The 288,358-nt window shown below is 40.3% G+C and overlaps 1 protein-coding gene across 2 annotated transcripts; it reads right to left on the reverse strand.

Annotated features, from left to right (window-relative positions):
* Positions 1–2,435: 2,435 nt before the first annotated feature.
* On the reverse strand, positions 2,436–180,200 carry F13A1 (coagulation factor XIII A chain). 2 transcript variants are annotated; one of them, XM_066376972.1, is made up of 15 exons: positions 180,047–180,200; positions 177,753–177,900; positions 157,930–158,118; positions 115,380–115,631; positions 85,951–86,069; positions 81,157–81,264; positions 57,811–57,985; positions 54,591–54,729; positions 44,640–44,743; positions 43,158–43,246; positions 37,072–37,225; positions 28,777–29,064; positions 22,719–22,879; positions 9,567–9,703; positions 2,436–4,282 (listed from the first exon to the last, which is right to left on the reverse strand). In XM_066376972.1, the coding sequence occupies exons 2-15, from the start codon at positions 177,880–177,882 to the stop codon at positions 4,129–4,131; spliced, it is 2,199 nt and encodes a 732-aa protein (XP_066233069.1). In that variant the 5' UTR covers positions 177,883–177,900; positions 180,047–180,200; the 3' UTR covers positions 2,436–4,128. The 2 variants fall into 2 exon arrangements, with proteins under 2 accessions (XP_066233069.1, XP_066233070.1); XM_066376973.1 differs by lacking the exon at positions 157,930–158,118.
* Between the last annotated feature and the right edge of the window lie 108,158 nt (positions 180,201–288,358).

The raw sequence follows: 288,358 nt of genomic DNA on the forward strand, positions 1-288,358 counted from the left end.
CTAGAAGAAGTTGGATTGATTTTTTTGGGTACTGAATTGGAAATCTTTGCCTTTAAGACAGAGTGAGCATGGCCCTAGGAACAAGGTCCTGGGTCTTTTGTATTCCCTGCCCATGGTGATTACATAGCTGCCCAAATTTTAGCCTCAGAGAACCTGAGTGCCACTGACAGTCTCTGAAATGGTATCAGTCTTTGAAATGGGCAGCTCCCCTCAACATGCTACTTTTTTCACTTCATCTCCATCTCATTTTCCATTTTTGAACCCAAATGTAGCTACACCCCAATCTTATACTTTCCTGACTGACCTGAGTTAAGCATTCTAGTTCATATGCTCTTGGCTTTGACCACAGGTAGTTTTTAGTTCTTACTGTCAGCCTCTATTAGCTTCCCTCCACAACATGGCCCAGAAGGAACAAATTCTCATTCCTGGAAGTACTCTAGCTCTGACCTGTACTTGCATTTCTGTGGCTAAAAACCTTTGTAGATACTTTCTCATGAATCACTACGGTGACTATGGAAAGTCCTTCTTTTTCTTGCTGGTTATTCATGCCAAGCTAATTGCAGTTCTTTAAAAGAACCATGCTCTTTCTTCCTTCTAGGCTGTTACGTGAGCTCTTCTCTGTCAAATCATCTCCATCTTACCTCCTATTCTTTTTTTTTAAGTAAGAAGAGGGGAGATAGAGAGACAGACTCTCACATGTGTCCCAACTGGGATCCACCCAGCAACCCCTATCTGGGCCTACACTCAAACCAATGGAGCCACTGGCTATGAGAGGGGAAGAGGGAGAGAAGGAAGAGAGGGAGTGGAAGAGAAGCAGAGGGTCACTTTTCATGTGTGCCTTAACCGGGGATCGAACCTGGGATATCTGCATGCCGGGCCGATGCTCTATCCACTGAGCAAACCAGCCAGGGCCCTCTTATTCTTTTTTTTCCCCAAGAGTTTGTTTAAATCTATTCCCATTATTCTTGCAGATTTTCATGCATCTTTTTCTGTTTATTTTTCATGGTACACTGGACATACTTGTATTGACATATCTATTCCTTCGTACTTTATGTATCTGCCTCCTTCTCCAACTTGTGAACTCTTTCTGGGTAGGACTATGAACTTTACATCTTTGAATCCCCAAGCTCTAGTATGATGCATAATATTCAATAAATGTTTTCTAAATTCATGTTTGCATGCATTTATTAATAAATAGTTGGGTGGTTAGATGGATGGTTGGAAGGCTGGTTGGCTGGCTGAATCATGGGAGGGTGGCTGAATGGTAGGAAAGGTGAATGAATGGGTGGTTGGGTTGGTTGACTACTAATTAGCTTTGAAAAAATATTGGATAAATGTTCATAAGTGATTTTACACTTAGAATTCTCTGACTTTTAATTGCCAATGAGCCTAGCACAAACTCCATCTCCCCATATTCCTATTATAAATTTGAGCATATTTTTGTTTGTTATACTGCAACTCTTCAAAGAGTCTTGAAGTTGGTTTGAAATCAGCATTCTTAAATCTGGGGAGATAAGAGGTTCAAAGAATGTACAGAAAACCAGAGATTGATTTTATTGCCTATTCCCTCTTCAGCCAAACTTTCCATGATACACGGCTTCTTAGGCCTTAAGTTCTTCATCAACAGTTTGGAAATAATTATATTTATTCCTTTTATGGGTTGGTGAAGTAAAATTACCTGAAAAAGAACCCCCACATATATATTCTATCTATCTGTTTGTATATCTACCTATCTACCTATAGATTTGCATGTTAGCTTGATATATCACCCCAGAAGAACCTTGTGGAAATGTATTATTACCACCTTTTAGTCACTGAAGCTATAAACACAAATAAGAATTTATTCAGAAGCACAGAGGATTAGCATGGGCAGATACTAGAACCCTGCTGCTATCTCAGGTACATTGCTTACCATTGCTAAAATACAATTTGTAGAGCTACAGTATTATTACACAATGCAGAATCTCAGCTATCAAAAGAGCTGGGCTGGCTCTAAGAAAATAGGTATAGTTTTGCGTGCCAACCCCAAATTTGTTGATAATAGCTTTCTGAAGTACTGTGTTGAGAAGGACTTTGAGGCTGCAATTGTTTAGTGATGTCTGTCATGACTGTAGGCTCTCCTGTACATATTTGTCATATGTATTTCATCTCTGTTTAAAGACCACAAAAGGTGGTCATTATGATAGGTATTTATGTGGGTGTGTCCACTGATTCACTCTAATGATTCATGAAACCATTCATGAGAAATTTTCTACAGATATTTTGCAATTTCTAGAAGGTGGTTTATGAACTAAATATGTAAACACACTCCTGTGAATGTGGTTAAAATGGAGAGAGAGAGCAGTGAGGAAAGCTAACTGTGATATCAATACCTATTAGTTATCTTTTTGAAAGAACAAATGCTTGAAAATTCAAAGTATTCACTTCTGTGCAGATGCAAATATAGTGAGATTAACTTTACTTTAAGCTTTTATTACATAATTAGTAAGAATATACTATATTAAGCCAGTTATTCAGTCTAGTCAAATGCATTTAATTCTAAAATTAGGTATTGGAAGGCTTGGCAAAAGCTGAAAGATTACTTAACAGAATTAGTGTGGTATTCCTTTAGGGGACCAGCTATCTTCATGGATTCCTTGTGCTGAAGACTCAGGAGCAGTCAGTCTCAAAGGCTTAGGATTGCGGTTTTGTAGACCAGAGAATTCCATTCTGGCTTCTCTCTCAGGTTTCTTTCCACTTTTTTTGTTGGTTAGGAATTACAATCTCTATTGATCTAACTCACAACCTAGGCGGTGTCAGCGGGTAATTTTGACCATAAATCAGCCATGCTAATAAATACCAGGCCATTCTGACTGTTGGAACCTTGGAGCACAATACAAATAATGTCAGCATTCACTGTCACAGGGTCTGCAGTTCTACTAGCTATCTGCAAGGTGGAGTTTGTATTATCTCTTCACACCTGAGTGATGAGCCGAGATCTCAACGTGGATGATGTGGAGGACAAGAAAAAATTACTGGCTGTCCATGCTTCCACATGTTTGGTCACTAAATCTGGCAGCTCCTCCAAATTGTTGGGCTTCATTCTTTCTCTAAAAATGTACCTGGGACTGCATCACTATGCAAAGATGATCTCAGAGAGACAGGTGAAGTATAATCAGCAATCAAAGAGACTAATTCCTCATTTCTTCTGTCCCAACCCAGTCTCATTTCTTTCTAGTACAGGCATACATGCATTTTTTTTTACAAATTGAAGGCAAGATCCTTTATCAGCAAAAGATTACAACTTGCTTTATTGGGATATTTGTTGTGGTGGTCTGGAACTGAACCCACAATGCCTCTGAAGTATGCCTGTCCTGCAGCCCAGAAAGAGTTAAAGTACGGGCTATTGGTCCCTGCTGATCAGGCCATGGTATGACACCTCCTATAAAATGCACCATAAAACTACATTATTTAATAGATCTGAGTATTGCACCTGCTTTCTTAGGTGATTAAATTTCTCACAAATGTAATTTGTTAATATGGGGCTGCATCTTCTCACAAGGTAAAACTGTGAAATTTGGCAGGCAGTTGCTTTGCTGCAGGTGCAAGATAAAAGACCTTTCCCTGGCTTTGCCAAGAAGACAAATGATGCTGTACTCAATCCACGGGAAAGTATTCTGACATGGGGCAGAACCTGCTTCTAAGAAAGGGGAGCAAAATTCTAGGGCTTCCATTTGGGGGAATCTGTTCCCCTTAAAAGACAGAGTGGGGCACCAGAAGGCTAGTTTCACATGAGGCCAGGTATTAACAAATCCATTTGCTAAGGGAAATCTTCTGATATTTGGAGCTGCAGCCATTTGTGATGATAAATGATGACTTTTACTCTGATGTGCTATGAGAGCTTAATTAAAGCTAATTCTCAGAATCCTTTGGAAGGTGGCATGATTAAAAACAAACTTCTACTCTGAATAGCCTGGGTTTGGGAAAGTGTGGCTCTGAAACACACGGTGTCCCACTCTGGCACCCTACTTGGTCCTGTCTGGGACTCCACACCTGTTAGAGCAAGAGCTGACTACTTTTGCATTAGAATTTCTTTAGCCAAGACTATGAGAGGCCAAGTGCCTGGCTCCATCCTAGCCTCCTGTGCATTCACACAGAAGGTCGCCTTTGAATCTGCAAATCCAGCTCGCCATACACATGCCTCAGGGAGTCGCTGGTCAGGCTAGCTATCAGTTTCCGATGGCCGGGGACCCATGGCCGACTTACTTCTTCCCATTGCACAGTGGTGTTGGGCTGGATTTCACTGAAAGGATGAAGAGAAAAAAAAGGTTTTACTTCTTGGAAAGGCAGATCCAGTTTCCCACCTTGGTCAGGAAGCAGGGAGAACCTTGCTCTCTTTTCTCAGTTGACAGTGGCTAGAGGACTGCTGGTTACAACCCAATGAGGCCATTAATGAGGATCTGCCAGACCTGCCAGACACAGTCCTCTGGGTTATGATTTTTTCTCTTGGGTGGATCGGCTTTTCTCAGTATATGTGGTTCATGCAGTGTGTGGTGGGGCTGGGCTGAGCCCCATCAGCCACAAGGTAACTGAACTCTAACTTGTTCCCAAGCCTCCACAGTGGCTTCGTCGGTGTGGCTGCTGCACCTTAGCTCATGTTTTGGCACTCGAGACCCACCTGGGACACAACTTCTATTTGAATCCCCCAGATACCATTGCTGAGGTACTGACACTCTGCTTAGTTCTTACCAGACCCCTTGGGATGGACCTTTTCCCAGACCCAAGATTGTAACCCTGTCTGCTGTCAGCTGACTCTGAGTATCTGCATGCTCTGTAATTCATAAACCTGCTTCAACCACCAAACTGGGCCTTCTGCCCATGTACCTTTCTGCTACTTATTGTTGCCCTGAACTAGTGCTTTTCTGGGAGAGAAACAGGGAAATGAATGGAGACCCTATGTGGGTCTTGAAAAGAGGGAAAAGGGATCTGATTATTTTCAATGGAGTATTGAGGCACAGCAGGAGAGAACTGGAAAGCACTTAGAAATCATTTAGTTCAATGGTCTCATTTTACAAATGATAAAACTGAGAACCAAAGGGGCATATGGAAGCTTCCATGGTCACAGAGCCTGATGGTCCAGACGATGGAAAAAGAAATACACACTAGGTGGGTGGGGGCATAATGAGAGTGCTTGTGTTCAGAAATAAGAAACATGTGTAGAGGAATTCTGTGGCTAGAGCCATAGCTAGATGGGTCAGGGGCTGCAGAAGGGCACTTTGTTAGTACCATGGAGGGACCTGGGAGACCAAAGGATCTGGGGGTACCACTTGCTACAGACTGACGATGGTTGGAGGGATTGCAAGGAAGGAGGACCATGAAGGAAAGTCTGGAGTGGTTCAGGGGCCTCAGCTATGTGAGTTCCCATATGTTCTTGGGGCTGGAGCCATGCTGGGTCACTTCAGACAGAGTCAAGGTGAAGGGAGAAAGACGGGGCCATGGACTTGTGCTTGACCCAGTCTATGTGGGGACAGAACCCAGAGATCTCCTCAAATGTCACTAAAACGATATGTATTTCAGCTGGCTGTGGGTGTATCCTCTTGGTATGAAAGGGTAAAAGTCTCAAATCCTAGAAATTCATAGACAGAAATAAGAAATCCTTTCTGTCTTGTAAGTAGCCAGTGGGTTGAGAAAGGCCTCTGTGACCTGAGGAGTCTCTCTCTCTGGGGCTGCTCCAGGCACTGACTTTGACATCGATAGTCTAAATGTCTCAATTAATTTAGTATTTGCTAATGGTTTACCTAATTGTTGTTCTTAATAAATGTGACAACATAAATTATTTAAATCAGTTATATAAAAGTCAAGCTATGTGACAAGTACACCTACATATAACCTATTTATAGGTTTTGCAAACTCAGTAAATTGATTTTATGATTAAGGGTTTAAAAATCACTGACCTTACCATGGGTTTCCTCACCTATAAGATGTGGGCACTGTGAAATATCGACTAGCGGGTGAAGAGTTTTTGAACAGTGCTTAGAACTATGGCAAGGCATAGCAAATTACAAGTGTCAGGTATGTGGTGATATTTTCATTATCACCATCGCTTTTGTGCTTGCTGTTTTCCCTGCCTGGACCCTCTGCAAAATAATTTAGGACAGTAAGTTCCTTCTGCCTGTATGTAGGAAAACAGTTCTTCATCCTTAATTTACAGTGATGAATTCAACAACAGTATAGGTTCTGAGATATTTATTTCTCAATAACTGTGTTATTTTTACCCTGATCCATTCATTTTCCCTTCCCTGGTTTCCCCCAAGTGGTCAATCAGAAACATTCCAATATATCGCAGTAACTAGTAACAGTATCTTAAAGAAGAGTATGGATGGGCTATTTGCCTAGTGTGCATGAATGGACTGATCTCTTCCATTCTTTATCAATGCCTAAGGGTCTGGCCTGGAGCCATGTAATGTGGCTAACTACTTCAAACAGAAACTATAATTTCTGAGACTTAAATAATGATCTGTACTTACTCCTAACTCACCCACATGATTGTCACACCTGTATTTCATATGTGTCTACATGTACACTCATGCATATCTAAATATGCAGTTACCTACAGAGATGTAGATACAGAAAGAGAACAACAAATCCTTTACACATCTTGGTACATGGAGTAATACTAGAATAATCTTATTTGCCTGGGGACAGGTTTGGTGATGAATGGTTCTCAGTAATGTGCTGAGCCATCAGGATACGCTGGCCATTTATCATCTTGAACACACGCAGGCAAATGTGATTATTATTACAATAAACAGCAAATTTTTATGGTTGTCCTCTGTGCGTCCAGCTCTCAACTTCTGTCCTACTTGAAAAACTCAACATTTAAACCAGAATCACAAAGTCAGGGAACTTTTGAAATAACTCCTTGAACTTGATCATTTTTTTAAAGAGAAAAATGAATATGGAATATGAATTATTTGATGTCCTGGGAGTATCCAAGTGCAGAAACTTGAAAGCTGAGAGTCTGTAGGAGGAGGTGGGGGAAGAGCAGGAAGGGAATCCTCAGAGTGGAGTTGGCTTGGACCCTGATCAAGGAATGAGACATGGCGCCCACTGCCTTCCATGTTCCTAGTTCAATTCCCTGCTCACTAGCTCCCACCTTCTAGGCCTACTGCTCTTAGCAGGAGATCCCCTGCCTTCCAGGATGCCTGCAGGGATGTGAGTGGACAGGCAGGGTGGTGACTCTCTTGACTATTCGAGAGATAGGAACAGACTTGTGAAAGATTCTGGTTCTACAGAATTGACCTTTTAAGAGTCCAAGTTATTACACAGACCTGCCACTCTTAGGTCAGGTCTTGCAGCAGGGGACACATTGGAGTGTTTCTAACTATCTGGCAATATGGATGTGAGCAGTGGCTGGCTTAGGTTTTGGTTGTGAAAATGTGTGCTAGAGTCAGGAAGAAACGGATTAAGTAGTGCTCCTGCCAAAGTCCCAAGCCCAACTAAGGTAATAAATATTTCAAAATTTTTGAGTCTCTGAGAAATAAATCTTCCCTAGCTTTGGAGAGACTTACCTCTGGATTTGAATTCCCATAAGAGACAAAGACCCTGGCATTCTGTGTGCTACCTATTTGCTGTAGACCAATATATCGCAGTAACTAGTAACAGTATCTTAAAGAAGAGTATGGATGGGCTATTTGCCTAGTGTGCATGAATGGACTGATCTCTTCCATTCTCTCACTGATTCACTCCACTTTGCCTGCCCTACTGTCAGATATTAACAATAAACAATGCACCTGGACCCTCAATCTACTTTGAGCCTTATACCACCCAAATAGTGGCTCATTGTACTGTGTGAGTATTGACCTGTCTTCTGACACATATATTATTTCTTATCATGCATTGATTTTCAATCAAAGTGGGATTCTTGGCATAGCCAAGGTGTAAGGGTGGCAGGAGGTTCTGGTGCCCTCAAATGAGCTTGTGGGCTTACCATTTGTAAAGAAAAAATAGGATACAGCAGGGGACTGCTTTGAAGAGAAACATGTTTTAAAACTAGGAACCTGATTCAAGTGGGAAAGTGTGAGTCCTGATGAGTGAGACTAACATTTCTGATGAAAGCAGGATTTCTGCTGACCTCTCACTCTAGCTGGGGTTGATTTCTAATTTAATTATTTTCTTCTGAAACTTTTCTATTAGCACAGAAAGGTTGTTATGTTTTATACTTGCATTTTTTTAAAGCACTAAAATTATTTTCTCTGATGTTCATTGCATTCACCAGCATCAGGCATCTCTTAAACTATGGGATGCGAAGCTGTGAGAACTGTAATTTGAAAGAAGTGCAGAGGGCTCTTCATGGGCAAATTGGTTTTTAGAGATGTCCCAGCAGGGGTGAAGGAGGCCTTGCAGTTATCCCACAGATAACTTCTACAGCAGGCTTGCTTCTACAAAGGACATTGGAGAAATTCCTGATATACCTGGTCATCAGGCAGTTTCTAAAGCCCTCCACCTCCCTATCTATACCTTAGAAGGTCACCCCACAGGAAATTTGCTAGATTGATTGATGCTGACAGGGACTTATTTATAGTAGAAATGAAGGTAATAAATCTTAAAGATTGGGATCCATTCTGGGTGTCAAAATCTAAGAGAACACTGACAAATTGGAGCATGTGGAAGAGGGAGGGAGCTAAAACCATGTTAGAGGTGAGAGAAATGAAGTCCAGGTGGGTAGAGAGAAGAGTCAAGGAAGATGTGACAGTTGTTTGTAAACATTTGCAAGCCATCAGATGGGAGAGAGATAGGCCTTATTCTATGTATAGGTTCAGATGACAGAATTAGAATTTTTGGTAGGATCGAAAGACATGATTGTGTTCTAACAGTTGGAGCTACCTGAGCACAGAATGTCTGTTTGGTTGGGTGACAGCCTTTGTCAGTAGAAGTCACCAAAGCTGAGAACAGTATGGCACAATCTGATGGTGCTGGATGTGAATGAAGCAGAGTGTCATTTATGTTGTTACAGAGCCTAGGGTAGTTACTGGTTCCCTGAACTAAGTCTGGGACTCTTCAGGCTCACCTTTATTCTACTGAAAGCACTAGAGAGTGCTTGGGTTGCAAAATTTGAGAGGTTGAGTTGGAAAGAAAGGATTCAAGAAAAGGAACACCTAATAGCATAATATTTGACATATAGCAGGCATTCAGTAAAAATTAGTAGAATTGATACATAAGAAAGTAATATGGCAGAATGCTTGAAACTTGGTTTTTGGAATCAGCCACTCTGAGCTTAATCTTGGTATTACTCTTATAAACGGTGGTGTTTGGAAAACCAGTTGACTTCTCTGAGCCTCAAATTTCTCTTCTACCAAAAGGAGATAATAACAGTACCAATCTCATTTGGGTAGTTTTAAGGATTAAATAAGGGAAGTGCCAATCAAACCAACTCTATTTTTACTCCATTTCCCACAGAAATGCCAATAAAGAAGTAGCAGCTTTTTAGACATTTTCATTGGCAATTAGCTGTAAGTTTGTAAGAGACACAGAGAGATAAAACTCCCTATAGCCCCACCTCACCTTCCCACAACCCCAGCACATACCGGAACACCTTCCTCCGTGGTTTGATCACCCCAGGACCATCCAGACGCATCCAAACATTTTGCAGAGTTTCTTTTAAAGGATTGGTGAACTCAACGGTCACAACCATGTCAGAACCAACCATCTTAGCACCACGTACCTAAGACACAAATTGGGGGTGGGGAATTTAGTTCCTTAGTTGCACATAAGATGGCTTTCTGCCCTCCTGTGTTCTTAACAACCTTCACTTTTGCATGCTTTACAGCATTTTTTTTTCCAATGGAACCAGTGCAATGAGGGTAGCTTATTGCTTTGACTGGGAGATACCTATTGAGGTGAAAAAGATGAAAAATTACTAATTAGAATCACACTCTTTTTTTCATTATAAAAACCACCCTAATTAGAGCTCAGGTTAATAGTTTGGCTACCAGCTGCCCTTTGTCAGCAGAAGGGGGAAATGAATTTGGTGTAACAACAGATTTCTACCGTGATGGCGTGGGCGGCAGGGTGAACTCAGCTTCTGGATAAGGCTCAAGTTACCTGTCAGGACTTGGGGGATTCCTGAGTTCAGGAGGAAAAAGTGCTCCAGGGGGCTTGTGCCTTCTCACTGTTATAAACACTGTAAAGATATATGTCCAAAGAGGGAGTCCTCACCATTGGGCTTGAAGAGGAAGCTGGACACTAAAATAGTCAGAAGAGACTGCATTTGCCTCTACAACATCTGAGTCCAGGAGGGTGTGAGGCTGTTTGTGGGTGAGTTTATCCATAACACATCTTGGAAATATCAGGTATTTGGCAGGAGATGCCAGAGTTCGATGCTGGCTTCGACACTTACTAGCAGCAGGGCCTTGTGACTTCCTCAACATTTCTGAGACTCAGTTGCCTTATCTCTGAAGCTGCCTGACAGTTCTACGGGGTGATCTAAGGATGCTGTTGATAGCAATTATATTTGCGCTGTGTTTGCAGTGTGCCGGCAGTATGCCTCACATTTGGAACTATAATATATATATGTTTTCCCAACACCAACACTCTGTCCTGGGAAATGGCCAGGTGGCCCTAGCATCTGCTTGTTTGCTTGGGAGCCAGTGTGTCCAAAATGGATGGATCGGTAGAAGCACTAAGTAACTTGGGAACAAGACAATACTAAAGCTCTTCCTCATAAGAAAGGGTAGGATGATAACACACATAAAGCAGCTAGCACACTGCATGGCACTTGGCAAAGGCTGAATACATTATAGCTCCTACTTTTTTGAGGTGGCAGTGCTTGGAGTAGTTTGTTTTATTTACCATATATTCCAGCCCACTTTCTACTTTGATATCTAGCCAATGTCCAGTAAAGGTTTGTTAAATTAGGCTGACTGCTTAAAAAGGAAATTTCATGGTTGTTTAATTTTTCTATAGAACAGCTCAGTTATTATTCTATCTTATTTAAGCAGTGTGTGTAATATAGAAACTATCCTATAGATAGCTCATGAAAGGAAAAAGACATTGCCCAGAGGAGAGGAGTATGTAGTCAAGAATAGAGCTTTATGGCTTATTCTTTAAGATATAGTTTGTGACTAAATCTATGTCTATGGGAATTTAAAAATCTGTAAAAAAATAAAAATTGCAGCCAAGTTTGCATGTTCAAATGCCCATCTCCTAGGGTGGGATGGGGGGAGAGTAGGTTCACAGAATCAGGGTAGAACAGAAGGTGATCATGATGATGACTATGGCAGTTGTCACCTACAGAGCATGGATTGTGTGCTGGGGGGTGAGTTTAGCACTCTAGCCAGTGGCCCTCCACCTGGCATGCACAATAGAGTTATTTGGGGAAAATTACAGAAGTGTAGGCCCACCTCTGACAATTACATTGGAATCTCAGATGGTAAAGCCTGTCTACTTTAAGCACCCCTTTTTGTTTCTAAAACCAACTTAGAAAACTGCCACCGCCCAGTTGAAAACCACTGATGCAGACAAAACATTTGGAAGACAGATGTGATTTCTCCCTTTCTTCCCAGATGTCCTGACTCTATCATAGATGTTGGCGGTATAGAAGTGCATTATGAAAATACTTTACATGACACTCCTAGGTTAAATTCTCATGTGTGTTCAAACTATCTTTCCTAAGGTGAAAACAAATTTTCAGGACATTTTTGCATTTAAAAGAATTCAAACTAAATGTAATATTTACAAAAACTGTCTAAATTTGAGAAAGTGAGGCTGCTTCAAAGACACTGCTGATAAAAGTCTTTTCCCTAACTTTATTTTGTGGGGAAATATTTTGGAGCCGTCTGCTTTCTTCTGCATACTTTTACAAGTCTGAGCACAAGCCCTGTAAAAATATCTGATAATAGCTACTGACCCATCCTCCACACAGACATATACGGTGACAAATGTAAGAGGCACACCCAACTCACATGTGGTTTTAGGGGTTTCATTTAGATAGACCCATGTCATCTACCCATGGACCTCTGGAGCTAATGGGCTCCAGGTTGAGAATCATTCCCCTTCTTGTAGGCTTCTTCTATAGGAAGAGCCTGGTGTTGTTAAAAGCCAAGTGCACTTTTCCAGGTCGCTGATGACTGTGATAGGGAAATTATGTATTTGAAAGGTGGCCCCATGTGTTTGGGCCTTCACAGATAGGCTTAGATCTGAATATGCTTAGAAGATTAAGTTCTCTCAGATAATTCCATAGGCCATGCCTAGTCAGTCTGCTTCCAGAGATTACCTCTATAACTAGCTGCTGGCACAGGTGTTAGAAATACTGCCCAGGCTTCCAGGGTGCTGGAGCAGGGTGGAGGCTGTGGAAGGCTGGGAGAGGGCAGAAAAGGGCCCTTATAGGTTGTAGAATGTTTCTTTTGCAATTAACAAAGACTCAGTGTCACGCTTCTGACTTTTGTCTCCTGTACTCAAATTTAAACTTTGCCTAACTACTGAGATGTTAATGAGCCTTAAAACTTAAACCAAACCAAATATAATAACCTGTCCAACATTTAACATCATGGTTTTCTACTTAAGAGTTTAAGTAGAGATATTTCTTCCCATTCTTTTGAGGAAAATGGAGTGTACACATAATATTTTCATTCTGTGTGTTGACTTAAGTGATGCACCTGCTACGATACCTGTGAAATGTTGCGAATGATGGTTACTGTGGGTGAAAATGTCTGTTCAAATCCATTTTTTTAGGGAATCTGCACTGCTTTTCTCCAATGCCATATAATTCCATAGCAACATAATTATATTTCTTCCTTTTTTTTTTGCTTTTATTAAATCTTAACTACAAGGAGCTTTTAGCAATCCAGACATGGTTAGATCAAGAAGACACTTAGATATATTCACCTTGGAGAAGAGCAGCTATTACTCAAACCAGAGGAAAGGATAAAGCATGTATCATACTCAGTATCATTAAATTCTTTTCCACATGTTTGATGGCCCCAAGTCTTTAAAATTTCTATGTAAAATACCTCTGTTTTAAAAAATTGACAAAAAAATGCTTTTCCAAGTTAAACATCATTTACCAAAATTAACATGCTGAGTTCTCTCTTATGATATTGCATACTAATGAGCAACAAGTCTGATTCTTTAATAACTAAGACAGTTCTGACACACACACACACATACACATACACAAACTTTTGGGAAGAAATTACTTCTTTGGAAATCATAAGATGTCTTCCATGGAGTATACGCTTTACTACATTAAACATATACATAACTACATTAAACATTGAAACTGAAATGAAAAGAACCATTTGAGAAGGAATGAATTTAGTTGGCAATGTGATTCATGCAAGCTGTGAGCTCACCTCACAGCCCTTCTCTCTCATGCTTTCACTCATGTAGAGTATGTGTTACTGGATGGTCAACTTTTTTCTCCTCCTCAGCCTGTGATGGCTGCTGGTAATAAGCAGTTGCTTGGAAACTATGCTCACCAGTGCTGGTAGCACCCCTATTAGCTAACACACTTAGGTTGGAATTTACTAAACAGTGCTAATGGCTTGAGACAGGTAATGTTCTACATCTGTGCTGTCCAATATGGTAGCCACTGGCCACATGTGGCTACTTAAATTAAAATTAAGTGAATTAAATTAAATTAAATTAAAAATTCAGTTCCCTTGTTACATGGCCTGGCCAAATTTCCAGTGATGAGTAACTACCTGTGGCTAGTGGCTATTTTATTGGATAGCACAGATTTGGAATATTTCCATAATCATAGAAAGGTCTTTTGAACAATGTTGTTGAGTGATTTATGTATTTTAACTCATATAATCCTCACCACTGTATGAGGTAGACACTATGAGTCTTCACTAACAGATGAGGAAACTGGGGCACAGAGAAGGCAAGTCACTTGTTCAAGTTCACACAGACAGTAAGTAGGGGAAGTGAGAGCTAAATGCAGACAGTCTGATGCCAGAGACATTGCTTAACCATACCCCTGGATGGACTCTGATTGGTAATAATAATATTAATGATGACTTATATTTTTTAGCGTTCACTTAGTAATAATGCAGGCATCCTTCTCATTATTTTATTTGCATTATCTTATTTAATCCTCCATGTGGCCCTATGGGCTTTGGAGTGGACATGATCATTACATATCACATAATATTCTACTAATATGAAACTGAAACTTAGAAGATGAACAAAATGCCCATGTTACAGAGCTGGTAAGTAGGTAGAGCCCAGATAGAAATCTAGGTCTTTCTGACTCTTAAGCATTCATCTTTAAACACCACGTACACTGTAATCTCTCTCAGTAGAGAGGCAAAAATAGTAACTTTTTCTTTGCTAGAAATAGCCTCATTATTTTCTGAAATCCACTGAGAAATCATTTGCTGTGTTACCTTATATTGTCACTAAACTAGCATTTGAGCACAATGATTTTAACTTGACCCTGAGCTAAAATTGAAAACATATATACAATCCAAGTCTTTCTCTTTGACTTTATGGGGAGAGAATCTGATTCCTATGACATAGTGTGGCAGATTGCCTTGGGGCTTTGATATATTATATGTCTTGATGATAATAGGATTTTTTATTTAGGGTAAAGATGGAGATCTCATTTTGAAAAATAACTAGTAGCCCACACATAGTGGGATTATATGGCAAAGTAGATGGGACTCATTGTGCTTGATGTTTTACTTTATGTGTGTCTTTTTTTATTTTAAGATTAAAAGGTAGCAAACAGGACATGTGTAAAGAAAATTATGTTTTAGGTACCCCAGTTACCAGAGATTTCTCATTTTCCTTCTCAAGAAAAGGCTGTTTTGTAGCTGTCTGCCCAGAGAGATGGGCTTGTATCCACTCCGGTGGCAGGGATCACTCACTGATGTGCCCACTGTGACCAACAGCTGTGAGTGGGTGGAGAGTCAGCAAGAGGAGCATGGGAAGGCGGAGCTGATGGTGCCCTGCCTGGGACCCCCCTGGGACACATAGGCTTCAACTGCTCAGAGCCCCTCATTATTGCACCTCAGACAGATGTGTGTGCTTTTCTCCAGAGTTGGTATAGGACAGTACCAAGTGACACAACTGCCGTGGCTGAGACACTGACAGTGACCATACTTGGGGCAAGCTGAGGGGAAAGCCTGCTGGACCCAAGGTCTGCAGACCAGGGGCTGCTGTGGTGTGTCCTTGCCCCAAGTGGCTTGAACTCTCTGGGCCCCAGTTTCCTTTGTGGTTGTGGGGAGAATTCAGTGAGAAAGGATCTGGCAGAGCATCTGAAACATACCAGCACTTTAAAGGAAGAAATGTTGCCAAGGTGACCAGGAGAACCTCCTTATCCCAAAGGTCCTCTATGGAGAATGAGGTGGACTCAGTATCTTAGGTATTGGGGAAGAGAACCTCAAAGGAAAGAAACTGGGAGCCTCCACCAACACTTTCTAAAGAGAAGTGGAGAAGTCCAGCTCCCTCTGCCCTGTACTAGCCTCGCACCGAAGGGCCACAAGTATGGGCAGGGTGTAGGTATGTCCTGGTAGAACCAGGGCATGTGGCAGAGTCAGGGAAGACATAGGGAGGTGGGAAGGGAGACAAGCGCTTGGTTGGAGACCTAGGAGGGGAAAACAGTTCAATGATCAGGGGTTCATCAGAACACAGTCACATTTTCACTTTCTGTCTCGGTAGAAAGTTTCAGATATTTAGCTTCTCCTAGAACAACAAAACTGTAGTTAGGTCTCACAGTTTGCCCACTGGCTGTCAAATATTTTGGGGGCACATATTACATGTCAAGTGGTTTCCGCCAAGTTTGACCTTTCTTGTGATAAAGATATGCAAATTGGTGTGTCTGTGCAGTTAGGAGAGGGTGCTCCTTTCTTGGGGTGGGTGCAGCTCTCTGACTGGCTTGGTGAGTGGTAAGTGGTGAGGGGGCTGAATTTGATGCCCTCATAAGAACCCCACCCCAGGCTGGGCACAGTCTGCACAAATAGGTGCTAGCCTGCCATGGAGCCCACTCAGACGCAGGTCCCCTGAAGGGTGAGCAGGGATGTCACCCAGGTGACCTGCATTACCCTCACTGCTGCCAGTTCAGAGTACTGAGGCCGGGCGGTCAAAGCCGGGGTGCAGAGATCCTGCTTGTGGGCATCTGTGAATGACTCACTACATTGGCTCTGTGGACAAGGTCCATGTGAGAGGAGTCCCCCAGACTGTGTGGTGGTGGTGGCCAACCCATGAGCAAACTGCAGCATGCTCCTGGACTGGACTGAGGGTGGGCACTGCTGGATGGAAATCATCAATCTTTCAAAGAAAATGTCTACAAAAATGTTTTTCATTTTTTGAGTTTTTCTCTGATATGTTTTAAAAAGCATTTTCTATAACTTCTCTACAGAGGGACCACCAAATAACTATTTGTTGAGTGAATTAAATGAGTGACAGATTAAAGAAAGATATGAATAAAGGCTAAATTTCTTTTAGATAACAGAACAAATAAAGAAGGGGAAAATGTGTGTTAGAATCTTGTTAACGCCGCTCTAGGCCCAAATCCACCCTTGCGGGGCCTATATCCTCCTAGGGTGGGGAGACAGTGAGGCACGTTAAATCCTGTGTTCAAAAATCATGGCAACAGTCAATTGTTCTTATTTTAACTGTTTAAAAAAATTTTTTTTAAATTTGGGGGCATCTGTGTGTTCATGCTTGTAATTTCTAAAATTATACACATAGGAAGTGGTTATATTTTCTCTTAGCAAAACTGCTCCTAGCTCATGTGGGGAAATGAGTTCTACTTGTGTTTTGTGACATTCTGCAGAGGCTGCAGGATATGTTTCTGATACTACTGCCAAGGTCTGGGCACCTGAGCTGTTTTAGAATAACCAGGAAGAGTTTGTTGCCTGGATACTAAAGGGAGGTCACCTGGGGAACGTGTGAAAACCTCTGTTCTCTCCTCCCAGCCCTACTCCAGGCTCTTCAAGACTGACTTCTCTCTCATGAGGGTCCACAGGGAACAATGCACACACTCAACACCCAGTGGTTAGAGTATTGCCACCCAGTGAATGTTATCTTCACTTAGGTCAGAGGGCCACACGCTGCTCTAAGCAGTTCTCAGGGTGTTTCTGTGGGGTTTCCAGGTATAGATGGGACTAGGCAGGGAGGGAGAAAACATATCCGCAACGACCAGGTCCTGGCATGGGGTAAGCATTCTCACAAACATTACAGATGTCAACCTGTGATTGTAATGAATAATTATCAGTGGGTTAATTGTTTTGCAAAAGGGGCACTGAAGTTCAGAGAGAGAGAGGCTGTGTGTGTTTGCGTGTGTGTGTGTGTGTGTGTGTGTGTTTGTGTGTGTGTGTGTGAGAGAGAGAGAGAGAGAGAGGGAGAGAGAGGGAGAGAGAGAGAAAGAGAGTAGAGGAAGAGAGAGACAGAGAGACAGAGGAAGAAGAAAGAGGAGGAGGAGGAGGAAGAATAAGAAGAAGAAGAAAGAGGAGGAGAAGAAGAAGGAGGAGGAGGAAGAAAAGAAAAAATAAAATGGAGGTTTGGCATGTGTGGTGGAAGCTAATAGACATTGGTCTTCATTGAGACTTACTATGATCAAGGTACCATGCTAAGCTTTTTATGTGAATTATTTCAGTATCCCTCCCAGAAACCCAGTGAAGTTGGCACTATTACTGGACCCATTTCACTTCTGAGGTGGTTGAGTAGCCCAGAGCAGCCCCGGTAGGGTTATGAAGCCATTGGTCTGACTGCAGCCGTCTCTAAGTCACCATGCTATTCTGAGTCTCTAGGGGCTGCAGGTGTCCAGCCTGGTGTTCTGGTTCCAGTTGCCCTGGATGAGGACATAAAAATGTGAAACCTTCACTGCTGACTGACAGCATGAGAAGCTCATTGGAAAGCTGTCACCACGCTACACACCACAGATACCACACAAACCAGCTGTAGCCTGGAGACCAGCAGATTCCCCCCACTGCCTCTATCCTCTTCAAAAAAACAGCTTTTAGTTGAAAATCAAAATTCCGAAGAGTCTTTTTCTGACTTAAAACATCTTAAAACCATCAACACATGAGAAAGCAGAGAAAAATTCTATGTCTGATTTTAATAAAATATACTTTTCTCATGAAAATATTTTGATAGCATGGAAAAAGAGACCTATGCTCATTAAAGTTTAATGACTGTCTCTCCCTGCCATTTCCATATGAGGATCAAACTCTGTGACTCATGCGTGGTGGGTGGCGAGAATAGTTCACTTGTCATCATGGGGAAGAATGCAACCCATGACTGGGTCTGTAAAGAGGTAAGTACATATCCACTGGCCAACTGCTTGGTTGACAAGTGTCTGAATCCCACCTGTGGATTCAGACAGGTGGGCTCAATATTGTTCCAGGTTGGCCTCTATTTGCTCATTAAAAACAGCTGTAAACTTGCTAGCAGGAAACTCCAGTCCCAAAGATGACCTGGGGACTCCCATAATAAGATAATGACTTGAGCAAAGGCTTTGAGGAGAAGAGAAAAAAGAGGTTATGACTCTAGGGAGGGAAGAGTTGACAATAATGTTACATTTATGCTCTAGAATTCTCACTGAAGCCTCTGTTCATAGACTTATTTAGCTCTCATCCAAAACTAACTTCTAGGCTTACCTTATAATGGCTTAAGCTGCCTCTCTAGGTTGGTCACCACTAGACCCCTGCTCCCAGCCTTGTCTCCAACCAGAGAAGGCATCTAGTGGCTCCCCACTCCTGCCATCTACCTTTCTCCATGTCCTTGGTTATGTTTCTCCACAGGATCTGGAGTGGTCCCTCCATTCATCTCTACTGCTTGAAATGCTGTCCACTCTATGAGGATCATCTATTGCTCTACAGCCTTAATTTTGATACCCCACTACAACCAAACTGATGTGATCTCTCTCCCTTGAAAAACACAGATTCTTTGTGAAGGCAGTTACCAACTTCCACTTTCTGTGTAAGTTCCAGTGTGAGAGCAATGTAGCCTAATGGTTATCTTCCAAGAATTTTAAGTCAGAAAGACTTGACCCTTCCCTTACTGGGAATCATCTTCCCCTTATTGGGCATGTGATCACGGGCAAGTTGCTTATGAAGAGTAATAATGTCAATAACAACAACCAATATATACTTGGCATTTACTGTAAATTGGGTATTAGGTATTCATTATACACTTGCTACAACCCTATACATAAGTATTGCCATTATCTGTCTTTTACAGATGAGAAAAGGATGATAAGAGAGATCAAGAGATATGTCCAGGGTCACACAGTTATGCTGAGAAAGCAGGCTTGAACTCAGATAGTTTTGTCCCAAAGCCTGCGTTTTGACCATTAGGCTACAGGGGACTACCCTGTCTGGTCCTCAGTTTTCTCATCTGTAAAATGTGGGTTACAATAATATTTACTTCATAAGATGACACTGAGAATTAAATGATAAAAGAAAAGTATAATAATATAGAGCACAGTAATTCATAGCTGCTGTCATTGTCATCACTGTTTTCTGGTTTCTTCCCTCCTCCTTCCCATGAGCTAAGAATGAAAGGGTCATGTCCTCCTAACCTTTTGGCTTTCATGTTGTCTTCCCTGTGCCTGGCACATTCATTGCAGTGATCTTCAGATGTTCTGTCAACAGTGGGCCCATCTTGGGCTCAAAGAGATTGACAAAGATTTCTAACATTTTCCTAGAATTTGGGGATGTTTCCTAGGCAATTTTGGACCTCTGACCCAGTGTGCTTTTTTTTGTACTTTTACTGCATTTAGTTCCCTCTCCAACTCCTTTTTTATTCAATTTATTTGACTCTTCTCCCTCAGGTCTCCTCAGTGTAATATTATTTTTTTCTCTTCCTTCCTTCCCCCTTTCCCTCTCCTCTCTACTTGCCTCTGCTCTTCCTTTCTCTTTCCTCTCTGACTCGCCCTTCCCTTCTTCTTCCACTCCCTTCCCTTCTCTTTTCTCCACCTCCTCCCTCCTTTTCTCTGTGTCTTCTTTTCCTGCCTCAGTCACTTTCAGGACAAAGACTGCTATCTTGATGCCACGACTCTGTATTTCCTACCTTCAGTAGGCTCAGTAGCCTCCCGAGTCCCCAGTCCATTAGCCAGAGTTTCTGTGATTGGGGCCTCTCACAGCTCAGGGACACCTGTGTGACTTCTAAGGTTTGTAGTGCTTCACCCAGGAACACCTCTTCCCCTGCTCAGATTTCGTTTGTTCTGGAGGTTAACACGGTTAATGGGGTTAGTGGCAAAGGGGCAGTTTATGTGAGGATGCCTCCTGCCTCCCCTCCTGAACAGTATCAGCACTGGACAGAAGCCAGACTGCCATTTCTCTCCTGTGTGAGTCCCAGTCCAATGAGTCTACCTCCAAATAAGCTTCCTCTAGGACAGCATCCCTGACACCTTAATGGAAATAAAAACAAAACACAACTTTTTAAAAATGCACCCTCCCTGCACAGCTCATTCACTTGTCGGTGAAGGTAGTTTGATTCTGCCCCTGGGGAATTAAACTGCTCTTTAAGTAAACCTAGAAGATAACTAAGAAATTAATAATGTCTAAAAGATGAAAGTTATTAGTTTCTTTTATACATCCAGTTTATTATCAGCGGTGCAATTAAATTCTATTTGGGCTGTGGTTTTGAGCACTGCACCACTTGAAAGGGCACTCTCCAGAGCCCTCCACAGGGGCCGGCTGTTGCTTCATAGAGGGGAAGAGCATTATAGGCCTTGCCTCTGGTGGGAGAGCTTCCTAGGTGGAGGCCACACAGGAGCATGGGAAAGGACAGGGATGCCTCCACGTGCCACGGGGAGAGGCCTGCAGGGGACTGCCCCACATCTCCCAGGAAGAGCAGGCCATGAGGGCAGCCCCTGCCTTTGGGGGTGGTGGGCAGGCCTATCCTGATCATGGTACCCAGCACCCTACACTATTGAATTCATATTCTCACAGGATTGAGGGCATCTCTGGAGGAATGCCAATACCACTTCTCCATCTTGTGTTTGTTTGCTATTCTGCCTGCAGATCCTGCACATCCTCATTTATATTTGTCTCTCTCTCTTTTTTTTTTTACAGGGAGAGAGAGAAAGATAGATAGGGACAGACAGACAGGAATGGAGAGAGATGAGAAGCATCAATCATCAGTTTTTTGTTGCGACACCTTAGTTGTTCATTGATTGCTTTCTCATATGTGCCTTGACTGCAGGCCTTCAGCAGACCGAGTAACGCCTTGCTCGAGCCAGTGACCTTGGGTCCAAGCTGGTGAGCTTTGCTCAAACCAGATGAGCCCACGCTCAAGCTGGTGACCTTGGGGTCTCGAACCTGGGTCCTCCGCATCCCAGTCCAAAGCTCTATCCCTGCACCACCTCCTGGTCAGGCTGTATTTGTCTCTTAAGGGCCTTTGTGCAGAGGGCACTCTGATAGATCTGTGGGAGGTGACGAGTGGGGTGAAAGAACCAACTGGAGATGACTTAAGCCTTTTCGGAAATGAAGGACCTGGGGTTCTCGTCCTTGCCCGGCACTGAATGTTTGTGTTTCGATGACTGTTATCCTAGAGTGACTCACTGCATGGTAGCCCTCAAGTGCCATCCACATGGCACTAGACCCAACAAAAGCTGCCATTTGAATGCTATGCAACCATTATTAGTCTTATACTAATCCACAGAAATTTATTTATAAGATACAAGGCATATTTCCCTTACCCTCCCCCAGCTCTAGGGTCATTTACAATATGAGAAATTTTGTAAGACTTTGATTTGTCTATTACTTTAGAGGAATACCCCTTAGAATTTGTGCTTATCACTCTTAATCACTTCAGGAAAAATAAATGTTCTCTAGTGACTTGGGTCACTAGACTTAGCTTATCTAAACCCTGGATAAGGCTGGCAGGAGATGTCATACCCCAAGGACCCTGCTGGAGGCCTGGGCTCCTGCTCACAGGGCAGAAGGGTCTCAGGGAGGCAGCTACAATGCTGCCAGTGCTCCTGGGGTGTGGGAGCAAACAGTCTACCGTAGTCAGCCCTCCTCTGCCAAGTGTTTGAGCCATCTGGGTAGAGATGGTTGTAAATAGGGAGACAACCTCAAAAATTCTAGCCAACTGGGCTCCCAAGCATCCGTGGTGCCAAAAGTTAGAAAAATGGTTACCTTGGTGATGGGGGGGGGGTGGTTAACTGGAAAAGGCATGAGGGAACTTTCTGGGGTTTTGGAAATTCTCTGTATCTTCATGGAGCCAGTGGTTGCAAAGTGTATGCATATGTAGTCATTGTCATCAAGCTGACATTTCAGTTTGTGCACTCCACTGTATACAATTATATCACAGGGAACAACAGCACTGTCCAAAATGCAGGTGGGAGATGGTCCAAGCGGTTTCCATTGCATGCCATGCCTGACCCACTTTATGTTGAAGGCAGGGAAAGTTCTAAGTATATGTATTTATTATACATCTTTATCTTCCTCTATAAGTGTGTTTATATCTACAGGTTATATTTATATCTGCAGCCAGATCTATATATTTAAATCAAGAAGAGAGAAAAGTGTTATATGTGTGTGTCTATATTTAGGGTGGTTTACATCTTTCCAAGAACAGGAAGATCCTAGCTCCATTATTATTATTATTATTATTATTATTATTATTATTATTATTTTTAAATTTGAAGCAAGACATACACACACACATACAAACACACACACACACACACACACACTCACACACGGTAAAACACAGTAAGCCTGAATAACTAACCAACAACCTTGCCATTCTCCCTTGTCTGAGATGCCAAAACTGACCTTGATGATGACCGTGGGGATCGTCAGCATGGTGGACTTCTGCTTGGCCAGAATATCTCCAGTCTCATTGACACGAGCTGTGACAAAGAAGTGCAGGGACGCTTGCTCCAGCAGCTGGCCCATGTACTCGCTGGCTCTGACCAGCACCTCCTCTTTCTTGACTGGCAAAGGGAAACACACATGCCAGGTATCAAGACCTGAGATAAGGTCTGCTTCCCTTTGCCCAGTACCACCAGTGCCCATCTTTTTCGTGTTAGCACAGCACCCATGGGAACAAGCAAAGGTGGGGGGGTAGGTGGAACCAAGAGTCAGTCAGGGATAAGCTTTCTGGCTTCCGGGTAAAGAAAGAACATGGTGGAAATTTAATATTCAGTGAGGTCTTACTAGAGAAAAATGTGTCAAATTCTCCAAATAGTGCTTTTGTGGTTGTAAAATATGATGCCATGTTTAAAATCAAGGAACAAGGCATTTTAACTGAGGCTCCTTTGATGTGGGTAGGGACCTTCCCAAGATGGCAGATGTGGAGCAGTGAAGTTCAAGGATACCATTCCCTGGGCCGATCCCTCGTGCAATAAGAAACATCTCATGCAGGCCATGAGCCACACTGGAGAGAAACTGTCAATGACCTAAACCTGTTTTTCCCTTGCAGTGCTCTACATTTTCTTTCCAGATATTTCTGTACTAATTTGACATGATTTTTCTGTTTAAGAGAAAGAAGCTATAGAAAAATCAGTTTTCAGCATAGGCATTTAACCTCCTCCCATCCCTTCTCCTATATGCCACCTAAAAGACCTCTGTGCCAAAAGCTTGTTTTCGCAAGCCACTAAGGGTAGCTTCTAGGATGACACCTGGAGGACAAGGAGCGGGCCTGGTTCCCTCTGTGCACTGTCAGGCTGAGGACGGGGATTCTATCTTGTAGCTCTAGCTACAGCAGTGAAGTTCAGTTTTGCTGCATCGCCCTCTCTTTCCGTTACTCTCATTTCACACAGCCTAGGATTCTAGAGAGCAAAGGGCAGTCATGCAGCCTGGGCCTGGGCCACAGGGCAGCACCTACTGCTCCCTACCTGGTCAGAGCCACGGTTAGTGTGGCACCAGCAGCCAACAGCCCAGCAGGGAACTGGGTCACTCATCACCACCCTCATGCAATAGAGCACACAGGCTGTCAGCATTCGGAGAATTGAACATCTCCAGCACTGCTTTCCTGCCCAGTGTCTGCCTTTTGCTGAAGATTCCTCCTTCTTGCAAAAGTCATGAAAGGAAATAACTCATGGTCGATAGTTTCAAGTGCAGAGGTTAAATTATTACAGCCCTCCATAACAGGCAGCAGCCCCTGCAACCAGGAAGGGGCACACATGGAGGCAGTGCCAGGGTACAGGGAGCCTCCTGACTGGCTGGCTCACAGGTGAGGGTGCACCAGCACCTCCTACAAAGCTCCTCATGGACGAGCAGGTCCGTGACTGCTTCTAGCTCTGAATGAAGAGTTTTTGATCTTGCCTCCATATTTCAATCACATATTTAAGAATCTGCCCTGGCTGGATCCCACCCCACACCAATGAAATCAGAATCTTAGGGCCTGGGCATTGTTTTAAGTGCCAAAACAGACTATCTAGTGTGCAGTGGGGGCCGAGATGTAGTGCACCAACCACCCACAGAATCAGCCCTGAGCAAGCTGCAGTTCAAGTGGTCTTTCCAACCCAGCACCCTGCTGCTCCAAGTGTGGTCTGCAGACCAGCAGACTGCCATTACCTGGGCATTTGTTAGAGGTGCAGGTTCTCTGACCCCACCCCTCTATTGGACCAGGCAGGGTCTGCCCTCGATTAAAGGCAGAGCTAGGGTGCACTTAGCATAGTTTCAGTTTTAAAACTGAAAGTTCTATACTGCAGAACCCACTCAATTCCTGGAAAACTGGAAAGGGTAGTTTTCCTAGACCAGTGACTGTCAACTGGGGGCAGTTTTCATTCTCCCCTTCGTCCAGGGGATATTTGGCAATGTCTGGAGACATTTTGCTGTTGGAAGTGGGGCTTGCTACTGGCATCTAGTGGATAGAGGGCAAGGATGCTACTCAACATCCTACAATCAATCCACAGGTCCAAGGCTTGGAGTGTCAGTGGTGCCTCTGCTGAGAAACCCTGCCCTAGGCTATGCAGAGTTATTAGAAGGTCTTAGTTCATCCTAGGAAAGCACTTAACACTTGGATTGATTCCTGAGGCTAGCCTTTTGAAACTATGACCTGATCTTGATCTTGGCTCTTAACTTCAGTGTTTTTGCATGACCCAATCATGTTGCTTCTTTTGGGCCTAAGCCTGGACTCTGCTTCTTCCGTGGCTCCTCCAGAAATTAATTATCCAGATAAATAAGACTCGGTCCCTCAGTTAGATACAACTTCAGTTGGCACAGAAGGCCTGCTTTTCAATTCCCCAGATCTGAACAGATGGAGTAGCAAAATGACAGGCTTTCAAGTTTCTTCAAGAACGTGCATTTTGCCTCTAGTAATAATAAAATATGGGCCTCCTCTGGCTATTTCTAGAGGGTTGTGTTTGACCACTGGGTTCCTTTAGGCTGGGGGATATGCCCGACTTCTCTCCATCAATCTCTACAGATGCTTTTGCTACCTTTACAATGTTGACGCTGGGACCCCTTCATCCCTGAAGCAGAGCACTCTGTAAATCATAGCACTAAGGAAACTGGGCTGTGCTTCCAGCCCAAGAGAACAGTGCTCCTGAAATAGTACGTTATATAAGTGCTGTGTTTTGCTATCACATAAGAAATTGTTCTAGATAAGGTTTATTAAACGTGGCAAGAGAAAGAAGAATAGATTTTCATTCTATGAGCAGTGGAGCTGGAACCCTGCCAATATCATTGATGGTGTCTGGGGAAAGCCAAGGGAGACACAGACTGGCGCTGCCTCATCTCTTCCAAAAAGCAAAGAAAACTAAATATAGCCGAGTGGAAATGGTAGCACCTTTGAAGGTACTGGAAGGTTTAAGTTATTCAAGTCTGCCAAGCTGATTCTAGCCCACACAGTTTTTTTAATCATCAGTCTGGAAAGTATGCCTCCCATTCGACTTCGAAAAGTTTCTTTGCAACATAGCATCCTAGGAATGTACTCTGACCTGCTAAATCAAGGTCTAGAGTCATGTGGTTTTTTGGCAATAATGTATGATTTATTTTAGATTGCAATATGCAATTTATTGCATGGAATTAATGCCACCTACCTGTAGGGTAAAGCAAGAAACAGTCTCCAAGTCCCTTCAAGTTATTTAGGACAAGCCTTGGGGTGGGCTGAGTGGGTGGGTCCTGTGTTAATACTGAGTTGGCTTAGGTTGGGTCAGCTGTCACTAGATCAGTGAGATATTACATCATTCTAGTCTGCTAACTCATATAAACTCATTCATTTATTGGATTAGGGGAAGAAGAAGGAGATTGAGAGATGGGGCTCTTGTGAGGTGGGAGAGGATGGCGTTTAGTTCCCTGCTCAGGAAGGGACAGCTCCCTCTAGATAGGAAGGGCATAAGGAAGGAAGCTGGTTCACTTAGGGCTCAAGGTTACACCAAGTTGGCTCACTCTCATTGTCTGAATGGGACCTGGCTTCTGTTATCTGTTTTGACTCTAATTACTGTGTGACCTTGAACACACCAACTAATCTTTTCAGTCTCAGTTTCCCCAAATGTAAACATGCTGGAAGTTAACCTTTACTGAGAGCTTACCACATGAAAAGCATTTCACACATATTTATTTCATTTAGTTTCTTCCACACTCTCCTTCTCTTACACCATACGTCCAATCTGTCAGCCAATCCAGTGGGCTCTAACTTTAAAACATATGACCAATTCTCACTACCCCCCTCACTACCCCACCATTTCTCACTAAACTATTGCAATACATCTTCACTAGTCTCTAAGTTTTAGCCCTACTTCCATAAGAGTCTGTTCTCAACACAGCAGTCAGAGTAATCTGTCAAAACCTAAGTTAGATCATGCCATACTTCTGCTCAGGACCTTCTAATAGCTCTTAAGGTCACTTGGGCTCAGAGCCAAAGTCCTTACTAGGGACCACTACTCTTTTCATGGTCTGCATCTACCACTCTTCCCTTACCACTTTTGCTCCTGACTCTGGTCTCCTTGCTGCTCATTGAACATATCTGACATGCTCTGGCCTCAGGGCCTTTGCACTTACAGTTTCTTCTGTCTGGAAAGTTCACTTCTACCCTCTGTCAGGCTTCTCTTAAATGGTTTTTCCTCATCCACCCCATCCCACCACCACTTCCTATCTCCCTCACTCTGCTTTCTGTTTCCCTATTACAAGCATACCCACACTACATATCCACTTGTATGTTTATTGTCGAGCTCCAGCCCCACCACTGGAGTCTATATGCTTCATGATGGCAGCAGGCACTTCTGTGTTGTTCATTGATACATCTCCAGCACAAAGCAGAACCCGACTTGTAAGCACACAGTAAAGGCCTGAGGATGACTCCATGACCCTGTGATGTAGGTGGTATTGTTTCCTTGTACAGGTGAGGAGAGTGAGCTCAGATTACTCAAGTAGTTTGCCTAGGGACACACAACTTGTAGTGTGGAGTGTGACACACAGTCACGCTTCAAACCCAGATTTATCTAATTTCAAGGCTCAGGCTCTAAAATTCACTGCATCTGCCTGTGCTAAACCATTGTGATGACCGTTCTGCTCCTGAGTCGCTGATACCCCCAAATGCTCTTTTCTACAGGAATTCCCTTTCTAACCCTGAGGGACTTGCAAAGTACTGGACCTTTCAGTTTCCAAAGGATATAGCACAGTGATTGATTTCCTGATTGGTAAAGCCACACTACTGAAGCTATGGAGGCTTGCTTCCTCCAAGTTTGGTTAGGCTTCTTAGAATTAAGATTCTTAGAAATAGTTTCTCATATTTCTGGGAATATCCTTCTGAACTTACTGTGGCTAGGGACAGACACCAAATCCAGAAAGCTTGAGCATTGTGGAGACATAGTTTGGCCCTCTGCTTTGTAAAACTTATTATCTATATACCTTTTATTTTCTTTATTTTTTTTTCCATTGCCACACATTAAGCCAACAAAAATCTGGTGCCCTGAAGGGTTCCAGTCCTTTCCAACCTGCTCTATCTAATGCAATATGCGCTGCAGGGGGTCAGTTTCTTTTGATACTCACTTAGCCAGTTGTGTGACCAACTGCTGTGTTCACTACATACTAGGACCCCAGGAAATGAGGTTGATTGAAATGTAATTCCCAGTGCAAGCTACAGCCTGTTGCTCCCAATCCTGCTTAAAATATTCTGAAGTTTTAGACTGAAGAAGATATTATGGATGGGCATATACACAGGGGAGGTTGAAAAGGATCAAGGATGAGAAACAGTCCCCTGAGAGATGGCAAGAGAGAACAAAGTCCCTCAGAGGGCCCTGGACAGCACATTCTGAGCCTCCCATCTCTTCTCCCAAGGGTAGGCTCTCTCCTGTCATTATATATCAGACAGACCAATTTTCAGACATGGCCTTTATACACAGCTTTTATCTCCTTGCCTTCTAAGCGGTAAAATGACATTCATCATTCCTGCTGGGGCAGTCCCCTGAAGCCTAACTTGGGGAGAGAGAAACCACCAGGGGGCCGACTTCCTGTGATGTGCTCTTCCCAGACTTTCCTGTGCACTCAGTGCTCTTGGGATCTTGTTAAAATATGGATCCTGATTTGACAGGTCTGGGTGGAGCCTGGGAGTCTGCATTTCTAACCAGCTCCCCAGGGACCTTAATGCTTCAGGTCCTCGACCCATACTTTGGGTAGCAAGAAGTTAGATTATATTTCATTTTCATGATTCCCGGGGCTGGCTCTAAGCTTTGAAATTTTCACTATTCACTTCTAGGCATGATACATAAGGTGAAAAGGAGAGGCCTCTCTAAAATGAGTTGGTTCTCTCATATGGTTCACGATCCTGAACTCTGGGGCAGAACTTGAACTTCAACAGAAAATTATCAGGCATATCAGCACTGAGACAGACAGAGAAGCCTATCATGAGCTTGGGAGAGAACAGCCCCCACAGTCAGCTTACAGGCCAGAGGTTCCAGAGTCAGGTCGAACGTCTCCTTCTTGAATTCCTCCTTGGAGACACCGGTGTAGAAGGTGATGTTGCCGGAGAGATAGGCTGAGATGGTGTAAGAGTTGGGGCTGTTGTTCTGGAAGGTGATGGTGAGCTTCAGGTCTTTTCCCAGCACGGCATTTTCTACTTCAAAGTTCATGTCCACATCGAACCTCGGTTTCATGACACCTTCTGTGTTGAGGGGCTTTTTAACCCCATACATCAGGGCAGTTTCGAGGGCCAGTCTCTCTTCCTTTTGACCTAGGGAAGATGCAGGGATAATGACAGGGGGAAAAAGACACAATGCATGTGAGAGAATGGGCAGTACTGAACACACCAAGCTCTGGGCACTGGGTGACGTACCAGTCACATCGCCTCTATGAGCTACACAAGTTCCTCTGAGGCATGTGTCAACATTATTTCTTTGTTATGAATTCTGCTGAATTGAGTCCCAGAGAGTCATGACCTGCCTAAGTTGCTGAGTTAAGTGGCACCCCCAGGGCCTGCCTGAAAGGAGGTGGCTACGGGGCCTTTGCTAACAGTTGTTTCTCCAGTGCTACTATTTCAGGGTTCAGAGGGTACAGCAGGTAATAGCTAACTTGCCTCAAACTGTGGTATCAGTATCAGTTTGCTTCCCTCCACAAATCCTACCCATGTTGCTAGAATTGGAGATCTCTAAGCAAAGGCAATAATCACATCTGGCTGTTCTATATTCTGCACTATGAATTTTTGCCTATTCATAGATCTCCCCAACAAGACCTGTTTTCCTCATCTCTCTTTCCACTTGAGCCGGTTCCATGTTCTCCTGGTAAGCTGGACCTGGGCAGCTCTCATGCTGCCCTGCACTCCTTCCTCTGATGACTCCCTGCAGAGTGCAGTCATCACTATTTCCCAAACTGGACTGCACCACACACTCTCATCTAGCAAACTGGTCACAAGCCTTCTCTGCAAAAGGCTTGAAGGCCAAGCTCCCACATGGGGCACTGGGTTCTCCAGTGCCTCCTGGATGCTCACAACATTCAACAGCCTATGAAAAGTTCTGAGACGGAGCCCTGAAGTGAGGAGACTTGCTTAACAAGATTTCCGCAGCTTATCTGACACTGAACACATTTTTTTTTAGGAAGTCCTATTGGCATGGTGGTGGTATTTGAGACCTGTATGCTGTTTTTAGGAATGTCTTATGTAGGGTTTCCAAAGTGGTGGTAATGGAGATGAAGGCAGGGAGAGGAAGAAAAGGGATGAGCTCTGGAAGAAGGAAAAAAACCTGGCTTTTTTACATATGAGAAAGTGAGAAGTTCAGGTTCAAGTTCGTCCTGAGAGCTTGCTCCTTCTGGCTCCAAGCTGGGCTAACATTTCTTACAGAGCATGGAACAGGGATTGAAGAGATACTAAGAAATAGTCACTATTCTCTTTACCATACCAATACTTTTAGGCATATCTTAGTGCATTGTGGAAAATAGAAAGGCAAATATTTTGGCTTCTAAAAAGTAGTCATGGGAATGACTAGCTAAAAAACCCAAACAAACAAAGCCCACAAACACTTTAAAGTAAAAATGCTGGCTTTTATAATTACATCCATTTTAAGATATCTTGCACTTTACTTGGTTTATAATAAAAAGCAACAGAGATGAAGAGGTCAATTAATTATCATTGATAGATAACTATGTAATGGGTATTGTAGCAAGTACGTATTGTACGTTATTTTATTTAATTCTCAGAACAACTAGACAAGGCAGGCATGGTTATTACTATCAGTTTCCTGGTTTATAAAACAAAGGACCTGACATCATAGGGTTGTTAGATGGATCAGAGTTGGTACATGCAAAAGAATTGGCAGCTGCTAGTACCTTGCAAAGACAGAGTACTTTGCCAGCAAGTGTTGCAAACGATTGAAAATGTGTATTTGTGTATGCATGTGTATTAACAATTTCTCTGATTGTCAAGAGTGCCAGTATGTGCCAGAAACAATTTGTCTAGGATGAGCATTGGCTAGAACACACATTTACAGATCAATGGGGGAGTGGGAGGGGGACAGTAATAAAGGGAAGGAGAGGCGATGACCAGAAAAGTGCAGTGAAATATTTGAGTAGAATGCATCTGGCAAATAGCCCTGTGAATAAGAGAGCACTAATGGCTATCACTCTGGATGGATACCAAGTATATGCAGTTAGGCAAATGTGGGTGGGTGAACACCAGCAGCAGAAGCAGGGTCAGAGGTGCCTACCCCGGATGGTGGTGGGGAAGCCTGAGCTGGCTGGGATGGGGGAAGGGTCAGGGAAGGCTTGTGGAGCTATATGAGACTCTATAGACTAGCTTGTCATAGACAGAGGAACTCCTAGCTTCCTCCTGGGGACCAGCCTGCCCTGTGAGCAGGCAGTGCCCAGCAGAGGCTGGCAGGGGTTGTCACAGGAAGCACAGGCCCCGACAGGTGGCAGGGCAGAGGGGCGGCAGCGTTTCCCGGAGCTGGACAGCATGCCCATCGCTCTGCCGCTTTGTGTTCTGGAAACTTCTAAAGCCAGATTGCGTTTTCTGAGATTCCTCTGTGGCCTCCAGGAGCAAGGTCAAAGACATCTTTCTGTGAACTGAGATGCAAAGAGCATGCCCCTTTGACAAAGCCTCTTGTCATTGTTCGGGTCTTAGCTGAAATGTCACCTTCTCAAAGTGCCCTTCCTTCCATTACTCTGTGGAATGTGTCCCCAAACCCAGTCCTCTCATCTCTCACTAACATACCCCTGGTTTTATCTCCTTTTGCATGTACTTGTCACTACATGATGTTATTTCCTGTTACAATGCAAGCTCCCTGTCCTCAGGACACAGGATCCAGTGTGGCACAGAGGATCTGAAGGATCAACATTGGAGAAACCTTTTGCTCTTCCTCTCCTCTCCTCTCCTCTCCTCTCCTCTCCTCTCCTCTCCTCTCCTCTCCTCTTCTTTTCCCCTTCCTTCCTTCCTTCCTTCCTTCCTTCCTTCCTTCCTTCCTTCCTTCCTTCCTTCCTTCCTTCCTTCTCTCTCTCTCTCTCTCTCTCTCTCTTTCTTTCTTTCTTTCTTTCTTTCTTTCTTTCTTTCTTTCTTTCTTTCTTTCTTTCTTTCTTTCTTTCTTTCTTTCTTTCTTTTTTTCCAGAGACAGAGTCAGAGAGAAGGGCAGATAGGGACAGACAGATGGGAAAGGAGAGAGATGAGAAGCATCAATTCTTTGTTGTGGCATCTTGTTATTCGTTGATTGCTTGTTCATTGATTGCTTTCTCATCTGTGCCTTGATGGGGGGGGGGGTGGACGACGACAGCAGAATGAGTGGCTCTATCCAGAGACCTTGGGCTTTGAGCCAGCAGCCCTTGGGCTCAAGCCAGCGACCATAGGATCATGTCTATGATCCCATGCTCAAGCCAGTGACCCGATGCTCAAGCTGGATGAACCCATGCTCAAGCCAGTGACTTTGGGGTTTCCAACCTGGGTCCTCAGTGTACCAGTCTAACGCTCTATCCACTGCACCACCACCTACCTGGTCAGGCTAGTCCTTTGATTTTATCAGTCACAAACTTTCATCTTTATAACAGATACTAAGTATTCCAGTTTAGGATATTTGATGTTCAATTAAGTTCACCTGTAAACGTGCCACCTGGGTTACCACTCATTTGATCATTTCATACTAGTTGAGTCCCTACAATGTCCAGGTACTGTGCTCAGGTGGGAGAGAGGCACAGCCCTTCCTTTAGGGGTCCAAGGGACCAGTGAAGAGGGGTCACCATAGATGTGTCTATCACAGATGCTGGGGCAGATGTTTCTGTGATGTAGGAAACGTGAAAGAAGCTCAACATCACTGGGGTTTTTCCTCCCCAATGAGAACCAGGGCCTGGAGGCAGGTGGGAGTCTGGTGTGTTGGAGGAACTGTCAGCAGCTCACTGGCTGCGGAGTGTGATGCCTGTGGGCATGGTTAGGAGGGGCAGGGAGGGGCCTAAAAGGCCAATAGCAGAGGCTGGGCAGAGCTCTGACTGCAACGCCCTGGAGATGACCAAAGACAGTGAGGGCTTTCAAGTAGTATGGCACCAGGCTCAGTCATGTCACTTTGGCAGCAATTCAGGGTTCAGAACGATGGAAAGAGGATCAGGAGGAAGGTGGAACCGGAAAGGGAAGCTATAGCAGGTATCCAGGAGAAAAACCATTACAGCCCAAGCTGATAGCAGGAATCATACAATTACTAGCAGCAGTGGAAACTGACTTTTATTGGACTCTTTCTAGGGATCAGGCACTATGCAGACGGCTTTCCATACACGATACCATTCAATTCTCAGAGAGTGGTCATGGAGACACGAGAGGATGAATTTGAGCTGTTTCCAAGGGGACATTTAGAATATCTGCTGCTTGACTGATTCTCCAGGTGCTAAATTTGGGTAGATGATGGTTCTCTTCACTGGGGAAGGGAGTGTAGGAGAAATAGACCTAGGATGCGAGAGAGGGTGGGAGAATTAACATTTGGAAGGTTCAGTTTCAGGTTTTTGTGGGACATTTATGTAAATGTGAGCTGAAAAGTGAAGTCTAAATTGGAGTCAGCAACTTGGGAGTGATCAGTATATATGTGAACATAACACCAACTGCATAGAAAGAACATGAAAGAGGTGAGAATGAAACCCAAGATGGAAGCCTAGAATAAAGCAACATTCAGAAGGCGTAAGGAAAAGGGAGCTTAGTGTGTGGAGGGAGATACAAAAAAGAACTAAGCAGGTTGGGATGGAACCAAGAGACATCTGTGCCATGGAAACAGAGAAAACAGAAAATTTCAAGACCTGCGAGTGAGCAATAGCATCAAAGGGTATAGGAGGGTCAGGCAAGCTGAGGTCTGCAAAACGTTTATCCTACATGTCATCCAGGTGGCTTTGGCAACCTTGAGAAGATAGTCAAGAATATGCTGGTAGCAGAACTCGGGATATGATAGGTGAGGAGTAGAAGGAAAAGGACATGACTGGGGGCCAGATGCAGGCAGCTCTCCCAGGACTCCTGGCTGGGAGGCAAGGGGGAAGAGAGTAAGGGCATGTTGGTGGGTGATACAGTATTGAAAAAGAGTTTTGTAAACTTTTTAAAGACAGGTGGCACTTGAGCCTGCCAAAATTCTGATAGAAAGGAGAGATATAAACACAAGTGACAGAAGGAATCATTGATGGAGCAATGAGGAAATGGAACCCAGACACCATTATAAAGAAGATATATTGCCACAGAAGAAGTTTTTAGGATTCTGGTTTTCAAAGTTTTATAGTATGAAGGTATTAATGTTAAACTTTAGTTAGTTGGCACGAAAATGATCTATCCACAACTGAGTTAATTAAAATAGTAAATTCCTAAATCTGGGAGTAATTTCTTTTTATGTTTTTTACTCATCACCAAATTTTAATGGCCTCGCTCAGAATTTGTGGATAGAGATGTCACATGAGAGATTAAATAAAGAGAATCAGTGTGGCAAACGCACAGCCATGATACTGACAACTGCTTCCCAGATACTGATGGCGGACATAGCAGTCACTCTCTTTCCCGCTGTATTTGACAGCAGTCTCAGCATCCTTCTATAAATAGTATTCCACTCGGTCATTCCCAAAGCTAGAATTTAAAATGTATATGCCACCCATTATTAAGAGGCTAATTATTCATCAGCCTGGGATCAAATTCTAACCCAGGAACAGGATGGGTGCCTCTTACAACTATATATGTGAATTTAGGGGCTCCTCTACTTGGACCAGATCCCCACTGGGTCCAGCTATCGGAGTCTTATCTTCTTGCCAAACTCTGGAGGCTTGGACAGAAAATGCCTTCCACCCTCAGAATTGGCACATTTTATTTGTTTTAAACTATTGTTCACCCCTTGCCAAGCCCCTGACTCCCTATTTTGTAGACTGCCTTTGGGTCCTTCTTTTCTTGACATCTCATCCTGGTTCGCACTTCACTGCCATCTCTGTGGTTGACAGCTAATGGCATTCCGCTGTGTGGGTTAGACAGACAGCGGGTCACTTTGCGACGGCTCCCTGTAGGCTTACCTCTTATTCTCTTGTCTGGTCAGGACTCTTCCACACTATCAGAGTTTATCACAGTCCTTGTCCTGCTGTCTTTTCCTGGAGAACTCCTTCCCTATGCTTCACCTAGCCAGATTCCTCCAGGGTCCTTGAGTCTGGCTTGGGACTCCTTTCTCTGTGACCTAAAGCATCATTCTACCCCTTTTTTCAGGGTACCCATCCTACAACTTGGTGAGGGTTTGCTTTCTGCTGGTCTCTCCAGCTAGATGGAAAGGCAGGGCTATGCATTCCTCCATTTGTACCCAGTGTTGAAATATGGGCATGATTAACAGCAAGCTGTTGAAGGAATGAATGAATGTTGCAGCTAGTTTCTTTTTCCTTTTTATGGAGTTTTCTTTTTTCTTTCCAAACCTTTTGCTTATAACTCTATAAAAGAGGGCATTGCCTGTTTGTTTTATTTTATAATGCTTTTATTTTTTAGCACAAAAACATTTTTGGATTGTTTCTATTGCTATCTCTCCAAATATGTTATTTTCCCCTCTTTTTAGGAAAAAGCCAAAAAGATCTTTTGTATCTACAATGTGCAATGGATAATAACCAATACAAAAGAAGAATGAATCATTTTAGAAATACAGCAAAAATTCAATGTTTCTAATGACAGAAAATTTGAATTTCTAATACTATGCACAAGAATTCTCAGTTCAGCAAATTTGCTCTTTATAGTGCAAATTGCTTTTGTAAATGAGAGCACAGAAACAATCTAAAGCAGTGGTGGTCAACCTGGTCCCTACCGCCCACTAGTGGGTATTCCAGCTTTCATGGTGGGCAGTAGCGGAGCAACCAAAGTATAAATAAAAAGATAGATTTAACTATAGTAAGTTCTTTTATAAAGATTTATTCTGCCAAACTTAGCGAAAATCTGACACAAAGTACTTGGTAAGTAATTATTATTATATGCTTTAACTTGCTGTAGCTCTGCTTTATAAATTTTATAAAGTAAAGTTACTTTCCTACTTTATAAATCACCATTACTGTGGAACCGGTGGGTGGTTAGAAAATTTTACAACTAACAGAGATACAAAAGTGGGTAGTAGGTATAAAAAGGTTGACTACCCCTGGTATAAAGTATTTAAAACAAATTCTGCACTTCTTAGCACTTCCAAAATACTGACAGATATTTAGAAATATGCTAACTACTCATCATTTTTATCTATTCACTAAAATAAATGCCACTTCTAAGAACTGTGGTGGTGAATCATCTATAAAATACACTCCATAACAACCCCCATCAAGAAAACTAGTCCTTCACCTCCTTCCTCTGCTGACCTTGGGCAGCTTTGTTTTCAGCCACTCAACACTCTGAGCTTAATGCTTTTATAATACCTGCAGGACCCTAAGCACGCCAGGTGTTTCACACCTCCATGCTTTGGTCATGTTCCCACTGCAGGGAAACCCTTGGCCAGCCTTCTTTAACTATGGTTTATGATTTCTCTTACCCTGCTTTACTTTTTTCTGATTCTCCTGGTTGAACTGAATATCCCCCTGTTTGTTATCAAAGCCCCCACTACATAATGATCTTATCACTTGGCTAGGAACAGAAATTGATTCCTGCTCACTAAAATGACCCCTAGCACCAAACACAATTCCAGGAATAGAGTAGGCAGTCAGTAGTGATTGAGAGGGAATTGAACTCAACAGCTCCACTGGAAACATTCTACACAAAGAAAGTTCACAAAATCACCTTATCATTATTTCATAATTGAAATGGGTCTTCAACTTAATTGGTCTGAGTTAGTGAGATTGCACTGTTTTATTAATATTCTATGATCTACCTCAAGGGATTTCCATGATAATTCAGTGGAACAATGTATAAAAGAATAGTGTATAAAATACTAATCAGATGTGAATAGTTATTTAAATTCTAGTATTGAACTAAAATTACATTAGTTGTACACTGTTTTCTTATAGAATTATTTAAATTTTTTTGTTCTTTCATATATTCTATGCATTGTTAAAGTAGATATGACTTAAAATCAAATCATTTCTACAAGACATGAGGAGAGGAATTCTGCTCAAAGCAGACATACAAATGAAACCACAATGAAAAATTGTAGGTGTGATGTGTCTTTCACTCATGAGAGTTCATACTTCTGCTCTGACTACCATGTGCTGTAAATGCCAATGCTTTCTCTGGGCCATACCTTATAGTGACCATGGGTAAGTACAAAATGGACTTAGGCAAAGAAATTGTCATTCAGTTATAATAAATTACCTTCTTGGAATTTGTAGGTATCAGTAATATCCTTCATGCCATCTCCTCCAACTTGTTTGGTCACAATTAATTTCCCAACATGGGTGGTATCAACAGCTTCCACCACCTGAGTGCCATCTTTTTTAGCTGTAATGTAAATAAGATCACTGTTGACCTAAAAACAGGAAAAGAGAAAATTAGCCATCATCAAACATCTTTGTTACCAATGTGCAGTCATCTAAAATCCCTTTAGCTGACATGTTTCTTCAACAACATTGAATTCATAGGGCTAAACTCATTTTAAAACTATTCTGAAGGGGAACCTAGTCTAGATTAATTATCAGGTGTTTTAAATTAAGAATTTTTAGGGCTAGAACTATCAGTTGTTTAACATCAATCATCTCTTTCCTCCCTTTTTTCTTGCTGGTAAATTCTACCTCCTAAGAGAGAGCTAGAAGCACCATGTCTATTGCTTACTTTCCCAGACTTCTTTTAAGCTAGCAGAGGCTGTGTGACCCACCAATAGAAAAAAGAGAATGTCTGTTGGGTGGCTTCTGGGAAAGACTTTTCTTTTTTTTTTTTTTATAAAAGGAGAAAAGTACTTGGGAGAGTTTGTCCTTCCCTTCATGTTTTTGTGTGAAGTGCAGTGATGTTTGGAGCTACTTTAGCCATCTTGAGTTAGTGAAGAGCAACATTGCCAACAATAGTGGAGTAGAAAGATGGTAAGCATTTGAGGTCTTCACAATGCTGGCAAATGGCTAAGCCCACCTTGAGACTACCTACTTCAGAACCTCTTGTATGGATTAACGTGCCATTGTCACTTCCGACTAAAGATTTTGGAGATGATGATATATGTAGTATATCTTGTTTGTGGTGATGGGATCACAGATGCATACAATAACTGTGTGCAATTTAAAATGATAAATTATACCCTTAATAAAAACTAAATATAATTAAAGCAAAAAAGAAATAGAAGAAAGGCTATGCTAAGCTGAGGGATGAGTCCTTGCAAATGTTCTGAAGAACGTATTTGGGAGACACACTGGGTTAGCTGTAGGACATTTGGATTCTGATCTCGCATGTGTACTTCCAAAAAGTTACCTTAGCCTCTCTGATCTTCAGTTTCTGCTTCTATAAAAAGAACATAATTATACTTGCTTTGCCAATTTTACCGCAACATTTTAGGACTGAGATAGGCTCTAGGTGAGGATGACTTGTAAATTTCAAAACTAAATAAAAATCTAATGGGGAAACTTGATAATAGATTCCCAACTTTTAAGTTGAAATTAAAGTGGTTTAAGGTCTCTTCTTTCTCACAAAATGTTTTGAATTTACATAAAATCTAATTCTAGTAGGGAAAAAGTAAGTGGCCAACATTTAATAAATACCCACACAGTTTCAGGGATATTTTAAAATTATTTAATTTCAACCTCAGAAGAACTCTGTGAGGTAGGCATTATTGTCTCCATTTTACAGATGAGGCCACCAAGGCTCAGAAGGTCAGCAAAATGTTTGTGAACACAGGCCGACCAGGTTGTGCACAAACCCAGAATGGCTCGGTACCAGTTCCCTGGCTCATCTTGAACTGGCCCACAGAACATTTCTTGACTTTCACAGCCCATGGTGTACCCTGCAGGACTGAGAGTGCTGCCATGCTTGGTGAAATGATCCACACTTGGGCCTCAGATTTCTGAGGGGAGATAAGTGACGACCCTGCCCCTCAGCAGAGTCACTAGGGCTTTGTGACACTAGCTGTATGATGTGAGAGACTGAGGTGGAAAATCAGGAGTCAGGACAGGAGATGACAGACACCTAAAAAATACTTGTCATTTTGAAGGGAAACAAAGACAGTGAAGTAACATTTAAAAGAGTTTACTGAGAATTTTGCCTTTTATTCTGGAGCAAGCCATGCAAGCACAAACAGCTCCCTCCTCCACTTTCAAATTATAGCAACAATAATGATAAATATCCTCTTAATAATAGCTCTTACGACAGTTTACGGTGGTCCAGGAGACAAGAATCTGAATGGCTTGATCCTTGTCTCCCCTTGAGCACAGCTTAGGAAATTTATGTGGGCAAAAATCTCAGCCCAGCCCAACAGCATTGTCTTTGTGAAGAAAGCAGAGAAGAAACGCAAAAGAAATGGCTTTTGCATATGCCTGTTGCGGGTGAGGCAAAGAATAGAATTGAAAGTGTTCTATTCAATCAACATGACACCAGCAAGCTTTCTTTTTAGCTTTGGCCACCAGCATAGTGGTTCTTAATCCAATTTTCACATTAGAGTCACTGGGGGTCTTAAAAAAGCAATAGTGATAAGCCCCCACCCAAGACCAACTGCATATCATAAGTGCAGGGGATGCTGGAAGAAATATTGAACCCAGGCTGTGTAATTTTGGGCTAATTACTGAATGTCTCTGGTTTAATAACACTATCCTTGCAGGACTGGTAGGTAGATCAGTACTACTCATGAAAACCCTAGTTTAAGGCCGATTTCTTTGGAATGGAGTCTTACTGATCACCTAGTCCTACCCTTACATTTGAAGGGACTGCAGTCATGCAGAGCCTGCACATCCCAACACCATATCTGGTGCTATGTTCACCATACCAGACCGCTGCCTCTTGGTCACACACAGGTACTTCCTACACAGCCACTGCTGAGGTGCAGGTCCCCAGGGGCTCAGCAAAGGGGTTCTGGGCTCAGAGGGTAGAGGGTCTTCTCTGAAAGCTTTTGCTTGTGCCTGTGGAATGGAAACATTTGTTCACTGCTGCCAGAAGCTCCACTCTTCACCACTAAAATGGAGACTCTCTTCAGAACCCAGGATAGAGTTTTCTTTGTGCATTTGTTTCCAAGCTGAGATAACTCCAGGGCACATAAGTTGAGTTGCAGAGAAAGTGGTGGTCCTCTGAGAACATGCCAAAGCAGTGGATACCTGTCTGGTCCACAAGCCTTCCTGGCCCGACTGCCGTAGGCCCACTTCATGCTCCTAATTCCTTCAGCTGTAGCTGGCCATGCTGCCAGGCCTTCTGTGTCTCATCTCCTGCTCACGCTTTAGGGTGTCATCTGGCCCCCCTCTCTCTGACATACTGTTCTTAGCAGTGTTCTCAGCATTCATTTCTGTTTACTTGTTTGATTTATTCATTCATCAAGAATTTATTCATGACTACTATGTGCCAGAACTTGCTTTCAGTAGGGAAAAGTGAGGGAGAGAAATAATCCACACTAAGGCAGGGTAGAAGGATAAAAGCAACAGAGCAGACTCTGAAATTTCAAGGGGTGTGTGGGGTGAGTGAAGGCCTCTCTGAGGAGGGGACCTGATGGAGACTGGGATAGGGTGAGGGAACAGAACATACCCCTAACATACAGCGGGGACAAGCTTTCACAGCAAAAGGAACAGTATGTGCAAAGACTCCAAAATGAGAATATGCTTGGATGTTTCCAGAAGAGTAAAGTAAGGTCAGTGCAGCTGGAGGGAAATGAGCAAGTGATGGGGTGAAAGGGAATCCAGGGGCCAGATCACATCAAATTTGGTAACAATTTATGTTCAACTTTATTTTAAGGGTGGTGGGAATGTTAGATGGTTGGATGCAGGGTAGTGACAAGTTTCTATTTACATTTTTAAAAGATAACTCGGGCTAATTTGTGGAGACCAGATAAGATGGGGACATGAATTAGCAGGCAATACCACAGGGCTCAGTGCTGGACAGAGCTCAGAGCGGAATGATGACCATCACAGACACGACTGATGACTGACAGCTTTTGAAGGCATTTCTGGCAAGATGTCCGAAGAAGGTTAAGGAGAGAAGACGAAGATGATTTCCAAGTTTTATGTCATTAGAATGAATGGCTGAAATATATAGTTTAGAATAGAAGAGGCCAAAGAAACAGACTGCATCTAATAAGTGGTGGCAAAATGAACAACTCTAAGTTGAGAATGCAGCCACGCAGTTTGTGCACAGAGACCGGAGGGCCCAGAGCCAGGGAAGGTGTGACTTTCGGAACAGTGAGGTAGAAACTCAGAAGATGACTCCAGACTTTTAGGATCATTTGCTCCCTTCTCCCCTCTTTGGAAGCCCGTGGGCACCATGAGCTGGGGAGAGAAAAGGCAGGCGGCCCTCCAGAATTGAGAACCTCACCCCAGCACTGAGGGCATGAGAAGGGAGGAAGGGAGAGAAGCAAGTTTTAAGCCCTGCAAGGAATCTAGAAATGCTAAAAATTCCAAAATGAAAAAGGACAGGAAAAGGGACAAAGATAAGGTGCCTTCCATGTACAACCCCCTTGTCTAATTTGGGGTTCTGCTGTCACTAAAGAAGACCAACTTCGTGGAAAGAGCAAAAAAGGCAATAAACACGATGCTTGCTCTGGCCAGAGTGAGTAAAGCATGACCAAGAACATCAGCATGCCGGGAGATGAGAAAATGCGAACTCCCACTGCCGGGTCTGGGTGGGTGGTGAGAGGCGGGCTTACACAGCCAGGAGGTGAAAAGGGTAGCAAGGGAGGATTCAGTCTCATCCATGAGCCATAGAGTCACTCCCTGGGGGGTCCAACTTTAGGTACCCTCGAGAAAAAGATTCTTCATCCCCTTCTCAGTAGCTCAAAGAGCTCTTAAAAATGACTCAGCCCTGGAGCTCAGCCTGTGGCAGAGCAACAGACTGTTCACTGTCAGACAGGTCTGCGCGGGTGAGTGAGCAGTTACTGCCCGCAAATCCTGGTGACGTATAGAACACCCCAACAATATTTAATAATAGCAAAAGCATTTGCATTAACAGCTATTAGACAATTTGCTCTTGAAGGGAGTTTCCTTCTTCTCTCCTTTGTAGGAATAAAGTATAATAAGAATATAAAAACAGGCTTTGTGAATTTCAGAGCAGTATCCTATTAAGAGGTTCTCGTAACATCATAGACTATCAGGTGACAGCTGGGAGGTTTGGATAAATCTTAAAATCCCAAAGTGAAATTGAAGGAATAACATTCCAAATACGATATGCCTGTTCTCCCAATGCATCTAGAAACTATAATGAAAGAAATGCTGTTTGTTTTGCGTGGTTCACATTTCTGATTTTGCTGTCTAAATACCTGTGCTTGTTGTACTTCTGAAACATTTTCTAATTCTGCCTCCTCCTTCCCCCTCAGTTGCCATTTGTCCAGTGCTGTCTGGTGTGGTGTAATGTCACAGCCTTCCAGCTAGTCTCCCCACCTCAATGGCGTTCCCATCCAGTCTGTGTTCCACAAAGCTCACGTCTCTCCCTCATGGTGACACTCTCATTTACAGGAGGGAGTATCCTGAGTTCCTTCAGCTGTCATACTTTTGACATCTATGGTGAGCCTGCATAGGTAGCTTTTAATGTCCCACACACACCATTTGGATTCCTACGTCGTCCTCCCTGCCTGAAATTCTTTCCTACTCTGGCTTCTTTCTTGCTGCTTTTGCCTGAGAAACAAGCTCAGGTACTAATCCATGTAGGCAGCATTCCTATGCTCCTTCTCAGAGCTCTGGAAATGCTCGGCTCATCTCACCATGGCTATCACAAAGGGTTTGCCTTCTGTCTGAGCCCGTGTCACCCTCCCATCCTAGATATGGTCTTACAGCCTTTCTGTCCTACTTCAGTTTTTGGGTTCGTATTTCTCAGCTAATGAATCTGTATGTATAAATGAAGATCATTTATCACCTGCACAGCTTATCCAACAGTTAGTGCCATAGCAGCTCTTGTATTATTGTTATTTAACTTTTGGTTCATGTGCATATACTCTACCTCCCATCAAGATTCAAGTTTCTTAAGGACACAGGCCTCTGCATTCCATACAGCACAGTGCCTGGTGCATATTAATAATAGATTTTTACTCATCCTAGTCACAGAGTGTGGTGATTAGTAAAGCTTTTGAGGGGAGAAAAATCTCAGAACATCTAGGAAACAAAGCATTAGCTAAGAACTGCACTTGGAATCGAGAACCTGGAGGCTGTAACGATGTCTACTTAACTTGTAAACACCAAGCATACGTGTAGCACCTGGGAAATTTAGAAGTACCAACTCAGTATCTTGTTCTTTAAGGTGTTAAGAGGTTGGGGGGGCTGCACAATAGGCAGCACTTTCCCTGGCTTGTCACTCACCTCTGCGAAAACAAAGGGCGCGTCAAACTGGAAGCAAACATGACCGTGCTTAATGGCTTGGACAGAGGCGGGGCCACACCGATACATCCCTGCATCACACAGAGGAGAGGAGTGTGAGTTTGTGTCTTCAAGTTCTTCCAGATATGGGGCAGGTCATGACACAGAGGTGGCTCTGTGAGGCAAGTGTTCCTTGTGTCGGTCACTAATGCAGCACAACTGCTTTCCATGCCACAGGAGGCAGGTGACTGGTGTGTGTGGTCAGGATTGTTTTATTGGAAATGTCTCTTCAAAACAAAATATGGAGCCATGAAAACAATTCAGGGCATCACTATTCCTGTATCCTTTCTTCCACCTACAAACACATACTCAATGTGGGACCATGCTGTTTTGACTATTATGGTTGGTGTCTGGAATGCTGGAAATAGTGGTGTGTCCCCAGGGGTAGAGTTGCTGTTTGTTTTGCGTTTTGCAATAAAACCACATGTCAAGTTTAACTGGAGAATTTGGACACTAATCACATACCTTGACCAATGCCTAGTGTGTGCTGAGGAAGTCCTTGGGCCCATGGTCACATTTACAAAGTTTAAAAATTTTAACCAGCTATCTTTAGTTATTAAGAGATATACTGCTATTAATCATCTCTGAAATCTCCTCATGATGTAGGATGGGGGCAAAAGAAGATTTACAGTCATGAGTATGCAAAACACAGAGTTTATTTTACTTATTAATTATTACAACAATTTCCATATGAACAGCTGTAAACCTACTTTTACCCTACCTTACATAATCCTGAACACCACAGAATGTTGAACTTTCTTTCTTAAAACCCACTAAGATTCTCTTATAAATATGTGATGAATGTTTATGTGTGTATATACATATACACACCAATATCTCATATTAATACCTGAGGAAATGAACATAATTTCTTCAGGCCACTGCCTTTTATCATCATGTCAAATATAAATGGAAGCTTATGATGTGATTTTTATAAAAATCTGGGGAAGGTCATAGCTTCCACTCATTGCTTAGCATAGTTTGCAAGTTAGATGACAAATACCCACATACTCCAGTTCTGAAAGAAGTCATACAATAGAAAAAGAAATTGGGTTCTAGGAATACAACAATATTTTGAGTTCTTTATTTTCTCTGCTGCCTGTCTCTTACCACTGTGTGTGTTTTATTGCCTAGTTGAAGTGCTGACACAGCTACTTTTTCTCCTGTCTTCAAAACTGCTTATCAAAGCAGGAGTAGAAGAATTACATGTTAAATTGTATGCTTCCCCCCCTTTAAATTATAAAGTAGAGTAAAGCTAACCACTGAAATGAAATTAAACCTGATTGGCAGGTGGTTAATACTGCACACATGTGTGGGAAGCCCACTTCTGATGTTGGCTCTCCCTGGGTGTGTCTCCCACATGTCATGTCTAATTGTAAGAGAAAATGAAGATTAGCAGTTAAACGTCGAAGGATGCAGGTTTACCGTCACTGTTTTCCTGGGGGGTGCTGTCCACGGCTTGCCAACCTCCAAATCCAACAGGAAGATCGGGCCTCGTCATCCAGGCTTCATTCCAGCAGTGGTAGTTCCTTGCAAAACATCACTCCAGTGAGATTAAACTTCCCATCATATTCAATGCTCCAAATATTAAAAAGTGACCCAACATCTTGAGAATATGCCATCTACTAATTACAGCATTGGAATGGATTAAACTAAGTTGAGGACTCCCAGGGATACCCTGGTGTCTAGACTTGAGTTTGCCAGGCACATCCATTCCCATGAGTATACCTAGATGCACTCACATGGCTGGACCTTGCTCTTCTCCTGAAAACATTGACTTCAAGTCCCCCCAGGGAGAGTATAATCAGTGCATTAAACAGTTTTGATCTTAACCTTTCTCTGCTGCCCAATGGAACAGAACTTAACTACACACTAAAGAGGTAGAAAAGTTAATGGAAAACAAAATAGATGCATCTTTGAATTTCTTTAATATTTATGTATATTAGATTTATAAACTTGAAACAATTAAGCAAAAAAAAAAAAAAAAAAAAACAAACAGCTTGTGTTTATGGGTTTAGACCATTGCCATGAAAACTATAACATTAACTCCTAACTATAATTGTCTATAATTTGTGGAAAATCTCCATTTGTAGTTGAATAAGAAGAAATTATTGTTGGGGCAAGTATCTCTAAGGTGGGCAATGTACAAGCTGAGGGCCATACCAAACTTTTCACAACTTTGCATGTAACCCTGGAGGCAAGAGCATGGAATAAAGTGTCATCATGGTTTGTATTATTATGTCCTTGAAAAGACCTGCCATTATATGACAGTACAGAAACAAATGAGCACATTAACCTGTCCGCACCACAGCAAATATTTATATAGTAATAAGTTTAATGGTGCGCGAGGTAAGTTGAAGCAGCCTTTGTTTATAGCACCGGTGAATTTCAGATCTGTCATCCATCTCTTTCCTAAATGTCTTTCAACGTTAGTAAGTCGTGCTTATTCCCATCTCTCTCTGAGTGCAGCTCAACTTTGACTGGATCATTTCAGAAGTTCTTAATTAACTATGCACCTACTATCTGTCAGGCACCATGCTAGGCAATGGAGATTCAACAAAGACCAGAACACAGGTTTCTCCCATTAAGAGTCTCACGGTCTAGGAGGAACCACAGACATGTAAACCAGTTGTTCAAACATTTCATAAGTTTGCTGTGAGGCTTAAACAAGATAAAAAAGCACTCCCTGGCATGTGTGGTAAGTGCTCAAAAATGATAACTCTCAGATTTTTAAAAATAACTGATGTGATGCATGATACAATGGAAATTCTTCTGGGCTGTGATAGGTCTCAGTGGAAAGCTCTCAGGGCATAAGTGAAGGCTACACAGTAGAAGTGATACTTGAACTGAGTCATGAAGAGTAAGTGGGAGTTTATCAGGTTAACAGAAGAAGCAAGAACAAGCTGTGGAAGCATGAAGTAGCAAACACAGTGTGTCTGAGGCACTGCATGCTGTCGCCACGGCTGGAGGGTAGCTTGTTTTCATATATGTGGGTACGAGAGAAGAAGAGGGATGGCAGGTGAGGGATGGCATGTCACTGTGCCGGACATCATTCTAAAGCTTTTCTGCATATTAACACATCAGATGTTCTTAGCGCCCTATCAGAAGGGCACTGTTATTTATTATCCCCTGTTTACAAGGGAGGAAACTGAAGCATAGAGGGGTTGGTTCTTGCCTAAGGTCACACAGAACTCCAGGGTCTGTGCTCTTAAACACTGAGTAATGCTATAGGTAAGGATGAGGTTGTGAAATTATTTTATCCTGAATTAAATATTATTTGTGCTTTATTCTGGGAAAAGTTAAATTTGTAATTCTGTATTTGTGAAAGGTGTGTGAAGAGGCAATATGGGAAGTTGATTCCAGTTATCTCCCCTACCCTCACCATCAAATACTGCAATAGTTGCAATGGCTGAAAACTGTGTTCACTACAGAGGGGTTATCATGGTGGAGAGGGCGGGTGCCATCGGGAGATTCAACCGCTGGCTTGTGGAGGTATGAGGGAATTCGATGGCTGAGGAAGACTCCCATTTGCAGGGAGAATGATGGCTCCATTCACCAAGACGAAATGAAGGAGGAAGGGAAGAAGGTGTGTGTTGAGGGGGCAGTGTTGGGTGGGTGATAAGTTCATTTTGGACACGATAAGCTTGATTGCTTGTGGCAAATCCAGGAGATAAAAACCAGGAGGCATTTTTATATACACATGTGACACACGGTTTAATGAGGAGAAAGTCCCTGGGGTCTTTTACTGCTGATGGAGGACAGTGGAGGTAAGAGCCAGATAAGGAGATATGCTGTGTGTATTTCTCCCCCAAGAGTGATCTAGACCAGTGTTTTCCAACCGCTGGTCCATGGTCTGGTGCCAGCCAGCCAGAAACTTTGTGCTGGTCTGCAAATGACTTAACCACCTTGATGGTGTATGAAGATTACAGACCCAGTGATCTTAGTCAAGTTCCCTTATGCTCAGGATGACTGCCACTTATCAGCCTGGATCATTGATGAAAGTACTAATGAGGTTGTCTTAGATATCTTTGGAATTTCTAGGCTCATTGAAACAACCTTTTGCACCATGAAGAGCATTTACAAATCATGCACAATAGACAAAAATCCTGCCTGTAGTATTCAATGCATCGAACATGTAGAGTCTGGAAATTAAGCACCAGCTTCTACCGTGTTGCACTATTATGTGTGGGAAAATAAAACTTGATCATTCTGTGTTTCCATTTACAGCTGGCTAGGTCACGGGTCCTCAAGCGTAAAACAGTTGAAAACAATTGATTTAGCCCATGAAGGGAAGAAAGTAGAGCAATGGCTAGAAATGATGCAAAAGCCCAGCCCACTGGGACGCACAGGCAGTGGGTGAGGTGGGAAGCTCAGGACAAAGGCCAAGTCCCAGTGTAAATTGACTATTTTTACATTAGCAGAGGTTGTCATGCTTGTAGAGGAAAAACCAGTCAAGAAGCAGTGCAGATAAAGAGAATAAAGAGAAGTGGAGACAAAAGAGGCTCTAATATCAAGGAAGCAAGAAGTGAAGAGCAGCACCATGGACAGGTGTGGGGAGAGGCCTCGTCTGTGGCGAAGGGAGGGGCAGGTGCAGATCAGGGTCAGGATGTGGAGACCTTGGGGCAGGAACATGAGGTTGGTTCCCACTTCAGAGCCTCGATCTCTGCTCTGAAGCTGGAAGAAAGGTCACTGTATTAAACAATGACAGCTAGCCGCCCTTCAGAATGGTGACATTTGCACCACCAGGTGGAAAGATGTACAAAACACAGCAATGAAACATTTGCAATCCCAAATGGACACAGTCCTGCTTCCTACAATGTGTGGTGTTTACCAACTTTGGCTTTCACCAATATATCATCAACCTAGATTAACTGGCCCCAGAATCGCCTTATTTAAATTTAAATATCATGGGCAAGGTTAAGCTTTGGACAAGTTAAACAAACTGCATTTAATATCTCAGATAAAAACTTTTATTTGAGGATAATATTTTGTTTCAAATGACTAGGAGGTACGAAAAGCTTGCTTTTCCCTCATTATGATATTTAACTAGTTATTTGTGATCTCTTCCACTCTAACCTATGACTAAGGCCTCATCTATATATTTAGAGTGGAAGGGTTTGATAAGAGGGTCAGGAACTTGTAGGCAGTGAAAGAGATGGATACACTAACTATGAGCTACCACCTCGCATCCCAGGGGGCTGCCCACCTCACCTACTGCCTGTGCATCCCAGTGGGCTGGGCTTTCATCAGCATGGAAAGCCAATGGCTATGCTCTCAGAATGGCCATGAGCAGAGGGAGAGGATGCTACATTTGAAGTCATGGAGTTTTTTTTACCTGCCATGCTATTTTCTCTTCAGGAATGACCAGAGAAAATGTATTCAGGGCCATCCATGTCACAAGGGTTTCTTTTTGGCTGGATGTCAAGTATTTCTAGGTATACATACTTGTCTTTAATATTTCAAGTTCCCTATGAAAGAGGCTAATAATTACAGACATTTCTGAATTCTATTTACCTACTCTCTGGGTTAAGAAATCTACTTGCTTCCTGAGAGGTCATTTCTTATTTTATAGCTGTGAGCAGTTTCCCTTTAAAGTTAAAAGAAAAAGTTACAAACTTTCAAAGAGATCCACTTCCCTGTTTCCTCTAAAGTAGCAGTGTCAAAATTAAAACAAAGTCCCCATTTCACTGAGAGTTATTTAATCAAGTTGAAAATAACATTTTGGGGAGTAGATGAGGGATATGACAAGTGAAGAACACATTTTTCCTTATGGTATTTTCTGTGTGCTTCCTGCAATGACAGTTAATGATTTCTGGATTTCCTTTCAAGAATGCTAATAATTCAGCTGTTTCAGTGCAAAGGACCCAGAAAGTCTTCACCAAAGACAGAGCTTCACTAAAAAAACAGCACTATGCACTGCTTGGGGACCCTTGAAACAATGTCACAGCATTGAAACCAAAGTTTATCCTTTGATTCAGCAAACCCTTCTCCTTGAAATCTGCATATAGGAAATAATCCCTCAGATGCAATGGCAAGTGCATAAGGATGTTCATCTTTGTGTTATTTGTAAGAAGGAAAAGTGGGCAAAAGCCCAACTGTTCACTATGTGATTATTTGAAAATAGAATACTATTCAGCTATAAAAATGCAGATCTATATTTATTAAACCGAAAAGATATCTGTGGCATATTAATTCTTAAAATCACACTACAGAACACCATTTACAATGTACATGTCATTGTGCATGTAAATAAGTATGAAAGGCAGAATTTTAAATGGCCCTCACTCTTGTATAATTTTCTCCCCTTGAAATCTTTGAATAAGATGGGCTATATCACTCTTGCAATTATATTACTTTACATGGCAAAGAGGATTTTGCAGATGCAATGAAGATAATTAATCTGTTGACTTTGAGTTAATTAAAGTCTGACCTAATCATGTGAGTCCTTTGAATGTGGGTCTAGAGGTCAAAGACAGACAAGCCAGAGACTCAAAGCAGCAGAGACATTAGACTGCTGGTCTAGAAGAAGATAGCTGCTTATATGAGTTTTAAAGCTGCAAGGAACTCAGTTCTTCCAAGAACCTGAATGAGCCCTGAACATCAGTTGAGCAACAGTCCCACCTAACACTTTGGTTGCCATTATTTGAGACCCTGAGCAAAGGTCCCAGTTAACCTGTGGCCCGAACTTCCGACTCATAAATTTGTATTGTTTTAAGCTGCTGTTTTTGGTAATTTGTTATGCAGCAATAAAAAATGAATACAATATTCAAAGAGATATTTCTTTCCTGTTTTTTTTAACTGAGAAGAGGGGAGATAGAAAGTAAAACTCCTGCATGTGCCCAACCAGGATCCACCTGGCAAACCCTGTAGGGGCAATGCTCTGCCCATCTGCAACTGAGCTATTCTTAGCACCTGAGGCAGAGGCTAAATGGAGCCATCCTCAGCACCTGGGGGCCAACTCGCTCAAACCCATTGAGCCATAGCTGTGAGAGGGAGAAAGAGAGAAAGAGAGAGAGGGAGAGAGAAGGAGAGGGAGGGATGGAGAAGCAGATGGTCGCTTCTCCTGGGTGCCCTGACTCAGAACTGAACCTGGGACATCCACATGCCAGCCAATGTTCTACCACTTAACCAACCAGCCAGGACCCACTTAAAATTTTTTTCAAGCAATTCCATTTATTAAGTTTTTGTTCTATACTCCGCACCCTGTTACATGCTGGCAAAACAAACAAAAATAAGTTAAATCAGACATTGCTCCCTACTCTGGGGGCTGCATTCTGGTGGGGACAAGCCAAGAGATGGCCAGAGTTCTTTCACCCAGAATGATTAAATCTGACATCCTTCCCAGCAAAAGCACTCAGAATAACGCTTTCATTTAAGAGAGAAGCCTTTCATTGAAATACCTTTCATAACCCTAATAAGTGCCACCATCCCTTTCTTTTAAAATTGTTTCCATTTCCATTGTCATTGTAATATAACGAGGCAACTAAACCAACCTTCTCCAAGGTGAGGGCAAACAGAGACTTCATCTCTGCCCATCACAGTGAGCCTGTCCTCCCCCCTCAAGGAGACCTCATATCCATATTCACAGTGAACTGCAGCTGCATCCTGTGCAGGTGTCTTCATCAAAGTGTCCACAGTGATTCAGAGATGCCTTCCCCCAGACTCAGAGGTTCTGCATCAGTCAAAACCCATCAGCATGCTGGGGACAAGGGGCTTAAATTCCTCCTTCCAGGATATGTTACCTTGGGTTGGCCCACTGGGAATCTCATTTGCTACCCTGAGGTCCGATTACTCTGCCCAGCTGTGTCTGTCTGAGGGTCCTCGGCCACTCCCTGTCCTGAAGTGCTAAGAAGTTGACTCCTCCCTCCGTTGGCATCAACTCTGCAAAACTGCTGCCCCTTGTAAGGGGAGACACTCTGAGGGAAACTCCCATGCAGGGACCAGAAAGCAGGCAAATTAGCAGTCAGTCCTCGATGGTCTGTGTTGATACAGAAAGAAGAATGAGAGCATGGAATGCAACCCAGACCTCGCCTCTCCTGGCCAAGGATCGTGTTGGGCATGACACACTCTCACACGCATTCCTGTGCTCTCCTCTGAGCCCGCTGCTGGCTGGGCTCCTCTGTGGGCTTGCTGGGCCCAGCTGAGTCATAGAGAAGAGGACACCTCCTGATAAATGAACTCCCTGCAAAATCTGCACCATCAGAGCCTTGGTGAGGGGATGGTGGATGGTGGAGGCATAAGAGAGAGAAACCAAGAAATCATTCTCATGTTTTCTTTTGGGAAGACTGGGAAGAGGCAGGGCAAGGAGTGCAGGAGCCACCTGCAAACTGAGGGGAAGTTGAGAGGAGTTTGTTTAACTGGAGCCTGTGGAGGGAAGTGAGTCTGGGCGGTTGGGTGAGGCCAGTTGCTCCTGAGACCCCTGCAAGAGAATTCACTAGGCCATAAATCACCAGCCACACTGCCCTGCCCTCTCAGGGGTCAGCTGATGCCCTTCCAGTCCTCCCTGCATTTGCTTCAGCCTCTATTAGGCTTCTGCCCTGCCCAGCACCCTCTCTGCGGCTCTGGTGGTCCCGTTTCTAATCTCATTAGCAGGCACTGACTCAGCACTCCTTCTGGGCATCGTACTTTGCCTGGATTACCTCATTTGTCACAGCTTCTCCATCAGGAAATGGTCCCTATAGAGAATAGCCTCATTCTAGTGACAAGGAAACTGAAGCTCAGAGAGGTAAAACCATTTTCTCAAGGTCACATGAGTGACCCCCCAAGACAGAATTTGATGGGAAGATGTGGCTCAGGTGACCATGTACTGGTTAATGTGTTGGGGACAGTCCCCCACTGGCTCCTCAACCAAGGAAGGGCTCAGAAATACTTTTGTTTTTCTGGAACATCTGTAGCTTCTAGGGTCCACTAGTGGTTTTGCACTGGGGAGACATAAATTTCTGTTTTTGTTTTAAAATGACCCCAAAGGAACAGAAAGAGCAGAGTCACTGGAACACACTGGCCACTCCTCTTCTCCTGACTGCTTCAGTATGCTCAAGTTGATGGCGACATATTACCTCTAAGAGGTTCCAGCTGTGTGACTAATAATGAAGACAATCATAGCAGCTCACATTCATTAGGCACCTGTTATGCTTGGCTCTCTGCTGAGTAAATTAGAAAATTCTATTTCTACTTTTAAGGAGAAAAGAGAGGCACAGAGAGGTTGTGCCTTGCCCAAGGTCACCCAGCTGCTCAGTGGCAGAGTCAGGCCTTGGATGCAGACCTGACTGAGACCATTATCCCCTGTGGTCCACGGTCTGGTGTGCCCTGAGTAGGGTGACCATCAGCCACTCAAAGAGCCAGACGGTTGTCATTACATATTAGAAACCTACTCTGTGTGCACCAAGTGAGGGGAGGGAGGAGGAGGCTAGGGCAGTGGTCTGACCATGGAGCATGAGTGAGGGTACCAGATGGGGGAAGATTGTCCCAGGGCTATTTGGGGAAGGCAAAGAAGGAGCAAAAGGTGACAGGAACAGTGAAATAAATTGGAGCAGAAACCTGAGAGATGAAAGGGTTACCAAGAATGAGATCTATCAGCTTCACAATTTTCTATCAATTTTGTTTATGGCCTCTTGGGGTTATTTGTTGGGGTGCTTTGTGAGGATTTATGATGGGAGGCATTTGAATCAAGGAATAAGGAAGAATAATTTCGAACTGCAGTTGACTACAAAGGCAGTGTGTGTGTGTGTGTGTATGTGTGTATGAGTGTGTAGGAAGAGGCACACAGTACAGAATACTGAATAATTCTCCTTTTGTCATTTTTAGCTGTCACAACAGGCTTTTGAGGTGGCTATTTTGGTCTGTTTTCATCATTTCATATACATGCAGGGCTGCTATCCTGTATTTCGAAGGGCTTAAATGGTGCTTTAGATGGCTGTTCAGCTTACAGAGGTGAGGTTTGGTCTTGCCTGTGCTCTCTAGCTTACCATTGCTCAGCTCATTCTCTGCAAATGAACTGCACTGTTTCTTATTCACAGTAGCACTTTGCTCCTAGTTCAGCGATTTCCTTCTTTCAGCATTCTCAGAAGAGCATTTACGGGTACTGGCAAGTTAATGCCACTCTTACAACTGTGATCCGTCCCTGCGACACAGGGGATATAAGGCACTTCTAACTTTTAATTTCTCTTAAAATGAGCTTCTAACTTCCTACCACCCCCATTTGGATGCTTTTACAACTGATAGTGTCTTAAGCTTTATTGCTTCTGAAGAACCAGTGGAAGAGACACATTTGAGGCTTGGAAATTCCACCTGGTTCAATGCCGGGCCATTTCCTTCCATACGGACCTTTATAAGTGTCCTTTAAATTTGGGCTCTCAGGATTTTGTTTTAGACTGAGCGGATACCACAGGAAAAAGAAGTCTTTTGGGTTCTTTTTCTTTTTTTTTTCTTTTTTTTTCTTTTATTCATTTTTAGAGAGGAGAGGGAGAGACAGAGAGGAGAGACAAAGAGAGAGAAGGGGGGGAGGAGCTGGAAGCATCAACTCCCATATGTGCCTTGACCAGGCAAGCCCAGAGTTTCGAACCGGCGACCTCAGCATTTCCAGGTCGATGCTTTATCCTCTGCGCCACCACAGGTCAGGCCTCTTTTGGGTTCTTAAACTGCCTGTCGCTGGCTTGTGGTTCAGGGTGGTGAACTAGCCATGACTGGTGTTTGGTAACAATTTTAACATTGCCCTTATTGCCCATACCTCAGAATGATTGGTGAGGTCACAAACCAAGGAGAACCACATCTTTACACTCAAAGGTCAATTCTATTTTGCAAAGACAAAAATGGTTGTGGTTAAAGGTCAATTGGGTTTTATTCGCAGTTTACCAGATGTGTGACCTTGAGCAATCACTTTAACCTCTGTGGGCCTCAGTTTTATCACCTGTAAATGGAGATATTAATAAGTGCCCACCAATAAGAATTAGATATGATCATGCACATGCAGAAACTGGTACTAAGTAATGCTTAATAAAAGTCAGCTCTATGGCTCTCACAGTACTGATATTGACAGTGCTTAGCTCGCGCACCCCTGCCATTCACCATAAGTTTCATAAACTAAAGTAAAGAAGAGCTCGTACAGGTTCTAGTTACCAAAACAATGGCCTTTATCAGTGGTTGCTTTCATAATGGGATGACCAGTCATCATTACCTAGGAACCCAAGCTGCCTGTTGATTCACATTTCTCATTCATTAGGTAAAAACAATCTCTGACAATCAGATATTTCTGCCTGTGGTATTGAATAGTCCTTACTATAGAAGAGAAAGAAACAGTAGAACAAGTCTGTCATGTGGTAAATGTGTAAATGTCACTTTAATTTGATATCAGCAAATGCCCTTGTAAATCAAACTCACCACACTGAATCCTTAGTGAGTTTGGAGTTCACATTGCCATCTTCTTCCAGGAAGATATCCATTTGCAAATTGGCATCATTATCATGGGCTGAGAAATAATTGGTAACAACTCTTGCTGGTATTCCAAGGCATCGCAAAACTGCAGGAAAGAAGGACAGACCACAGCTAAACACATCACCAAAGCTTCATAAATACTGTACATAGGGAGCAACCCCTTCTCATAGGGACTTTCTTCTTTAACAGTGTCAGAAGTTTAGCCTGACTAGGCGGTGGTGCAGTGGATAGAGCGTCTGTCTGGGATGCCGAGGAACCAGGTTTGAAACCCTGAGGTTGCAGCTTGAGCTCACCAGCTTGAGTATGAGGTTATTGGCTTGAACAAGGGGTCACTGGCTCAGCTGAAGACTCTCAGGTAAGGCACATATGAGAAAACAATCAATGAACAACTAAGGTGCCACAACTGAGTTGGTGCTTCTCATCTCCCTTCCTTTCTGTCTGTCTGACTGTTTGTATTTCTCTCTCTTGCAAAAAATAAACAAGCAAACAAACAAAAAATGTCAAAAGTTCAGAAATATCAGAAGTAAAACCAATGAATTACCGAAGTAGTAATTAGTGAGAGTTTATTGTGCAGACACCAAAAATGACCGTTGCAAACCAGGAACACTCAAACAAAAACATGGAACGAGGCTCAAGGATACATTGTTATAAAGCAGCTTATACAGTGAGGAAGCAGTGACTGTTTATTCTTCACAGTAATTGGTTGCATTAGAATTTCCTTAAAAGATGGGGAATTTGTGAGTAGTTTCTCTATAATGAACTTAGGAAACAGGTCAAGTTCTGCCTGTGATTTCCGGAGGCATAGCCAGAAATGACCCAGGTCAAGTTAGCCTTGTAAAATAAGCTAGAGTAAGCTTTGTATAACCAAACCTTTTTTTTCTGCTCGGGGAACCTGCAAGGCTGGTCTCTGTTTCTTTTTTATTTTAACACAGACATGAAAAGCCCCATTTGCGCATGTTGTCCTCACATATCCCACCCCCGAGGGGGAGCTATGTATGGTCAGGCATCAGGCCTGCAGAGAGAACCCTGGCTGCCCCATCTTTCAGAAGTGCTGCTGGCCAGACAAAGCCACTGAAATAGAACTTGGGAACAGGGTTCCAGTTGTTTAGTTGCTAATCATACAATATTGTCAGAGTGGTATTATTTCAGTTCAGCTAAAGGGACTATGTTTCTGAGAATAAAAGAAAAAACCAGCTACGAGGATGTTATGAATTTACAAAGCAGGTCCTCAGTGCAGTTTGCTGTCCTGGCTGGAATTTGCTCTGTGACACAGGGTGGAAGGTGACACCAGATTCATTTTAATTGTTAGATAATAAATTACCAGGATGCATCTCTTGCCATACATACCTATTGATTAAACTTAATCCAACTGCCCTCCCTGGCTCCCAGAATGCCACACATCAGGGCTCATTGAAAATAATTCAGCTGACAATTTTAAGATTAATTACTTGGCTTGCCTTTTATTTTCTCAGAATAGTTTAACATTTTTAACCAAAGTCTATCCACCTCCTTCAATAGAACAACCTTGGAAGTCCAAACTGGAGTCTGGTCAGGTGAAGCTGCACACTGGGTATGAGGACCTTCTTCCCTCAAACTTCCTTCCTCAGATTTATTCTCACTGTACTTTCTCACATTGTGTTCTGCCTTTTCCTAGCTTACCATCAAAGCCTGGAGTAGATTATAGGAAAGGCATGCATGGATGGAAGGTGCTCACTATTTTATCTGGTTCTAAGCCTGAAGAACAATGGAACTGTAGACAGCATGAGGAGGCAGGGGGGCCTTTTCTGTTTTCCTGGAATTATTTCATAAGGGTGGCTGCCTCCATTGGGTACCTCTGCACAGTCTTGACTTGCAAACCACAAAGGAGGGGAACCACTATCTGGAAGCTCGATCTTCTCTCTAGAATTTCAGAGACCTGCCTTTCTAGGAGACAGATACTCTGACCTTGATTGCTCTCAGGAAATATACACATACTCTGTTAGTGCTTGGGTATGATTAAATGGCAAAGAAAATAATCTTATTCATTTTGATGACATGGAGGAGCAAAACACACAATACAAAACTCATGATTTCTTTTCACTGGGATCCCTGAGTGATTCTTAGACTGTCACAACTTTGAGCTGAAACTGATAGGCTCCGTAATCATTTATTTAAAAAAAAAAAGCCTCATCCCAGGTGCCAGCCTCCAACCTTTCCTTGATTTTTCTGGAAAAAAAAAAGCCACCCGAGTGAAACATTCCTTAGTAATGAGCAAGCAGAAAGAACAGTCCAATTTGATCTTACTGTTCTCTCCAAGACTGTAGAAATGGCATGTGAATGAAAATCATTACCAATGATGAAGACACACTGAAATAAATTATTTTTTAATAGACTCACTGAGTTAACAATAACATGGGGCTAGAAAGGCAAATGCCATTTCAAAAAACAATGCATGAGGCTGAAAAGAAGAATTCTGCTCCATTTGCTTTTTTCTCCCATGGAATGGATGTTGGGTAGATTAAAAGCCAGAAGGGATACCAGAAGTAAAGATTGTTCATTAAGTTCTAATCTCTAATTGTTCAGGGGCATTGAGACTCACATGCAAAAATGGAGAAGAAACACACACACACACACACACACACACACACACACACACACACACAAACAGAACAGGGATGAGACCACTTGCCACAGTTCTTTTTATAGCTAGGCTAAAAATTAAGATATATTTATAGAACCTTTAAGTGAAAAACAATTAGCAAATAAGCATATTTATAAAGCTTCTCAATAATAAATAAGCAGCACCCATCTTTTCTTACTATTCATTATTTTAAATTGATCTAATGTACCCTTTCTAACATATGGAGGGTTCCTAACAGAAAGTGCCGTATTCTTTCCCCCACGTCTTTATTTGGCGCCGGGGACCTCCATTTCTCTGGATGTGGAATGATGGATTATGTAGAAAATAGTCCATCATTTTTTTCTATAAAGATTCTGCAATCAAAGAGAAACTATGAGCATATTGGGCCCAGAACAATTTAATTATGCATTGACTACATCCCAGAATAGCCGCCCATAAATTCTATAAAGCCAAAAGGGATTGCTAGGTCTCTTTGCCAGGCTATAGATAAAATGTGAACTGATTTTTTTTTTACACTAAAAAAATATTACTCAGTTGGATACTTACATGTGTTAAAGACACCAGCAAAAACCCAGCACTGACCATATCGAACTGGATTCTGAGAACTCTGATATTCCAACAGAATGTCAATGCTTCCAGTCCAGGCTGATGGGGGGACACCATAGGCATAGACATTGTCCCAGGATCCAACAAGAACACCTTCGTCATCTTTGGAATTAACCTAAATGAGACCACAAGTGGAAAGAAGGAAGAAATATCATTTAGAAAAGTTTTCTCCACACTCTGACATTGAGCCAGATAAGGTTTTCAGTGCCCTCCATATGTCCTACATGATGAAAACAGTCCACTACTGTTTAATTCACTGTTATGTTGTCAAAGAAAGTGATGTGATAACTGAGCATGCAAGGGGAAGCCAAATAACTAGACTGCCTCCTAAATAGCATATTATTGTAGTCAGGTGTATTAAATAGCAGATAGGAAGATTTGTAATGTCTTCTCCATATGATTAGGAGAAGATACATGTAGGGTATTTGGTCTGATTGAAACAGTCCTGGAGAATAATGTCATAAAGAGAGGAAAGAGACCTGCACAAGAAGACAGCTCAAGCAGAGATTAAGTAGGGATATTGTCTTGGTGGAAGGAGAATTCAGAAATGACAGACAAATGACAAAGAATGTATAGGTTGAATGAAGGCCTGAATTCTCATGGTCTAAGGAAATTTGACTTAGAACAGGGGTCGGAAACCTATGGCTCACGAGCCAGATGTGGCTCTTTTGATGGCTGCATCTGGCTCGCAGACAAATCTTTAATAAAAAAAATAATAACGTTAAAAATATAAAACATTCTCATGTATTACAATCCATTCATTTCCTACCGCTCATGTTCATGGTTGCAGGTGGCTGGAGCCAATCACAGCTGTCCTCTGGGACAGCACCAAATTTTTATTGGATAATGCATAATGTATATGGGTCATTGTATGGCTCTCACAGAATTACATTTTAAAATATGTGGCGTTCATGGCTCTCTCAACCAAAAAGGTTCCTGACTTAGAATATAGAATGGCAGACTCTAATGAATGGAAAAGGTAGACAGATGCTGACATAGGAACAATTAAAAGTTAATAAATTAGATTCCCGTTGGTACCTTACAGATTTGTTTTTAAAAGTTGCATTAAAGAGCTATTTGTATTATTATTATTTAAGTTTAATGAGGTTTTATAGTTTTGTTAAAAGTTATTTCTGTTTCCATGAAGGACCTGGGGAATATTATAGTTTAAATACGGAGAAGATGTAAGCGAATAACGGTGATCTTGGATATTTGGGAAAACCTTCTTCACTTTCAGACCATAGTCATCTGGTAGCAGCAGACCACAAGCGCAGGAACACAACCTTTTGTATTTAGACAATAAAACAAAGGTTTTTTTTTTTCAGGGAGTGGGGCACTGTTAAATTTTATCTCTCTCGATGTAACTTTTTAAAATCATGTTTAAATATAGTCAGAGGAATAGCTAGGTGGTAGCTGTGGAAGTTTTTTTTTTGAAAAACTGGTGCTACATCAACAATGCTTTTATGTTGACGTGACACTAGTTTAGAGCAGTGCTCCCCAAAGTGTGGTCTGTGGACCAGGAGTAGTGGAATCCCCTGGAAGCTTGTTAGAAATGCAGAATCTCAGGCACCTTCCTGGACCTGCTCAAGCACAGTCTGCGTTTACAGAACCCCCAGGTTAGTTGTGTGCACATTAGTTTGAGAAATATAGGTGTAGACCAGTGGTAGTCAACCTGATCCCTACCGTCCACTAGTGGGCATTCCAACTTTCATGGTGGGCGATAGCAGAGCAACCAAAGTATAAATAAAAAGATAGATTTAACTATAGTAAGTTCTTTTATAAAGATTTATTCTGCCAAACTTAGCAAAAATCCAACATAAAGTACTTGGTAAGTGATTATTATTATATGCTTTAACTTGCTGTAACTCTGCTTTATAAATATTATAAAGTAAAGTTACTTCCCTACTTTATAAATCACCATTACTGTGGAACCAGTGGGCAGTTAGAAAATTTTACAACTAACAGAGATACAAAAGTGGGCAGTGGGTATAAAAAGGTTGACTACCCTTGGTGTAGACTATGCTGAGAAGATATTTGTAAGCAATACAAAACATGCGATTAAAGTAGGTGTGTTTGTATTATGAAAACCATAGAAGATAAATTATGGTGATTTTCATGTATTCCCTACCTTGGCTCAGCATCTGTACTTCCCAGAGCCTTCTCTTACGTTTGTTGAGTTTAGCTTTATAGGAGTCTATCTTTCCCAGTGGGTCATGAGTTAATTGAGAACAGAGATAAAAATTTCTTTCTGAGCTTGACCAGGCAGTGGTGCTGTGGATAGAGCGTCAGACTGGAATGTGGAGGACTCAGGTTCGAGACCCTGAGGTCGCCAGCTTGAGCGCAGGCTCATCTGGTTTGAGCAAAGCTCACCAGCTTGAGCCTAAGGTCACTGACTTGAACAAGGGGTCACTTGCTCTGCTGTAGCCCCCCAGTCAAGGCATGTATGAGAAAGCAACCAATGAACAACTAAAGAGCAACAATGAAAAATTGATGTTTCTCATCTCTCTCCCTTCCTGTCTTCCCTCTCTCTGACTCTCTCTGTCTTTGCCACACAAAAAAATAATTAATTAATTAATTTTAAAAAATCTTCCTTTCTGACGTATAGGCAAAGAGCAGGTGCTCAAGAGTTGTTGAATAATCACTGATATATTCAATAGGCATATAAGCATTATACAATTTGATAAGTATAAGACCTTCTCCCTGGGGAGGGATAGATAAGAAACCAATCAAATTTCAGGGAAAGGTCACTGGTATTAATACAGAAAGATGACAGGTAGAATGGGGGCTGAAAGGAAGGAGTAATCTGTTCTACCAGGCTGGAAGGTTTTGAAGAGCTGGGGACTACCAAAGGCCATTTATATAGTAGAAATAATTTGAATAAATGCTTTGTGTCATGAAATAACATGGCAAGTTCAGGGTCCTGCTATTATCAAGAAAGAAGGCAATATTGGATGAAATAGAAAATACTAGAAGAAAATAATTAAGAGGTACAAGAACCTTCTCCCCTAAATGACAAACCCTCCACTAAAATATAAAATTTATCCTAGCATTGAGTGGCATTTCCCAAAGAGAGTCCTTCTGGGCAGTCGCCATTCAGTTTGATTTAGACATTCTATTTTTCTCCTTTGACTTCAATTAATCAGGTTAAAGTGAAGGTAACTACCCAGTTAATTTGTTTAACATAGAAAAATGATAATTTTTTGGAGATTTCTGAAGGACATTGTTCAACAAATTGCAAACTCATGCCTTTAATGTAAACGTTGGCTTCATTCTGTAACACCAGGAAATGACTGAGGTGCAGCAGGGGTTAGCCAACCATTTTGGCTCTATTCATGATCAATATTTCTCTCTGCAGTTAAGATGATTGTTTAAAATTCTGCATCTATTATAATGAAGCCTGAAGAGTGCCTTGTAGACTGTGATGTGGTTTGGTCTTTGTGGATAGGTAGATTCAGCTTTAACTCATATTACCATTTCCTTATCCTTATCATTGAGAATTAGAATAGGGCATATAAATCTCAGAGATAAAACTTTCTAAATTATGGTTTAATAACTAATTTTCAAATAGATAGCCATCAATTAGGAGATATTTATAGCTTATGGTTGGACCCAATCAGCCAAGGGGAAGAGTAAGGAAAAAAAAGCTATTTCCTCTATAGACCTTTTCATTGTTAATGCTGAGCTGTTCCACTATTGGTAGATAAATCACAGCTCTCATTTATTAGCATTTGGCCAGATTAGCTACTGTTCTCTAATTAGGACATTGATTTCTGGGAGCCCAAATATTGAAACAAATAAGTCTTTAGTTACAAATGTAAAGAGTTAAAGTAATAACTTCCTCCCTAGACAACAAGATAGGTTTGGGTATTAAAGGGCATCATTTTTTTTCTCATGTTACAATGGACTTTTTCTTTTCTTTTTTTTTTTTTCTTTTCATTTTTCCGAAGCTGGGAACGGGGAGGCAGTCAGACAGACTCCCACATGCGCCCGACCGGATCCACCCGGCATGCCCACCAGGGGGCGATGTTCTGCCCCTCTGGGGCGTCGCTCTGTTGCATCCAGAGCCATTCTAGTGCCCGAGGCAGAGGCCACAGAGCCATCCCCAGCGCCCGGGCCATCTTTGCTCCAATGGAGCCTCGGCTGCGGGAGGGAAAGAGAGAGACACAGAGGAAGGAGAGGGGGAGGGGTGGAGAAGCAGATGGGCGCTTCTTCTGTGTGCCCTGGCCGGGAATCGAACCTGGGACTCCTGCACGCCAGGCTGATGCTCTACCACTGAGCCAACCGGCCAGGGCTGGACTTTTTCTTTTTTGACACCCTATCATGGACTCAGAGTTTGACCAGTAACAAAATAAAATGTCTTGGTCTTACATTACTGATGGTCGAGGAGACAATATGAGCCTAAGATTTTGAATGTACAGCATTATTAAACTTCATTAAGGTTTGCACTAAATTGTCATCCCATAATATCCACACCATTGGAAAAATGAAATACCACCCCCCCCCCCCACTCCCAAGTCATTGTCAGCAACTTCAGGTGCATGACATAATTCAATAAACTTCAAAATCTGGTTCCAAGAAAGGATGAGGATGATGGAGTGGAGCAGAAAGACAACATGGTTCAGCTCCTAATCCTAATCATCAGTGCTCCAGCAACCCTCTGTCCACTCAACACAATCCTGAAATTTATCATTTGTATTTCAAACTCTGGAAAGAGACACACTGAATTAAGGTGCAGATCTTCTTGTTATGACCAGAATAGTGGACACAACAGCCATGAAAAAATGGGAGAAAAAAGGTCTGTCTCTCTAAAGAGGTAGAGATTCTAGGACAGTGGGGAAATGATACAAAGCCTGAGAGTTATTCCTCCATGAAAATGAGATATACCTGCAACCAGGTGTAGTGGACTACAACGAGAAATTTAACAGATTTCTCAAAAGAAAGGGCAGATCCTATGTATTCTAACAGAGACTGTCATCTTTCCAGCTAAACTCCCTTCCCTGCTCTAGGCTACCTCACAGTTCTAAAGAGTAGATAGGATAAAACACACTGGCCTCAAACTGATATTCAGAGGAGACATCAAACTAATCTCAGATAGGGAAAAGTCAAGATGTTATCTACTCTGTATTAGAGAAAATAAAACACTTGGAAAGAGTTATGCAAGTGTGAACATGGATAAAAAGAAAAGAAACAGTGAAGAAAGAAGAAAAGGGGTAGGAGAGAGAGAATATTTTAAAACAGTACATACAAGAAAATAAAATTAAGGAACACAAAGAATTTTCTTATAATCCCTAAGGAGACCACAGACCTAAAGGAACAAAACGACCAAATTACACCATCATGGAACTAAAACAGTTACAAACTGTACAAAACAATAGATACCGCTAAATATATAAACAATGACTGATGAAAAGCTAAAGTAAGTAAAAAACATACTAATAAAAAATATTAAGAGTGGAAGTTATTTAGAGAGAAGCTAATAGTTATGGAAGACCATAAGGATAATTAGTATCCTGAAAACAGAGATCCCAACTAATGAAACTGAAGATATATTCATGACATAATATAAAGATATTTAACCAAATTGAAAAAAAATTTAAATTTATACATTGAAAGAGAAATCTGTGCTTCAGGGTAACTTGATAAAGAACGCTCATTGCCTGAGAACTTTAATTAATTAAGCTATTTGAACTTAAGGATAAAAAAATGATATAGACAGAAAATGCAAATTAGCAACAAAGGAGGAAATTAGGCTGCCTTCTGACTTCTCTATAGTAGCTAGAATTCAATGGCAAAACATAGTCAATCAAAACACAGTCAACAGTCCTGAGAGAAAGAAACGTTGATGTAAAAATGTTAAGCAGAGCTAAGATGTTCTGCAAGGATAAAGGCAACCGGCACACATTTGAAATACGGAGGACCTCAGGAAATATAGTCTCCATCAACCAAACTACTTAAAAAGTGATATCAAGATGATTAAGGACTGAATCAAATAAACAACCTAGAAACAGAGACTCTGAGGTAAAAAATCCAGTGTTGAGAAAATCCATACAATTATAAAAATATTTGGGAATTATAGTAGTATTAGAATGAATATGACTTATAAAACTTGATAATGTATATATAAACAGTAATAATCCTAAGAAAAATTAGGCATGAAAGAAGAAAGAAAGAATGGAAGTGCTAATGTTTTAACATGTTGATCTCTCTTAGTTAATTGACACCATCTAAAATTAAAATATAATTAAAATGTAATTATTTTCTTCCCTTAATGTTTTGATAAATTTTTAATAACCCTAGAGGGATCTGTTAAAAAATAATATTTCTGGTAGAAAAGAAACATTTGCTTAAAGTTAATTTCTTTTATGACAATTCAGTTTTCCTCTTCTATGAAAATAAAATTTAATAAAATTAAATAAAAATTAAAATTCAACATAATTTGAATACAATTAAATATAGTATTTTAAATTAAATAGCACACACTGTTTGGCATAAATACAAACAAACCAACCAATAGAACACAATTGAGGACACAGAAATTGACCCCACAAATATAGTTAAACTAATTCTGACAAAGTTGTAAAGGTGATTTCAGGGACAAAGAATAATCTTTTCAACAAATGCTGCTAGAACATTGGATATTCATACACAAACATGAACTTTGATTCATATGTTATACCATTGACACAAATTATCTGAAAATAAACCATAGACCTAAATTTAAAACCTAAAACTATAAAATTTCTAGAAGAAAACAGGAAAATATTTTGTATCCTTTAGTTAATCAAGCATTCCTTAGATATAATACCAAAAGAATGGTATAATGACCCATGAAGAATATATTTATAAATTTAATTTCATCAAATTAAGATCTTTTGCTCTTTGAAAGATACTATTAAGAGAATGAAAAGATAAGTTCAGAGTGGGCATAAATACTTATAAATCACATATATGATAAAGGTCTTATAACCAGAATATTGAAACTCAATAATAAGAAAATGAACAAAATTGAAAAACATGGGCAAAACCTTTGAATAGATACTACATCAAAGAAGATACATGGATGACAAAGAACACAACAAAAGATATTCATCATTATTAGTCAAAAGAAAATGAAAATTAAAACTCCTATGAGATAACACTGTACACTTTTTAGAAAGTCTAAAATTAAAAAGACTGATCATATCAAATGTTGGGGAAGATGTGAACACCTGGAAATCTCATACATCCCTGGTGGGAATGGAAAATGGTACAACCACTTTGGCAGTTCCTTAAAAATTAAGTCTACACTGACCATATGACTTGGCCATCCCAGTCCGAGGTACTTATCTAAGAGAAATAAAAGCTATGTCTATACAAAGATTTGTATACGACCAGTCTTAGCTTTATTTTAAAAACTGGAAACAGCTCGATGTCCAACAACAAGTAAATGGATAAACAAATTGTGGTTTACCTATACAATGTAACACTCCTCATTAATTAGGTGGGGTGAGCTACTGATGCACACGATCACACAGATGGATCCCCGAAGGAGATGAAGGAGCATGAAAGAAGCCAGATGAAAACCAGTATATACTGCATGATTTCATTCATATAAAATTCTAAAATATTAAATCAACATTTAATGACAGAAAGCAGAACATGGCGGACAAAACAAGGAGTCATCGAAGGGAGAAATTACAAAGGAAACTCTGAGCATGCTTATTACTTTCATCTTGGTGATGGTTTCATGAGTGCATCAAAGTAATCAGATGGTACATTTTAATTTGTACATTTTGTTGTATGACAAAAATATCTATATAAAACCATAAAAAGTATGTATAATACTTTAAAGTTAACATTATAGTATAATACCATTTATCATTTAAAATTATATTTATCTATTTAATATAAAATATAAAATCTAGTTGGTATGATGTACATCAAATAAATAATGATTATTTCTCGGTGGTGAAATTTGGGGTGATTTTTTTTAGAGAAGAACATTTTTAACTTGCATTTAAATTTTTTTCTGAAGTGTTCAAATTTATTTTAGAGAGCATTGTTATTATACTAAAAAGATATTATTATTATTTTACCAAAAATAAAAATAATCTTTCATAAATAAAGACTGAAAGCAGATATGCCAAGATACTAATTGTAAACAATTCTTGCAGTGGAAATATATATAATAATTATTTTCTTATTTATACTTTAAAAATGTTTAGAATTTCCCTGAATATTTATCCTAGAGAGAATACTTAACATTTTTTTTGTGTTCCAAGAGAGCAGGCTGTCTCCCTGAAGTCAAGGCTTAGGTCTGTAGGGGTGATTAAACTGCATTTGTTCAAATCTGAGGAGGAACAGAGGCAATGTTCTTCGAGGGCTGACAAGGGAGGCCGACCGTTCAGGAGGTGGACTGTAAGGGACTGCGGGATTATGGGAAACTCAGTTAGAAATGCGGTGCTTTTGGGTGAGAGGTACTTTAAATGGGATAGCTGTGGGAGGACTAGCCTGTCCTTGGTTCTGAAGTGGAGCTGCCTGACCTTAGGGCCTGGCACTGGAATTATACTGAGTAGCCCTCACCCTAAGGTCACAATTAGCCCTGGGTCTCTGTACATTTCAAAGGACAGAGATGGCCATCATGTGTGACCAATACTAGACTTCTTTTCAATTTTGGTCATAAAGGAATTGAGCAGATTTTAACTTGATACTGAAAAAGAAACAGAAAAAAAGAAACGTGACATTTCTTGATTCTCTAATTTCCTATAGCACATACATTTACATTTTGCATAATTACTATTCTTCCTGCTTCTTTTTAAAAGTAAAGGTATTTTTTCTTATCCTATGTGCATATTTTATACGATTAGAATAGAATGACTTCTCTCTGTTATAAATCTGTATTCTGTTAAATTTCACTATTAAGAGTTATGTCTCATAAAGGTTAGAATTTCTGTAACACTTCTAGAATGCAGTTTTATACTTAATCCTGTCTGTAATAGTTTCTCAAAGACTGTTGGATATACATTTTGGATAATATGAATTAGCTTCAAATGTGGAGAATAGACTTTAGAAAGGGGAAGGGTTATTCCTTGAATAAGATTCTGTTCAGGTTTAGTGAACCACAAGCCCCTAATTACAGTCTGGTGGTGATCAACCTTTTTTTTTTTTTAATTGAATTTATTTGGATGACACTAGTGAATGTAATTATACAAGTTTCAGGTGCCCAGTTCTACAACACATCTCTCTACACTGTACTGTGAGTTCACCCCTGCCAAGTCAATCTTAATTGTAGGTGAAAGTTATACAGATGTCAGATTGTGCTCATGACACTCTAGAGTTCTATAAAGAACCTCAGTAGTCACTGTTTTAGGGGTGGGAAAGGAAGGCACCAAGTGGTGGAGATGGTGGGGGTTTCAGGAACCATCTCTCTTCAATAATAATTGAAGGAAAAAGCTCTGCTTTTCTATATTTTTAGGTTCATTTGTTTGTTTAAAAACCTAGTTCTAAAAAGTAAAATTTGAAAACCCATTGGGCTGGAAATTTGGAGATATGTTTCTTATGTTTGTCATTTTTCAAATGGGAATAGGAAGGAGGATAAACTGAAGATGAAGTACTCCTAGACAAGTTATTCCATGGGCTGCCTCACAGCAAGCACAACGAGAAAGAACTAGGGTAGCAAGAATTCTTTTCCTTCTTTTCCTGGATCCTCATCTATGGTATTTTTTGGACTCTTGTAACACACATTAACAAAAAAAAAAAAAAAAAAAGAAAGCCATCTGAAATCTCCTTGGCTTTTTGTAATGGTGTCTTTTCTCTTTTTTCTTTTTGAATTGTATTTTAAGAGTATGTTTGATTTTTAAAGAAATTGCCAAACTGTCTTCCAAAACAGTTGTACCATTTTTATTCTTTCTTTTAAAATTTTGAAATTAAATTTAATGGAGTGACATTGATCAATAAAAATACATAGGTTTCAGGTGAACATTTCTATAGCATTTGAACTGTTGATTGCATTGTGTGCCCATAGGGGTGGTCTTAACAACAAGTTGTTTTCTAACTCAGTGCTATTGGAAGTGTTATTGTTTTCCTGAAAAGCCCTTCCATACTCAAACCCTTCTTTACCTGATGCATCCGTGCTGATTTTTTTTTTTTTTTTTTTTGTATTTTTCTGAAGCTGGAAATGGGGAGAGACAGTCAGACAGACTCCTGCATGAGCCCGACGGGGATCCACCCGGCACGCCCACCAGGGGCGAGGCTCTGCCCCCCGGGGGGGGGGTGCTCTGCCCCTCCAGGGCGTCTGCGGCGACCAGAGCCACTCTAGCGCCTGGGGCAGAGGCCAAGGAGCTATCCCCAGCGCCTGGGCCATCTTGGCTCCAATGGAGCCTTGGCTGCGGGAGGGGAAGAGAGAGACAGAGAGGAAGGAGGGGGGGGGGAAGCAAATGGGCGCTTCTCCTATGTGCCCTGGCTGGGAATCGAACCCCAGTCCCCCGCACACCAGGTCGACGCTCTACCGCTGAGCCAACCGGCCAGGGCCCGTACTGATTTTTGAAAGCTCAGATAGTTTCATTCTGGAAATCTTTACCTATCTCTTAGATCTGGATGTCTTTTCTCTGTGCTCACATTGTATTCTTTGCTTAATAATATCCTCTTGTTTATTATGTTGCTTTCTGTCATTAATCGATCAGTTTTATTCCCATGGCCAGATGCATATTCATAAAAGGAAGGTACCATGCTGTTTGGACTTGTATTCCCAGTACTAGCATAGAGTGGGCAGTAAATAAGTTTCGCTGAATGAATGAATATGGTCTCAGTGGAAGGTGGGTACATACCACCTTTTAATATTTTTTTTACTAGATTAAGACAAATGGGTTAATCAGAATGCCAACAGCCTGACCTGTGGTGGCGCAGTGGATCAAGTGTCGACCTGGAACGTTTAGGTCGCTGGTTCAAAACCCTGGGCTTGCCTGGTTAAGGCACATATGGGAGTTGATGCTTCCTGCTCCTCCTCCCTTCTCTCTCTCTCTCTCTCTCTCTCTCTCTCTCCTCTAAATGAATAAATAAAAATAATTTAAAAAAAGAATGCCAACAGACATTCTGTTGAAACTGACAACTTCTTTCTAAACGTTATGTAGAAATAAATGCAAGAGATCTAAAATAACTAAAACAATATTGAAAAAGAAGAACCAAGTTGATGAATTAAATAATTTGAAGACTTGTTATAACACTATAGTAATTGAGACAATATGGTATAGAAGAATAGATAAACAGAACAACAAAACAGAATAGAGACAGAAATAGATCGATACTTTTATGCTAATTTGATTTTCAACCAAGTCACCAAAGCAATTCAATGGGGAGAAAATGGCAGTCTTTGCAACAAATTAGTGTCCAACAGTTTGCTTTTTTTGAAAAAATGCTGCTAGAACAAATGCATAAACTGGCAGGAAAAATAAAACCTTGACCCCTACCTCATCCCACATGGGATGATAATTCAAGATGGATCACAGACCTAAATGTAAAAGCTCAAATTATAAAGCTTCAAAAAATATGTAAGAGAATATCTTCACGGCCTTGTGGAAATAAGGTATTTCCTAGATAGTATTCTTTAAATTTTTTAAAACTGAATTTCATAAAATTAAAAAACTTGTTCCTTAAAATACAATATTAAAAATATTTGATAGCAAGCCATATTGCAGGAGAAAATATCTTCACTACACATCTGACAAAGGACTTATAGTAAGAATACAGAGAAAGCAAACACAACTCAATAATAAAAAGACAATCCAATAACAAAATGGGAAAAGACTTGAAATTATACCACACCATAAAGAATATGTGATTGGTCAATATATGCATGAAAAGGTGCTCAGTATCATTAGCCAGCAGAGAAATGTAAATTAAAATCCCAATGAGATAACACTGTACACCCATTAGAATGGTTAAACTTAAGAAAGCTGGCCCTGGCCGGTTGGCTCAGCGGTAGAGCGTCGGCCTGGCGTGCAAGGGACCCGGGTTCGATTCCCGGCCAGGGCACATAGGAGAAGCGCCCATTTGCTTCCCCCCCCCCCTTCCTCTCTGTCTCTCTCTTCCCCTCCCGCAGCCAAGGCTCCATTGGAGCCAAGATGGCCCGGGCGCTGGGGATGGCTCCTTGGCCTCTGCCCCAGGCGCTAGAGTGGCTCTGGTCGCGGCAGAGCGACGCCCCAGGAGGGCAGAGCATCGCCCCCTGGTGGGAAGAGCATCGCCCCTGGTGGGCGTGCTGGCTGGATCCCGGTCGGACGCATGTGGGAGTCTGTCTGACTGTCTCTCCCTGTTTCCAGCTTCAAGAAAAAGAAGAAAAAAAAAAAAAAAAAAAAAAAGAAAGCTGAAAACACCAAGAACTGGAAAAACTGGAACTCTCATGATTTTCTGCCAGAAAGGTAAAATGGTCCAATCACTTCAGAACACTGTCAGATTCTTATAAAGATAAACATATGCATACCCTATGATTTAGACACGTTACCTTTAGCTACTTACCTCAGAGATAGTAAAACGTATATACACAAAAAATACTTGTACAATAATGTTTATAGTAGCACCAAACTGAAAATATCTCAAATGTCCATTAGCATATGAACAGACATAATTTGTGATACAGAATACAATAAAACATGTCTTAGCAATAAAAAAAAAACAAATTAGACATGCAACAACTGATTGCATAAAAGAAGCCAGACCCAATAGCACATACTGTATGCATCCAGTTTTTTGAAGTTTAAGACAAGCACATCTAATCTATTGCAAGAAAACAGAACAGTGGTTGCCTCCCAGGATGTGTACTGATTAGGCAGGGAGGACATGGTAATGTTTAAATTTTGCTTGGGTGGTAATTACCCTAACTAAAACTAGCTGAATCTAGCATTTATTATGCATACATTTCACTGTATGTAATTTTACTTCAAAAAAAGCATGAATTGGTCCTAGCCAGTTTGCTCAGTCTGTTAGAGTGTCATTGTAAAGAGCCAAGGTTGCAGGTTGGATCCCTAGTCAGGACACAGATGCGAAGCAGCTAATGAATACACAACTAAATGGAAGAATAAAAAATAAATGCTTCTCTCTCTCTCACTCTCTCTTTCTGTATTCCTTCCTCCCTCTGTCTCTCTAAAATCAATTAAGTCAATCAATACATTTACAAAAAAAACATGAATTAACCCTCACATACATTGTGAAGCATACAATCACTGTTAGCATGTCCTTTGGTGTATACATTGAACAGGAGCTCTGGCAGGGTTGAGTGATTAGATTCATTTTTCATGAAAACCATTACAACTAGCACTTATTAACCTTGTATTCCTCAGTGACTGAGAATTCTTATTTGGCCAAAACAGATTTTACTAATTAACCATCAAGAGAGAAATAACCAAATGCGGATCCAGAGAGAGAGAGCAAGATTTTTTTTTATTTCTATACCACTGTTGCATGGTGTAGGGCTGGTATAAAATAGGTCTCCAAAATTTTTTGTAAGAAAGGAATGGATAGATGGGGGGGGGGGGGGAAAGCAGACTAAGAACAGGAAAGGAAGGTTTTCAGGGAGGAGAAAGGGAAGGGAAGAGGGTGAGAAGGGGACCCAAGGTGCGTAAATCTGTGAGGGCATATCCTGAAAGGCTGTGCTGGCCTTGCTGCATTTCTGTCTGTCTGTCCTGGGGTTGTGTGTGCCCAGGAGATTAGAACAGCCTGACTGCACAGCCTAGGGAGTGCGCAAAGCATCCCTATGTTTCAGAAATAGCCCATGCAATTACAAAATAGATGCAGCATCGAAACCTCATTCCAGGAAGCAATTCAGGGAAAGCAGACGTTTAGATTGACTATGATTATCACATTCGAGGGATGGCTTGTAATAAATGTCTGTTTTTCTCCAAAAATATGGGAGAGCAGGCAAAAAAAAATGTAACCTTAATTATTGAGAAACCAAGCTGTTTACCCACAAATGGAAACTTCATTACATTGCTGGCTTTTACAATAAGAGAGAAAAATGATGTCTGAACAGTTCATTGTTCCCTCCTCCCCTTTCCCCCTCCCTGAAAGAGAAGAATTAAATCAGACAGGGATTGTAAAAAACATTATATTTGTATCAAAGGAGCTCATTTGATATGAAGAAAGGACAAACAGAGGGCGAATCTAGGGAAATATAACACTGAGTATGGAATGGGGGTAGGGGGGAGGAAGGAACATGAGGTCCATTTCCAGTTCTACCAGTGACCTTGTATAAGTCATTTAACTTTCTAAGGCCTCAGCCTTTTTATCTACATTTTGATTATTTATGGAATAAACATAATTTCTAAAAAGTGGCTATGAAAACCATTTCTGTTAGGTAAATTCTATTTTCTCACTGACTCCCAATATATTTGTTAATTGCTACCATATGACCCAGCAATCCCTCTACTGGGTATCTACCCCCCAAACTCAAAAACATTGGTACATAAAGACACATGCACCCCCATGTTTATCACAGCATTATTCACAGTGGCCAAGACATAGAAACAACAAAATGTCCCTTGATAGATGATTGGATAAAGACGGTGTGGTACATATATACAATAGAATACTACTCAACCATAAGAAAAGATAACATAGTGACATTTATGACAACATGGATGGAACTTGAGAACATTATATTGAGTGAAGTAAGTAAATCAGAAAAAGCTAAGAACTGTATGATTTCACACATAGGTAGGATATAAAACTGAGACTTATGGACACAGATAAAAGTGAAGTGGTTACCAGGGGGAGGAGGATGTAGGGAAGGGGGGTGGGAAGAAGGCTGTAAAGAGGAACAAATACTGTAAGGTGACGGAGGTTTGACTTTGAGTGACGGGTATACAACATAATCAATAGTTCAAATGCAATAGAAATGTTTACTTGAAACCTATGTACTTTTTTATTTTTTGACAGAGACAGAGAGAGGGACAGATAAGAACAAGCTGACAGGAAGGGAAAGAGATGAGAAGCATCAATTCTTCATTGTGGCCCCTTAGTTGTTCATTGATTGCTTTCTCATATCTGCCTTGACCAGGGGCTACAGCAGAGCGAGTGACCCCTTGCTCAAGCCAGCAACCTTGAGCTCAAGCCAGAAACCTTTTGGCTCAAGCCAGTGACCATGGGGTCATGTCTATGATCCTTTGCTCAAGCTGGATGAGCCTGTGCTCAAGCTGCGACTTTGGGGTTTCGAACCTGGGTCCTCCATGTCCCAGTCTGATGCTCTATGTACTGCACCACCACCTGGTCATGCAGACAATTATGTACTCTGATTGATCAATGTCACTCTGTTAAATTTAATTTTCTAAATAAATAAATAAGCACCAGAGCCCTCTATCTTTTTCATCTGTCCCAAAGTGACAAATATCCTCCCTGATATTCCTGGGCATGAATCATGGAGAGAGAAAATAACAATTTTAAATAAGAAAACCAATAAGGTTAGGAACCCAGACTCTGGATGGAGACCCAAATTCATCTAGGAGCCTACTTCTGACAAAGGTCACCAGCCTGGAGATTTTAGCTCCTTGGCATTTCCAAAGTTAGGATGCAGGTGTATGAGTTATTGCCCCTCTTCCAAAACACCAACTGGAAGCTGCATCTTTGCCTTCACACAGGTGGCATGGAGTCACATTCAGTGTGCTGCTTTGATTAACTGGTGGTGAGGATTACCATCACCACCACTATTAGAAGTTCTGATTGGAAATCATACAAATCATTGATACAAAAACCAGGAACCAAATTATCATTACATAATCATGCTTTTGTGATGGATTCAATTTTTTCGAAAAATAAGATCTACATGGAAAAATGTACAAAAGCTCCTCAATGGTGAAATGGTTGTGGACAACGGTCACAGAGCCCCTAGGTCTTCACATTCCCCCAAGACTGTTTACTCTAAGGCAGGGGTCCGTTAGCTGTTTATGAACCAAGGAACAGCTAGATAGTACTTTAAAATTTTTAATTTTGTTATTTATTTAAATGGTCAGGGAGCTGTCCTGGGGTTGGTCTGTATGATCAAGAATAGACTTCAAGGCCCTGGCCGGCTGGCTCAGTGGTAGAGCATCAACCTGGCATGTGGAAGTCCCAGGTTCGATTTCCAGCCAGGGCACACAGAAGAAGCGCCCATCTACTTCTCCACCCTTCCTCCTTCTCCTTCCCCTCTGTCTCTCTCTTCCCTTCCCGCAGCCAAGCCTCCACTGGAGCAAACTTGGCCCAGAAGCTGAAGATGCCTCCATTGCCTCCCCCTCAGGTGCTAGAATGGCTCCGGTTGCAAGGGAACAATGCCCCAGATGGGCAAAGCATCACCCCCTAGTGGGCATACCATGTGGATCTTAAGTCTGTCTCTGCCTTCCCATTTCTCACTTCAGAAAACAAACAAACAAACAAATAAAAAACAAACAAACAGAAAAGAATAGACTTCAGGTATTTTTTTCTGACTCTAAAGTTCATTTAGGATAACTGAAGGGCAGAATTTCTAGCCCACTTGAATTTTAAAATGTAATCTGGATAGTCACAGTTGTTTTTTGCGTGAAGGAGTTTGCTGAATGTGAAGCTTCCTATAAGGTTCCACAGTCAAGAGCTGGAAGAAAATAAAGACATGGTTTTGTGGTAAGCCTCTTGTGGAGCTGCTTGGTAAAACATCAAAGAAATGAGGACATTATTGTTTTTCTCATGCATGGGAAGAAAAAGATATTTTTCTGAAGACTGAGATAATAAGAAGGGACATAAAGATGAGATCACAGAAGTTTAGGGGCCAGAAACCCCGAAGCCTCTTCTGTCTCAAAGGTCTACGGTCACTCATCTTGTACTGGGCCCTAGGAAACATCAGAACCTCCCTCCAATTGTGGTCAGTTTGCAGTTCAAGATTTTTTTATAATGCTAAAGAGTACACCGAACATTGATTGGTTAAAAAAATTTCAATCTGGAGTTAGCTTCCAAAAGGTACAGTCAGAACAGGAATTAATGGGGATTAACGATGGCACTGCAGTTCAATATCAGCAAAAGACCAGAGTTAAAAATAAATGTGTACACCTCAAGAGAAGCAGGAAAGTCCAAGCTGGCAACAGTATAAAGACTGGAATTTTAAAGCATGTAACTATGTTGACAGTTTATTCTCCTCTCTTCCCAAAATTTCTCAATAACATCACTTTTTAAAAAATTATTATAATTGAATCAAATAAACCTCTGGAAGAGCAAATTACCCGTGTCTATGTTTTCTTGCAGTGTTGTTGGTGGCTGGCTATTTGGATAAAATTTCCACCATGGAAAACGGGTTTCCATGAACAATAGCATGGTTTATTATAGCTATGGACCCTTGTCAACCATTCTTCTATTCCTTGAGCCAATGTCCTAGCACTTGGTAGCCAGTATAGTTCTGGGAAGACTTTGAGAAAAGCTTGAGAGATTTGTTTTCCTATGTTTATTTCATCAGAGAATGTGCCCATATTGTGCTGAAATTTTCTACTTACCAGTCTAGTCTGTCTTCTCTAGTAAACTCTGAGCTCTGTAAAGGAAGAAACTATGAGTTGTTCTCAACTGTACCCCAGTAGCTAGACTGGCAGATTCTCAATAAATACTTGTGAAATGAGTGAGTGAATATTGAGTGTCTCACTAACACCACCATCACCACCATCACCACCATCACCACCATGACCTTCAATACCACCATCAAACCATATTTGGTACCTAATCTTCTTTAGGAACTCAATCCCCAGGGTCCCGGTGCCTCTGGCTATTAAGAATTCTCCAGTTTACACCTTTCTTCATGTATTCCCCTATTTCAAAATTCACCTGTATCTGGACCCCATTCTCTTGAGTCCTTTTTTCCTAAGAGACAGCTACTTACTGTTTTTTTGCTCCATAAGATGCATTTTTTCCCCAAAAAGTGGAGGAGAAAATGCCCGTGCATCTTATGGAGTGAAAAGTATAGTATCTTATTAAATATTTTAACACACCATTTGCTTCAGAATATTTTTTTTCTTATTTTTCTCCTTAAAACCCTAGGTGTATCTTATAGGCAGATGCATCTTATAGAGCGAAAAATATAGTAATTTGATATAGTAATCCTGCTATTGGTACCAATGCGTTGGTAATGGCCCTCTCAGGTAATATGATCTGAGAGCAAGAACCATATCTAGTTCTAGCTCAGCCACTTATTTTCTGTGTGATCTTGAGTGACATCATTTCCAGGGGCCTTTGTTCTTTACCTGGAAGACCCCTGGGAATGTCTTCTAGATCTCATGTACTGGTTCTCTGTGCATTTCAACATAGATCTAGTCTCAACCCAAAGGGGTGAGCCTGCACTGAGATGAGGTGTTAGTGGTTTCACAGTGAATAAACAAGCAGTATCTGTTTAACAAGCAGATCAGCCTGTAATAGATGGCAGCTGCCATTTGCAGAGAGAGTGCGCCTCCCTGGAGAACTTCTCTGCCTGCTGTTGCTGCCAGATCCAATCAGTCAAAGGATAGAAACAGACATAGACAGGTAACCACCCAGCAGTAATGCCTGGCTGTTGTCACTGTCTTCCATTTCCCCAGGACCATGCTGTCTTTGTCATAACATGCCATATACAGCATAACTGTTTTGATAGTCTGACTGGGGTTCATAGTCCATGTGTGGTTTCCTCACAATAATCCATGGCTGACAGGGAAATGCTTTATGAATGCTCTTTGAATGAAATAAGTTTTCAGATGACACAAAGTAACTTTCTAAAACTTTCCTGGCATATTTTCTGATGATTGTCCTGGTGGGTACTGTCACATCAGATAAGAGCTGGAAAGAAAACAGTAACCAAGCAATGTCATTTAAAGAAAAAAGTATAACTTTGGGTAATTTTCTTCTTTTTTATCATTTCCTCTTTTCTAAAGCAATTCTTTCTTATATCAATCTGAAGTATAGCTTTGGTAGAATGAATCACTAGGTATCAAGAAGAGCCTAATAAAGGGTAGCTTACATGAGGTTATAACATCTCAGGCCTAATCCCCAGCCAATGGAATTACAAAATTTTTAGACTTCCTCTTGGGAGAATCCAATAGCCCAAGGCTGTCCAAATTGTCATAAACTTTTCCAATGTTTATATCAAAGTGAAGTTACTGCAACTTCAAGTAAGAACCAAATAAGATACCAAATTTATTCAATATAAAGGGAGAAAGAGAAGAAAGAAGAGGATAATTTGGAAGAATAGAAGGATATTTTTGCTGCCACGGGGAATAACAAATGTGGTTTGAGTACAGGGACAAAACTTCATTTTAAAGATGCAGTGAGTAGGCCTGACCTGTGGTGGCGCAGTAGATAAAGCGTCAACCTGGAAACGCTGAGATTGCCGGTTCAAAACCCTGGGCTTGCCTGGTCAAGGCACATATGGGAGTTGATGCTTCCTGCTCCTCCCCCCCTTCTCTCTCTCTCTCTCTCTCTCTCTCTCTCTCTCTCTCCCCTTTCTATAATGAATAATTAAAATCTTTAAAAAAAAATAAAGATGCAGTGAGGCCTATAGAGTTTGAGTGATTTACCCTGGATCACATAGAAAGTGGCCCTGTCAGAACCAAGAGGTCTGATCTGACATGGGCCACATCAAGGCTGCTTTTTCTTTCTCTTCAGTGGAGGAAAGAGAACCAACAGGTGATGATGTTGAATGAGATGAAAAGACACATTCCTGTGCAGGCAAGAAGAGAGAGTTACTTCTATCTATGTCCATCATATAGGTGGGGACACTGAGCACAGAAGGGTTTACTGCTGTAGCCCTCACTGGGGGATGTTGCTAAACACATTCTTTTGTGAACAGGACAGCCCCCACAACAAAGAACTATCTAAGGCAGTAGCTGGCAAACTCATTAGTCAACAGAGCCAAATATCAACAGTACAATGATTGAAATTTCTTTTGAGAATCAAAACTATATAGGTAGGTACACTCCTTATAGAGGTAGCACCCACATATGGTATTTTGTGGAAGAGCTGCATTCAAGAGGCAAAAATGCCGCATGTGGCTCATGAGATGCTGTTTGCCAACCAGGGATCTAAGGTCATAGACACTGACCAATAATAATTTTTAACTGGGGACTGTGCACTTAAAATCCAGATTTCTATTATTATTATCATTAGAATTTTGCACAACCTGAGTTACTGTGTTCACTTAGCACCCACCCACTCCCTGCAAACTCCTTGCTAATCTTCAGTGCTGGACCTTTCCCTGATCACTGTATGCTAACTAGTCTTTGGCTTCTGCTCCTGCCTTTTGACCCACTTCACCCTCTTCAGGTGTCAGCCAGGACCAGGCTGCTCATCAATTCCTTCCTGGCAACAACTGATCGCAGGAAATTTCTGCCTTCTGTCCCTTTCATCTCGGCATGAATTGAAGTCAGTGTGTTACCATTCCCAGAACACGTATGTGTCGTGACGTATCACTCTGATCCAGTATTTGTAACTTGTGAAAGGAATCTCCAGCCTAGGTGACCAGGCTGGGGAGATATTTGAGCAGAACTCTCAAAACAATCGGCAACAGCCTTTGTCCTTCCAGTGGTGACTGGACCTTCTCCTGAGAAAACGTACACAGGCCTATCTGCCTTGGTTCTGGTAGACACATGACTTCAGAACATTTTCTTTCTGAGCTCTCAAATACATTTCATATTCTGAAGCAAATCTCTAATTGAGAATTTGAGTTTTTTCTTTTCTTTCCTTCACTCTTTGCTCAACTTTGCTCAACAATTTCATGATAGATTGCCAGGATTTGTTATTTGGAGATGAACTGCCTGAATGGTCAGAAAACAGATAATTTTTTTTGAAAGTGTCACCTTTCCAACTGATATTTTGGAGGATCAATATTTATTTTCTAAAGTCATTATAACTGAATAGATTTTGGAAAAATTCGCAGAGTTCTGGGATTCAGCCGGTTTGCACTGGTTTGGCAGAACTGATACCTAATTTTTTGTTGAGTTGGGCAAACCGGTTTTTAAAATGGCACTTGTAATCAGGGTTCTCTCTAAGGTGGGAGCCTGGGCAGCTGCCCAGTGTGGAAATCCCAAATTTATATTCCTTACTCTTTTTTAACATTTATCTGTGTAATAGTGTATTCTGGTAATAATGTGCATTCCATCCATAGGTGAAAAAGATTTGATGGAACTATGCTTGTAATATTTATTTATTCATTTCATGTTTCTAATGTATCAAATACAATGACTATTAGTCTAATTGGTCTACTCTAAAGAAATGGATTATACTCCTATAGTGAAAAGATGGTTAAGGATAAATCACAACCGATGATGCTTGGATAAAAGTGAAGAAAATTGCAAGTGAGGATGCCAATCAAGAGGCAATATGGAAATATCTTAAATAATAGTGTTATTGTTCTTTGCCAAGTATTATTTAATATTTTTTCATTAAATTTTAAAACTCTTATAATGTAATCTAGTTTTTTGTACCTCTTTTATTGTTCTTATTTAAGTATTAAATGCATGAAATAATAAACTACCTTTTGGTATATTGTTTTTTTATACTTAAAACAGTCATTAGGGCAGAGAATTGGTTGTTTAATTATTTGAATCCCACCACTGATCCCACCAGTTGTAAAAGGATTTTGAAAATTATCAAGGTTGTATTTCGTGCATGGAAAAGATGGTGGTGGTGAAAGTAGAGATCTTGCCTCTAAAATATAAGGCCTCCTCATCCAAAAAACAAAATAAAGCAAACCCATTCCCCCAAAAAAGTCTGTTTAGTTCTAAATCTTGTAATTAGGTTATAGATTTTCAAAATTGGAACTTCATAGGGCTCTTATAATTAGTAAAATTTCAAGAAAATTTGCATTAGGATTATGTGCTTAATTCAAAATGTAATGGCCTCCACTTGGCCAGATGTCATAGAAAGGACTGGGTCAGCCACCATGCGTGGGCTTCCCTCTCACACCGGCTTGGGGTAGACAGTGATTTCTGGAATAGTGACAACACACATAAAGGGCTCAGGCTGAGGAGCATGCCATTCTAGAATTTTCAAGAAGGAATTAATTTATATTTAAACACTGCTCTGCTCGCCCTTGCTTCCTGCTCACTGGAAACTTGTCACGGGGACTCCAAAGGAGAAGATGAAGGGGAGCCTCATTTGGGAAATAGAAAAAGGAGTGATCACCTGCAGGTCTAGTGTATGTTCTTACAAATAGCTTTTATAAGAAAATCCCTAAATTCTTTAAATTCATTGTCTTGCATTACACAACGTAAACTAACAACACAAAACAGAACTGCCCTTAGATGTTAGTTTTTATTTTCTCTTTTTAAATTCCACTATCTCATAAATTCACATGTAGCTTAGCTATTAGTGAAATAAAAACAACCCTTCTTAAGAGCTAACCAGAAATTATATGTCATATCATTCTCCACCAAACATTGATTTATTGAACAATACTGGTTTTATTTAGCTCAAATCAAACTCAGAATTCTTCCAGAAAGAGAATATATTTTAAAAACTTAAGGAAATTGGTAACGTAATTTTTTTTTTCTCAGCCTTTGATGAAATAAAACAGCACTTAGGCTTAATGTATCTTCAGGCATATTCTGCTCAGGAATCTGCTGTAATATGCTTTTTCAGGACAGGCTCTATGTGCTGTGCACATGAGCACAGTCCAGGATTGCACAGGACCTGGGCATTACATATAGTTCACCTCCACACCTGACCTTCCCACCGTGGGAACACCGTTTCCTCTCCCAGGAAGATATTCCATTGCAAGATCTCTGCATTCTCAAAGATGCTCAGTATGAAAGGGAGAAAATGTCTAGATTTGGGGTCAGCAGACCTGGATTTTAGGAGAAGCTTTGTCCCTGACAATCTGTTATCACATTATTTCCTAACGTGTAAAATGACATGAGTGAAACCCACCCTACTTATCTCATGGGATTACTGTGAAGAATCAAAACTTGTTTTGTACACTGTAAAGCCCAATGGGGAGGTAGTATTATAATAGAAGTTAGGATTAGCTAGAGTCATTCATTTCTTTACTCTTACTGTGGGTGTGAAAATGGAGAAAAGCAGTGTCATGTACATTTTGTCATGGTCACTTTTTAGTCCCTAGGCAAGAGCACTTAAGAATAAGTGTTTTATAGTATCATGTCATCTATCACCAATTATCTGAAGTCAAGGAAACCTACAGTACTGAGAGAAGACTGTTTTACAGCACACAACAAGTTCAGGGAATTCCAGGCTAGCACAATAAAAGTTTATGAAGTTTAAGTCACCATTTCAACAGCTCTTAATGAACTGACATCTAAACTGAGCCAAGTGGCATGCCCTTGATTTTAGCAATCAGCAGTTGGTGCTTACCATTGCAGACCCAACACGGCTGACTTTGATGGGATTCCCCCTGCCTGAAAGGTCCATCTGTGCTCTGTCCATCATATACAGGCAAGCGTCCAGGATGCCATCCTCAAACTGTTCGTGAAAAAAAAAAAAAAGAGAGAAACTACTTAATGTCCACTCTGTAGGCAAGATACTCTCTGGAAAAAAAAATGAAACCACAGCCTAATGTTTAGAAATGTGTATTTCCTATAGAGTAATTGCTCATAATCTTTCATACTGAATATTTCATACCAAAGTGGAATGAAGGAGACATTCTCTTTTATTTCTCAGTAAAATAAATAAGAACTTAAAAGGAAGCCAGAAATAGAAACAGAACTGGGGAACTGATGTACTTAAGGATCATGAACTGACTTGAAGTTCTGTAAAAAATTGTACCAGTTAATTTAGAGGATCTCTCCTACCTATTAGCTCTAGTGCCCAAAGCAAAACAATAAATATGTTTAGCAAAGTCCAACCAAAGTTTCAAGACCTCAAAAGTAACACAAGTTCTTGTAAGCCTAGAAAATAAATGGCTCTCAGGTCTACCACAGGAAGGTACAATACTTCAGGCCTGCATACCTTGCACAGGAAATATATGGTCTACCAGAAAGTTCTGTCCGTTTTTGGAATAAAACAAAATACAAATTTTTCTTACCGTCAATAAACTTTATTAAATAATATAATTGCCATTATTATTAACGATTTCTTGCCAGCATGAGGGCAATTTGTATATCCCATTTTTGAAAAATGTTTTATCTTTTGATGTGAAAAATTAAACCAATGCTTGTGTGATATCTTCTTCATTTTTGAATTTTTTGCCCTTTAAAAAATTTTGTAAGGACAAAAACAAGTGATATTCAGAGGGTGCTAAGTCCGGGGAATATGGTGGATAGGACAGACATGCTTCTGTAGCATTTCTTCCTTGTTGAAATTCATAAAAATTACAGAGGCATAAAGGAACTTTATCAGTAGCCATGGGTACACTATTGCTTCACACATAAGACTAAAGTGAATCAACTTTGTTTTAGTTAATTTGCTATGTCAGTATGTATACATTAAGTTATAAAAATAGAGAGGCACACATGCGCCAAATAAACACGTGCTTACGTGTCGAAACTTGTTGTGATAGAAACGGACAGAACTTTCCAGTAGACCTTATAGTGAGAGACCTCGAGTGGTGAATGTCTGTCTGAGGATTTTCCACTTCTGAGACAAGGTACTTTCAAAGAGCAGGCAAGGCAAAGCAGATTATATTATCAAGGAAACAGCCTAGTAGTCAGTTTAATTTCCTTAGAGGCAACATCTAGCCCAGTGGTTCTCAAACTTTTTGAAGTCAAGGCGCATTTAAAATCCTACAAATAATTGTAGGTGCACTATATACAAATTTCTGAGGAATATGTTATAATAATTAAGTCAAATATTAAAAAATATATTTAAAGTCCAAGTGTGCTTTTATGGTAATTAAATGAAATAAATATGACAAAATTAAATTTATTCTGATATTAAAAAAACATTTTTATGTTACATTTTTTGAGTTATGCTTTTTAAAATCCATATAAAAGAGGGGTTAAAAAATAACAAAATGACAAAAAAGTTATCTTTATATATATATATAGATAGATACATTCTTAATAAGATATAGTAAATTTGGCAAGTCTCGGCGCAAATGTGTTAAGTTTTTTCATTCTTGTGTTTATGAGAAACATAAGCTTGATGTGTCCTAGTGATTTCTTCAATGTTGGGCATATATTTGAAAGGCAAACTCTCATTTCCTCGTCAATACATTGAAGAATTCCTCTCTTTTCACTCTTAATTGCGTTGAGTGCAGAAAACCCCCACCATACATATCATCTTAACTTTACACCAAACAAAGGATAGAAGAAACTCATCTCCAGTCTTTCCAGAGAACATGGCAGATAGCGTCAACAATCCAGCACCACAGCTTAACAGCCTTTTGCAACATAATTGGGCAAGTGAGGTGGAGGGTTGGGCAGACTGTCAGCTTATAGCCAATTCCCCACACCTCTGTCCCCCAAAAATCTAAACTCCAAAAACCTTGTTGGTTTTTTGGTCCCCAACAGGCACATATTTCTCCGTAATACCATAGGGGACACCTGGAAATCTTCTAGGGCACACCAGTGTGTCTTGGCACACACTTTGAGAACCACTGGTCTAGCCATTTGCAACACCATCATTTTCTAAAGAAGAAATAAAAACAAAGTAGGAATAAAATGATGAAGTGAGAAGGTTTCATCTGTATCATACCTCACTGTACAGGAGATTTTCCTGAATATAGAAATCTTGCAATTATACACACAAGTACTGTAACAGAAATCACCATTGTAATGGCTAATTACCATGTGATTCTTTTTTTTATTTTTTTTTTATTCATTTTTCTGAAGCTGGAAACAGGGAGAGACAGTCAGACAGACTCCCGCATGCGCCCGACCGGGATCCACCCGGCACGCCCACCAGGGGCGACGCTCTGCCCACCAGGGGGCGATGCTCTGCCCATCCTGGGCGTCGCCATGTTGCGACCAGAGCCACTCTAGCACCTGGGGCAGAGGCCACAGAGCCATCCCCAGCGCCCAGGCCATCTTTTCTCCAATGGAGCCTTGGCTGCGGGAGGGGAAGAGAGAGACAGAGAGGGAAAGCGCGGCGGAGGGGTGGAGAAGCAAATGGGCGCTTCTCCTGTGTGCCCTGGACGGGAATCGAACCGGGGTCCTCCGCACGCTAGGCCGACGCTCTACCGCTGAGCCAACCGGCCAGGGCACCATGTGATTCTTTATTAAACCCAGTGAGAACACCAACTCTGCATGTACTCTAAGCAGATGTAATGGATGCAGTAATGGGCTATTACACTTGTCCCTCAGCTATCTAAAGAACTCTTTATTCTGGTTTTTCTTAAGCAGTGTCTCTCAGTTGTGTTTGTGGACATGACTTTAGCTAACTAGAGAGGTAAAATAATCTTTATAAGAAGATGTGGCACATATACACTATGGAATACTACTCAGCCATAAGAAATGATGACATCGGATCATTTACAGCAAAATGGTGGGATCTTGATAACATGATACGAAGTGAAATAAGTAAATCAGAAAAAAACAGGAACTGCATTATTCCATAAGTAGGTGGGACATAAAAGTGAAACTAAGAGACATTGATAAGAGTGTGGTGGTTACGGGGGGAAGGGGGAAAGGGAGAGGGAAAGGGGGAGGGGCACAAAGAAAACTAGATAGAAGGTGACAGAGGACAATCTGACTTTGGGTGATGGGTATGCAACATAATTGAAAGACAAGATAACCTGGACTTGTTGATCTTTGAATATATGTAACCTGATTTATTGATGTCGCCCCATTAAAAAAATAAAATTATAATTAAAAAAAATCTTTATAAAACTGGTTGTTTCCCTCACCACTGCAAATGTCTGGGTTTGTGGGTTCTTTATGCCGAAGGACCTAAATTAATGGACTCAGAATGACCGTAGAGACAGACAGTAGCTCTGTTCAAGGGTGACTACCAAAGGCATGCTGGCTGAGGAGGAACCTTTTCCAGTCTTCTTTGCTACCTGCCTTGGTGACTTTTTCCTTATTGGCTCTATCTATATGGTCACTTTGGGATCATAAAGAGAATCACATCTGGAGGTTAAGAATCAGGGACCCTGAGCAAGGGCACCAGACAATGGGCAATAGTCAAGAGTTGAATGTCACTTGGGAAGGGGAGGGTGTATAACCAGGGAGCCAGGCAGGGATCCAAAACAGGGGAAGCTCAGAAATGCAGGTAGGCAAACCTGATCCCTGGGCATGTGATTCTCAGGAGGCAGGGGAAAGGAATGGGACACAAAGTCACGTGGACACAAGCTAGTGATGACACAGGTCCGACTGGTTAGGCTAGAGCAGGAGTGACAGATGAAGGAAGAGCCCCTACAAAAGTTGAAAGAAGGCATCAAGAAGCCAAGAAAGTGTCATGCGACCTGGTGAGGCCAGACTCCATGAACTTTCTGCCCTGGACACCAGAGCAATGGTGCACACTTCCAATCATCTTAGCCAAAACTCTGTGAGACAGGACACATGCATCCCTTCTCATGCTGCTAATGAAAGCTGTTTCTGAATCACTGAACATGCATTCATTTATGGGAACATGGTAAAATATTACCCATTTGTTGCATTTGTAAAAATACCAAACTGAAATACATAGTTTGAATTATTTAATGTCTTAAATAGAATAAGATATTTTATATCCATACAGTAACTTGAGGTTTTAGCTGATGAAATGTCTTTAGGTAAAATCCCAGTGAGCCCTCTTTTGATGAAATGGTAATACTCTTTTCTAATTAGCAGTCTTTTATATCAACTCATAAAAAGGTAATTTCTTTGCGTCAGGTACACATCTTGTAGTAGCCTTTGCATCATTATCAAAACACCCTTCCTTGTAAGAAGAGAAACGCTCAGCCCATTCCAGGTTGCAGAACAAGCTCTGAGCTAATGAGATTTCGCTGCACTAGGATGCCCGAAGCACTGCCTTACTAGAATGCCTTCTTTCCCACAGAATCTCTGATCTCTTGCAATATTGCAATAATCTAAGATATGTGATTTCAGCTGATAAATTATGCAGTTGTCTTTCTAAGTCTCTACTCCTGGGCTCTCTGTCTTGGAGTCTCAGATCCTGAAAAACAGGAAATTATGCCTGGCTAATATTGACCTAAGGTACCCTGCAGTGATAAATGTGACAAAAATATTAAGCCAAATGTCCTTGACTATGACAATCTAAATGACTCACCTGGCCATAGCTCCAGCTTCTACTCTGGATGTTATTGACATCTCCATAAAAAATAACCCCGATGTCATTCAGGATGTACTCTTCCCGTCCCTTTTCATCATCCAGGTATACAGCATCCTCTGCATCAGAAGTTAAACATAATGCCCATTATTAGCTTAGTAATAGTGCTAATTAGAAAAGACTGTATTCATACATGTAAAGTTTGTTTTGGTCCTAAACTGCAGTTGAATCAACTAAATGAAAAAAATAGTCTTTTGTTTCACTAAAGATAGGTTGTTCCCCAATATGTAATTTTAGTAATGGTCAACCTAATCAATAGCCAAGGGCAGTTTGTATATTAGGACATTTGTCAGCAAATGCTGGCAAACTCTGGCTCTCTAAGTTTCAAGGAGCACAATTGAATGGATATGTCTTATTAAACATTTTAGGATTCTGGTGCATCAGTAGTGTTCAGAATCAGAATTCTATAATGCAGATACAAATCTGTAACTGGATCAAAAAATAATTTTCAACCTATTTGAAAATAATATTTAAAGCAAGTCTGGGGCAGTAAAAGACCGCAGCATTGTCTACCACATTTAGCTTGTGGCCCGTCACTGATGGGAAGAGAGAGGCTGGGAGACAACTATTGTGGATGTGTTGGGAGGTAGGTGCCCGACCAGCCTCTCTGGTCAGCTTCCTCCACTGCAGCAACTTTTTGTTCCTGTGGCTTTAATCTTAGAAAGGCCACGCTACCTATCTGCTCACTTAATAATCAGCGTGGAATTTATTCCCAGGGCAGGTGTGAAAGCAGCAAAAGCATCTTAAACATAGGCAGAACCATACATGGATAAATTATACTCAGGAAATTTGCATGTTTGGAACTGGGTCAATCTGGGTTCTGATGGGGACATTGTTCAGTACATTTCTCTGGCCCAAGTGCTACCTGCCATCCCTGCCACCTTTCCAGGGTTCTCTTTCTTCCTTGTTCTCTGTCTGATAGGCTTTTATCACTCTCTAGAATAGTAGTTATCAACCTTGGTTGCATATTAGAATCATCTGGGTAGATTCAAAAACTACTGATTCCTGGACTGAACTCAATATTGATTAAATCAGAATATTAGGGGAGGAGATGAGATCCAGGTGTCAAGGTTTTAAAAATTCATTTATTTATTTTAAGCTCTGCAGTGATTCTGATATAGAACCAAAGCTGACAACAAACTTTCTAGCCTCTTGCTACTCAAAGACTGTTTGAAAGACCAACACTGCTTGGATGCTTACGAGAAATGCAGATTCCCAGGCCCCAGCTCAGACCTACTAGATCAGAATGTGCATGTTGTTAACAAGAACCCGGAGGGGGGAGAGGAGAGGGAGGGAGAGGGGGAGGGGGAGAGGGAGAGCACAAAAAAAAACAGATAGAAGGTGACAGAGGACAATCTGACTTTGGGTGATGGGTATGCAATATAATTGAATGACAAGATAACCTGGACATGTTTTCTTTCAACATATGTACCCTGATTTATTGATGTCATCCCATTAATATTAATAAAAATTTATTAAAAAAAGAACCTCAGGTGATTTACATACAAATTGAGATTTGCAAAGTGCTGCTCAGCTCAACTAGTCAATTCCCATTCTAGGCTCTGTCATAGCGTTGATGGAATCCTTTGGAGATTTCTTGGTTTTGTCTGCTCTCCAATACTTTCTGTTATCTTCCTCTCTCTTCTCTGCCTCTTTCCTACCATGTGCCTGGTTTCATGTAACTGTAAATATACACATGCACATATTCACATACTAATGTCCAATAAACTATATATATTTACAGTGTGCAATCTTACAATCAAAATAATAAAAATATCTATCATCTATCACATCAAAATTTCCTGTGCCCATTTGTAATTTTTCCTTCTTGAGTCTCTCTCTGGTTCCCTGCCGTCTCCCTCACCCCATCCCTGCCAGGGAACTATTAATCTGCTTTTGCCTCTATAAATTAGTTTGCATTTTCTAGAATTTCATATAAATAGAATCACACAGCATGTTCTTTTTTGGGGGACAGGGTTCTTGCTTCTTTCACTCAGGCTAATTATCTTGTGATTCATTCCTATTATAGCATGTAGCAATATTTTGTTCATCCAAGAGTCATTTTATCTTCCTAAAATTATCAGAATTACATGGCAACTATGAGGCACCTTCCCTGAGCCCTTCAAGTGTCAGCTTTGACGCCTCAAACTGCTGGCCTTGCTGGGTTCCAGAGGCCGAAGGCCATGGTTTTACCAGCAATCTCTATAAGGCTGATGACTCTAAGTGGAAATGACAGCTTCATTGCCAAGTGGATCAGACATGAATAAGTGACAGCTGAGTTTGAGGTTAATATTTCTGGGTAAAAGGATAAAAAAAGACTTTTATTTAAAAAAAATAATATGAGGGTAGAAGTGAAAGGACGCTGGCCATTTGCATGCACAGGACACTCACCAGATGCCATCAAATGTCTTGAAAAGGAAAGGGTACTTTTGTTTTTATCCTTCTGTAAAAGTGGTTTAACTCTTGTGACTGTTATAATAAACATTTTAGCCAATTGAGATTTAATGCCTGTTGTTGAGATAGAAATGTCTTCTTAAGACCACTGAGGTCTAGAGATGACATTTAGGAATGTTTTAAACCTGTTTTCTTTATATGAGATATTTATGGACTTGTCGTATAAGCAATTAGATGTGAGCTTGAATTATGGAGCTGTTATAATTTAAATAATTGGTATAAGAAGAGATAAGCCAAAATGAATAGCCTAGAAATAGATGTTACAATTTGTATTTACCTACTTCTGAAATTAATAAATAATAGAGAAAGTGTTGAAAATCAAAGAGAGTGACTGGAGTGTTCATTAAATTTAGCTGACAAAGTTTGTTGTTTGGAAAAAGTAAGTTTTCTGTACATCAAAATAAACTGAAAATTAATTTAAACTTAAATTAAAAAAATGCATAAGAAATCTAAAATAAAAGTGAATATTTATTTAGTCTCTAGATGAGAAAGTTTTATCTAAATAAAATAATAGAAAAATATCAAAAAGAAAAAATGATTAATGAATTTTTTAACATAAATATAAAACTTGACTCTAAATGGAAACAATACTTAGATTTTTAAATAAAGTAAAATTTAAAGTATATAAAAAACTAGGAAAACATTTGCAGCAACAGAAAATGTTAATAAACTTCCCTTACATGTGAAAAATTTCAATAAATTGATAAATGTGCTGATTGAGAAAAATGCAAATACAGAATTATGAAAAAATCATAAAGTATTAAAAGAAAGTCAGTAAAGGGAAAACCATTTCACAGAAGAGGAAATGTGACCATATATACATAGAAACAATTTTAGCTAAGAAGTATTTAAAGAACTACAAAGATTTAAAAGGAAAAAAATATGCATATATGTTTATTTATGCACTAAAATTATAACACTCAACACCAGTTAATGTGTGATGAATTGCCAATCTACTGATGGAATTATAATAGCTACCATAGATATATATATAGCCTTAAAATATATATATAGTCTTTGATCCAGTGTAATGAATCTGCCTTATTTCTACCCATAGAAATAAGGCATAAAGACCTGCCAGGTGGTGGCGCAGTGGATAGAGCATAGGCCTGGGAAACTGAGGACCCAGGTTCAAAACCCCAAGTTTGCTGGCTTGAGTGTGGGTTCACCAACTTCAGCATGGGGTCACTGGCTTGAGTGTGGGATCACAGACATAAACCCATGGTCACTGGTTTGAGCCCAAGGTCACTGGCTTGAGCAAGGGGTCACTGGCTCAGCTGGAGCCCCCTCATTAAGGCACATATGAGAAACAATAAATGAACAACTAAAGTGCCACAACGAGTTGATGCTTCTCATTTCTTTCCCTTCCTGTCTGTCTGTCTGTCTCTCTCTTCCTAAAATAAAATAAAAGTAAAAATAAAAAATAGACAATATTAATTATGATACAACAATAGCCAGCATTCATTAAAAAGAATATTATGTACTGATATAAAAAACTCTCCAAGATATATTGTGTAAGAAAGTAAGGTGTAGAGTAACATGCATAACACATTTACATTTGTTGTTAAAAATTCCAAACTTTATATATATAAATATTAATATGTAAAATTATAGCAAAGTTTCTAAAACAATATACACAAGTAAAGTTGCTTTGTATTCTGGAGATTCTCTAGGATTGAATGGTAAAAAGGGAAAGTCTACTTTTTACCATATATATGAGTATATGTGTATATTTTTTAAAATTGACAATATATTTAATTAACTGTCAATTAAAAATTAAAACATTAAAAAATCCATTACAGAGATGACGTCAGAGTAATGGCATGGTAGGAAGCGATACCGATAAATCTCCCCCAAAACTCAACAAGATCTTCAACCAGAAACAGAAAAACCTATACTTGGAGCCTCCAGATGTTTCGCAATACACCCGAAGGTATGGTCGAGCGAAAAATTGGCTAAATATATAATCAAACCCCGAAGGAAATAGGGAGTAAGAAATGCTCTGCCTTCCTCACTAACCTAAACAGGGCGGCTTTCACTGGGAACTGAGAATATAGAAACTAAGGCGGGCAAAGGGGGTGAATAGATCCAGGCCGCGGCACAAACGGCTGAACCAGGCTGTGGCACAGAGATCCAAGCCGAGAAAAAACTGTTCCTGTGGCAACCCGGGCAATACAAGCTAACACTCGCGCCAAACCCAGACAAAGAAAGACAAGCGGGGCAGCCATTTTCCCCAATCTCCAGGTCGGCGCGCGCAGATAGTGGGCGAGAGATTCCTTCCAAAGCCACGGGATTGGGCGCCTGTGTTATCCCACAGAGAGGCAGAGTCAGAAGCCTTTGTGTGGGCTGAAAGCGGAATCTCCGGGCTGCCCCAGCGCCCTGAGGGAGCCGAGCATGGGGAGGGAGCGAGAGCCAATTCCAACGCTGGAACTTTTCTGTGCGGGAGGGGGATTCACTCAGAGGGTGAGGCAGCCAGCCTGATATCCTTGTCTGCGTGCACGGAGAGTGAGCGAGAGATTCCTCCAAGTGCCTCGGCAGTGCGCGCCCGTGTTATCCCACAGAGTGGCAAAGCCAGAGGTCTTTGAGTGGGCGGAAGCCCCACCTGATTATGCTAGCAGCTCTGAGTGACTGAGCCTCACCCAGAGCCCTGTGCTGAGTGGGAATAGAGTGGGGAGTTGCCAGATCTTTGAGCCTCTTACTATCCAGGCAGAGGCAACAGCAACCCCGTAGCTGGATTATCAGGCTACTAATTGAGGAAGGAAAGACTAGGAGAAAGGCTCCAGGAACACGGACTCTCTCACTGCCAGAGCCTATAAATGCTAATGAGCCTCGACTGCCAACGAGACTGAAGCACAATACACGACATTGCCATAGAGACTTATCAACTGCAAACCTCTACCTGAGTGTGCCAAAGGGGCAGAACCTGGGGTACAGAGTCACCGACCAGGAAGAGGGAGAGAAAAGAAAAAGCAAGAAGATAACCTCTCAAAATCAACCATAATCTGCAAACTTTATAACCTATCCCATTTTATTATATTTGTTCATTTGTTTCTCTTATCTTCATTCTTGATTTTTTTTTTTTCCTCCTCCAATTTGGTCGTTTAACTCTCTGCCGGTCTTACTCTCTCCTCTCCTTGAACTACACTACCCATAACTGTTACATCTCCCATTATCTTTTCTTTCCTCTTCCTTTCTCTCTATGAGGGTTGCACTCCAAAACCCTTAACTCTCTCTCTCTCTCTCCTCTGTTTTCTTTTTTCTTCTTTTAGTGGTTCCCTCTTTTTTTTCTCTCTCTCTCTTTTCTCCCTCTATATTAGTTTCTTCCTTTCTCCTTTATGTCTCCTCTCATTCAAACCTCAATAACGAACAATATCTTATCTGGGACTCAAACTTATATTTGTGGCATTTTGGGGTTTTTTTACTTCACCTTTTTAACACACTAGCAGTGCTCCCATCCCTGGCTCTCCATTTTATCTAGTTCTTGTTCCACTAAATACAATAGTAATTTTTAAATTTGTCCCCCCATTTTCCTGTTTCCCTCTTATTCCTCTCATCATAACTCTTAGTCAACCAACACCTAAAAGCAAATCATTTTATTCTTGACCCAAATTTTTTTCTTATTTGCTTTTTGTGGGTCCATACACCCTTTTATTTTTATTTTTCTTTTCTTTTTTTTTTTTGGCCCCTTTATTACTTCTTCCCAATTCAGGCCCTCCATTACAAGCATTGTTTGTTCTATTTAGTACAATATAATTCACAGTTAACCACAATATTTTCTCAAGAAAGAGGGGAGAGGAGGGGAGAGGAAAAAAGGAGGGGGGGAATAATTTCCTTTTTTAAAAAAAAAATTTATTTTTCTTTATTTCATTATTAATTTTTTTAAAAAAAACTCTTTGATTTTTAATTTTTTTTAACTTTTTATTCTTTATTAAATCTCATTAATACTATCAACAAAACCACCCTCAGATGCCATTAAGGAAGAGAAAATCGAATATCATGGATACAAAAGAAAGAGAGGTAACACGGCTAGATGAGAAAAAAATCTATGGAGAAAAAATTTAATATATTGGAAACCTTGGAGCTAAATGACAGAGAATTTAAGATAGAAATCCTAAAAATCCTCTGAGATATACAAAAAAACACAGAAAGGCAATTTAGGGAGCTCAGAAAACAACTCGATGAACACAAAAAATATATTTCCAAGGAAATTGAAACTATAAAAACAAATGAAACAGAGGTGAAAAACTCAATTCGCGAGATGAAAAATGAGGCAACAAGCTTAGCTAATAGAACAGGCCAGATAGAAGAGAGGATTAGTGAAATAGAAGACAAGCAACTTCAGGCACAACAGAGAAAAGAAGAAAGAGACTCAAAAATTAAAAAAAATGAGATTAGCCCTACCAGAATTATCTGACTCCATCAAAAAGAATAACATAAGAATAATAGGTATATCAGAGGGAGAAGAGAGAGAAAATGGAATGGAGAACATCCTCAAACAAATAATAGATGAGAACTTCCCAAGCCTGTGGAAAGAACTAAAGCCTCAAATTAAAAAAGCAAACAGAACTCTGAGTTTTCTTAACCCCAACAAACCTACTCCAAGGCACATCATAATGAAATTGGCACAAACCAATGGCAAAGAAAAAATTCTCAAGGCAGCCAGGGAAAAGAAGAATACAACATATAAAGGAAGGCCCATTAGATTATCATCAGATTTCTCAGCAGAAACTCTACAAGCTAGAAGAGAGTGGACCCCAATATTTAAAGTCCTGAAAGAGAGGAACTTTCAGCCATGAATACTAAACCCATCAAAGCTATCCTTCAAATATGAAGGAGAAATAAAAACATTCACAGATACAGAAAAGATGAGGGAAGTTATCATCAGAAAACCCCCACTCCAGGAATTACTAAAGGGGGTTCTCCAATCAGATACAAAGAACAACAACAACAAAAAAAACAAAGCCACACGAAAAGCTCCAAGAAGAACACAATAAAACCAAATTTAAACTGTGACAACAACAAAAAGAAAGGGGGGGAGAGGATGGAGATTAACAGAAGCAAAGGACGATGGAGTGCAAAAGTAATCACAAAATAGTGCTCTTCAATGAACAGGGTAGGAACCCTGTTCATTACTTAAAGATAACCACCATTGAAAAAACCACCACAGAAGCACATGAGATAAAAAAGATAGCAACAGAGGAAAGATGTATGGAATACAACCAAATAAAAACAAAAGATAGAAAAATGAAAGAGAAGGATCAAACAAGATACAAAACTAACAGAAAGCAACCTATAAAATGGCAATAGGGAACTCACAAGTGTCAATAATTACACTAAATGTAAACAAATTAAACTCACCAATAAAAAGGCATAGAGTAGCAGAATGGATTAAAAAAGAAAATCCAACTGTATGCTGCCTACAGGAAACTCATCTAAGTAACAAGGATAAAAACAAATTCAAAGTGAAAGGCTGGAAAACAATACTCCAAGCAAATAACATCCAAAGAAAAGCAGGCGTAGCAATACTCATATCTGACAATGCTGACTACAAGACAGCAAAAGTACTCAGAGACAACAATGGCCATTTCATAATGGCTAAGGGGACACTGAATCAAGAAGACATAACAATTCTTAATATATATGCACCAAACCAAGGAGCACCAAAATATATAACACAGCTACTTAAAACAAAAACTGACAAAAATACAATCATACGTGGAGACCTCAATACACCGCTGACGGCTCTAGATCAGTCATCCAAACAGAGAATCAACAAAGATATAGTGGCCTTAAACAAAACACTAGAGCACCTGGATATGATAGACATCTACAGGGCATTTCATCCCAAAGTGACTGAGTATACTTTTTTCTCCAGTGTACATGGATCATTCTCAAGAATTGACCATATGTTGGGCCACAAAAACAACATCAGCAAATTCAGAAAAATCGAAGTTGTACCAAGCATATTTTCTGATCATAAAGCCTTGAAACTAGAATTCACCTGCAAAAAAGAGGGAAAAAATCCCACAAAAATGTGGAAACTAAACAACATACTTTTAAAAAATGAATGGGTCGCCTGATCTGTGGTGGTGCAGTGGATAAAGCGTCGACCTGGAAATGCTGAGGTCACTGGTTTGAAACCCTGGGCTTGCCTGGTCAAGGCACATATGGGAGTTGATGCTTCCAGCTCCTTCCCCCTTCTCTCTCTGTCTCTCTCTCCTCTCTCTCCCTCTCTGACTCTCTCTCTCTCCTCTCTAAAAATGAATTAATAAAATAAAAAAAATAAAAAAAATGAATGGGTCAAAGAAGAAATAAGTGCAGAGATCAAAAGATATATACAGACAAATGAAAATGACAATATGACATATCAGAATCTATGGGATGCAGCAAAAGCAGTGATAAGAGGGAAGTTCATATCACTTCAGGCATATATGAATAAACAAGAGAGAGCCCAAGTGAACCACTTAACTTCACACCTTAAGAAACTAGAAAAAGAAGAACAAAGACAACCCAAAACCAGCCAAGGAAAGGAGATAATAAAAATCAGAGCAGAAATAAATGAAATAGAGAACAGAAAAAGTATAGAAAAAATTAATAGAACAAGGAGCTGGTTCTTTGAAAAGATCAACAAAATTGACAAACCCTTGGCAAGACTTACCAAGGAAAAAAGAGAAAGAACTCATATAAACAAAATCCAAAATGAAAGAGGAGAAAACACCACGGACACCGTAGATATACAAAGAATTATTGTAGAATACTATGAAAAACTTTATGCCACTAAATTCAACAACCTAGAAGAAATGGATAAATTCCTAGAACAATACAACCTTCCTAGACTGAGTCAAGAAGAAGCAGAAAGCCTAAACAGGCCTATTAGTAGAGAAGAAATAGAAAAACCATTATAAACCTTCCCCAAAATAAAAGTCCAGGCCCAGACGGCTATACCAGCGAATTTTATCAAACATTCAAAGAAGACTTGGTTCCTATTCTACTGAAAGTCTTCCAAAAAATTGAAGAAGAAGCAATACTTCCAAACACATTTTATGAGGCCAACATAACCCTCATACCAAAACCAGGCAAGGATGGCACAAAAAAAGAAAACTACAGACCAATATTTCTAATGAATACAGATGCTAAAATACTAAACAAAATACTAGCAACTCAAATACAACAACATATTAAAAAGATAATACATCATGATCAAGTGGGATTCATCCCAGAATCTCAAGGATGGTTCAACATACGTAAAACGGTTAACGTAATACACCATATCAACAAAACAAAGAACAAAAACCACATGATCTTATCAATAGACGCAGAGAAGGCTTTCGATAAAATACAACACAATTTTATGTTTAAGACTCTCAACAAAATGGGTTTAGAAGGAAAATATCTCAACATGATAAAGGCCATATATGATAAACCATCAGCTAACATCATATTAAATGGCACTAAACTGAAGGCTTTCCCCCGTAAATCAGGAACAAGACAGGGTTGTCCACTCACTCCACTCTTATTTAATGTGGTACTAGAGGTTCTAGCCAGAGCAATCAGACAAGACAAAGAAATAAAAGGCATCCATATCAGAAAAGAAGAAGTAAAGGTATCACTTTTTGCAGATGATATGATCCTATACATCGAAAACCCCAAAGAATCCACAAAAAGACTACTAGAAACAATAAGCCAATACAGTAAGGTCGCAGGATACAAAATTAACATACAGAAGTCAATAGCCTTTCTATATGCCAACAATGAAACAATTGAGAATGAACTCAAAAGAATAATCCCTTTCACGATTGCAACAACAACAAAAAAATACTTAGGAATAAATATAACAAAGAATGTAAAGGACTTATATAATGAAAACTATAAACCATTGTTAAGGGAAATCGAAAAAGATATAATGAGATGGAAGAATATTCCTTGTTCTTGGTTAGGAAGAATAAATATAATCAAGATGGCCATATTACCCAAAGCAATATACAAATTTAATGCAATTCCCATCAAAATTCCAATGACATTTTTTAAAGAAATGGAGCAAAAAATCATCAGATTTATATGGAACTATAAAAAACCCCGAATAGCCAAAGCAATCCTAAAGAAAAAGAATGAAGCTGGGGGCATTACAATACCTGACTTCAAACTATATTATAGGGCCACGACAATCAAAACAGCATGGTATTGGCAGAAAAATAGACACTCAGACCAATGGAACAGAATAGAAAACCCAGAGATAAAACCACATATATATAGTCAAATAATTTTTGATAAAGGGGCCAAAAACACACAATGGAGAAAAGAAAGTCTCTTCAATAAATGGTGCTGGGAAAACTGGAAAGCCACATGCAAAAGAATGAAACTGGACTATAGTTTGTCCCCCTGTACAAAAATTAACTCAAAATGGATCAAAGATCTAAACATAAGACCTGAAACAATTAAGTACATAGAAGAAGACATAGGTACTAAACTCATGGACCTGGGTTTTAAAGAGCATTTTATGAATTTGACTCCAATGGCAAGAGAAGTGAAGGCAAAAATTAATGAATGGGACTACATCAGACTAAGAAGTTTTTGCTCAGCAAGAGAAACTGATAACAAAACAGACAGCCAACTAAATGGGAACTGATATTTTCAAACAACAGCTCAGATAAGGGCCTAATATCCAAAATATACAAAGAACTCATAAAACTCAACAACAAACAAACAAACAATCCAATAAAAAAATGGGAAGAGGATATGAACAGACACTTCTCCCAGGAAGAAATACAAATGGCCAACAGATATATGAAAAGATGCTCATCTTCTTTAGTTATTAGAGAAATGCAAATCTTCTTTAGTTATTAGAGAAATGCAATGAGATACCACCTCACACCTGTTAGATTAGCTATTATTAACAAGACAGGTAATAGCAAATGTTGGAGAGGCTGTGGAGAAAAAGGAACCCTCATCCACTGTTGGTGGGAATGTAAAGTAGTACAACCATTATGGAAGAAAGTATGGTGGTTCCTCAAAAAACTGAAAATAGAATTACCTTATGACCCAGCAATCCCTCTACTGGGTATATACCCCCAAAACTCAGAAACACTGATATGTAAAGACACATGCAGCCCCATGTTCATTGCAGCATTGTTCACAGTGGCCAGTACATGGAAACAACCAAAAAGCCTGTCAATAGATGACTGGATAAAGAAGATGTGGCACATATACACTATGGAATACTACTCAGCCATAAGAAATGATGACATCAGATCATTTACAGCAAAATGGTGGGATCTTGATAACATTATACGAAGTGAAATAAGTAAATCAGAAAAAACCAGGAACTGCATTATTCCATACGTAGGTGGGACATAAAAGTGAAACTAAGAGACATTGATAAGAGTGTGGTGGTTACGGAGGGAGGGGGTAGAGGGAGAGGGAAAGGGGGAGGGGCACAAAGAAAACTAGATAGAAGGTGACAGAGGACAATCTGACTTTGAGTGATGGGTATGCAACATAAGTGAATGACAAGATAACCTGGAGTTGTTATCTTTGAATATATGTATCCTGATTTATTGATGTCGCCCCATTAAAAATAAAATTATTAAAAAAAAATCCATTACATAGATGAAAATAAACGAAAATGTTAATAGTATCTCTGATTTGTAGACCTCTGAGTTCTTTTTATACTTTCATTATTTTTGTTTATAAGACCTTTATTATAAAAAAAGTTTTTAAAATGTGGTTACATTTACGTGAAACTACCAATTTCGTAAGAGGTTATCAATTTCAGTTTTTATATATTAATTTTTCTTCAACAGGAATATGATTGTGCTCCTTTTTATTATCAATGTTGTTAAATACCATCATATAACCATAACTTTTCCTCTTTCTTTAAGTCTCCTTGCACCCTTTTTTTACCAGCACAGGCTGGAATAAGCGTTATTCTCTTGGAGTCCTGTGGATGCTGTGGTAATCTTCATCCCACTAGAAGGAGGCTGTTTGTTCCATAATTTGTTTATTAAACAAGCATGTGTTCAGTATTTACTATGTGCTAGGAACATCCTATGTGCAATACAAAGACAAACAAACTCACTAAAACTCAATAACAACCTTAAGAGAAAGAAGGTCTTATCTAATCCCCATTTTAGAGGTGAGGAAAAGAGAAATAGAGTAACTTTCCTGAGACCACAGTGCTAGTAAAAGTGAAGCCAAGATTTGAATATAAATCTGGCTCCCAAGTGGATTGTGACTCCTGAGTCTGAGAAATCCAGCCAGCCGGTCTGTCCCCAGCACATGGTACTAGGGAACATGGCACCATGTATATTTAACTGCAATAAAAGAGGGGGGCAGAGCTTGGAGAATGAGAGAAAGTCCAAGAAAATGAAGGAATTACCTTTTGGTTTCTGTTTGTATTGAAGGGAAGTTATAATTCAGGTGGTGCCCTTTGAATCGCAAGGAGTTCTGTTCAAGACTGGGCAGCCCCTTTCCTTTTAGCAGCTGAAGTAAATCCTCCCTGAAGATGAGCGGGCATAACCATGAATCCTCAGCTAGGCTAGGAAGTCCAACGGGAAGCCTTGACTTTAATTCCAAATTTATGATATTTATTTATGATTTTAAAAGAAGATTGAAGGTGGAAAGAACTACTTTATTTCCCGGTTTTATTCAGATCTGTCTCCTTAAAATATAGGTGTCCAAAGCTTGGATAAAAAAAAATCACCATGGAAACTCCAAAAATAATTGCTATGTTTGACAGGCTAACAAAAATAGAAAAACTTAATCATTTGCTTCCAGAGATTTTTGTTGTTGGCTTTCTGGTGTTTTTTTGTTATTGTTTTTTTTTTTTTTTTTTTAATTTTGGTTAGTGTTAGAGGTGTAGTGAGTAGAATTACAATAGATTTGGGGTGGGAGGGTTATTCTCCACTTAGTAAAATGGAGGATATTACTAAGAGAAAAAACGAACTGACCAATAACTCAGTGTTCTAGAAAGCCAACAATGTGAAGTATTAGAAAGCAGGTGTGTGTGTTGCTCTGAGTGTGCTTATATATAAGTGTGGTGATTAGGAGCTATACTTCTCAAATAAATGAGAACTTATAGGAAAAGCTAGGTCTAGGCAGCATGGAGCTGGTTTGGCAGCACCATGGACCAACTGACAACTTCTTGATCCTAAGTGAGGCAAACAAACATCAGCATAACACTCAACAAAAAAACAGATTACACGTGATGTCTTTGTTGACTGTGGCACAATACCTCCAACGACTGTATCCCACAGCTCCGCCACCAGACGAGACCTTCCATCTGCCTTATAAATAACCACCCTTTCAGGGTGACTAATATGAGCCAAGTAGTAAACAAGAATGATCTCATTCATTTTACTGTTCCCCCGGTGGGAACAGTGAGGTAATTTAGAAAAGAACCTTGTGTGCTAGGGAATTTTGTGGCTCATGGAGCTGATTTCAGGTACCCTTGGAAATTACCACTTGCCTCCCTACCCAGAGAAATGAAGAGTTTACAACAAACATGTAAAAATGAATGCTGAGCTTATTGATTTTAGTATCCATCTAACATCTTTGGGAGAAAGAGGGTTATATATCACCACCTGGACTGAAAATTTCTTGTGCTTATTTACATGCTATTTTACATTTAAAGCAAGTCTTATTTCAAAGTCACTGAAGTCAAACCCAGCAAAGTGAGCACAGGGATCAAAGAAAACTATAGCAAGCAGAAATGCCATCATACAAGTTATCTCTGAAGACACTGCCTGACGGTTTGAATCAGAGTTTGGTTTTGTATCTAATTCTTTAGAAAGAATAATGGTTTAGTCCCTTGGACCAATGTGTCACCTGCTAAGTGAGGAGAGAAATGTTGAATGAGGGGATTAGGAATAACTTCTACTTGCATTCCTTTTATATAAAAGCTGAACATCACCACAGAAAGAGGAAAGACTTATGGTAGGCAAGTGTAATCACTCTTGGAAGGAGTGGCTACCCCTGCATAGCAGATTCCAGATTGGTGTCATCATGATCTGTTTTTCCATCTCAGAGTCAATCAGAAGGGTGGTGAATGCCAGCAGGCTGTGTGTGCTGTAGGCGTGTTAGAAATAACCTCTTGTCCACTGGAGCCTATTAGGAAATGGCATTTCCAGAGTCTGTGCTTATATTTTTTCTAGAAGGTTCCAAAGTCACTATCTTCATAAAATTGTTCAATACATTCTAGGGGCCTGCCTTTATTCTGTTAACTCAAATGGAATGGATCTATAAAACACTGGCAAAGGGGTCCATTTACATTCCTTGCAAACATGTTGCATTACATTACAGCTCAGGTCAGCGTGAGAAGTTCATTTGATTTGTGCTTATTTGCTAGTTTTGCTGGTTAAGAACTTCTCATCTTTCCATATACTCAAACATTTTCAGAAGACAGGCTATGATTCATGAAGCAATTCTACAGAGAAAAAGGTTAGAGATTCTTTACTTAGTACGGAGTCTCAAAGAAAGCCCATGCCCTTGTGGGCACTCTTGCAATACTTTCCAAAGAAAGCTTTCATTTGATCATATAGCTATCAACTTGCTTTTGTTTTTATTTATTTTTAATGGCAGGGCTTTTCAATGTTGATTAGGACATAATAGAAACTTCCTGGCTGGCATCTCCTTCTTGATTCTCATATTACATAGGACAAAATACCAATGGTTCTAGTTTAAAAAAATAAGAGATCCCTACCAAATCCAAGTTTTAGCCCTAGCTTCTTTCCTAGTATTTTTATATGACCTTGAGAAATTTCTGTAATACCACTCAGTCTGTTTTCTCTCTTGAAATATGAGGCTAATAATCCTCTCCCTGCCTCTCAGAGTGACGGTCATCAATTCAATTAAGTAAATATTCACTGAGCATTAACGCTGTGCCTAGAACCGTGCTAAGCTGAATGAGAGAAAGATCCTGCTTTCCAAAACACACAATGAAGGGAGACACTGGCTATGAGCATTCTTTGAAGATAAAAACAAACAAAAAACTATACATATAAGGAATTGTAAAGGACATGAACTGGCACATTGGTGTTATTCTGGATTAGATACTTCCAAACTAGTTCCTTTCATAAACTTCTCATAAACAGCTTTGGCCCTTGATTCTGGGGGTCAGCTATATGCCATCAAAAGAATGCTTACTTTGTGCTCTCTGGGATCTGTTGTGATCGCAATGGCACACTGAATGATACGAACTTGTTATAAAAGGATGAATGAGCCTTTGATGATTCAGGGACTGGGAAGAGTGATACATGCAATTTTATTAAATAGAAGGTTTGACTAAACAAGGGCTTAAAGTTTTCATGTAAGCTTTATTAAAACTTCATAACAATTCAATTAGACAACTATTTGATTACTATCATATGCAAGCACTATTCTGGGAGCTAGAGTTTATAAGCCACTGACTGGTCTCTCCCCACTCCCCAACTAAGCCAGATGCCCCTATTACATGTTCTTGTTGTGCCATGGCTTATTTTAGTAATTTTTGCATTTTAATATGTTTTTATTAATAGCTTGTTTGTGGAACCTTTGCTAGAAGCTCTATGAGAGCAAAGATTGTCTTTTTCACTGACATATATACATTTCTTAAATTAGCATGGACTCTTCATATTTGTGAATGAATAAATAATACTGTTGTATTACCCATGGGTAATTATGTTGTCATGGGCATGGAAGGAGACATAATCTTAATATTTATGAATTGAATGGATGAATGGCTCTAATCTGAGGGTATGTATTCTGGTCTGGGCACAGAGTTTCCAAGAGAAATGTGTTGGTTATTGTTATCCCAAGAAATACTAGTCCTGGTGAATTACTCCATTCTGTATTTAAGGGTCTAAAAGACATGTATAATTACAAAGCAGATAATATAAGAATGAATTTCATAATAAACACAAGCTGGTTATATTTACTTTCTATTAAAAACATCCAGATATTAGAAATGCTTTGATTTTTTTACATTAAATTTAATTGGTTTCTTTGTTTCAAGGAAAATATAAAAATTACATGGAGTAAAAAGGCAGACATGCCAGGTGCTAATTTGGTGTCAGATGCTGAGGAAAAATCTACACACACATTCCCACAAACACACTCCCACACACACCATATAGTTCTTGACATTTTTCAAGATGGTACAGTATGAGATTACATTAACAACTTATCTGTGATGGTAGGCGGAGTGAACCTAAAAAACATTTATCTGGAATTATTAAATAAATGTGGCAAATATTCATTAAACACTAAGTATATGCACAAGGCACTGTGCTAGGTGCTAGATTCAAGGCTGGATGAGGTAAAGATAATTAATGATGGGGGGTGAAGAGGAAACAAATCATCAAGTGAAGAAATACGCCATGAAAATAAGTGATGCTCAACCAGTCGAATACTGCCCTGGATGGAGTACAGAGCACAAATATGAGACAGCTAAATCTTTCAGAACATATTATCTGCCACAAAGGCTAGACTAGCAATCTGAATTTAAATAGTAAAATACCTTCAATAATCCAGAGTTTCTGAATGGTTAGAAAAACCAGCTGAATTCACAGTAACTGTCCAACTCACTCCTGCTGCCTTTGTGGGTACAACGCTTTCTCCAACCTCCTGGAGAAGGGCTCCCTCATGGAAGGAATCTGAAGCTCATTCGGTGCTATTAAACTGAAAAAGCTAACCAATAATTCTTCTTGCATCCACCTCTGCCCTCACTAGTGTGATATTGCTATTGATCCTCATTAATCATTTAGTGATTAAGGAGGATTGATTGCCTATGAATGCAAAGCAAGCTGGAGGGCCCCCAGGAAGACAGCTGAGCTTTCATTTATCAATAAGTACTGTATGCACCGGTATAATTTCAACCCAGTGTACCAAGGAACCTTGGACATGAGTGTGTTGTTTTCAGCATCTTGCTCACCTTCCTCTCTTTTGACAATTTTTAAAATTTGTTATCTTTTTTCCATTTCTGTTATCTTTTCCACTTGGGCAATCACCGAACCCCTCTCTTTTTACCTGCTTTCCAACTGTCAGACCAGACCATTCATCTAGAGTCCCTTGTTATAAATCAGCATATTCAAGCACAAAACCAGGTGTCTGTCAGGCTACTGCGTATGAGTGTATGGGGTTATGATTCAGATCTCCTTTTGGGTTATGCCTTAGGTGCTAGGCTGGGCAGATCACACAATGAGTGAAATAAGATGACCTCTCTCTTCCATTCCATTAACATGCCCTGGGAGATATTAGTGAGTGCTGACATAAACATATACAAAGTTACCGTAAAGGCTGACACCAGAATTTTTCTGGAGGGAATGGAATGGTCTTTAAAAAGTGTGTGGTCATCAAACGGTTGACTGTTGGAGGAGTCCAAACAACAAAATAAAAAATCTTGCTGGACTGCTCCGCATGAGAGAAGAAAGAAAATTTGCTCTAAAGAAAGGAGGGATGAGAAGTTTGGAGAGCAAGGAAGAACAAGGGGAGAGTGAAGAAGCAGTAGAATAGAGAGAGACTGGGATTAGGTTTGGGAGGAGACAATAAAATTTTAAGAGTAAAAATACCCTCTCTGTTTTGTATTTATTGATTCATGGTTATTATGCAAACCAGCAGCTCTCTGCAAGCGGGGCCCTGACCAGCAGCATTGGCACAACCTGGGACTGATAGAAATGGATCTCAGGCCCAGCCCAGACCTCCTTGGCCTCAGGGTGCTTCTCTGAAATCTTTTCATAAGCCCTCCAGGTGATTCTGCTGTGTTCCCAGTTCAAGAGCCAAAGTCAATCTTTCATTCTCTCATCCTCCACATCAAATTGCAATTGATTTCTAGACATTCACTGATGTTTTGTGGAACCATTTCTGTTGGTTTTGAGGAAGGACAGGTGTCAGCACTGGGATAAATAAGATTCCTAGAGGCAGAGATGGCCACAAGGACAGAACTTCCCAAGGGATTTGCATAAATGTCTGGATTTTCACCGACCAAGGAATTAGGAAGATTGTGGTAGTGCCTCTGTGTTCTGGGAGCAGGAAGCAACCCCCTGACATGTTTCCGTAATAAACACCACTTCCTACTTTCAACTCTATGTCTTCTCTCTCAAGTCTCCAATACTCTCATCTTGTTCTCCACAGGTGACCTTGCTTTGCACCTCACTGACAAAAAGAGAATCACGAAACGACATCAACCTCATCCTACTTCATTCTCCTTGGTTCAGTGGAATCTAGAACACATGAGCATTTGCCTGCCTCCTGTTTTATTCGTGTCACAATGGAGGATGGGTAGCTCCATCTATCCAGTCCTTCAGGTGTTTGTTCCCTGTATCCCAACCACTCAAGGACTTCATTCTGGAAGTCACTGCTTCTCAACCTTGGCTCCAAAAGTCACCTGCAGAGCTTTTTAAGAACCCTAAAGCCCACGCTGAACTCCAGACAAATTACCTAAGAATATCTGAATGGGGAGACTGAGACACCAGTAGTTTTTAAAGCTCCCCAGGTTGTTTCAATGTATAGCCAAGGATATGAACCTCTACACTCCCTCTGAATAGTAAGCCTCTTTTCCCTGGTTTGTCTTCACTACCATAAAATTATGCCTACTTTCTCCTGACTTTAAAAATTTCTCCTTTTATGCTCATACCACCATATCAGTTTGACAGAGTCTTCCTGAAGAAAATAGCAATTCCTGCTTCTCCATTTTCTTACTTGCATTATGCTGCAACCTAAGCTCACTTCTCTTTCTTATTTCTTTAATAAAAATGATATTTTAAAGTTCCCTAATTACTCTGTATTTCCACAATGTGTGCCCACTATCTTTTCTCATTATTCAGTTAATCAGCAGCATTCCGAAGAGCTAATCATTGCCTTCCTGGATCAGCCACTATGTCTGCCTGTGACAGCCTGCCTTCTGGTTTCCTCTCACCCCACTGGCCACACCTTCTGGGTCTAGACTCTCCTCCTTTGTCTAGACTCTAACTATTGATGATACTAAGTCCAATTTTGTTCTCCTATTGATGCCCATGTTTACATCTCTAGCTTAGCCATTTCCTTCGACCTCTGGATTCCACTTAGGCAAGAGCTTACTTGACATTTTCACTTGGATGTCTCACAGATATCACCAAATTAACATTTCTAGATGTAACGCTTAGTTTCACGCCTAAATCTTCCCATTCACTTCCCCTAGTCTTCCCAGCTCTGGAAATGGCAACCCAGTTGGTTAAACCAGATACAGAAAGTAATTACTGACTCCACCTTCTTCACCTCCAATGTTTAATCTCACTGCACTTTCTGTTCTAAATCCAAATTAGATCCTTAAGCTATCTCTTCCTTACCTCCTGTGCCACCACCAAAGTGTAGTCTAGCATCATTTATGTCCTGAGCCTCAGTTTTCAAACTGATCTCTTTGGGGTTTTTTTCACTTCCCCCTAATTGGTGATTCCTTGGGGAGATCCCTCTGCTCCTTTTCTTAAATGTAGCATCTAGTGCTGGGGCCATCTAGGTAACTCTTTCTGAACAGAGTTAAACAGAAACTGCTCAACATGGATACATCTGAAGACAAAATAGTCAAAGGTCATTAGGCTATCCTCCTCCTAAATGGTTCTCCTGTGAAGTTAATATGCCAGACAACAGGACTCACCCTTTCCACCTCTAGAAGGGTGGCCACATAGTTGAAATGCGTATCCCATTTTATACAGATGACGTAATCCCCAGAACTGTAAACAAACCAAAGTTTGGGTAAATCTTTAAATATCTTAGGGTGCCGGAGAGTTACATGATTCTTCTTTTATAATGCAAAGAAAGCCAATAAATTCCTGATTTGTTTATTTTATAAGTATGGATTTTTAAAATTCAATTTTCTTATAGTAGGCCACCTCATATATACTCATCCATCTCAGAGTCCTTTGCTGGTTCCTTCTGTATCAGAATCTTAATTTCTGGTGTTATTTTGGACTTGATAGTATGTCTTATTTCTTTTTATCTGTATTCTTTCCCCAGGTGCTGCTAACTTCCAACTATGATCTCTAATTCCCATCACCAGATTCACATATGAGGATACCTACTTGTCATTTCTGCTTGGTATCGGAAGTTATCTCTTACTTAACATTTTCAAAACCTTAGTTTGTCTCCCTGCCTTTACTCTCTTCAGTCTTTTCCATCCCTGTAAATAACATCCCGTTTGCTCAGTGACAGAATGCTTTCTATCTGGTTGACAAGATTACTGTAAACAGAAGTGCATCTTTGAACTGCATATGGACCAGTTAACATGTTATCATCAACCTTGAACATCTGTCATGTAGACAAGATTATTGGGTACAAATAATAGGGATGGTGGGTGTGAAGCATAGAATAAGCTCAGTGTCATCTGTCCATACTATTGGAATAGATAATTCAAAGAAAAGGTCAGTAGGATCCAGGTTTATGTTATATATAAGTAAAAAACATTGCTGTTCACTTAATATCTATGTCCAGATCAATCCTGATTCAAATGGACCTCTTACAAACAAGGGTCATTCAAAATTAGCAATAGATTTAACTAATTTTGGATGATTTTAGAGAGCAACACCTGTAGAATAATAAGAGATGATAAGTCTTCTTCCCTGTGTCAGCTCTTCTATGTTTATTACTTATCTCCCAGAATCTAAAAGTGGACCCTCTTACATCACTGCTGTTGCTACTGGAACTAAAATCAGCCCCGTGTCAGCATGGGAGCAGGGCAGAGACAGGGTAGACAGGGGATGGGGAGATAATACTGAGGGTAACTGAGCTTTTAAGTTGAATTGGTAGAGAAATTATTGGACTTGACTGAGTTTATTTAAACATAATTTGGTTAAATCTCTACAGCATACACAAAGAAGTCTTAAAAAGCATTAGAAATTAAGTTGCATTATATTAAAATAAAGTTACAAGTTTGCACATCTAGAGTTATAGCTTATGAAATTTGCATCCATCATGCATACAAACAAATTTATAGAATCCTTTGTACATTAAAGCTTTCTTGGGGAGTGGCAAGATGGCGATGGAGTAGGTGAATGTATCAACTCCCACCTCCCCAAACCAAAGTGGATTACAACTTAATTTTAAGAACCATCATCTGGAAAAACCAACTTTGGACTGAACTAAGAGGACTCTTCAACCAAGGAACACTGAAGAAGCCACACTGAGACTGGTAGGAAAAGCGGAAAAGTGCAGAGGGCTGCCCAGCTCCCCTGAGTGAATGGCAGCCTGGAGAGACTTGTGTGGCGGGAAGTAAGTTTAGCGGAGAGGGGAGGGTCCTGAGCCCCAGGAACAAAGCCCCAGCCTGCAGCCCCAGAGCCTAGAAGAGGCATAAGGACGGTATTTAGCTGCAAACCAAGTCAGGATACTGTTTGCGGGAAAGAGAGAGATTCCTTAGACCCAGGAGTCTTCTTAAAGGGACCGAGCAGAAAACCTCTCTCACAACCACCCACCTGGGGCTACATGGGACAAGAGAGAGGAGAGGACTGGAGCAGTGGGAAAAGAGTGTAATCTAGGAAGCACAGGGAGAAACACTTTGAGGGACAGCCCCCCTAACCCCTGGGCTGAGTCACTCCACAAATCTGAAGCAAATATTTCCTCTGGAAACAGCAATACCAGCAAAGGGAAGCAGGACACCAGCCAAACAAGCTTTCCCGCAGCACTCAGAGAAGAGTCACTCAGAAGGAGGAGGGAGCTTTTGGGAATACAGTAGGGAGCGTTAAGGTCTGAGCTGCAGCGCCCCCACCCACACTGCTAAGGGCTCGCTGGAGGGCGGATGGCAGCGGGACGCGGAAGCGCGGTTCTGTTGGCAAGGGCAGAAGTTGGCCAGCCACTACTGAGGCCTGGGTGTGAGCTCAGTCTTGCCCTACAGAGTAGAAGAGGATGAGCAAAAGTGATCAAGCCCAGCTGCAGGTCTGCCTGCAATCACGCCTGTGCAGGGAAAGGGCAAGAACCCTGGAAGGGGTGGAGACCCACAGCTGAGCAAGGGTGTGCAAGCACGTAGCCTCACCCGGCCCCCGGAACCAAGGCTTGCGGCTGGAAGCGCAAGCCAACTTTTCCCACAGGTGGGGGGTGAAAGCCTGGAAACAGGCAGAGTCCTGCAACTGAGCAAAGGTGCTCACCCCTGCCTGTGGTGCCCAGGCTTGCGGCCGAGGCAGAGCACATCACCCCACATGCGGGGTTGGGGCAAAGGTTGAGGCTGCGGAGGCTTGTAGACCTTGGTATGTGATCACAGCCCCTGCCCGTGGAGGAGAGGCAGAAACCGCAGCGACAGCCCCAGCCGGCTGGCACTGGCAAAGCCCATACCCAAACATCTTAGGCAGCAGCAGCAGCAGAGGGGGTGGCTGGCCTCCAGACAGACCACACCTAGGGAACACAGAGGCCACACCCATTGGACTCCAGTGGCCAAAACCTTCTTATACACCAGGGGTAGTCAATCTTTTTATACCTACCACCCACTTTTCTATCTCTGTTAGTAGTAAATTTTTTTAACTGCCCACCGGTTCCACAGTAGTAATGGTGATTTATAAAGTAGGGAAGTAACTTTACTTTATAAAATTTATAAAGCAGAGTTACAAATTAAAGCATATAATAATTACTTACAAAGTACTTTATGTTGGAATTTCACTAAGTTTGGCAGAATAAATCTTTATAAAACAACTTACTATAGTTAAATCTATCTTTTTATTTATACTTTGGTTGCTCTGCTACTGTCCACCATGAAAACTGGAATGCCCACTAGTGGGCGGTAGGGACCAGGTTGACTACCACTGTTATACACAGATAAAATGAGAAGGCAGAGAAATGCAATACATATGAATCAAGAGAAATTCCTAGAAAAAGACCTGAATGAATCAAATATTACCAAATTACCGGATGCAGTGTTTAAAATAATTATTGTTAGGATGCTCAAAGATCTTAGAATAAAAATAGATGGTCATTATGAATACCTGAATAAAGACATAGCAAATATAAAAAGGGACATCAAAATAATAAAAAAGAATCAGTCAGAAATGACAAATACAATATCAGATATAAAGATCACAATGGAAGGAATTAAAAGCAGGATGGATGAAGCTGAGGATTGAATCAGTAAGTTAGAGGACAAGATAAATGAAGGCATGGAAGTAGAGAAGAAAAAAGAAAAAAGACTCAAAAATTCTGAGGAAACTCTAAGAGAGCTCTGTGACAACATGAAGAGAAATAACATAGGCATCATAGGGGTTCCTGAAGAAGAACAGAAAGAACAAGGGATAGAGATTTTATTCAATCATATCATAGCTGAAAACTTCCCTAAATTAATGCAAGAAAAAGTCTCACAAGTTCAAGAAGCACAGAGAATTCCATTAAAAAGAAACCCAAAGAAATCTACACCAAAACACATCATAATTAAAATACCAAAGCTAAGTTATAAAGTGAAAATATTAAAAGCTGCTAGAGAAAAAAAGGTTATCACCTACAAAGGAGCCCCCATAAGGATGACATCCACTTCTCAACAGAAACACTTGACGCCAGAAGGAAATGGCAAGAAATATTCAAAGTAATACAGAACAAGAGCCTACAACCAAGACTACTTTATCCAGCAAGGCTATCGTTTAAAATTGAAAGAAAAATAAAAAGCTTCCCAGACAAAAAAAATTCAAGGAATTCACTACAACCAAACCAATGCTGCAAGAAATGCTAAGGAGCCTGTTGTAGAAAAGATTAAAAAGGAAAAAAGAATATAGCAAAAAAGGAATACAGCTTTAAAGAATAAAATGGCAATAAACAACTACATATCAATAATAATCTTAAATGTAAATGGATTAAAAGATTCGATCAAAAGACATAGGGTAGTTGCGTGAATAAGAAAACAGGACCCATACATATGCTGTCTACAAGAGACACACCTTAAAACAAGAGATACACATAGACTGAAAGTTAAAGAATGGAAAAAAAAGCTGGAGTAGCAATACCTATATCTGGCAAAATGGACTTTAAAACAAAGGCTATAGTAAGAGATAAAGAAGGTCACATAATGATAAAGGGAGCAATCCAACAGGAAGATCTAACCATTATAAATATCTACGCACCTAATATAGGAGTACCTAAATATATAAAGCAGACTTTGATGGATATAAAGAGCAAGATCAACAATAATACTATAATAGTAGAGGATTTCAATATCTCACTAACATCACTAGATAGATTCTTAAGAAAGAAAATTAACAAAGAAACAGCAGACTTAAAGTACACACTAGATCAACTGGAGTTAATAGATATCTTCAGAACCTTTCACCCTAAAGCAGCAGAATATACATTCTTTTCAGTGCTCATGATACATTCTCTAGGATTGACCACCTGTTAGGTCACAAAAGCATTCTCAACAAATTTAAGAAGATTGAAATCATATCAAGCATTTTCTCTGATCACAATGGCATGAAACTAGAAATGAACCACAACAGAAAAACTGAAAAATACTCAAAACACTTGGAAACTAAATAGCATGGTATTAAATAACGAATGGGTTAACAATGAAATCAAAGAAGAAATAAAAAATTCCTAGAAATGAATGATAATGAGCATACATTAACTCAAAATTTATGGGACACAGCAAAAGCAGTCCTGAGAGGGAAGTTTATAACATTACAGGCATAACTTAAGAACATAGAAAAAGCTAGAAATAAACAACTTGACCCTGTATCTAAGAGAACTAGAAAAAGAACAGCAAGTAAAGCCCAGAGGTAGTAGAAGGAAGAAAATAATAAAGATCAGAACAGAAATAAATGACATAGAGGCTAAAGAAACAATACAGAGGATCAATGAAACCAGGAGCTGGTTCTGTGAAAAGATAAACAAGATCGGTGAACCTTTAACCAGACTCACCAAGAAAAAAAGAGAGAGGACTCAAATAAATAAAATTAAAAATGAGAGTGGAGAAATAACAACTGACACAACAGAAATACAAAATATTGTAAGAAAATACTATGAAGAACTGTATGCCAAAAAATTAGAAAACCTAAGTGAAATGGACAAATTCCTTGAAACATATAATATTCCAAAAATTAATCTGGAAGAATCAGAAAACCTAAAGAGACCGATTACAACAAATGAGATTGAAGAGTTATCAAAAAACTCCCAACAAAGAAAAGTCCTGGGCCTGATGGCTTCACAAGTAAATTCTACCAAATATTCAAAAAAGAACTAACTTCTATCCTTCTCAAGCTATTTCAAAAAATTCAAGAGGAGAGAAGGCTTCCAAGCTCCATTTATGAGGCAAGCATAATTCTGATTCCAAAACCAGGCAAGACAACACAAAGAAAGAAAATTATAGGCCAATATCCCTGATGAATTTAGATGCTAAAATCCTCAACAAAATATTAGCAAACCGGATCCAGTAATATATGAAAAAAAATCATACATCATGATCAAGTGGGATTTATTCTGGGGAGGCAAGGCTGGTACAATATTCACAAATCAATCAATGTGATTCGTCACATAAACAAAAGGAAGGAGAAAAACCACATGATAATTTCAATAGATGCAGAAAAAGCATTTGATAAAATCCAGCACCCATTCATGATCAAAACCCTCAGCAAAGTGGGAATACAGGGAACATACCTCAACATGATAAAGGCTATCTATGACTCAATGGGCAAAACTTAAAACAATCCCCTTAAAATCAGGAACAAGGCAGGGGTGCCCCTTTTCACCACTCTTATTCAACATAGTTCTGGAAGTCCTAGCCACAGCAATCAGACAAGAAGAAGAAATAAAAGGCATTCAAGTTGGAAAAGAAAAAGTAAAGCTATCATTATTTGCAGATGATATGATATTGTATATAGAAAACCCTAAAGTCTCAGTCAAAAAACTACGAGACCTGATAAATGAATTCAGCAAGGTGGCAGGATATAAAATACTCAGAAATAAGAGGCATTTTTATACACCAACAATGAACTGTCAGAAAGAGAAATTAAGAAAACAATTCCCTTCATTATTGCAACAACAACAAAAAAAGTATGTAGGAGTAAATTTAACCAAGGAAATTAAAGACTTGTACTCAGAAAATTATAAAACGTTCATAAAACAAATCAAGGAAGATACAAACAAGTGGAAGCATATACCATGCTCATGGTTAGGAAGAATAAACATCATTAAAATGTCTATATTACCCAAAGCAATTTATAAATTCAATGCAATACCAATTAAAATACCAATAACATACTTCAAAGATATAGAACACAGCCTGACCAGGAGGTGATGCAGTGGATAGAGCCTCAGACTGGGATGCAGAGGACCCAGGTTCGAGACCCTGAGGTTGCCAGCTTGAGTGCAGGCTCATCTGGTTAGAGCAAAAAGCCCACCAGCTTGAATCCAAGGTCGCTGGCTCCAGCAAGGGGTTACTTGGTCTGCTGAAGGCCCGCGGTCAAGGCACATATGAGAAAGCAATCAATGAACAACTAAGATGTCGCAATGTGCAACGAAAAACTAATGATTGATGCTTCTCATCTTTCTCCGTTCCTGTCTGTCTGTCCCTGTCTATCCCTCTCTCTGACTCACTCTCTGTCTCTGTAAAAGAATAAACAACAACAACAAAAAATTTAAAAAAAAGATATAGAACACATATTCCAAAAATTTATATGGAACCAAAAAAGAACACGAATAGCCTCAGCAATCTTGAAAAGAAAGAATAAAGTGGGAGGTATCACACTTCTGGATGTCAAGTTATACTACAAGGCCATTGTATTCAAAACAGCCTGGTACTGGCATAAGAACAGGCATATAGATCAATGGAACAGAACAGAGAACCCAGAAATAAACCCACACTTTTATGGACAACTGATATTTGACAAAGGAGGTAAGAGCATACAATAGAGTAAAGACAGCCTCTTTAACAAATGGTGTTGGGAAAATTGGACATCTACCTGCAAAAAGATGAAACTAGACCACCAACTTACACCATCCACGAAAATAAACTCAAAATGGTTAAAAGACTTAAATGTAAGCTGTGAAACCATAAGCATCTTAGAAGAAAACATAGTCAGTAAGCTCTCTGACATCTCTCGCAGCGATATATTTGCCGATATATCTCCACGGGCAAGTGAAATAAAAGACAGGATAAACAAATGGGACTATATCAAACTACAAAGCTTTTGCACAGCTAAAGACAATAAGAACAGAATAAAAAGACAAACCACTCAATGGGAGAACATATTTGACAATACGTCTGATAAGGGGTTAATAACCAAAATTTATAAAGAACTTGTAAAACTCAACACCAGGAAAACAAACAATCCAATCAAAAAATGGGCAAAAGAAATGAATAGACACTTCTCCAAAGAGGACATACAATTGGCCAATAGGCATATGAAAAAATGCTCAACATCACTAATCATTAGAGAAATGCAAATTAAAACCACAATAAGATATCACCTCACACCAGTCAAAATGGCGCTCATCAACAAAACAACACAGAATAAGTGCTGGCGAGGATGTGGAGAAAAGGAAACCCTCCTACACTGCTGGTGAGAATGCAGACTGGTGCAGTCACTATGGAAAACAATATGGAGATTCCTCAAAAAATTAAAAATCGACTGCCTTTTGACCCAGCTATCCCACTTTTAGGAATATGCCCCCAAGAACACCATAGCACTGTTTCAAAAGGAGAAATGCACCCCCATGTTTATGTCAGCACTGTTCACAATAACAAAGATCTGGAAACAGCCCAAGTGTTCGTCGGTGGACAAGTGGATTAAAAAGCTTTGGTACATATACACTATGGAATACTACTCAGCCTTAAGAAATGATGACATCGGATCATTTACAACAACATGGATGAATCTTGATAACATTAAACTGAGTGAAATAAGTAAATCAGAAAATCTAAGAACTATATGATTCCATACATTGGTAGGACATAAAATTGAGACTCAGAGACATGGACAAGGGCGATGGTTACCAGGGGTGGGGGGGGGGCACAAAGAAAACCAGATAGAAGGTGACAGAAGGCAATTTGACTTTGGGTGATGGATATGCAACATAATCAAATATCAAAATAACCTGGAGAGCCTGACTGAGCAGTGGCTTGGTGGTTAGTGTCGGACTGGGATGCGGAAGACCCAGGTTCAAGATCCTGAGGTCGCCAGCTTGAGCGCGGATTCAACTGGTTTGAGCAAAAAGCTCACCAGCTTGAGCCCAAGGTCAGTGGCTCAAGCAAGGGGTTACTCGGTCTGCTGAAGGCCCACAGTCAAGGCACATATGAGAAAGCAATCAGTGAACAATTCAAGTGTTGCAATGTGCAACGAAAAACTAATGATTAATGCTTCTCATCTCTCCGTTCCTGTCTGTCTGTCCCTGTCTATCCCTCTCTCTGACTCTCTCTCTGTCTTTGTAAAAAAATAAAATAAAATAAAATAAATAAAAAATAACCTGGAGATGTTTTCTCTGAACATATGTACCTTGATTTACCAATGTCACCTCATTAAAATTAATAATAATAATAATAAAATACCATAAAAAAGCTTTCTTTTCTGAATTAGAGAGATAGAGAAAGTAGGTTCACTATGGACAAGATCAACTTTATTGTGTTTTTCTGAAGCCAGAAAATGAATCTTAATAGTTTAGAAAGTCAAGTTTAATAAGTCTATTTTGTTTGCAGAACAATCACAGACACAGAGGTGATGCCTTCAACATAACCATATTTCAGCAACTAATTGTGCAACTTTAGCAATTCCCTGGAATAAATGCATAGCAGCATAAAAGTTATATATACAGGTTTTGCCTTTATACGCATTTAGGACAAATTTCTCTTCTTTTACTGTCCTTTAATCATGGGTAATAAAGTGTATGGAAAAATAGAACATGTCTTCTAGAATAATTCTGCTAATTCTGCTATGCTTCCAAAAAAGAGGCGGTTTTCAGATACATGACACTCCCCCCTTTTTTTAAAATGGGAAAAATAAACGGCCCCCCTTTACCTTCACACCAGGGATTGAAGAGAATGTATGTGTCGGTTTCCGGGTTCCGGCTGGTGCGGAGTATTCCATAGGGGGTCCAAACAGCAATGTACATCCGGAATTTCCCCACAATGCACTCCGGGGAAGACTGGATGGACAGCCGGACTGATCTGTCCTCTCTCATGATGACCTTGGCCCCCCACTTGCCACTTCGCAGCTCCGAAACAACAGGAACTGGTATGTAGGTTCCCTTATTCTCCTGAGGGTAGCGCCCTGGGAGAATAAAGAGGAAGTACAGTGTTGGGTATGTGTCACAAACCAATTTTGTTCTCACTCTGCCATCTTGCACCTGAAGAGGGGAAATAATTTATTAGACTTGAAATCATAACAAATGGGTTGAATTTCATTTCTGCTACTAACTAGCTACAGGATGGTAGTCCATTTTCTTTACTTCCTTGAGGCTCAGATTTGTCACGTCTAGTTAAAAAAATAACAATATTTATAGAAATTGTTATTGGTTGACTAGCCCGTGAATTCAAATAAGACATAGAAATACTAATCTGGAATGCAAAAATAAAAACAAAATTTATATGATACTGTGAAGTTATTCCCTGAAATTCTGCCCTCTAAAAAGTTAGAATTACCTTTTTAACAACATAAGACAAAGGTTATTATTATTGACATAATTTTATTATTTGTTTTACTATAATAAAATAGAACCTATAATAGGGTTATATTTATAGATTGTGATATGTGACCATTTTTATACTAAATATGTGTTTACTGCCAATCTCACTGATGACTTATGTGTACTGTATATTATTGGCAAGAATTCAGGTTTCAGGGGCAAATGATCTAGGTTTGAATTATGGCTCTGTTATTTTCCCATCCTTGCAACCCCTGGCAAGTTACTTGACCTTTACAAGTCCCTTTCCTTCTCTTTTTCTTCATCAGTAAGTGAGGATAATAACACTATTTAAGGATGAAATAAAATAATACAAGTAAGATGCTTTGTATATAAGTTATCATACATTACACATTTTTAGCTGTTATTTCAACAGAAATAACAACAGATTTCATCATTATATTTTAGCACATTTCTGGGCTTATGATGCTTTATATATGAGCTACCTCAGAATAAACCTTATTTCTCTTAATTACTGCCATTTTGGATCAAATTCTTATTTCAGATGTTAACCTTATAATTATAATTAACCAATGAATTCCCCAAAAAATCAAAGTTTTCACTATGTATAGAAAGTCAACCTCACACATTCTCTCTTACTTAAAGTTGAATTTATAGTTTAGTTTATAAAATAATAAAGTGCATCAATAATTTAAACTGTATGTACCATGCCTTTTTTATTCACTCATCCACTGACGGACACTTGGGCTGTTTCCAGCTCTCAGCTACTGTAAACAATTTTACAATGAACATAGGAGTGCACATATTCTTCCAAGTTAGTGTTTCAGGATTCTTAAACTATATTCCCAGAAGTGGGATTGCTGGGTTATAAGGCAGTTTCATTTTAAATTTTTTGAAATAACTCCATACTGTTTAACAATCTGCATTTCCACTAAGTACATCAGAGTCCCATTTCTCCACATTCTTTCCAGCATTTGTTTGTAGATTTATTGATGGTAGCCATTCTGACAAGTGTGAGGTGGTATCTCATTGTGATTTTAATTTGCATTTCTCTGATGATCAGTGATGTTAAGCATCTTTTCATATGTCTATTGGTATGTCCTCTTTAGTAAAGTGTCTATTCAGGTCTTTTGTCCACTTTTTAGCTGGATTGTTTGTTTTTGTTGTTGAGTTTTCTAAGTTCTTTATAAATTTTGGATGCAAATCCTTTATCAGTTATATCAGCAAATATGTACAGCATGGTTGGACCTGGGAATCATTATGCTAAGTGAAATAAGCCAGTCGGAGAAAGGCAAATACCATATGATTACACTTCTATGTAGAACCTAATGAACAAAAGAAACTAACAAGCAAAATAGAGACAGACTCATATATAGAGAGCAGGCTGAAAGCTGAGAGAGAGGAGTTTGGGTGAGGGAGGTAGAGGGATACGGCAAAAAAAGAACAAAAAAAAAACCTAATGGATACATACAACAGTGTGGTGATTGTTTGACAGGGAGGTGAAGGAAGGTATGGGGTATAAATGGTGATGGATAAAGATTTGACTTGGGTAGGGATGAATATAAAAGATGGTGTACAGTGATATGTTGTAAAATTGGGCACCTGAAACCTGTATATAAATATGTTAACCAATTGTCACCTCAATAAATTCAATGAAAAATAATTTACACTGAAGCAAATCTTTCAGTTATACACATTTTCAAAATATATTCAATATTCAATTCTTCTTCACTCAAAGAAAAATATACATTAGACTAAGTCTGCATATCATTTTTATTGTAAACAAAGAAACTGCAAGAGAAAAATATTTACTTCAATTGTTTTATATAAAACACATAGATAATACTACATTAAAACAAACAAAAATGATGCTTCATTTTGGCATCTGCAATTACCGAGGTCTTTAAAGTGTTCTTAGGTGGGTATACTGTTGGAGAAAGAGCATTCTGAGGAGGTGGTTGCCTACATTACTTCTGTGAGATGCTTAATCTGAACGAAAATAGTTTACACAGCGCAAGACAGGGAGAGAGATTAGAACCCCAGTCTTTCGATATATGTTAGAGATATCAGTTAGTCACCACTCAGAATGAATATTATCATAAATCTGATGAGACTGTAGAAATAGTTTTCTGCCAAGGTGCGACAGTGTCCAGGGGTTGATCTTGGGACTGCATGGGGCTCAGCTTCTGAGAAGCCTGCATGAAATTCATTTGAAAAGCTGTTTGTTTCAAATGCACCCACACCCCCACAGTTCTTGTGTATGGTCGGTCCTCTTTGTGCCTGTTCAGCTACAGGGTGAGGTTGCCTGTTTTTCTCCGGAGGCCTTGTTGCCCTCTGGACCCCCATCACTGTTGAAATGTAGACATCAAAGGCAATCTTGCCAGCTAAATGGGACCATAATTCATTTATTACAGTAGCTCTCGGCAGCTGTTGTCACTAAATACTGGCTTGGATCTAAAATGCGCAGTATTAATATGACACCAGTTTAGTAATAATAAAATTTTAAAGATAAAATCTATGTGGTAATGAGAGACTTAGATTTAAAAACGGATGAAAAGAGTTTTAAAATGTATTACATAAGGACGCTCCTTTGGAAAGTGCAGAGAACTAGGATAATGTATTGAAGCTATGTGCTATGAGCCTCAGCATCAACTTTGTACTAACATACACTTTTGTTGGGAGCATTGAAATAACTAAGACAATTATGTGTTTCCATTACTACACTTCAAATTATGACTTCAACGACTTGTACTAACTTTGACCTATCAAATTCACGTTATACCAAAAAAATGTTGGCCTTGAACCCAGACGTGACCTAATTGAAAGACTCTAAGTTTGTTTGAACATTTTTCACTCATGCAATAATATTGTCTACTATGTAGTCTAAATGCTAGGAATACAACAGTGGATACAATGAATAAGACAGACTCCTGTGGTCATAGAGCTTATAGTCTATAGAAAAAGCCAACACCTGTGCTGTTTAGGATGTGCCCCTTATTGCTTTATTATCTATAACAAACTGTGGGAGGGAAATCATTACCATCATTCTGATTTGACAAATTAGGAAACTAAGACAAAGAGTCATTAAGAAATTTGTTAAAGGGGATACAACTAAAAAGTAGTGGAATCGAGAATAACCCCAGTCTTGCTTGAGAGCCTGCAAGTCTAACCATTAGGGTCCACAGTCATTGTATGTGTAGAAAATGCTTTGCAGTTGGTGAGAACTATGGTCAAGATATGACTTCACAGTTAACTGCTGGTGCTTCTTTGGGCAGATTTCTTAATTGTCTGAGCTTTTATTTCCTTGTCTCTTTGCAATTTAGTTGTGGAAATGGAAAGAAAATAAATCTTATAATATAATGGAAGCTTTGTGCCTGGCACACAGTAGGGACTGCACAGGAGATATTTACTGTTTGTGTTTGAAACACTTACTGGAAAGTAAAGATGAAAGGCAGAAGAGGTCATTGTACCCCCTTTGGTGGTGGGTGTCCCAGGGAAACCATTTGCTTTAGTTGGGGGAGCTGTTGTGGCCAAGGGGAAAGCTGCCTTGCACACTTACTCTGTGAGTGTCAGCATAGTTCTTGTCCTCTCTCAATTAAGCATTCATTGGTTGTGCAAAAGAGGCAGTAGTGGTCACAGTTTGTGATGAGAATGTTAGCTCAGAAAATGGCAGTTACTGTTATTTCCTTATCTTCTCTGGCTTCCTGATTTCTCTGCTCCAGGAGTAGGAAGCCAGGACGGGTACACTGACAACCAACAAACCTATAGATTCTAAACCTACTTTCAAAGGTCATTTTATTCTAGATTCCAAAACCTTGAGCTGACTTAATATTTCTGTTAAGACAATTTACGGAGGCCACACTGACACACATGTGCATGCACATGTGTGCGTGAGCGCGCGTGCGTGCGCGCACACACACACACACACACACAGACACACACACAGACACACACAATGATATTCATCATGAACCAAAGAGCCTTAGTAATTCCAGCCTCGTCATGGAAGAATCTCCTGTACCCTACTCATAATTCCTTCATTTCTGAATCATTTATGGACACTGTACTTTCCATTCAGGCCTCAGAGCAGGGGTTGGCTAACTAGAGTCCAGGGACCAAATACAGCTTGTCACTTGTTTGAGCAAATAAAGTTTTATTGGAACACAGTCCAACCTGTTCATGTGTGTGTTACTGTGCTCCAACAGCAGGGCTGAGTAGCTGCAACAGAGACCATATGGTCTGCAATGCCTAAAATATTTAGTAGCTGGCCGTTACAATAAATCTTTACCACTTTGCCTTAGAGAATTTTACATTTTATTTATTTAAGGGGTGATTTATTATAGACACAGAGTCTAAGACTCGAGCTTCAAAAGTAAATACCATCACCTAGTTTTTCCTTCCAAAGAGAAATCTGTTCTTAAACCAACAACAAACATCTGCACTACTAAATGTTAGGTCAACATTTAGTTTCCTGAAGCTTATGAGTTCAATTCTCCAGTCTCAGTGGGTGTTGAAGACATAGCAAGTTGGTTGTACCTTTTTATTGGTTTCACTAAACATAGTTAAAACATTCAATTTTATTACTGTAAAAGTTGTCAAGGCCTTTCACATAGAGATGGAAGTAAAAATGACAGCAGTAAAGGCTTGTTTCCTGGGGTTCTCTGTGAGGGAATTTTCACAGATGGGAAACAGAGGCTCTGTGAGGTTGTCGCAAGCAGGACATGGTGTAGCTAGGCAGAGAGGAGACCACGCTTGGACCAGGGTCTCTGCACAGTGAGGGCCATCCTCTTTGCTTTGCATCATGCCACATCCATGGAGGTACGGGGTAGGTCCTGGAGGGATGACGGGGATGAAGGAAGCCAAGAGAAGAGGAAAGTGGGAGAATTTGAAGGGACAGGAGGTAAGAGGAGAGAGGGATACACCGTGGTTGATAGTAGAAGTCACAAGTCAGAAAGAAGTGTGAATCCAAGGGCTTCACCTCTGGTGGTGAGAAAGAAAGCCTGGCAGAGAGGAGCCTGCCCAGAGGGTCTCAGGGCGACCGGGAATTTGAGCTGGCAAGGTGCTAGAGTGATGTCATCACTGCAGTGAGACGGGGAGCAGCTCTGAGGGTAGGTCGGCCATGTGGCGCCAGACCAGCTTACGGCAGCGAACCGGGATCACATTCATTCCAAAGGGAGGAAAAGGAATCCAGATTTGCAGTCCTTTTCATATTCACTGTATGGAAAAGCTGGCTATTAATGTGAGACCTGACATGTCAATAGTACCTTGGGGTATTGTCGCCTGCTCTCTTACACCATGTTTAATTCTGAAGGTAATGATTTCGATGACAGCACTGGGGAAGAATTTTCCATGATTGAATTGTGAGTAAGGAAGTTGTGACAGAGTAGTATTTCATTTCACTAAATAGCTCTCTCACCCCCAGGAGGTGGCATGTTTAAGAAACCACAATCAGGCTACATTCTGGAACACCCATCCATCAACCTCCGTGACTGCCTGTCAGCTCTCCTGGGCCAAATCTGGAGGTGAAGCGTGGCCCTGCACAGGTGACCACCACGCATATGTGTGCTGAAAGCATGTAATGCCTAGATAAATGTTTTTGTTTTTCCCCAAAAGTGTGTAACTTTTGTGTTAAAAAAAATCTGAGCAAGAAAAATAGAAGCAAGAAATATCCTAGAAAAGATCCTCATTTTGTTAGTAATAATGTAGCCTTTGAAATTGGACTACTAAACGTGAAAAAATATAATTACCAATTGCATTCATTCGCACTTATCCAAAATTGGTGCCATCTTCCCAAATGATCTAGAAATTGACATATGCTCATAGTTTAAAGGCTTGTTTTAATTTGTAAATTATTTTTGAGGCCACAGGAATACTATGATTAAGGCAAAATTTGTTTGGACCATATGCCTATATTGAAACACCCCCATGCCTTCGTTAACCTCACTCTCTCCTTACACATATGTATGTGGAAACAGATAAATGCAGCTACCTTAACTCCTTGATCTCCCAGGCTAGAATCAGGAGGAAGATGGTGAAAATGTTTAATTCCTTTAAGATTTTATTTCTTTCCAACCTTGGCTCAATGGGCCTGAACTTTTAGCGTGGCTTCTTTATAGTAAGGTTGGCAGGAGAAATCTACCTCTGGCTCAGACTCAGCTGTATGTGACCTTGGGGAACATTTGCTCTCAACCATTCATTTCATACCTGAGACCCCACTGTGGAAAAAGTCCTACACAGGTAGTACTCCACAGAGGGATGTGTTGTGACAGAGAGTGACAGAGAGAGGGACAGATAGGGACAGACAGCAAGGGAGAGAGAGGAGAAGCATCAGTTCTTTGTTGCAGCTCCTTAGTTGTTTATTGATTGCTTTCTCATATGTGCCTCGACTAGGGGGCTACAGCAGATCAAGTGACCCCTTGCTCAAGCCAGCAACCTTGGGCTCAAGCTGGTGAGCCTTACTCAAACCAGATGATCCCATGCTCAAGCTGGCAATCTCAAAGTTTCGAACCTGGGTCCTCCACATTCCAGTCCAACACTCTATCCACTGTGCCACTGCCTGGTAAGGCATGTGTTACATTTTTAAAATTAATTAAAAATTAATTTTTTAGTTAGCTGATGGCTTTGGAATATGTTTACATTAAGAATACAGTAGCCGAGTGACATCACGGAAATGGCGCCGTGAGCAGCGCGTCCGACAGATCTCCGCAAAATCTCAACAAATTTATCAACTAGAAACAGAAAAATTTATCCTCGGAGCATTCCGGAGTTCCACAAACAAACTGAAAGCGAAAGAACTGTTGCTGAGGAGGGAGTACGCCCGTGGTGAGTCAACCCACGCGTGCAACTGCCCGCCCACACTCGGGGAGCGGCAGCCTGGGCACTGGCGGCCACCGGCGTGCCCTGAGAAACCGCGCGCGCGCGTGCGCCCTGTGCCACGGTCCAGGAGGGGCGCCAAGCCTGTCTTTCCTAGTCGGGAGATTCTCTCCGTGGGCGGGGCACCTCACCCAGCCATTCAAGCTAACAATCAAGCGTTGGGGGAGGGGCGCGCAGGCAGCCTGAAATACTTTCTGGAGCACAGCTGCGGATCCAATCACTGAAATTAGCTTAACCCATGAAATCTGCGCACCCACGGGGCTCTAATTGATAAGATCTCTCCCAGTTCAGCGATCCAAGACAAAAGGCGTGATATTTTTCAGTGCCTTTCGCTAAAGGGGCGGGGGCAACTTCTGATTGACAGAGCCTCCATATTCAGGGATATACCTAACAAGACGGACTTGGCAGATATTAAGATCTGTACAGCAAGCAGAGACTAGTGCCTCTTCTTCCCAGCAAAAACAGGCTACAAAGTGTGGAAAGCCTGGGTTGAGTGGTCCAACTGAATGCTAGGCGCTGAACAGTCACCTTGACAACAATTGGCTCCCAGCCCCGCCTGATTACCCTAGAGGCTCTGACTGCCAGAGCCTTACCCAGAGCCTTGCGCTGAGTGAGGATAGAGTGGGGATTTCCCAGCTCTTTGAGCCTCTTACTCCCCAGACAGAAGCAGTGGCAGCCTCATAGCTGGATCACCAGGCTGCTAATTCAGGAAGGGGAGACTAGGAGAGAGACTCCAGGAAAGCAAACTCTCTCGTGGTTGGACTCTGCAAACGCCAACAAGCCTTGACTACCAGCGAGACTAAAGCCAATTATATGACATTGCCATAGAATCCCATCGACTGTAAATCCCTACCTAAGCGTGACACAGGGGCAGAACCTGGGGTACAGAGTCATCGACCAGGAAGAGGGAGAGAAAGGAAAAAGGAAGAAGTTAACCTCTCAAAATCAAGAAAAATCCACAGACTTTATAACTTGTTCCACTAATTCTTTGTTGTTGTTTCTTTCTTCTATCTTATTGCCTTTATTATTATTTCTATTTCCTCCACCTCAGTCCTTTTATTCTCTGCCCATCTTATGCTACACTTTTCTTGAACTACACTACCCATGAGTGTTACATTTTATTTCTTTTCTTCATCCTTACTCTCCTTTAGGGTTACACTCCAAAACCCTTAACTCTCACTCTCTCCCATTTTTTTTGTTGTTTTTTTTTTTGTTTTTTTCCCTTTCCTTTTTTTCTTCTTTCATTTCTCTCTTTTTCTTATTTTTTCCTTTCTATTTGTTTCTTCTTTTCTCCTTTTACTTTTCCTGCCATTCAATCCTCAATCATGAACAAATTATTTAATTAGGGACACAAGTTTTTTTGTTCTTTTTTTTTTTCTGCTTTTGTTCTTGGTTTTCCTTTATTTGTTTGTTTTTGTGGCATTTTGGGTACTTTTTACATTGCTTTTTAACTCACTAGCATTCCTCCCAACCCAAAGTCTCCATTGTATTTAGTCTTCGCTCCACTTAATACAACAGATTTTTACTTATTATTTTTCTTTATTTCTTCTTTAATTATTATTATTTTTTCTCTCCTTTTTTCTGTTTCCCTCTTATCCCTCTCATTATATCTCTTAGTTGACCATCATTTACAAGCAAATCATTTTATGCTTGTCTAAGATTTTCTCCTTCTTTTTCTTTTTTCTTTTTTCTTTTTTTGCATTTAGTAGGTCCCTACTCCCAATTTTGCCCCTTGAACTCTTCATCCCAAATCAGGCCCTCCATTACAGGCAGTTTTTGTTCCATTTAGCATAATATAATTCACAGGTCATCATGATATTTCCCTAAGGAGATGAGAGGAGGGGAAGAGAAGAAAGAAAAAAGGAGGAAATAATAAATTATTACTTTTTTTTTGTGGAGTGTTTTCCTTTTTTTTTTTTCCTTTTTATTCTTTATTAATTCTAATTAACACTATCAACAAGACCACCTTCAGATGCCAATAAGAAAAAGTAAATCTAATATTATGGATACAAAAGATAGAGAGGTAACACAAATAGATGTGGAAAAATCTATGGAGAAAAGATTTAACATATTGGAAGCCTTGGAGCCAAATGACAGAGAATTTAAAATAGAAATCTTAAAAATACTCAGAGATATACAAGAAAACATAGAAAGGCAATTTAGGGAAATCAGAAAACAACTCAACGATCACAAAGAATATATTACCAAGGAAATTGAAACTATAAAAACAAATCAAACAGAAATGAAAAACTCAATTCACAAGCTGAAAAACGAGGTAACAAGCTTAGCTAACAGAACAGCCCAGATAGAAGATAGGATTAGTGAAATAGAAGACAAGCAACTTGAGGCACAACAGAGAGAAGAAGAGACTCAAAAATAATAAAAAATGAGAAAGCCCTACAGGAATTGTCTGACTCCATCAGAAAGAATAACATAAGAATAATAGGTATATCAGAGGGAGAAGAGAAAGAAAATGGAATGGAGAATATACTCAAACAAATAATAGACGAGAACTTTCCAAACCTGTGGAAAGAACTAAAGCCTCAAATTCAAGAAGCAAACAGAACACCGAGTTTTCTTAACCCCAACAAACCCACTCCAAGGCACATCATAATGAAGATGACACAAACCAATGACAAAGAAAAAATTCTCAAGGCAGCCAGGGAAAAGAAGAATACAACATATAGAGGAAGGCCTATTAGATTATCATCAGATTTCTCAGCAGAAACTCTACAAGCTAGAAGAGAGTGGACCCCAATATTTAAAGCCCTGAAAGAGAGGAACTTTCAGCCAAGAATATTATACCCATCGAGCTATTCTTCAAGTATGAAGGAGATATAAAAACATTCACAAATACAGAAAAGATGAGAGAATTTATCATCAGAAAGTCCCCACTCCAGGAAATACTAAAGGAGGTTTTCCAACCAAATTCAAAGAACAAAAGAAAACAAAACCACAAGTAACAGCTCCACCAAGAAAACAATAAAACCAAACTTAAACTGTGACAACAAAAGAAAAAAAAAGGGGAGAAAGGATGAAGATTAACAGTAGCAAAGGACGATGAAGTGCAGAAATACTCATAAGAAAGGGTACTACAATGAATATGGTAGGTACCTTTTTCATTACTTAATGGTAACCACCCTTGAAAAAACCACCACAAAAACACTTGACTTAAAAAAGGTAGCAATAGAGGAAAGAAGTATGGAATACAAACAAACAAAAACAAATGATAGAAAAACAAAAGAGAAGAATCAAACAAGATACAAAACTAACAGAAAGCAATTTATAAAATGGCAATAGGGAACCCACAAGTGTCAATAATTACACTAAATGTAAATGGATTAAACTTACCAATAAAAAGACACAGAGTAGCAGAATGGATTAAAAAAGAAAATCCAACTGTATGCTGCCTACAAGAAACTCATCTAAGCAACAAGGATAAAAACAAATTAAAAGTGAAAGGCTGGAAAACAATACTCCAAGCAAACAACACCACAAAAAAAGCAGGTGTAGCAATACTCATATCTGATAATGCTGACTACAAGACAGAAAAAGTACTCAGAGACAAAAATGGTCATTTCATAATGATTAAGGGGACACTGAATCAAGAAGACATAACAATCCTTAATATATATGCACCAAACCAAGGAGCACCAAAATATATAACACAGCTACTTATTGACCTTAAAACAAAAACTGACAAAATACAATCATACTTGGAGACCTCAATACACCGCTGACGGCTCTAGATCGGTCATCCAAACAGAGAATCAATAAAGATATAGTGGCCTTAAACGAAATACTAGAACACCTGGATATGATAGACATCTATAGGACACTTCATCCCAAAGCGACAGAGTATACATTTTTCTCTAGTGTACATGGAACATTCTCAAGAATTGACCATGTGTTGGGCCACAAAGACAATATCAGCAAATTTAGAAAAATTGAAATTGTACCAAGCATATTCTCTGATCATAAAGCCTTGAAACTAGAATTCAACTGTAAAAAAGAGGGGGAAAAACCCACAAAATTGTGGAAACTAAACAACATACTTCTAAAAAATGAATGGGTCAAAGAAGAAATAAGCACAGAGATCAAAAGATATATACAGACAAATGAAAATGAAAATACAACATATCAGAATCTCTGGGATGCAGCAAAAGCAGTAATAAGAGGAAAGATCATATCACTTCAGGCCTATATGAACAAACAAGAGAGAGCCGAAGTAAACCACTTAACTTCACACCTTAAGGAACTAGAAAAAGAAGAACAAAGACAACCCAAAACCAGCCAAAGAAAGGAGATAATAAAAATCAGAGCAGAAATAAATGAAATAGAGAACAGAAAAACTGTAGAAAAAATCAATAAAACAAGGAGCTGGTTCTTTGAAAAGATCAACAAAATCGACAAACCCTTGGCAAGACACACTAAGGAAAAAAGGCACAGGACTCAAATAAATAAAATCCAAAATGAAAGAAGAGAGATCACCACAGACATCATATATATACAAAGAATTACTGTAGAATACTATGAAAAACTATATGCCACCAAATACAACAATCTAGAAGAAATGGATAAATTCCTAGAACAATACAACCTTCCTAGACTGAGTCAAGAAGAAGCAGAAAGCCTAAACAGACCAATCAGCAGGGAGGAAATAGAAAAAACTATTAAAAACCTCCCCAAAAATAAAAGTCCAGGCCCAGACGGTTATACTAGTGAATTCTATCAAACATTCAAAGAAGACTTGGTTCCTATTCTACTCAAAGTCTTCCAAAAAATTGAAGAAGAAGCAATACTTCCAAACACATTTTATGAGGCCAACATAACCCTCATACCAAAACCTGGCAAGGATGGCACAAAGAAAGAAAACTACAGACCAATATCTCTAATGAATACAGATGCTAAAATACTAAACAAAATACTGGCAAATCGAATACAACAACATATTAAAAAAATAATACATCATGATCAAGTGGGATTCATCCCAGAATCTCAAGGATGGTTCAACATACGTAAAACGGTTAACGTAATACACCATATCAACAAAACAAAGAACAAAAACCACATGATCTTATCAATAGATGCAGAAAAGGCTTTTGATAAAATACAACACAATTTTATGTTTAAGACTCTCAACAAAATGGGTATAGAAGGAAAATATCTCAACATGATAAAGGCCATATATGATAAACCATCAGCCAACATCATATTAAATGGCGTAAAACTGAGGACTTTCCACCTTAAATCAGGAACACGACAGGGTTGTCCACTCTCTCCACTCTTATTTAACGTGGTGCTAGAAGTTCTGGCCAGAGCAATCAGACAAGACAAAGAAATAAAAGGCATCCATATCGGAAAAGAAGAAGTAAAGGTATCACTTTTTGCTGATGATATGATCCTATACATCGAAAACCCAAAGGACTCCACAAAAAAATTACTAGAAACAATAAACCAATACAGTAAGGTCGCAGGATACAAAATTAACATACAAAAGTCCATAGCCTTTCTATATGCCAACAATGAAATATTAGAAAACGAACTCAAAAAAATAATCCCCTTCACGATTACAACAACAACAACAAAAAATACCTAGGAATAAACATAACAAAGAATGTAAAGGACCTATATAAAGAAAACTACAAGGCATTGCTAAGAGAAATAGAAAAAGACACAATGAGATGGAAAAATATTCCTTGTTCTTGGATAGGAAGAATAAATATAATTAAAATGGCCATATTACCCAAAGTAATATATAAATTTAATGCAATTCCCATCAAAATTCCTATGAGATTTTTTAAAGAAATGGAACAAAAAATCATAAGATTTATATGGATGTATAAAAAACCCCGAATAGCCAAAGCAATCCTAAGGAAAAAGAATGAAGCTGGGGGCATTACAATACCTGACTTTAAACAATATTATAGGGCCACAATAATCAAAACTGCATGGTATTGGCAGAAAAATAGACACTCAGACCAATGGAACAGAATAGAAAGCCCAGAAATAAAACCACATATATATGGTCAAATAATCTTTGATAAAGGGGCCAACAGCACAAAATGGAGAAAGGAAAGCCTCTTCAACAAATGGTGTTGGGAAAACTGGAAAGCCACATGCAAAAGAATGAAACTCGACTACAGCCTGTCCTCATGTACTAAAATTAATGCAAAATGGATCAACGACCTAAATATAAGATCTGAAACAATAAAGTACATAGAAGAAGACATAGGTACTAAACTCATGGATCTGGGTTTTAAAGAACATTTTATGAACTTGACTCCAATGGCAAGAGAAGTGAAAGCAAAGATAAATGAATGGGACTACATCAGAATAAAAAGTTTTTGCTGCGCAAGAGAAACTGATATCAAAATAAACAGGCAGCCAACTAAATGGGAACTGATATTTTCAAACAACAGCTCAGATAAGGGCCTAATATCCAAAATTTACAAAGAACTCATAAAACTCAACAACAAACAAACAAAAAAAACAATAAAAAAATGGGAAGAGGACATGAACAGACACTTCTCCCAGTAAGAAATACAAATGGCCAACAGATATATGAAAAGAAGCTCAGCTTCATTAGTTATTAGAGAAGTGCAAATCAAAACTACAATGAGATACCACCTCACTCCTGTTAGATTAGCTATTATCAACAAGACGGGTAATAGCAAATGTTGGAGAGGCTGTGGAGAAAAAGGAACCCTCATCCACTGTTGGTGGGAATATAAAATAGTACAACTATTATGGAGGAAAGTATGGTGGTTCCTCAAAAAACTGCAAATAGAACTACCTTATGACCCAGCAATCCCTCTACTGGGTATATACCCCAAAACCTCAGAATCATTGATACGTAAAGACACATGTAGCCCCATGTTCATTGCAGCACTGTTCACAGTGGCCAAGACATGGAAACAACCAAAAAGCCCTTCAATAGAAGACTGGATAAAGAAGATGTGGCACATATACACTATGGAATACTACTCAGCCATAAGAAATGATGACATCAGATCATTTACAGCAAAATGGTGGGATCTTGATAACATTATACGGAGTGAAATAAGTAAATCAGAAAAAACAAGAACTACATGATTCCATACATTGGTGGAACATAAAAATGAGACTAAGAGACATGTACAAGAGTGTGGTGGTTACCAGGGGTGGGGGGAGGGAGGATGCAGGAGGGAGGGAGGGAGAGAGTTAGGGGGAGGGGGAGGGGCACAGAGAAAACTAGATAGAGGGTGACGGAGGACAATCTGACTCTGGGCGAGGGGTATGCAACATAATTTAATGACAAGATAACCTAGACATGTTTTATTTGAATATATGTACCCTGAATTATTAATGTCATCCCATTAACATTAATAAAAATTTATAAGAAAAAAAAAAAGAATTATCTAGTTTAAATTAGATTCCTCTATAGTGAATAACACTATGTGAAGGGTACAGTCTAAATTAACTGATATGTGAACCTAGGTGTAGGGTTCCTTTGTTCATCTATTTTTAAACAAATATTTTAACCATATTTTTTATATACCCACTACATTTTTACTTATTTGTATGTAAGCCATTTAAAAAGTTAATCCCATGACATAGGTTAAAATAAGTTAGTACAATAGATTCTCTTATTAGCTTTACTTTTTTTGCACATTTGATGTAGCAATAAGTTGCATATGCTACGTGGGATGACTTTCTATTCACTGTCAACACTCACATTATTAGTAGAACTATTAACAAGTAGAATAAAAAATGAAACCCTAAAATTTGTTATAATTTATAATAAATATTCCATGTTTATTTAAAATACATTTGGTTTAAAAATATAATCTGTGCATCTATAAGAATGATACTACTCTAATATACACTTCAGAAAGCCTTACACATTTTGTATATAATATTAATATTTTTATCATCTACTTCTTAAGACAATAAAAGATAAAATCATTGTTGAATGTTAAAAAAAAAAAAAAAAAAAAAAGAATACAGTAGCCTGCCTGACCTTTGGTGGCGCAGTGGATAACACATCGACCTGGAAATGCTGAGGTCGCTGGTTCGAAACCCTGGGATTGCCTGGTCAAGGCACATATGGGAGTTGATGCTTCCAGCTCCTACCCCCTTCTCTCTCTCTGTCTCTCTCTCTCTCCTCTCTAAAAATGAATAAAGAAAAAAAGAAAAAAAAAAGATTTAAAAAAAAAAGAATACAGTAGCCTGACTGGGCGGTGACACAGTGGATAGAGCGTCGGACTGGAATGCGGAGGACCCAGGTTTGAGACCCCGAGGTCACCAGCTTGAGCGCAGGCTCATCTGGTTTAAGCAAAAGCTCACCAGCTTGGACCCAAGGTTGCTGGCTTGAGCAGGGGGTTTCTCGGTCTGCTGCAGCCCCACGGTAAAGGCACATATGAGAAAGCAATCAATGAACAACTAAGGTGTTGCAACGAAAAACTAATGATTGATGCTTCTCATATCTCTCTGTTCCTGTGTGTCTGTCCCTATCTATCCTTCTCTCTAACTCTCTCTGTCAGTGTAAAAAAAAAAAAAAAAGAACACAGTATCCTATGAGGTGATTCGGTTCCCAGTAGCCTAAGAAGGCCACTAGTCAGCATATGGCATGGTCAGTATGGTTGAAGGCTGCTGTTAACAGAACAACTCTGACCTCATCTGGTTCATGTCTAGAACCAGGAAGGACGTACTCAACATAGGGAAGGAGGTCCCTGCAACTGAAGAATGTATACCTGTCACTCATTGTCTCTCCTGATGTTCTGACATGAAGAATCTTGTATGTTAAGACACTCTGATTTCTCTCATCTTATGGCTTCTCAATTGTAAATCAAATGACCATAACCTGAGCTCCCTTATGCTATACTTAGTAATAGTAACAATTCTGGTTGTGCAAGAAAACCCCAACAAAATCTTTCCCCCTTTTCTCACTTAGATATCTATTTTTTCTTATTAAACTGAACTAAAGGTATTATCTAATTTGTCTTTATAGCCCCACAGAATGTCCCAATGCCTTACACTGAGTGGGTGCTCAATAAATGTCAATGGAACTGAGCTGGACTTGTCACAGATGTCCAGTTCCCTTAAGAATATCACACTTTTGCCCTGGCCGGTTGGCTCAGCGGTAGAGCATCGGCCTAGTGTGCGGAGGACCAGGGTTCGATTCCCAGCCAGGGCACACAGGAGAAGTGCCCATTTGCTTCTCCACCCCTCCGCCGTGCTTTCCTCTCTGTCTCTCTCTTCCCCTCCCGCAGCTGAGGCTCCATTGGAGCAAAGATGGCCCAGGCGCTGGGGATGGCTCTGTGGCCTCTGCCTCAGGCGCTAGAGTGGTTCTGGTAGCAACATGGCGATGCCCAGGATGGGCAGAGCATCGCCCCCTGGTGGGCAGAGCATTGCCCCTGGTAGGCGTGCCGGGTGGATCCCGGTTGGGCGCATGCGGGAGTCTGTCTGACTGTCTCTCCCTGTTTCCAGCTTCAGAAAAAATGAAAAAAAAAAAAAAAAAGAATATCACACTTTTGCCCTGGTTGATTGGCTAAGCGGTAGAGCATCAGCCCAGCATGTGGAAGTCCCAGGTTCGATTCCCGGCGAGGGCACACAGGAGAAGCGCCCATCTGCTTCTCCACCCTGCCCCCTCTCCTTTCTCTCTATCTTTCTCTTCCCCTCCTGTAGCCAAGGCTCCATTGGAGCAGAGTTGGCCCAGAAGCTGAAAACACCTCCATGGCCTGGCCTCTGCCTTAGGTGCTAGAATGGCTCCGGTTGCAAGAAAGCAATGCCCCAGATGGGCAGAGCATCACCCTCTGGTGGTCATGCCAGGTGGATCCCGGTCGGGCACATGTGGGAGTCTGTCTGTCTGCCTCCCTCCTGCTTCTCACTTCAGGAAAAATAAAAAAAAAAGAATATCACACTTTTGGCCCTGGTCAGTTGGCTCAGTGGTAGAGCATTGGCCAGCATGTGGAAGTCCCAGGTTCCATTCCTGGATTCCCGGCCAGGGCACACAGGAGAAGCGCCCATCTGCTTCTCCACCCCTCCCCCTCTCCTTCCTCTCTGTCTCTCTCTTCCCCTCCCGCAGCCAAGGTTCCATTGGAGCAAAGTTGGCCTGGACACTGAGGATGGCTCCATGGCCTCCGCATCAGGTGCTAGAATGACTCTGGTCGCATCAGAGCAATGCCCCAGATGGGCAGAACATCGCCCCTAGTAGGCATGCCGGGTGGATCCTGGTCGGGCGCATGCGGGAGTCTGTCTGCCTCCCTGCTTCTCACTTCAGAAACATACACACACACACACACACACACACACACACACACACACGAATAATAATAATAATAATAAAAAGAATATCACCCTTTCGGTTCCCTAGAAAGAAATACCTGCTGCAAGCCAGGCGTCAATTCCAAGCATCCTCCCCACGAAATAAAAAAATTTCTAGTTGTAAACCTTTTCTTTCAAAGGGTGTTTTCCATTCAAATATTAATGCTTTAAAACTGAACTTTGACTCCACATAACTGCAGACTTCTTTAACAGTGAATTCTTATAAGAGGATTGTCTCCAAGGAACTCATGAATATATCATATCTCCAGCTGGTAAGGTAAATTTCATGATGTTAATTCATGTTTCCATTTGATTCATTTGTTTTTCCCAGGATACACCTTTCGTGTTCAAAATAATCAATCTGTTTCCAAGTGGGCCCTGGAAGTATTTCTGTGGCAGCATGACGCAGGGCAGAGCTGGGCATGGAGGGCAGTGCCTTGTGAAGGGAAGCAGCCTGGTTTCCACAGTCTCAAGATGGAACAGGGGTGCACAGAGACCAGCGTGGAACAAGCCCGTGAATAACTTATAGAAACATCAGGTTACCAACTACAAGAACAGACACTACCACTAAGAAAAGAAACAATCAAAAAGGCACAGAAATCTCACATGACAGCAACAGAAAGGAAACACAAATATGTAAAAGCAAGTCATCTCAGGAAGGACCTCCAGGAACCTGCCCTTTGTATCTTACCCCCTATCTAACATAGACGTAGAGAGATAGATACTGATACACAGATATAGGGATAGGTATGGATATATGTGTACATGTATGTAATGTCCTTTGAAGGCAGGAAGCCACATGGCACTGTTATTCTGTAGCTCCAGAGAACTGAGGAAGGAGGGACAGGGACTGAGTTTTGTTTAACGTGTATCTAGTGGCTTGCGTGATGCTTGGAATATAGTAGGTGCTTAATAAATAGTTGGTAAATTGAAGATAGATACTCTTTAAGGGTCTTAGCTACCTTAATTTTATCTCACTGTTCTTTCAATCTTACTTAATTCTCTTAATCTTTTTTTGGACAAAGGTGTAATTTTGTGGATTATATGAAACCAGTATTGTGCTAGACTCTTTGAATGATTCATAAAATATAAGGTGAGTGCCTGATGCTGACCATCTGCATGAAGAAGCAATGCCTTTGATGGCCAAACAAGGCCATAGTCTGAGTGTGGAGAGGCAAGGCCCTGGCTCAGGGCACTGCCAACAGTACAGAGGGGAAGAAGAGGATGGGAGATAAAATTCTGAGGAAACTTCAACAGCGCTGTCATAAGAGAATTTCTCCACAGTGAGCTAAGACTGCAGAGCTTCTTCAACAATTGGACACACATTTTAAATGTGCCAGCAGTTTGCCAGGCTTTCGCTGGGATTTGCTGGCCATGAGTAACCAGGTGTGGTGGAGGCTTTGGAAATATAAATCATCATAACGGTCAGATGCAGCGGAAACTGCACATACAAAAGTCAGAGAGGATCCCTCAGAGACCATGGCTGTGAAATAGAATCTGAAAGGTGGACAGGTGGGGAGGAGCTGGCCCAGCAGAGGGAGTAATGAAAGCATGGAGCCTAAGGCAGTGAGGAGACACTCAGGACACCTGTGGAGAAGAAGCAGCTGACTTGGACAGGACAAGAACCAAAGAGACCGCCGATGCTGAGCACAGGCATTTAGGCTGTGTTCCAGAAGGGGCTGGAGGTGGGGAAAGAGCCATTGAGATGCTGTGAGTGGTTTGATGGGACTTACTTTGCACTTACTTCAGAAAGAGCACTTTGGCTGGAGGATGGAGAGTGGTTTCGGGGTGGGGTGGGGGGACAATAACACAAGAGTGGGGCCAGGGAAACCAGTCAGAAGGCTGCTGACGTTTTCAGGAAAGACAGGACGGTGTCTTCAGAGTGCCAGGATTGGCTCTGATGGAGAAAAGTGGAGACATGGGGAGGAGAATCAGGAAGCTGAGACAGAAATGAGACGCTGCCTCTGAGTGAGAGGTGCTGAGCCAAAGATCACCCCAGGTTTTGTTCATTTTTCATCAAAGAGATTTAAATCACCTACTAGCTGCTAGGCACTGTTTTAGAGGTTGGGCATAGAGCCACAAGAAAAAAAAAAACATCTTTTGTAACCCTAGGAATCATGACTAAGCCACAAGCCTTGATGAGCACGCTGTTTTTGAAAAGAGACTCTTCCAAAAATTAGGGACTGGTGTGGTTAACCGCTATGCTGATATTAATGAAACTGGTTTTCTGGAAACTCCCTTAACCACAGGTGTGTGTTACTCCATTTGAGAGGAGACAGAATATTTTTAATCTTTAAGAAAAAATAATCAACATAAAATCTTGACTATTTATGCAAAGTTGGTTATAGAACATAATACATACTATGCTATAGATTTATTCATATTGCTGATTCAATTCCTAAGGCAAAGGAGGAAGAGGAGTTAGAGAATTTTAATATGACTTCCAAGTTGTCCACTGGGGTCTAGTAACTACTTTTGTGCTTATCTACTGCCTGGTTGCTCTCAGGCCCAGTGCTCACATCTTCTAGAACATTCTTTTTGGTTCTACAGGAAACCCCATTCCCGGACTTCTTTACCCTCTTTAATTAAGTTTAGCCAGTGAGAGGCTTCAGAGGCAGGTAGGGGAGACAACAAGAAGTGTCCCCTTCTATCTGCTTTTGGAGAGACTCCAGCTCTCAGATATGGCTTCTGGTCTTCCGTGTGCCTCCTGTTCCAGGTGTGGTGGCAGATGTTTTCTGTTACCAATTCCTGGGTTGCCTCACTGTGTCACCTGTCTGGTTTCTTAGTTGTTCTCTCACCAGTGTAACCAATTCCTTTGAAAAAACTTCTATTGGTTATAAAACTAGAGGAGTTTTTATTTTATGCTCTGAACCCTGCAATGTGTCAGATAGTATACTAACACTCTACATGGGCTTTAAAAGTTCATCCATTTTCTATCTGGAGACACAGAGGCTCAGAGAACTTGGTAACTGGCTCTAGGTTACATAGTTATCAAGTTTCAGAAGAAGGAGGTCCATGTGCCTGGAGCAGAGGAAACAGTATGGAGAGCCACAGGTGATAAGGGCAGGGAGAGCCAGGAAATCAAGTTGGGTTTTGTAGACTGTTGTCAGAACTTTGAAATGTATTCAGGCTGAGAAAAAAGTCACTAGAAAAGAGACAAGGATTGCATTCAGTTATTTAAAAAATCACTGTGGTTCATGTGTGAAGACTATAGAAGAGCAGTTGAGAGTGCTGTGAGGATCTCTTGATTTCCCATAATATTCTCATTTTGATTATTGATCATGAAAATCCTTCTAATAGAGAACAAGTTAGAGATAATGCTAAAATGCTTTTGTTCCTGAAAAAAAAAGCCATAGGTTTGCTTACATTTGTTACTTTATAGTATGAAACTTTTCTTAAAAGCTGGTCTTAAGAACTGGGAGGATGGTGGACATTGGGAATAGGAAAACTAGTGAATGGGCGTGGTATACAAATGTGGCCACTTGAAGTACAAAGTTTATCCATGTCACAACTGTTTCTAGGGCAATCCTAGCCCCTTTCCAGCATGAGTTTAAATGAGGCTCTGTTTTCTGTCAGTACACAGAGGTTGAACCATACTAGGATCTCGGGATAAGAAAGAGAGTGATAGAATGTTGCTGCCACAATGTCTAGTTTAATGTACTTTGATGGATTTCATGATTGGAAACCAAACTGTGTACCAGCCTTTTGTCCCTTCTCATTTTAACTGTTATGCAAGACTATCAACTGACAAAGAATGTTTCCACATTTCTTAGGGTTCTGCAGCCCTCAAGCTGGTCTCTGGAAGCCCAAGCCAGGTTTGGGGGAGGGGGAAGAAAAGACATGTTAGACTGAAAGTAGGGACCACTGACCAGGTGAAATAGCTAACAGCTTTGAGGCTTACATCTTTCACATTCCTAGACAGCTTCAGGAAGCATGCCACAGGAATTCTCTTAGAAGAACTGAATTTTGTTAACAAATGGCAAGTCCATGGAGCCAAAGCTCCATTTATGTTCTATGCATCATTTAAGTAAACTACAGCTTGTGGGTCTTAACAAAAAGACTCATTTAGTTAAAGTCATGTCAACTAACTTAAAAATCAATCTTATTAGTTAACAAGAAAAATATAAAAAATTGAGCTAAATGTCTTCCAAACAAAACAGTTCTCTGATAAATTTTTTTACTAAACCAGTTAACTTTTATTAATAATTTAATGGTGACAACAATGAGAATAAGGACAAATAATTGGTAATTTTAACAAAATACTTGCCTATCTTTGGAATGCAATATATAACAATAAGTGTTAAACAAGTTTGCACTGCAGAGATTAAACCAATTGTTGGTAAAGCAAAAATCAACATAGGAAAAGTCTAGGCATTAGGATGTGGTCCATCTGGTTTTAGTCTGAAGGTGGGTATCAACAAGCAATACATGCTCAATAGACATTTATTTAAATAGGTATTTACTAGTGCTTACTATGAGCAAAGTATTATCATTTAACCTGGAAGAGAAGGAATAGATATCTAAGATGTCTGTGATGTACTTCTTGTGTTCAGTGAGTTTATAATCAAACATCCAATTTTAGCCTGGAAGTCAAGTCAGAAGACTACTTACTGCCCCGACAGAGTTACAAACTAAAAGCAGTGCCTTGCTGGTGGAGTTAAGAACGACTTTCTAGAGATCCAAGATGGCGGAGTAGTAGGTGTATGTTACACTCAACCTTGGAAACCCTCTCATCTCCCGTTTGCAGAGATTAAGCCCTGCTGATGAGTAAGCGGCCATGGCCAGGGAGTAGAGGTCTAGAGCGAGCCAGGAAGTGATAGTGACTCAGTTGTCTGGCTTTGAGGTGGAAGCTATTTCCCCCACTTTCCCAAGACTCTGATTGGTACTTCCCCTTCATAAGAGATTCAGTAGAACCACTCTCCTGTCTGCCAACAGATCTACTCTTTGGGTTTAAGAAGCCTCACTTTCTAGAATCCTAATGGCTTTGCCCTACTGAGGTCAGGGAAAAAATCTGACACACTGAGCCATACCCACTACCTTTCCTAAAGCCTGATGAGCTCCTCTGCCTTAGGGGAGATCCATCAACCAAGTGATTTTTAACCACTGGTATGAGAACTGGTGCTGGTCCACCAGAAATTGCATGCTGGTCCATGAAAGAGTTAACCACCCTGATGTTGTATGAAGATTATACAGTCTATAATCATTGGGTCTATAATCATCATACAACATCAGGGTGATTAACTGTTTTGCAGACCAGTGTGAAATTTCTGGCAGATCAGCACTGGTCCATGGACTGGAAGTTTAAAATCACTGCACTAGCCACATCCTACCAACTCTACAGGCAGAATATGACCCTAATAGTGAATGAGCCTAACAAGCAGTCAGAAGACAGAGGCAGCCAAAGATAAATGTCAGGGTGCCTTGGGACTTTTCCCGTCCTTGCCTTAGGCCCAGTGCTGATAAAAGCTAGATTTGGTGTGCAGCTTGACCCTTCTTGTGTGCACCTAAGCCCAGCAGAGGCAGACATAGACTATGGATAGCTTGTAGCTATAAACAGGTTGCTGAGGGCCACAGGCAGCATCTTATATTGACTTGCACTGGGATCCCACCCAAGATACCCAGAACCAGCACACCAAGTGACCAGCTTCAGAAAATATCAGAGAAAGATCTAGTTAGCTTCACAAGTGCATATATAAAGAAGGAACTGATCATTAGGCATCAAACCCAGTTGAGGTGAATTCCACTTCCTGTGGTCAGCACATACTCAGCTGCATGCATACATTGGTCAAGATAGAGCCTCACTGTCAGCCAGCCTGAGGCTTGATCCCATGCAAAATGGGCCTTTAGCAATTGAGTCTCAATTATAAAAGGAGGACCCATATAACCCAGACAAGAGACATTCCTGGAACACACAGCTCAGATGATAAAGGGGTCTGCAGTATTGGACCCAGCAAAACATCTACTACATAAGGTCACCCCACGAAGGCTGCAAATCATAGGAGATCTTTCTAATACATAAAAATAAACACAAAGAAGCAGCCAAAATGGGGGGAAAAGAAACAGGATCCAAATGACAGAACAAGGGAAATGCCCAGAAGAAGAGCTGAATGAAATGGGGATAAGCTATTTATCAGATATAAAGTTCAAAGTAATGGTTATACATATGCTCAAGGAACAAAGTGAAAACTTAAACAAGAGATAAAAGCATAAAAAAAGACATGTAGAAACCATAAAAATGCACCAGTCAGAATTTAAGAGTATAATATCTGACATCAAGAATATACTGTAAAGGAATAAACAGTAGGTTGGATAAAGCCGAGGATGGAATCAGTGATTTGGAATACAAGGTAGGAGGAAAAAAACCCACCAAATCAAAGGAGCAAAAAGAAAAAGAAATTAAAAAAAGATGAGAATAGTTTAAGGAACCTTTGGGAGAACATGAAACATAACAACATCCATATCATATGAATATGAGAGGGAGAAGAGAGAGAGCAAAGAATCGAGAACCTATTTCAATAAATAATGACCAAAAATTTCTTGAACCTGGTGAAGGGAAAACACATAGAAGTCCAGAGAGTGCAGAAAGTCCCATATAAGATGGACCCGAAGAGACCCACACCAGAACACATTATAATTAACATGGCAAAATTAAAGTTAAAGAGAGAATCTTAAAAGCAGCAAGATTAAGACAGTTTGTTCTCTACAAGGGAGCTCTCTCCCAATTAGCACAACCACCCCTGACATAAGCACTTTATTTTTTCATGGCTTATTTCTCAAAAGAAACATTTCAGGTCAGAAAGGATTGGCATGAAACAGTCAAAATGTTGAAAAGCAAGGACCTAGAGCCATGACTACATTGCACAGCAAGGATATCATTGAAAATTGAAGGAGAGAGACATAAAGAGCTTTCCAGACAGAAAAAGTTAAGGAGTTTGTTACTACCAACCCAGTATTACAATAAATGTTAAAGGGCCTGATTTAAGAAGAAGAAAAATGAGGAGGAAGAGAAGATGAAGAAAAATAAACAGGAGGACATAATTAAAAGATAAAATGACAATAAATACATACCTATCAATAATCACTTTAAATGTAAATGGCTTAAGTGCTCCAATCAAAAAACATAAGGTAGCTGAATGTATAAGAGAGAAAGACCCATATATATGCTGTCTACAAGAGATCCACCTCAGAAGGAAAGATACATACAGACTAAAAGTTAATGGATGAAAAAGATATTTCATTCAAATGAAAATGAAAAGAAAGTTGGAGTAGCAAGACTTATATATGACAAAATAAACTTTAAGAAAAAGACTATAGTGAGTATAAAACATAACAGTTCAAATGCTAAAGAAATATTTCCCTGAAACCTAAATACTCTTATTGATCAATGTCACCCTGTTAAATTTAATTTTCTAAAAAAAAAAGGGCTATAGTAAGAGGGACTGCATCCCAGCTCACCTTCTCCCTTTGCCAATTTGCTCTTCTATAGGGACTGATCCCAAGAGCACTCCTTAGTCAACTTTTTTGCATGCTGATTTAAAGCCTATTTCCCGGAGAACCCAACTGCTATAGACTAAATGTTTTTGTCTCTCCAAATTCATATGTTGAAACTTAACCCTCAGTATAAAGGCATTTTGAAGTGGGGCCTTTGAGATGTGATTAGGTCATGAAGGTGGAGACTTCATGAATGAGATTAATGCCTTTACAAAAGAGACCCCAGAGAGCTCTCTTACCCCTTCTGCCATGTGAGGACACAGTGAGAAGCCAGCCATCTAGGAACCAGAAAGTAGGCTCCCACCAGACACCAAATCTGTTGGCACCTTGACTGTGGACTTTCCAGCTTCCAGAACTATGAGAAATAAATACAATATATTTCATTTACAAGCCATTTAGTCTATGGTATTCTGTTATAACAGCCCAAATGGACTAAACCATCAACCTATAACACTGCGTTAATTAAATTATTAAAGTTCATATCATCAGTAATGGAACCTGTAAAAAATTACGTGTAACCAGGAAGGATTCACTGAGAAACACACATTACTTCTGAGATATTACTGCCAAAGACACATAACCTGATTTTAGTCATGAGAAAACAGACAAACTCAAACTGAGGGTCATGCTACAAAATTCCTGCCTTATCTTCAAAGGTGTCCAGTAATGAAAGTCAAAGAAAGACTAAGCTATTTCAAATTGAAGAAAATCAAAGAGATGAGACATGACAACAAAATGCCACATGTGATTCTGGATTGGATTCTCTTGCTACTAAGGACATTATTGGACAAAGTGGTGAAACTCAAATGCGGCATGATGATTAGATGTTCATAATATATCATTGTTAATATCCTGATTTTGATGATTATATAGGAGAATGTTTATTCATAGGAAATATGAACTAAAGTATTCAGGGATCATGGGACATCACGTTGACAACTCACTATCTCTGGGGAGAAAAACAGATGTTCTTGTAAATTTTCTGTGGAGTTTGTTTCAAAATTTAAAGAAAAACTTTCCAACAATAACAAAAACAACAGAATCACGTGTAGCCACTGTTTGTTCAATTATCCTGTATATTCATGCCCATCTTTCTCTCTCTCTCTTCCTCTTTCTTTCTTTCTTTCTTTCTTTCTTTCTTTCTTTCTTTCTTTCTTTCTCTCTCTCTCTCTCTCTCTCTCTCTCTCTCTCTCTCTCTCTCTCCCTCCCTCCCTCCTTCTTTCTTTCTTTCCTGCATGCTTACTTTCTTTCTCATGTTCTACTATCAGTGATGTAGGACTTTAAGTTTCTTAATATGAGCAATATATTTTGAGCTTTCTCTCTTTGGAATACCAACATCAATTCTTTAAAAGTATGTGCCGAAAGGATATCGGTAACATCTTGTTGTACTGTATTAGGCAACATCATATCTCAAACAAAGGGCACCATGTGTTCTTCCCCTCAAGAAGCATCAGCTCTGAGAGGACAAAGGACTAACTAGCGAGAAGCACGATGTTAATGAGGAACTCAACCTGTTGCATAATGCACACACAGAACCCAAGGCTGAAGAAATCAGTACGAGGGCAGTTACTCAGTAAATCACTGAAACAAGGATGATTTAGTGTCCACATGGCAAGATTTAATGTGCCATATAAATATAAGGAAAATGAGACAGCAAAAAAAATTCCTTTCTACCTTCTGAAGATGATTACCATATACTTGTGTCCTAAATAATCAAGACTGTGATTTTGTTTTTTGAAATTTTATCTTGATGATTATAAACACAAATGCCATCTTTATGAATCATCTTTATTTTTAAAATTTGGCTACACTTCATTGAAGTGTCTTTGATATGTTTAAAGTAATTTGTTTCACAAACATAAAAGTTAGAAAAAATTGAAATGATGGACATGAAGTAATGGAGACAGAGTGTCATTTTCCATCACTTAGAAATATATTGCACAAATAAAAGTTGTTTGATGAAAAGTGCTACCCTACTTCACGTCCACCATTTTAGTCAAAGAATCATTATTTTTGTCTCTCTTTCTGAAATTAATTGCTTCAGAATACAAAGGGCTTTTGCGTATCTTGTGCACTAATTTTCCAGAGAACTTACAGCACGCATATCAACCTAATTTTGAGATATTGAACATCTAATGTGGTTTCTTTCTTTGGGAGCCAATTTTGTAGTTGAGAGAAAATTATATTTTGCCTTGCATTTTCCTAGTTAAGAAAACAGGTTTTGAAATCACATTAGTTCTTAGGTCCTAAGTTCAAATGGAAAACATGATACTTTTCTTGGAAGAGTTGATAGCATCATGCTGACAATTGCTTTACAAAAATAAAAATAAAATCCTACTGTTGGTCAAATAAGTTTATAAATATGATATATATGTTTGCTCACTTATAGTTTGCATTGAGTGTGGGGCACAGGCTGTAAGCAGGCAGGGTCATTATAGCCTAAGGCTTAGTTTTAAGACTAAGCCTTTCCTACCCTTTTAATACTAAGATCTATTCAAAACTAAGCTTTTCCCCACACCCTTGACTGTTGCATGATGTGGGGTGGTGCACTCTCATGAGGAATCCCATTATGCCTCAGATAAGTTACTTTGTATCAGAGACTTTGTTATTTGTATTTGAAGTAAAGGTTTTGATTTCTACACTATAAAATAGGGCAAAGGAGCCCATGCTGGAAGAGAGCAGAGAAAGGCCACGTGGAAGAAAGAAGAAGCAGCCAAGATGGTGGAGTGCTGAAGGAGTAGCCAGTTTGTGCAGAGAGAAGGAGATAGGGAACAGAGGTGAATAAGACTGGTGAGGTAGAAACTTTTGATTCTAGGAAATTTGGATAAGTCAGTGGCTTTGGGAGCCCTGAATGGAAAGGGAAGTGTTTTCCCACTGTGTGTATTTCTTGCCCACCAGGTGCAAGCTAGGATTAAAGCTAATGGCCCACCAGTTCTTGGCTCCATTGTTTCATTACCGTCTGTCCAAATTAACCTGCATGGGCCAGGCTGCTGTGATGGTGGCTGTGATGCAGCTACTGGCTTTACTCCTACCCACATGTTTCTCCTCAGGTGTTGAGTGCTACACACACTTCATTTAGCTATTGGACTTCAGAAAGCATGAGGCTGCTATTTATAACAAAATAACATAGACAGGGTGGTTTAAGTAACAGACATTAATATCTCACAGTTCTGGAGGCTGGGAAGTTCAAGATCAAGGTACTGGCAGATTTGGTTCCTGGGTTTCAGATTTTTGCTGTGTCTTCGCATGGTGGGGACAAAGAGAGAAAGAACTCTGGCTTCTCTTTTTATTCTTGAAAGGATATGAATCTCACCGTGGAGCCCCACCCCCATGACTTCATCTAAACCTAGTGACTGCCCAAAGGTCCCACCTCAAATAACATCACATTGAAGGTTAGAGCTTCAACATTTGAATTTGGTGGTGGTGGGGTTGGCAGACACTTTCAGGTCATAGCAATGTCTCTTCCCTCTTCTCCATCCCCTGTCTTTTACCAAAGGCCTGCAGGTTGTCCTGTTCAGACTATACCTTACCTAATTTCCTCATACTTAATCTCCTTCCTCAAGAAGAATGAGTAGAATTGAGATCCAGATTTATGGCTCATCTTAGTATTTCTGACCTGATGCTGGACCTGGAATCTAGAAAGGTCTTAGAAGAAAATGGAGTCCACTAAGTGGTAAGTGAAGACAGAAACTCACCTTGCTCTCCAAATTTTGTGTGATTAATGGAATTCAACTATGACAGTTTATCTTTTTAAGGTGTTAGGAAAATATTTCTAGAAAGAGTAAACATGGAGATAAGAGGAAATATAATTAATCTTATCAGATGATAAAATTTTAGCAAGAATGGATTTACTGGAATTCTGCCATTAGCTGTTAGCTGAAATAATTTCCCTCGAAGGAGTTGCCAAAGGCTGTGTTTAAGGAATATAGTGTGGAGATGTTGGGTGACCAGGTGCTTCTAGGGAAGGCAGGCCCAGAGGAAGTCCCAGCATAAGGGTTTCTGAGTAAGCCAAGTGGGCAGTGAACAATTTTTTGGTATATTTGGAAGGCTACTGACTCAGTTTCCTCATGTGCAAAAAATGAATTATAATTGTAACTACCTCCCATAGCTAGATTGTATGCACACAGAATGACGATACCCTGAGTTTCCACACTGGTTGAGCCACACTCGAGTGACTTTGGCCCATTTATTTGCCCATTTGCTCCAAGTTTCTGTCAGCCTGCTCTTTCAAGACCTAGTCCTCTCTTCTGTGATCTGAGTGATCAACCAGCTAATTCAGTGCTGCCACCCTCACCCAAGACCCTACAGGGTTATAGAGTTCTGTATCAATACCATGCACAACCCCCAAAAGAGAGCTATGAAGAGAGGCTAAGCTCTTATGTGTTGGCTTCTTACTCAGCCCCTCAGGTTTCTTTGCTGCTGCAGTGAGGAGGTACAAAGGAGTCCCCACTGTGCCTTTAATGTCTCACCAGGACAGCTTCCTGCTCTGTGCCTGTTCATTCTTTTCCTTTGCCTGGGTCTTCCTCCCTTTACTTTGCCTCATCTTGAGTGAATGACTCCGCTTGATCTCATCTATCTTGGATGAACTCACTATCTCCATTGATTTGGTACTTCCAAAGGCAAATCAGTACAACACCCCACCCAATCCAATGCCCTAGGCTCCTGATGTCTTCCCTTGCAGGCACAGATATTTTGTGCCCTGCCTGGGCACTTATTTCTATTGTTAACACCATGCAATTGCTCCCTTTTGCCCTCAACATTCCTCTAATTTTCTAGTAGCTGCCTCTTGCTTCAGCTTTGATTTGGCAATCGCATATCCAAGGTGTGTTAAGCCCCAGTTTATGCCTGTTTTCCTATTGTCCATTTATTTAGCCCTACCTTTTCTCTCAAAATTGTCCTGGTTTGGAGGATAAATTATAGCCTTGCCCTAGCTGTGACCCACTAAGCTTTGTCCAGCCCTGGACAGACCCTGTGAAGGAATGTATTTGAAACTTTTACTGGATGTGGGTAGATTCCACACCTGTAGACCAAATGGGTTGGGCAAAATGATTGCTATGATTCCTTTCAGCCCTAACATTTCTGATTACATGATTCTATGAAACACACTAAATTTTGGATTGCTTCACTTTTATCAAAGAGCAGAGGCACACAGTAAAAACATTCAGAGAGGCGTGCTTTTTGGAGCACCAATCCCAATTGCTCAGGGGGCAGTTATGCCCAGGCATTTCTTTTCCTTTAGCTTCTTGTTTCTGCTTGAATACAAGGTCATCCCTAACTTTCTTCATTCCACTCACTTTCAGTTTATGGTCTTTTTCCTCTGTCCATGCCCAACTCCACATGCTCTTTTTTTTTCCTCAAAAGGTACTCTTAGAATATCTTATTTCCTTAGTTCTGCTCTCTGCAGAATGTCAGCTAGTCATTTTGCAAAACCAATTTGTGAAAATTTATAAATAGGAGTCAGTTGTATAGTATTATCTATGCTTACAAAGCATTTTCATTGTGTTAGAGATGATTCAGATGTTGTGTATTTACTCAAAGGAATAATTATAGTGAAAGAATTCAACACGCTGGTGCTGGAACATCTTCCATGTCTATCTGACTATAGATTTGGCATATGACAATCCCATATTCATCAACCATCAACATATGATAGAAAACATAATGTGTAAATGATTGCTTGAATGAATAAATGAATGAATGAGATTAAAAATCTGTTTTTATTATAACCCATTTTATTGTTATTCTACACATTTCTCTCCCAGAAGCCTTTATTTCTTGAAGATTTATTTGGCTTCAAAGCTCAAAGTATGAGAATCTGATCATCTTTAGATTAACAGAAAAGTATGGATTATATATATGTCCCCTTTCTCCTTTCCCACAGACATATTTTGTGAATAAGTAAAGGCTGGTGGATATTGTTCAATCTCTCTTTACTCCCATGTGTGCAGAGACCTACACCATTTATTGAGTCCCTTTTGTACTGCTCTTGAAAACTAATGGTAACTTAATTGCATTTGATCCTGTTAATGAGATTCTGATTTTTTGATAAAGGATAGTTTTTCATGTTTTAATCTGACATGATAAAATGGATTGTTTAGGAAAGATAATGATTCCTCAACGTGGAGAAACCAGATGCCGCAGCTCACTTCTACACAAGCAGAAACACTTGTGAACGGACACAAAATTTCCATACCCACCTCCTGAAGGTAACTCCTGCCCTTCCGCTAAGCAATGGACAAATAACAAAACATTCATCCCCAGGCTAGTGTTTATGTGTGTATAAGAAAGAGAGTGAGTGCTGGAGAGAAAGAGAGACAATGATGGAGAGAAATGATAAGAAAAGATAAGAAAGTCAGAAGGGCTGAAATACAGAGAAAAAAGAAAAGGTGAAAAGGATAGCAAAAGAGAGGTACAGCTATTTATAGCTTATTTTATGGCCCTCTAGCACCTGTCCAGCTCTGACTACTGTTACAGTGATGCTTTATGAAGAAATACTTCCTTAAGAAATACTATAAGGGTTTAGCTTTCTTTTACAGTTGCAATATTCAAAATAAGGCTGGTAATTGGGTCATCTTATTAGTAAGCAGCTGTCACTAAGGAGTTCTGAGAGCTTTCCAGTTACTCCCTTGTCAATCCTTGCAACACACTCAAGGAGTAATGAGAGGGCACAGATGATGAATAATTAGTCTGCTTTTATTCTTTCTTTAGTGGGCTTTAATTCTAGTGGGACAAGCAATGTCTCTTTTCACAGATTGGAGACTTAAGAGCCAGGTATAACAGTGGGCACATTAGTTTTCATTAAATATTTTTTCCTTACCTTTTTCACTCCTAGCTTCACATATGGCAAGAATTTCTTAGAATTTATATGGAATAGGCAGGAAATGCCTATGCCATTTCATGCCTGAGTTTAGAAAATGAGTGTCCAGTAGACAGTTTCAATTATGTGGGTGTTAATTAGCCAAAGTTAGGAATTCTCATAAGTGAGAGAGGTCAGTGTAAGACACAAGCAGGAAGATAAGGGGAAACGGAGAGATGAGTCAGGGCAAAGGCAAAAGAGAGAAGAGGGGGAGGGAGGAAGTCAGGCATCTGAGTGGGAATTCTCATTGCAATATCCGTGGTCTTTTATGAGCGCTCCACGCAGTGCACTTCATGTTATGAAACACACTGGTAACTCTATTACTCTAAGGACACTGAGCTTCGCTTAGAAACCCAAGCTCTGCAGGATGAGAGGTGAGTCACAAGGCAAGGCCAGGGGACTACCTGTAGGTCCCTGGCACTAGACTATGGATGGCAGTCCCTCCTACACTGAGACTGAACAGCTTTTGTCACTTTAGCCAGAACCATGGGCAAATAATTCCAGGCAGAACTTAGCCTGTGGGTTGTCGACTCATTTAGCCATTAGCATGGATATTGAAAATGCTGGATATTTTTGTTTGGAGGTTCAGTGATTGTTATCTTTGCTACCAGGATACAGACAGAAAGCAATAGCCTCCTATTTGCCTTTTGACAGCGTTTTTTTTTTCTTTCTTTTTCTGAAGTGAGAAACCGGGAGGCAGAGAGTCAAACTCCAGCATGTGCCTGGCCAAGATCCATCCGGCATGCCTACCAGGGGGTGATGCTCGGCCCCTCTGGGGCATTGCTCTGCTGCAACCGGAGCTCTTCTAGCGCCCGAGGCAGAGGCCATGGAGCCATCCTCAGCATCAGGGCCAATTTGCTCCAATGGAGCCTTGGCTGTGGGAGGGGAAGAGACAGACAGAAAGAAAAGAGAGGGGGAAGGGTGGAGAAGCAGATGGGCACTTCTCCTGTGTGCCCAGGCCAGGAACTGAACCTAGGACTTCTGCACACTGGGCTGACACTCTACCACTGAGCCAGCCGGCAGGGCCTCGACAGCATTTTCTTATTGAGCACTGCTAGTCGTTTGTTGGAGGACTTCTCTCACCCCCTATCTTCAGACCCAGGGTGGTGGTGGGGCATTACTGAGCAGACACTTAATAATAAAGAAATTTATCCAAGAAACAGATGCTTGACCAGCTACACATATTTAGAATCAGGTTAGGCTGGTGCTTCAGCAAAATCTCCATTTCCAGGTAGACAGGGAAATTAGAGCTGAATAAACAAATCCACCTATCAAACAATGTAGCAATAATCTAAAAAGTAAAAACAAAGATCTTTGAACATTCCACTTAAAACTCCTCCAAAAAGGCTCTTAGCCATTTATAGTATATGATCCAAATGTCTTATCTAGGTATACTGGGCCACCAATATGTTTCCAAGTATTCTTTCTTTATTGAACTTCCATTTATTTTTTAGACTGTATACTTTTTCCATTCAAATAGGTAAACTACTTATCCTTTGAGACCCTCTTAAAATAACACTTCCTGGGGACTCCTCCAGCTAGCCTCACAATTTCTCTCTCTAATTTGATTTCCAAGTATTTTACCTGAGAAGCTAGCCTTAAACTCAACTTCTACTATTCAGGCTGAACATTCTAGACTCTTTGAGGGCAGAAGAGAAGCATATGTGTATTACTACTGTAGTCTCAATTTAGTGCTTTGCACATGAAAGGTGTTCAGTAAGAGTCCAATAACGTATTTTTTTCCCAATAACATATTTAAAAAGAAAATAAATTGGCTTTATAATAAAATAAGCCAAATAAAAATCTGGAAAATAAATATATAAAAATGAAAAAAGGAATGTAATCATTTTTGAAAAGTTACTTTATATGAATTCCATATTGATAGCTCTTCTAATGTTGGCACAAAATCTTAAGTGTCAAAAAGGAGAAACAGACATTATAATAAGTTACCATAAAATACAGACTACAAAGCCACTCAGGTTCCATCAATCACTCTTCTTCATATTTTACAGGATAACGGTAATTTGCAACGGTAGTTAGGCATTTTCTAGAATGATGTCTGCATGTTATTACAAGATATTATAAAGTAAAAATATGGTAGACTAGTGTTTTTAGTAAAGCAATTTTGGGAAATGTTAGTCTAGAGAAGTTTCTTTATTTTTGTAGTTTTGATTTATTATTTTACTTCCTGCTTCCTCAGAGCTTTTAGCATACTAATGTGTACTGGGAGTGGGACTCTGTGAGAAGAGGCATCGAACACAGCAGGACCCAAATGCATTGTCCATGGAACCTGTTTTAAGGAGCATCTCACATGATGGGTGTTCACAGATAACATACCCGAGGAGGCACTTTCCTAATTTCTTAGATACCATTCTTAGTCACTTTGAGAGGCACTTAGAAATGAATACACTAGTTGTCATGATGCCAAACACACAGAAGCAAAAATTTAAAATGACACTTACATAAATGTTGCTTCAAAATGATGAAACAGGTCGCCTTTTCTCATCAAACCAGCATAATATAGTGGGAAAAGCACATTCCTGCATGATTTGGGGCAAAACATTTCTCAGCAGAGAAAGTTGGAATTTCTGAACCATAAATCCACAGGGATACACAGTCTTAAAGGGTTTGGGTGATGCTCTCAGTATATAAGAAACTGTCCTTTGCCCTCCTAAGCTTCTGTAGCACCTGCTTACCTCCTACTTCTTTGAGAAACTTGAGGTCACCAGGCATGCCAATCAGTTTCTTATCTCTTTCCCTAATATAGTCACACTGTCTCTTACCTCTTTCCCAACACCTCAGAGGAGAAGGACTTCTTTCTAGTCTGTCCCTACTTGATGCCACTTCATTCTGTGCTCCAGCATTGTCCTCAGTTACCCAAAGCTTCTCCTGAAACGTCAGGATTCTTCCTCTACTGGCTCCTTCCCCTCTGACCACATACGTGTTCAAGTACCTCCAATCCTAAAACAAGCACTCAAACTAAAACACCCTTTTTTTCTTCCCCATGTCCTCTAAAAAGACTAAATCACATTTGCTACATCCATTTGTTCACATCTCATTTACTTTTGGACCATTAAAGTTTGGTTTCTCCTCAAGTATCAGTGTCCCCCTAACTGTTGAGTCTGGTGGGAAGCTCTTACCTTAGTATCTAGTTATTTATTTATTTATTTCTGAAGTAAGGAGCAGGGAGGTAGAGAGACAGACTCCTGCATGCTCCCGACTAAGATGTACCCGGCATGCCCACCAGAAGGCATTGCCTTGCCCATCTGGGGTGTTGCTCCTTTGCTCAGCAACTGAGCTCTTCTTAGCGCTTGAGGTGGAGGCCATGGAGACATCCTCAGCATCCCAGAGCCAGCACACTCCAATCAAGCCGTGGCTGCAGGAGGGGAAGAGTGAAAGAGAGAGAAACGAGAGGTGGAGGGGTAGAGAAGCAGATGGGCCTTTTTCTGTGTGCCCTGCCTGAAAATTGAACCCAGGACATCTACACACTGGGCTGATGCTCCACCAGGGCTTTTCCTGTCTCCTTATTGTTTTTGATAAAGCTGGTCACTCTCTCCTCTTCAAAGACCCAGCTTTCTGCACTCCCCTGATTTCCCTCCTTTTTTATTGTCTTTGTTTCTTCCAGGGCTCTGGCACCTGAATTAACTTTTTTTTTGGGGGGGGGGGAGAAAAATAGGAACATTGAGCTGCTCCTGTGTGTGACCTGACCAGGGAATCGAACCAGCAACCTCTGTGCTCCGAGATGATGCTCCAACCAACAGAGCTATCTTGCCAGGGCTTAATTTTTTTTTTATTCACTGATAGAGACAGAGAGAGAGAGAGGGAGAGGGAGAAGAAGAGGAAGGAAAGCATTCATTTGTTATTCCACTCACTCATTCATTCATTGGTTGCTTCTTGTTTGTGCCCTGACTCGGGGGGTCGAACCTGTAACTTTGTCATTTCAGGACACTGCTTTTATTTTTTTAAATAGGGAACTTTTTTTTTTAGAATTTATTTATTCATTTTTATTAGAGAGAGAGGAGGGGGAGAGAGAGAGAGAGAGAGAGAGAGAGAGAGAGAGAGAGAGCAGGGGGAGGAGCTGGAAGCATCAACTCCCATATGTGCTTTGACCAGGCAATCCCAGGGTTTCGAACTGGCGACCTCAAGCATTCCAGGTTAACGCTTTATCCACTGCGTCACCACAGGTCAGGCTCGGGACACTGCTCTTAACTGAACTAACAGCCCAGGGCCTGGACTAACTTTTTAAAAGCTGTTTCTTCCCCAGCCTGAGTCCATTTCTCACTTGACTTATGTCTCAGAATGATCTTGTCCACCTATGTGTGTATGATATCCACATTTCTCTATGCCCAACCCAAACTTCTTTCCTAAGCTTCAGACTTATCTGTGCAACTAGTTATTGAACATGTTTACTTAGAAGTCCCTTAAGTCCCTCAAATTTCAGCAGGCTCAAATAGAATTTGTTTGTATATTCCACTGTTTCATTGGTGGGAGTAGTATGCATTGTAATTAAGAGAGAATGCGAGTTCAAATTGCAACTTAAGCACTTTCTAGGAGTAACCTTGGGTAATTATCTGACCACTTCAATCTTAATCTCATCTGAAAAAAAGGGAGATGATCAGAGTCCAATGCCCAAGAGGTACTTGAAGAATTAAATGAGTATCCGGGGCCAGTGAGTAAGTTATCAATGGGAGCCACTACCATCATCACTTCCCACACTCAATGATTTACTCCCAAACTTGCTGCAGTCTTTCTTGCATTTAGAAGCGCTAGGATCTATCATCCTAGTCACACAAGCCCGCCACTCTTTCTTCCCTCTTACTATATGCAGATTGCCAATCTAACGACCTGTAGATGGTGTCTCCTAAATAGTTCTCACATCAGCTCCTCTTTGCTCTCTCTACCACTGCCGCCCTGATCAAAGGTCTCGTCCTCACTCCTGTGAGCACCTCCTCTCCAGCCCAGAACCCACGACTGAGAATGGCTCAGGTCACTCCCATCTTTAAGACACATCAGAGCCTGCCTCTCTAGTCAGTTTTTGATAAATACTATTCAAGAAATGACTGAAATAAGCACTGAAGTATTGAGAATATGTCAGTGCTTTATGGGGCCAATAATGCAGGGCACATGCAATTGGCAAGGTCCTGTAAGTTATTGGGCACAGAACAGCTGTGGCCATGAGCTGCATAGCCCACTACATAAGAGCTGCACCTTTTGACTCGCAGGATGGCAAAGATGGAAGGGACTTGTGGCACACACCCCAGGTGTCTCCTACCATCCATGCTTAGCTGTCCCTGCCCTCCCCTCTAAAGAGACTGGGAAAAGGAAACACTTTCTTACAGGTAAGGGCAGCAATGAGATAGGAATAGCTTGCCTAGAGCTCCTGGGAAAGTTTTTGTTCTAAGAGGAGCAGGCTTTGCTGATGCAATCCTTCCCATCTTCCTTCTGTTGCAACAAAAAATATGAAGCATGGAGCTGTGGGCAAAATCTCCAAGGTGCTGACCTTGACTCCTTGGTCTCTTGTGATTGGAACCCAGGAAGAAAGAAACCTGCTCACATACTGCACCATTTCGTTAACTTTGAAGGGCTTACTGGATGGGGTAACATCTTCTGTTTTGAGGAAGAGAGCTGGTAAAAAATACAGCTTAGAATTCTTTCCTTACAATGAGCTCCCTCAACAGAGTATCAAAGAAAGAGGGGACCCATGTTAGAGTGATAACAAATTAACACCACAGCTGTTCTAATCTTTTCACAGCTCACGCTACAGGTTAGCGAAAACTTTAATTAATGCTTTGCTCCATGCCTTTTATGATTTTCTGAGGCTACAGGCTCAGAATTGGAAAGAGACAAAAGACCCCACAGACTACCAGGCATATTTTTCAGCCACACCCACCTCCTCAAATTCATTAACACCTCCCACCTACTTCACAGTGATGTCTGTGCTCTGCCAAAAGCTAATGAATGCAGTTCTCAAAGCCCTGAAACCATGTACAGAGCATGCTCCCCGGTCCACCTTCCTTAAACAGAGAGCTAAGCACACAGTGGATTTACCAGGGACCACCTGAGAGAGGCAATGAAATATTTAAAATGAGAGAGAGAAACCTGATTTGAAGGCAAACTCATGTATAAATAAATCTCATGACCTGGGTTCTGAGGACAGAAACAAAAGGAAACTCCAGTGTATTGACAAATGCCAGCTCATCTTATACAAAGGAAAGAGAAAAACGACCACATAAAATACTAAATGAAAACATAAAAAAATTAAGTTATTTTTTCTGTGTATCTGTTTTGTTGTTGTTTGTTTGTTTTTGTTTTTATTAAGTAAGAGGCAGGGAGGCAGAGAGACAGACTCCCACATGCACTTGATCGGGATCCACCCAGCAAGCCTCCTATAGGGTCATGCTCTGTCCATCTAGGGCTGCTGCTCTGTTGCTCGGCAACAGAGCTATTTCAGCACCTGAAGTGCGGCCATGGAGACATCCTCAGCCCCTGGGACCAACTTGCTAGAACCAGTCTAGCCATGGCTGTGAGAGAGGAAGAGAGAGAGAGAGAGAAAAGGGGGATGGAGAAGCAGATGGTTACTTCTCCTGTGTGCCTTGCCTAGGAATTGAACCCAGGATTTCCACACACTGGGCCAACATTTACTGCTGAGCCAAATGGCCAGGACTTTTTCTGCATTTTTAAGTAAAATGATTGTTCAATGGCATAGTTATATTTTTTAAGATAATGCATATAATGATCTTTGCTGATAAATCTAATATTACATAAACTCTAAAAGAAAGATTTGAAGAGATTCTTTGCTGTGTCTTTTATTTTTTCATGAAGTATTATTCTATTCTGTTTCAAAATCACTGTTTTTGCATTCTAGGTTTCTTGAAATTGAGGTACACCTACACGTACAAACTTTTACACTTAATTTCATTTTCTGTTCATATTTGATACTTGTCTCTTCTCAATACAATAATTACTTTTAAAATCAAATTACCTTGGGTTTATTTAATTCTACTGAAATAGGTACTGCTTTTTAAGAGAATTATTTCTGAGCTCCAGTGAGTGTCCAACACTATTCTATTTATTTGGTCTTAGCCCTGCTGAGGTGGTGAAGCCTGTGTTTGTGTGGCACCCCCCTGAGTGACAGGAGATGCAGAAAAGACACTGCCCAGGACAAATTCACCATCATTGGGCCTTGAAGGCCCTTTAAAACTGTGCTTGATTTCTCATACACTAAATAGTCGAAGGTAGAATTCTGTCATTTTCCTTTTCTTGTTTATACAATAAATTTGAAAATAGAAAGTCCTCAGATATACAGCAGGTCCTCAAATGCATTTCATTCAGTGTCATTTTGTTATAACATTGAGGAGAAAAAAATTGATTCCCAGCCGGGGCAACTGTCTATGGACTGATAGACTGTGTGTCTTCTCCCCACGTCTGCGTGGGATTTCTTCACAGACTCTTACTTCTTCTCACATCCCAGAGATTGCAGGTGAGGTGAATGTGTGTGTCCACATTGTCTCCCAGTCTGAGTGAGTGAGTGTGGGCGTGAGCACACGTGTGTGCCATGGTCCTGTCCAGGGTGGGTCCCACCTCCTGCCCTGAGCTGCTGGGATAGATTCGAGACACCCATGACCCTGAACTGGGATTAGCAGGTTGGAAAGTCATGATTCTACTTGTTTTTATTCATCTTTCTTAAGTGTATGTATACCTCACATTTTTTCAATGTTAATTGGAAGTACTTTGGGTCTTTATTGAGACATTTGGTGATTTTTTGTGTGTAACCAGAAATACGCATAGGAATTTAACTCTTATTCACATCAATTAGCCTATGGTAAAATTAGTTTCATTATACATCATTTTGCTTAAAGTGTCAATTTCCAAGAATGTGTAGACCAGTGGTTTTCAACCTTTTTATACTAGGGGACTGGTAAAAATAAGAGAATTACTTCAGGACCACTAAGGCAGACATCATCCTGAACATAAGCAAATTCAACTAAGATCATTGGATCTATAATCTTTATACAACATCAAAATGGTTAACTCTTTTATAAACCGGCACGAAATTTTTGGTGGACCAGTCTGTGAACCGGAGTTGGAAAACACCGCTGTAGATGACAGTAAGTGAGGGCTGACTCTAATAATGCCTGTAATGGACCATTCATGTTGGAACACAGCTTAACTCCTTTGTGGTCTCTAAGAAGGGTTTTAAATACATGTTGGTATTTAAAATATATACACTTTTATCTAAAAGGCAAATTTGCTATTCTTCTCTTCCCCACCTAGAGTATACTATGGTACAGCGCCCAGACCTTTCCTATCCAGGGTGAAAGCATCCGTGCTCCGGCACTGAGTGTTGATGGCTCACAGCTCCCATCCAGCTGCCATCAGGGGATTGCCCTCAGCCACAGACAGTCCACTACAGGTACGATCCTCTCCTGTGGGTAGCTTGTAATCAATGTCTAGTCCATGATAGAGAAAAAAGATACATGTCCTTGTCTCAAGACTGAACAATTCTGGAGATTCAATCCAGTTCCAGAACCCACCATGGGATCAACAAGGCCTTTGCTGATGGTAGTTCAACTTCTCTCCCTGGCCAGCAATGACTCCTTCACTGCCTCACAGATGCTGATCTTAAGAGTGCTCCCCAGTTAATGTTTTTCCACATGAATTGTCTCCTCAAGTTCATTTCCTGAGAGACCAATCTAAGACACTCACCTCATAATTCTTATTAAGATTCCTTTTATTATAATTATTTTCTGAACTGTTGGAGGGGGGAGGTCTCAGACTTCAGACAAGTCCAATTCGGGGCAAAGCTTCCTTACCCTGTTCTCATTGTCCTACTATTTGGCTAAAGGGAGAGATAAAAATTACTGTGAAGTTGCAGCAAAACTGTGGACAGAGTTTCTATTGGGTGTTTCTTTTTATTATTATTATTATTATTATTTCATTTGTTTTTTTTTCCTGGATGACTTTATTTTTTTATTAACTTTGTTGGGAGTGACATTGATTAATAAAATTATATATATATATATGTATATATATAGGTGTCAGGTATACAATGCTATAATAGATCACCTATATATTATATTGTGTGTCCACCACCCCAAGTCAGTTTCCTTCCTGACCTTCATGAAGTGATCATTCCACTATAAATGTGGCAAGGGCAGTTTAGTCACATCTAAGCCAAACAGGTATGTATATAAACACACAAAGGAGAGAGATAAATAAACATAGGGAAAGAAATAAAAATAAACTTCCATCAGATTTTAAAATATTATTAAAAGTACTAGCTATAGGTTCCTTTCTCAACTAAAGTGCCCATTATTAAAAAATATTAACAATAACAGTCTCTTCCTTAAACATAATTAAATTATGATTATTTTATTTTCCCTAACATAGGAACAGTAACTTAGTTTCCCCTCTCTTATCCCACAACTGGGATGACAAACAATTCTGTTTAGAAGCCAGGTATCACACTAATGCTGTTTATTCTGACCCAGGAGTCTCTTTTTTCCTCTCCCACTTCTACTCGGGCTTCCACCAAGTTTTCCACATTAATACACAAATTTTCACTATAAATACAAATAAGCACAAACCATATTACTAAAGTAGTAAGGGGGTCACAAATCTTTTTCTAAGAAAGTATTTGTAGTTTTAATTGAATTATTGTTATTTTTGTTACCTATATTCCCACATAGATCAATCATTTCCCATAGCTTTTATGTAATCATAATCACTCTTTTTTTTCTCTCTCTCTCTCCCTCTCTTGCTTAGTTCCCTTTCCTTTTGCTTCTCCTATTTTGGCTGCACTCTCACCAAGGAGCTCATGTCAACACTTATGTGCATGTTTTGTATTCTTTTGTGTGCTTGATACTATTGAGACTATATAGTCAGTCACACACACATAGAAGATCTTATATTCTTTCTTACACATTTTCTTTCTTACTTACTATCTCTCTTGAAGTCCTCTGCTATAAATCTACTTTATTCTTTTCTAAAAAATAACAATCAAAAACAACAAATAGTATATGAATATTTCACAGTATTTTTAATCATTTAGCTATTGAGAAGCATTTATTTTTAGGTGTGTTTTTTTGCCACTATAAACAATACTGCTGTAAATAATGCCTACCTTTATAAACTGGATTTTTAATATTCTTGATAAAGGTTCCTCAAACTGAAATTGCTGGGTCAAAGGCATATGTCTTTTTAATATTAATAGCTATGGCAAGTTGTCTTCTAAAAAGGTTATAAAATTTTACATTTATATCAGTTATTATGCTATCCTTTGAGAAAATAATGCAATTGAACCTGTACCCACTCTCTATTTTGTGACTCATAGTGTCATGACTAACATGACATAATGACATAGATTATCACAACCAGGGCTTGCACGTGGCACTCACCAATCACATATTCCACCCTGAAGAAATCTCTTCTGGGGTTGTATGGACGATTGAAGTCGATCTGGATGTAGAAAGACTGTCCTCTACGTACAATGAGTTTGTTGTTATCATACTTGTCAGTGTGGTGATCCAGTTTGTTACTGTCCCATTTCTCCTTGAACAGGTGAACACTCGTGACATTAAGGTAGTCTATGCACAAAATCAAGGGAAACCATTTAGTAACTTTGTTTAAACATAAACTCAAAAGACAAGGTCATTTTTTCCTGAAGCAGGAAGGGCTATTGAATAACACTTTACACAGAGAGCTGGTATGTTTGAGGGTCAGTGTCTTGTGACATTTTTGCTTTCCAAGAGGGTTTTAAAAAACCTTTTCCCACTCTGCTGTCATTTCAGACCACAGCAATGACTTTGAGATAGATGCAACAGTATTGATAGTGAATAATGTACAGGTCTAGATACAGAGAAGCAGGACCAAAGTTGAAGTCTTCGACTCCCTGGTTTTCCTTATGTCAGGTCCTTCTCACGGTGACTACCACCACCGCATCATTAACTAGAGGTAAGCAGGGAGCAGCCACTTCAGCTTGCTAGTCTTTAGAAGGGAAGGAATCAAATATGACAAAGTCCCAAAAACCATTCTAAGGACAAAGTTGGCCATTAACCCAAAATTCTCCTCTTCATGGAGTGTCAAATACCCTTCCTTTTATAATTCTAAAAGTGTATCTTGTCCCTCAAAGGCAAGAGAGGGAACAGGTGTGGAGAAAAGATACTAACATTTTTATGAGCTAGGTAGGATTGCTTCCACTTTGCACATGCAGAAACAAGCCTCACATTTCCTTAGCTACTAATCAACCAATCTGGAAGGAAAACCCTTGCCTGACGCCAAAATCTACATATTTTTTCTTTCAGTGTTGAGAGTGTAACTGTCAGTAATACATTTATCTGAGTCATGATAGCACTGGATAAAGGTGAGATATATTTCTGCCTTTTCCCCTATTCCCTCCGCACATGATCACTGAATGTGAAGCTAATTCTAACTACCCATCTATACTGTGGTTTAGAAAATCTAGTCTAGAGACACATTTCTGCCCATGCATTTGCAGTTCTAATGGGACACTGAGGAGAGAGGCTGAGTGGGGGATGTACCGACCTCTTGCCTCTCTTCCCTTTCCCTGGCTGGCCTTCTGCATAGTTTGCCCTCACAGCGAACAACACAGTGTGCATGGAATGCTCCGCTGCCGAGCTGGTGCTGGAGTATCACTTGGCAAGACTCCAAAGACTTCCTATGTTTTTATACAGGGATCTGTGTAAGATATCTGGCTTTCTCCAGCCTCCTTTATTTCTTATTGGGGAAAACCAATATGTTAGACTCATTAAGATACTCTCCAGTCCTTGTAGATCCTGAAACACTCTCAAGTAACTCAAAGTTCAGGTAACCCTAATTCTGACTCTTAGGTGTCATAATGACTTAAGTAAGGAAGGATCATTGTCTCTCAGAAGCTGATTTTCTTTTTCAACTTTGAAATGAGGATACTAATACCTTGATAGTTTCTGTGAAGATTCAATGACATAACAATATGATGTGTCTGGCACTAGGCCTGGCTTGTAGTGGGGCCATACGCTTACTTGTGGCTCACTGAATATGACCTTTGATGGAGCCAATTTATATTTTACGTGGTGAGGGAATCCATAGGCTATTCTGACTGCAACATTCCAGCAAACAGAAAGAGCAAGATGCAGTTTTATTTTTATTTCATCTCAGAACCCTGCCACAATACATGGTCCCTCAAGAATACTTTCCTTCCATTATGTTGTGGGCTAAAGATGTTTAATCTTCTACACCTCTGTCCTCCAGGCTGCCTTTCCCCTATATTATCTGTCCTTATGAAAATCACAATCCCCAGTGCTTCAGAAAGAGCTGAACAGGAGGGGGTCAAATTGTGGGGTAGGAAATCTTGAGCTCACCCATTTCCAAACACACCAAAAAACTACAACTACATGCAGAACAAATATCTTTGAGAATAACTTGAAGACTAGCAGAATAGATTTTCTACAACTAAGGATTTAGAGAGAGAGCCACACTGAAAAGGGCAGGAGGGTCTAGTCAGAACCAACAGCCTCAGTGTGGCTTCCTACAAGTTGGAGCAATTTCACCACCATTGAGGTATCCCCTGTGGAGTGATGGATCTGAGCCTCACATGGAGCTCCCCAGCCTGAAGGAACTGAAACCAAGGAGAGAAATCCTCATAACATCTGGTTATGAAAACCAGTGTGATGTATGTCCAGGAGAACTGGAAGTTTTTAGGGAAACCAGAATCTGCTGTTGAAAGGGTTGTGCCTAACTTGCTTCTTGTGTGAGCCCTGACCGGAAGTGAAACACACAACCAATGCTCTAACCAACTGAGCTACCTGACTAGGGTCAAGAGCTTTTTTAAAAGGAAAGGTTTAAAAATAGAAGAAAATATATGAAAATACATCTAACTAGTAAAAGAAAACATAGAGTATAAATGTAGTAAATCAGTCACGTATAAAGCTAGTATAATGTATAACAAAAAGAAATAAAATCATTAATATTTATGATAATTATTTAAGAAACACACATACACAAAGATGCAATATATGATATTGAAAACATAAAACTTGGGGGAAGAAGAGAAAAAAGGTAGCGTTTTCATAATGCATTTGAACTTAAGTAACCATCACTTAATATAGACAGTTATATATATACTTCTTATATATGAATCGCATGGTAAACACAAACCAAAAACCTACAATAGACACAGAAAGAATAGAGAAAAAGGAATCAAAACAACACAAAAGAAAGTCATCAAATCACAAGGGAGAGAACAATAAAGAAAAAAGGAACAGAGAAAAACTACAAAAACAAGCAGAAAACCATTAACAAAATGGCAATAAGTACATGTCTATCAATAATTATTTTAAATGTTAATAGACTAGGTGTTCCAATCAAAAGACATAAAGTGGCTGAGTGGATTAAAAAAACAAGACCCATATATATGCTATTTACAAAAGATTCATTTCAAACCTGAGGACACAGACTGAAATCTCAATTTTTAATGCCAGTGGAAATGAAAAGCAAGGTAGAATAGCATATTTAAATTAGACAAAATAGACTTTAGAACAAAGACTGTAAGAAGAGACAAGAAAAGAGCATTACATAATGACAAAGGAATTAATAAGTAAGAGAATATAACACTTGGAAACATCTATGCACCCAACATAGGAGCATGCATGTAAATATATAAAGTAAATATTGACAGACATAAAGGGAGAGGTTGACAGTAATACAGTAATAACAAGGAACTTTAACATCTCATTTACATTAATAAATAGGTCATCCAGACAAAAATCAACAAGGAAACATTGGCCTTAAATGACACATTGGATCAGCTTGATTTAATAGACATATACAGAATATTCCATTGAGAATACACATTCTTGAAGTGACGTCACGGAAATGGCGCCGTGAGCAGCACGTCCGACAGATCTCCCCAAAATCACAACAAATTTATCAACTAGAAACAGGAAAATTTATCTTCGGAGCATTCCGGAGTTCCACACAAACTGAAAGCGAAAGGACTGTTATCACTTGAATCTGAGAGACGAGGGTGTGGAGGAAGCTACCGCAGGGACGTTCATTCAAGCCGCGAGGAAGTGCGCCTGTGGTGGTGGTGAGTCAGCCCATACTCGGGAGCCGCGAGCCGCCGCGAGCAGCGCCCGGTTCGGTTGCAGAGTGAGCACCGCCGCCGCGAGCAGCCGCGAGCAGCGCCCGGTTCGGTTGCAGAGCGAGCACCGCTAACGTTCCCAGCGGCCCGCACAAGGGGAGCGGGAGAGGCCCCAGGGCGGTATTCCCTACTTGGGAGATTCTCTCCGTGGGCGGGGCACCTCACCCAGCCATTCAAGCTAACAATCAAGCGTTGGGGGAGGGGCGCGCGCAGGCAGCCTGAAATACCTTCGGGAGCACAGCTGCGACCCAATTACTGAAATTAACTTAACCCGTGAAATCTGCGCACCCTCGGTTCTAATTGATAAGATCTCTCTCAGTTCAGCGACCCAAGACAAGAGGCGTGATATTTTTTAGTGCCTCTCGCTAAAGGGGCGGGGGCAACTTCTGATTGATAGAGCCTCCATATTCAGGGATAAACGCTAACAAGAAGGACTTGGCAGATAATAAGATCTATACTACACTAGTCGCAAGCAGAGACTAGTGCCTCTTCTTCCCAGCCAAAACAGGCTACAAAGTGTGGAAAGCCTGGGTTGAGAGGTCCAACTGAATGCTAGGTGCTGAACAGTCACCTTGACAACAATTGACTCCCACCCCCGCCTGATTACACTGGAGGCCCTGACTGCCAGGGCCTTTCCCAAAGCCTTGCACTGAGTGAGGATAGAGTGGGGATTTCCCAGCTCTTTGAGCCTCTTACTCCCCAGGCAGAAGCAGTGGCAGCCTTATAGCTGGATCACCAGGCTGCTAATTCAGGAAGGGGGGACTAGGAGAGAGAATCCAGGAAAGCAAACTCTCTCATCGTTGGACCCTGCAAACGCCAACAAGCCTTGACTACCAGCAAGACTAAAGCCAATTATATGACATTGCCATAGAATCCCATCAACTGCAAATCCCTACCTAAGTGTGACACAGGGGCAGAGCCTGGGGTACAGAGTCACCGACCAGGAAGAGGGAGAGAAAAGAAAAAGGAAGAAGTTAACATCTCAAAATCAAGAAAAATCCACAGACTTTACAACTTGTTCCACTAATTTTTTTTTGTTTGTTTGTTTTTTGTTGTTGTTGTTTGTTTCTTCTATCTTATTGCCTTTATTTCCTCCACCTCGGTCCTTATATTCTCTGCCCATCTTATGCTTCCCTTTTCTTGAACTACACTACCCATAAGTGTTACATTTTATTTCTCTTCTTCATCCTCACCCTCCTTTAAGATTATACTCCAAAACACTTAACTCTCACTTTCTCCTCTTTTGTTTTTTTTGTTTGTTTTGCTTTATTTTGTTTTTTTCTCTTCCTTTTTTATTTCTTCCTTCGTTTTTCTCTTTTTCTTATTTTTTCCTTTCTATTCGTTTTTTCTTTTCTCGTTTTACTTTCCTCCCATTTAATCCTCAATCACGAACAAATTAGTTAATTTGGGACTCAAGGCTTTTTTTTTGGCTTTATTTTTCTTTTTCGCTTTTGTTTTTGTTTTTTTCTTGTTTGTTTATTTTTGTGGCATTTTGGGTCCTCCCAACCCAAGGTCTCCATTGTATTTAGTCTCTGCTCCACTTAATACAACAGATTTTTACTTATTATTTTTATTTTTTTCTTCTTTATTATTCCTTTTTTTGTCCTTTTTTCTGGTTCCCTCTTATCCCTCTCATTATATCTCTTAGTTGACCATCACCCACAAGCAAATCATCTTATGCTTGTCTAAGATTTTCTTCCTTTTTTTTTTTTTTTTTTTTTTTGCATTTAGTAGGTCCCTACTCCCCTTTTTTTTTGCCCCTTGAACTCTTCACTGCAAATCAGGCCCTCCATTATAGGCACGATATTTCCCTGAGGAGGGGAGAGGAGGGAAAGAGAAGAAAGAAAAAAAGGGGGAAATAATAAATTATTACTGCTTTTTTTTGTGGGGTGTTTTACCTTTTTTTTTTTTTTTTTTTTCTACTTTTTACTCTTTATTAATTCTAATTAGTGCTATCAACAAGACCACCCTCAGATGCCAATAAGAAAGAGGAAATCGAATATTATGGATACAAAAGAAAGAGAGGTAACACAAATAGATGTGGAAAAATCTATGGAAAAAAGACTTAACATATTGGAAGCCTTGGAGCTAAATGACAGAGAATTTAAAATAGAAATCTTAAAAATACTCAGAGATATACAAGAAAACACAGAAAGGCAATATAGGGAGATCAGAAAACAACTCAATGAACACAAAGAATATATTACCAAGGAAATTGAAACTATAAAAACAAATCAAACAGAAATGAAAAACTCAATTCACGAGCTGAAAAACGAGGTAACAAGCTTAGCTAGCAGAACAGCCCAGATTGAAGATAGGATTAGTGAAATAGAAGACAAACAACTTGAGGCACAACAGAGAGAAGAAGAAAGAGACTCAAAAATAATAAAAAACGAGAAAGCCCTACCGGAATTATCTGACTCCATCAGAAAGAATAACATAAGAATAATAGGTATATCAGAGGGAGAAGAGAAAGAAAATGGAATGGAGAATATACTCAAACAAATAATAGACGAGAACTTTCCAAGCCTGTGGAAAGAACTAAAGCCTCAAATTCAAGAAGCAAACAAAACACCGAGTTTTCTTAACCCCAACAAACCCACTCCAAGGCACATCATAATAAAGATGACACAAACCAATGACAAAGAAAAAATTCTCAAGGCAGCCAGGGAAAAGAAGAGTACAACATATAAAGGAAGGCCTATTAGATTATCATCAGATTTCTCAGCAGAAACTCTACAAGCTAGAAGAGAGTGGACCCCAATATTTAAAGCCCTGAAAGAGAGGAACTTTCAGCCAAGAATACTATACCCATCAAAGCTATCCTTCAAGTACGAAGGAGATATAAAAACATTCACAAATACAGAAAAGATGAGAGAATTTATCAACAGAAAGCCCCCACTCCAGGAAATACTAAAGGGGGTTTTCCAACCAGATTCAAAGAACAAAAGAAAACAACACCATAAGTAACAGGTCCACCAAGAACACAATAAAACCAAACTTAAACTGTGACAACAAAGGAAAAAAAGGGGGGAGAGAATGGAGATTAACATTAGCAAAGGACGATGAAGTGCAGAAATACTTATAAGATAGGGTACTACAATGAATATGGTAGGTACCCTTTTCATTACTTAATGGTAACCACCCTAGAAAAAACCACCACAAAAACACATGACTTAAAAAAGGTAGCAACAGAGGAAAGAAGTATGGAACACAAACAAACAAAAACAAATGATAGAAAAACAAAAGAGAAGAATCAAACTAGATACAAAACTAACAGTAAGCAATTTATAAAATGGCAATAGGGAACCCACAAGTGTCAATAATTACACTAAATGTAAATGGATTAAACTTACCAATAAAAAGACACAGAGTAGCAGAATGGATTAAAAAAGAAAATCCAACTATATGCTGCCTACAAGAAACACATCTAAGCAACAAGGATAAAAACAAATTCAAAGTGAAAGGCTGGAAAACAATACTCCAAGCAAACAACACCCAAAAAAAAGCAGGTGTAGCAATACTCATATCTGATAATGCTGACTACAAGAAAGAAAAAGTACTCAGAGACAAAAATGGTCACTTCATAATGATTAAGGGGACACTGAATCAAGAAGACATAACAATCCTTAATATATATGCACCAAACCAAGGAGCACCAAAATATATAAGACAGCTACTTATTGACCTTAAAACAAAAACTAACAAAAATACAATCATACTTGGAGACCTCAATACTCCGCTGACGGCTCTAGATCGGTCATCCAAACAGAGAATCAATAAAGATATAGTGGCCTTAAACGAAATACTAGAACACCTGGATATGATAGACATCTACAGGACACTTCATCCCAAAGCGACAGAGTATACATTTTTCTCTAGTGTACATGGAACATTCTCAAGAATTGACCATATTTGGGCCACAAAGACAATATCAGCAAATTTAGAAAAATTGAAATTGTACCAAGCATATATTCTGATCATAAAGCCTTGAAACTAGAATTCAACTGCAAAAAAGTGGGGGAAAAACCCACAAAAATGTGGAAACTAAACAACATACTTCTAAAAAATGAATGGGTCAAAGAAGAAATAAGCGCAGAGATCAAAAGATATATACAGACAAATGAAAATGAAAATACGACATATCAGAATCTCTGGGATGCAGCAAAAGCAGTAATAAGAGGAAAGTTCATATCACTTCAGGCCTATATGAACAAACAAGAGAGAGCCGAAGTAAACCACTTAACTTCACACCTTAAGGAACTAGAAAAAGAAGAACAAAGACAACCCAAAACCAGCCGAAGAAAGGAGATAATAAAAATCAGAGCAGAAATAAATGAAATAGAGAACAGAAAAACTATAGAAAAAATCAATAAAACAAGGAGCTGGTTCTTTGAAAAGATCAACAAAATTGACAAACCCTTAGCAAGACTCACCAAGGAAAAAAGGCACAGGACTCAAATAAATAAAATCCAAAATGAAAGAGGAGAGATCACCACAGACATCATAGATATACAAAGAATTATTGTAGAATACTATGAAAAATTATATGCCACCAAATACAACAATCTAGAAGAAATGGATAAATTCCTAGAACAATACAACCTTCCTAGACTGAGTCATGAAGAAGCAGAAAGCCTAAACAGACCAATCAGCAGGGAGGAAATAGAAAAAACTATTAAAAACCTCCCCAAAAATAAAAGTCCAGGCCCAGACGGTTATACTAGTGAATTCTATCAAACATTCAAAGAAGACTTGGTTCCTATTCTACTCAAAGTCTTCCAAAAAATTGAAGAAGAAGCAATACTTCCAAACACATTTTATGAGGCCAACATAACCCTCATACCAAAACCTGGCAAGGATGGCACAAAGAAAGAAAACTACAGACCAATATCTCTAATGAATACAGATGCTAAAATACTAAACAAAATACTGGCAAACCGAATACAACAACATATTAAAAAAATAATACATCATGATCAAGTGGGATTCATCCCAGAATCTCAAGGATGGTTCAACATACGCAAAATGGTTAACGTAATACACCATATCAACAAAACAAAGAACAAAAACCACATGATCTTATCAATAGATGCAGAAAAGGCTTTTGATAAAATACAACACAATTTTATGTTTAAGACTCTCAACAAAATGGGTATAGAAGGAAAATATCTCAACATGATAAAGGCCATATATGATAAACCATCAGCCAACATCATTTGAAACGGCATAAAACTGAGGACTTTCTCCCTTAAATCAGGAACAAGACAGGGTTGTCCACTCTCTCCGAGAATACACATTCTTTTCAAGTGTTGATGAAACATTTTTCAGTATAGATCACATTAGGCCACAAAAACAAGGCTCAATAAATTTAAGAAGGTTGCAATCACACTAAACTTTTTTTTTTTTTTTTGACAGAGAGAGAATGAGAAAAAGAGGGGAGGGGAAAGGGAAGCATTCCCTTTATTGTTCCACTTAATCCTACATTCCTTGTTTGCTTCCCGTGTGTGCCCTGACCAGGGATTGAATCACAACCTTGTTGTTTGGGGACAACGCTCTTAACCGACTGAGCTAACTGGCCAGGGCCATTAGTAATGTTTCTTTAAAAAAATAATCTAATATTCCAATTCTTCAGAAATGACTATAATCAACTCTTCATTTTTCAGCAGACAAGGGAAAAATATCCTGATATTTTAGCTTCATAGAATCTCAAAGAGTAAAAGACACTTTGTAGATAATCTGTGTACCAGCTACATACCACATAAAATATCTCCATGAAATCCCTAATAATTAGGCTTCTAACCTCCAGCTGAAGAGAGAACCCACCATCCCACAAAATGAACAGTTCATTTTTAAACAAATCTAATTATTTGAAAAATCCCTTTAAGAGGAACTGACATTTGCTTCCCTGTAATTTTTCTAACCATGGATCCTGGTACTGACTTTTGGATAAATATAAAATATACTTTATTTCACCTGTCACTCCTTAGGTTTAAAGTAAGGGTTCCTTTAAGTAAAATATTTTTCATATACTTATTCTTTAAGAAATTATTTCCATAGCTTTTACTCACTACTATGTTCTGGAATATTTATTCTATTTTGTGGAATTTATCTCTTGTAGTATTTATCTCTTGTAATATTTTTCCTAGAGTTAAATACATTATTCTAGTTCTGGTTTTTCAAATGAAAAACAATGAGACCATTATCTCTGTCAAAAGAAATAATATATTTCTATTAGTTTGGGCCAAGTTATCATGAGTGCTTTGAGTAATCTTATTTTATTATTGATTTACATTAAGTATCTGATGAAGCAAAAGCTTTACAAATACATTCTAATGTCACTTTTACCAGTAGTGGATTAAAACTTATTCTAGACCCTCATAAGTCACTTAAATGTGTTACTATTTAGCCACATCTGTTTATGCAATTGTTTTCTCCTTTTTAGTTATGTACTAACATTAAATATTATCATATAAATTTGGTTAATTGTTCCAAGTTTTTAATATAATTTGATATTCAATGTGTTTAATATTCTTCTTAACTCTCTGTCCTCCAGGAATTTTATAAGTGTGCTATTTTATATTGATATCCAAGATATGAAAATAAATGCTGATTGGGTCATGGCCTAATTAATACAAGCTAGGTAAGTGCACAATGGTAGACACTAAAAGGTGAACTGATAGTTATGGGATAGTATCATAAGTACTCTGATAAAGGCCATGTAAGATATTGGGTGAGGGAGAGTTTCTGGGATGTATAGGAGAGCCCCTAACCCAGATTAGAGGGTATTCGGGAAGCTTTCTGGAAGAAGTAAGGCATAAGCAGTGGTCAGAAAGAGGAGCAAGTTACACAGGTAGAGAGTGGTGTGGGGAAGAATTTTTCAGGGAGAGAGGAGAGTGAGTGAAGAAGACTGAAGCAAGAGTGTACCCAGTGTACTTAAAAAATCGAAAGCTAATTGGTTGTGAAGTGTAGTGGTGGGATCACAATGGCAGAGCAGGCAGAAGCTGCTCATGCATGTCTTGTGGGCTATGTAAAGGAGCTTGGACTTGACTTGTACTGGGGATCCAGTGAAGAAACTGAAATTGGAAACTGACATGATTACACACACACACATACTTAAACCACTTCTGGTGACAGAGTGGGAAATGGATTGAATGCTGACTGTTGGAGGCAGGAGGGTCAGCTAGCAGGCTGTTGCAGCATTCCAAGCGCAGGTTGGGGTAAGTCTAGTCTGCCTGTAGGGAGGGAATGAATGCCCTGGTCTGGAGTACTGCCAGGATTTGTCTCACCCTCCTAAACCCACACCCACAGTGATATGTCCCTGAGGATGAGTAGGTTAGCTTAATACCTTGGCTTATCAAGCAACTCTGCCTACAGGAAAAAATAAAGCTGGAGAGAGAAATTCAAATATATCCTTGGAACCTACTTCCCTTTGGTTCTAGTTCTCATTGCAGACAAAATCCCTGGTTTTCAAGTTTTATCCCCCGGTCTAGTGAACCTGCTTAACAACTAATGACCCCGTCCATCCCTGAGGTCGTGAAGTGCAGTTCTAGTTCTATGGGATATTGATAGGTGTTGGAATATTTACAGTTCCATAGCTAAAAAAGTTTGGGAAGTTCTGGTTTAAGCAAGATTAATTAGGATTCTTGCAGGATTTATGGGAGATTTTAATATGCTAATGTGCATTCCAAATTTAAATGACTGTGGAAACTATTTTTTTTGTAGAGTATTTTAAAGAATATGTTTTGGGAGATGCTTCACTATTTTCCAATTGTGAAAACTCAAAAAAGTTTTTTAATCTCTCTGAGCCTAGTATTCTTGTTTTTAAAAAAGGCAACAAAATATCTCACAAGATTGGTGTAAGCATTAAATTTTTAAAAAATGTATGTAAAGTGCTTTAACACAGTGTCTGGCAACAGGAAATAGTTGGCATTTTTACTGAATAATTATTGTTATTATTAGGAGAGATAGAAGAGCACAGTGGATTGTGGAGCCAGACTGCCTGGACTCAAACTCCAACTCTGCCATTCATTATTTTTTGTGACTTTAGTCAAGTTACATAAATGTCCTGTGCCTTAGTTTCCTCATCTGAAAACTGGTGTAGTGTGGGAATTAAATGAGAAAATAGTGTTGTTTTCTGAGTGAATTTCTATAGGTGGATGAAACATTTTTTTCCTTTTGATTCCTACATTATAATTTTTTCTTTTTAAAAAGTCTATTATCATTAATCACTTGGCATCATCTTAATATAGTTAATTTTACCTATGGATTTTTAAGCCCCTTGAGAGCTAGACCATGCCCTAATCATGTTGTTACTATGCCTTGGACAATGTACAAAACTTACTTAGCAAATGTGTCACTTTTCACTTTAAACAAATTCAATACCAAAAAGATAGATTATTCCATCTACCATAGGGTTAACCACTGGGCTTTTTTCAAAGTCATTTATCACATTTCATTTTCAAAATATGGCTGTTTCAAGACTGTGTATGTATATATTGTTGAAGATGGTAATGTAGGGCCTTCAGACCAGCAATTTTGTTTCAAATCAGAATGAAAGTGCCATGCTGTTATAGCCTACTTGCATATGCTTATAACAGAGTTGCAAAAGAGGGTTAGTGAATTCCTTTGAGTAAGAAAAAATATAAATCTTCACCAATAAATCTCATGTTTTTATACTTATTCACAGTAAAAACAAGCATATGTAATAAATATATATTAATATATATAAAGTTTGTTTTAAAATAATGTATTGTTATACATTTGATATCATTCAATTCAAAACATGTAGTTTTTTTTATTTTTATTTTTTTTTTTGTATTTCTCTGAAGCTGGAAACGGGGAGAGACAGTCAGACAGACTCCCGCATGTGCCCGACCGGGATCCACCCGGCACGCCCACCAGGGGCGACACTCTGCCCACCAGGGGGCGATGCTCTACCCCTCCAGGGCGTTGCTCTGTGGCGACCAGAGCCACTCTAGTGCCTGGGGCAGAGGCCGAGGAGCCATCCCCAGCGCCCGGGCCATCTTTGCTCCAATGGAGCCTTGGCTGCGGGAGGGGAAGAGAGAGACAGAGAGGAAGGAGAGGGGGAGGGGTGGAGAAGCAGATGGGCACCTCTCCTGTGTGCCCTGTCCGGGAATCGAACCCGGGACTTCTGCACGCCAGGCCGACGCTCTACCACTGAGCCAACCGGCCAGGGCCAATAAATGTTATTTTTTCTAAGTAACTTTTTTATTCTGTATTGGAATAGCCCTCTAAGTCAGTGGTCCCCAACCGTTTTTGGGCCACGAACCGGTTTAATGTCAGAAAATATTTTCACAGACCCGCCTTTAGGGTGGTACAGATAAATGTATCACGTGACCGAAACAAGTGTCAAGAGTGAGTCTTAGATGAATGTAACAGAGGGAATCTGGTCATTTTTAAAAAATAAAACATTGTTCAGACTTAAATATAAATAAAATGGAAATAATGTAAGTTATTTATTCTTTCTCTGCGGACCGGTACCAAATGGCCCACGGACCAGTACTGGTCTGCAGCCCGGGGGTTGGGGACCACTGCTCTAAGTCAATGCCTTAAGTTTCATAGGAAATAACACTGTAAGTAGGGAAGAACCAAGGCAATGATAAGTAAAATTCCCTTACATGAGGATTTCTTTAAAAATCCATATTAAAATAATTCAAGCTAAGGAAAACATTTCATTTAAAACATAAAATGACTAAAATATATGAAAGGTTAAATGCTACACTTGAGAAGTCAATAGTTTAAAGAAATAATGTTCTACCTACTTGTCCTACTTAACATAGAAATCCATTTATACCACGACAGGATGGAAACAGCAGTGGGTGAGGTAGAGGAGGCTCAGATTTTGGTTTCAAGCCTTAGAATTTACTATTCATGTGACCTAGAACTGTCAGCCTCTTAGATCCTGTGTTGCCTTACCTATTGAAAGGTCCTTAGAAGAATCAAGATCATGCATATGAAAGCATTTAGATCTTGCCAAGAATTAAAAATATGCAAGATAACATTTAGTACATGGTCTTTCAGGCTCACATTTTCAAAATGTCATGGCAACAAAAGATTTTTTGAGACAAGTTTAAATAAAATTAATGATACAATAAGAACTACAGTGATACAATGATTACAAATAAATCTTTCTAAGAAAAAAATATTTCTAAAACACTTGGTTTATTCTTTAGAAGGGGAAGGAAATGGCAGCCATGTTGCCCTCTCTCCAGTGTCATCTCCTAATAAGTCTATAGATTTACTAGGTTTGCCCTAATATCGGGGAATGAGCTAAAGTCCCCCAATATCACTGATTAAGCAACATTTCCTTCATTGTTCATGGAGAGTCACTCATGGATCAAGTCAAGCATAGATTTACAAATATCATAGTTGTTGTTTTTTTTATTGTTCCTTTTTCTTAGTATTGCCCCTTCCCACAGAGCAGGCACTCAATACACATTTATTCAGTTGGCATATTGATTTTTGCTTTGTTTATTGCTTAACAAAACAGTTTCAATGGAGAGAGCCTTCTAATCACCCACGCTCCGTTTGCCACAAACAGGAAATGAATTTGTTTCTCCCTGTTCAAACCCAGTTCCTGACAAAATGGAGCAACTCATTGCTAAGCTGCTTTTTTGTTTTTTAGAGAGAGATTGTAGCTGAAAACTTGGCAGCTCACTCTTTCAAAGTGACAGCTTTAAAAAAGTCTACCTAACACAATTTAACTTAATTCTAAACACATCAGAAAATGGACTGTTAAAAAAAAGAACTCTCCTCATGAGCCAGCTGTCTCCCTGTTCTCCCACTTTTCCCCTAATATGTAAAAAGTGGATTATATTCTCCTTTGCTTATACAAATATTCTTCAGAGAATGATTATACCTGTCACAGACTGAATCTAGAAATAAGTTAAATGTTTACGTTCATCTCTTAGTAATTCCCGAGTGAACTGAATTCTCCATGCAATCTTTTTAATATTATTACCAAACTATATGCATATATACTGTCCATGAGGAAGTAGGTCTGTTTATAGTGAAAACAACAGGATAAATGTTCTTTTTAAATATTTCTTTGGATAGCCATAAATTAAAGTATCATCAACTATACTGATTAAAAAACATTTTCTTAATTAGCTTATTGTTTTTGTAACTGTTGCTATTTAAAAAGACCCTGTACTTAAAATGTATAAAAAATGCTCAGCTGCTTAGAGGAAGCTAATATAAGAAATGAAGCTAAGGTATTCTCCAGGGACTAAAAAAGTCTTTCTGGTCAATTTCTTCCTGTTCCAAAGTATCTCAGCAGGCTCCAAATGTATCTCCTTCTCTTTATTTTCTCCTCACCATGAGATTTCCCTATATAAAATAATTCTGATTATGTCATTCTGGTATTTAGAAACCTTTATAAGCAGGAGGAAAGGTAAGGTCTTCAAGGCCTGTCATGGTGTGACCCCTGTCTTCCTGTCTCAAGGTCATCTTCTTTCTCTTGTCCTCACAACTTGACATATTCTGTTCCCTCTGCTAGAAATACTGTTCCATGCACTTATCTGCCTGGAAGACTCCTATTCATCTTTTTCATTCGCTTTCCCACTTCACTGACATTACTAGTCATTCCTTTAATTTGTTTCATCTACTTAATGGAGAGTTGCTTAAGGACAGGTGTGGTATAGTTCATCACACAGAAGTGGTGACCACTAAATGTTTCTCCTCAAACCAAATAAAAGTATGCAATATCATTTCTTAGTCCTACCTTGAGTGCCTTTTTTGTTCTTTCAATAACCTTGAATCCAGGGAGGTTTACTCTGCACATAGGGCAGATTGATAATTAACCAGTTTATTAGTTGATTCAGTCTTGACATGGAGCAGTGGGAGTGAGGAAGTGCTCAGAAAAACACAGGCTCCATTAACCTACTAACTACTACTTCTGCCTGCATTTGATCTTCTAAAAATAGATCCTGGCTTGCTCCCCAGTTTGAATTCAGTGCATTAGACCTGTCAAATAAGCGTTAATAATGCAGAGTCAAACCAGCCTGAGAATATAAGGTTATGTTCTGGAACATTACATCTCCTGCTAAATAACCTTTGAGACAAGAAGACTGTAGAGAGATTTTCAAAAACACCAACTATGCATGCAGAACAGTCTATTAGAGATAGATGAAATTCAAACAATCTGAGGAGATTTTCACATACATTTCTCAGCTCTAATTGAGTTCAAAGGAGGACATTAAGGATCCTTAAGAACACAAACAAAGACATCAAACACCACTACTGAATGGCTGGTCCCATCTCCAGGGTTCCATTGTTACCCCAAATACTTGAATTTTTCTTAAATATTGTGCCACTGTATGAGAGGAACCTTACTTGAGTTTATACATTTTGAATCATAGGCTAAAATAATTCCTGACCAAATCATTATAAAAGCTGTGAATTAAAGGTATTATACCCACTCAGTATATATGATATATATACATCAGCTGCCACGGAATTATTCAAAATGAATAATTGGCCTTTTCCCCCCTTTTTCTGCTCTTGCTACTCTGTTTTTCTCAGTCAATTTTATAAGAGCAGCTTGCTTAAGGAACACTTTAGAAAAAAAGCTTCCACTGGAATAAATGAGGAGACAGATCTTGATCCTGGGTTTTGTGTCCCTGGAGCCCAAGTCATCATGGTCAGACAGGGGATCAGGGAGCTACAAGTTTTCTTCGAGGCCACTAGTGGTCACTGCAAGAAGATGACATTTAAACACATGACTGCCTCAGCAGGTGATTTTGGGGAAAATCGATATTCTAGTGCCAGAAAATCCTTTTAGCAAAATTAAACAGAAATTTGAAATGCAAAAGAAAACTAGAAGATAGACCTATTTGATTAGATGGTTTATATGGGGTTTTTTTTTTCCTGTTTTACTCATCTAGGATTTACTGCTATGCTTTGTGGATTCTGAGACCCTACACCAGTGGTTCTCAAACTTATTGAAGTCAGGCACATTTAAAATCCTACAAATAATTGTAGGCGCACTATATACAAATTTCTGAGAAATATGTTATAATAATTAAGTCAAATATTAAATATATATATATAAAGTCTAAGCATGCTTTTATGGTAATTAAATGAAATAAATGACAAAATTAAATTTATTCTGACAAAAAAACATTCTTATGTTACATTTTTTGAGTTATGCTTTTTAGAATCCATAAAAAAGAGGGGTTAAAAAATAACAAAATGATAAAATTTATCTTTTTATATATATAGATACATTCTTAGTAAGATTTAGTAAATTTGGCCGGTCCTGGTGTGAATGTGTTAAGTTTTTGTTTGTTTGTTTGTTTTTTAAATTTAATTAATTGTGTTTATATAGATTCTAGGGTCACCCCGAATGTATCCCTCCTCCCCCCTGTTCCCCTCAACATCTCCCTTGCCCCCCTCCCTACAGTTAAGTTTTTTCATTCTTATGTTTATGAGAAACATGAGCCTGTTGTGTCCTAGTGATTTCTTCAATGTTTGGGTATATATTTGAAAGGCAAACTCTCATTTCCTCATCAATACATTAAAGAATTCCTCTTTTTACTCTTACTTGTGTTGACTGCAGAAAACCCCCACCATACATATCATCTTAACTTTACACCAAACAAAGGATAGAAGAAACTTGCCTCCAGTCTTTCTGGGGAATGTGGGAGTTAGAGTAAACAATCCAGCACCACAGTTTTAACAGCCTTTTGCAACCTAGTCAGGCAAGTGAGGTGGGGGGTTGGACAGACTGTCAGTTTACAGCCAATTCCCCACACCTCTGTCCCCCAAAAATCTAAACTCCAAAAACCTTGTTGGTTTTTTGGTCCCCAACAAGCACATTTCTCTGGAATACCATAGGGGACACCTGGAAATCTTCTAGGGCACACCAGTGTGCCCTGGTGCACACTTTGAGAACCACTGCCCTACACTGATAGCACACGGCACTTAGCTCATCTGTGTGAGAAATATCAAGTGGATGCATGTTTATGAAATCTGGAAGCTGTTATTAATAATAGAATTATAATGACTTTAGAGCTGATGAGTCATTCAATTCTCAAGTGATTGACTGCTCATTAATTCTACAAATAGCCCTTGGATACTCACACTTTTATGCCAGGGCCAGTAATAAGCATTCTGGAATGTCACTTGTGTTGTGGACATATAACTACTAAGTAAATAACAACAGATTTTCAAAATAACTCAGTTAAAAATAATTCTCAACTCTGCCTCCAAAAATAAACAAACAAAAAACAGTAAAACCAGAATCTTTTTAAATGGACCTCCCTGCTCAGGTTCTCTGGCAGTTTTGATTTCTTACAGACAACGTTTTGTTCAGATTTTAGGTACACTGGGCCTGAGGCCTGAACCTATTCCCCTTCCAAGCTGGAGTGGACTCCTCGCCATGCAGGGTCTGATAATTGACATTCTAAATCAATGAGTATTTACTGGTCATATGCTGTGGGAAAGGGACTCTCACAGGCACTAGTCATATTGGATCCTCATTATAACTGTGCAGTAGGTATTGCCTCCATTTGCTGGTGGAAAAACTGAGGCTTGGGGCATTTAGGTGATTTGCCCTGAGTCCCAGGGCCAATGGGGATCAGGAACCCAGGTCTTCTGAGTCCTGGCCAGAGGCTCTGTGACACCTCTGACTCCCTTTGTGCAGGTTCACAGCCCTCCTCCGGGGTCGACCCTCAGCCTCTCTTTGTTTTTCTGCCCACATCTTCCAGCACCCTTCCCTGGGTCTACACTCTACTCTTCCAGAAGGGAATTTTGCTAGAAAACTGAATACGTCAAGGTAACCTGCTTGATAAATTGATGTCTACACCCTTTGCAATTTGTTTATATTCTTAAAAAAAAAAGATTCCTGCACTGGGCAGGGAAAGAATTGAACATCAGTTGCTTGCTGTGGCCTCAGTTTCCTAACCTGTACCATGGGGATTTAGATGACTTTTAAATTCAGTTCTGTGGCTCTAATGGTGGAGTCTTAGAGAGTGCAGCATCTCACTGGGGGAGAGAAGCCAGAACTACAAATTCACAAGTTTGTCCTGGTGCCTCAACCGAAGAGCCCCCTCCTCCAGTTTGGATGGGAGTGAACATCTCTCTATTTTTACAATTGGATAGCAAATGAGGGTAAATATAAGGGTAACACAGTCAAAGCTGTCCACAGCATCCAGGCGGCGTTCTGACTGGCTGGACTGTGGGAACTGGCACTGTCTTTTCCTTTGCTTTCAACCGCTGGTCTCATTCTGCTATAAAGCTTCACCACACAACCACAGGGGACCGTGGGCACCTACCCCAGCAGTGGTGTTTGCACACAGCCCCCACCCCAGTGGAACCTAGCACAGAGCACCCTCAGGAGCAAAGGTGGATGTCAGTCCACATGTGCTACTGACAAGAAGTGCTCCCTACTGGTGCCACTCAGAGACATGCGTCTGGATGCCCTTGCCTGGCTCAAGAGAAGGGTGCCTGTGTCACAATGCCAGTATTGGCACCTGGGCCCTGTCACGTCCAACAGGGCTGAGTGGAGGTCAGTGGCTGGCTGCTGCTCCCAGAGCAGGTCCCTCGGGATGGGCAGAGGTGAGAGCAGGGCAGGCAGCCACCTCGCCGCTCCCCAGGCTGCTCTGGAGAGAAGCAAGGGCTTCCATCTCCATTACTGTCAGAGTCTGCATTGTAGCCAGCTCTGAAATTCACATCAGTGGATGGAGGAGGGAGGAGGGAGGGGGAAAGTGGTGCAAGCCAGACAATCAAAACAGCCACAATATTTGAGAAGTGGAAACTTCCAGCTAGAGCACATTCTTAGAAACAGAACAGCAGGGCTGGAAGATGCCTCACCTAAGCCAGTGCCCTTGTAGCCATGCTGTCTCTGAGATTACAAAGCTATTTAGTGGCAGAACTGGGACAAGAATTGAGTCTTTGGTCCTTTTAACACTCAGAAGAGGGTTTTGGAGGCCTTTCTTTAAAATGAGACTGGCAGGAGCCCTCTTTTGTGGGAACTCAGTGAAGACAGAGGGCACTGACCCAGTGCCTGTGGGAGGAGGGTCCAGGCATCTGTTCCTGGGCCAAAGGGACCTGTACCTTGCAGGTTGACGCCTCGGGGCACCAGGCCCTGCAGTTCCACCGTGGGGGGGTCATTCTCTTCGGCATTGGAGTTGTTGCGGGGGACAGCCCTCCTGCCTCCAAAGGTGGTCCTGGGGGTCTCCGACATTCTCAGCCTCACAGGCTCCTTGGGGGACAAAGGAGACACAGAAAAAGAATGTGAGGTGAGTTACATTTGACACAGGACCCAAACAGAGAGGCAGACATAACTGCATGTGATAGCACTGGAGCAGCACATTCTGAGTTTCACGTGAATAAAAACTGAGAAGTGGGAGTGAGGATTAATTTGATGATGGAGCAGGGCCCCCAAGGTTCTTGGAGAGATTTGTCAAAACATATGGGATGGGAAGCAGAAGAAAGGGGACTGATTTGAAGAAACAAAAATTGTAAAGGATTTTGGGGAGCAAGTTCTTTTTTGTTCTCATTACCCCTAAAGCAATAGTTTTGTAAGAAATGTTTACTTACAAAATATATGAAGAATAAACTCAGACAACCATGTCTAGATAAGTGACGTCTTCCCAAGCATTCATGTTTGCAATTTATTTATTTATTTATTTATTTATTTATTTATTTATTTATTTATTTATCAGAGACAGAATGAGAGTCAGAGAGAGGGATAGGTAAGGACAGACAGACAGGAACGAAGAGAGATGAGAAGCATCAATCATCAGTTTTTCATTGCAACACCTTAGTTGTTCATTGATTGCTTTCTCATATGTGCCTTGACTGTGGGCCTTCAGCAGACCGAGTAACCCCTTGCTGGAGCCAGCGACTTTGGGTTCAAGCTGGTGAGCTTTGCTCAAACCAGATGAGCCCGTGCTCAAGCTGGTAACCTCAGGGTCTCGAACCTGCATCCTCCGCATCCCAGTCCGATGCTCTATCCACTGCACCACCGCCTGGTCAGGCCATGTTTGCAATTTAATTCAACCTATATATACTGAGTGCCCACTATGTGCCAGGCTGTGGTCTGGACACTTGGAATATACCTGAGAACGAGACAGGAGGATTCCTGCCTTGGAGACCTTTTGGTCTAGTGATGGTCAGGGCCCAGCCAAAGAAAATTCAGCAGTAAACTGGGTAGGGTGTGAGAATGTGGTCCTGTTTTGGAACCAGGATCATAAGGAACAGGATAAGGGAGATGGAGAATTTGGGAGGTGAGAGGGAGGTACGTTGCAATATTAAATAGGGCAATAAATAGACCATTGTCGAAACTTACTTGGTCAGTGGTGCTGACACTGCCCTTGTTCTAAGTGCAGGCAGAAAGCCAAGTGTGAATGCCACACACCTAACTGTCAGTGCCTAATAAGTCCTTGTTGACCAACTGACCAAATGAAGGGAGGCCTTGTTTCTGGCCCCAGTGAACTGTCCCCTTGATCACCTGTATTACCCAGTCATGACTCATGGTGATTTGGTTGTTTGCAAAAATCAGGCACACCCTCAAAAGATGAGGAGCCCATTATAGAGGCAACTGGAGGAGACTATTCCAGAAACATGCTGAGCAAAGGCAACACAGCTGGAGACGAGAGAGCACTTCTTAAGGTATTTGGTCTTGGAAGCAGACAGCAGTGGTTAGAAGTGTAAGGTCTGACCAGGTATCCATAAATATCTGCAGACATATTTACAGACAGTTTCTTGTGACCTAGGAAGGAAGGGTGGAAGGAGAGAGAAAAGGGTTAATGACAGAGAGAAAGCAGGAAGCAGCAGACTTCTGGTGGAAAATTGCCAAGGTCGGCTGTGGGCTCACTGGGGAATGGGAGGATTTGGGGGAGAACAGCATAGAACTGTGCAACTGTGCGGTAGCTGTTAGAAGACAGAACCCATAAAGCAGAGAACTGAGGAGCTCCTGCAGGACAGAAACATCTCCTTCTCCCAGGTCTGGGGGAGGCAAAGGAGCCCAATCTCAGCTCCCACATGAGGATGCTGCCAAGCAGGTGTTCTTAAAGGGCTTTACTTCCCCCTCTCTCCAACCTCTTTTGTCCTTCTCCAAAGTTTGGTCCCCTAAGGAAGACTCCCAATTCACCCATTCACAATTAGTAGCATTTTTAGCAAGCAGTGTTTTAAAGAAAGCTTCATAGAGTCTAACTCAGAACAGGGGTGAGGTAACTCAGTTAAGGGGCAAGAATGGGGGGATTGGACAAGTAGGGCTGCCTGTTGACACTCTCAGCAGCCACCTGAGGGACCCAGTTTCATGGGGGGGGGGAGGATGCAGTGGGCCTTAGGTAGTCCCTGGGGGCAGGGCTGCAGCTATGCTGGCAGGAGAGACAGCTACTCACCTGCGGTCCCCTCCTGAGGTGTCCTAGTGCAGGCTGGCTCTGTGTGTCTCTGGAGTACTTCCTCAAAAGGGCACAGAAAAAAATGATGAGAAAGTTGGCCCTTAAATAACTTCCTAACAGTTCCCTCCCCTCACCTCATCCCACAGAGTTTTCTCCTCCCCCTTCTTGACAGCTAGAGCAAGTGAGCTGCTTCTGGGCTTTCTATTCACTTCTGTCACCCTGCTCCACTAGTCTGGCAGCCATCCCTCCCACCCAGGGCCTCCTTCCCTCCCAACTGCCCATCCCAGCTTCCCTCCACCATGCCCACCTCCAGTTGTGCCTCCCCTCTTCACTTGGTAGGGGGTGGGGGCTGGGATGACCTGCTAATGACCCTGCAGTGCCAGGCATGCCCCACCCTCTTCCCTTAAGTGGGGAGACTGGAAGGGTCTGGATTTTGCCATCAAGTTTAGTGGGGCTTGGCAGAAAGGGAGGTCTGTGTTTCTGCAGACAGGTCACAGACAGCTGTGACCATGCATAAAGCAGGAGCAATGTGTCCTTCTTGGGTAAATAAAGCTGAGGGACATGGCCTGTGTATTCTTGTACCATTTTTGGGAGCCACGGCCACCACCTAACCACAGACTTCCTGTAGGAGGGGATGCCTAGCCAGAGGGATAATGAATAAATACTTTTCAGAGTGCCACAAAAATTAGAAAATAGCCTTAAAGAAGACTATTTTAGTTTATCTTCAAATAATTGGAGAAAAAAACTTTTCTTCTAAAATTTTCTGTATTTTTTTCTGAGTCTTTCTATCTCTACATACTCTTATTTTCAGTCACAGTTATTTCTAACCTTCTACTGTCTCCAAATTTCTGACCCTACCACTTAGTCTAATTTCACAGAGAGAAGGAAAGATGTCATTATTAAAGCATTCTCTTAATTTTCTGCTGCCAAATCTTGGACTTACCTACAACCCTACACATTTTTTCCTCCTTTCTTCCTGTTACTAAAGTAACCCCACACACACCTAGTCCATGGCCAGGTGCACTTTGTGCCCTGTGCCTGTGTTGAGTCCCCTTCCTCTCCAGGCTGTGCTGCCCTGTTCACCCATCCTCCCTCCTGTGTCTCTTGCTCCTGTGCTCTAGCCGTTGCATTCCATCAGCATGTACCCAACTTCAAGTCAAGTCTCGTCATCCCACATCTACCTGGTGATTGCTCTTCTCTCTCCTCCCCTTTAATGCAAGTTTCTGCAGCCTGCTTCCTGCCCCCATCATCATGCTAATACTGTAGTGAGAAGTCACCAGTGGCCTGTGCTAAATCCAAAGGACAGGATTGAATTCTCTTACTTAACCTTTGGAAGCTGAACTCCGTTGCCCACCCTACCCTTGAAGGCCTTTCCTCAGCCTCTGAGACATGGCACACTCTGAGGTGTACTCAGCACTGTGCAAGTGCCCTTGATAATTTCAGCAACCCCCATGTCTTTGATTTCCACCTCCATCTTGACGTCTCCTAAATCTAGGTCTTTAGTCATGATTTTTTACAGCATGCTAATCCCCCATCTAACTGCCCACCAGCCATCTTTACTTGGCATGTCTCACTGATAAGTCACATTCACTGTGTCTAAAATGAGATACAGAATTTTCCTTTTAACCTGGTTTATCCCAGCAGTCCCCCATCTCATGAACGCCATCACCTGTAGCAGCTGCCCAGGCAAACACATAGTATCATTGTTGACACTTCCTTCTTGTCCCCTCAACCCCCAGATTCAAACCTTCAACAAATATTTTCTACTCTACCTCCTAAATATTTCTTGAATAAACCTATTTACCCCTTCCCATTCATTCTCCACAGTGCAGTCAGAATGAGCTTTGTGGATCTCCAATCTGAAATCTAATACTTCGAACAGAGTCTTTCTGTTGCTATTTCTCTTGTATTTTACTACAAATTCCAAGCATCAGCTGACAAGGTCCTATTCAGCCTGGCCCTGCATTACTCTTGAGCCCCACCTCTTTCACTCTCTGGCACATGGCCTCACTACCCCATCCCTACCTGTATCCTACTCACCCCATTCTATGCTCTAGTCACAATGAACTTCTTACCCTGTGACTCTGCTCTCTCCTTCTCTCACCATAAGATTGCTTTTTAATTTACCCTCCAGATCTCAACTTAAATTGCTCAGATGCCCTGCAAGGAACTTGCCTTGGCCTCTGCTCCTTACACTGGATGGTCATTTTCTTTTCTTTGCTGTATCCTCACTAGACTACAAGCGAGTAAAGAATCCAACCAGAATGTCCCAGGGAGAAGCTGCTGATCATTCAGTTATCCAGAGCTCATTCTTTCTGAATGGTAAAGAAGACCCTAGACAAACTGACAGCACCCTTGGGTAGTTGTGACAAACATCAAGCCTGAGGACTGGACTCCTACATACCCTTGTCCATGTGGGATGTTGGCAGAGTGGTCAGCCTTATGCCCTCTAGATTAGGTTGTACAGCTGCCAGGTCCTCCTCTATTCCTGGCTGTGTTAAGCATGTTGGGACAGGTTTGTCACTTTCACAACCACAGTGTCACCTTTGGCCTGAGATTCGCTGGTTATTGTGTGAACATGCACACATGCTGGTTAACTTCTTAACTCTTCCAAACAACCAACCCAAGAGCATTAAATGGGCCTAACAAATAGTTAAAATAAGAGTGTTTGAGCACGCCAAGTCTTAGCATGTAGCTGAAGACTATCCATGTTATAGAGCTTTTCCTCACAGTCATGTGACTTAGAAATCAGAATAAAGTTTTCTAACCATACAATGAACCTTGAGCTGTGCCAGAAAATGTGACCTTTTCAGAAGCAGTGGTGTGCATAGGCTCTGCAGTCTGCAGGATCTTTTGTCTCTGAGTGTCCCTGGCCTGGCACAGAGGGGCACAGTGTAGGTATTTAAGGAATATAGCAGAGGGGGGTCCCACCAGAAAAATAAAAACCATTTTAGGTATTTTTTGAAAAGAAATTTCACACAGGGGATTGGTTACACCACAACAAGAAGCCAAACAAGGGAAGGTGAGTCAACTTAGCAGTTAGCAACAACAGGGAGAATTTTATGTCATCATAGCCCGGGGCTGGGGTATGTGGCAAGAAATAGAACAGCCTGAGATTCAGATGCACTTGACTAATGGTTACCAGTGAGCATCTATTATTATTGTTATTATATTACTAATGACATAAATTTACCACCTTAACCGTTTTTAAGGGTACAGTTCAGTAGTATTCAATAACTTATACTGCTATGCCACACATCTCCAAAATTTCTTTATCATTCAAAACTGAAGGTCTATACACATTAAACTGCATATGAGTGGATGTGTCTCTATGACTGTGTGTGTGTAAGGGTATTTGTGAATATCTATATGTGAGTGTGTGTAAGGGGTACTTGTGAGTGTGTGTGCCTCCATAGGAATACATTGTCTATATGAGTCTGTATGTCTGATAGTATTTGTGGATGTGTATCTGTCTCTATGACTATGTGTGCAAGTGTGGGAGTGCATTGTCTATGTGAGTGTGTATGTCTTACTATACATGTGAGTGTTTGTTTATACCTGAGAGTGTGCCCACTTGTATAAATGCAAGTGTTAGTGTGTATGTGCGTAAGGGTATTTGTAAGTGTGTGTGCCTTCATGGAGGTGCATTGTCTATGTGAGTGTACATGTCTGACTGTATGTGCGAGTGTGTATCTAGATGTGAGTGTGTGTGCAGGTGCATGGGGAGGACTGAAGGATTCTCAAAGGATGTCTCAACTCCGATGGGCTTTAGCTCCAGGATATACTCTCCATTGGCTTCCTCACCCCTCCAGAGTTCTGGCTAGAGGGTTTGTTTTTTTTAGATTTTATTTATTCATTTTTATTAGAGAGAGAGGAGAGAGAGGAGAGAGAAAGAGGAGTAGGAAGCATCAACTCCCATATGTATCTTGACCAGGCAAACCCAAGGTTTTGAACCGATGACCTCAGGATTCCAGGTTGACACTTTATCTACTGCGCCACCACAGGTCAGCCTTAGCTGGAGGGTTTTAAAGAGACTATAAGAACTTTTTAAACTTTAAAGACTTTATAAAATATAACAGAAGTCAACTTGAAATGTGTCTTTTAGAGATGAAGATGTTCAAGTTTGAAGAAAGTAAATTTCTTATAAAATGTGGATTAACTAAAGGTATGCATAGTGGGAAAAGATGCCCTTACAAAGCTCTAACCAGCCACCCTAGATCTCACAGCATGGAATTGTGGCAAGGCCAGCTTGCTCTATTCTATTTCATTTCTCACTCTGGTGTGACCCAGACTCTACTGACCACAGAGGCAAAACAAGAGACCCACATCCACCCACCCCACTTGTCTCACTTTGCAGGAGAAAAAGCAATCAGTGATAACTAAGCATCAAGGAAAAAAATTTTTAAATGACAACATACCAAGGCACGTGCACTAAATGATCAACAGAAGTGAAATCTAATAGAAATACCACAATTTATTACAAATGTATTTATTGAAAAACAGTGGCAATAGAAAACCATTGTTGGTGCTTTGTGAATTCCTTCTGGGGGTTTAAAAGTCTTTATCAGACTTTGTGAAAATTCCCCTAAAGTTTTTCTAAAGATCACTACAAGCAATGCTTGCTTCATTACAGTTGCCAGAATGCCAACTACTTGTGTGTGTGTGTGCATATGTGTATGTACATGTGTGTGCATTGTGCTTATGTGAGTGAAACTGCAGTAGGAATTTGAACTGTCCCCAAGAGTAATATGGCAGCTGGAGTTAGAATCCAGGCTTCCTCACCTCCTTACCTGTGTGATCAGGGGCAAATGACTTATTGTCACTGCACCTCAGTTCCCTGACTTGTAGAGTGGTGATTGTAACAGTGTCTACCCTGCGGGTCATGAAGGTGAGAAGGGAGGATATACACGAAACACTGTGTGCAGTCTGGGGGTACAAAGCTAATGCTAAACATTCTCAGTAGTGGGAGACATGAACTGTGCAACCTCAACTCATCTATGATAAATATTTTATCTTTTTCTAATAATTGATATCAATCATAGTTTCTCACTGCCTGGGACATGCATAGTTAACATGCTAATAATTTAGGACATTTGGGGGGCTGGCCATATTCAGTATTTATTGTCATCATTTTCGGTCCAGAAGCTTTTCAGGAGTTTCATCTGCTACTCACAAATTGTCAATGGGGAATGAAACTTATAGGTGGCTGGTTGCGCTTGTATATGGGAGGATACATTCTGGTCTATTTCAAACTGAAGCCAGTGAAAAACCTTCCACACAAAGAAGCTGTCAGAGCAGTAAGGCAGAGAACGAGTTTAAACAAAGTCTGTCAAGTGAATGCATTGGTTTGTGTATGGTTAGCAGCTCTCTTTGTAAGCCCACATTCAGGTCAAAGAGCAAAGCTGCATGGGAATCTCACCAAACTTTTCCAGTGAGGCCTGTGGGTACCAGTGGCAGGCTGCCCCTGTTCATGGCACTCAGTGCCTGCTCCCTCTTGTCATTGCACAACACCTTCTCGCTGGCAAGGTGAAGTGCTAGAACCAGGCCTGAGGGACTATTCTGAAGAGGGAGCAAGAGCAGAGACAAAAAACGAAACTTGAAAACTGGAAGAGGAGCTTTCAGAGAGGCCAGGCAGGAAATGGAAAGGACATGATGTTCTGCAGGGTCTTCCTAGCAACAGAACTTCTGGATAGTGATCGTTGAATTTCCAAAGCAAGACAAAGGCCATTGCATAATCATGTGTATGAGCACTAAAATACAGCCAAAGAATGAGCAAGTTCTCTTTTCTTTGATGCTCACTCAGCAATTTCTGCAATGAGGTTTGCAGATGAATCTGCCAGGTTCCTTCCTGTGAATGGGTTCCTTGTTAGTGCATTTCTCCTATCGCAGTGGTAACTGTAAGTTGTTAAAGTAGCGTTGGAAATATTAGCTGTACAGTATGAACATGTATCATGATTCATTGAAAATATTTCCCACAATTCTTTTTAACTTAAATAAAAACAGTTCACACACACAAACACACACACAAAATTCATGTTTAATAAATTCAGATATTGTGACTTAGAATAATAGGGATCTTGAATGGTCCATCCTACCCAGCATCAGTTCCAAAAAGGAGTGTGCTACCAGCCATAACTTATAGGACATTGCCCTTGAGTATTCAAATTCCTTCTTTCTTAATTATTATTTATTTAAAATATTTTTCAGTTATAGTTTACATTTATTGTTATTTTGTATTAGCTTCAGGTGTACAACATAGTGATTAGAGAATCGTATACTTCCAAAGTATTCCCTCCGGAACTCATTAAAAAGATTTTTGGTGGGGTGGAATAGAAACAATAATGTTGTATAAGTAGCATTGCACTTTGCAGAAATTGACTTGGTCTAAAATGTACCCATGTATTTTTCTACTATAATTTATTTTGTATGTAGCCTTCTAGGGTACCATTGCATAGTATATACATAGTTTTCGATATACAGGCTGAGGCAATAGTAGATGTACAGCTGTGAGTATGTGAAACAGAGTTTATTTTCATAGTATTATTTGTCATTGTATTATTTTCCATGCAAATGACTGTAAACCTACTTCTGCCCCACCCTATGTACTGTTTTATGCAGTACTTTCTTCCTCTTGTTCTAAAAAATCCTCTCCCAAACTTGAAGAGTTCTTTAAGGATTTGCTTATTTATTTTCTTATTCTTGAATTATCTAGTTTGCAAAGATCACCTTAGTTATCCACGCCTTTCAGTATTTATGCTCTGCCACGAGTGCATGGGAGTGACTCAGTGTCCATCCTCAACTTAGTCCCCAGGAGGTCCTAATAGCTTCCACTCTGTGCTTTTGAGAGCTCTGCCAGTGTTAAAAGGTCTAGTTATACTTATGGAGTTCAGCAACTGTGTGAAGGGATTCTACAGAGAGGCCAGGTGGAGAAGGCATGGCCCTGAGACTACATGAAGAGAAAAAACAAAGAGCCCAGCTGCTCCAGCATCCTCACTGAGCCCAGACTTCACGGGCCATGCCAGCTCAGTACCATGTGAGTGGGCCATTTTGGAAATGGATGCTCTGCCCCAGTCAAGGCATTCCAGCTACTTCCACATGAAGCAGTGACAAACTGACCAGTTGAGTCCTGCCAAAGACATCAAATGTTGAGCAATCAAATAAAGTGGCTGTTGTTTTAATCCACTAAGTTTTGGGATAGTTTGTTATACAGCAATAGGTAACTGAGACACATTAACCCAACACATATTTACCAAATACCTCCTATTTGTGAACTGGGCAATAGATAAGAAGTGGTATTTACCTTTAATACAGTCCAGAGAGAGATACTATGTTAAAAATCAGGGGTTTTTTTTTGGGGGGGCGGGGGGATTTAATCACAAACTTGTTTGAATGATTTTATAAACTTCAAAATATTTTCTTTATTGCTCCTATGACAAATATCTTTTATAAAAACCTAATCTGACATATAATATATATTCAAAATATGTGTTGAATAATAAATGAATTAAAGTCAGTAGATTATCTCTGATTAATGAAAGCAATGTGGATCACTGACAAAAATAAGAAGTAAAGGCTTTTAGTGACTTCTGTATGGAGAACTGGCTTTTATTTTATTTTTCCTTGCCTTAAACAGTCAGCCACTCACTTTAAACTCTGGTTTCCAAATCTGAGAGCCACCTAAAAAGGAGTATCGCTCCTATGTCACTGCTTGGAAGATCTGAGGCAGGGGTCCTGCTAGGTGCTGCAAGAGATTGATCCTTGATTGATAATTGATTGATTGGTATTTCCCATTGAGCTTGAAGCTCAGAAGGACCCATTAGCCAGCTCTAAGAGGTGGTACTGTGTTCTGAACAGCCTGCCTCTCCAGGGCACACACAGAGGCCAAGGGCAGGGAGTAACCTGCTGGTCCCCAGGCACCTCTCCATGCTAGGCTGCTTGGCATTCGCTCACCACACTAGGGGTCAGCGGTGTGGGCCAGGGGTTCTGCTAGGTGCTGCAGGAGATTCAGCAGGCAGCAAAAGCAAAATTATCCTTAAGCTCATCAGAGAAGAGAAAGAGCAACACATTATCATCCTAAACACTATACCCCCACCGCAGTAGGACACTTGCAGATGGCGTGGCCTTATGGAATTTTGCTCATCTTGTTGTGGAGCCCCTAGTTGCCCACAGCAGGTTAAAACCCCCAGTTATTCTGAATACACCAGCCAACTATCAGCCTAGCTCCACCCTTCACTCCCCACCACTTCTTCTTTAATCCAAAAATGCCTTTCAACGCAGGCAAGAAATATGACAGCAGAACTTTCCAGTCTAACGAATGATAACAGAGAATAGACTTTGTTGCTGGTCCTTGGTGATCAAAGTGAATCACACGTGTTCACCAGCTGCCATTCAGATGGTTTCTGTTTTACCCTGTATTAATTTTTTATGAAATCTTTCTCGGGCCCAGGGGAACTGTAATTGACTTTTAGTTCTTTATTCTGCACTGTCATGTCTAATTGCTCGATGGTTCCATGATAAGCCTCACATTTTTAAGGTGGCTTTAATGTATCATATCTACCAGCCTTCCCAACTGCAGGTGGGCTAATGTCTTTGTGTGGAATTTTAATCATTTTTTCCCTTTAGGAATCATTGAGCCACTTTATATATTTGCTTTTTTTTTTATATTTCCTTTTTATTAGCAGTTTTTCACATTGGTGGCATAACATAGAGAACACTGCCAATAACAACCTGCAGACTCTAGTTAATTTAGACTCTTTAGGACAGTGGTATTTGTACAGCATAGGCTCCTCCTAGGAGACCCGCTTCCGTGGTCAGGCATGCACAGGGCCGCCGGGCCCTGGAGGCCTCTTCTCTCCCCTTAGCAGAAGGAGTCCTGACTTTGAATGTCTTTGCCTGTAGATGCTTCAGTGCAATCAGCTAGTGGCTCTCCCAGCCTGTCCCTCAACCCCATTTGCACCCTGATGGACCACTTAGAAAACACTGTGGTATACACTTGAGAGGGCCTGCAGAGCTGCAGCATGCAAGCACCCCACACAAGGCCTGTGCTAGTCTTTCTAATCTCAGATGTTCTTTTTCTTGCCAACTTCATATGCTTTCTGAAAAATCAGAAACAAGAAAGATCTGGTCTTCTGGCCTCATGTCCTGACAGTGACGCTGACAGAGGGCATGGGGTCTGCCAATGACAGCTGATTTTCTCCCAGGAGTGACCCTGCTAACCATGCTGGGCAGACGGCATGCAAGATTCTCCCAAGCACAATGGCATGTTTTTGACTTCTGTGGCTGATCTCAGCTGTTTACAGAGTCCAGATTTTGTAGGAGTTGCTGTTTGGGGGAAAAGAAAAAGATTTCATTTTTGGCAGTTTTAGTTTGACGGCATGATTCCCTTCAGTGCAGTGACAGCTCAAAGGGACAGGGACTGCCTTCACTCGCGTGTTGGGCTTTTGATCCAGCCCTTGGTTAGGAATTGGTTCTCCCCACGATAATTAACCTCCTTTCCTCTTCAAGATCTTCCTCCTAGTCACCAGCTTCAGCACTATTGTTAAGTCTGAATTTAGACCATAAGAACTTCTGCTCCTTGAAGTCTCTCAAGTGTGTGAAGGCCGAGTGGGTGGGGGTGGGGAGAGCTGCCTTTTAATGTGTGTTCTACTCTGCGTTCTCTGGGTAAAGACATATTGTTCAGTTGCATGTATTTATCCTTGAAGGCAGAAGGCCCTGTTTCTCTTTGAAGCTTTGGTTCATTCAAAGGGGAACACTCAATTTAATTCTGTAAGTATTCATTGAGCACTTCCTATGCCCTAAGCACAGTGCCAGAGGCTGTCGGGCAGTGTCTCCCTAACTGTACTGTGCATGATCTTCGAGTACCCGGGGAGCTTCTGTTTATATGAGTCTGGGACAGCTTCCAATTAATTTCTACTTCTACAAAGTTCCAAGGGAATGCAAATCCTTTCTGTGGACCCTGCATTGAGCAGCACTATTGTGAGAGACCCCCTCAATGAATTTGTAGAGGTTTTCAGAAAGACATTCAAACACATTTAAGTTAAAGATTTAAGACAACTTATATACATATAACTTATAGACACAGACAACAGTGTGGTGATAGCCAGAAAGAAAGGGAGTGGGGGGTAGGTGGAGGTGGGCAAAGTGAGGAAAAGTGGAGAAGAAAAGAGACGTTGCTTGGGGCGATGGGTGCACAGTGCTGTGTGCAGATGAGATTGTATTGAGTTGCACATTTGAAATCTGTACCCCAATAAAGTCAATTAAAAAGTCAACCAAGAATATAGCACCAAATAACCCAGGTCCCAAAATGCACACTGGCAACATCAAATGCCAAGGGCTTTCAAGAGTTGATGAGAATAATGAGGGCCAAACGTATCAAACTACAGTGCAGAGGACCCTTGAAAAACACAGGATTGAACTGCATGAATCCATTTATATGCAGATTTAAAAAAAATAAATATATAGAGTACTGTATGGTTTTCTTAATAACTTTTCTTGAACACATTTTATTATAGAATGCAGTTTATAACACATATAACATGCAAATTATGTGTTAATTGACAGCTTATGTTATCAGTAAGGCTTTTGGTCAGCAGTAAGCTGTTATTAGTTAAGCTTTAAGTCAAAAGTCACACACAAATTTTTGACTGCATGGGGGTTGGTTCACATAACCTCTGTGTTGTTCAACGGTCAATTGTAGTTGCCACTAGTCTGGGCTAGGACTTTGGAGGAGGCAGGGTTTCAAAGAAAGTGCGTGACATGGATGGGTGAGAAGAGAGGGCAAGGCTCTCTGGAAGAGATGTTTAATGACAGTAAAGATGATTATTGAGGGTAGAATTTGTACAGAGAGCTGATAAGGTTGGTTTTGCAGGGTACATAATTTCTGTGGAAATAAATGAGAGCAACCAAATGAGAACAGCCAAGAGAGTCAGCTACTGGCACTTGTTTTGACAGAGATTCCAAGGGAAACAGAGGAATGGGAAAGTTTTTGCTAATAAACAGGAAAGGCTTCAGGTGTGCTCTGATTGGAGGCCATTGGCATGAGGAGGCTGTAGACCTGCTAACAAAAAGTGGCATGCTTGCCTGACCAGGCGGTGGCACAGTGGATAGAGCGTCGGACTGGGATGCAGAGGACTCAGGTTTGAGACCCCGAGGTCGCCGGCTTGAGTGCAGGCTCATCTGGTTTGAGCAAAAAGCCCACCAGCTTGAACCCAGGGTCGCTGGCTCCAGCAGGGGAGTTACTCGGTCTGCTGAAGGCCCACGGTCAGGGCACATATGAGAAAGCAATCAATGAACAACTAAGGTGTTGCAACACGCAATGAAAAACTAATGATTGATGCTTCTCATCTCTCTCCGTTCCTGTCTGTCTGTCCCTGTCTATCCCTCTCTCTGACTCACTCTTTGTCTCTGTAAAAAAAAAAAAAAAAAAAAAAAGTGGCATGCTTCATGTGATTGGTTAGAGGTGTATATTCAGCTTCTCTGGTTAATCTCAAATTTTAAGTGGTAACACAAATTAGAGAAGCTTCTATTCATTTACTCCTGACCAACTGGAGTCAATTGTTAGGGAAGTCATCGTTTGTCTTCTGGATTGTTACTTAAGATAGCAGTGTGGCTTCCTGAACGTTCTGACTTTGAGTGGGCGGGCTTCCTGGAGTGGGTATTGTAGATTAGGGGTTGGTTTTCTAGGCAGCTGCTGCAGAACTCATTATATATATATATTTATTTATATATATATTTATATATATATTTTTATATATAAATAAATAATCTGGCCATTGTCAATTGGTATATTAGTCTTCCATTTTGTTTTAGAGAGAGCTGGATGGTAAGGTTTTGTAGGTTTACCTTGAAGCCATCTTTCCTTTTATTATTACTTTTTCTATTCATTTTCTGGGAATGTGGGCTTATAGCCTCAGTCCACTGACCTGGTGATTTTTTTAGTGTCCCTTTCTTATTTTTCTGAGCACTCCTGTGCCCCTTAGGTGTCCTATTTATTGTGTAATTCCTCAGATGGATAACAAGTAAATTTTTGGGTAAGAGCATGGTCCAGTTGGCCCCTGAGTAAAGCCCAATTCTTGGGCTGCATTGCTACTAACAAGGTGAAAGCTATGGCTTATATCACTGCAGAGCTGCCAGGGCTGCCTGGGAGCCACCAAGAACAAGGACTAAGGGTTATGCTTCTCCCAACCTCACGTGAAAGAACAACATAACTGAGTGCTCTCAGCAGAAGATCCCACGTCTTCGGCTAGAGGGGAGTCCTGTGGATTCTTGCTGGATGGATACAGCTGCAGGCCTGGTACCTCTCTAGATAGAGGGAAATGTAAACTCTGCAGGAGGGGTTCTTGTTGCCAAGTTAATGTCCTATAAGCCTGCAGGCCCCAGGTCACTGAGCGAGGTCACCTCTTTTCCTGGTAAGCACTTGAAGAGGCTTCACGGCAATGCTCCCAGACACCATGCTGAGGCTTCACGGGAATACCCCATGCACTCACCATCTGTCTGCAGATGCTTTGGCATGAAGTGGGGCTGCCAGTGTCCCAGCAGAAATGTCTTTTCTTCATGTTTCTTGACCAGCTCCTGTGTGCCTCATTTTCTTTTTCTTTCTGAAATGCCTCTTGATGTGGCTCCCAGGATGTCTAGTGAGCCATGGGCACCTAATTAAATTCTCTAGGTGAAGCTCAAGGGTTGGGCTTTCTTTTCTCTTTTTTTCTGAATTGTTCATTTGCTGCACTTAAATTCATTTCTCATGGAAAAATTCAACAGTTAAATCAATCACCTATTAGATTAATCCAGTAAATAAAATGGCCATAAGCAGTTTATGTAAAATACTTTAGTATTTAAAAAGTTCATAGCAATGACTTATCATTGATAATAAACATAGATATTATTAAAATAAATAATACATCTGGAAACCAGGACTTTTTTACGCTTTGATTTTAGACATGTTGAGTATATTTGGACATGTGCATATTTTCTGGGGAAAAATAATCCTTGTGTTTATTGCTCAAGAGATGAAAAATTAAGTTATGAATGCAATTATTTTGTTATGTATATTAAAATAGAGATTTTTATCTATCGTTCAATATTTTTTTTTCTACATTGATTTAACACTAAATACCTGGCTGAGCACTTCTCTGGAAGAACCTCATTTCCCCACTTTCAAGGGAGGTAGTTTTGGCCAGAAGACAGAACTCTGGACAATGAGAAATAAATGAAGATGCATGTGAAATTTCTGGTATGGAGTTCTTAAAAGTGAGGAGCATACACCCTTTCTTACTGCAGTTTCCTTCCTGCTGGCTGGAATGTGAACCTGAGGGCTGGAGCTAAAACAGCCTTTACAAGTCTTAAGGATGGTGAGTAAAATGCTAATTAGAGAGTCTGAGCTCCTGAGGGCTGTGGAGCTTCTATTCCAGGCCTTACGTGAAGATAAAGCAAACAGGTGTCTAGTTTTTTTCTTATCACTTGCAACCAAATCAGTTCCTAATACACACTCCAAAAAATAATCAAAGAGCAGAGAATACAATTTTTTTATTGTTCTTAGAAGGTTGGGAAGAGCACTGATGCCATAAAAGACTGCTCTTGTCTTTGTCACCTTAAATTAACCTGAAGTCACAAAGAGAAACTCATCGTGTTCACACACTTTAGAGCATTAGAATTGCTCATACACACAGGATGATACAGAGGTTGTAATATCTAGCCACTAATATTTGTTTGCCTTTGTGTTATCACCAAGAATAAAGTGATGTCGCCTGACCTATGGTGGCGAGTGGACAAAGTCTCTACCTGGAACACTGAGGGTGTTGGTTTGGAACCCTGGGCTTGTGCGGTCAAGGTGCATACATGAAGCAACAATGAGTTGAGGCTTCCCCCTCCTGCCCACCCCTTTCTCTCTCTCTCTTCTCTCTAAAATCAATAAATAAAATCTTTTTTTTAAGAATCAAGTGATATCATGTCAACTATATAAGCAGTGATGATATCACAGCATCAGGAAAGCCTCAGGTTAGAAATGATGGAAGGATAAGTTTTCTTAAAGAAGACCGGTAAAAAGCCAGGCTTCACAGTCTCAATTACCAGTACCTTTAGGGGCAAGCAGGTAGTGTAAATGCATCATGATTTAAGACTACTAGAGTGTTGGGAACTCATGCTCAAAGCCTGAGAGTCCATTTCTTGCCTGAATACACTCATGTTTTTCTAAAACATGTCTTGTGGCCTAATAAAACACATCTCTGAGCTGGTCTTATGCCTGGGCCACCAGTGTATGCTCCCAGTATGTGACGAACATTGCAGTGGGTTATAGTAGACTCTATCCTTGGGACAAGACATGATCTCAAACTTCAAAGAGTTTATAACCAAGGGAAAGAAAGCAAAGTGGGTCAACATAAGTTGTGTTTCATGATGACCCTTAGAGCCTGAAATACCTCACTAGGATCAGGAGGTATGATCTGTGAAGATTATATTTGAGCATGGCACGTGGTGTGGAGACTAGGGGAGTGACCCAAATCAGAAACCCAAGTACTAGAATAAGGAAGGAAGTAAGCTATGCACAATGGGTCAGAACGACGAGATACCTAATTTACAGAACTAGGGTTTCCAATCCAAACAGTAAGACATCAACCTTATATTTTTCCTTTCAAGCTTTATTGAGATATAGTTGACATACAACATTGTGTAAATATAAGGGGCACAAAAGTGATAAACCATCAGTCTTTTTGAAGCATACCACAAGAAATAACCAGAATAAGAAGCAGAATTTTAAAGTGTTTTAAATGAAACAAAATAAAACTGGTGTTTTGTGTATAATGTACTAAAATCAGGCCTAAATTCAGGAAGAATTATATGCAGACAATATGGACCGACATGTTGCTAGTCATTCTTTCCCTCTACCTACTCAAAAGTAATTCATAAAATTAGGATTTGTAACAAATCCTGGAGTTTATGACTTACTTGGTTGAAATCCCCTTTAATATAGATAGATGTTATAATCTTGGAAATAACTAATAATATATCTTTTCCCTTCAGTCTTTAATTATTGACAAGGATACATTATTTCTTAGACTGTTGTTAAGAAAGGATACACTGGTCTAACTCCCCTTATGACAAAACTGACAACAATTCAGAAAAATAAAACACATTTTCCAGCCATAGCACTGTACCCAAATTAACAGTATCTAGCTAGAAAAAATTTTGTTAGTTTCACTTGAGATAATAAAGAGACTAGAGTATTAGAAGAGACTAGACTATGAGAAACTATATCCTAAAAAGACACCTGGGACTGAATGACAAATCTTAGGCTTCATCCATATAACTCTTCACTTGTGAGCTATCTTCACTCAAAAGGAGGGAGACAGCATATATGAAAAATTGCCAAAAGAGCTCAATATGGGAATCAACACATTGACACTCAAAAGTAGGAAAACATGGCTCAGTAACGCCAGTCCAGTCTCTCACATCTACACTGTGGGACAGCTGGACAAACAAACTGACATCCTAAAGGTCACTGATTTGATATTCGTAGGGCAGAGATAATTCCGACTGTGAGCAAACCCACGGGTCACTATAGTGTGGAGAGCTAATGCATTTTATTGCCTTCATCACATATTTGGAAATGGTATAGTGCTCATTGGAATAAACCAGAATGATGAGAAAGAAATATGTCGGGCTATAGGGTTTAACTATGCACAAGCTATACATTTTATTAAAACATCAGAATTATTTTTCTATGAAAACAAGAATCTCTCTCTTGATGGGATTTGAGAACAGTCAACAGAACTGTGTATCTCAAGGGTATTGCCAGTTTTACATAGATCTCTCTGTGGTAACACTAAAATACCACTTAAACCTATTACAGAATGATAGAAGAGATGAAATGATCACAGGCCAGATGCAAACTGGTTACCAGTCTGCTGGCCCAGTAACTGACTTTTTCACATTAAGGACTTGATGCTAAAGATTTACATGAATACAAGTGAGGCTTCCTACACTAATCTCTTTCTCCCCCAAAATTGTATCAGAGACACTAACCAAAGGAGAAAAAAAAGTTCACTAAACTGTATGTGGTTATTTTTTAGAATAATTAAGTGTAAGGCCTTCAATATGTGAAGTTGATCACTAGAATAAGAGTTTTCCTGGGATCCACTCTAAATATAATGAAACAATGCATTAAGTAATAATGTAATAGCTCCAAATAAGAAACTTCTTTCTAATAATCATACAATTTTGCACAACTAAACAATAAAACCTCAAGAATTCATCCACAATAAAACTTGGTTCAATAAAATATAGAAGGTAATGATACAGATCAGCACTCATCACCAATGAAGGCAACCTTGCTCCCCAAGCACTACAGCTATTTTTCTGAATACTGGATACCTTTTTAAATTTTTATTGGTAAGGGAAAAAATAACTACACAAGACCAGAATGTTGAAAGGTAGTCTATATTCTCAGGAGAAACTAAAAGGTATCATAAACAAGTTATACCACATAAACCGCACTTACCTTTCTCAGCAGTACGAGTTATGGTACTTACCAGCTGCCAGAATCCCTAAGCAATGGAAATCAATCAGAATTATGTGCTTTGTTTTTTGTTTTTACTAGGTAATATGAAAAAAAAAACCAAATGGTTTGAAATGGTGTTGAAAGCACAATAGATTTATATTAATAATGCTCAAGTTAGTCACAGCCGTATCATCTTTGGCTGAGCAACCTTGGACAATTTACTTAATTTATTTCTTGTTCTGAGTTTCTTTCCTATAAACTGAGGAATTGCAGTGGATTATCTCTAACTGCTTTTTTAAGATCTGACATTTAGTGTGTTTATTTGCAGCTGTTCGTTTATAAATTCCTCAAAATTTTGTCATTTTTTAATAACACCTATTGGAACCACTATTCCTTTCTCTTTCATTCTTCCTATAAAATCCCCAGGTTTAGGAGAAACCAGTTTTGTTTATGATTAGTTTGGAAATGGGAATGTGACTCAGGTTGAGAACACTGAATTCAAAGGGTTCTGAGAAAGTTCATTCTGGTATTTCTGAGAAAACTCCTGTTCTCTTTCTCTAGACTTGGTTGGGTGAAAAATATACATTCTGAAATGTTCTCACTATCTCTGTATCACTCTAGAGATGAGACCAGTATTTTGAGAAAGGCTGAGACAAAGAACTGTTGGAGAAAATAAATCCAGATTCATAGGCTACATCAACACTGAAGCTGACCCTACTCTGGACTTATAGTTACATGAGTCAATACATTTCTTATTGCTTCAGCCCATTGGAGTGGGTTCTTCTGGTTCTTGCATGCAAAGACATTTTCATTTCATTGTACTTGAAGAGTCCATTCATGCTCATCTTTTCTCTGTACTCACCAGCATGCTATGTAAAAAATAATAAGAGTGATTCACCTCCATGTGTCCACTTGGTCTGGAATCTCAGAATTAGAAAGGACATAAGCTATGAGGTTGTTAAGTAGAGAAACTACAGTTCATTCATCCTTGAACCCCTAGTATTTAGCAAGGGCCTGGTAGAAAGTAGGCAGTTAAAATGTATAATTAATAAATAAGAAAAAATAGTATTTTTTAAATTGAATTTATTAGGATGACATTGGTTAACATAATTATACAAGTTTCAGGTGCCCAATTCTACAACAAATCTTTGTACACCGTATTGTGTGTTCACACTCCCTCAAGTCAAGTCTTTGTCTATAACCATTTATTCCCTCATACCATCCTCCACCTCCCCCATTCCAGCAATCATCACACTGCTGTCTGTGTCCATGAATTTTTTTTGTCCTTTTTTGCTTCATCCCTCCACCTCAGGTAACATTTATTGAGGACTTACTACTTGCCAAAACACACCATAGATTGTGTTCCTTCTGAATGTTCACAACCTTATCAGATACCAACATGATTATTCCCATTGATCAAATAACGTGATAAATGAAGTAACCTGTCCAGGAACACTCATAGGATTCAAATCTAGACTTGTCTAATTTTGGAGTCCAAGTTCTCTATTAGTAATTTCAACTACTTCAGATGTTTTCTAGTTCAGTGTTACTCAAAATGTGGTCCAGGGACCAGCTACAAATTGTTTGTATTGTGTAGTTCATTTGACTTATACCATGATTTTCTCATGAAGAAAGCATACATTCTATTTGAATAAAGGCCAGTCTTTCTCAAGAAATGAGTTGCTAATCTTTCACCAAAATGCAGTGTTTGGAATGGTGTGTCCGTTCAGTTCCTTACCTGGAAGAAATCTCTTACTGTGCAATAATCACACATATAATGATGCAAAACATTTTTTCTTGCTATTTCCTTCTCATTACTAATCATCCCCTAGAACTCATTTGAGGTCCCTCCTTCTCTGATATTGTTCCCTGTTCATGCTTGCCCCTCTCCATACACATCCCTCAGCTTTTCCTCTCTTCTTCTCTGAAGACCTGAGATCTTTGAGATTCCTCCAAGTGGAGCATCTGCAGAACAGATACACACGCAAAACATATCAAACCATTTTTTTCTGTTGGTATTAGCTACTTCTCATGGTACAGCTTCAGGATCATCTTGTTTATTAAGCACTGTTCCTCCCCAAATGTAAAAGAAGGAAAAAAAGAGATGATGGGGAATGAAAATCCTACTCTGCCACACATACACCCTCTGACTGTGCTCATTTTCCCTCATACATTAAGGAATATGAAAAATGATATCCTCTTTGAATAGCATTTGGTACTCACTGGTCTTGGACAAACACCCATCTGTCAGACACTAATGCAAAATTGAACTTTTACTCAGAGGAAAACATAAAAGGTCCTTAAAAAAAACAAAAGAAGGTATTTCTTTCTGCACACTTCAGGGTTTCTAACCCTGAGGTCAATTGTTATCTGATGGATTCATAAATGAGATAACAAATCCTGTATATTTGTGCATTTTTCTGGAGAATCTGTGATTCCAAAAGATGGATGACACACATTCCTGATCTGTTTGCCCATTGCAGAGAGAGCAGCCAACTTTGGGTTTAGTGTATTGTTCTCCTTTCATTTATTGGTATATGCAGGCATATATATTTAATCATATTTTATAAAAATAAGACAAATTAATAAATAATCTGATGTAGCCTATCTACGAAATCCCATCCCATGGTTTCAGACTCTTGCCCATGTCTTTTCTATCCATGTCACACAAAGAGAGAGTGCTGAGAATGCGACATGGGAACTTACAGCAAACCTTTAACCTGAATGGGAGAAAAAAGTAAATACATGTCTTATTTTCTGTGGGTCAGTAAAAAAAAAGTACATATTTGAATTTCATTTGAAGATGGAAAATTGAAAAGGACATATAACTTAAAAACTTAATCAAGCTTAGGGACAATAAATGTCAAATTGGATTATCTCTATCATGAAATAATTTGGAGTTCTACAAGAGACTAGTGTTTTCACAAACTGAAAGAAATCTCTTTCAATTCTTCAATAATAATAGACATGATGTCACATCTGTTCTTAGATTTCAACCCTTATTTTGCTTCTCCTTTGGATATTATACCACCTTTAACATTATTGTAATATGGACCCTCATCTGTACTTTGCAAACAAAGAAGAAAATTAGCTTGTTCCACATCTAACCATACTTTTCAAAAGATAAAGATAAAAGTATATAACAAATCTTAATTGAATTAAAAACCACATCTATGATTTTTGTAGATGGAAGTTTAGATAATTATCACTTAAGAATTTTTATATTTATTTGAAGAATCTTTTATCTTAATAGAGACTTTTACAAATCAGCACAATTGATAACAGCTCCTGTTGTTTCTAGGGTGAAGATTTTGCTTCTGCAACATGTCTGGACTCTCCCCAAGAATAGAAATCTCAGTTTTCTTTCTAGCACATTGGTACCTAGTACATTGCCAAATGTAAGGGTGTTTAATGACTAAATGTTGAAAGACTGATTCCAAAGTTAGACCAAAACTAACATTTTTTGATGCTTATTTATAAAAGTGCTTATTTATCAATTAAACACACTAAACACTTAAAAACCATCTGTCTTCTTTGTTGGTTTAGATCCAAGAGCTTTCTTAGGTCACTCTGAATGCCTCTCAATGGTCACCTCTGACATTTTCTGACATGCTTCCCAGAACTCAGGGACCAAGGAACATCTGGTGCCACATTTATGATTTATTGTTACATAAACCAAAGATGCTGAAAGTGTCCACATGAAAGAAATACATTGCAAACAAATTTTGTTTCAATAATAACCATTGTTTGATTTGTGTTTTAAACTTTTCAAAGAACTTACATAAATGTGTAATATAGAATCACATTTAAATAATATTTTCTTATTTACAGAACCCCTTTACATTAATTATTCCATTTATCTTTCACAGAATTCTATAAGATAGATAGGGACTCATGTACATTTTTTTTTCAGATGAGAAAACCTTGGCTCAGAAAAGTAAACATATCTGACTGGATCACATAGTAAGGGGTAACACTAGAAGTTTTCTAGTACTCTTTTTAACATACTTGATGAAACTTTCATTCAATGCCTCCCGAAGATCTTACAACTATCTTTTTAAATAATTATATGAGATCTATGATGAATATCATAATAAAATCAAAACTATAATTGAAATGTAGCTTCAGGTTGGGAAATAGATTCTTCAAGAAGCCACTTCTGGATTCCAAAGACATAGAAGCAGTGTCTGATTTGAGTTTTCTGGATACAATGTGTTCCCAGACACCAAAAACAAAGAAATTTTTTTAAAATTTTAAGAATGAAGAATGTGGAGAGAAAAAGCACTGAAGTGCCTTGATCAAATCACTAGGGATGGGTATTAACTTTGTGAACACTTGGGTCAAATACTGTGGTAAATACCAGATTTCTTCATTTAGTGCTTCTAAAAACCTGTTTTCCAAATGAGGAGAAATTAAGTAACTTCAAATCTATGTAACTGGGAAACAGAATTGGGTATTTGGCTCCCAAACAATCAGGATAATAGTCTCAGCTACCTCACTGACTTTATTGATTGCATTGATCTTTAAAAGTCCCTTCTATCTCTCAAATTGAGTCTACTTTAGATATTATAGAATTTCACTAAAAAAACAAATTCTCCCAGTTGATTTCATTGCCCTGTGTGTTTTTTTTTGTTTGTTTTTGAGGATGACTTAAATTTAAGCCAGTAAATTGTAATGTATTTTAAAGACCATTATGGTTCAATAGTGCTAGCTTCTTGTTGATGTGTTTTCATTGCTTTTGTTGTTGTTACTGTTTTTGGCTTTATTTTTTTCTAATTGTTTACTGACATCTGGTTTAAGTTTTATTTATTGCACCAAGTCATATAATTTTGAAAGACTACTTATAACATACCTATTTTTCTGCTATACAAATAAAACAACACCTGGCAATAAGAATACCTTTTTTTCTTTTTGAAAGAAATCAAGCTTGACAAGTTAAACAATTAAATTTAACAGGGTGACATTGGTCAATCAGAGTACATAGATTTAGAAAAAACATCTCCACATCGTTTGGACAGTAAATTATGTTGTATACCCATCACCCAAAGTCAAGTAATCTTCTGTCACCCTATATTTTGTTTCTCTTTAAGCCCCTCCCTTTCCCTTCATCCTCCTCCCTTTCACCCCTCCCTTCCCCCTGGTAACCACTGCATCCCTGTCTATGTCCATGAGTCTCAACTTTGTGCCCCACCTATATATGAAATCATACAGTTCTTAGCTTTCTCTGATTTACTTATTTCACTCAGTATAATGTTATCAAGGTCCATCCATGTTGTAAATGATACTATATCGTCGTTTCTTATGGCTGAGTAGTATTCCATTGTATATATGTACCACATCTTCTTTATCCAATCCTCTATTAAAGGGCATTTTGGCTGTTTCCATGTCTTGGCCTCAAGTCTGTGAGGAAGAAAAAAGACTCAGTCCTCTGGTATTATTTTTTCTTTTGTGCTTTGGCCTGTCTTCTTGCACAATCATACCTTTGTCTATCTGGTATGTGTATATTTCAGGTTAATCTGTTTTTTTTCTCTGCATATAGTTGTAGAATTTGGTGACATTTCAAGAATTTAGAATTATAGAATTTAGTTCCAATAATAACCATTCTTTGATTTGTGCTATAAACTTTTCAAAGAACTTACATAAATGTATAATATAAAATCACATTTAAATAATACTTGACAAGTATTAATCTCCCCTTGAAAAGATGAGGAGTATCTCTCACGCTGCCATTTCTCTGATGTCACTTCCAGTATTCAACAAGTTAAACTTTAAATTCACTTTTTAGTTCTCTTAGGAAGCAACTAAATATAATCTTCCTTATGGGACATAATTAAATAATTTATGTTTTTAACCAAATTTGAGAAATTTGCAGTCTCTTTTTAAATATTTTTTTCTGCTTCATTCTCTTCTTTCTTGGAGGATTTCAATTGCATTTATGTAAGAATTTTTGATGTTATAGTCGTCCTTTGCCATATCGTGGTTCACTTTTCGTGGTCTCACTGTAACACATATTTTTAAATTGTATATATCTAATTTTGTATTGTGGATATTTTGCTATATTGAGGGATTTTACATAGGTTTAAGAGTGTTGAATGTGTAAGAATATCAGAACTGTTTATAAGGGTGTGGGAAAGGTTAATAACAGTGTGGGAAAGGTTTATAAGAGTGTGGAGAAGGTTTATAAAGCCTTAAAATATATGTAAATAATAAAATAAATATAAGGTCGCTACTTTGTGGATTTTTGCCTACCACAGGGGTTTCTAGAATGTAACTCCTGCGACAGATGATAGACCACTGTATTCCACTGAGGCTTTATTTCCCCTCAATCTTTTTTCTCTGTGTCTATAGATTGGCTAATTTCTATTACTGTTTCTATTGATCTCTTTTTTATATAATTTCCAATCCACTACTAAACCTATCAGTAAGTTTATTATTTCAGAAATTTTACTTATTTAAAATTTTTTCCATTAGGTTTTTTTAGTATTTTTCTCAGTTAAACTTTAATGTATGTTCCTATATTAAATTTGCTATATGATTATTTATTATGACTATACTTTCTTTTATGGTTTTGAGCATGGTTATAATAACTACTATAAAATACTTGTCTGGTAGTTTCAATATCTGAGTTGTTTACAAATTAGGCTCCAATAATTTCTTTTCTTTTGCATATGGCCCTGTTTTGGTTTTTTTTAAATGTGTATTAATCCTGGAGTGCACCATTACATTATGAATAAAATACTGTATAGTCCAGGCATGGCCAACATATGGCCTGCAGGCCGGATTTGGCCCACGTAATGAGTTTATGCGACCCATGATTAAATTTTTAATATTCTCAGCTACTTTAAAATCTCAGCTACTCAGAAGCAGAAGCGTTACTGATTATTGGAAATCGAGATATTTAAGAAGATGGTGTTACGCCGAAAAGAATTCCACATGTGACTAATCTGGGGTTAACTTCCAACAATTGATCAAATGGATTCACAATACTTCATTTTTTAAAAAAAATTTATTATAAAGATTTACAGGGCCCTGGCCAGTTGGCTCAGCGGTAGAGCGTTGGCCTGGCGTGCGGGGGACCCGGGTTCGATTCCCGGCCAGGGCACATAGGAGAAGCGCCCATTTACTTCTCCACCCCCACCCCTCCTTCCTCTCTGTCTCTCTCTTCCCCTCCCGCAGCCAAGGCTCCATTGGAGCAAAGATGGCCTGGGCGCTGGGGATGGCTCCTTGGCCTCTGCCCCAGGTGCTAGAGTGGCTCTGGTCGCGGCAGAGGGACGCCCGGGAGGGGCAGAGTATCGCCCCCTGGTGGGCAGAGCGTCGCCCCTGGTGGGCGTGCCGGGTGGATCCCAGTCGGGCGCATGCGGGAGTCTGTCTGACTGTCTCTCCCCTTTTCCAGCTTCAGAAAAATAAAAAAATAAAAAAAATAAAAAAGATTTACAACTTTTGTACTCGTCTGTACTGTTTGACGTTTAGCGGTGATGTGAAACCCACATTCTTTTAGGCGGAGTTTTCCAGTGCGCACCCAACATCAAACAATTCGTTATTTTTGTGGTCATGTGTGCTGAATCAAGTGGCATTGTAGCATAGCTGCAGTTGATAACTGAAAACGTGTCCAGTCTGTTGTAAAATGAAATAATTGTTTTATTTGCTTCAAGCTCATTCTATTAATTAAATATTGTTTTGATGGCTTGCAATACAGTTTGGCTATTTATACAGTATGTAATTATATTTTCATTAAAATATATTTTTATTAAAATAATATTATATATTAAAATATTTTCACTTACATTTATTCATAAACAAATTACATAATAAAATTTTGTTTACTTAAACGAATCATTTTTTTTATTAAAAATTTTTAATTTAATATTTTGTCTGGCCTGAGAAAAAGGTTTTCTTTCTAATCTGGCCCGGGGGCAAAAACTGTTGGCCACGCCTGGTATAATCCATGATTTGTGTTATGTTCCTCCAAATCATGTTGACTTGTTTGTTTCTTTGTCTTAGCAGTCACTTAACCTGACTGAACTCAAAGTCCAAATTCTGTCTCCTCTGCAGTGTTTAGTGGCTGAAATTTCTGTTTATTTGAGTTTTAGATCAGCTGCCTAGAATCTACCGCATACATATATGCTTCATGGGTCAGCCATAGCTTTGAGCAAATTTTGTTTGCAGAAATTAGAGCTTCCCTCTAAGGCTCTCTCTCTCTTTTCTATGATTCCTCCCCTCAGCTTCAGTTGCTGTGGTAGCAGCAAAGTCTATGTTCTGATTTCTCAGTCACACGATGGCTGGTTCCGATCTGTGTTCTGGTTGCCTAGCAGGTCACTCACTGTGGCCGGCCCTTGTTGAAAAAAACAGGAAACTGACTTCTTGCTCTTTCCTTTTTCCAAACATGACCTCCCCTCCAGGTTCTGATTTTAGTCACTCTTCAGGGATTTCAGATAGTTATTTTATGTTTTGTTACTGTTATCTGAGGAAGAATTGATCTACATAAACTCTTTTTCCATTACAAGAATAATAATTCCTAAACCTTCTGTTGTAAATGGCTTCTTTGAAGCATGTAAAGAACCTGACATTAATCTGTTACTTAGTCATTTCTTTAGAACTCACAAGCTGAAGAATATTATAACATCTTAAAGCAAAATAGAGGGTCTGAACAGAAGTTGATAAGATCCTCAGTTTGTAGAGAATCCCCTATGAAAAAAGTTAAAAACTACTACTACTACTAAACTACTAATACTACTATCACTACTACTGGTCTGTCATAGCTCTATGTTTTCTAAAACTAAGAGAGTTGATAAATTCATTAGATCATGAAAGTATAAGCCTTTAACATTCTATCAGTTATTGTGCAGATGTTTGAGTTCTATAAACCAGATTGACAATTAGGGAATTTCCTAGATGACATAGGTGACTTGCACTTCTTGGATAAATTAAATTTGACCTCCAAGAAAAGTCTTTAGCTTTTATAAAATAATAATATTTTATTATTATACACACCACAGAAAACAAAACAAAAGAGTGTTTAATGAAATTGGTCTCTGTAACCCAGGGTGGAAGGCTATCTGAAACTGACAAGCAGGAAAAAGGAAATGTATGTTCTGGGTTAACTTCAGACCAATTTAGACTGACTCTTGCTTGTGCTTCAGATGATGTCACTGGTACTCTGCTAGGACATTTAAGGATAAAGTATTTTTACAAGAAAAAGGATCATCTTGAGATGGGGTTCTGAAATTTTATTATTCATAGTACTTAAAAGTCTGGAGTAACATATTTTAAGGGTCAGAAATAGATGACTATAAATAGAGGTATAACCAGGTTGTCTCCAGCTGCAGAGTTTCAATAAACCACAATGCTACATCAGACAATAGCAGCTCACAAATCACTTTACAAAATGTTTAGTTTGTTTGTTCATTTATTTTGGCTGGTAAATAGTCTTCAAGAATTGTAATTAACCCACACTTGATCTTAACTTTCTTAAAATTTAAGTAGGTTGGCTTCCTTATATAGAACTTTCTACTCATCAATGTGAGCAAGAATGCTGAATTTCTACAGAAAGGAATTTATAGCTGTAGAAATCACTAATCCAGAAATTGAGAAACCACTGAATCATCAGATTATCTGTTGTGCTCTTATATAACTATTATGCTAGTTCATATCAAAGCTGGATGTGTAATATCTGGAAATAAAGAAGACTTTATAGATCATGTAGTCAAGCCCTATTACTTCTAGACTCGGAAACTGAGGTCTTAAGCAGAGATTTGCTTCAACATCTAACTGAGCATAACAGAAAGCCTGTTGACTTGTCTCACATCTCTGTACAGAAACAAGATAAAAACATCCAGGAGGTAAGTCAATCATCATAGCAAGAATAATCCATGAAAACATATATACTCTGCATATCTGAGTCTGGGTCCCAAATCTCTACTTGATTTTTCTATCCTAGGGAATTAAGCTAAATAACACATAAGCCTCAAAACCTATGTTTACCCATTGTCCTAAGGTATAGACTGGAAGTTAACCAAGTAGTCTGTTCCTTAACCCCTCTCCCTAAAACTACACACTGGCGTTGGTTCTGAATCTTACCTTTCCTGCTGTAGGAGAAAGAAGAAGGCATAAAAACAAAACCAGTGATGGAAAACAAGCCCCTCCTCTCAAGACTAGAGACCAGCTGGCTTGAATGCTCACACTCTTTTCCCTTCATCTAGCCCCCACTTTACTTTGTTTTCCAAGTATAAAGGCACTTGTTACGATAAAGACCCATTCAGGATGGTGGTATCACATCAACCACATATGGAAAAAGGAGAGAAGAGCCATGTGGAGATACCACCACTATTGTCCAGAAATAGTGTCGATGAGATGTCACTGGAACAGGTGATGCTTATGACAAAAGACCTGCAGGGAGCAGACATCTCAGGGAGCCCCCTGTCAAATGCCCAAGATTAGAGTTCAAGCAGTTCTCTCATGCTCAGGTAGTGACTAAACCCCTCTATGGCTCTATGGGGAACGAGGAAGGTGAAGGGAAGGGGCAAAACTATAAATCCACCAAGTGTTTACCACAAATAGACTGAGGTTAATATAGAACCCTCCAAGTAAATTTAAATTAACTGAATTGTTTTGTTACATTTATAGAAATTGAGGACTCACGAGCTCAGTAGTAAGAAAAAAGATATTTTTGGGGTGGTGGTGAAAGGAAGGGAGATAGACAGACTCCCACATGCATACTGACAGGGATCCACCCAGCAATCCCGTCAGGGGCCCGATTCTTGAGTACTGAACTATTTTTAGCATCTGAGGCTGAAGCACTCCAAGGGAGCTATCCTCAGCAACCAGGACCAAGGCTCAAACCAATGGAGCCACTGGCTGTGGGAGGGGAAGAGGGAGAGAAAGGGGAGATGGGAGGAGGGAGAAGTAGATGGTCATTTCTCCTGTGTGCCCTGACCAGGAATTGAACCCAGGACATCCATACGCCAGGCCAATGTTCTATCCACTGAGCTACTGGACCAGGGCTGAAATAAAATTAACAAATTTTTGCACACATTCATGTTTCTAAAAGTGGAATGAATCCCCTTACATAAAATCATTTGTTGAGTTCCTATTAAGTGTTGAGTGCTTAAAGTTACCTCATAAAACATTTTGGGTCGGGGAAATAGATACTAAAAAGGAAAGTGCAACATCATGGCGATTGTGTATTTCTCATGTTAATAGATGTTGTCAAAATTCCTATTAAAATAGCCACACTCATTTACATTCTAACATGAATTATATGAGAATACTGATTTCCCCAGTTTCATCAGAACACATTATCAAACTTAAATTGATATTTAATCATATCTACTTTTATAAAAACTCAAATCTCATTATTTTAATATTTATTAACAATAATGAAGCTGAGATTTTTTTTTTTTTTTTACAGTGACAGAGAGAGAGCCAGAGAGAGGGATAGATAGGGACAGACAGACAGGAACGGAGAGAGATGAGAAGCATCAATCATCAGTTTTTCGTTGCGACACCTTAGTTGTTCATTGATTGCTTTCTCATATGTGCCTTGACCTTGGGGCTACAGCAGACCGAGTAACCCCTTGCTCAAGCCAGCGACCTTGAGTCCAAGCTGGTGAGCCTTGCTCAAACCAGATGAGCCCACGCTCAAGCTGGTGACCTCGGGGTCTCAAACCTAGGTCCTCGGCATCCCAGTCCAATGCTCTACCCACTGCGCCACCGCCTGGTCAGGTGAAGCTGAGAAAACTTTAATGTGTTTAATTAAATAATTGGATCTCTTTTGTGAATTATATATTCATATTCTTTGTCCATGTATTATTATTTATTTTTATGTTACTTATTAATCAGTGAAACTGCTTATTGTATTTATTAACTGTTACATTGCAAACATTTTCATGTAATTATAATTTGTCATTTGACTTTTTTAATAGGGGAGATATGCATTTTTATGAGTTCATGTCTGCAAGTAATTTGTGTTTTGTTTTAAAGACCTTCTCTACCTCTATTACCAAGAAAAAACCTCTAATAATTTATAATGTTTTTCATAACATTTAGGAATTTGAATCTAAAATATACTCTAGGTATGTTGTGAGATAGAAAATTTAATTTTTTTCATCAAGTCGATAGCCAAATATCCCAATATCATTTGTTGAATTCCTTCTCAATCTGCTACATTCAAGTGACACTGTTCTCACACCCAATTTCCACATAGACACAAGCTGTGACTCTATCTAATGTTTTTTCCCACTGATCTGTTAATATCATCTCACGCCATCATCCCTGTTCAATTAGTATAGAGTATATTCTATGTATATTCGCATTCACATTCCCACATGTATAAACAGCTCTCATTGTTCTTGTTCTTCTCTTTTAAAATCATCATAGCTACTCCTGCCATGTACTGTCCCAGTTTATTCTTCAAATGTGCTCACCACTTTCCATGCAGTATCCTGGTGTTATGTTAATTGAAATTACATTGTTTATATATTGATTTTGGAATAATAGCTGTCTTTAAAATATTGTCTTCTCTTACATAAACATGATCTATCCTTCTGTATGTTCAGATTTTCTTTATATGTACTTTTTTGAGTCTTACACTTTTTCATTTCTTATGAGGTTTATTTTTCAAGTTTCAATATTTTTATTCTTACCATAAATTATTCTTTCTCTTCATAAGGTGAATCAGTTATTGTTATAAAAAATATTACTGATTTTTGGATACCGTTCTTATAAATGATCACTTTGTCAATTCTTTCCTTAGTTCAAATTATTTTTTAGTTGGTTTTCTTATATTTTAAAAATATTCTGCCTTACCATCTTCAAAAAACAAACAAACAAAAAAACCCAAAAAGTTCTTATCTCTTTTTCATTATTTAAAACCCATATTTTTTTCTTGTTGTATTATATTGTCCAGAACTTTCAGAACAATGTTAAATAGTAGCAATACTAGTGGGAATCTTTTTCTTATTAGAAGTCTGAGTAGCAGAAGTGTAGCATCAACATTTTAAAAACTGAAAACATCAAAATTTAAAAAACTGTTATTTCATACTACTAAATTGTCATCTAAAAACATTTGTAGTAATTATTACCTTGACCAGCATTGTATGAGAGGATCTAATTAATCCTTAGTCTGCATTTTACATTCAGTAATTATAAAAAATGAATGTAATAATTTTAAAAAATGACTCTGATGTTGAAAGGACTAAAGGAATGAAGTATACATTGTACAACTTACTATATTTTTTCAAAGATACTGACCAACACTCTATATTGATTTTGTAAAATCATTCTAAGGAAATACATTTTTGATGATGATGAATAATTACATTCTCAAAATGGCCCAAAATTTACCTGATTCTAACACAAAGGGTACTTAAACAATCACTGTTTTTGCCCAGTTATTGCTACATTTGAATTACATTTCTGACAATGCATTTTTTAATTTTATTTTTTGCACTTGCCTCAGCTAGGTTTGTGAGATTTGTGAATTTCATATGTGCTGAACTTCTAACTTCTCATCTTCCAATAACTGGTGATTGTAAACACTGATGCACACCACTGACGGTTCTGTGCAGCGCACTACTGATGGAGGTACTGAGCAGACGTGTCAGATAAATTTCATCATTCCACCTCACGCTCCACTACTGACGCCACACCTGTTGTGTTAGAAATGGAGTAAGATTTCTTACTTGACTTAAATAAATATTTTAAAAACAAAAATACCTCTAGGCCCTGCTTTCTCCATGGTTGCTGCTAATTTTAAACATAAGAATAGCTCATTCTTTTAGGAATTGAGAGCTGGAAAAATATGAACTTTTTCACCCTCATGGGTCCTTAAAGGATCAGAGGTAATAGGGAAGAATTTAAAGAGCAATAATTTATTACTGGACAGAGTATTCATTCTCAAGTATTTTTATACCCACTTGTGCTCCAGGTAAATTCCCATCTAGCGCCTCCTGTTGGTTAAAACACCTGTAAACTAAAGAAGGTGAGTGCGGTACACATTAGTAATTTTGATCCTTTGGATTACTGAAGCATTCTCTCCTGTTGCTTCTCTTCTATTTTCACACATATATGTTACATTCATTTAGCATACAGTTAGCTCAGGGTAGTGTTTGTAAAAATAAAGAGCTGTTTAAGGAGGGTCTGCAGGCTCCTTGCTTGTATTATTATTGCTAGCACAGAATTATAGAAAACTGTTGTATAAAGCAGCAAGGCCTTTAAATGATTGCTCCACTAGCTCATCAAAATGATCTAAAGAACCTCACAGAACAGACTATCCTCGCACGTCTCTTTCTTTATCATTTGCTGGCCATTAAACATGAAGCAGCTGCCAAGACAAGCTCTCAGGAGCAGCAGCTCTAAAACAATAAGCATGGAAAAATAGTAACTTGATAGTGGGGACATCTGGCAGTAACTTCCTTAACCAAGGAACCAAGCCAGTCCAGTAATGAAACAAATTCTATGCCCCCTGATAGGGTACACTGAGAACATGTCATTTTGGAAGTATTGTGACCGAAATGCACAGTCTTGGTCTCATTGTGAGGAAACATCACACAAACTCAAGTGGAAAGACTTTCCAAGAACTTCTCTGGCCCCATCTACAAAAAATATTAAGGTCACAAAAATCAAGCAAGGACTGAGGAGCAACTGTTCTAGTTTAAAAGAGACTGAATCTTCCCTGGCCGGTTGGCTCAGTGGTAGAGCGTCAGCCTGGTGTGCAGGAGTCCCAGGTTCGATTCCCGGCCAGGGTACACAGAAGCACCCATTTGCTTCTCCACCCCTCCCCCTCTCCTTCCTCTCTGTCTCTCTTTTCCCCTCCCACAGCCAAGGCTCCATTGGAGCAAAGTTGGCCCCAGGCGCTGAGAATGGCTCCATGGCCTCTGCCTCAGGCACTAGAATGGCCCTGGTTGCAACAGAGCAACGCCCCAGATGGGCAGAGCATCGCCCCCTGGTGGGCATGCTGGGTAGATCCCGGTCGGGCGCATGCAGGAGTCTGTCTGCCTCCCCGTTTCCAACTTCAGAAAAATACAAAAAATGATAAAATAAAATAAAAAAAATAAAAGAGACTAAAAAGACAGACAGTGAAATTTAACGCGTAATTTGGGATTGTCTTTGGTTGTAACACATACTATTGGAACAACTGGCAAAATTGAAATAAGTTCTGTAGATTAGAAGAAAGAGTTGTATTAATGTTAATTTCCTGATTTTAGGATTTGTACTGTGGTTATATAAAAGAGTGTGTTTGTTTTTCAGTATAGAATCACCTGACCATGGCTAGCTAGCTACAAGGAAAATGGGAAAGTCAGTGTATATGCTCAATACTAGTTGGCTAGTTATGAATCAGGGTTTTATTGCCAAAGAAGAAACAGAGGGTAGGTGCTAGAATAAAACTAGTGGAACAGGTTCTTGGGAAAGTTGATTGTAAAAAGACAAGGTCACATAAGAGGAACACTTACAGTGAGGCAGTATCAGGTGATCTCATGGAGGAGAATGACACCATACCCTGGCCTCATGGTGCTGGAATGGGAACATCAGAGACTGAATTTCTTCACCGTTCTGGTCTCTCAGGGTCCACATGACCTCCTTCACCTCTGTGTTTTGTCTCGTCTCACCAGTCTCTCCAGTCTCCTCTACCCACCTGCCCCCCATATGCTTCCAAATAGCGTTTCAGGCTCCCATGCCTACCTGACATGGCTGGCCCAGCTCTTGCTATGAACTAACAGTGGCCCTGATACCTCAGTTCATATCTGATTGGACCTACTCAGATGTTTGTGGAACTGAACTTGACTATATTATGTATCAGAAGTGCTTTAGGATAGTTGCCCACCCCTGGTCTAATCATTTATGGCTTAAGAGAGAAGAGGCCATGTCAGATAGTCTCCCGGACTCTGTAATGAGGTTATAGTCAGAGATTATTCTGAAAGAATAAATAGCTAGATGAGAAGTGACTGTGATGTTCAGAATACTTATCACTTGGAAAAATATACCAAAATGGAGATGAAGTGAACCATTCATTTCCAGAAGAAAAAACTGCTAGTATTCACTTGGAAAGCAACAAATCAAGTCATCGAAGTGGAAATGTACAGTAACCATGATGAAAGAAAATTACTCCCAATAAAAAAACGCACTGGCCTTTAATCACAGACCTTTACCTGGCACATCTGTGTAAACATGACCAGGGCAGGGAGGGGCGGCAGGCAGTCAGCATAGGCGATCTGCACTGAACTGAAAAGAGAACTGAAACCCGTGAGGTCCTCCTCCCTAGCAAGCTTTTCTCCTTTACTTGAATCTTTTTCCTCAACTCAGAAGGTCTTGGTAAATCTGTCAGCTGTCACAAAGTACCATCTGTCCTAAGAAAATGGGTGCAGAGGTGGCTGTAACCCAGGGGATTTTCCCAAATGCTGCCAGCAGGCATTTCCCCTGGTAGAAAAGCACAGTGAATCCCTGACATAGAAGGGAAAACCTGCAAAGCCAGTTCCTGAAGCCGTACTCACAGGGGCACAGGAGCACAGGGGCACAGGGGCACAGGGGCACAGGTTTTGGAGCAGTATGGCAGTGGTGAGAGAACGAAAGTGAGGAGGCATCCACTAAAGTCCACCTGTGCTCAAGAGTAGGGGGAAGAGGTTGAGGCACAGGGATCATGTAGAGTGAGCAACAACTGGTCATGTGAGAATCCATCCAGACCTGGACATACGGATCTGTCAGCCCTGCCTGTCACTCCAGCCTGCCAGTTGAGGGCATGCTGCTAACCCCTGGCTGTGTTGACACATGCTGTAAACACTCAGTCCAGGTAAATGACAGATTTGAAACTGTCCTCATACAATTCTCTTTAAGGAAGTCAGCCACGCATTTGAGAGGGGCTCTTTGAGCTCTGTTCAGCACTCATTGATAAGAGAAGGTTTTCTCCAAGTTGCAGAGAAAGCCATCTACTTACATGGAAGATAACCTCAAGCCACGGATTCTCTCAGTTGGTAGGCAGGTATTGGTACTGGTGCCTAGATCTTGCAAGAGTCGGAGTAATTGCTTATGTATCTCCCAGCAAAGCTGTGACTGTGAGTCCTGGTTGCTTTAAGATTACCCTTAGTGCTTTTTTAACCAGGCCCTTGGCCATTGCTCTAAGCCTGCATTAGGACGACAGCAGACTTGCTGATAAATATTTCAAAGCCCTCTGTCCATGTGGCGAGGGCATGTAAAATGCAGCAAGAGCCCCCTGGTTGCACCAACTGCTTGAGAAACATTTCAAAGATGCTTCTAAAAACTAAAACCTCAGCCAGGCAAAGGCCAACTGCATGCCAATGAGAAAAGCACTGAAATCTGCCTAAAGAAAACACACACCCATAGCTACTACACACACACCCATACCACACACACACTTCTCAAGCCCACAGTAAACCCAGGTGGTAGTGGCAGTTCGAACCACTTCTTTCTTACATTTGGGAGACAGCATGAATTTATTCCTGGAAAGGTGTCTCCCCCTTAATGTGTTGTAAAGTACACAATCCTCAATTCCACAGGTTCTGGTAGAGACACTGTTGGGCAGATAAAATGTATCATGCTCACATTGTTAAAGTGGCGCTGCCCACGTGGAGGTCGTTGCCCAGGTGATATTAATGTATGTCTCTGTGGGCAGGCAGAATCCCTGTAGCCTGGGGCTTGGTTTTGGGATTAAGCCTTTCCCACCCTTTTTGATGTGGGGTGGTACAATCCAATCATGCCTCAGAGAAGTGACTTTGTATTAGAGACTTCCCTATTTTGTATATTGGATTAAAGGTTTGGAATCTACACTATAAAATGGGGGCAAAATGAGAGCTTGCCCTCTTGGTTCCTGGGATGATTAGCATGAGAGAGCAGAGGGAGCAGAGCAGAGAGCAGAAAGAGGCCATGTGGCCAGGAGAAGCAGCCAAGATGGCGGAGTGTTGAGTGAGAGGCCAGTTTGTGCAGTTTGACGCTGGAGAAGGAAGGAGATGGGGAACAGAGGTGAATAAGTCTGGTGAGCTAGAAACCTTTGATTCTAGGAAACTCGGATAAGTCAGTAGCTTTGTGAGCACTGAATATGAGTGGGTTTTGGAGCCCAGTGTATGTTTTACTTGCCCGCCGGGTGCAAGCTAGGATTAAAGATGACAGCCCATCAGTTCTTGGCTCCGTTGTTTCTTTACCGACTGTCCGAATCCAATGCGAACCTGCATGGGCTGGGCGGCTGCTGTGATGGTGGCCCTGGCTGCTGGCTTAACATTTGGCGTAGTCGGCAGGATTCAATACAGATTGGCAAGGAGCCTTTGAGCGGTGGAGTAGAGGACTGGCTAGTGTTAAGGTTCCCCATGGCTGTCCTTTTGGGGATTGTAGGCTGGCTGACTTTTACAGCCATGCGTGAGGAAACTGAGAGCTCTGTGGAAGAGGCTGCCCAGGACCAGCAAACCGAGCAGTGGATGGAGCTGGAGCAAACGCGGGAGAAAGAGATGCTGACCCTGGAGCTGGAGGAAGCGCTGGAGGAGGAGGCTGACCAGGTCTGTGAGATTCGCCTGGAAATGGAGCAGCTGCTGGAGGAGGAATCACAGGTTCGTGAGTTGCAGCTTGCCCTGGATGTGGTGGAGAGCCAGCAGTGGCAGGAGGCCGGGGCTGAGGCTGAGGCTGAAGCTGAGATCGGGTCCGGAGCTGCAAGGTCTGTGGAGCAGAAGGCTGCGGCAGCCCAGGACTCGAGCCGGCAACGGGAGCTGGTGTTTTCAGTTCCTCTTTGGAGGATGAGCAGAATCAGACTGGAGTTGCAATCCACAGTCTCCAAAAAATGAGAGCCCAGCTGGAAGGAGCACCTACTGCGGCCCTGGTAAGTCTGTGATTTTGGGGACATAGGATGGACATTATCATGCTCTCCAGAGCCAAGATGGAAATGCTGACTGCCATTGCCACGTGCTCCTCTTTGGGACAGTGTAAGACCTGCCAGGATGGCAGGAATGAGGGGGGTGGCTGAGGTCTCATGTGCGTGGACTGATTTCCTGGACTATGACCGAGTGAGCATAGCTCCTTTGTTGGATGGATTTACGGATTATGGATTTTGGACAATGTGAAATACCCTGATGGGGGTGGGGGGTGGCTTTGCTGGAAGCACTCCCCTACCCCGGGAAGCTTTTCCCGAGGCTAGAAAGAAGGCCGAGGACATTTTGCGCTTTGGGCTAAGTGCTCAGACTGGTGAAGTGTACCTTTGTAATTGTTGAAACTGTATGATTTCTGCTGTTGTAATTTGTGTAATGTGCCTAATTTCCTTGCACAGGGATGCCGGTGGTATAGATTGTGGGTAGTAAAGTGAGCATAGGGGTGGATTGTTGGGCAGATAAAATGTATCATGCTCACTTTGTTAAAGTGGCTCTGCCCACGTGAGGCCGTTGCCCAGGTGATATTAATGTGTGTCTCTGTGGGCAGGCAGAATCCCTGTAGCCTGGGGCTTGGTTTTGGGATTAAGCCTTTCCCACCCTTTTTGATGTGGGGTGGTACAATCCAATCATGCCTCAGAGAAGTGACTTTGTATTAGAGACTTCCCTATTTTGTATATTGGATTAAAGGGTTTGAATCTACACTATAAAATGGGGGCAGAACGGGAGTTTGCTCTCTTGGTTCCTGGGATGATTAGCATGAGAGAGCAGAGGGAGCAGAGCAGAGAGCAGAAAGAGGCCATGTGGCCAGGAGAAGCAGCCAAGATGGCGGAGTATTGAGTGAGAGGCCAGTTTGTGCAGAGTTTGTATCTGGGATAAGGAAGGAGATGGGGAACAGTGGTGAATAAGGCTGGTGAGCTAGAAACCTTTGATTCTAGGAAACTCGGATAACTCAGTGGCTTTGTGAGCACTGAATGTGAGTGGGTTTTGGAGCCCAGTGTGTATTTTTACTTGCCCGCCGGGTGCAAGCTAGAATTAAAGAAAATGGCCTATCAGTTTTTGGCTCCATTGTTTCTTTACCGACTGTCCGAATCCAATGCGAACCTGCATGAGCCAGGCGGCTGTGATAGTGGCCCTGGCCATGGCTTCTGGCTTTACAGACACCAAGTCCAGATGAGTTTTGAAGAGTTTTATTAAAGGAGATTTATTAAATATGCCGGCCACATATGGCTGACACGGGGCAACAGACCCAAATTGTTTGGGAGCTCCAAAAATAGTTCAGGGGCTGTTTATATACCCCTATCACACACAGGCAGGGGGAGAGCATGACATCATGGCACAGGCTGACAACATTTAGGGGATACACAGAAACATTAAGACTTTCAAGGTAACACAATCAAAGACATTTACAATCTTTCAAGGTTCCTCTTTCCTCACTAGCCTAGAGGTATTTTACTCTCAAGATTCCAGGAAGGGGGAGGAACTACAGTCAATGCAAGGTGGTATGTAAATTCTGTCTTCCAGTGAAAGAGAAGTTTCTCGGTTAACCTTTGTTTTAGATTTAAAACTAAATAACCCATTGTTCCTGCAAGCCAGAAACTTCCACATTCTTCTTCCTCCCCTCCCCAAAGGAAGGACAGGACAGGAAAGCCTGACCTTTCCTCCCAGAATATTAATATCAATTTTCAGCTTTTTGGTACCTTACAACTAATGTTGAAAGGACTTGCAGGTCCAAAAATGTCAGTCACGGGGTTTTTCTGCATTGAAGGGTGTAAAGCCAGGAGCCACGGCTGCCACTATCAAAGCAGCCTGGCCCATGCAGGTTCGCATTGGATTCAGACAGTCAGTAAAGAAACAATGGAGCCAAAAACTGATAGGCCATTTTCTTTAATTCTAGCTTGCACCTGGCGGGCAAGTAAAAACACACACTGGGCTCCAAAACCCACTCACATTCAGTGCTCACAAAGCCACTGAGTTATCCGAGTTTCCTAGAATCAAAGGTTTCTAGCTCACCAGCCTTATTCTCCTCAGTTTCCCATCTCCTTCCTTATCCCAGATACAAACTCTGCACAAACTGGCATCTCACTCAGCACTCCGCCATCTTGGCTGCTTCTCCTGGCCACATGGCCTCTTTCTGCTCTCTGCTCTGCTCCCTCTGCTCTCTCATGCTAATCATCCCAGGAACCAAGAGGGCAAGCTCTCATTTTGCCCCCATTTTATAGTGTAGATTCCAAACCTTTAATCCAATATACAAAATAGGGAAGTCTCTAATACAAAGTCACTTCTCTGAGGCATGATTGGATTGTACCACCCCACATCAAAAAGGGTGGGAAAGGCTTAATCCCAAAACCAAGCCCCAGGCTACAAGGATTCTCAACACACATTAATATCACCTGGGCGACGGCCTCACATGGGCAGCGCCATTTTAACAAAGTGAGCATAATACATTTTATCTGCCCAACAAAGGGGCTTTGGCAACCCCTGCAGTTGGGAGCAGAAGCCTTTGCAGGAGCTGCAGAACCTGTTCATTCACCCAGAAAGAACACATAAGAGGTGCTCACCTTGAGTTGTACATCTTGTGGCCCAAAGTGCCTGGCGGCCTGCGAAGGACAGCGTGCTGGCCAGCGCTGAAGGCACAGCTCTCCTGCAGGCTGAGCCAGTTAGGGTACATGTCTAGGGACGCTTTGCCCCTCTGACAATACATAAATACATATTTTATCTCTGGCTGTGTCTACCAGGTAGTTACAGGTGCTTCTTTACAGGTGGTAAATGAGCCAAAATGCCAAAGGGATGTAGGAACCTCCATTGTTACACTGCGTTCTGGGTTTCACTAAAACAATTAATGAAAAACACATATGCACATATAAATACTATATGTTATATATACATATATATGTATATATTTTTAACTATAAACAGACACACATATACTAATTCTTGGGTACACTTGCATACCAGTTACTGTGTGTAAGACACTCGTAAGCCCTTTATACATGATAATTCATTTCATCTTCACAATTCCAAAACTGCAATTGCATTTATTTCCACTTTAGAAGAGGAAACTGAAGAATGGGCAAGTTAAGTAACAAGCTCAAGGTTACCTAACCAGCATTCAATGAGCCTATGTTCCCCAGACCCTCTGACTCCAGCATCTCTGAGCGTTGTTACATTTCCCTAACTTGTCCCAGTAGAAGCCCAAGCTCTACATCTATCAGGCATCCCTCATTCGACTTCCTGGTGCAGTGGGACACTCCTGCTTATCAGCAGGGCTGGCAGCCTCTTTGAGACTACTCTTAAGGTGGCTATGAGAATGCTACTGTTAAATACCACTGGAGGAAAAACACAACCAACACACAAATTAGTTGCAATAATCACACAGGCAATTTATTACTCACAAATCCTTTAGGCATGCCTGGGTACAGCTTAAGGGGGCCCCGTCAGAGTGCTCCTCTCAGCTGGCTTTGGTCAGAGCTCAGAGTGACGTGGAGACAGTCCACCTCAACGTTGGAGTCTGGGAGACTACTGCAGCAGGGGCCCTTCAACTTTAGTTCCCTTTCTGGCCAACGCTTTCTAACAGGTGTAAATCTACAAGATTATCACCTCAAACTACCTTTTTGGGAGTTCCTCACAGGGAACCCCCTTTATGTCAATCTACTGAAATGTTTACATTAAACCACTTTTTAAGATGTTCTTATTTTCATTAATATACAAAGTTAATGTAAATAACACCAAGCCACTTCTTATCTATGTATAACTTCACACACATATACTAACTGGGCTCTGCTTGAAAGTCAGAGTCTGTTTATCACATTACAGAGTTATGGCACTAAGCCACTATATTAATTCCTATCCAGTTGGCATAACTTTACTTAATTTTAATAATTATTTTTAATATTCTTTTAATTACTTTTATATATCTTCCATATTTTTATATTTCTATATACTTAATTACTATAACCTTATATTACTACAACATCCACACACCATTCCTGCTCACTCTGCTGAAAAGGACCCCAGGAGGGAGAATACAATCACACTTAGTTGAGCAGTTTGGGTGTAATTCCAATTTTTACATAGATATTTTCCCATGCTACAAACTCCAAAATTATTTGGAAGGTATGTTCATCTATATCTTCTGACAATTCAAATTCAGCTTTGCAAAGATTTAGGTTTTGTATAAAGCGTTACAGATGATGAATTTGTTAACAACTGAAAACAAATGCTAATTGTGGTACAATTCATACTAAGGAGTGAGAAAAGTTATGCCATCTGCTCTTACAAGATTTCATTTAATCTATTCATTTATTTACCTCCAATAAAAATGAAAATAGTCTAATTCTAGTTTTAAAAATGCTACCTAGTGGTGAAAAGGACAAAAGTTAATTACAAGTATAAATGTCTCATTACTAAACTATTATAAAATTCTAGACTTTCATCTTGTTAATCCCATTGTTCACTGGTTATTACTGATCATCACTGTCCTTTTACATTATATTTACCTGCTTTAATTTTATTATCACTTTTAGGGAATTCTACTCATGTGTTAAGTTCTACATTAAAGCTATATCTTCCTTAACACTGTTTGAGTGAAGTCATTGTTTGAATAGAGAATGTAATCAAAGATATTCAAGGGTTACAGTATTTTTTATAGCCATAGCAGTTGTATGCACAGCATTATAATGACATTATGTTCTGAATAAGAATAAGATTTTGAAAGTAGAGACAGGAGTTCAGACCCAACATGCCCTTACCACCTTGCTTCGCTGTGGATGCCTTATGGAGCAACAATTCCAATGTCAGTATCAGCAGGCCCACACTGAGGGGCTCTGAAAGGTTATAAACCCCTTTCTCTAGATAGCGCCTGTGACAGACCCTGAAGAGCCATTCTCTTATGATGCCCACAATTTTTCTGAAAGATGTAAAGAAAATAGATACATGTCTAAAGTAGCCCAGAGGCAGGCAGAGTCCAGACGCCCATGGAATAAAGTTGCCCAATGTAGCAAATAAAAATATAAGAAGGCCAGTTAAATTTAAATTTTAGATAAACAACAAATAATTGTTTAGTGCAAGTATATCTCAAATACAACACGGGATATTCTTATACATAAAAAGTTCTTCAAATTTAACTGGGCATCCTATATTTTATATGGTAACCCTACCAGTGGGGGAGGGAGGGCACAGATGCACTTAAGGCCACTTTGGACTACCGACAGACAAGTACAATATTCTTTGCATCTGCTTTGCCCAGATGAATATTATAAACTAACGCTATGTGCAATTATGGTATGAACATATTTTAGGAAGTCTCTGCACAGCCATGAATGAGAAGATTGTGTTAGTAAAAAAATAGCTGAGATGGAGTTAGAAGTCCTGAATTTAACCCATTCCTCTGACACAGTGTGTGCCCTTGGGCGAGTCAGTGAGAATACAGGGAAGGGAGTGGGAACTAATATTTTCTCATATGCAAAGTACGCTCAGCTTCACCCATAAATTAAGATCATATCTCCCTAATGTCTACAATTTTTTGTGAGGCTTAAATAAAATCACCAATCAGAAAAGTTATTATTATTATTATTTTTTTGCACACAAAGATTACACACAAAAATATTACATAAATACAAGGTGCCATGGTCACAATCATCAACTATACCTGTTTGGGGAGGCAGGAAGGGAGGAGATGGAACACGAGGACTCTATTCCTCTTGTCTGTCTCCTTGACCACATGTATTTGATGTCTTTTTCATACATTCAATATTAATGAATGCAGCATCACCATGATCAATCACTTCAACTGCTGTTAATAAATTCATTGAAGCTATCATTAGGTGAATGGTTCAGCAAAATTTGGAATTTGCTAACTTGAACTTTTGAGCTTAGAGCAGCCAGACTTTCAAAGAAAGTTAAGCTTTTACATTCTACAGCTGTAAGGCAGGGTTATTTGCAAAGTAAAGATGTAGGGTTGATAGTCACAGAAACAAAAGGCTGAAACACATAAATCTCTATCTAGTATAAAGCACTACCATTATGTCAAACATCCTTAGAGTCAGAAAATCTGAGCTTAAGGAGAAACTGGCACATATCCCATGATCTAGGGCCAGTCCTTTAACCTTCTGAGCCTCAATTTTACTATTTATACTGTTAATGTAAGAAACACCCATACCTGTGGAAAATTTTTAAAAGCTTACTTAAGCCAACCTGACAACAACTGGAAGGAAGCAAAATCTCAATGAACTGAAAAAATGCTCTCGAAAATGGCAGTTTTGAGATTGATTTTATATATAATAATCACAGGAGAAGAGATAAGGGGGGGTTTACATGAAATCCATGGGTGGTAGATTAGGCAGGTGGGAGAAAGCAAAACAGGGAAATCTCTGGGATTGGAAAAGGAGTGAAACAGAGAGGCACGTCCTTTTACATTAGCAGGTACAGGACACAACAATCAACACATACAGCACATAAAGATAATATGCGGGGAACAAGGTAACAAGGAGGCCTTCTGTGGTCTCCTGCTCTGCTGATCTGTGCTCTGGGGCAGCGGTTGCTCCCTGAGAGGTCTGGAAAGGGGTCAGACATTCCAAAGGTATGCTACCCTTGATGCAAAAAGACAATAGACAGGCTCACTTAAGGTAAAGATTGACCTTTGTCAAGGAAGCTACAGGCCTAGGACATAGTTACCCACCATGACCTGCTATTTGTTGAGAATGTTTTTGTTCAGACCATCTTATGTGACCACTTTCAGTCTCTTTGTGCCCCCCCATGCCAGCCTGTCAAATTTAGTATGTGACCTCTTTTTCATCCACAATACAATAAAACCAATAACCTTTTATCTTACATAAGCTGTTCTGAGGATTTAATGAGGTCTACACACATAATAGCACTTTTGGAAGTTTATCATGCAATAATATGTAAGTTGTTATTCTTAACCTATGTTTGTTGTTTGCTTTATCCTAACTGCGATAGGAATAACATCTTTTAAATACACCCCAAAGTGTCAAATCCTGGCATTATTTTTGTTACCTTCATTAAGTTTTTTTATTTGTTTGTTTGTTTGTTTTTACTATATAGTTCTATGAAGTAAAATTGCCCCTGCTTTCACAAGTATTGGGGAGACAGATAAAATTTAGCATTTTCAAAGGCTGTTCAGTGTTTAAAATGTCTTTTTATTTTTACCTGAGGCTCAAGATGATGTGCAGATACATTCCCTGGTAACTCAAAATCAGCTTTGTGAAGGAAGCTCTTCGACTTTTATCTGTAGACAAACCTGTTACCAGTGCCAAACAATGAGAATTACAGCACCATGCTGACAAAGGGATATGATGAGTCAGAGGACATCTGCTTCAGGAAGAATTACTGAGTGATTGCAATAAAGACAGCTCTGAGCTGCAAATGTCAGTCCCACTCCCATCTCATGCAGGGCTCAGCCGAGCAGGTAGGGGTCTGCAGTTCCTTGAACCAGCGAGCAATTGAGAGCTTGGCTAATATTTATTATCCATAAGAAACGGAGCCAGTGCATTTCAGACATTTCAGCCATTAATGAGGTGGGGGAAGTGATCTGTTCCCTGGTGGCCTCCTGCTGTATTTATTTTAATGTGTGATCATTAAACTGCACCAGTCTCTCTGGGGCTCAGTGCCTGAAGTGCATTATACCCTGGAGAATGTGAAAATAATTAACTACAGGAGTGGGCAGGGCTGCTGGCCTTCTTCTGTTACTATTTTCAGGACCTCAAGAGTCAACACTCTGCCATCCCCACTAACATTTTCATCATCAACATAAAAGAAAACACCAAGCAACAATTTCATTAAAAATTGTTTTGGAAAGACACTAAATATAAGATATTTCTGCCCCTTTCTTTCGCTGTCTCAAGTTTATTAGTAACCAACAACACAGCAACACATACACACACTTATTAGCAGTCACACACACTCATGAGAAATAAACTTGATATTCCTCTATATTCTACATGCTTTGCAAACAGCTCAGTGCTCTGATGTGTGTAGATGGATAACATGCCAAATGGCTGGGAGTATGCATGCATTCACGTGAATTGCAAATTTATGTTCGTCTGCTAATCATAAAAATGATTTGGTTCAATAATTTAAATAAAATGCTGGCAAATTCCTGGCACACTATTTAGCTGAAAGACACTGTGCTTTTTTTTTGTTTGTTTGCTTGCTTGTTTTAAAATGTTGAATCAATGACTTCTGTCTGAACATATTGGTTGTATTTAAGATCGTGTCATACTCAGCTAAATTTGCAGGCAGGGAGAGTGGGGCTATCACGTCCACTGCAAAACACAAACTGCCATTTTTGAATCTAGCAGTCCCTGTCCCTAACTGATTTGTGGCCGCAGGTGTACAGGATTATAAGCAGTGCTGGCCGCAGGTGCATGTGCAGGCTGACCATCGGTGTGAGCAACCGAATAGCTCAGTATGTCGGTTGGCTTCTTATAGATGGATTCATTTAATGCAAGGACTCTGGTTTCATCAGAATTTAGAGTGTGCTAATGAAGACTTGCTTATGACATTGTATCAATTAGTATGTATCCATCATCCACTGGTATTCCTTGTTGACACAGGCCCCCCAAAAATGGTGGCCAATCCAGACAAAGAGAGACCAGGACTGGAGACACATTTGGAGCAAATGAATGTTGATGCGTGAGGCTGGGATTTTAACCTTCTCAAAAGCATATGATTTTTCAGGCATATTGAGGAAGTTTTATTTTTGTTTTTTAGGGTAGTAAATAGGAGTAGAAAAAATTGTTTTAAAAAAAGCCTTCTTAAAAAAATAAACTTATTATTCTAGAAGAACTTTAGATTTGCAGAAAAATTGTGAAAACAATACACAGACTTCCCATATGCCCATACTTACTTTCCCTATTTTGAACATCTTACATTAGTATGGTACATCTGTCATAATTAACGAATCAGTATTAATACATTGTTATTAATTAAAGTCCATATTTGCTTTGAATTTTCTTAGTATTTCCCTATAGCCTTTTTTGTTTGTTTGTTTCAGGACCCTATCTAGGACAGCATGTTACATTTAGTCCTGATGTCTTAAGCTCCTTTGGGCTGTACTAGTTTCTCAGGCTTTTCTTATTTTTTATTATCTTGACAATTTGAGGAATACTGCCCAAACATTTTGTAGAATTACGTTGAGATTTGTCTGACACCTCTCTCATGATTAGACAGGGGTTATCATATTTTGGGAGGAAGACCAGAGAGATAAAGTGCCATCTATATCATATGATATCAAATATATATTATCAACATGTCAGGGACTGTCCTGGTTTTCTCCTCCAAAATACTGTTGTTAAAAAACTGTTTGACACCTTTCTTGGAAAAGTGCACCTACGAGGAGTCTATCATTTCCATGAGCTTCCCGATATACTTCCTGGGCTCTCACAAAGTGGTTTATGGACCCTAATTATCATGCAGCACTCTCTTTTCCTACTAAATGTCATTTTCAACATTGACGTTAACTATTTAAGATGCACCAAGGCTAGCTCGCATACAGAGAATATAATTTCAACCTCATTCTAGGCAATCAAGTAAATCTTAATATATGTGGGAAGTTTTGGCAATTAAATAGAAATTTGGCAGTTTTCTTTTTTTTTTTTTTTAAAGGTTTTTTTTTTTTAATTTTTATTTATTAATTTTTAGAGAGGAGAGAGAGAGGGAGAGAGAGAAAGGGGGAGGAGCTGGAAGCATCAACTCCCATATGTGCCTTGACCAGGCAAGCCCGGGGTTTTGAACTGGCGACCTCAGCATTTCTAGGTCGATGCTTTATCCACTGCGCCACCACAGGTCAGGCCAGTTTTCTTTTTTAAGAATGCCGAACCTTTACATTTGACTTGTTGGTGAATTAACATTTTAAATGTTCCTGTCACAGCTGAGAAATTATAGGTATATACATATTTAACTCCTGGGTTTGGGAACATGGATATTTACTGAATATCCACTCTGCTTAAGTATTTTACATATTATAGTTAAATTAATAATCATGGTAGCCCTATACTACATCTCAGGTACAATCATGGACATTTTACAGGTGAGAAAGTAGCTCTGGGAGACCAGGTTGCATAGTTGATGACTAATGAGACAGAATGTCTGAATCAGCTAGGTCTTTCCTATGATACACCCAGTTCTGCTGGAGTTGATAATGGCATATCTTTTTTTCTATAATTTTTTTTAAAAATTTATTTATTCATTTTAGAGAGGAGAGAAAGAAAGAGAGAGAGAGAGAGAGAGAGAGAGAGAGAGAGAGAGAGAGAGAAGGGCGGGGAAGGAGCAGGAAGCATCAACTCCCATATGTGCCTTGACCAGGCAAGCCCAGGGTTTTGAACTGGCGACCTCAGCATTCCAGCTTGACACTTTACCTACTGTGCCACCACAGGTCAGGCTGTAATGGTATATTTTGAGAGAGGATAGACATGCCTGAAATGCCTTATTAGAAGTACCCTGTTAGAAATGCCCTATTAGAAGTGCAAAACTGTCCAGGCCTCAAGAAGCTCCTGTAGAAATGCAAGTTTTATTCTTACACACTTTCAAAGTCTTTTCATATTTAAATAATGGTTCCTGTTCCTTTCTATAATAATGTTAAAATAAATATCATTATTATAATATTTCTACAAAATTTATAGGTTTTCCCAGAAAGCCAAGTAAGAGTAACTTTAATAATAGAGTAAAATAGAAAAATACTTCACAGTAATCAATAATTTATAAATATGAAAACAGTTGCAAACCATGGGAGAAAGTAGTTTCTTTCTATAATATATAAGGAACTCAAATAAGTTAATGAGAAAAGGAGCAATACTCTGGAATCATGAGCAGAGTTCATGAATAGGCAGTTTTTTTCTTTAATGAAATAAAAATGGCTAGTAAATGTATGATATTTAATATAAAATATATTCAGACTCTTTCTTAATCAAATAAATGCAAATTTAAACAACAATATGGTTCTTGACACATCAAATTGGCAAAGATTGAAAATGCTAATACCCAAGCACAGCCTAGGGAATATAGTCAATAATATAATAACTACATATGGGTACCAGACTTATTGTGATCACTTCATAAGGTATATAAATGTCTAATCACTATGTTGTAGACCTGAAACTAATAAATTATGTAAACCATCATAAAAAATTAATTATAAATAATGCTAATATCCAGAAGGGATAAGAATGTGAAAAGGAATGATTTTTAGCAATATCTATCAGCTTTAATGTATGTTGCTTTTGAACCAAAAATTACCCTTCTAGGAATTTATCTTATAGGAATACTGATTGAGGTATGCAAAGATATGTTTCCCAGGATGTTAATTGTATTATTATTTCCAAATTATATAAAAAAAGAGACAGAGAGAAAACAACTCAAATATCAGTTCATGGAGGCTTGCTGAAATATATGTTACAGCACATGCACATAATGGAAAGCCATGTAATTATTTAAAAAGATAGGGTAGAGCTTTGTATATCCACATTGTTTTTCTGAGTAAAAAAGAATCACATTGCTTAAGAGTTTGTATTTTTTACCCAATTTAGGTCAACGTATGTGGCTTTACCTATATATTTTCATACCTCTTTTGAAAGCAACAGTGATGGGGCTTTATAAAAAAGTCCTAAACTCAGCATGTTTTAGTTTTTCTGTGTGGAACTGTGTATGCATCTGCAAACAGACCAGCAATTAAAAAAATATTTGTAAGCAGAGTGAGGATGTTATACACAGGAAGCTCAGAAATTCATTGAAAATGTGTTGGAGTGAAGTCACTGTATATTATTAACTGAGTCTGTGGTGACTTCAGGAAACATCAAAAGCATGGAAGTTATATAAAAATAATCTTCAAACATGCATTTTTACGGTAGAAAATGTGGACACACAAAAAAATTTAATGAGGATGCACAGTGATACTACATCAAACAACAGCCAATAAAAAGAAAAGAACAATGAAGCAACTGTAGAAAATAAATAAGGAAAGTATGTCTGCCAGGTTGGCCCCCAGGAATGTTTTTGGAAAGTGGCAAACTCTAGAAATAGAATTTTGCCTGGTCATATGCACAGTCTAGTCCAGGGGTCTCAAACTCGCAGCCCGTGAGCCTCATGCGGCCCGCCAAACAATTTTGTGCGGCCCGCAGACTAATCCACGAAGTTCAAGAAAAGTGTTGCATAACAGTTGCCTTTTGTAGACCTAGTGCGGCCCACCGAATGGCTGTGATCTTGCTCTGCAGCCCACATGCTGAGTTGAGTTTGAGACCCCTGGGTCTGTGCGCTGTTGTTCATTCAGTGTGGTCTCTTTGATAACCTCTACTCACAAAGGTGGAGCTCAGTGGTATAATAAAATTATGACGCCCTGGCTGGTTGGCTCAGTGGTAGAGCGTCAGCCTGGCGTGCAGGAGTCCCAGGTTCGATTCCCGGCTAGGGCACACAGGAGAAGAGCCCATCTGTTTCTCCACACTTCCCCTTCTCTTTTCTCTCTGTCTCTCTCTTCCCCTCCAGCAGCCGAGGCTCCATTGCAGCAAAGTTGGCCTGGGCACTGAGGATGGCTCCATGGCCTCTGCCTCAGGTGCTGGAATGGCTCTGGTTGCAACAGAGCGATGCCCCAGATGGGCAGAGCATCACCCCCTGGTGGGCATGCCGGGTGGATCCCGGTCGGGTGCATGTGGGAGTCTGTCTGACTGCCTCCCCATTTCCAGCTTCAGAAAAATACCAAAAAAAAAAAAAAAAAAAAAAAAAGGAAAATTTATTAAAAAAAAAAAAAGAAAATTATGACATCTTTCAATATAGTGTTCATTTTCAAATTGTTGCATAATCTTTACATGCAATGATACATACCAAGGTTTGTACGTTAATAGACAAACCTCAACAGTACTAAGATTTGAATAGGCCTTCAAAAGTACAGCTCCCTGGTTAAATGAATCATAATTTCTTTAATCTATTGTCTGGATGGAAACCCCTTTAAAGCCCTTATTCCCTATACATTTACTTCTAATAGTACAAGATCCAACCTTTGACACACAGGTTAAAAGCAGAGAGATTTTTCAGAGCTTAATTTAAAATGCAAATTATTTTTTTCCCCAAGGATCATGGTTCAGCCTTTTGTCAATACTTATCAAAGAATGTTAAGCAAATTTGATATCTTTTATCACTACTGTCCCAGTGTATCACATAGTGCTTGGCATGTGATAGATAATAAAGAGTTAAGAAAGGAATAAGGAAAAGGTGGAACGACTTTATTTGAAAGAGTTGGGACTTAATTATCTAGTAATATCTTCAATTACTAGATTTCCTGTAGCATGAGTCAACAAGTAACCCAGTGAACACTAGAAATTGTCAATGTTTAAAGAAAGACAGTGGGGTAGGCCTATTTCGAATGCCATGAAGACCAGGGTTGGCAATAGCAGAGAAATGAAAAACTAAATTTCAACGCTAAGAGCAACCAATAGTCTGAGATAGAACCCCTAGCTTCTGAGCTGTAAATTGCTCCAAGGCTGGTAGTGCACTTGTCAAAGATGTGAAGGATCACCATTTGGCCTCCACTGGCTGAGAATGCCAAAGCCACAGTGTCATTTCCCACTGTCACAAAAGTTGCCATGTTGTTGACACCTTCTAACTCCATTACGTGATGGTGGTCATTGTTTAGAAGAAAAACAAAGTAGGATAAACAAAGAGATAGTAATGGTGGGGATACTCTTTTATATAGAGTGATCTGTAAGGGTCACTCTGATCAGGTGACATTTGAGCGAAGACAGAAAGAGGTGGCCATGTGCAGAGCACCCCAGGCAAAGGGAGCAACAAATGGAAAAGCCCTAATAGGGGAATTGCACCTGACATCTTCCAGAAACCTTAAAGGGGGCAAGTGTGCTTAGAGGAGAATGAATGAAGAAGAAATGAAGTCAGAGAATAGAGCAGTCAGATCACATAGAGCCGTGTGAGTGTGTGTGTGTGTGTGTGTGCGCGCGCATGCCACATAGAGCCTGCAGGCCTGGAAAAGGATTTTGTGTTTTCTTACAAGTTAGATAAAAAGCCATTGTGGGATCAAGCAGATGAGTGGCATGATCTGTCTTAAGTTTTAGAATCCTCCCACTCTGCCTGAGATACAAAAAATAGAATGAAGGGATCTGAGAGGGAAAGAAGGGAGACTATTTGGGACTATTGAAATAATACAGGTTAAAGATGATGGTAACTTGGATCAGAATAATATCAGTGGGGTGGAGAACATGGATGGACTGAGAACTTGTTGAGATATTGGATGTGAGGTAGAGGGAAGGAATAAAAGGGTGACTCCAGATTATAACCTGAGTAACATGAGGAATAGAGTTAGTTGTCTTTAACTGAGATGCACAAGTCTCAGTAAGAAGCAGGCTGGTGGGGTAAAATTAAACTGTGGTTACAGACGTGCTGGTTTTGAGATACTTATTAAGCATTCAGTGAACATTATGACTAAGCAGCTGATTATATTAGATTAAAGTGTAAAAAGGAATCTGAACTGGTGATTTAAAATTGGGGGTCTTCATCATATAGATCAATGGGACAAAGTAAGATTAACTAGGTACTGACCATCAATAAATAAAAGATCAAGAACCTTTTCCAAAGGATCCTGAAGTCTTGCAACATTCAGAACCAAGAAGAGGATGAAGATGTGGCAGAGGTTGAACAGGAGCAGCCAGTGAGAGTGGTGGTACCCTGAAGACCCAGTGCAGAAAGTATATCAGAGAATAGGGAGTGTTCAACTATGTCTGATTCTGTTAACATTGAGTAAGATGAGTCTAAGGATTGGCTGAGAATTGAAGCCTACAGTTGTCAACACAGAGGTTATTGGTAGACATTTATCTCCCAAACTTTAGAGAATGAAAGATATGTGCATTAGTAACCTACTGCTGTGTAACAAATTACCCCCAAACTTAATAGCTTAATATAGCAACAAACATTCTTTATCTCATACAGTCTATGTGGGTCTAAAATTTGATAATGGCCCTGCAGGACAATTCTGGGTCAGAACCTCTCAGGAGATGGCAGTCTGATATTGGCCAGGGCTGTTATCTGGGCTTGACTGAAGCTCTAAGATTTGCCTCTAAAGTGGTTCACTCATGTGGGTTGACATTGAGGAAGGTCTCAGTATTTCCTCTGATGGTTCTCCCTACTAGCAGTTCGACTGTCCAAACAACATAGAACATGACTTCCTCCAGAGCAGGTTGAAATGTTTACACATGTCAGCTCTACTCAATTTAAAGGGAGGTATCACAGAAGGGTGTGAATAATTGGAGGCTAGGATAATTGGGGTTCATTGTAGAGGATGACAATAACAGAGTGTTACTAATACTTGTGCCCAGACAACAGATATAAATGTGATTGCCTCAGGCAAACTGAGATGTATGGTCATCCCAGTCTGATGATTTTGAGCAGAATAGTTTCAGGGGAATAAAATGGTAGAGAGGAGAACCATACAAAAGAAACTGAATCGCAAAACTTGTTCAATTGCTGGATGAAAAGTGAGGTCTTCTTTCATTTCTTTCCAGAGGTATGAAACTGGTAGAATTGTGTATGACTGATAGCCATTTTGCCATTAACTTTGTGTCAAAGAGTAAAATAAACAGAGAACTCTCTGTCAAGAGATGGAAATTTCTGATAACATTGACCACTTGGGTCCAATCAAGCCTAAAATAAAGCTCACATTAATTGGCATAGACATCACACTTTCCTCCCATTCCCTTAAAAAAAAAGTGTTCGATATCTGAAATTTACAACCAAAAATAACTCAGAATAATGTCTCCCTTATGTGAATAGATCATTGTGGACCACAATCCACAAGTCTCCCAAACACATTCAGTCATGTCTGGGTGCAGGATAAACCTACCTTAAAATTACACTAGCAACTTAAAAGGTGGATAGAATTATATGGTAGGTTTTATATTTAAGAGTCTATATTGACATTGAGTTGATATTGGTGTTTGAGCAATCCATAAAAGTCAATCTTCAATACAGCCAATGCCATAGGTAGTTCTTTAGACACAGCTTTACTCTCTGAAACCCTGAGTTCTTCTTTAAATAAATCCAATAACAAAAGTCTTTCCTGGGAAAGTGCTGCCAGCAGAACAGCTGAACCGCCCATCTGGAAACGACTGAAGCTCATCTCTACCTCGTCTGTACAAAGCAAAGAAAATGTCTATTTTCAAATTGTATGCTTGTTGCTTTTTCTTCTCTTTCTTTCTAACCCCCTTCAAGGTCTTATACCCTTCAGCTATCCAGCAAGACAAAACTGGATTTTCATATAGCCTCTTAGGATTTATTCTACTTATAGGATACCTGTTTTGAATTTGGGAAAAAAACAAGTCTGTTGGTAAAGGTTCCCACATAGAAGAGAAGCTAGAGGTGATAAGAGAAAGGTGACAGTGGCTGAAATCAGCCTGTGGATCCCTCCCTAGCAGCAGGAACATTCCAAGCTGAGGAGGAAGGACTTGCAGTCATCTGGAGGTTTCTCTTACCAGTGCCTCCCTGGAATGTACATCTAGAGGGAGGAACAAAAACTGTGTGTGCAGGAAATTGAGTGTGTCCAATTATCTGGCAAATATGAATACATTTCACTCTTGTTAGCACAGCAATTAGTTCTCATGGTCATTGAACTGAAACAAGGCAGTTTTGGTGCCACTTGTCTTAACTCCCGCATATTACCCAAATATGAAACACATCCAGATTGAGACAGAACAAACCTCCTTAAGTTTCAATCACCACCTGCTTCAATTTAAAAAATAGGCTGGGAAGAGAGAGCAACATGGAGGTGACATTTAATTTCCAAATCTTTCCACTGCTGCCATTCAGCATTAGCTTGGCCCTTTCAAACAATGCAAACATTTCTTGAGCATGTGCTTTACATGAAGTATTTTCTTATACAGTGTCTCATTTAGTGCTCACAAGTAGGACTTATGGTACCTTCTCATGAAGACCATACAGAACAGCTTATACAGAACACCTACATATGGTAGAAACATTGGCAATGGGCAAAATATGCTAATAGGGTAAACCTAGTGCCAGAACCAGAGTCACTTTATGATCTCAAGTCCACAACTGTTCTTGAGATATGTACTGAACAATACCATCTGTATTTAAATTTCTCTTAAAATGTAATGTACTAAGACAAGCAAGCAGAGGAGCGATGTTAGTAAGTTAAATGTAGTACTTGGAGCTTCTTTAAAGAAAGGTGTTTCAAAATACAAAGCATGATAACTACTGATTAAATAGTAATTTCATGCTCAGATTACCTAGTGGGAGTGTGGAGGATGATGGGAATTGATCCCACTGCTCTCTCCACGCAATTCAATGTTCCCACATGGTGCATTCAATTAGAGTTTATTTCAGCATCTTTAAATGAAATTGACTGAGAAACGATAGTTCATCTTAATAGTGTACACTCTACAAGGGTGAAAGGCATAGCAACATGTTATAACTGACATGCTATGTTATCCCTCCATAGCTCGTGGCACAGAAACTGTCACGGCTTTCCCAGGAACACTTATATAGAGAAAAAAATGGTGTCATTTCCTCTCTTGAGCATCAGTTTTTCCCTTTTCAACAGGGTTTCACAGCCTCAGCACTACCGACAGTTACAACTGGATAATTTTTCATTGTGGGGTTGTCCGGTGCACTGAGGCTATTAAGCAGTATCCCTGGCCTCTACCCACTACAGGTCCATAGCAACACCCTGCCTCCACCTTATAACAACCTAAAATATTCCCAGACTCGCCAAATGTAACCAGGGAGTAAAGTAGTCCCCAGTTGAGAATAATTGCCATAGAAGATGGATAGTGACTGAACTACAGAATGTTTGAGTTACCAGGTCTAAGAGATGAGTGATTGTTCATGCAATCATCCATTTCACAGACAAAGAAAAAGAAACCAGATAAATTTGGTGACTTGCCTTAAGAAACACAGCTATCCTTAGGAACCAAGTTCACTGACTGACTACTCTGATCACCTTTCCTAGTTCTTGGGAATGGTAAAGAATTGATATTCTTACCCTCCTGATAATATTAAGGAAGAAAATATGAATTCCCTTTAAAGGGAGCCCATTAAATCTAGAAGGATATTTTCCAGAACTACAGTTATACCTAAATTATCATAAGCTTAATTCAAGCTCCTCTGAGGCCATACCAACTTAAGCAAAACAATCATTCATCAATTTCATTTCCCAGCACTGCCCACACACACACCTCCTGTGTCTCTCCTGTATATAGAGAGGTCACATTATTCTCAGTACATGTAGTCATAGAGTATCCTGCAAGGCTGGATAACTCCAAATCCTCTAACCCATACACCCTTAGCCACCTGACACCTGACTATGGTGATGAATAAAGTCAGTTTTCACAACTATTGCTTCCCTTCTCAGTTCACTTGACTTTCCCTTCTCAGACTCTAGAATAGTCCATGCCATCATTCAACCAAAATCCCTGAAGTGGCCCCTACTGTCAGACCCAGGCCCTCCAAATCTGAAGTAATCTTAAACACTTTAATTGAAAATCCATTTCTTCTTTACATGTCCAGCAAGTTTTGGACTTGCCTAACCATCAACAAACAGGTAATGGAGGGAGAGGGATAGAGAGAGAGAGAGAGAGAGAGAGAGAGAGAGAGAGAGAGAGAGAAATTTAAGATTTCAAACAATGCCACTTAGGTTTGAAATTTTCTTTTCACTTTTATTCATAAAACTATATCCCCTTATCCTCTAAAACACAGTTCATATGTCTCCAAGAATCTTCTCTAGCCCTCTGTACCCATTTGGACTTAGATAGCTCAGGCCCTGTGTGTCATGAGAACCCATCCATCTCCATTAGCATGATCCATTTTTCTGAGTTGCAAATAGACCACCATGCTCCAGAAACAAACAAGAACAAAAACCATGCATAGGGTATTCCGTTATAATCAATTCAAATTTATGACAATATAAAAATATCTAACAATATATATGATTGTTGTAATGCTGCACAGAATTTCAGAAGTTATTTCTTCTCCATAAATAACTTTAATTGTACTTTCTAATAAAAAGCATATATTTTTTTTCTTCTAACTTAGCTAATTCTATAGTTTGTGTCATTTTTTTTTAAATTTTTATTAATGATAATGGGATGACATTAATAAATCAGGGTACATATATTCAAAGAAAACATGTCTAGGTTATTTTGTCATTAAATTATGTCGCATACCCCTCGTCCAAAGTCAGATTGTCCTCTCTGTGCCCCTCCCCCTCCCCCTAACTCTCTCCCTCCCTCCCTCACATGTCCTCCCTCCCCCACCCCTGGTAACCACCACACTCTTGTCCATGTCTCTTAGTCTCATTTTTATGTTCCACCAATGTATGGAATCATGTAGTTCTTGTTTTTTTCTGATTTACTTATTTCACTCTGTATAATGTTATCAAGATCCCACCATTTTGCTGTAAATGATCTGATGTCATCATTTCTTATGGCTGAGTAGTATTCCATAGTGTATATGTGCCACATCTTCTTTATCCAGTCTTCTATTGAAGGGCTTTTTGGTTGTTTCCATGTCTTGGCCACTGTGAACAGTGCTGCAATGAACATGGGGCTACATGTGTCTTTACGTATCAATGTTTCTGAGGTTTTGGGGTATATACCCAGTAGAGGGATTGCTGGGTCATAAGGTAGTTCTATTTGCAGTTTTTTGAGGAACCACCATACTTTCCTCCATAATGGTTGTACTACTTTACAGTCCCACCAACAGTGGATGAGAGTTCCCTTTTCTCCGCAGCCTCTCCAACATTTGCTATTACCCGTCTTGTTGATAATAGCTAATCTAACAGGGGTGAGGTGGTATCTCATTGTAGTTTTGATTTGCATTTCTCTAATAACTAATGAAGCTGAGCATCTTTTCATATATCTGTTGGCCATTTGTATTTCTTACTGGGAGAAGTGTCTGTTCATGTCCTCTTCCCATTTTTTTATTGGATTGTTTGTTTGTTTGTTGTTGAGTATTATGAGTTCTTTGTAAATTTTAGATATTAGGCCCTTATCTGAGCTGTTGTTTGAAAATATCATTTCCCATTTAGTTGGCTGTCTGTTTATTTTGATATCAGTTTCTCTTGCTGAGCAAAAACTTTTTATTCTGATGTAGTCCCATTCATTTATCTTTGCCTTCACTTCTCTTGCCATTGGAGTCAAGTTCATAAAATGTTCTTTAAAACCCAGGTCCATGATTTTAGTACCTATGTCTTCTTCTATGTACTTTATTGTTTCAGGTCTTATATTTAGGTCTTTGATCCATTTTGAATTAATTTTAGTACATGGGGACAGGCTGTAGTCGAGTTTCATTCTTTTGCATGTGGCTTTCCAGTTTTCCCAACACCATTTGTTGAAGAGGCTTTCTTTTCTCCATTGTGTATTGTTGGCCCCTTTATCAAAGATTATTTGACCATATATATGTGGTTTTATTTCTGGGCTTTCTATTCTGTTCCATTGGTATGAGTGTCTATTTTTCTGCCAATACCATGCTGTTTTGAGTATTGTGGCCCTATAATATAGGTTAAAGTCAGGTATTGTAATGCCCCCAGCTTCATTCTTTTCCCTTAGGATTGTTTTGGCTATTCAGGGTTTTTAATACTTCCATATAAATCTGATGATTTTTTGTTCCATTTCTTTAAAAAAATCTCATAGGAATTTTGATGGGAATTGCATTAAATTTGTATATTGCTTTGGGTAATATGGCCATTTTAATTATATTTATTCTTCTTATCCAAGAACAAGGAATATTTTTCCATCTCATTGTGTCTTTTTCTATTTCTCTTAATAATGCCTTGTAGTTTTCGTTATATAGGTCCTTTACATTCTTTGTTATTTGATTCCTAGGTATTTTATTTTTTTTGTTGCAATCGTGAAGGGGATTATTTTTTTGAGTTCGTTTTCTAATATTTCATTGTTGGCATATAGAAAGGCTATGGACTTTTGTATGTTAATTTTGTATCCTGCGACCTTACTGTATTGGTTTATTGTTTCTAATAATCTTTTTGTGGAGTCCTTCGGGTTTTCGATGTATAGGATCATATCATCAGCAAAAAGTGATACCTTTACTTCTTCTTTTCCGATATGGATGCCTTTTATTTCTTTGTCTTGTCTGAATGCTCTGGCCAGAACTTCTAGCACCACGTTAAATAAGAGTGGAGAGAGTGGACAACCCTGTCTTGTTCCTGATTTAAGGTAGAAAGTCCTCAGTTTTATGCCGTTTAATATGATGTTGGCTGATGGTTTATCATATATGGCCTTTATCATGTTGAGATATTTTCCTTCTATACCCATTTTGTTGAGAGTCTTAAACATAAAATTGTGTTGTATTTTATCAAAAGCCTTTTCTGCATCTATTGATAAGATCATGTGGTTTTTGTTCTTTGTTTTGTTGATATGGTGTATTACGTTAACTGTTTTGCGTATGTTGAACCATCCGTGAGATTCTGGGATGAATCCCACTTGATCATGATGTATTATTTTTTTTAATATGTTGTTGTATTCGGTTTGCCAGTATTTTGTTTAGTATTTTAGCATCTGTATTCATTAGAGATATTGGTCTGTAGTTTTCTTTCTTTGTGCCATCCTTGCCAGGTTTTGGTATGAGGGTTATGTTGGCCTCATAAAATGTGTTTGGAAGTATTGCTTCTTCTTCAATTTTTTGGAAGACTTTGAGTAGAATAGGAACCAAGGCTTCTTTGAATGTTTGATAGAATTCACTAGTATAACCGTCTGGGCCTGGACTTTTATTTTTGGGGAGGTTTTTAATAGTTTTTTCTGTTTCCTCCCTGCTGATTGATCTGTTTAGGCTTTCCGCTTCTTCATGACTCAGTCTAGGAAGGTTGTATTGTTCTAGGAATTTATCCATTTCTTCTAGATTGTTGTATTTGGTGGCATATAATTTTTCATAGTATTCTACAATAATTCTTTGTATATCTATGATGTCTGTGGTGATCTCTCCTCTTTCATTTTGGATTTTATTTATTTGAGTCCTGTGTCTTTTTTCCTTGGTGAGTCTTGCTAAGGGTTTGTCAATTTTGTTGATCTTTTCAAAGAACCAACTCCTTGTTTTATTGATTTTTTCTATAGTTTTTCTGTTCTCTATTTCATTTATTTCTGCTCTGATTTTTATTATCTCCTTTCTTTGGCTGGTTTTGGGTTGTCTTTGTTCTTCTTTTTCTAGTTCCTTAAGGTGTGAAGTTAAGTGGTTTACTTCGGCTCTCTCTTCTTTTGTTCATATAGGCCTGAAGTGATATGAACTTTCCTCTTATTACTGCTTTTGCTGCATCCCAGAGATTCTGATATGTCGTATTTTCATTTTCATTTGTCTGTATATATCTTTTGATCTCTGCACTTATTTCTTCTTTGACCCATTCATTTTTTAGAAGTATGTTGTTTAGTTTCCACATTTTTGTGGGTTTTTCCCCCTCTTTTTTGCAGTTGAATTCTAGTTTCAAGGCTTTATGATCAGAAAATATGCTTGGTACAATTTCAATTTTTCTAAATTTGCTGATATTGTCTTTGTGGCCCAACATATGGTCAATTCTTGAGAATGTTCCATGTACACTAGAGAAAAATGTGTACTCTGTTGCTTTGGGATGAAGTGTCCTGTAGATGTCTATCATATTCAGGTGTTCTAGTATTTCGTTTAAGGCCACTATATCTTTATTGATTCTCTGTTTGGATGACCGATCTAGAGCCGTCAGCAGTGTATTGAGGTCTCCAAGTATGATTGTATTTTTGTTAGTTTTTGTTTTAAGGTCAATAAGTAGCTGTCTTATATATTTTGGTGCTCCTTGGTTTGGTGCATATATATTAAGGATTGTTATGTCTTCTTGATTCAACTTCCCCTTAATCATTATGAAATGACCATTTTTGTCTCTGAGTACTTTTTCTGTCTTGTAGTCAGTATTATTAGATATGAGTATTGCTACACCTGCTTTTTTTTGGGTGTTGTGTGCTTGGAGTATTGTTTTCCAGCCTTTCGCTTTGAATTTGTTTTTATCCTTGTTCCTTAGATGTGTTTCTTGTAGGCAGCATATAGTTGGATTTTCTTTTTTAATCCATTCTGCTACTCTGTGTCTTTTTATTGGTAAGTTTAATCCATTTACATTTAGTGTAATTATTGACACTTATGGGTTCCCTATTGCCATTTTATAAATTGCTTTCTGTTAGTTTTGTATCTAGTTTGATTCTTCTCTTTTGTTTTTCTATCATTTGTTTTTGTTTGTTTGTGTTCCATACTTCTTTCCTCTGTTGCTACCTTTTTTAAGTCAAGTGTTTTTGTGGTGGTTTTTTCAAGGGTGGTTACCATTAATGAAAAGGGTACCTATCATATTCATTGTAGTACCCTATCTTATGAGTATTTCTGCACTTCATCGTCCTTTGCTACTGTTAATCTCCATCCTTTCCCCCCTTTTTTTCCTTTGTTGTCACAGTTTAAGTTTGGTTTTATTGTGTTCTTGGTGGAGCTGTTACGTGTGGTGTTGTTTTCTTTTGTTCTTTGAATTTGGTTGGAAAACCCCCTTTAGTATTTTCTGGAGTGGGGGCTTTCTGCTGATAAATTCTCTCATCTTTTCTGTATTTGTGAATGTTTTTATATCTCCTTCGTACTTGAAGGATAGCTTTGATGGGTATAGTATTCTTGGCTGAAAGTTCCTCTCTTTCAGGGCTTTAAATATTGGGGTCCACTCTCTTCTAGCTTGTAGAGTTTCTGCTGAGAAATCTGATGATAATCTAATAGGCCTTCCTTTATATGTTGTACTCTTCTTTTCCCTGGCTGCCTTGAGAATTTTTTCTTTGTCATTGGTTTGTGTCATCTTTATCATGATGTGCCTTGGAGTGGGTTTGTTGGGGTTAAGAAAACTTGGTGTTCTGTTTGCTTCTTGAATTTGAGGCTTTAGTTCTTTCCACAGGCTTGGGAAGTTCTCGTCTATTATTTGTTTGAGTATATTCTCCATTCCATTTTCTTTCTCTTCTCCCTCTGATATACCTATTATTCTTATGTTATTCTTTCTGATGGAGTCAGACAATTCCTGTAGGGCTTTCTCGTTTTTTATTATTTTTGAGTCTCTTTCTTCTTCTCTCTGTTGTGCCTCAAGTTGTTTGTCTTCTATTTCACTAATCCTATCTTCTGTCTGGGCTGTTCTGTTAGCTAAGCTTGTTACCTCGTTTTTCAGCTCGTGAATTGAGTTTTTCATTTCTGTTTGATTTGTTTTTATAGTTTCAATTTCCTTGGTAATATATTCTTTGTGTTCATTGAGTTGTTTTCTGACCTCCCTAAATTGCCTTTCTGTGTTTTCTTGTATATCTCTGAGTATTTTTAAGATTTCTATTTTAAATTCTCTGTCATTTAGCTCCAAGGCTTCCAATATGTTAAGTCTTTTTTCCATAGATTTTTCCACATCTATTTGTGTTACCTCTCTTTCTTTTGTATCCATAATATTCGATTTCCTCTTTCTTATTGGCATCTGAGGGTGGTCTTGTTGATAGCACACAGGCGCACTCCCTCCGCGGCTTGAATGAACGTCCCTGTGGTAGTTAGCTTCCTCCACACCCTCATCTCTCAGCTTCAAGTGATAACAGTCCTTTCGCTTTCAGTTTGTGTGGAACTCCGGAATGCTCCGAGGATAAATTTTTCTGTTTCTAGTTGATAAATTTGTTGTGATTTTGGGGAGATCTGTCAGACGCGCTGCTCACGGCGCCATTTCCGTGACGTCACTAGTTTGTGTCATTTTTTAATGACTTCTCAGATGCTCATCACCTCTGACATTGCACCCAGGTGCTGTCACACCATTAAAAAAATATAAATAGATACCCAGGTTTCCTTTGCCCCACTTTACTCCCATCTGGTGAGGAGCTGCTTTCCTTGCCTCCCCCATGTGCACATGTAACCGTGAGTGGAAAAATTCTGCTTGACCTTTTTGACTAAAATTAAAGAAAGCAAGAATAGACTGCTCCCTACCATAAACCACTGAGAAATTTGCTTAGAGCTAGTTCACAGGAGGCAGCTCGACCCCAACCGAAACTGCTTACGCAAATAGGTATGTGTTCCTGATAAAGATAGGATAAGGGTTAACGACTAACTGCCAACTCAGTTTCTGTAAACGGTTGCTTGCTTGCCTACCAAAGTATAAAAGCCCTTGCAAAAAGACTGAGAGTGCTCTTGGCTACCTCTTTGCCTTGAGCCCGCTCGCGAGTGTAATAAACTTTTTCTTCTGTTTTACCCACACACTTGGGTCTAGAGTCTTCGTGGTACGCCCTCGGTCAACATTTGGAGGTTCCACCGAGATCCCGCTTCCTCGCAGACTATGAGACGCACGCCTGACGCTTGGTGAGTGAAACTGGCGGTGGCTGTCAGGCAGGGACGTGAGTCCCTCCTGGCTGCGACCGACAGACGTGTCAGGGGGTCGCAGGCCACGACTCCGGGGGACGCCCTGGAGTGTGAGGATGACCAAGGATGCTTGGAAGTCCATCTGCTGTCTCAGACAGAATCTATAGATTTGTTGCCAGTTTCCAACCGAGCTCGTTGGTCCGGACCGCTAGTTTTAGTTTTAGTTTCATTTTGCCATTCACGGCGCAGCCGGCTTAGTCTATTCGTCTTTGTGATTGTCCTGGTTATTGTCTTATTTGAGTGTTATTGTCTTTTTGGGTTTGAAATGGGACAGAAATCTTCCACCCCACTGTCCCTGACTTTGTCTCATTGGTCTGAGGTGGATGCCCGAGCCCATAATTTGTCTCTTCTTGTTAAAAAGCGCAAGTGGCAGACTTTCTGTGCCTCCGAGTGGCCCACCTTCGGAGTAGGTTGGCCGACCACTGGAACCTTTCACAAGGACACCATAAAGGCGGTTAAAGCAGTTGTCTTCAATCCAGGACCTCATGGCCATCCGGATCAACAGCCTTATATTTGGGTTTGGGAGGACCTAGCCGACGACCCTCCTCCTTGGGTCCGACCTTTCCTTCCTCCCCCTACACCCTCCCTTCCAATAACCCTCTCCACCACTCCGGGCCCTCCCAGACCTGCTCTAACTCATCCAGACATCTGCTCTATGCTTCCACTCAAGCCTCCGGAGCCAACGGCGCCTGCTTCATCCCTGTATCCTCTCCTTCCCTCCTCTGTTCTCCCTGAATCTCAAACTGACCTTATTCTTTTTGATTTGGGACTCCAGCCTCCCTATCCCAGGGATGTCCCTGCCAGCGCTGCAGGTCCCCAGCTTGGGGCCCCACATCAGGATGAACGGGGACCATCAGTGGAGGGTCCAGCCCAAGGTACCCGGAGCCGGAGAGCACAAACCCCAGATGACGTGGCCGTCACCCTGCCTCTTCCACCTTTCGGACCCCCTGTCCCTGACGGCCAAGGGGGGAACATGCCGGCGCTTCAGTATTGGCCCTTCTCCTCCTCAGATCTATACAATTGGAAAAACAATAATCCGCCTTTTTCAGAGGACCCTGTCAAACTTACTGACCTTCTTGAGTCTCTTATGTTTTCCCATCAGCCCACTTGGGATGACTGCCAGCAGCTTTTAGGTATCCTCTTCACCTCAGAAGAAAGAGACCGAATTCTCCTTGAGGCCAGGAAATTGGTTCCTGGACCTGATGGTCGTCCTACTCAACTCCCCAACCTTATAGATGAGGCTTTTCCCCTGAGGCGGCCTAACTGGGACCCTAATACACCTGAAGGTAGGCAGCGACTCTTACTCTATCGCCAGACTCTGATGATGGGTCTCTAAGTGGCGGCGAGACGCCCCACTAATTTGGCTAAGGTAAGAGAAGTAATTCAAGGGCCAGAGTAATCCCCATCCAGATTCCTGGAGAGACTAATAGAAGCCTATAGGAGGTACACCCCTTTCGACCCTGAGTCTGAAGAACAGAGAGGGGCACTGGCTATGGCTTTTATAGGACAGTCAGCTACTGATATTCGGAGGAAACTCCAGAGGATGGATGGGTTACAGGACATGGCTCTGAGAGATTTAGTCAAGGAGGCTGAGAAAGTGTTCTATAAAAAAGAGACAGCAGAGGAAAAGGAGCAAAGATTAGAAAAAGAACGTGAAGAAAGAAAGAGTCAAAGAGATAAACGAAGGAATAAAGAGTTGACTAAAATCTTGGCTACCATAGTGGGAAAGCAGGATAGGAAAGGAAAGAATAGCACCCTGGGCCCGCGCCAGAAGCTGAGACCCAATCAATGTGCTTACTGTAAAGAGGAAGGACATTGGGCTAGAGATTGTCCCGAGAAAAAGAAGAAGACCGCAGACCTCCTTGCCCTGGAAGGTTAGGGGCGTTGGGGTTCGGACCCCCTCCCCGAACTCAGGGTAACATTCAATGTGGAGGGGACACCAATCGACTTTGAGGTGGATACAGGAGCGGTTTACTCTGCCTTGCAGAGCCCGCTGGGTCCCCTCTCAAACAAAAAATCCTTGGTCCAGGGGGCAAATGGATGCCAGCATAGGTCATGGACAACTAAAAGGACAATGGACCTGGGGAGGGGAAAAGTACAGCACTCCTTTCTGGTCATACCAGAATGCCCTGCCCCGCTGCTGGGGAGGGATTTGCTTACCAAGTTGGGGGCGAGTATTGATTTCAAACCTCAGGGACCAGAAGTAAGATTCAGTAACCCTCTTATCAGTCAGCCTGTTGTGACCATGCTGACCTTGTCTGCTGAAGATGAGTATAAACTGTATGAGACCCCTGCCCCCGGACCCCATTCAACAGAAGACAGGTGGCTTCAGAGCTTCCCAGAGGCCTGGGCAGAAACGGCAGGGCCAGGATTGGCAGTACAAAGGCCTCCGGTGGTAGTATACTTAAAGCCCTCCACCACCCCCATAAGGGTCAAACAATACTACATGAGTAAAGAGGCCCGGGAAGGCATTAGACCTCACATCCAGAGGCTGCTAGGACAAGGGATCCTGAGGCCTTGTCAATCAGGGTGGAACACCCCCCTGCTACCAGTGAAGAAACCAGGGATAGGGGACTATAGACCAGTCCAGGATTTGAGAGAGGTTAACAGTTGGGTAATGGACATACATCCAACGGTCCCAAACCCTTACAACCTCCTCAGTACCCTCAGTCCTGACAGGAAGTGGTATACAGTACTGGACCTGAAAGATGCCTTCTTCTGCTTGCGCCTGCATGAGGACAGCCAAACCCTGTTTGCTTTTGAATGGACTGACCCTGAGAACGGACTCAGCGGACAGCTCACCTGGACACGGCTACCCCAGGGCTTCAAGAACTCTCCCACCATCTTTGACGAAGCACTGCACCAGGACTTGAGTGCCTACCGAGCCTCCACCCGTGAGGTAACTCTGTTGCAATATGTTGATGATCTGTTACTTGCAGCCACCACCATAGAGCAGTGTGAACAGGGAACTGAGAAACTGCTTGTCGAATTGGCCAAACTGGGATACCGGGCATCCGCCAAAAAGGCCCAGATCTGCCAACCTGAAGTCACCTTCCTGAGCTACTCTCTCCGAGATGGTAAGAGATGGCTAACTGAGGCCAGGAAAAAGACTGTTACTCAAATCCTGCCTCCGAAAAATCGGAAGGGCCTCAGGGAGTTCTTGGGCACAGCAGGTTTTTGCAGACTATGGATACCCGGCTTTGCTGCACTAGCCGCCCCTCTGTATCCCTTGTTAAAGGATGGAACTGAGTATACCTGGGGAGATGAACAGCAAAAGGCCTTTGACCAAATCAAGAGGGCACTGTTGTCAGCCCTGGCCTTAGCACTCCCCAACATAGAGAAGCCATTCACTCTCTATGTAGACGAGAAGGAAGGGATAGCTAAAGGAGTATTGACTCAGTCTCTGGGACCCTGGAAACGGCCAGTGGCTTATCTCTCTAAGAGGTTGGACGCAGTTGCAAAAGGGTGGCCAGAATGCCTACGGGTGATCGCCGCTGTGGCCCTTCTGGTCAAAGATGCCGACAAACTGACTCTGGGCCAAAAATTGACTGTTGTTGCCCCCCATGCCCTGGAAAGCATAATCAGCCAACCTCCAGACTGCTGGCTAACCAATGCCCGCATTACTCATTACCAAAGCCTCCTATTAGATAAAGACAGGATCACCTTTGGCTCTCCAACTGTTTTGAACCCAGCCACCCTGCTACCCAGGAAAGAGGGGGAAACTGTCCACCATCAGTGCAGGGATATCCTAGCCGAGGAGGCTGGGATCCGGAAAGACTTATGGGACACACCATTGCCACAATCTGACTTAATTTGGTACACTGATGGAAGCAGTTTTCTGTATGAAGGAGAACGCAGAGTTGGGGCTGCAGTGGTAGACAAGGAAAAAGTAATCTGGTCAGAGAGACTTGCCCCAGGAACCTCAGCCCAAAAGGCAGAACTAATAGCTCTAACAAAGGCCTTAGAACTGGCTAGTGGTAAACGGGCCACCATCTACACGGACAGAGGGTATGCATTTGCCACTGCACATGTGCATGGGGCAATTTATAAAGAAAGGGGCCTGCTCACATCAGCAGGTAAAGACATTAAGCACAAACAAGAAATCCTAGCCCTCTTAGATGCTGTCATGCTCCCACGGGAGCTGGCCATTGTCCATTGCCCTGGGCACCAGAAAGGGCAAGACCCAGTAGCCAAAGGCAACAGAAAGGCAGATGAGGAGGCTCGAGTGGTAGCCATGAGGACTGCCTCCAACATCCTCACTATAGAAGCAGAGCCATCCCCCACCCTGACCCACTTAAAGGAACCTGAGGATGCTCGGACGTTCCTCCAGATGGCCCACCGTCTCACCCACCTTGGGACTGACAAACTGGTACAACTGCTTCAGGATGATAAAACATTGACCACCCCCGAGAAGAGGCAAATGGCAAAGGAAGTAGTCAAAGCTTGTAAGGCCTGCCAGATGGTAAATGCCTACCCAGCCAAAGGAACCAGAGGAACCCGTCTCCGAGGCACCAGACCAGGCCAATATTGGGAAGTAGACTTCACTGAGGTAAAACCTGCCAAGTATGGACTAAGGTATCTCTTAGTTTTTGTAGACACCTTTTCAGGATGGGTAGAAGCCTTCCCTACCAAACATGAGATGGCGGCGGTGGTAATTAAGAAGATTATGGAAGAAATCTTTCCTAGATTTGGCCTTCCAAAGGTAATAGGGTCTGATAACGGACCGGCATTTGTGGCCCAGGTAAGCCAGGGGGTAGCCAAAATATTGGGAATTAATTGGAAACTACATTGTGCTTATAGACCCCAAAGTTCAGGACAGGTAGAGAGAATGAATAGAACAATTAAAGAGACCTTAACTAAATTAGTCATAGAGACTGGCCATAGAGATTGGGTAATGCTCCTACCATACGCTCTTTTCCGGGCTCGGACTACCCCTTCCGCTAAAACTAACCTAACTCCCTTTGAAATACTTTTTGGAACCCCTCCGCCTATTCAGGATTTATCCCCCTCTAACATAAATATCCCAAATACCCCCTTGTCTGTTAGGTTACAGGCCCTGGCCAGAGTGCAACATTGCCTATGGAAGCAGTTGTCTGACCTTTACCAGCCGGCAGGAGACGGGACCCCGCATCGCTACCAGGTTGGGGACTTCGTCTACGTCCGGAGACACCAACACCGAACACTCGAACCCCGCTGGAAGGGACCCTACCAGGTCCTCCTCATCACACCCACCGCTGTAAAAGTCGATGGCATCGCTGCTTGGATCCATACTTCACACCTCAAGCCTGCTCCTGCTCCTGATGACCAGTGGACAGTGGAGAAAACAGATAATCCCCTCAAGCTGCGTGTCCGCCGCCGCAACAAATCCCCACCAACCGACCCGGCAGACATGGCAGGTGATATCGGGGACCAGTGACATAGTATGGGAAGTAACTTCCAATGACCATCCCCCCTGGACTTGGTGGCCGTCCCTGTATCCAGACCTCTGTCAGCTTGCGGCAGGGCTGGAGACTTGGGACATCCCGACCACGGACCCTGCTAGACCCCTTCCTTGTAATATGTCTAGGAACCTCGTCTGCCTCAGACAAGGCCCGATGCCTGCAGACTATTTTAATTTCTCCTAACAGTTCCTATTTAATCCCTGAAAAAGGAACTCAATGGGCATGCAGAACAGGCCTAACTCCCTGTGTGTCCACTCAGGCATTTAACAACCCTCAAGATTTTTGTGTAATGGTTAGGGTTTTCCCCCGCCTTATATATCATGGGGATGAGGACTTTGAAGAGATGGTTGAGGGGCGGACCAGACATAAAAGAGAGCCTGTCACACTCACCCTAGCAGTACTGCTGGAAGCCGGGGTATTGGCAGGAGTAAGAACAGGAACTGCTTCCCTAGTTGAAGGACCCAGACAAATGGCCTTGCTAGAGTCTGCTATTAACCAGGATTTAAAGGCCATAGAGCAGTCGATAGAAGCCTTAGAAAAGTCACTAACCTCCCTCTCCGAGGTCGTGTTGCAAAATAGACGAGGCTTAGACTTGCTATTTCTGAAAGAGGGCGGTTTGTGTGCTGCCTTGAAAGAAGAATGCTGTTTCTATGCCGACCACACTGGAGTAGTAAGAGACTCCATGAGCAAATTAAAAGAAAGGCTGAAGGCTAGAGAAAAGAGACTACAGGACCAGCAGGGATGGTTTGAAGGGTGGTATACCAAATCACCCTGGTTGACTACCCTCATCTCCACCTTGGCAGGACCCCTCATAGTACTACTGCTAGTTGTCACTATTGGACCGTGTGTCTTAAATAGACTAACCACCTTCCTACAGGGGCAAATAGGGACCATAAAACTCATGATTGTAAGACAGTATTATGAAAGATTAAACCAGGACTCAGATCTCTAGGATTAGAGATATGCAAGAGAAAGAGGAGGAAATGTAACCGTGAGTGGAAAAATTCTGCTTGACCTTTTTGACTAAAATTAAAGAAAGCAGGAATTGACCACTCCCTACCATAAACCACTGAGAAATTTGCTTAGAGCTAGTTCACAGGAGGCAGCTCGACCCCAACCGAAACTGCTTACGCAAATAGGTATGTGTTCCTGATAAAGATAGGATAAGGGTTAACGACTAACTGCCAACTCAGCTTCTGTAAACGGTTGCTTGCTTGCCTACCAAAGTATAAAAGCCCTTGCAAAAAGACTGAGAGTGCTCTTGGCTACCTCCTTGCCTTGAGCCCGCTCGCGAGTGTAATAAACTTGGTGCGCCCTCGGTTAACACACAGGGCAGCCCACTGCTTTCTCCACTGCCACTCCACCTGCATGTCTGTGCTGGCAGGTCTGGGCAGCCTCTGCAGCAGGGCTGGACTCTAGGGATCCAGGAGTCCCACCATCAAACAACTTAAAGTATAGTGAGGACCTAGGCAGACAAATGGTAATGAGTGGACAGATCCCATAGGGCAGGCTACTAATCCTATTTGGGGATTGGACTGGAAAAAACTTCCTAAGGAAAGTTGTGGGAGACAGGCTGTAAACTGACAAAGTCCTTGCAGTCTAAAAGTTAAGCCAAGGGCTAAACTCTCCCCCCACACCTTCTGATAATTTTTGCTCCTTGAGGCAATCTATTAATACATGCCCTTCCTCTTACCCTTTGTTTATAAAACTGCTAGTTATAATGGTAAACATGATGAAAGGTCTTGCACTTTTGAGAAAGGTCCTGTTTATACTTCAGATATGTGACTTTGAATCCGAGACTTCCTTGTTTTGCAAATGGCTTTGTTCTCTGCACTACAAAGTAAAGCTGACGGGGATGTGGGGGGGGGGGGGGGGTTGTGCTTTTGTAGATCATCAGCCTACAGAGACCTCCTGATCCCATCCTTTTTCTCTTTGTGTTTATTTCTTCAACCCCCACCATTCTCCCTCAGGACCTGGTCAATTACAAGTCACCAGCTGGCTCAGGGCAGAAAATGGCATCTCATTTAACTTTAAACATAGGTGATCCAGGCAGAGAGGTGATGGGAAAGTGCTCCATGCAGAAGTCTGAGTAAGAGAAACTGTCAAGAAAGTTCAGGGAGGGCAACTAATCCCTTTGACTCAACACTTTCTGAATAACAGCCACAGGTGAAAATGGGTTTATCCTTAGGCAATCTTTCAGGATAACATGATTGCAGGGCAAGGAAAGAGTCCCCCAAGCCTCGAAATATCTTCCAATATGTTCAGTAGTGCTTATAATAAGGTGGGAGAATGAATGTTTCATTCCATAATTAAAAATAAAATGCCTTTGGAGAGGTAACTTCTTATTTTTTTTCCCCAAGTGAGAGGAGGGGCGATAGACAGACACCTGCATGTGCCCTGACCAGGATCCACTCGGCAAACCTCATCTGGGGCCAATGCTCTGGCCATCTGAGGCCATGCTTGCAACTAAGCTATTTTTAACATCTGAGGAGGAGGTTCCATGGAGCCATCTTCAGCACTTGGCCAATTCACTTGAACCATTTGAGCCATCCTTGCAGGAGGGAAAAAGAAAGAAGGGAAGGGGAGGGGGAAGAAGCAGATGGTCTCTTCTCCTGTGTGCCCTGACTGGGAATCAAACCTGGAATTTCCACATGCCGGGCTGCCACTATACCACTGAGCCAACCGACTAGGGCCAGGTAACTTCTTAAAGTTTATAAATTTTGAGCCAAAAATACAAATAATGTTAGACCTTTTCTAATTTCCTAAGGGCAATGGTCCTTAAACATTAAAAAGCCAGTATATTTCTATTTCCTAAGCACCATACTATAAAGATCAAATTCTTAGGTAGGTTTGTGCAGCTCAGAAATAAAGATGAATTAACAGAAAAAAAACAAAACACTGGTCTAGATTCAAGGCTCACTTAAAGCAAGGTTTTACTTTTGGTTGTATTTTATTTGTATATTATAAACATTTATTTACCTTATTGCAGTTTGAATGGAAATGTTTCCAAAATGTATACTCACCAATAATTATGAGATTGTTTGCATTGTGCAACAACAACAAAACTATGTGGACATTCTATTTAAAAAACGGGTTCAGTCATTTCTTCACTCATGTTATTCCCCATAACCAAAAGGTAGAAGCAATCCAAGTGTCCACTGACAGATGAGTGAATAGACAAAACATGGTATATACATGCAATGGAGTACTGTTTAGTCTTAAAAAGTAAATTTTGACACATGCTCCAACATGTGTAAACCTTGAAAACATTATGCCAAATAAGCCAGTCACAAAAAGACAAACACTGCATGATTCCATGTATATGAAATCTCCAGGGAAGTCAAACCCATAGATACAGAAAGTAGAATGGTGTGTGCCAGGAGCTGAGGGAGCTGGGAAGGATGAAGAATTGGTGTTTAATGGGACAGAGTGTCAGTCTTGGAAGTGTCAGTTCTGGATATGGATGGTGGTGCTGGTTGCACAACAATGTGAACACTTAATGCCACTGAACTGTACACTTATAAGGGTGAATTTTATTATATATATATATGTGATATATGATATAATATCACAATTTAAAATAATAATACAAAGGTGGGAAAAATAGATTTCTGGATCTTGCTGTCAGAAAGTCTGATTTCATAGGCATATCTATATATATATGATATCTATTAGGGTCTCATCAGAAGAGAAAATTTATCCCAAATGGCTGAAATAAAGGGACTAACATGAGAGACCACTTACTTAAATGTGGGTTAAGAAGGCCAACAGGGATGTTGAGGTACCCAGAGAGCATCGACAGCAGAGAGACAGTGGACAGAGACTGTGTGACTCAAACCCAGTGAAAACTGAAGCTATGATGAGTCCCAGTCCAAGACGAGGGACTATCCATCAGGAGTAGCCACCCATCCATCCATTAGGGGGCAGGTACTGCAGAGATGTGAGGACAAAGAAGGGAGGGAATTGGATGAAGTAAGCCAACCCCTAAACCCAATTAGAAGCCAGACAGCAGGCTAGGAGCCAGAGACACGTTAACATGGGTCAAACTGGCAGGACCCAGAGTAAGCAGGGAATGGAGGGGGATAGGAGTGGGAGAGAAAACAGAACAACCAGTGTAATAGTCCTGGGAGGGGCTCTGGAACCAAGGTTTTAAAAGGGGATGGGGCCAGAATGCAAGAAAGCACTGAGCAGTCAGAGGTGTGGATAAAGGTGCTGATAGAAGGTACAGCTGTGATTCACAGACTGGTGAGATTGCATCCCATCTGTTCCCAAACCAAGCCAGGATGTGAGGACACCCTCACATACCACCCAACCTCAGCAGGCTCTACACCACAAGACATACAGCTTTGGTTTCTGTGGACAGCAGGTACCTGAAATAGACTTACCTGTCTGGGAAAGTAAACTAGTTCACCTTTGCACAGCAAGCATGATAGAGAGCATAATAAAACCATAAACAGCATCACTCTAAAGACTGCATCTGTTAATCCAAATTCGGAGAGACCTGAAATATGGAAGACAGGAACAAGGTCCATCGTTTACACATCAAAGCTTTATTGTCTAGCTTGGCCAAGAGGCGGGAACTCCGACAGAAATCTGAGGGAGAGCACGCCGGCCCTTTGTTCTACTTATTTTTATAGTTTTGTAAGTGGGAAGTACAGAAGCAAAAATTGCAATTAGGAGCCCCTTACCGCTATTGGTTATAGTCATATGTCCTTTAACATGATAGGACCACGTTCAATTTGCAAACCATACATCATTTTGGAGAAAACAAAATTTACAAGTCAACACAATGGTAGAAAGATGTCTCTTTACATATTAAAGGCTTTCCTATATTATCTAGTGTTTGTCTGCTATCTCTCTGTCCAGAGTCACACACGCATTTATATAGGAGAGGTAGTTTCGGTGGGAACAAATGCCCGCAAATGGCTCATTGCTATAAGAAAAGGTTTATTTTGGCTTTTCTCTTCCTGCACCTGGCTAGCCATTCACCCCTTTCCCCACAGGTGTGGTGGAATGTCTGGGAATCCATGTTTTCCTCCCCTTGCATTTACAATACAGTGCCAAGGGCCATCCTGGTTATGCCAAGCACACAGTACAGAGACTATTCTCACAATTTCTCTGCATACCTTAACCCAAATTAATAAAATGTTCTCCAAGCCTCTTAAAATATTAATATTAATTCTGTAGCGTTTGGTACTTTACAACACCTGCGGGTGAAATGGCTCAGTGGCTCCTCACATCTACTTTCCAGTAAACTCTCACATTAGGTAATAAGCCTGTGCGTTTCTAAGAAAACTCGATACAACAAAAAGAAACTTTGTATATGTACATAAATGTAAATAAGTTGATAACTCTGGGCACATGAGAAGCAGCTACATCAAGAAATCACTTAAGCTCTGTAGAAGTCAAGAATGCAGCTTCGTGTGTGGAACACACACACAATCACAGGTTTCATTCTTATTTATGCACTTATTTACCTGACATTGACAGAACCCCTGTAATGGGCCAGGAGTTAATCTAGATGCCAGGACTGTCTATCTGGATGAAACAGATAGGACCTGGGTCCTCGTGCAACGGAAGGAGCTGAAGATTGTGGCACCCTGGCACCACAGGTTTTGGAGTTTAGCAAGACCCAACTGCCCCTCACAGGTTTGTTTATTTTTTCTCCCAATTTATCTAAAATTTTACTAATTGTATTTTAAAAATTGTCACCCCAATATTCTTCTTAGCCAAATAGCTGTAAAACACAAACTTAACTCAGCCACCCCCAACAAATTCAATCAAGGGTCTTTTAAATGGAAGTTTTAAAAAATACCTGGAATTGATCAATTAGTAACATTTTGTGTTTTTACAAGCAAACAGAGAAAATACTTCTAAAGCACTATCCCATTGCTACCCAAACATATTTATTTATTACTGACGTCTCAGCTCTAACCAGTCACCAAACCATTTTGGTTTTAGCACTCAAGTCCCATGTCCATGAAAATCCTCAGTCTCCAGAAAGCTCAAACAGTTGGAGATTGTTTTGTAACGCAACAATACCAAGCAGGTTCTTAATGCACATTTTTGCTCTGATTGAATGAATACTTGACCTCATTGAAAACAAGCAATGCCCACTCTCACACTATCGCAATTCAGTTTTCTCTACGACATTTTCTTAGCCAAAATCAGAAAAATGAGACTTTCAGACAGAAGGCTATTTCCACTTACAACCATTAAACATCAGATGTTTTATGATTGCACCTTGAAACATTTAAAATCCACATATAAACTCAGTCAGTATGACATAATCTTAGAGGAAAATGTTGTGACATTTATTCTTGTGATACTCTGCAACTTTCATTCAGTAAGTATGAGGTGAGTAAGTTTATTTTGGAAAACCAAGTTTGTAAATCTGATGTTGTCCATTAAAAACAACAACATAAACAGTGAATTAATTTAGCACTAAATCTGCACTTGAGAGAATGAGGATTTTCTCATTTAAGCTGAAAGAGGCAGAGATGTCTACACACAGATGCCCAGCCCAAACCTGAATAAAAATAAAAAGGTGTGTGGGGGGATCAATGATTCCAAGGTACTCAAACATTACCTGAAATCAGAAACAAAGCATATAAACACTGAGCCACTAGGGAGGGAGTCCTAGGAGCCAAGTGAGTGACAACCATTCAAAATTCAGTATGCAGTTAGAATCATTTTATAGCAAAAGATCCACAGCTTGAAAAGAGGTGAACTTGCAAATTCAGATCTCAGCCAGCAAGTCAGCCTGTAGAATGAGGAAAAGAGGCATCACTCCCACTAGCTTCAGTTTGAACAATGTCAGTTTGAATGAGAAAAAGAAAGAGGCTCCAGAGAGAAAATCAGAGGGGACCTTCATACTATAAAGTCTCCTCCCTAACAGTCCTTTGCTCTTGTGTCTGGGTCACCCTATGTATTTGAGCAGTGCGCGTCTTTTTCTCCTAGGGGTGAAGGCAAATGAGGCTGTGAGTAGCCTTTTTCTATTCTATGTAATTGTTTCTGCTCCTCTAGCTCTAGTTCTGTTCTTTTAGGCCCCTTCTTCACTCACTTTGCTCACTGTTAAGGGAGCAGACATGGTTCTCTCTGGTCAAGCTCTGACCCAGTGTATGGACGTCTTGGGTTTAATTCCTAGTCAGTGTACAAAAGAGAAGCGACCATCTGCTTCTCTCCCCCTTCCGCTCTACTATCTCTCCCTCTTCTCCTCCCACAGACAGTGCACCTACTGGCTTTGAGCGTTGGTCCCAATGCACAGCTGGTCCCAGTGGATGAGCCTCAGGCATTAAAAATAGCTGGGATGATTTGAGCATCAGCTCCAGACAGGGGTTGCCAGTAGATCCTGGTCAGGGTGCATGCAGGAGTCTGTTTCACTATCTTCCTTCTTCTCACTTAAATAAATAAATAAATAAAGCTTATTTCTAAGCTTTATTTTTCTTTTTCAATTGCTTCTTTATTCTTGACATTCATTTCTTTATTTTTTATTCATTCTCTATATACATATAAAGGTTGTATTCCCCATACTTAGAGAATAAGATGTGCAAAATATAGACAATATAACATTATGATTAATATCTGGGACTCTGGTGTCCTCTGTCTAGCTCTGTCATTTTCTAGCTTTGTCCCTCACATTTTATCTGAAAAATAAAGAAAATAAACATATGAACCTCATAAGGTTATGAAAATTGAATAAGCTAAAACATATACAGTTCTTAATATAGATACTATGGTATACTAAAAAATAAAAAATTTTATTTTATCATAATAATTGACCTACTTACTTTTATTATTGTTATTAAAGGATAATAGTTAGAGTCAAGAATATGAAAGAATCTCTTTCTGACATTATTTTAAGTGTTTTCTTTTCTTTTCTGGCTAATCACTTTACAAAGGAAATGAGAGGCAAGACTGGGATTGCGGTCAGCATGAATACATAGTTTCTTGCTAGAACAACCATTTTCACAGTTCCTGCAGCATGGTGAAACTTCCTGTTCTTTGTTTCACTGCTTTTTCTCCATAAATAAAAACTATGAGTAAGCTGAACAGAAGCAAGCAAACAAATAAGAAATTAGATTCTGAAAATGTTTGCTCTTCTTTTACAAAATAATGTAGCCATTCTAGAACCAACTGAGAATGAAGATAATTAAGTTTTACCTTGCCTCCTCTGTCTTAGTGCCTCCTTTTTAAAGTAGGCTTTACTGTAACAAGAATAAAATTGAGGACTAAAAAGAATGCACCACTTTTATTATCTGGAAACACTTTGCATTTAGTAGAAATTATTTCAAAGAATTTGAAACTCTGAAAGAATTAGTTCCTTTCTAAATCTTATACTCATATATGGCTGGACATCAGAATTAAAGTGTAGTTTCATATTTAAGACACTCTTTGGTGTATGAAGTTTATTTTCACTTCTTCTTGCCTGTTTTTGCTTTTACTTTTTGCAGTCTAACTTCTAGGCCTATCTTGATCAAATTACTCTTTGGACTTTCCCAGGAATATCACAAGTGACGTCCCTGTTCATTCAGCATTGCTAACCACCACACACACTCTTCTTGAAAATGTTTCCTCAGGATTCGCAGCTTTGTTTCTGTACCTGGCCTCTAGAACTTTCTAGATTGGATTACATGAGGGATGCTGTCCTATTAAAATTTAATAGTATCTCAGATAAAGACTTCGATATGCTATTCGCATTTTTTGTATTCTGTGAAGCTAAGAAGCTTACCTACAGTGTTGAATTGCAAAATGAAGACAATGAGCAATCAACAGATTGGAACAATGAGCGATCTGCAAAATCTTTATCTTTGGTGCTTCCAAAACAACATGCACATTGAGGATAGGGGAAAAAGAGAAGTGGCTAAGAGCCATGTAAGATAGTTGTAAGTTTAATAAGTAAAATTATTTAAGTGAAGTTAGGGTATGTTTAGAGAAGTTTGGGATCTAGAACATGGACTCTAACTTTTCTCATTGGTCAAAGAGATGATGATTAATTGCAGGGCTGTAAAGCATTGCATGCAGGGAGTGTGTGCCCGGCATACTCTCTGTGCTCCTTTGGGCGGTCATCTTCCTTTCCTTGCTGGCCCAACTGATGCTAGAACTTTGTGAGCTCTTTTGAAGTGTGCATTATAAGATGGGCACAGACATTAAAAGCTTTTAGATGGAAGTGTCCCAATGGCAAGGAGTTGGAAATCCATAGCTTGGATGTAATGTGTGGAGTATGGCATCTATCCTCATAGCTCAGAGGGCTGTGAACAGACTTTCTCACTTAGTGCCTCCCCAGAGGGGACAAGACTGCTTTCATCCTGTTGGGCATCAGCTTGGAGCTGTAATGCTGAGGTTGAAATGAGTAGCTGTTTCTCTTCTACCTGTAGCAAGTCCCGATCTTTTCAGTAAGTGCAGACCATAACTTCTATGAGAGCAAATGTTGCAACTACCTGTTACTGCCCTAAATCCCACATCTAACATAGCACCTGGCACATAGTAAGCACTGAGACAATGGTGTATTGCGTTAAACGGAAGATTATTTTTCCCCCAGAAATGTTTGTGTTACCTGTGGTTAAGTGCTGCCCTCTCTGAGTTTCTCTCTCAGCGTCCTCTATCTCAGATACCTCATTTACTCAAGTGGGTTCAGCTATCATTTCTCTACTGTGAAGGTATCTGCAGATCTGGCCAGGCTTATATTCTCAATTTCCTGCTGGCTATTTCTAATGGGAAATTACATTGTGTCCTCAAACAAAATTGTTTAGCTCAGTCTTCTTGTCCTTCCCTCCAGACCAGCCTTCCCTCAATTTTTCTGCTTCAGTGCTGCCATGACCATTCAGTTGCCCAGCTTCTTCATGACTGCATAAGTAAGCATTTGGGACTCTGAATGAGCAATGTACAGTGTAGCCTCTGAACAGCTGAAATCAGACTGATTGGAGCTTGTCAGTGAAGCTTGGGAAGATCCAAAGCATGGGCCTGGGGTAGGAGCCATCCAGGGGAATGAGGAGCTAACTTGAGTAAATATGAATTTCTATGTCCAGTTAGTAAATAAGTTCATGATTTTCACCTTCTACCCATCGATAACAAATAAATAAGATAAAGAAATAAACGCAAGCTACTTATATCCAATGTGGGTTTTTTATCCCTATCATTAAGACATTCTTAAATCCTGGTTTAGCTATTGTCATTGAAGAGCTTAGCATGATGCCTACATAAAGTAAATGCTCACTAAATGTCTGTTGCATAGATGGAGCCAAATTTGTTGTCAGGGAGAAAAACAATGTTAGAAGTCATGTGGTCCCACTTCTTTTCTGGCATTGGACTATATTAAGCACTTAAAACATGGCTAGTCTGAACTAAGATGTGCTCTAAGTGCTAAAGAAAAAACATTGACCTGTAAAATAAATATTTTATTAGTAATTTTTATATTGAATATTGATGATATGTTAAAATGATGCTATTTTGGATACTTTGAATTAAATCATATAATTTGTCAAATTAGCTTCACCTATTTTCTTTTATTTTTTTATTGAGGCTTCTAGAAATTTTAAAATGATATGCACAGTTTACATTATGTTTCTATTGGACAGTGCTTCTATGAACTCTTCTGCATTAGTCAGGGTTCTCCAGAGAAAGAAAGAATGAGAAAGAGAGAGGGAGATAGGTATAAGGAATTGTTTTATGTTCGTCAAATAAATTTATACAATGTGATTTTTATATTTGCTTGCTTATAGTTTGCATTGGGGGCTGGGCAGCACCAGGTATATGTGGTCTGTGAAATTGCAAATTACCTTCCTGCTTGGGAAGGGCTATTGTTTTGCTAATGTTTGCAGAGTGAGAGAAGAGAAGAAGGAGAGAGGTGGAGAGAAGCCATGTTTGCAGAGTGAAAGCAGAGAATGCAGGGTGCTGAGGAAGAAGCCATGTTGTCAGGGAAGGAGAAGGTGTGCAGATGGGGAACCAGAGGTGAGGAGCTTTGGGAGCCCCACTGAGATCATGAGGCCTTTGATTCTAGGAGGAACCGAAGAAGATTCTCCTGGATGTGGAACTGGATAATGTGTCAGTAGCTTGTGAACTCTGAATGAGTGAAAGGGAAATGTTTTCCCTGTGTGTTTGCTAGTCAGCCAGTGCGAGACTTAACTAAAGGATGGCCCACCATTTTTTGGCTCCACTGTTTCTTTACCCTCTGTCTGAATTCAAAGGGAACTTGCATGTGAATGGATATGGCAGTGGCAACTACTGGCCTTACATTTCATATGATTATGGAGTCTGGGAAGTCTCCAATTCTACAATGAATGAGCTGGAGACTTTAGAAAAATAAGAACAAACCATTATTTCAGCGTGAAAGCAATCAGGAAGGAAGGATTCTCTCTTACTCAAGGGAGGCCTGCCTTTTTGTTCTATTCAGGTCTTCGACTGATTACAGGAGGCCCACCCACACTGGGGAAGCCAGTATGCTTTCCTTGAGATTAGCTGTGTTTCCAATCTCATCCAGAAACATCCTCACAGATACACCCCAAATAATATTGAATCAAATATCTGAACACACCCTAGCCCCGTCAAATGGACACATAAAATTAGCCATCACGCCTTCTCTAGGTGTCATTTAGCCCTTGTCCACATTTTAGCAATGAAGAGGAGTTCTTTGAGTCATGCGGTACACATTTCCGACAGGGAGCTGACTATTTAAAAGAACATTAATCCTAAATTAGCTTTTCTATCATTTCTATCCATTATGCTTAGGCCAAACCCCTGGCCCAGTAACTTTGTTAATGAAGCAGTTGGGCTAGATGACCCTGAGGCCCTATCCTTGCCTAACCATTGATGAATTCTTACTGTCCTCCCTGCTCCTCCTTCCCCATTAGGCCTTCTAAATTCCTGTAGGCAGCCCTCAGATCTCCCCTTAGTCGCCTTTCCAGCTTTCCGCAGCTCTTTAGCACCTCAGAGTTTTGCAAAGCATTTCCTCCACAGCTCCTCCAAAAAATATCTAGTTGGAGCCAGTGAGAGGAGGCTCTTGCCATGGGGGGGAGGTGCTGTCCTCTGACTCTGGACTGCACTGCTCTGCCTCCATCACTCAGGGAGTTACTGCAAAGGAGGCCTCAGTAGAGGTTCCCACTTCGGAGAGAATGAACTGCCAGTCAAAGAAAAGAGATACACCCATGGCTTCAAAGAGGAGGAAATAAGTACCTTGTTGCAACACAAGAAGGGAAACAGCTGGGATTTATTGGTGCGCCCAGGACACAGAAGCCAAAGGGGCACCACTTTCTTTGGAGAGGATCCCCTGGCAGCCTTACCACCTTCTCCTTGCAGAGTGATCTCCCTCTTCTCACTTGCCCTGACTGTTCATGCTACTCTGTTCTGCCTGAGCTTTCTTCCAAATAAAGATGTAAAATAACTCTTTCCTAGATCCATGATCTCTTAAGACTCGAGAAAGAAACTATCTTTCATTTTGGTCATCAATGCTCCCGGAACTAGTCAGCTGTTAGTTGGATAGCCTTTTTGACAGAATGACTTCAGAGAATATTTCCCATCAAAAATGTCAAATATACAGCCTTTTCTTCTCTATTATAACATGTAGGAAGAGGAGGAAGAAGAAGGACTTAGACAATATACAGCTTACGCAACTCCATTTAAATGTGTGCAGTGCTTTTCAGTTTACAAGGCATCTTACTGCTCATTTATCACAATATATAGTGTTTATGGCAATGGGATTGTAATTTGAATAGGACACAGTTCCTATCCTCATTTCAGAGTAATCCTGGAAATTATAAAAGGTGTGTCAGTTTAGCCCTTCGTAATGATGAGCAAACTGAAACTTGCTCAGACTAGAACAGTGCTAATCTAAGAGCACACAGCTGGGCAAGGGGGACCGGGACTTGACCCCAAGGTTGCAATCCCTTCCTATACTAAGATACCTCCTTTATGCTTTGATTAAATCATTCAATGTTCAAGCAACTTGTAGATTATTATCAATGTCCCAAAATATTTACTCGGGGCAAAATATCTTTCTGCATATTCAGCAACTCAAATACTATGAATTTTGTTTTTTTCAATGTAGATAACTGCCTAGAATCTGAAAAGGGAAGATTAGATACCATTTGTATTCCACATCTGGGCAATCAAGAAATAACAACATTAATCTCGAAGATGCAATAATATCCTATCTAACTTTTTATATGCGGTTACTAGATATTTGGCTATTACATAACTAAGCAAGCTATTTTATTACTAATATTTACTAATTTGAACTGTAAATCTTGATCAAATTAAAAAGCAACACTTTGGTAAATCCTGATATGTTAACAAATATTGAATATTCCATGAAACCACCAGTGAACTGCCATTTCAAGCATGAATTAGATCAGAAAATACTGGACTTGGAAGTCAAAATAATGTCCAAAATGAAATGCCAATCATTCCAAAATTCTATAAAGTTTAGCCTCTGTAGTTGACCAGATATTCAACAAAAGGAGGACGGGTACCTTCTCACATGCTAGTAAGTACCAGTCAACATTGCAGCCAAGTTCACCAAAGCAAACTTGACCTTGTTATTTGAAAAACAATATGGATTGAAAAAAATTATAAAACCCCAAAACACTCATTATTCAATGGGAGCCATTTTGTGAGGAACAGCTGCCAAAGCACATTCCACGTTGCACTCTGTTGCAATCCCCTGTCACTGAGAGAGCACAGTGCTGCTGCTTCTATTTTGGGAATGCCACACGCCCATGGAGAGTTCATGGCCGCGCTTGCTAGAGGAATGATTGGCTCTCCCTTTTGCACCACTGCCCTTGAGAGACAGATAGTCTAATTGCAGCTAAGGAAAGCTAATAAACATAGCATCTAGGGAAAAGAACCAGAGGCAATCAATCAATCGATCAGTCGGGTTACTGAATCTCCTTTTACTTCTGTCAGAATTTGAACCATTTGTTGAGGACATGGAGGGGTGTGGAGTTAGGAGCTGGAACAGGTGGAATTTGAGATGGAAGGCAACACGAGTGCGACCATAGAAGTGACCCGCTGTATTAGTCGGCAAAATCTTTCTGCTCACTTCCTTTCTCCCACTCAGACAGGCTCTGTCACTGCCACTCCACTGAAACTGCTTTTGCTAAGATCCGAACTAGAAAAGTCGAATTTTCTGATTAGAAGAAGGGGCTGACCCTGCAGTGTGCATATAGCTTTGATTCATTACCACACAAGAGCACAGGGTGGGCCCACCTCTACTTGGTCAAGGACCAAGACTTATAGAATTGATCTTGTTACAGGATAACTTTTCGCCTGACCAGGCAGTGATGCACTGGATAGAGCATCAGACTGGAACACGGAGGACCCAGATTAGAAACCCCAAGGTCGCCAGCTTGAGTGTGGGCTCATCTGGTTTGAGCAAAGCTCACCAGCTTGAGCCCAAGGTTGCTGACTTGAGCAAGGGGTTACTCTATCTGCTGTAGCCCCCCTGGTCAAGGCACATATGAGAAATCAATCAACAAACAATTTAGGAAAACTAAAAGGACTCTTCAACCAAGGAACGCTGAAGAAGCCACACCAAGACTGGTAGGAAAAGCGGAAACGCGGAGAGGGCTGCCCAGCTTCTCGGAGCGAACGGCAGCAGGGAGAGACTAGCGTGGCGGGAAGTGAGTTTAGCAGAGGGGAAAGGGTCCTGAGCCCCAGGAACAAAGCCCCAGCCTGCAGCCCCAGACCCCAGAAGAGGCGTAAGGACAGTATTTAGCTGGAAACAAGTCAGGATACTGTTTGTGAGAGAGTCTGATTTCTCAGACCCAGGATCCTTCTTAAAGGGCCACGCAGAACATCTCTCTCACAAACACTCACCCAGGGCTCCTGGAGACGGAGGGAGAGGGGAGAGAACCACAGTAACAGGAAGAGAGTGTAATCTAGGAGGCATAGGGAGAAACATTTGGGGAGATAGCCACCCTAACCCCTGGGACGAGTCACTCCCCAAAGCTGAAGTGAATATTTCCCCCGGAAACAGCAATACCAGCAAAGGGAAGCAGGAGAGCAGCCAAACAAGCTCCCCCACGGCACTCAGAGCAGAGTCGCATAGAAGGAGGGAGCTTTCAGGTCTACACTAGTGAGTCTTAGGGTCTGAGCTGCAACGCCCCCACCCACGCGACTGGGGGCACGCTGGAGGGCGGGAGGCAGCGGGAGACAAAAGCGCGGTTCTGCTGGCAGGGTTGGAAGCTGGCTGGCTACCACTGGGCTCAGGTGTGAGCTCAATCTTGCCTGGCTAGGGAGAAGGGGGCGTGCAAAAGCCGCCAAGCTCAGCTGCCGGCAGCCTGTAATCCAGCCTCCGGGAGAAGGGCGGGAACCCCGGGAAGAGTAGAAACCAGCCCTGGAGCATGGGCAGAGGAGCACATCCCTGCCCCGCCCATGCAACCCAGGCTTGCGGTCTGACTTGGTAGCCGGCTCCTCCTGCGGGGGTGGAGCCAAAAGCCCAGAAGAGGCGGAGTTCCGCTACGGAGCTGAGCTTGGGCACGCAGCCCTGCCTGGTGGTAGAGCCAAGGCTAGCAGCTGTTCCTTGAGTGGGATCATCCTGCAAAGGCAGGGCGAAAGCTCGGAAACAGGCGGAGACCCGCAGCTGAGCAAAGGTGCTCACCAGTGCCCTCAGGTCCGAGCATAACGTCACACACGGGGGCGGGGCAAAGGTCAAGGCCACCAACCCTTGTGCACCGAGCACGTGATCACAGCCACTCCCGTGAAGAGAAAATGCGGAGGCAGAGAAATACAACACAAATAAACCAAGAGAAATCCCCAGAAAAGGACCTAAGTGAATCAGATATAACCAAATTACCAGATGCAGAGTTTAAAATAACGATTGTTAGGATGCTCAAAGATATTAGAACCACCATAGATGGCCATTACGAAAACCTAAATAAAGAGATAACAAATATAAAAAAGGACATTGAAATAATAAAAAAGAATCAGACAGAAATGACAAATACAATATCTGAAATAAAGAATACAATGGAAGGAATTAAAAGCAGGATGGATGAAGCAGAGAATTGAATCAGTGAGTTAGAGGACACAATAAATAAAGGCACGGAAGCAGAGCAGAAAAAAGAAAAGAGACTCAAAAAGTCTGAGGAAACTCTAAGAGAGCTCTGTGACAACATGAAGAGAAATAACATCCGCATCATAGGGGTTCCTGAAGAAGAAGAGAAAGAACAAGGGATAGAGACTTTGTTCAAACATATTATAGCGGAAAACTTCCCCCAATTAAGGCAGGAAAACGTTTCACATGTTCAGGAAGCACAGAGAACTCCATTAAGGAGAAACCCAAAGAAACCAACACCAAGACACATCATAATTAAATTACCAAAGCTAAATGATAAAGAGAAAATATTAAAAGCTGCTAGAGAAAAAAAGACTATCACCTACAAAGGAGCCACCATAAGGATGACTTCTGACTTCTCAACAGAAACACTTGAGGCCAGAAGGGAATGGCAAGAAATATTCAAAGTAATGCAGAACAAGAACCTACAACCAAGACTACTTTATCCAGCAAGGCTATCATTTAAAATTGAAGGAGAAATAAAAAGCTTTACAGACAAAAAAAACCTCAAGGATTTCACTGCAACCAAACCAAGGCTGCAAGAAATGCTAAGGGACCTGTTGTAAACAGATCAAACGAAAAAAAAAATATATAGCAAAAGAGAAAAACAGTTTTAAAGAAAAAAAATGGCAATAAACAATTACATATCAGTAACAACCTTAAATGTTAATGGATTAAATAATCCAATCAAGAGACATAGGGTAGCTAGCTGCGTGGATAAGAAAACAGGACCCATACATATGCTGTCTACAAGAGACACACCTTAAATCAAAAGATGCACACAGACTGAAGATAAAAGGATGGAAAAAAATATTTCACGCAAATGGAAATGAAAAAAAAAGCTGGGGTAGCAATACTTATATCAGACAAAATGGACTTTAGAACAAAGACCATAGTTAGAGATAAAAAAGGTCACTACATAATGATAAAGGGAGCAATCCAAAAGGAAGATATAACCATTATAAATATCTACGCACCTAATATAGGAGCACCTAAATATATAAAGCAGACTTTGATAGACTTAAAGGGCGAGATCAACAGCAATACTATAATAGTAGGAGATTTCAATACCCCATTAACATCATTAGATAGATCCTCAAGAAAGAAAATTAACAAAGAAACAGCAGACTTAAAGGAGATATTAGATCAACTCGATTCAATAGATATCTTCAGAACCTTTCACCCTAAAACAGCAGAATATACATTCTTTTCAAGCGCTCATGGTACATTCTCTAGAATAGACCACATGTTAGGGCACAAAAGCGGGCTCAACAAATATAAGAAGATTGAAATCATATCGAGCACTTTCTCTGATCATAATGGCATTAAACTAGAAATCAACCACAATAGAAAAATTGAAAAACATTCAAACACTTGGAAACTAAATAGCACGTTATTAAACAATGAATGGGTTAACATTGAGATCAAAGAAGAAATTAAAAAATTCCTAGAAACAAACAATAATGAGCATACATCAACTCAAAATTTATGGGACACAGCAAAAGCAGTCCTGAGAGGCAAGTTTATAGCATTACAGGCATACCTCAAGAAGCTAGAAAAAGCTCAAATAAACAGCTTATCCCTGCATCTAAAAGAACTAGAAAAAGAACAGCAAGTAAAGCCCAGAGCTAGTAGAAGGAAGGAAATAATAAAGATCAGAGCAGAAATAAATGACATAGAGGTTAAAGAAACAATACAGAGGATCAATGAAACCAGGAGCTGGTTCTTTGAAAAGGTAAACAAGATCGATGAACCTTTAACAAGACTCACCAAGAAAAAAAGAGAGAGGACTCAAATAAATAAAATTAGAAACAAGAGTGGAGAAATAACAACTGACACAACAGAAATACAAACTATTGTAAGAAAATACTATGAAGAACTGTACGCCAAAAAACTAGACAACCTAGATGAAATGGACAAATTCCTTGAATCATATAATCTTCCAAAAATCAATCTGGAAGAATCAGAAAACCTAAACAGACCAATTACAACAAATGAGATTGAAACAGCTATCAAAAAACTCCCAAAAAAGAAAAGTCCTGGGCCTGATGGCTTCACAAGTGAATTCTACCACATATTCAAAGAAGAACTAACTCCTATCCTTCTCAAGCTATTTCAAAAAATTCAAGAGGAAGGAAGACTTCCAAACTCCTTTTATGAGGCAAGCATAATTCTGATTCCAAAACCAGGCAAAGACAACACAAAAAAAGAAAATTATAGGCCAATATCCCTGATGAACTTAGATGCAAAAATCCTCAACAAAATATTAGCAAACCGGATCCAGCAATATATGGAAAAAATCATACACCATGATCAAGTAGGATTTATTCTTGGGAGGCAAGGCTGGTACAATATTCGCAAATCAATCAATGTGATTCATCACATAAACAAAAGAAAGGAGAAAAACCACATGATAATTTCAATAGATGCAGAATAAGCATTTGATAGAGTCCAGCACCCATTCATGATCAAAACTCTCAGCAAAGTGGGAATACAGGGAACATACCTCAACATGATAAGGGCCATCTATGACAAACCCACAGCCAACATCATACTCAATGGGCAAAAATTAAAAGCAATCCCCTTAAGATCAGGAACAAGGCAGGGGTGCCCCCTTTCACCACTCTTATTCAACATAGTTCTGGAAGTCCTCGCCACAGCAATCAGACAAGAAAAAGAAATAAAAGGCATCCAAATTGGAAAAGAAGAAGTAAAACTATCATTATTTGCAGATGACATGATATTGTATATAGAAAACCCTAAAGTCTCAGTCAAAAAACTACTGGACCTGATAAATGAATTTGGCAAGGTGGCAGGATATAAAATCAATACTCAGAAATCAGAGGCATTTTTATATACTAATAATGAACTGTCAGAAAGAGAAATCAGGGAATCAATCCCCTTTAGCATTGCAACCAAAAAAATAAAGTACCTAGGAATATATCTAACCAAGGAGATTAAAGACTTGTACTCAGAAAATTATAAAACATTGATAAAAGAAATTAGGGAAGATACGAATAAGTGGAGGCATATACCGTGCTCATGGTTAGAAAGAATAAACATCATTAAAATGTCTATATTACCCAAAGCAATTTATAAATTCAATGCAATACCAATGAAAATACCAATGACTTACTTCAAAGACATAGAACACATATTCCAAAAATTTATATGGAACCAAAAAAGAACACGAATAGCCTCAGCAATCCTGAAAAGGAAGAAAAAAGCAGGAGGTATCACACTTCCAGATATCAAGTTATATCATAAGGCCATTGTACTCAAAACAGCATGGTACTGGCATAAGAACAGGCACATAGATCAATGGAACAGAACAGAGAACTCAGAAATAAACCCACAGCTCTATGGACAACTGATATTTGACAAAGGAGGTAAGACAATACAATGGAGTAAAGACAGCCTCTTCAACAAATGGTGTTGGGAAAACTGGACAGCTACCTGCAAAAAAATGAAACTAGACCACCAACTTATACCACTCACAAAAATAAACTCAAAATGGATAAAAGACTTGAATGTAAGCCATGAAACCATAAGCATCTTAGAAGAAAACATAGGCAGTAAGCTCTCTCTCTGACATCTCTCGCAGCAATATATTTGCTGATTTGTCTCCACAGGCAAGTGAAATAAAAGACAGGTTAAACAAATGGGACTTTATCAAACTAAAAAGCTTCTGCACAGCTAAAGACAATAAGAACAGAATAAAAAGACAAACTACACAATGGGAGAATATATTTGACATAGCATCTGACAAGGGGTTAATAACCAAAATTTATAAAGAACTTGTAAAACTTAATACCAGGAAGACAAACAATCCAATCCAAAAATGGGCAAAAGAAATGAATAGACACATCTCCAAAGAGGACACACAGATGGCCAATAGGCATATGAAAAAATGCTCAACATCACTAATGATTAGAGAAATGCAAATTAAAACCACAATGAGATATCACCTCACACCAGTCAGAATGGCGCTCATCAATAAAACAACACAGAATAAGTGCTGGCGAGGATGTGGAGAAAAGGGAACCCTCCTGCACTGCTGGTGGGAATGCAGACTGGTGCAGCCACTGTGGAAAACAGTATGGAGATTCCTCAAGAAATTAAAAATCGAACTGTCTTTTGACCCAGCTATACCACTGTTAGGAATATACCCCAAGAACACCATAGCACTGTTTGAAAAGAAGAAATGCACCCCCATGTTTATAGCAGCATTGTTCACAATAGCAAAGATTTGGAAACAGCCCAAGTGTCCATCAGAGGACGAGTGGATTAAAAAGCTTTGGTATATATATACTATGGAATACTACTCAGCCATAAGAAATGATGACATAGGATCTTTTACAACAACATGGATGGGCCTTGATAACATTATACTGAGTGAAAGAAGTAAATCAGAAAAAACTAAGAACTATATGTTTCCATACATAGGTGGGACATAAAGATGAGACTCAGAGACATGAACAACAGTGTTGGGGTTACAGGGTGGGGGGAAGAGAGGGAGGGGGTTGGGGGAGGGGAGGGGCACAAAGATCATGGCTCTTCAGCATTTGCCATATTCCCCCCTTAATCTATAGACAGACAGCAAATATTTACGTATGGTGTTCTCACTATAAAGACTGCTGTCTTAGGGACAAATGCTGATAAACTATTTCAGCAGTTCCTCCTTCTTCAAAGACTTATATGTCAACATAGAGCTCCATGTTTCATAGGACATACTCAAGCTCACTTCATGCTCCCTGGAGTTTTAGCACAAGAGAATGCTCCCCCCCCTCTTTTTTTTTTTTTTAGTATTTTTTCTTTTATTTATTTATTTTTGTATATTTCTGAGGATGGGGATGGGGAGGCAGTCGGACAGACTCCCGCATGCGCCTGACTGGGATCCACCTGGCATGCCTACCGGGGGGAATGCTCTGCCCATCTGGGATGTTGCTCTGTTACAACTGGAGCCATTCTAGCGACTGGGGCGGAGGCCATGGGGCCATCCTTAGTGCCCAGGGTGGATTTGCACCGGTGGAGCCTTGACTGCGGGCGGGAGGAGAGAGACGAAGAGGAAGGAGAGAGGGAGGAGTGGAGAGGTAGATGGGCGCTTCTCCTGTGTGCTCTGGCCAGGAATCGAACCCGGGAATCCTGCACACCAGGCCAATGACTCCGACGGGTCTACCACATCATGCTTTTTACTTAAAAAAAAGAAAAATTCACATTTCTTTTGAATGCTGATGAACAGGAGACACCAAATCTTTTTTGCCTGCAAACTACTACCTTTTTTATTAGATCTAGCTAATAACACTGTTCTGTCTTTTTTCCAAATAGCTCCAGATATATGGAAAAGATTTATATAGGCGGATGGGGATCCTCAAACCCCTCAGCGAGATCTTCTGAGAATGGCTTTTAAGATACCTAGAGGCAGAAAAAGCCCAATAGAGATCAGGGGAACTACCAGCTTTTAGGATACACCTTTAAAGGCTCCAACACCCCAAAGGGGTCTCATAGGATGCCATCTGGGTCCTGCTTCAGTAGTGGAAAGGAAGGTCATTGAGCTAAAGCCTGCCAGGCTTACACGCCTCTGCTGTGAGGAAACAGGGACACTGGAAGGTGGGCTTCCCCCTCGCTCCTCTAAGGGAGGGTTCAGTCTCTTCCAGCCCTGCTCCAGCCACCTATGACCTAACCTTGCCCAGAAAGCTGGGGTTTGCCACTGAAGGCTGAAGGTGCCCAGGGCCATCGGCCCCATCTACGACACTGTGGACGAGCCTAGGGTATTTCTTCCAAGAAGCAGGTAAATCGATCTCATTCGCACAAGGGCCACTTAACTATGTATTGCCTGAACAGTCAGGTTTTTTATTCTTCCCTCAAAGATCTCTGTTGTGGGTGTTGATAGTCCTATTTTCTGCTGCTTTGCTTAATATATAGTGTTTCCTTTATCCCTCCTACCTCAATGCCCCACTCATATTTCAGGCTGGGACCTACTCCTAATTTAGAGCTCTCTTTCCTCCTTTTGCCAACTTGTATTATGAATTTACCTTTGCCACCCAGCTTAGTGTATCCCAAGGTTCTCTTTACCAGGCCACAGTCGCAGAGCTCCAGGGAAAATCAACCTGGTCTCAACTCTCCAGGCAGAGGAGAACAGAAGCTCCATATCCACGCATGCTGCAAATGGCTTTTTCCAGTCTACCTGAATCATTACCAGCTAGAAGCAGCGGTCATTGGGACTTGGACATGAGCTGCAAAGTATAGAATGGTGACAACAATTCCAGTGCCATGCGGACTTTTCCTGTGGGGAAATTTCCTGGACTCCTGCTCCCTGTGACAGCTCCTAACAGACTGAACTGTGGTTGGGTTGCATTTTTCAGGGATTTGGCATGGTGATGGGGCCAACTTGGACTTGGTGAACATGTTAAGGACACTACTCTTTTAGGGATTCTTGCTGTATTGGCCAAGAGTTTGCTTAAAGGCTTTTAATCACTGTAAAAAAAATAGAGGACTGGATGAAGAAGATGGGGCACATATACACCATGGTATATTATTCAGCTAGGAGAAATGGTGACATCGGATCACTTATAGAGGAATGGTGGAGTCTTGGTAGCATTGTGCGGGGTGAAATAAACGAATCAGAAAAAAACAGGAACTGCAGGGTTCCATACATTGGTGGGACATAAAGGCGAGACTAAGAGGCATGGACAGGAGGGTGGTGGCTGTGGGGGTGGGGGGAGGGAAGGAGGGAAAGGGGGAGGGGGAGGGGTACAGAGAGAACTGGATGGAGGGTGGTGGAGGATGATCTCTCTTCGGGTGATGGGTATGCAACAGAACTAAATGACAAGATAACCTGGAAATGTTTTCTTTGAATGTATGTATCCTGATTTATTGATGTCACCCTATTAAAATAAAAATTTATTTATAAAAAAAACAAAACAAAAAAAAACAAACAAAAAAAACAATTTAGGTGCCGCAATGAAGAATTGAAGCTTCTCATCTCTCTCTTTTCCAGTCTATCTATCCCTATCTGTCTCTCCCTCTGTCTTTCTCACACACACACACACACACACACACACACACACACACACACAAAAGAATAACTTTTCTATCACATGGAGAGGGCACTATGAAGCTGTTGTCACTCATTCATTTATTCCACAAGTATTTGTTGTCTGCTTTGTGCCCAACCTAGTTCTAAGCACTTGGGATGTGACTTAGCATTTGAATAAAATACACACAATCCTTGATTTTGTGGGTTTATATTATAAATAAGCCAATGAATAGAGGCAAATAAATAAACACAACAAGGACAGTTAATGTAAAAGCAAGCTATCTTATATTACATATAGGGGAAAGCCTCTGTGATAAGGTGCTGTTTCAATGACATGAAGAGTTTCTGCATGTCCTAGCTAAAGTCATCTCTGACATCCCAATGGCAAAACTTCTGTAGTTGTCCATTCTTTCTCATGTATCATCATATTTTCTATCTCTACTGAATCATTCTTATCTGAGTACAATTGGCCTATAAAATATCCTTCAATGAAACAATAAATCGTCCCTTGGTCGTGTCAGCTCCTCCAGCTTCTCACCCATTCATGGCTCTACTATCCATCACTACAGAAGTCTGCTGAAAAGCTGAAAAGGTAGTCATTCTTTTTTCTTTCACCTCTCCTTTCTTTCTTTCTTGAACCTGCTTCAAATGAGCTTCTGTTCTCACCACTCTACTGAAACTTCTCTTGTCAATCAAATGGTTAAATCCTATGGTCATTTCTCCATTCTCACTTTGCCATTAGTGCTCTGTCTCTTACCTCTGGCAATGACCTATTACCTTACACAGAGAGGTTTTCTGCTGTGACCACCGGTGACTCCAAGAGAAGCAAGCCTGGCCACCTAGAGGAAGGCTAGAAGTCCTAGAGTGTTAATGCCTCCAGAAGCAGCCTCATGACAGACAGGAGTTGGTGTATGAATGCTTCACCTTCCCTCCCCCTGATGGGATGACTATAACACAGAGTCTGTACAGATTCCCAGAGATCTCCAGTGAAATTGAGCTTGGTTTCCTGTAGTGAGAATCTTTTTGTGAACATACCCAGCATCAATTCTCCCTCCTCTCTTACTTCCCTACTCTTCTACTGGTATTCTTTTTTTTCCGTGACAGGAACAGATACAGACAAACTGACAGGAAGGGAGAGAGATGAGAAGCATCAGTTCTCTGTTGCGGCACTTAGTTGTTCATTGATTGCTTTTTCATATGTGCCTTGACCGGAGAGGCTACAGCAGATGGAGGGACCCCTTGCTCAAGCCAGATCAGAAAACCTAAACAGACCAATTACAACAAATAAGATCAAAACAGTTGTCAAAAAAACTCCCAACAAAAAAAAAGTCCTGGGCCTGATGGCTTCACAAGTGAATTCTACCACATATTCAAAGAAGAACTAACTCCTATCCTTCTCAAGCCATTTCAAAAAATTCAATAGGAAGGAAGACTTCTAAGCTCCTTTTATGAGGCGAGCATAATTCTGATTCCAAAACCAGGCAAAGACAACACAAAAAAAGAAAATTATAGGCCAATATCCCTGATGAATTTAGATGCTAAAATCCTCAACAAAATATTAGCAAACTGGATCCAGCAATATATGAAAAAAAATCATACACCATGATCAAGTGGGATTTATTCTGGGGAGGCAAGGCTGGTACAATATTTGCAAATCAATTAATGTGATTCATCACATAAACAAAAGGAAGGACAAAAACCACAGGATAATTTCAATAGATACATAAAAAGCATTTGGTAAAATCCAGCACCCATTCATGATCAAAACTCTCAGCAAAGTGGGAATATAGGGAACATACCTCAACATGATAAAGGCCATCAATGACAAACCTACAGTCAACATCATACGCAATGGGCAAAAATTAAAAGCAATTCCCTTAAGATTAGAAATGAGGTGGGGTGCCCCTTTCACCATTCTTATTCAACATAGTCTGGAAGTCTTAGCCACAGCAATCAGACAAGAAGAAGAAATAAAGGCATCCAAATTGGAAAAGAAGAAGTACAATTATTATTTGCAGATGATATGATATTGTATATAGAAAACCCTAAAGTCTCAGTCAAAAATCTACTGGACCTGATAAATGAATTCAGCAAGGTGGCAGGATATAAAATTAATACTCAGAAATCAGAGGCTTTTTTATACATCAACAATGAACTGTCAGAAAGAGAAATTAAGAAAACAATCCCCTTTACTATTGCAAAATAAATAAAAAAATAAGTAAAGTACATAGGAGTAAATTTAACCAAGGAGATTAAAGACTTGTACTTAAAAAATTATAAAACATTCATAAAAGAAATCAAGGAAGATACAAAGAAGTGGAAGCATATACCATGTTCATGGATAGGAAGAATAAACATCATTAAAATGTCTATATAACCCAAAGCAATTTATAAATTCAATGCTATACCGATTAAAATACCAATGACATACTTTAAAGATATAGAACACATATTCCAAAAATTTATACGGAACCAAAAAAACCCACAAATAACCTCAGCAATGTTGAAAAAGAAGAATAAAGTGCGAGGTATCACACTTCCTGATATCAAGTTATACTACAAAGCCATTGTACTCAAAACAGCCGGGTACTGGCATAAGAACAGGCATATAGATCAATGGAACAGAACAGAGAACCCAGAAATAAACCCACACCTTTATGGACAATTGATATTTGACAAAGAAGGTAAGAGCATACAATGGAGTAAAGACAGCCTCTGTAACAAATGGTGTTGGGAAAATTGGACATCTACCTGCAAAAAAATGAAACTAGACCACCAACTTACACCATTTACAAAAATAAACTCAAAATGGGTTAAAGACTTAAATATTTTGTGAAACCATAAGCATCTTAGAAGAAAACATAGGCAGTAAGCTCTTCGACATCTCTTGCAGCAATATATTTGCTTATTTATCTCCAAGGGCAAGTGAAATAAAAGACAGGATAAACAAATGGGACTATATCAAACTACAAAGCTTCTGCACAGCTAAAGACAAGATGAACAGAATAAAAAGACAAACCCCAGAATGGGAGAACATATTTGACAATACGTCTGATAAGGGGTTAATAACCAAAATTTATAAAGAACTTGTAAAACTCAACACCAGGAAGATAAACAATCCAATCAAAAAATAGGCAAAAGAAATGAATAGACACTTCTCCAAAGAGAACATACAGATGGCCAATAGAAAGATGAAAAAATGTTCAATATCACTAATTATTAGAGAAATGCAAATTACAACCACAATGAGATACCACTTCACAGCAGTCAGAATGGCACTCATCAACAAAACAACACAGAATAAGTGCTGATGAGGGTGTGGAGAAAAGGGAACCCTCCTGCACTGCTGGTAGGAATGCAGACTGGTGCAGCCACTGTGGAAAACATTGTGGAGATTCCTCAAAAAATTAAAAATGGAACTGCCTTTTGACCCAGCCATCCCACTTTTAGGAATATATCCCAAGAACACCATATCACTGATTCAAAAGAAAAAAATGCGCCCCCTTGTTTATTGCAGCATTGTTTACAATAGCGGAGATCTGGAAACAGCCCAAGTGTCCATCAATGGATGAGTGGATTAAAAAGCAGTGGTACATACACACAATGGAATACTATGGGGCCATGAAAAAGAAGGAAATATTACCTTTTGTGACAACATGGATGGACGTGGAAACTATATTATGTTAAATGAAATAAGCCAAGCAGAGAAAGAAAAATATCATATGACCTCACTCATTTGAGGAATCCAATGAACAGTGTTAACTGAGGATAGGAAATGAGACAGAAGAGAGATCAAAGGGACCAGAGGAAAAGAGGACATTGGAAAGGGAGATGATAGGATGGAATAAACCTGGAGGGAAGTGGTGAGGGAGATCTTAGGAAGAGGGCAAGGGAGTTGTTGAGGGGAATACGGGGGAGTTGGATGCTTTTGGGGTGACACTAGTATCTATGTAAATACAATAAATTAAAATCAATTAAAAAAGATCAAAGCCTTCTAGCCCCTAATTGAAGAACCAAGGGAAAAAAAGGTTTCTATAAAACCGTGTATCAGCAATAGCCAATGAAAAACTTGCACACTTATCTGCACAAGTAATGCAATTTGTCCCTCAGAATGAAAGAAAACAGGGAAAAATTGAAGTAGTTTTTAAAGCTAATTTTCTTTCTTTCAAGGCCTAATTTGTAAACTGGGAAGTTTGTTTCTATTAAAAGATGGCAGAGGCACCCTCCATCCCATGACCCAGGGGTAGTGATAACTTCAGCAGAACTGAAAAGAAATGGAAGGGCGTGGGTAGAGAAAATGAAACTGACCTAATAGACTCATCAGAGGTCTGCTAGATTAGGAAGTCATTTTAGCAGGGAACAAAAAATGAGGTCAAGGAAAGGTTTCCTGCTCAATAGCATGCATTTTTAATGAAGCTACTTTGTATTTTTAGCCCTTCTCACCTAAGGACCTCATCTTCCAGCCCCTCACAAATTTCTCTCCCTGCCTTTTCCTGCTCCTGTCACTTCTGTGCACGTCAACTCATTAATCAGCATCAACCCTTGTGAAAGAAGTAGCTCCAAAATACTGTTACCCCCGTTCATGTTAACTACCAGAAACCAGCTCCTCTGTGCACAGAAGTGCCTCTGCTGAGTCTAATATTAGGATTAAAAAAACAAAACAAAACAAAAAACCCTCTTTTTGAAATCCAGCATGATTGGTCTGAATAAATCTTGTAAAGAATGTTTCCATGTACAGGAACTTGCATTTCCTATACAAAATCCTCTCGGGTTCCACTGGCTAAGAGCTGGGACTTTTCAGGGAGAGGGAAAAGAGGGTTTTCAGAGTCACTAAAAGTATATGTTCTTAATTTGCGGTTTACGAATGACCTGGGATGAGGGAGGAGAGGCAACACATGACCTCCGTGAAATTGTAGGCATACTTTTAAGTGCTTGTATATCTTTCTGTAGCAAGAATGACTGCGATTATTAGATCCTTAAAAGTGGTCCATGACTCTGAAAAGAATCTTGTTGTTGGGCTGATGACTTAACCTCTGAGTGACCACATGCTGACAGTAAAGCAACTGTCCCATGACAGCAGAGCAAGATTAGACCTTTGAGGTGGAGATGAGCATCACTCCTGCCTTTGTAGTCCTCATCGCTATTGTAACAATGTTGTTGTGATGGCCATGGATGCTTTATATCTGGACGTAGAACATATTACAGTATTTATAGAAATTCCAAAGAAACCGGAGCAGTGAGTTAATTTGACAAGAGCCTTCTGAGTTAATCTTGCAAAAAGATGTCTTTGTCAGTAGAGGTAAAGAGAGTGGGGAAATTAGAAATGGGGGCCAAATGGTGCCAGATGCTGCTCCCATTGCTCATGGAAGCCAGTCATGGGCATCTCTTCTCAACATGTTCAGTGACATTGTGTTGGCAACGTGGAACCTCCGTGGTGGGAGTGTGTACACCACAGGAAACAGAAAATATTACACATCAGGGCTCTTCTCTCAAAGATCCAGTCGTTAACTGTCTACCAACATACCAACAATTAGTGCCTCTTCATGGGTCCATGCAGAAGACTGGTTGTCCGGGGGCTGCACCTGTGGACCACATGGAGACCTTTAGAGACCCTGCCTGTAGAATGTATTATAAGGTTCCTTTCCATAAATAATCACAAAATTAAAGCCATGCTAAATTATAAATAAAAAATACACATGCACCAAGTTAAAGGCTTTTGTTTGTTTGTGTATCATTTGAAGTGCAAAATTCTGAAGAGGTTTTATGGAAATGGAACTTTTTCCAATAATCTACAACCCTTGAATTGATGCTTCTAAGCTCATGCTTCCTCTGTGTATTGAGTGTCCAGTACAGCTGTGGACACAGTCGGAATTTTATTTTGCTTTTTTAAACAAGCATCACAATCTTTACTGGGCCAATCACCACACTCCTATATTTTTTAAGGTTTCTCAAATGAGGTGGGGTTTTTGTTTGTTTGTTTTATTTTTTGCTGCTGTCAGAAGATCATAACCAGTTAGGATGCCAAACAGTAACAAAATGGTTTGGCTAATAGAAGAACCCAAACACTGCTATGGCACCTTGACTTAACCACTGAAGAGCCAGGCTTCCCGTCTGAAAGCAGCTATATGTTCATGTCCCCTCCTGTGATTACAATAGCCCTAGAAAACAGAGCGGAAAACATAGTGAAAGGAAACCAGATTTCACTTGGCTCTGACTTGACCTGCTACCAGGACAACTCTGAGCTACCAGGACAGCAAGAAGCGAGCAGGAGTCTAGAGGACTGAAACACATGGACCTCCAAATTCGCACAGGTGACAATGGTAGACACATATGGAATGTGTAACCAAACATCTGTTGGTTACTGGTCATGTTAATCAGTGTCTGCTGAGAAGCAGATGCCAAGATGAGATTAGATTTCTAAGAAATTAATTTGGTGAGACATCCAGAGAACTTAGGCAGCATCTTCAGACCACACTGCAAGTCTGACAAATATGGGAGGAGAAAGAAGAGGGAGGAGAATTGGGCAAGAAGAATTTTGAGCTGTAGCAAAATTTCAGGGAAGGTTCAGCCTCTATTCAAGTCACTCATAGGAGTCCAGTGTCTCACCAGAATAGGCCTGCCTCAACTGAAAATGACAGTGAATCCAGAGAGCAGTGGCAGGGCTATCGGTTGCTTACGCTGCTGCAGCTGATCTGGGCAGTGCATTCTTATGGCCGCCACATTGGTCATTGTACAGATGGGTTGCCATTAAAGTAGTTCATTCTTTTTAATAGAAAAGGCTGTGATGGAGACAAGGCTGTTGTGTGTAAAAGTGTGAGAAGCATAAGGTCACTCATTCATCATTAATATTATCATAGACCTGCCAATCACTTAGGAAAAGATCTGCTCCTCAGACTACAAATAAGGACTAGGTAGGGGATCTTCTTTTTCTTCTTCTTCTTTTCCTTCTTCTCTCTCTGTGTGTGTGTGTGTGTGTGTGTGTGTGAGAGAGAGAGAGAGAGAGAGAGAGAGAGAGAGAGAGAGAGAGAGAAGAACAGATAGGGACAGACAGACCAGAAGGGAGAGAGATGAGAAGCATCAATTCTTTGTTGTGGCACCTTAGTTGTTCATTGATTGCTTCCTCATATGTGCCTTGACAGGGGGCTATAGCAGACCAAGTGAACCCTGCTCAAGTCAACATAAGGTCTTCTTTATTGACTTTGGCTAGAGATAAAAACATACAAAGTATCTAAGACATGATCTATAGGGACAGGGTATATGAGGAGTTGGGAATTTAGGAGCTCAGATAAAATGTTGCTCCATCCTTGGGGTTAAGAATATATACCTCTCTGCTCCCATTGGAGAAGAATGGGTAGAACTGATGATGGCTTTGCCCATCAGAAACCTGTGTCCTGTATTTTACATTTTCCTTGTCTACTCCCTCTTTATCTTCTACAGCATTAAGTAAAGTCCTTTAGAAAATTCTAGTCCTCAAAATTTAAGAAATCAGAAAAGTGATTTTTGTTTATTCCTAGGACAGAGTTTTCAAAAGGAAGCCAATGCAATGGTGACCACAGTAATTAAAGAGAACAAACTCATGGGATAGATAAACTATACAAAGAATAAAGTCAGATGTACTCAGTTCAAATACCTTGTCTTTCCTAGGCAGTCTCTTATGAGGATAAATACTTTGGAGAGTCTGCATTTTTTTTAATGAAAGAGTTCAGTTCCCTTAGATAGATTATAAAAACCTAGGCATATTAGTAAACCAAAGGCCTGTTATTAACACTTTCTACACAGTGTTCCATAACCACTATCATGGGTTCTGAAACTCAACAAACCATTAACCCTTCTGAAACTGAAAAAAATGACATTCATATTTCCTGTCACCACTCAGCCAAATAAGTAGAGACAAGAATGGCTGAGGACCTGAGAAGATGGTGGGTTATGTATCCTAAAAACCACCCTGACATCTCATCTCAATCGAGCTTTTTTTTTTTTTGTATTTTTCTGAAGCTGGAAACGGGGAGAGACAGTCAGACAGACTCCCACATGCGCCTGACCGGGATCCACCCGGCACGCCCACCAGGGGCGATGCTCTGCCCACCAGGGGGTGATGCTCTGCCCCTCCGGGACATCGCTCTGCCACGACCAGAGCCACTCTAGCACCTGGGGCAGAGGCCAAGGAGCCATCCCCAGCGCCCGGGCCATCTTTGCTCCAATGGAGCCTTGGCTGCGGGAGGGGAAGAGAGACACAGAGAGGAAGGAGGGGGGGGGAGTGGAGAAGCAAATGGGCGCTTCTCCTATGTGCCCTGGCCAGGAATCGAACCCGGGACCCCGCACGCCAGGCCGACGCTCTACCGCTGAGCCAACCGGCCAGGGCTCAATCCAGCTTTTTTATAAGAGGAAAAAAAGGGTAGGTAAGGGGTTTGGAATTCAGGGGAAAGTTAATTAGATAAAGATTTTTACAGAGATTTTTGTAGTATTGCTAGTTAATTCTTTCTTTCTTTATTTAATTGTGTTTACATAGATTCTAGTGTTGCCTTGAATGCATTCCCTCACCTTTTATTCCCCTCAACATCTCCCTTATCCCCCTCCATATAGCACCCTCCCCCCTTCCCTTCAGATTTATCCCATCCTGTCATCCCCTTTCCCTCTGTCCTCTTTTCCTCTGGTTCCTTTGATCCCTGCTCTGTCTCAATTCCATTCCTCAGTATGCAGATTCCTCAAAAAATTAAAAATGGATCTGCCTTTTGACCCAGCCAATCCACTTTTAGGAATATATCCCAAGAACACCATATCACCCACTGAAAAAAAGAAATGCACCCCCATGTTTATTGCAGCATTGTTTACAATAGCGAAGATCTGGAAATAGCCCAAGTGTCTATCAGTGGACGGGTAGGTTAAAAAGCAGTGGTACATATACACAATGGAATACTATGGGGCCATGAAAAAGAAGGAAATATTACTTTTTGTGACAACATGGATAGACATGGAAACTATTATGTTAAGTGAAATAAGCTAGTTAATTCTTTATCTGCATCATGGTCAGCATGCATTCTATCCCTGGAGTAAAAAGACTTTGCTTGTGGACCCCTCGGGCATGAAGGGTGGATTTCTTGCAGCCCTGTGAAGTCAAAGATCCGTTCGTGTATCCCAGCTTTTTACTTGCATTAATCATTAAGCCTATTAATAATAACCACAAGCTACTATTACTAAAGGTAAAACATTGACTCTTCACTTTTTCTATCACTTCCAAGCCCTCTTTGAAGAGGTTTTCTGTGACATTCCCAAGCAGATCAGCCCCACAGTTTCTCAAATGCTGCAACTATAGTCTGAGATCAAAGTAATGGGTTGACAATGTATAATAAGAAACGTTTAAACCTGTAGAGAATTTTAATAAAAGTTTATTTGAGCCAAACTGATGACATATGCTGAGGAACAAGATCTCAAATGCTCCAGAAATAACAGTTTTGCAGCTTCTTTCATGAATTTGAAATTAAGGAGGGGCATATAAGGTACATTGGAGAAAGCAAGGCAAGGACTAGAGTACAGAACAGTTAACAAGATTATGTGCTCTTTTGGGGTTAATACTCACCATGAAGGATATTACTTCTGGTGTTTCAAAGGTGGGTTAGATGCATAGAAACCATGGATAGGGATGGTTTAAACCTCCCTTTAAACAAGCTATAGGCCTGGGGTGTGACCATCCACCATGACTTGCCCAGTTAAGAATTATGATCAGATCATTCTGTGAGGTTTCTTTTCAAAGAATCCCCATTTTCACCCACAGGGTCACTTCAGGAGCTCACTAAGAGATGATTATCTCTTAGGCATAAGCATCACCCCACCTTGACCTACAATAGAAATTAAAGAGGACATTTTTTGGTTTAATCTTCAGAAGAGTCAGAAGACCAGGAAAATAGTCTCTTCCTCACTCTCTTCCAAGAAGGTTGAATGAATGAACAAATGGATGATGCAACCAGAAGGTAAGAATTTAGACCACTTTCAAGCTTACCTTCTAACATCTTATGTACTCAATTAAAGACCTGGACTTACCCCTCCAGCAGTGGACAGTGCAGTGGAGCTGTCCAGAGACCTTCCGCTGAGCCTGCACCAGGTGGTGGAGAGGTAGCAAGAGCACTTTACTTCTTCCATTCATTTGGGACTGAGCTTTTCCCCCTCTGACAAATAATTCCTTATGTTTGTTTTGTGTTTCATAGCTTTCAAAGCAACTTGAATTATAAAAGTGTCCTGCAAAAGAATGAGATCCAAGGACTAGACACTCCTCTGGCTGGTTCAGAGGATCTTCAGAATCAGTTCATGACCATGGAGAATTTTCTGCACACAACTCCAAATCAGGAAATGAATGGGAGTCTAACAGAAAGAGGCTGTAAGTCCCTGAGTCAGAGATTCCTAACAACCAGCAGGGCAACTTAGGAGAGAAATATGTTACCAACAGCCACGGCTTCCAACCAGCTGATGGTGCCATGACTTCAGCAGAGAAAGGCCTCCAGTGCAGGGCTGCAGGGTATATGGAAGGTCCCTGCTATAGACTAAATGTTTGTGTCCCCCACAAATTCATATGTTGAAATTTCAACACCCAATATCATGGTATTCTGAGATGGTGCTTTAGGGGGTGATTGGTCATGAGGGTACAGCCCTATGCATGAAAGTGCAGAGAACTCCCTGGCTTTCTTTGCTATGTGAGGATATGGTGAGAAAATGGCCATTTGTGAGCCAGGCAATGGGTGGGTCCTCATCAGAGCCCGTCAGTGCTGCACCTTGATCTTGAACTTCCCACTCTCCTAGGACTATAAGAAATTAATTTCTGTTGTTTATAAGCCACCCAGTCTGAGGTGCTTTTGTCATTGCTGCGTGAGGTGACTAAGACAGTCCCTAATGAATGTCTCTACCCTGGGAGACAGGGACATTAATGCGCGCGCGCACACACACACACACACACACACACACACACACACACACACGGAGAAATCCTAATGATCACATGCTGTGGCAAGGGTTCCTTCTTGATAGAAGGTCATTTCAGGACATAGCATCATCATTTCTGCCAGTGGGAAGAGCAGGGTATACTAGGGAGAGATGCTCCAGGACTTTGTCCCATTGGAGACAGTGCCTCCAGTCAACAAAAGGTTTTTGCGGCTATGAGCAGCTACTACACAAGTTTTTCTTTCCCCAGTTAGAACCGCAAAAGCCCAAGGACTATAAAATGAGCTCAGAAAGCCTCCCAGGCCTAATATTTAGCAATTTGTCACCTTGCTCTTTTTGCAAAGGGAAAAGTCTGGTCACAGGATCAGCAGATCGGTACATTTCCAACATTGAGGAGCCTTTCAGGAGCAGGGAGAAACTGCTCTGGCAGCCTACTTACAGCAATAGCTTAGCTGTGACTCTTGGGAGCACCCAAATGGATTGTGAGTGGCCTGGCTCTAAAGTGTTCTTTTCCAATTTGTTCTAAATTTTCCACCTGCTGGGAAACTTGACCACTTGCCAGAGGCAGAACCTAGCTGCCTGCACTTCAGTAGTCAGCAGGATAGGGCTAATTAGCAGTAGCTTCTCATCCTGATCACTGGCTGATGGTATCCTGCAAGCAACATGCTTTTTAAAAATTCTGAACTTTCACACATGTGCGCGCGCACACACACACACACACACACACACACACACACATACACACACACTCTGAAAAGAATCCTTTTGGATTTTTGCCTCAAGTCGGTGTCAATCTTGATGGTGCTGAGTAATTAGAAAAGGGATTTAACAGGTCTGGAGGTTTCACAGCACTGTAGAATTTGCAAACACGGTATGGAATCCATAAGTAAACAGAATTTACAAAGGAATTCTCCTTTCTGGAATTACTCAAGGATCCAATTTGAAGAGATATTAGTTTATTCTGAGGTAATGCCAAGAGGCCTCAAAAATAAGAACAGAGCAAAGTATTTGTCAGGGTGCAGGGGAGTCGGGGTGGTGGATAGGCAGTGTCTGGTAGAGGGGAAGAAAGACTAGTGTGATCATTCATCTGTGATGGTGAGCTGTTTGGGGTGGGGAACCCTCTGGCATGGCAGTTTAAAGAAAGAGCTCTGGGGACCTCATCCCAGGAATTCTGGACTCATCTTTTAAAAATTGCCTCTGGGAGAAAAGGAAGTCAGAATGGTGGTGCCACCCCTAAATCATTTCTAATACATTTCTAACACACACACACACACACACACACACACACACACACACACACACACACACACCCCACAGCACACAGATTCTTTTTTGCTTTGTTAGGTAGGGTGTATATCCTAGCTTTAAACTACTCTCTCTCTCTCTCTCTCTCTCTCTCTCTTTTGCATAGAAGCTATCTTACCACTAGATACACAGAGCCTAGCAAACCTGTGCACACGCACTCTGCCTGGAGGTGCACATGTTAAGTGAAGGCAACATTCATTCTCAACCCCTTTTACTCGCAAGGATGTAAACTGCCTAAGGAGGTCCTCCCCACCAAACTACCCACCCCAGGACAACGAATTGCACCTGGAACTCTTTGTGAAGCCTAGAAGAGGAGGGGAACACATTTAAATAAAGTATTTTATTTTACAATAGTTTCAGATTTACAAAAACACTTGTGAAGATAGTACAGAGAGTTTCCATATCCTTCACACACCCAGTTTTCCCCTATCACTAACAACCCTCCCAAAAAAGAAATAAATTAAATGGAGAGAAACAATCTACCAGATGTAGAGTTCAAAACACTGATTATAAGGATGCTCAATGAACTCAGGGAAAGAGTAGATGAACTTCAACAAAGAGATAAGAAACATAAAAACAGAACTAAAATATAAAAAAGAGCTAGTCAGAAATGAAGAATACATTAATTGAGATGAAGAATATATTATAGGGAATCAACAGTGGAGTAGATGAAGCAAAGGATCAAAGCAGTGATTTGGAAGTTAAGGAAGCAGAAAACATTCCAGAGAACAGAAAAAACAAATAAACAAACAGAAACAAAACAAAAAACCACTAACAATAAAATGAGGTTAGTTTAAGAAGCCTTTGGGACAACTTCCAAAGTATCAACATTCACATAATGAAGATGCCAGAAAGACAAAGAGCAAAAAAAATAAAAATTTATTTATAAAAATAATGACAGCAAATTTCCCTAACCGGGTTAAGGAAATAGACCTACAAGTCTAGGAAGTGCAGAGAGACTCAAACAAGATGAACCCAACTAGGCCCACACAAAGACACATCTTAATTAAAATGCAAAAGTTGAAGGCAAAGAGAGAATTGTAAAAGCAGAAAGAGAAAGTAGGTAGTTAACTACAAAGGAGCTCCCATAAGACTACTGTCAGCTAATTTCTCAACAGAAACTTTCCAGGCCAGAGGGATTAGCAAGAAATGTTCAAAGGGATGAAAAGCAAGGGCCTACTCCCAAGATTACACAGCAAAGCTATCATTTAGAATGGACAGATACAGAACTTCCCAGGCCAAAAGAAGCTAAAGGAATTCATCCTCACAAAACTAGTATTATAAGAAACATTAAAGGGTTTCCTTTAAGAAAAGGAAGATAAAAAATAAGAGTAATAAAGTGGCTATAAATGCATATCTATCAACAATTACTTTAAATGCAAGTGTATTAAATGCTTTAATTAAAAGACATACAGTGGTTGAACGGATAACAAAATAAGATCCTTACATATGCTGTGTACAAGAGACCCACTTCAGACAGAAAGAAATATAATACAGGCTGAAAATGGAGGGATAGCAAAATATATTTTATGAAAAGGGAAATAGAAAAAAGAAAAAAAGCTGGGGTAGCAATACTTATAAAAGAAAAAATAGAAGGAAAACAAAGGCTACAAGAGAAAATGAAGGACCCAGCAATTCCATTTCTGAATATTTATCCAAAGTAACCCAAAACACTTCATTGAAAAGAGATATGCTTTCATATGTTTATTGCAACATTATTTACAATAGTCAAGATATAAATGCAACCTAAGTGTCCATCAGTAGATGAAGAGATACAGAAGTGGTGCTTATATACAATGAAATAGGACTTAGCAATAAGAAAAAGAATAAAATTTTGTCACCTGCAACAAGATTAATGGACTTAAAGGGTGTTGTTCTGAGTGAAAAATATCAGACAAAGAAACAGAAATGCCATATGATTTCACTTATATGTGGAATCTAAAAAACAAAATAAATGAACAAGTAGAATAGAAACAGACTCATAGACACAGAGAACATTTTTAAAAAGATTTTATTTATATAGCCTAATCAGGTGATGGCACAGTGGATAGAGTATCAGATTGGGACATGGAGGACCCAGGTTTAAAACCCCAAGGTCACCAGCTTGAGCATGGGCTCATCTGGTTTAAGCAAGGCTCACCAGCTTGAGCCTAAGTTTGCTGGCTTGAGCAAGGGGTCACTCCATCTGCTGTAGCCCCCTCTTCAAGGCACTTATGAGAAAGCAATCAATGAACAGCTAAGGTGCCACAACAAAGAATTGATGCTTCTCATTTCTCTCTCTTTCTGTCTGTCTCTCTGTGTCTCTGTCATCAAAAAAAAAAAAGATTTTATTTATTAATTTTACAGAAAGAAAAGAGAGAACGGTGGGGAGGAATGAAAAGTATCAACTCATAGTTGCTTTACTTTAGTTGTTTATTGTTTGCTTGTCATACATGCCTTGACTGGGCAAGCCCTGCGTTTTGAACTAATGACCTCACCAATCCAGGTCAATGCTCTATCCACTGCACCACCAAAGGCCAGAAAAGAGAACATTTTGATGGTTGCCTGATAGGAGGGGGATTGGGAATGGGCAAAAAAAAAAAAAAAAGGTGAGGGGATTTAGAAGTACAAATTGGTAGTTACAGAATAGTCATGAAGACATAATGTACAGCATAGAGAATATAGTCAATAATATTGTAATAACAGCCCTGGCCAGTTGGCTCAGTGGATAGAGTGTCGGCTCAGCCTGTGGATGTCCTGCAATTGATCCCTGGTCAGGGCACATATGAGAAGCAACCATTTGCTTCTCTTCCCCTCTCCCTCCCCCTCCCTTCCCTTTTCACAGCCAGTGGCTCCATTCATTCAAGCATCAGCCTGAGCCCTGAAGATAGCTTGGTTGATTTGAACATCAGATGTGGTTGCTAGGTGGAACCCAGTCAGGGTACATGTTGGAGTCTTTCTCTCTATCTCCCCTCTTCTCTTTAAGTATATATATATATATATATATATATATATATATTCATAACTATGTATGGTGTCAGATGGGTACTAGATTCTAGATTTATTGGGGTGACTACAAGTTATATAGATGTCTAATCACTGAGCTGTACACCTGAAACTACTGTAATATAATGTATGCTAACTGTAACTAAATATTTTTAAAATTATTTTTAAATAGAGAAACTAAAAAATGAGGAAGTTTAGTCGTATTACTTGAGAACCAACCCCCACACCTTACATGGTATATGTTGTCCAGTAATCCTAGAGATTTACTCATTACAAAGAGAGGAATTGGGGCAATGGAGTAGGTGGACATACCAACTTCTACCTCCCAGAACCAGAGTGAATTACAACTTAATTCTAAGAACCACCCTCAGGAAAAATGAACTTTGGACTCAACTAAGAGGACTCTTTAACCAAGGAACACTGAAGAAGCCACACTGAGACTGGTAGGATAAGCAGAAATGCGGAAAGGGCTGTCCAGCTCCCAGGAGTGAATGGCAGCTTGGAGAGACTCACATGGTGGTGATGGCCCTGGGCCCCAGGAATGAAGCCCCAGTCAGCAGCCCCAGAGACTAGAAGAGATATATGGGCAGTATTTAGCTGTGAAACAAGTCAGGATACTGTTTGTGAGAAAGAGACAGTTTTCTCACACCCAGGATTCTTAAAGGCACTGCGCAGAAAACCTCTTTCACAACCATTCGCCCGGGGCTCCAGGGGATGGGGAGAGATGAGAGAACTAGAGTAGCAGGAAGAGAGTGTAATCTAGGAGGCACAGGCAGAAACACTTTGAAGGACAACCACCCTAACCCCTGGCTGAGTCACCCCCCAAATCTAAAATGAATATTTCCCCTAGAGCCAGCAATACGAGCAAAGGGAAACAGGACACCAGCCAAACAAGCTTTCCTGTGGCACTCAGAGCAGAGTAGCTTAGAAGGAGGGAGCCTTAAGGAATACGGTATTGAGTGCTTGGGTCTGAGCTGCAGCACCCCCACCCACACTGCTGAGGGCTTGCCGGAGGGTGGGCAGCAGTGGGACATGGAAGTGCAGTCCCATCGGCAGAGGGGGAAGCTGGGCCAGCAATGCTTGAGGCCTGGTTTGAGGTCAGTCTTGCCCGGCAAGGGCAGAGGGGACACACAAAAGCGGTCCAGCCTGGCTGCAGGGCCAGGAGAGCAAGAGCGGTCGTGCCTGCAATCCCGCCCATAGGGGAAAGGTGAAAGCCTGGGAACTGCAGAGATCTATGGCAGAGCGTGGTCATACAGCCCCGCCCGGCCCATGGGGCTGGGGCTTGCAGCCCGATGCACAAGCATAGCTCCTACTGCAAGAGTGGGGCAAAAGCCCAGGAACAGGCAGAGACCTGTGGCTGAGCATAGGTGTGCAGCCCTGTTCGCGGTGCCAAGACTTGCAGCCCCAGGTGCAGCACACAGCCCCACCTGTGGGATCAGGTTGAAGGCTGAGGCAGCTGGAGGCTTGTAGACCTGGGCACATGAATAGAACCCATCCCATGGAGGAGAGGTCAAACCACAGTGGCAGCCACAGCAGGCCAGAGCGGGCAATGCCCATACCCGAATGTTTAAGACAACAGTAGAGGGGTGGTGGGCCTGCAGAGAGTACACACCTAAAGAACACAGAGGCCACACCCATTAAACTCCAGTGGGCACACCCTTCTTATACACAGATAAAATGGGAAGGCAGAGAAATGCAACCCAAATAAATCAAATGCAACCCCAGAAAAGAAATTGAATGAGTCAGATATAACCATATTACCAGATGCAGAGTTTAAAATATGATTGTTAGGATGCTCAAAGATCTTAGAACAACAATAGATGGTCATAATGAACACCTAAATAAAGAGAAAGCAAATATAAAAAAGGACATTGAAATAATAAAAAAAGAATCAGTCAGATATGACAAATACAATATCAGAAATGAAGACTGCAATGGAAAGAATTAAAAGCAGGATGGATGAAGCTGATGATCGAATCAGCGAGATAGAAGACAAGATAAACGAAGGCACAGAAGCAGAGCAGCAAAAAGAAAAGAGACTCAAAAAGTCTGAGGAAACTCTAAGAGAGCTCTGTGACAACATGAAGAGAAATAACATCCACATCATAGGGGTTCCTGAAGAAGAAGAGAAGGAACAAGGGATAGAGACTTTGTTCAATCAAATCATAGCTGAAAACTTCCCTAAATTGATGCAGGAAAAAATCACACAAGTTCAAGAAGCACTGAGATTTTATTAAAGAGAAATCCAAAGAAATCTACACCAAGACACATCATAATTAAAATACCAAAGCTAAGAGATAAAGAGAAAATATTAAAAGCTGCTAGAGAAAAAAAGGCTATTACCTAAAAAGGAGCCCCCATAAGGATGACATCTGACTTCTCAACAGAAACAAGAAGGCAAGAAATATTCAAAGTAATGCAGAACAAGAACACACAACCAAGACTTCTTTATTCAGCAAGGATATTGTTTAAAATTGAAGGAGAAATAAAAAAACTTCACAGACAGAAAAAAAACCTCAAGGAATTTATTACAACCTAACCAATGCTACAAGAAATGTTAAGGGGCCTGTTGTAAACAGATCAAAGGGGGTAAAGAATATAGCAAAAGTGGAATACAGTTTTAAAAAATAAAATGGCAATAAACAACTACATACCAATAATAACCTCAAATGTAAATGGATTAAATAATCCAATCAAAAGACATAGGATAGCTGCGTGAATAAGAAAACAGTACTCATACATATGCTGTCTACAAGAGACACCTTAAAACAAAAGATACACATAGACTGAAGATAAAAAGATGAAAAAAAAATTTCATGCAAACGGAAATGAAAAAAACAACTGAGGTAGCAATACTTATATCAGAGAAAATGGACTTTAAAACAAAGAATATAGTAAGAGATAAAGAAGGTCACTACATAATGAAAAAAGGAGCAATCCAACAAGAAGATATAACCATTAAAAATATTATGCACCTAATATAGGAGCACCTAAATATATAAAGCAGACTTTGATGAATATAAAGGGTGAGATCAACAACAATACTATAATAGTAGGGATTTCAATATCCCACTAACAATACTAGATAGATCCTCAAGAATGAAAATTAACAAAGAAACAGCAGACTTAAAGAAAACATTAGATCAACTGGATTTAATAGATATCTTCAGAACCTTTGACCCTAAAGCAGTAGAAAATACATTCTTTTCAAGTGCTCATGGTACATTCTCTAGGATAGACCACATGTTAGGGCACAAAAGCAGTCTCAACAAATTTATGAAGATTGAAATCATATCAAGCATTTTCTCTAATCATAATGACATGCAACTAGAAATCAACCACAACAGAAAAACTGAAAAATACTGAAACACTTGGAAACTAAATAGCATGTTAATAAATAACAAGTGGGTTAACAATGAGATTAAAGAAAAAATAAAAAAAAATCCTAGAAATGAATGATAATGAGTATACAACAGCTCAAAATTTATGGGCTCTAGCAAAAGCAGTACAGAGAGGAAAGTTTGTAGCACTACAGGCATATCTTAAGAAGCTAGAAAAAGCTCAAATAAACAACTTAACCATACATCTAAAAGAACTAGAAAAAGAACAGCAAGTAAAGCCCAGAGGTAGTAGAGGAAAGAAAATAATAAAGATCAGAGTGGAAATAAATGACATAGAGGCTAAAGAACAATACAGCGGATTTGTGAAACCAGGAGCTGGTTCTTTGAAAAGGTAAACAAGATCAATGAACCTTTAACAAGACTCATCAAGAAAAAAAGAGAAAGGACTGAAATAAATAAAATTAGAAATGAGAGTAG

This window comes from Saccopteryx leptura, chromosome 3 (genome assembly GCF_036850995.1).
Source record: "Saccopteryx leptura isolate mSacLep1 chromosome 3, mSacLep1_pri_phased_curated, whole genome shotgun sequence".
NCBI classification, from domain to species: domain Eukaryota; kingdom Metazoa; phylum Chordata; class Mammalia; order Chiroptera; family Emballonuridae; genus Saccopteryx; species Saccopteryx leptura.

What these genes read in the sequence shown, in the direction of transcription:
- F13A1 (XM_066376972.1), bottom strand. Translation starts at nt 177,882, where the DNA reads ATGTCGGAGACCCCCAGGACCACCTTTGGAGGCAGGAGGGCTGTCCCC. An exon ending in CAGGGTGGAATATGTGATTG is followed by an intron (nt 115,632 to 157,929) that starts GTGAGTGCCACG and finishes TTATTCTCCCAG; the next exon opens with GGCGCTACCCTCAGGAGAAT. An exon ending in CCACGGAGGAAGGTGTTCCG is followed by an intron (nt 4,283 to 9,566) that starts GTATGTGCTGGG and finishes TCATCCTTTCAG; the next exon opens with TGAAATCCAGCCCAACACCA.